The sequence below is a fragment of the Neolamprologus brichardi genome, chromosome 5, assembly GCF_056152115.1.
Source record: "Neolamprologus brichardi isolate AB-2024 chromosome 5, ASM5615211v1, whole genome shotgun sequence".
In the NCBI taxonomy this organism is placed as follows: domain Eukaryota; kingdom Metazoa; phylum Chordata; class Actinopteri; order Cichliformes; family Cichlidae; genus Neolamprologus; species Neolamprologus brichardi.
The window spans coordinates 25,696,010-25,960,026 of NC_142108.1; the positions used below are offsets into that span (position 1 = coordinate 25,696,010).

The 264,017-nt window shown below is 39.2% G+C and overlaps 7 protein-coding genes across 16 annotated transcripts in view; 3 read left to right on the plus strand and 4 right to left on the minus strand.

Moving 5' to 3' along the window:
- The window catches only part of igsf21a (immunoglobin superfamily, member 21a), a 175,474-nt gene extending 164,738 nt beyond the window's left edge, over window positions 1-10,736 (plus strand). For 2 of the 4 annotated variants that reach the window (XM_087840911.1, XM_087840912.1), the window contains 2 exons: window positions 1,209-1,401; window positions 4,061-4,308. In XM_087840911.1, coding sequence (XP_087697037.1) covers window positions 1,209-1,401; window positions 4,061-4,308 — 441 coding nt within the window. Of the gene's footprint in view, window positions 1-1,208; window positions 1,402-4,060; window positions 4,309-9,081 lie in introns of those variants that run through there. The other 2 variants (XM_087840913.1, XM_006782918.2) reach the window with 2 other exon arrangements.
- Window positions 10,737-12,632: 1,896 nt separating this feature from the next.
- On the plus strand, window positions 12,633-15,514 carry klhdc7a (kelch domain containing 7A). Its single transcript, XM_035904626.2, has one exon. It carries the CDS (start codon window positions 12,760-12,762, stop codon window positions 15,049-15,051), a length of 2,292 nt encoding a protein of 763 aa, XP_035760519.2. The 5' UTR covers window positions 12,633-12,759; the 3' UTR covers window positions 15,052-15,514.
- A 1,329-nt stretch (window positions 15,515-16,843) lies between these two features.
- Window positions 16,844-18,755, minus strand: cfap107 (cilia and flagella associated protein 107). Its single transcript, XM_087841346.1, has 4 exons — window positions 18,645-18,755; window positions 18,019-18,129; window positions 17,476-17,650; window positions 16,844-17,252 (listed from the first exon to the last, which is right to left on the minus strand). The coding sequence occupies exons 1-4, from the start codon at window positions 18,753-18,755 to the stop codon at window positions 16,945-16,947; spliced, it is 705 nt and encodes a 234-aa protein (XP_087697472.1). The 3' UTR covers window positions 16,844-16,944.
- A 500-nt stretch (window positions 18,756-19,255) lies between these two features.
- aadacl4 (arylacetamide deacetylase like 4) lies at window positions 19,256-22,297 on the minus strand. Of its 2 annotated transcripts, XM_006782913.2 has the most exons (5): window positions 22,082-22,154; window positions 21,165-21,289; window positions 20,547-20,772; window positions 20,145-20,208; window positions 19,256-20,039 (listed from the first exon to the last, which is right to left on the minus strand). In XM_006782913.2, exons 1-5 carry the CDS (start codon window positions 22,152-22,154, stop codon window positions 19,256-19,258), a joined length of 1,272 nt encoding a protein of 423 aa, XP_006782976.2. The 2 variants fall into 2 exon arrangements, with proteins under 2 accessions (XP_006782976.2, XP_087697473.1); XM_087841347.1 differs by lacking the exon at window positions 21,165-21,289 and having other exon boundaries at window positions 22,082-22,297.
- Window positions 22,298-23,062: 765 nt separating this feature from the next.
- On the plus strand, window positions 23,063-31,676 carry dhrs3b (dehydrogenase/reductase (SDR family) member 3b). Its single transcript, XM_006782912.3, has 6 exons — window positions 23,063-23,848; window positions 28,065-28,208; window positions 28,519-28,638; window positions 29,093-29,331; window positions 30,751-30,876; window positions 30,967-31,676. Exons 1-6 carry the CDS (start codon window positions 23,654-23,656, stop codon window positions 31,049-31,051), a joined length of 909 nt encoding a protein of 302 aa, XP_006782975.1. The 5' UTR covers window positions 23,063-23,653; the 3' UTR covers window positions 31,052-31,676.
- A 24,975-nt stretch (window positions 31,677-56,651) lies between these two features.
- Window positions 56,652-75,975, minus strand: lrrc38b (leucine rich repeat containing 38b). 2 transcript variants are annotated; one of them, XM_087840914.1, is made up of 3 exons: window positions 75,644-75,975; window positions 74,466-75,099; window positions 56,652-61,768 (listed from the first exon to the last, which is right to left on the minus strand). In XM_087840914.1, the coding sequence occupies exons 1-3, from the start codon at window positions 75,701-75,703 to the stop codon at window positions 61,521-61,523; spliced, it is 942 nt and encodes a 313-aa protein (XP_087697040.1). In that variant the 5' UTR covers window positions 75,704-75,975; the 3' UTR covers window positions 56,652-61,520. The 2 variants fall into 2 exon arrangements, with proteins under 2 accessions (XP_087697040.1, XP_006782974.1); XM_006782911.2 differs by lacking the exon at window positions 75,644-75,975 and having other exon boundaries at window positions 74,466-75,199.
- Window positions 75,976-111,771: 35,796 nt separating this feature from the next.
- ephb2b (eph receptor B2b) lies at window positions 111,772-233,821 on the minus strand. 5 transcript variants are annotated; one of them, XM_035904516.2, is made up of 16 exons: window positions 233,672-233,821; window positions 187,046-187,125; window positions 173,439-174,123; window positions 149,282-149,437; window positions 146,484-146,819; window positions 131,854-131,978; window positions 129,753-129,915; window positions 128,084-128,192; window positions 126,652-126,716; window positions 124,900-125,013; window positions 124,535-124,782; window positions 120,783-120,998; window positions 120,197-120,346; window positions 118,385-118,578; window positions 117,602-117,757; window positions 111,772-116,478 (listed from the first exon to the last, which is right to left on the minus strand). In XM_035904516.2, the coding sequence occupies exons 1-16, from the start codon at window positions 233,721-233,723 to the stop codon at window positions 116,370-116,372; spliced, it is 2,958 nt and encodes a 985-aa protein (XP_035760409.1). In that variant the 5' UTR covers window positions 233,724-233,821; the 3' UTR covers window positions 111,772-116,369. The 5 variants fall into 5 exon arrangements, with proteins under 5 accessions (XP_035760409.1, XP_006782973.1, XP_006782972.1 ...); XM_006782910.3 differs by having other exon boundaries at window positions 126,652-126,719; XM_006782909.3 differs by having other exon boundaries at window positions 124,900-125,022; window positions 126,652-126,719.
- Window positions 233,822-264,017: the final 30,196 nt, after the last annotated feature.

Here is a 264,017-nt window from a genome sequence, read left to right on the forward strand (position 1 = left end):
TGACATTTTATGGAACAAAGTTAAAATTCTGCACTGTTGTTGTTGTCAGTTTAGTACACTGAGTTATTGACGTCAAAGATTTATACATGCATGTCTGCCCAGTGACCTTAAGATTATTTTGAAGCTTTTTTTTAACAGGGTTACGTTTGGTTATTATAAACAGGCTTGACTGTGGCACGCAGCCAGTTGGGCCCTTCGGCAGCGTAGGCATCAGTGCGTACAGATTGATCAGAAAGCAAATTTCCCTTATCCTTCCCCGGGCCCTAGGCTTTGGGGTTTCACAATAGATACGATTCTGTGCCAAGACTAATAATTTTGCTGCCCGCCTTTGTGATGAAATAAGATGTTCCTCTGCGGAATTTGTTATTGATGCTTCTTTTACAGAGGATTTTTTTTTCTGTTCCTTCTCATTGATATGTTGTTTGTTTGTCAGTCTTGAATATGTTTTTTGATTATATTCGTATTATTATACAGCAGTATTCATTACATCATTGTCTTAAAAACAAGTGCAACAAGTTCAAGTTTAAGATTGTACTGTCTTAAAACACAGTAGACTTGCTCACATCTATAGTAGAGTATGCACTGTGCTTGAAAAACTGTGGAAGAAGGGCAAACTGCAGTAGTTTGTTTTTAGCTTCACTCTACATTTGTGAATTTGCCAAATAAGCTAGCTCTTGAGTTCATGGACCTCTGTAGGAAAAACTACTCTTGAGCAGAAACAGCCACACTGACGGTTACGTTTTCAGCACAGTTAGTGATAGCACATACAGGACTTCAGTTCTACAGTAACTTCATGTGGTATGTTTTTCTCAAAATGTGAGGTTATGGTGCTGACATTTCAAGACATCCCTAAGACCGGGGCTCTGGTCCTCTGGAGCCCTGGAGGCTGGAGCGTGTTCTTTAGAAATCTTTCAAATGTGTCTTTTTTTTGTCATGTAATTTTTCCTTTGAGGATGCATAGTTAGAGTGATACAAACGCCTATCTGTGTAAAACTGTTGTAAAGTGAAGCATTATTATTAATGCATGTTGTTAACTTGCCTTTGCATTAGGGGGAAATTGGAGCTTGTATTATTCATGTATACTTTGCTGTTAATCTCTTGGCTGACACTCACAGACTTTCTCTGTTCTGCCCTTTCAACACCATTCATCTGCATTTTTTTTTCTTTTCGTTCCTATTTTTCTTTCCATTCCATTTGGGTGTTGATAGAACGAGGTTTTCCCTGAGCCACTCTTCACCTGGACGAGGGTGGGGGGCCGCCTGCTGGATGGGAGCACTCAGCGAGAGGGGAGGGAGCTGATTTTGGAGAGAGTGCCAGCTGAGCTTAACGGCTCCATGTATCGTTGCACAGCCCAGAATCCTCTGGGTTCCACAGATACGCACACTCGCCTCATAGTCTTCGGTATGTACGCTGAACTCTGCAACATACTCTGGTCCCATTCTGAAGCAGCTGCTACACTAGCAGTTAAACTGAAATCATATTTAATTTTGATGAATTATTTACGGGACAATAAATATGAAATAATGTTTGTCACAGTTTCATAGGCACACATTTTACACATTTAAATGTCAAAGAAAATTTCGTAATTCTACAAAATTCGTTTTAATGTATCTATAATATCTTTGAAGAATACTTAAGAGATTTATGCGACCGCTTTTAGGTATAAATCATTAATGCTGTTGAGCGTGTGATTAATAAGAGATTGTAATTGCTTCCACAATGCATTCTTTTAAGGGCAGCACTTTTGAGAATAACTATTCTCTAGCAAGGGATTTAGTGACTATTCCATTAATGGCATGTCCTCAGCTGTTCTCACTTAAACACCAAAACACAACTATGGTATCAAAGGCTCATGCTAAAATCAAAAGACTTTGTTGTTGGCAGTGTTAGAAAAGCACTTTGTTCAATGGCAAAGCCAAAGTAAAATGTTCATCAAAAACTAGAAGTACTTCATTTGCTGGTGTTGATGTGGGAGCTGGAATGCTTACAGGTTCTGTTATGTCTGTGTGCCCTGCTCCTCTGGCTCTGTTTGCACTGGACACTCATGGAAGAACTGGGATCTGCCTTTCTGAGAGTTCCAATGAAATGACTTCTGTTACAGCTAAATGTCACTTTGCACGAGTGCATTGACAATTTAATCTGTCGGTCCCGTGTTGAAACATACCCCCTGACTCACTTTTCCCTGAAAAGTCATATTGTAAATGATATCCAGAAATTAAATTGGTTTATTTGAATGACCTCATGGCTAAAAAGGCTACAGCAGAGTTACAGCCAGATGTAGGCAGACATTATTTGTCTTTAAGTCAGCTAAAATAATACCTTTTTAAATGTATGTTCAATGCTACCTGTAAAAACTAAGCACATCTTTCTTGATGACTGTCTATAATTTCTCTGTGGCAGCAACGCTGCCAACCCTGCATGCATACCAGATGCAAAAAGATGCTGGGTCATCTTTGAGTGGAGCTACTGTGAAGCATTCATGTAACAGAGACCTGTATTTGGAAGTGCGATAACTATAGATAGATACAGCCACTCCTCTTACGCAGTACTTGTGTAAAGAGAATTTTTGACACTTGTACTATACAGATGTCAAGTTAAGCAAGAAAAACTGGGAGATTTTTTGGGGAAGTTCAGAAATGTGTAGTATGCACATGCAGGGGTTTCAGTCCTGCAGTGCCCCTACTAACATAAATCAGCTTGACACCATTTTTGTACTTGAGCAACTCTGAAACAAAGAACATGTTATCCTCTTTTCTTTCTATCTCTGCACCTGAAACACTCCTTTGATCAGGGTTTAAGTGTGTCACAAATGTACAAATTACTGGGCAGGTCTAATAAGAAGCCACTTTAAGGGAAAAGTGCCACTTTAGGCGGGCGTTACCTTGAGAAGCGTTTTGCTAGGAAGTGCACTAATGTCTATTTAACACCCTGATGCATCCTCAGGTGTCATGGGCTATGTGCCTAGTATGGCCCATCTGTCTGCCTTCTCCTTGTAGATTGCCTTCACTCACTCTAAGGGGAAGTAAATGGTGATTAAGTGACCTTGGCACCATCCCCCATGGCCTTGAGATGAGACACCTGCCGGGGTAGGGGGGATGAAGAGATAGAAGTACTTGGGGGCTCTGCTCACTTCACTAAATGTTCAGTATACATCATCAAGAATAATAGAGTATAATGATAGCTTGCTATAGAGACGCTCCACCAATGACAAGCAGCGTTCACGTCTTGATGATGTACATTTCTAGCCACCCTCAGTGATAATATCCAGTCAGATTACTGTGAAGTGAGTCAGCAGAAATGAGAAACCCGGTAGGGACAAACACACAGGCAGACAACTGTACTTCACACACATGCAGAGACACGCAAATATGTATGCCTATGCAAATGTGCTGGGCAGGCAAACACAAGCGTGCATATGGAGAGTGCAGACACTAATTTCTCTGGGCATCTCAGAGGAGCTGCTATCTTAATATGGTTGCAATGAAACAAGTAAAGTTTCACACTGTGCTTTATATGTGGCTTCCACCTGCTCCTATACAACATCTAACATCCAAAAATAGCTCACAAAGTGGAATTAAAGGTTGTTGTCAATGCGCTGAAAACCCACTGCTCCCTTTTTTGCAATTAGTTCATCCCTGTGAGGTCTTTGAAACTACATGGTCAGAGAGGATTGTGCAGGGTAGACACCAATGCTGCTTATTAAAGGTGCAGTAGGTTTCTCCAAACATCTTTCTAAGACTGCCTTGCCACAGCTTTAGTTCACGGATCTCAGTGCTGCTAAAAAATTGTCTAGGTTGTTGTTTTGCAGTGCTGTGTGTTCTGAGGTCCATTTGCAGCCCCAGCCTTTCCGACTGGGGACCTGCCATTTAGCATGTGCTACAGGAACTTCATAGTTCAGTGTCACTAAAAGCTACAGCTTTTGTCAGATATTGCTGTGTTTTTCTCTTTTTTTAAGTTGTTTTCCTTCTTTGTTTGCATATAATTCAGTTCTATATATAAACTGTGTCTACATTAATGGTTGATTGTTTCCCTGATCTTTCTTTTTTTGTCCTTTCAACAGAAAATCCGAGCATGATGAAAAACACACAGAATCTAAACAGTAAGTATTTCAACCACAGAGCTGACAAGCATTCAGTGTGTGTGTTTTTCAATATAATGCATCTCATAATTCTGGCTGTATTGTTTGATTATCACATTTTCAGACATGCTGTATGTAATATGAGAACAAACTGTGACACTGCAGTCGGTTCAGTGAGAAAATGTGTGCAGAAACGTAGCACTGATCAAAGTACCAAATTCTTTAGCTGACTGCGGTTTCGACGTTCAGCGTATTGACAGGTGGATGTTTTTTGATTCTGCCCTGAATACTTTGCCCCAGATACACTGCTTGAGAGTGATTCATTCAGGATTAATCTTTGCTGATGTTCAGTACCAGCAAGCAACAAACCCTTCCACTGACTAACCGTGCCTGTCACTTATGGCTAAGTGTGAGATTATCGGTGTTTCATATATCCATTGGTGCCTCATTTGCGGCTTCTGAGATTATCATATGTAAAGATGAGGGATTGTCAGGAGAAGCCGCAGGGCTGTGACAACAACCTTTCCATCTTTCCTGTTTTCTTGCCCCGTCCCTCTCTCTTTTAGCTCTAATTTTTTTCTGTTTGTCTTTCAGTTCTATCTCCCTGGCTTTTGTACTCACTTTCTATCTCCCAGTGCCAGTTTCTCTTAGTGCTTCATCCATTTTTGGTAGCTCTTTTCCTTTTGTCACCACCTTATTTTCCTCTCTCTGTTTTTTCTATTTTCCCTCCTCCATCATATTTATTTTTCCTGTTTTTTTTTCTCGTGAGCCTAGCTCACAATCTCTGTTTTTGATGCAGATTTTCCATCACGTCGGCCTCATGTGGAGTGCAGATTATGCTGTAGTATAAGAAAACATTCAGAGCTGGTTAAAAGCCAGACTCTGGATTCTTGACTGGTGGGTTTCTGAATCATGACTCACCAAGACTCAAATAAGAACATAATCATATAGGGACAGAAATCAGGGTTTAGATACAGAAATAGGGATAACTCAGTTAAACATATGGAGACTCTTTCTAGTGTAATTTCCTAATTTCCCCCCATCAAAAGTGATGAAGTACAGCATGACACTATTTGTGGATTAGTTCACACAGGAGTGTATTTATTAGCTGTTGTAAATTGTAACTTCTCTTACTTTTAGATGCAAAAGGAATAAAGAACCTATATTATGCCTTACATATATACATATATATATTTTTTTTTTTTTTTTTGCAAGGATTTGATTTTGCTTAACTGGAAAACACATCTGAATAATATATTTGCCTGAAGTATAATCCTCAGTGCATGTGTGCACTGCCTATGTTTGTCCCAATAAACAGTGGGAACAGCTTCCCAAGCAGATGGCATGCAGAGCTGTCTTTAAGCTTAAAGTCAGGCAAAATTTGAACAGCCTTGTAGTCCAGCAGCACGTTACTATTTTTTTCCTGTTTCCTATAAACCTTTCTCCCACTATCCATTTTTTTTACTCTTCATTTTGCCATTTGTTTTCCCTCCCGTCTTCCTCTCCTATTCCCTTCCTATCTTAAGGATGCAAATCTAGGAATGCAAATGCTATGGTAAGCACAGGAGCAGGTGTGTCACAGCAAGGACAGAATCAGGTCAGCATGGACGCACAGACATGCCTTGCATGCAAGTCAAATTGGTACAACATAGCCCCAAGAGGTCACTACACACGTGCCGCAGCTTAATGCCTGAATGCTGGACTCCTCATCTGGTGCAAGTAGGAAGCGCCACATCTGCCAGTCAGTCAAGTCTGTCATAGACAAGAATACTAGTGTCTGAAACAAATTGTCAAGCTACATGATGTTGCAATGAACAGAATTTAATAGATGAGTGAATTTTGAATAAAAATGTGACATGTTTCCTGTCACATAAAACTCTACCAGTCAGCCAAGGGTGGTAGAAGCATCACGAGTTTGGAATTGTCGCCCTATGGTGCAAATTGCATCCGCTTTGCTGTTTAACCATAAGGCAAGATTCAATACAAGTCATATGACAGACTTTGCATTCACTGAGTCAAAAATAGCAATATTGCAAGAGCCATGTGTAGTAATCACATAATATACATTTTCCAAAAACCTTTATTAGAACACAAGTCAGATCAGAAAGGATCCAGACTGGTGGATGCGTCAAAGCCACTGTCAGAAATGTCGAGCCGATTTGTAAAGCCAGCTAACTTAACTTAAACCTTCTCTGGAGTCAAAGTATTCGTGTCAGAAGAAAGCATTATGATTCCAGCTGACATTTTAGAGCCAGTATATCTGAGGTAAAGTCACCCTTCTTTTTTTAAAAAACATGTTGCAACAGAAATCAGTCCCAGTTGTCTAAAAAAAATCAGGTTGGCAGAAATGCATTGAGGTCTGAGCCAAAAACTGAAGGTAAACAGATGGCTGGGTGTCTTGCATCCATGACTGTAGACTGGAATAGAACCTCAGATGATGATCTTATGGTTGGGTGAGCTCATTACCAAATGAGATGCGGTATTTATTGAAAAGATCCAGTTGTTATTGTCTGATGTTATGTGACTTGCATAAATAGAGTGGAATTTAATGTATGTAAAATGTCAGATGGCACTCTAGAGTTCTACTGAAATTAACCTTCAGAAGTGATTTATCGTGGAATCCTGATTAATTTGTGAAACTCTTTTTGATTTAACTCTTACTAATTAACATTTGTCAGTGGGTGGAGCGGGTGGATCCTTCAGAATCGCTTGGCTGTGTTATCTAACAGGCCTAACCAGATTAAATTTTGAACCTCCATCTTGCCGCACACAGTGTGGTCATCCTCTCATAGTGAGAGTGATTGTAGCCACAGTCTTGGCACTACTGGGACAAATTGCCGGTTATATCAGCAAAGACACACCCACGGTCGTTCACAACTTTCCTCCCTCAGCAGCCACAAGGGAGGTTCAGAAAGCATTAGGTGCACAAAGCATGTTTCTTTCATGACTTCTCTTCTGTAATATAGTACAATGCTGTTAAATGAAAAGCGCAAACACTGTAAATAGAAGCAGTGTTCACTATATCCAGGCATTTAATTTTTCAAGAATGAGAAATAAAAAACAATGTTTATATTCAGCTTAACAGTTAGCGAGATCAAACAGGGATTTTTGGATTTTATGTCATTGCTGTATCATATTATTTTGTACTTCAAAAGCAGAGGAAAACAGGGATTTACTATTACTCAGCTGCAATAGGAAATCATTTAACCCTCTTAAGCAGCAAGAAGTTGGAGTAATGTGTCAAAATATAATGAATACATGTGTCAAATAAAGTTTTCAACAGTTAAAGAAGGACTAATACATTAATCTATATTTCTATGAATCTTGAAACATAATGTTGGCTTTGCTAATAGTGCTAAATATAAATTGAAATTTCTCTTTAAAGATCCAATAGCAGGCAGCTTTTAATAGGATCCCTCGACTTTAGATCTCCAATAAGTGTTTCTGTGTAGTTTCTCACAAGCTTCTGGTACCTCTCTTTTTTGACTGCTAGTCCATTCTTCCTGTGCTTTTGTTAAATCCCAAACGAGTGATTTTCAAGATGATTCATATCCGGGGGCTGAGATGACCACCAGGCATGTGCCTGGGCTAAATTGCCTGGTATTTCACCAAATCCGTAATGTCAGTCACAGTCGATTTTTCCCTTTTCTGCAACAGCTAAAGGCAACCACATCCATGCGTGCTTGTCTTGTTGGTGATGTCTTCTTGTCTGGGCCTTTCATGTCTTTAACTAATACGCTTTGGTGAAATAACTGTTACCCTTTAAAACAGTAACTTTCAGGTTGCCAAGTTGATTACACAGCTGGAGCACGTGCTGAGACAAGATTTTGGTACATCTTTATCACAGCTGTAGCAAATTCAGGTGCTGTTATAGAGTTTTAATTCCCAATAGTTTAATTATATCCCGACATGTGGTAAGTTTAATAGTAAGTTATTTTAAAAAAAAAAACAGTTTTATAAAATAATTTAATCATTCTCATCTACATTTCTATATTTCACTCTGAATTGAACACACAGTTACAAAAATTAATGAATGGATGTATTTCAAAAATGTCATCCACCTACATAAGATGTTAAACATTTTAAACATGTTATTTTGATTACATCTCTCGACTCAAATGTGATTTATAAAAAATTATAAACATCTTTGGAAGGTTTAATAGATAAACCCTTAACAGCTCAGCAGGGCTAAATAATTTTGATTGCAGCTGTACCTCAAGTGATTTCAAGCCCCCTGAGTTGAGACATTTAGAGAAGAAATGTTTTTCTGATGAAGCAAAGTCTCAATCTATAAGCAACAATCAGGTTAAAATAGTTTATGTGTGTGCCATAAACAATTTTATAAGCTACAGCAGCATGGCCACTATTGTTTTCACCTTGTAAGTCTGTCTAACTGTCTGTGTGTCATGGCAAAATGTGGTCCTAGGGATGCCTACTATTGGTGGAACTGTCAAATAAGTGGTTTGAAGTACTTTCAGATGGGTATATGGACAGCTGTGCAAGATACAGTCCCAAAACTTTACAGGTGTATAGTTGGGATCGGTTGTGAAGATGGTATCATGTCACCCGTGAGTACTGGGTAAAGGGCACCTGGAGTAGGCCTTGAGCCGCTTTAAGCTCTGATAACACAGTCTTTTGCATTCTTAAGTCTCATAGGTGTCTTTATCTGGTTTATAAACATAAAAATATTTTCCACAATAGGCCTGGTGGGAAAACTCACTGGCAGCTGTTATGATCCCATCACAATATGGTCTTGTTTATTTAATTGTTTTCAGTTGAGTGAAAACATAGAACAGTTCAATGCCCTTAAAAATCCCTTCTTAATGAAATTCCTATTTTACTGTAAATAACATATTTAGCCACTTCAAGCACGAGTATAATTCAGAAGAATTGCTCAGTGGGATGAACAATTGCTTTGTTTTTTTAAATTTATTATTAATGCACTACAGTACATCAAAACGATGAATGAAACGGTCTGATTGTCGTTTTCTTTGGTTTTGTAGATGAAGCCCCCCGCATGGATATGCTCGGATTAACGTGGATGGCACTTGTCCTCACAGTGACAGTGGAACTGACGTGAAACCTCTCATCCAAGACGTTCTCGCTCACACATATACACACATACTTGCCCTTCTTATGTAACATCAACACATGCACACAGTAACACACACACACACACACACACACACACACACACAAAACACAATTCCCACAGTCCCAAAAGCCTTCTCCACTCATCAACAGACCCTGCATACGTCAGTCGATCAGGAAACAGTGCCACCACACGATGGCTCTACACTGTTTTTGTAACAAAAATAATAACCAAGATAATGATATGAAAAGAACAACATGATGAACATGACAGTAACCACCTCCTATATAGCCCCGCCCAGTTACACCCTTTTTTCGTTTCTTGTCCCACGTCTGCCTGTTGACCAATAAAATCAGTTGATTTGAAATGGAAAAGAAAAAAAGCATTTGGATTTTATTTTATTGACTCACAATATTATTGGTACTGAAATTGGTACTGAGATGTGAAAAATGGAACTGATTTTAGACTGCGACACCACATCAACCACACCTGCTACATATCCTGGGATGTACCTGACTGAGAGCAAGCTGATAAACCATGGGAGAATAAATACAGATGCTCGAAGTGGAGACGCTTTTTTATTAATATACAAATTTATTTTTTTCTTTTCTTTTGTTTTCTTTCTGATGGCTCAGAATGTACAAGAGGATTTAAATGCAGAAACTAGAAAAAAAAATCTCATTTTGAGTGTATTTTGTGTACATCAGTGTAAATACTGAAAAATAATTAAAAGAGGTTATATGGGTTATGGTGAGGGATGGTTGCTGAAATAATTGGAGTTTACACTCCTCCACCCTTGTTTGTACTTCATTCAACTCTGTTTTCAGAGATAATTCTTGGCTGAAAAGGATGGAAACATTAACAGCCTTTTTGTTTCTCATTTCGGCTTTTTATATCTATATGGCAGGTCTCCAAGGACAGAGTAAAAAGTATCTAACATATGTCTGCTGTTTTGGGGTTGTGGTGCATGTGACGTTTGAAGATTCTTTCTCCTTTTGGTGTGTTGCAAATGACAGCACTGCAACTCATTGTCACTGGCCTGTAATCCAGTTATTTACTTGTGACATACTATCTTAAGTGACCTACATTGTGTACAATACGTAACTCTTACCCAGACATTTACAGTACTAGTAGGATCATTTTAGCCGCCATCCCAGGGAGGAGTTCACCTGAGGCAGCTTGTGTAAACAGGGTTGTTGCATTTGTTTCATTTCACCTCTATTAAAATGGAGAGATGACAAAACTCAAAAGCCTTGACTTTGCTTAAAACAGTGTTCAACCGTGTTTCACAAATGATTTTTATTGTCCTGCCTTTTAATGCTGTGTACAGGCGATATGCAGCATTATTACTCATACCGAAGACACATGCTAATCAAGATGGTTGAAAGAACTGTTGAAATTATTTGAATAAAATCCCACCATAATGTATAAGAACGTGTGCTGATCGACTCTGTAGAGAAAAAGACGTCTTTTTGATTTTTTCTAATGATATGGACCTCAACGTGGTTTTTGAAGGAGATTCTGACATTGCCATTAACTCTTTGCGGTTTCTGGCCTTTCAGTGAAAGATAGCTTAATGCAATGTAATCCTGCATTTTTTGGACTTCACAAGAATTGCAATTTAAGCTATTCTAAGGACCCAACATGTATTAAGGGATTAAGGTTTAAACCAGGTGGGAGGTAAGAGGAGAGATTTTGAAGCTTAGGTGAACCGAAAGGATAGACCTATCTGTTTGGGATATCAGCTCACCTTGCCAAAGTACTATCCATATTGCATACTGCATACGGGAGATGAGAGCTGCAGAGCACAAACATTATTAACAAACAGTCATATGTGCTTTGAATGACGTTTTATCTGGCAAAGGAAGCAACGGGCACAAATCCTTGTCCACCCACTGTATAGTATTCTAACTCGGCTATCATTGTAATTTTTATTCAAGAGGCACTTCTGTGCTTTTTGCTTTCACTCACTCGTTTTACATTCAAGTGAGAAAAAAGGGTCCATTTCTGAATACAATACAATGTGCCAATTGGCTTTATATGATTTAATCATCATGCCAGAAGACGTCTGTCCTAAATAGTTTGTGGATAAGGCTGTGTTACTGTTGTCCACATCTTAGCAGTAGCTATGAGTACTAAATTCATAACCATATTATCGTGGACCAGAAATATGCAATAGATAAGAAAAAAGAGCCTTTAAATGTACTGCTTTGTCACATTTTCTTTAATCCAAAAGAAAAAAATTGTGCATAAGCAAGAATCTATTAAAAAAAAAGGTTTTAGTTTCACTTACTATGCTTTGTTTCTTTTCAGTCACATGTTGTCGTTGTATAAGAAAGAAGTGAAAGCACATGACTACAGTGCACATGATAATCGTCTTCTGAATGCTCCACCTGAAGCTAGAAGCAGTGGTGAGGATAAGAGGTTGCACAGAGAATTCGTGCATTATTCAGGAGGCAAATGTGCTTGCAGAGTCCAGTTTCCTTTTTGTTGTCTGCAGGCTGTCCTATCAGATGACCAAACATTGCCAGTGTGGGCTCAGAAATCTGACACACCCTCTGCACGAGTCCCCACGTGATGCATCTTTACAATGCTTCTAAACATGCTGTTAAGATGAATACTATTTTGTTGTTGACCACAGCCTCGCTGCTGTGTTATCAACAATACAAATGGCAGCTTGGCAGCAGCAACTGAGCAACAAATCTCCCATGAGGCAGAAATACATGTTTGAATCTAGTATAGTGTAGAGAAATAAATGACACTCCCAAGGTTATGTGAACAAAGACTTCCCATTTTATTTGCATTACACATGCTTTTATTGTTCAGATGGTGCTCTGTACACTTTATTGTGTTTATAATAGCATTTGACTGCCATTTAAGTCTCTGATACTAATCTTCAGATCATCTTAACAGAGACTAACTTAAGCATCTGCGCTGGCAGGGAAAGGACCTTTAATATGGCGCATGGCTGTGCAAACAGATGTATCCTGGTTAATAAGTATTTGATAAATGTCAGTTATCATTACTCCCCGCCCTTTATTCAAACCATGATTTCCTTCTGGAGCGCTAGAAGTATGTTCGAGCAAGTGAAGAAGAATTATCTCTCATAATATTTTGGGGAATTCTTTTAGAAATGTACATAATACATTCTATGCATGAAAACAGCAAGATGCTGAAACTGAAACGTAACCCTGCAAAGTAAGGCTTTGTATTGCGGTAACTTTAACTCTTACATTACGCAACATAACATTTGGATAGTTGTGGGAAAAGGCTTTGTTGAGTCAACAAATTGCATAACCAAATATTGATCTATGGCGTATTTACATATTCCGTGTATGGATACTGAAGGTGCATGTGACTTGCCACAGGTGGTGCATGAAAGGGCCCCGCCTCTGCAGAGCCAGTGATGCAAATTGTGCCTCAAGAGCTATCATTTTACACTTGATCCTTTGGGCACGGAGGCACAGTCATCAGATCACAGCAGCTCTCTTACAATGACAACCAGACAGTTACTATCAGCTGAGGTGCACTGACAATAACGCTCAATAGGATCAGCCAACCAACTATTGCCACCAACATTGCTACAGCTATGCCCATTGCGGAGCTTTTGGGAGTCCAGTTCGACATGCAGCTCCTGTGGAAACTTAGTGTCTCTGTGGCTGCAGTGCTGCTGGTTTCTTGGGGCTACAGGTTCTACAGCTCCAGGCATCGAAGAAGAATCCAGCTCCATGTCAAAGACAAAGAGCCAGGAAATGCAACCTGCCAAAACTGCGAGACAACACTTCAACATCAAAGCTCAACAAAACATGAGACAGATGATGCAGGCCAGCAATCCAGATCGTTGCTAGCAGATTCAGGTGATGACCTGACATCTGACAGCTCCAAGGAGACACCAGCTGAGACTCTTCCACATCAGGTTAAAACAAGTGAGGATGTGTTTGCAACAAACGATGACCACGATACCAGCATGGATGAAGAGATAATCACTTATGAGAAGCAGGGACAGGTTGCCACCAGTAACGTTATGTTTGGATCTGCTCTGAAACTCCCTGATCCAACAGAGAGTGGGATGGTCAGTACAACGGGGCGGCGCTCCCCTTGCATTTTGCAGAAGCTGGAGAGAAGTGTGGGTGTGGGCCGAGAGTTAAGACAGGACCTGGAGAGCAAAGGGTCCTACTCCAGCTTCCTCTCCAAGGCAGAGGTCAAAGTGGAAGATGCAAACATAGTGCTAGAAGGGACAGGAGACCAGGTTGTGCGTGGAAAGATATATGATTACTATGTTGAGTCATCTTCTCACTCCATTACAGATATTAATACGGTACTCTCTCAGTATGAGAGGGACTTCGAATCAAAGCCAGGGGAGTTTGGAAGCCATGGCAGCAGTTTCAGAGAGTCTCCATCGTCTTTAAACCCCATCACTATTCGTGATCTGGTTTCACCACAAAGCACTGTTAAAGATGCCTCCTCGCCAGGGTGCCTCAAGCTGAGAAAGCCCCCAAAGCCTGTACTCTTACGCAAAGAGAGCTATCTGTCTGCAGCACAGGAGTCTGAGCTTTCGATCCCCTTTCTAACTTCAAGAGCCTCAACTCCAGTGACCCACTCTCGGGCTATAGCTGGTGATGAATCTGTCTCTGTTCACCCAATTATCAGTCCTGCTACTGACAGCAAAATCCTTAATGTGAAGGAGGGGATAGATAGAGAGACTGCAGAAGGGGCTCCATTTTTAGACTTTCAAGCAGAAATTCTTGATGACACAGATTTAGAAGTCTTAAAGAGTAAGCTTGATCTGGGTAATTGTTTGGAGACACTGTGCCTTGCTAAGAAACATGGCCAGACATCTTTGCAGAAAGCAGCCCTGGGGGTCATGTCTGATAACTACCTCCATGTGCTCAGGGATCCCAGCCTTTATGGGCGGCTAATGGCTGGTGAGCGGGAACAAATCCAGAGGCAAAGAATGAGGGGGAAGAGGTTTGTCATGGTTGCAGACATGGATCCTCAAGATTGGGTCAGCAACACTGAAGGGCGCAGAGCAACATCAGAGCAGAGGAGGACATCAAGTGCAGTGTACTATTATGATGACTACAAAGACACTTGGCATACACTCTGCCTAATCCCACAGGAGGTCATCTCTAAAGCCTGTGCCATGTGCACAATGGATAACTACTTATTCGTGGCAGTGGGCTGCCAAGGCACTGACAGAGAGATGACACCCTCAAAGCGAGTGTTCTGCTACAATCCTTTGACATCCATTTGGAAAGAGATCAGTCCTATGAATGAAGCCAGGCCCCGCTGCAAACTGGCAGCACTGGAGGGCTACATATATGCAATTGGAGGAGAGTGCCTCTCCACTGTGGAGCGCTACGACCCACGATTGGACAGATGGACATTTGTGGCTCCTCTGCCTAATGATACATTCGCTGTGGCACACCATGTGACAGTGTGCGATGGAGAGCTTTTTGTTTCTGGAGGAACTCTTAAATACATGCTACTACGCTACAACCCCAAAATTGACACCTGGAGGCCAAGTCTCATAGTCGGCACCAAATACAAGACTGTAGATATTGTGGCCGTGGGGAGATTTTTGTATCGGTTTGATGTTAACCCAGTCCTGGGTGTCAGTGTGTACCGCTACCATACGGTGGCCCGACTGTGGTATGAGTGCAGCTCCAATCGGATTCTGCATTGCCCTGCGTTTCAGTGTGTCGCGATGAATGACACAATATATTGTGTCAGCCGCCACTTCACCATGAAGTTCGAGGCTGATGAGATCTCTCCTGCTTTCATAGACGAGGATTTGAGCATACTCTCTGCAGCCAAGGGCATACTTTTCCCCTTTATTCTTTCACTACCTGATAAGAAGCCTCAGCAGACTAGTGTGTAATGAGGATTCAATTTTCCATTGATGGTAAGATTAGATTGTGATTGAGTATCCTTACAAGAGCATGCTTTACATCAAGTTTATTGTTGCCTGGGCGAGTTTTGCTTTGGTCAGGTTTATGTTCAGCTCAGCCCAGCCCCAAATTTCACTGCAAAATTGCTAACACTTTTCTATCATTTTTGAAGTGTTATAAAGATTCCCTTTCCACAAAGCAAGAAAGCATCTGTTTCTAAAAGTACTTTATTTTCAGTGGATAGCGTATTACAGAAAGAATTGTGTTTTCCTCATGTCTCATTCTTGGCAATAGATGTAAATGATAAGACTCTTAATGGTAGTCAAACTACTGTTAACCTAGATTTACACAGGATGTGCTGCCATTGAAACTGTTTGCTACTTTGATTTGCAACTTCTTCTTGCTATTATGTTAGTTTTATATCATCCCAGATGCTTAATCTCTTTAATGCAAAGATAATTCATAAAAAAAGCATCAGAGTAAACGAAATCATTCAGCGCAAACTGAACAAGAATTTAACAATATAATTTTAATCTATTACTGTGTCCCCTTGTGTAGGGCACAAATATATTTTACACAGTGGCCTGAATACAACGTCATTACTTACAGTTGCTCTTTAGATATGACATGATGTAAATGGGTATGCCATACAATATAAATAGGTAAGCTTCGAAAGCATTTGTCACTGCACTGAAACACTCAGACTTGTAGTTATTTCTGTCATTTCAGTCACCTTCTATGGTGGCAAGAAAGATGTGCATTTGTTTTCAATGTGAATAAGAACATCCTCAGCTCATTGTACCAAATGATATCTTCACTTTGTTATCTATTGTTTTATAAACATCAGAGGAATTTAGAAATTTGTCATTCAGTGAATATTAATCCACACTTAGTGACTAATTCTATTAAGATGTCTATTCTGCTGTTTGTGTGACTTATAAAAAGTAATAGAATGATACCAGCGCAATCTAAATATGTGTGGTTTGTTTTACTGTGTTGATTACATTAACAACTGAATATGCATAAGAATGATGCAAATATTAAATCCCTCATTGTTTCTTCATGTACAATTAAGTTCGTCACTGTACACACTGTAAAGGCGAGGACTTAAAAGACAGCGAGAGTGACGTGTTGCTATAGCACCATCATGTGGCTCAGAGGCAAATACAGCAGTTCTTTGGTAAGACGTGTTGTGTTGAAGATTTCTCATAACCCAAGGGTGTCATGTGACACACAGGCATCAGCAGCACAGTAGAGAGACTAACTAGCTAACAGTGGGTGAAACAGAGCTACACTGGAAGGCAGCAGGCAAGTGGGGAAAAAGGGAGGCAGACGCAGATGGTTGACCATCAAACATAAGCATCTTTGATTCTTCCTAATTAAACACTTTGATTCTCTGTAATTAAACACCTAATGGAATGGGAGTTAGACACATCCCTTCAGACATTGCCTTGGATGACTCATTGCTTCTGTTTTACCTAAATACCCAGGTCAGTTCTGGCATCAACAGTATTTTTATTTATTTATTTCTCCCGCAGAGTATCTAGAGTAATACTAACAGCCCATTTCCAGTTTCACATACACACTCCGCAGAGAAAGAATTTGCATGTAATTATGCTCTGAAAGGGTGGAGATAATTTATAGTCCCATCCCTTTCTCCCTCCCACACATTTAAATGCTAAAGTAACTCACCAGCGTAAATCTACAGTAGTCCTCACAAGATAATGAGAATTGTCTTTAATTTTTTAAAATCCATTCGATTTCCCCAAATGGTCTGTTGAGTTAGGCTTTTACTTGTTGCCAACTGCGGAAAAAGGGAATTCACAAACACAGCTTCTAAATTAACCAGTATTGGAGGCAGTTTCATAGCTACAATACTGAAATTAAGCCTGTTGTGATGGTGGACGTAGGCTGAAATAATGATCCGGGACTTGTAGGATCAAGTGCTGTCTCAGATCCAGATCCTTGTTGTTACGATTGGCTTCATAGAGGTGGCTGGAGAGCATGTGTGAAGCCTTGGCAAAGCGGCTCTGGCAGAAGGCACTAAGTGGTTGCCTCTGGTATGCTGACCTGTACTCAGTCAGAGATGGAAGGTGTGACTGCTGTATTTCAAAATGGTGATTTGTGGTCTGCAGCGGGCCAACGTTGTTTGGAAGTGCTGTAAAAGAAGAGCACATTAACTGCCATGTTACTGCAGCCATTAATTACATCGGTGGCTGATTTGGAACTATAAAAGGCATCTGGACCCACCCCGGGTTAATTGTTCATGAGCTCAACTGCTGATGTGTTTTGTTCATACAAGATTTAATGCACTTATGTTTGCACTGCACTCATACCCCTTGTAATGGCTTAATGTACAAAGTCATTTCCCATGTATAATCTCTGCCTTCTGGCAGTGTTGGCATGGAACTTACCAGAAGTCAGCTGGTCAGACCTCTTGGGCTTTTGTGTCAAGTTGTCTGCATGTCTGTGTTGCAGAGTGGGCAAAGCATTGATGAGGTTACGCCCGTAGCTTTCCGCATACTGTGTGACCAGATAATGTGAGGATGGCGGGTCATGGTGCCCAAAAATCGTCTTAGATGGAAGCCCCTGGATACAATATAGAGAGATCTTGATGTAGCCTTCACACAGTGGCCTTCTCTGGATTAAGATATAGAGGGCATGACCTGTTCTCTTTCAATAATCTTCAAGAGGCTCACCATGTGACAGCGGCAAATTGCTCCAACTAACCCTATAGTATGTCCCCAGTAGGATTGATGATTTTACACATTTTTCATTGCTGCTGAGTCTGAACAGAAACTTGCTTTCATAAAGAGTTTTATCACAGGCCTTTATCTTGGCCATCAGTATTATGCAGAAGTGTTCACACTCTAGCGGGGGAAAAAAACCCTGACTTGCAGGCTTTTGACAGGCATTCAATTGGTGATAATACCATGAATGAGCAGTTAAAGGCTGACCTCAGCTCTCAGCAGGGCAGATCTTCTCTCAGAGATGTCTGGCTTGAAATCCCAGTGGGGTCTGTAGTCTACAGAACTGGTGCTGTAGGCTATCTTTGGTTTGCGAGTGAACTGTGTCGGACAGAATAAACAGACATCACAAAGTGGACTGAGCAAAGGGGGGGATATACAGGGACTTGAGCAATGATCCCAGCATAAGGATCAGCAGAGCTCACATTTCACAATTGACCTGCTGTACAGTATTCCTTAAGTCATTTCTCCTCACAAATCCTGAACCAGCAGCCTATGGCCCAAACTCACATCAATGCAATTAGTCTCCAGCTCTCGCCCACCAGGAGGCTGTGCTGATGTAGCTGAACGGAGGCCGCCTAATCACTTTGTTATAGATCTGACTAGCAACTCAGGTTCTAAAAAATGTTGGCGGGCTGCCATTAATGTAGTATTATGTTTTAGACACAGCATGAAAAGACATAGAAAGTCTGTGTTCTCAGGCTGAGGAGAAATTGTATGTTTAGATTGGAAAAACGTGTTTTTCATACTGTGATATAGAGTTGGAAAGCCTGAATCGAAATGCTGCATTATCACACTGTAGAGTAAAGCATGTCGTAAACAGACAATATGCCTACCTGAAGTCTTTCTTCAGCCCAGTTGCCTAACAACACTTTGTTTGCATACTTCTGCTCTATTCTCCATCCGGTTTGGGCCCATTTATCCTGTGCATTGGCTTTCTGCTTCATACTTTGCCCAGTATCAAACTCACCTGGGAAATCTAAAGCCCTGCCGGAGCTAGTTTAACTAGTCAAATGGATAGCATGTAGGTGTATTCACCTGACTACATAATCGCTTCAGCAGTGGAGGGGAAAAAGAGCTCTGTTGCCATGGGTACAGCAAACACTGTGGGTAAAGCAAGCAGAGTGTCCTGGAAGCAAATAGAAGATGTCTTACATCTTTGTTAAAAGGAAATACATTTCCTAAAGTTAAGGAATGGCATTTACCTTTTAGTTGCCTGCTCTGTATTGTTAAAAAGGTGCCAGAATATTGTATGCAGACTTGGTTTCCTTGGGCTACTTTTCATTTTTGGAATGGAATGAATTTGGAAGGGGGGGGGGGGGGGGGGGGGGGGGTTCTGTGAACAGTATAATGGTAATGACAAACACTGGAGGCACAGTTGTTTATTCAAATGTAAGACAAGATGGGAAGTAGAATAAAGTTTATTGCAGGATCTTATTTATTACCCTCACAGTGTTTTTATATAGTGAACAGCACCATCCACAACTTGCACTGCAGAGGGAAATGTGAGCCAGCCCTGGTTAAAAAAGTTAATCATGCCATGAAAGCCATCTAGCACATGCTGCCAGGTGACATCCTTTCCCAGGTCCAGAAGTCGCTTCCTGTAAAGAATCCCATCATCCCTCAGGACATCATATTCACAGGTAAGGATGAAGGTTCGCGGGGTTTTCTGAATGAGAGCATCGTCTGCCAGTAAAGGGGAAACCTCATGTTCCAAACCATCTTTAATTGCATGATACACCTCCCCATCATATTCTGGGCTTGGGTGCTTACAGAAACCACGTGTGAGGCACTCAGGAGGTAAGTTGGAAGGGGATAACCATAGCTCGTAGCGTGGCCTGAGCTCAGCGGGGACATGGTTACCTTCCAGCACTTCTTGGCACAGAGAAACATCTCCATTGAGATATTGCAGGAAGTAGAATGCCATCCGGCCACGAAACAATATGGGCACAGCATGATTTTGCTGGTAGGAAGGCAAGTTGAAATCTGCCATCTGCAGGGCTGGGTAAATGAGGACCTGAGCGCAAGGGAATGGCAGATGTCGGTCCTCACTGCACGCCAGCCTTTGGCACAGTGCTGCTGCCAGGTTAGCCCCAGTGCTGTCCCCTCCAACTGCCACTCTGTGAGAGTCCACCCCGAACTCTGTCTCAGCCACAGACAGGAAGTGGCACGTTGCTTTCTCGCAATCATCTAGCTGGGCAGGATACCTGTGCTCAGGGGCTAATCGGTATCTAAGAGGGGTGAAAGGAAAAGGAGCAGTATGTTAAGTTGTAGCTACATGGTGGTTAAAATAGATTTTCTATTTGTATGTGGAGTGGGGAAAAAAGTGTAAATACCCAACAGATATCACAGTGGTGTCAGATTCAATGGCAATATGCCGACACACTTCATCAACAGAATCTGTTCAGGATTAGTAGGATAGAGTTATTAAAAGATCTTTGTCGCAAAAAAGAAGCCATAAATAACCACAAACAGAAGGTGACATGTCTTTGTCCTTTCTGTACCTGTGCTGAAAAATATTACACTTGGGTGCAATTTTGTAGTATTTTGGAATTTTGAAACTTTCTTATGCTCTATACCTCTCAAATGAAAATAGTTTTTACTTATAGTTCAAGCTGCTTAAAATTCATTTCCACTGAAATGATTTCCATTACTGACCGGAACTGTGAGGAAGTCAGGTTTTACTTGTATTTGAGCATTTTTGTTTTAGTTAAGCAAGTGACTGTAACATCATATACCTATACTTCCCAATATCCATCCGCCTCCATGGAAATACATTAGACCTCTCCTCAAGCCATCACACACAGAGGTCGGTTCATATACTCGCACTGGCACCTCTGAGAATGTCAAGTCCTTCACTCGCAGACCAGCGGAAACTTGTTTCAGGTGAGAGAGAAAACAGGCCACGAACCATCGGGTAAAGCTAACCTGATGACAAATGCCCAGTCGATGTAGGATCCGAGCCTGGCAGGAGAGAAACAAAAGACTTACAACAAATAGGAGACAAAAATATATACAGCCCTGATAGATAAAGTCAAAGTGAAGGTTATTTGGTTGAAAAAAAAAAACCCATTCGTGACAACATCAAAGAAGCGGAACACATGACTTTGTCTTTGCACCTTTGTTGGTTATGATTTCTTATCTAAAATTTCTCTGATGTAAGCTTTATCAGGTGTTGGAGGACGAAGGAAGGATATCCACATATGACCTAAAAGAGTACATTTTTATTCTCCACAAGAGGCGTTTACTCTAAAGGATAAGTTGAATATTTTAAAAAGTTAACAAAAACAGATATGATTCCACACAGGCAACATACAAAACTAAGCACTAACACTTTTGCAGATACTGACACTCACCACGACTGCAATACCAACAAACAATCCATGAACCATGTGCAGTTTCCCTCTATTTGCAACCCCACAAGGAATGTCTGAATTCATCAGCTCAGCATACACAAGTCCAATTACCAGAAGAAGGAAGGCTGCAACAAGAGCAGCGAAGCCAATTATTAAAATTGCCGAGCCGATGTCCATGGTGTTGTTGGTCTGCTCTGCTGAAGGTAAGTCATTAGGAGTAAATGTTTTATGTACCTGCTTTCAGCCTCTTTTCACCCCTCCCACAACTGCCTGCAATGCATTCTGACCTTGCTCTCACTTAATGACATTTTTAGCTGCCTGCTGCCCAGGAAAATAATTATATCCTTCAACATATTTTATGACTGTGTAGTCAAACTAATTACATGTTTCCCAAGGAAACCATATTGTTCCTCTATGGATATTGCAAAAAATATTTTATGTTAATAGAGCAGCTTTTTAATTACTTTCATGTCCCTAGTTCCCATTAAAATACCTTCCAACACCTACTAACATTTTCACATTTTTCTGTGGTTCTAATGTGTGTGTGTGTGTGTGTGTGTGTGTGTGTGTGTGTGTGTGTGTGTGTGTGTGTGTGTGTGTGCATGTGTTTTCAGGTTTATTTGAACATATTGGCTCCTACATGAGCTCTGTTGCTCATGCCTGTGTGTGGCAATGAGAAGCGAATTTATTGTCTAGCGTCTAAGGGAAGAAAATACTTAAAGATGCATGAAGGCTGACTGAAAACACCCTTATCTGAACTTTCATTGTTGATCTGTAGATGGCAGTGATAGCATGAGTATAAATAAACAGGATACTCTGAAAAACAGTCTGTTTACACTGTGGCATTCTGTGGGCAGCTTAAACATATTTGCCAGTGACTGCAATGTGTACTATGATGTTTTAGCAAATTCACTGACCTGTATTTGACATCTCTTCAGTGGAATATGCTTTGGCATAAGCTCCAGTGGGCTCTCGACTTTGAATCTGCATTTTGCAAACCTCAGAAATTTCCTAAATAAAGACAGCATCTGGAGTCGTGTTGTCTTGGAGTTTTTAGCAGCCCCCGAGAGCCTCTCTGTCTTCCCTAAGTAACTGAGCCTTGCACAAAGCAACCATTGTGAGGCTAAACCCATCCCAGTTGCTGAAAAAGTCTTGTATTCAGCATTGCCCAGTAAAAATCACAGTGCCAGGGCCAAACATCACAGACTGGAATCTTGTCTGAGGCTCGTGAATTCACAAGATTTGTTTAGGAGGTATTCGTGCGGTTTTCTTGTTGTCATCCTTCCAAGCTTCTGAGACCGGGCTGACCTATTTCCCAAACTGCATTGTCACATGCAGAAAAAATATAGCGTGCTTCAAAAATACTGTTACCACAACAGACTGGGTTCAAACAACTAGTGGCGCTTTATACCAACAGTTGGAAACCATTACAAATGTACAAACACACTGTCCAATCAAATAACATGTTCACTTTTTAAAAAAAATAAACCTAGCACATTAAAGTGGAGGAAATACATGACTTTAGGTTTTGACACAATCCAGACCTGATTTTTTTTATTGCGGTTACAAATGTGTTAGGGACTTTATCAGCTATGTGTTTGTTTGGTGCTCAGCTGATTCTTTGTTTCCTCTCTTATTTGTTTCATTTAATTAATTTAATAGAACTGGCATTAGGCATTGTTGACATGGCAGTCATTCATCTGGCGCTATTATATAAGAATATTTTGTACTGACTCGCAACAGTCAGTGAGACCTGTGATTGCAACATCATTGTTCTTCTGTGGCCAGCGTTATGTAACGAGGTGAAGTTCGGATCAGTGAAACTGTGAAGTGAGAGTTTGGGGTCCCAGCTGGGACCCTCGCTGCTCGGCGACCACTGTGAGGACCTAGACCACATGTTGAGAAACGCTGTTGTAGCCACATGAAGGGGTGTGGAAGAGGCAAGTGCGCAGCCACTCAGGGCAGACGGGCACTGGAGCAAAATTCATCCCTACTTAACATGTCAATCAGGATTAATGCCCTTACAAACCTCCTATTTAGGTTCATCCAGTTCCTTTCACTAGTGGAAGTTCCGAACCAGGGCAGAGGCGGTAATATATAAGGCAGGACAGGACAGGACAGAACAGGAACGCAACACCAAAGCACAGAGTAGCGCGCACTACGGAGCGTCGCCTGGACTTGTGTTTCACGTTTGCACTCCTCGACGGTAGTTGACAGGCGCAATGACTGATCACTCACTGATTTCGAGAGCGTGATGCATGTAGACTGTCAGAGCTCTTCAAGTCACACTGTTCTGTTTTTTTAAAAATATTCTCTCGCCTGTGGATTAGTTATGCAACAGTGCAGATGATATTGTTTGCATGCGGGTAAAGTTGCAGGAGCTCAGAAGTCGCTGTCTGTGCACTCAGTTCACTGTTGGCGGATATCTGCGGTGCACGTAAACTTGCAGCGTAAACATACTTACAGACTATCCGTGAGCACGTTCCGAAATGGAGCTGAAGAGCGTGTGTCGTATGCTTCTTTTCCCGGTTCAAATCCTCTACTGTATAGTAAGAGCAAGTTTGATGTTGCTGTTGCCAAGCAGACGGAAAGACCTCACCAAGGAGGTGGTATTGATCACTGGTGGAGGACGAGGCATCGGACGACACCTGGCCAAAGAGTTTGCCAAGCATGGGGCCAGAAAGGTAAGTCGATAACTTGTTGCACATACCTTTCCTCCTACCACTCCTTTCAGATCAGCACATTATTAACAACTAGATTAAATTACTTTCTGAGCAATTTGTTTTGGTCATATATTAAGTTATATTTTCAGCTTTTATCAAAACCACCCCCCCTCATCCCTCACCAGGTAGCCTGGTCAGTCTGGTCTCCCCTGCCCCACGTGTATTGCTGTTTCAGTGTTCTATAAAAGCAGGGATCACGACCTCCAAGTAACCTAGTTGGTCCGGTGAGACCGGTGACAATGCCCTCAATTTTTGTTCGGGTATTGCACAACAGCTTGGGTCAACCAGAGGGCAGGTCTGGACAGCATTTATGGCTGCTTGATATGATTGAGCGTGGTACTGAGCTGACAGTCATTCTGCTTGGGTCCAGGGTGATTTTTGCATTTTGCCTTACACAGAAAGTGCATCATCCAAAGATTTAGCTGTAAAAACTATACACTAATCGTGACTTTACATATGTGGCTGTTTGTTTATTTTAAAGTGCATAAAATTTAACTGAAACTGCTTCAAATCAATGCAGCTCTGATATTTCTCTATTGTAGCTTCTTGCCATTTTTGAGCAGTCTCCATAAGACTGTACTAGCATGCCACAACAAAAGACTTCATAATGTTCTTAATAAATAACAGATAAGTTGTTGTTTTCAAGGATAGCATGAGTTCATGACATATTGTTTTGTGGGGTGTGTTTGTAAAACAATAACAAGGAACACATTCTGTTATCTTTTTTTTTTGTTTGTTTTTTTTGTTTCTTTTAACCAGTTACAAACTAAAATGCATACTTATCATGTAATATATGTGGGTCAAATCTTCCATACTCAAGACACATAATGCAATGTAAACAGAAAAAAAAGATTTGTCATTGTTTTATACAGCTGGAAATGAATATTAATGTATAGCAAAATATGTAGGTTACCTGAAAACAACAAGTTTATATTGATGACATGAGTTGGAATAGTCCATATCATGACGCTTAAAGTTGCTTGGTTTACTTCTAAATAAATCACCAAGATAAAATAAATTATAAATTGAAATTTTCATTGGAAATCACCTCATCCATCACAACAATTAACCTTCCATGTCCCACCTCCCTCACTATCCCTCATCTCCTTAACAAGGAGCTTCCTCTTGTTCCTAAAATGCTCTGGTGACTACACACACACACACAGACACATACACACACAGACACACACACACACAGCTTGTCTTCATTGCGGGTCAGGGTAACCTCAGTTCAAAATTTCCAGCTGTGGTTTGTCTACCAATCTACTGAGTGAACATTACACAGCTGAGTGCCAGATGAGTCGCTGGTGGCCCTGTAGCAGCAATGTATCAATACAGAGTAGCTCTATTTTTGATCACCTCAGATGGGAGTCATCATTACACGTGGAAGAAAATTGTGGTAATTTCTACCCATGTTGAGCAGCCCAGCTGATAGCTTTGGGTTGTAATTATACATACGAGTGACACAGGCGCCACATCTCAGATGATCTCTTAAGGTGCAATTTTAGCAGCTTGAAAACATTGCTAAAAGCTCAATGAAACACTAACTGCCTCCTTCTGTCTTTCAATGCCATCTCCTTGGGGAACGAGCTAGAAGAAACCAGTGGGTTTTAAAAGCTTCACTTTGCAGCTGCGTAACAATGGATGTCACCATGCTTTTCAGCACCCTTTTGTTGGGCATTATCAAGGTGTGAAGGCTTTGAAAACAACACCTGTGGTAATGTGTATGACAATTACTCCCTGCCTAAAGAGATGCTAAAAGGATAATTGTGAATAGGGCTGACCTCTGCGAACTTACGCTAACTCTTGTTTGAGCCTCTTTGTCAGTAGTAGCCAGAATTACCTTCGCTTCTGCTTAGGTTTTAGTTTTTTCACATTGTAAGGAAGACTAACTTCAATGTCAACGGAGGAAATTAGTCAAGATGAAAAGCTGGAGACCCAGGAGGGGAGCCATGTCTTATTCTGTACTATTAGGGGAGAGCAGCGCCAGCGTGAGGCAAAAAAATAGAAAAAGGCAACCAATAACACAGTGAGGGGTCTTTCATAACAATCCCAGTAAATACTCCGAAAATTAAAATGGTATATTTCTTCAGAGCTTGTTTAATTATGTTGCAGCCTCCCTAAAAGCACCACCAGCTCGGGAGGAAAATGTTTACACGTTTTTTCTTTCCTTTTGTATGTGGTTGTTAACATTACTCGGAGATCTCTGCAAAGAAGATGAACCGAAGCAAGTCACTGACAACAGGTTTGTGTGGGTGTGCTTGTGTTGCGCTGGAGGCGGGAAGCACACCACTCCCAGCTGGGTATTGCCCTGCAACTGACCTTGCTGTCTCCGCAGTAATTAGACAGCGGCAGGCGACTGCCTCCTGAACTCCTGCTGCCCCCTCTATGTGCTGCCTCTCTGCTTGCCCATACAATGGGTGTGAAAAGGAGGGCTCATACCCACCCATATATTCAGGCCCGAGTGATAGAGTATCACTGTAATGTAGCTGGAGCTAGTTGGGGATATCTTAGGCTGCATAGAGTGACATCTGCTGTCTACCTTTCAAAGTCTTGTTTTAAGCTTTGCAACATATATTTGTTTAATTAAAGGGCTTTTACTTACAGCATGTGTTGACTTTAGGTCTTGTTAGGCATGCCAAGTAAGAACAATCACCAGTTTATCAACAATAGCCAAGAGGGCTTGTGCAAGGTCAATTAAAAACTGTTTTCTTAACGTTTCTGTCCAGATAGCAATTTGGCCAGTGCTTGTTTGCTCTGAGGATCCTGCATGTTGTGACGGGTGATAAACTTAATGAATTAAATAACATTTTAACAGGAGAGCACAATGTAAGTGCTGACTTTTAATGAGAACTGTCAGCTTTGTTTGCCTGACTCCTATTAAAAGCTTTCAGTTATTTATCAAGACCTGTCTGCCTTCACTGATTACTCAAATGGGCTTGCAAATGAAGCAAACAGAAAACCTAATCAAAAGCAATTCGAACCAGGGCCACTCACAGAGGGAGGCAAACCCAGAGTGCTCCAGATCTGATAAAGAAATGAAACGCATAAAGAGAACATTCTAGACTGCAGTCTTTTGTGTTTCTAAAAATTTTAGTGTGTTTGGTCTGCTTCAGCTGCTATTAGCCTTGGACAGTTATTGACACATGAATACTTGGAAGAACAGAGCAACATAGCAATTTGGGACTTCTTTTATTTCCAGATTGTGAATATGAAAGTTATTTTACTGTATTTGTTAGTGTGTTATGTTTGCCTCTCAACCAGTGTTGAGTGAATTTTAAATTGGCACAGTGTGAAATTACGCTGTTGCTGGAAGATGACAGATTTAATTTGTGCAGGAGTTGCACTGTGCAACATGCTTGCATACTTTTGCACTTTTTTTTAAAGTAAGTCTTAAAATATCTTTTGTCATGTTTATTAATTAGATCTCTTAGACTAATCCATCCTGCCTACTAACTAAATGGATGTTTGCGCATATTCATCGGTGTAAAACAATGAGAATGAAAGGCTGAACCACGAGTTAGCAAACAGACATGCTGTCTTGCGCCCACGCGCAGTCTCTGACTCTGAGATACACGAGATCACTTTCCAGAGGACTTTTTGCTCAAATATTAACCTTGGTCATGGGCGACTAGCCAAATCCCACACTGGCGTCTTCAGCACTTCACACACGCACTGTTTTCAGACTCCCTGACCAGAAATGACAGGGCTCATCTGCCCAACAGGCCATGTAATCTCTTTGAGAATTTGTGTTTGAGAGATGAGGAGGGCTCACCCCCTGATTTCATTACCTTTCCCTGACCCCAAAGACTGACAGATCTAATTGCCCAATCACTAGTCCCCCACCTCTATCCAACCTCATGTTCCCTGCTCAAATGACCAGCCTTCATTTAGTCTCCGGGTGGATGAAGAGACAGTTCATTCACCCACCAACCCCCGAGCCTTTAATCTTGCTTGAAAACTATTTGTTGGAGTGAAATTGCCCTCTCTATTCTCTGAACAAAAAGAACATTGCTATTCAAAAAACTCATTTTCACTGTACTGCCAAAAAAAACAAATTGAGTGATTACTGTTAAAAAAAAAAAGCCTTTTTTTTTTTTTTGCTGCACTCAATGCTGAATTTTCTACTGATTATGCCTGTGTTTGTTTAGCAAATTAACATTGTGTTATTTACCAGGTGATCCTGTGGGGCAGAACAGAAAAGTGCCTCAAAGAGACAGCTGAAGAAATTACCCTCTCTGGAACTGAGTGCCATTACTTCCTGTGTGACGTGGCCAATCGGGAGGAAGTTTACAAACAAGCCAAAGTGGTTAGAGAAAAGGTATGGCAGCTTAGTGTTTTTGAAAAGATAAATCCGCTTGCACAAGGAGAAATATAATTTGCACACAACAGATCGTAAAATATTTCCCTGAGATGCCTCCCTGTCTAGTCTGTATGTATATTTGCTTTGAGCTGCTCTTTCTCCCATCTGGTGTGTATAGATTACACTTCATCTCAAATCTCTAAATATGAGCTTGGAATGTTGACAGCTCTTGTGGAGTACAACTATATCATTTCAGGAAAGCAGACAGCAAATGCTTGACATTTTTGACAGGGTTTTCTCTTCCTATTCTTGCACTTTTTAATCTCAGGTGGGAGATGTTACGATATTGGTGAACAACGCAGCAGTCGTCCATGGCAAGAGTCTGATGGACAGCGATGATGATGCTCTTCTGAAATCCCAACACATCAACACCATGGGGCAGTTCTGGGTAAGATTTGATTACATTGTAGCAGTTTTCCTGCAAATACAGGGAAATATAGGGAAATTCCTCTGAGCTGATTATCCTTATCATTTTTATATTTTGATTATAGCATGGCACCGTATGCAGTAGGCAGCCACAGGCTTGTCAATCATGACTCTTATTATGGCAGGTTAAGTGGGGTATTTCCAAATTGCCTCAGCCCCTGAAACATCAGAAGGGCTGTGAAACTCATGGCATTTTTATTTTGAATGGAGATCAAAAGACTATGTCATATGCAGACAGAAATGCAATTATCAACTAAATGGAAATGGAAATTTAATCTGTCGTTACAGTGTGGGCTTGCTTCTCTTGTCTGTTCTTCTTTCTACTCTGAATATATTTCACCTTCTATTTCCACACCCCTCACCGCTTTTTTCTTCATTCTACCTTTCACAGTCTCTTTTTCTTCTTTTTGTCTTAGACAACAAAAGCCTTCCTGCCTCGAATGCTGGAGCTGCAGCACGGCCATGTCGTATGCATTAATTCCATCCTGTCCCAGTCTCCGATCCCTGGGGCCATAGACTACTGCACCTCCAAGGCCTCATCGCTGGCCTTCATGGAGAGCCTGACACTGGGCCTGCTAGACTGTCCTGGTGTCAGCTGTACCACAGTGCTTCCTTTTCACACGAATACAGAGATGTTCCAGGGCATGAGAGTCAGGTGAGAAGACACAACAAAAGGAAGCGAGGGTGGAGCATTCTTACCTCATACCATGGTTCAGAAATATGGGTTATCTATCACAAAAATTATGTTTACAATTGGGAAAAATTAATACCCTAATGCTTTGTTGGATGAGTAAGCCAGAGGGAGCTGGTTTAATAGTGGCTAAACAAGCCACTTTAATGTAATTGGTAAAAACAAAGCAGTGAGTTACAAAAAATATTTCATTTCTTAAATCAGCTACATTTTAAAGTACACAAAAAGCTATCCAAATCTCCTGACAACATTGCAGGAAGGTGCCAGAATTATTATGAATACTACTGGAGAAAACGAGCATCACTTTTCCATACATCAGCCCACTAATTTGTGTCTTTTGCCCATTTGTGTCTTTGGACAACAGTAGATCTGAAGTATCCTAGTCCCTTGAACAAAATCTTGTAGGAATTTTAAGTGGAAATGCATCAAGTAAATCCACCACTTAAATTCAGACTGAAATATCTCAATAACCTTTGGATGCACTGCAAACTCTGAACATTATTATTATTCCCCTACAGGGTTAATCCTACTGACTTTAGAGATTCCATGCCTCTCCCTGTATCACTGGTGTGAGGTTGACATTTGTGGCTCAGAAGGAAATATCTTCACAGCTATTTGATGGATTAGTTTGAAAACTATTATTCAAAGTCCAGAAAGAGAAAAATCGAATGAGTTTGGTAATCTTCTGACTTTACGTTTAGAGCCAACCAGCTCGTCAGTTTTCACTTGCCCTGTATTTGATCAGTGGGTATGGAGTTTTGTACAGATGCTTGTGGTTGCTATAAAATCTATCCTATAAGCTATCAACCTTTTCCCCTGTAATGATCTACACTGTCATAGATCATGATAAAACATTCACACTACTGGATAAATCTAAAGCGAGTATTAAGATACTCTCCTAATCCACCTGATTCATGATTCTTGTGACTTACGGTACCAGAAATGATAGTTTAACATTTTAAAAGGAATTTGTATACTTTGACTAAATCAGCTAATGACTCAATATTTAACAGGCGGCTAGTAATTATTTTAGGATTTTAGAGATCACATAAAAACATAGCTGCTTTAAACTTTTTTTTTTTAAAAATGGTGCTGCATTGCTTCACATATTTGACATTGAATGTACATCCTGGGTGTATGATTGCATCAGACCTTTCACACTGTTTTGTAATAGTTATTGGGTATGTCAAAAATTCAAAATGTACAGTTTGGCGAGATAAAGTATGGCAGCATAATTTCAAACTCAGCTGCACTCTGGCATTTGTTATGAACAGCGGTTGCACAGATAAAACTTGAAGCAGATAGAAAATATAATCAAAATTTTCCCAGAGTGTCCCAGAAACAACATCACTTTATCTCAAACTGTCATTTTTTTCCCCCCAGGTTTCCCCAGCTCTTTCCACCCCTCAAACCTGAAGTAGTTGCCCAGAGGACTGTTGATGCAGTCAGAACTGACAAGGCTTTCCTCTACCTGCCATGGACAATGCACGCTCTTGTCATTCTCAAAAGGTGAGATTTCATGTGCTATCTTGTTTTTATTGCTGTATTTTCTACTTCACGATTAACATGCTGACACTAGTGTTTTTCGTCTGTCTTTAGCTTCGTGCCACAAGTTGCACTTGAAGAAATCCACAAGTTTTCTGGGACTTACACCTGCATGAACACATTCAAAGGGAGGACATGAACCTGGACTGTGCGCAATGTGAGAGCGACCTCAATAGTTCTCGGGTGTGATGAAGGGAATATGGACCTTTACACATGTGAAAGTGGAGCAGGTCCCATAATAGAGTGAAGACAAACACATGCAAGGGTGTCGCTTCTACAATTACAAGTAATTGATAAACTGCTCGATACACCCTGGTCCTATGTATATGTATATAGTATGGAGGACTCACTTTGATCTGAAGCCATGCATAGTTCTCTACCAGTAGTTATTCTGGGAGTTTATTGACACATATTTTGTCGCCTGTTTTTACTTTTTTTTTTTTTTTAAATACTTTTAATATGTCTTTGAATCAAAACAAGGTAATAAAATCGAGTTTTAGAATTGCACTTTCTCCATTTGTACATGATGAAAATAGAAAAAGTGAACACTTGGGAGGTAGACATTGTATTCTATCAGGGTTTTGACTCCCATGGCAGTGCGATAACAGCTTTGATTTATTCCAAGCATGAGATCAGTGACTGTGACAGACGATGTTGTCAAAACATAAAATGCACTCATGGGGGCCATGTGGGGCATATTCTTGTTTGTTCTCTGCTGTCAGAAAATGGTACAGGGGGGATAGTGTAAATCTCAATAAACACAATGAACTCAAAACAAGTCAGTCAGGCCCTTCTAATGCCTGCACAATGGTTTTAATTGCATTCAATGAACGTGAACAGCCAGAAAAAACTTTATTGTACGTATTGCAGACATTAATTCATCAAGGCTTTAATTATTAAAGCAAAATTAAAATAAAGTGTGGGGGGGGGGGGGGGGGGGGAGGGTTCTGTTGCTAAGATGACGTCAGGTTTGCTTGGTTATAAGCCAAGCTAATGAAATCAATCTTAAGATGTCTGCAGTTGCTGCACATTTGTGTTAGATTATATAAATGTGATTTGAATTACTAAAACCTGAGAGGCTTATATTCCAGGACAAAAATGATGTGACAGTATGGGGGCTCTTTTGTTTTACTGCATTAAACCTCAAAATGTCCTGGTGCTTTAGCACAAAAGAAAGAATTGGAGCTGTGGAAAATTATAATGGATGAGATTTGTCATTGCCAGTGTCTTACAATTACCTTTTGATTGAGGATATTATTTAAGTAGTAAAAACGCATTTCATAAAACTGGAAGGGACTTACACTGGTGGATGAATTGCTAAACCTTACTCGCTTTGGAACTGAAAATGAATAGCATCCACCGTAAAACCGCAGCTCCCAATTTAACATTTCTGCCAAATAGGGAAGAATTACCTGTTATTCCATCATTGCTAATATAATGTGAATAAAAGCCTGCACCAGTTTCAAAGGTGAGGAGAGGCCTTAGATTATACATCCCATTTCTGTGCTGATACATTTCTTTCAGCTCTTTTTAGCATTTCAGATTTTTCATGTTGAATAAAACTGTATTATTCAGAGGACACAGCCGTACTTCAAAAGATGTCCCAGTTCAAAATAAGTGCATTAATCAGGTTATTTGATGTAATAAACTTGCCATTAGTTAGTAGAGATTATTTCTGAAGTGGGTAAAGGTCAACCAAACCTAAAGAGAAACAAAAATCAGGTTAAAATACTTTACATGGAAAAAAAGAAAGTTTCTAATCTTCTTTACATCTCAGATGGCACACTATATCAGACCTTGTTATTTTTTAATGAAATGAGGCAAAGATCTGACCTCACCTAGGCTGATTCACTGAAAGGGATGTAGTAAAACTGAAAATACCATACTCTGCTGCAGTTTTAACCTCAGGTGTTGAGCCTTCTTTAAAAGGATAAACTGCTTTAAGATGTCTGAACTGTTCACATTTGACTCAGACTCATCTAAACATGAAAACTACTCATCAGGATGAAGGACAGTTTTTATACCTCACTCCTCACTGCAACACAAAAAAAAGACAATTCGTTTTAATTGACAAAAGGGTGTTTTTCCTTTTATACATTAAATAAAAGTTTGGTGTTGTCATAAAACACGCACACCTACATATAGTCTTATCTCCGGATAAGGCCCTGCTGCTTTTATTCTTTTTGTTTGTTACTTGTGGACCATAACTAATCTTCTTAGATCAGAGCAAAGAGCAATGTTCAGTGAAAATCCAACAGAGCGCAAGCTCTTTCATAGGCTGTGCTATTTCCTTCCTTGCTGTGAGGTTAATCATGAAGCCAATGCTTTTTACATAGGACAGAGCATGTGCAGCATGATGAATTCAAATGTGGTGGTTATGAAAGCAGCGAACACTAAAATGACTTGCAAGTAAAATTGTGAAACACAGAGAATCCATGCACAAATAACTTTACCATTGCTCCTTTCAGAGAAGAGCGCTAAGCCCTAGCAATGAAAGCATGAAGGGTTACCGACACAAACTCAGAGAAAGAAACCCATATCTGTTAGAGCACAAGTCAAAGCAAGCTCAAAGAACCAAAGGCGACCCCATGAGAGAGGCTGTAAAAGTTGGGATAGTGCCTGGCCTTTTGCTGCTAGACAAGGCTCATAAACATTCATTTGAATCCCAGCGAACCATAAAGGCCCTCCTGAGCACTCACGATAGGGCCGCACATTGTGATCAGTAGGTGACCCACAGTGGGGTTTGGGAGGGGGACGGGCACTGCTGAGAGTGAACCCGAGCCTCCTTCAAGGGCCTGTTTCTCATTCTCTTAGTGGGCTGTTGCGAAAGCAGGGTGAGAAGAAGAAGCATTTTGGGATGGAACTAGGTCGAGGAGGCATGCAGTGCGTGTATGCTGGAAAAGGAGGACTAAAATGGTTGGAAATCTCTTGGGGCAGGTTCAGAGCAAGGTTAGCCAAATACTGAATAAATCAAATAGGGGCTTGGAAAGCCTTTTCCCTGCTGAAGGCGCTCAGCCCCAGGGTGACTGACCAAGCGCAGGTGGAGGCAGAAGTTTGGTCACATGGGAAGAAACCCGAAACTGTAGCTGTCCCAGCTGTGACCACATTCCCAGGTGTCTTTTCTGGACATTTGATTTGATTTGAGATTGTACTGTAGTCACTTTTTTCTTTGTTCTTCAAGTGTGTTCAATTTGAATACTGTGCAGCGAACTGAGTCATCACCTTTTAAGCTGACCGCAATTAGGTTTATGCAAGGCTATCCTGTTATAACCTCACAGAAACTTCACTTTTGAACGCCCCTAAATTTCCCTCTTCCATACTTTTAAAGTAAGCAACAAACCTGAGAATCTTTTCCTTTACTCAGTCCAAGCATTTGTAATCCCAACACAGGGGCTTGGAGAGCCAGCCTCCAATGATCCATTAAATATATTATAGGCGCCCGGATCTGGAGTCCATTTGGCTTGTTGTGCAGTGATGCTGAACGCATGTAAAACCTCAGCCAGTGTAGGATTGTGTCGTTATTCACATCACATACACTTATGGATTCTGTGACTCTGAGTTTCCTGGCAGAGGGTTCACTGTGACTTTGAGGCTTAATATGACTCTGCTGCGTTTGATAAATGTGTTTCCAACACACATCAGATCCATTCTTACTTCACATTTATTTGATATCTCTAAAATATAGAAAATGTTTGTGTAGTGCCATGCCTCAAACAAATCACAATTTCTGTCATTTTAAAGCCAACTTAACCATAAAAGCTAGAAATATCTCCCGAGTTTGTAGTAACATACTCAATACAAGTGTTATCAGACATGAGCACAGTAGACTATTACCTGCAATAAACTCCATAAGACTGTGTACTTTCTGGGCAAAGCCCAAAGTGAAGCCAAATGAGGCTGGAGCCAGGGGCAGCAAAACGGAAGTGGAGTTCAGCGAAGCGTTATTTGTTACAACACCTTATCCCCTTCTCTGAACAACGCTGTTAGTCCTCTCGCCAGTTTGTTGCGAGGTTCATCCATCACAGGGTAGGTAGTATGATAAAAAGGCTCAGCCCTAACCCACAGCAAGGGGCCAGCCGCGACGCCTCAGTTGACCTGTCAGACTGTAAGAGTTATTATACACTGTGGTGTTAAAGGTTAAAGGGAGCAGCAACCTCAGAGGGTGTCAGTCCTTAAAAACACAGAGAGACAAACAGAGCACTGAAGATAAATGTAGGAAATTAGTGGCAATCCATGAGCAAATAAATATAATGTGCATGACATTAAACTCAGGGGGACTTGTTAAGTTCCAGCAGTGCTTGAGTGTTTCTGTCCATTTGATTCATATAGGAAGTCGCAGGCAGCAATAAAAACACAGACAATGATAGATTCTTTTGAAGCAAATAACTTTTATAAACAAAATTACCAGCTTGATTAATGCTGCCCTTAAATATTCAATCACTTTGGCGACAGCGGGCTATTTAAAGAATGTGGTTTTTACAAGTATATGGCTCATATGAATTAGAGGGTGTGGTTCTACAACACAAGGTCAAACTCTTGGTAGTTGGGGCATAACTCACAGTAAGTTGCATTCATCACTGGCTGCCAGCCATATCTACACAGCCGTTTCGCTACAGCCTGCAGAGAAACAGATTATCTGCATGAGGATCTTTTTTTAGGAAAACGTTTTGGAGCTACACAGAAAGCTTTGTCTCTGCTATCACCTGTGTTTGGGGGCAAAGCGGCAAAGTTGTGTAGTCATTCTACCATTTCTACCTTTTGTTTTTATCCTGCTTTCTTCATCTTTCTGCTGTCAGTAAAGTCTGTGTGAGACCCTAAACAGAAATTTCTGAAATTTAGTACACTGACCAGGCCCAGCAACCATATTCTTTTCATCAAATTTCATGTCTGTGTATTGAAAACCCAAGTCCCACCAGTAAGTTTTTAAGAAAAAGCGAAAAGCTTATTAAAAAGTCAAAAAATTTTGTCATGTCTTTGCAAAACATTGCACAAATAATCTTCAGACCAAGCCCCATAAAAGTTGTCCTGTGCATTTTGACTCATTTATACAGTAAATCTTTCACAAAAAAGAAACTAAGTAATATTTCTGCAATAAAGTTGATGCTTGATTTGGGAGCTGATTTTGAGGAAGGGGAAATAAAACAGTTCAACAAGATAAGCAGAGGTTATATGAGCTATATATTTAGTGAATCACCATAAACTTCATACAGCACAGTTAGCTTTAAATCTCCAGTGTATCAAGTGTCAGTGAGCAGTCGGTACCTAAAATAATTTCTCTTGTTTTCCTCTTGTCTTTCCCCATCACTGATTGAAGTTATCTTCCATTCTCTTCTGCAGCTGTACCTTTAGCTAACACAGATACTCTATATGAAAAACTGCACAGAAACATTTTGTGGTTTACGAGCTGTTAGAAATGTCGCATTTGAAATTGCCTGCTACTTAAAAACCCAACCTTTTTACCCTCTATGCTCTCTCTGCTCTACTAGACAGGTGCTGAAGTATCACAATTACAACTTATGGATGGACAATCTGCACAATCTGGATTTGGTACTGTAAATGCTGCAAAATGATACATTTTTGCCAATTTTATCTCAGTAACCACTTGTGATGGATAAGCCAATGAGACTATCTTTGTTTTTGTTCCTTTGATTAATGGTCAGATCGGTTTGATGATAATAACTCTGCCTGACAGGATCAGATCAAGTTGCCATGGCAACTGTGTCCAGGTGATCTAATAACCTCCTTTTTGTTTCTCATGGCTATATTTATTTAAGGTTTCTTTCTGTTACTTTAAATTTCATATTAGGTCTAAAACCAGCTGACAGTGGCACAGCTTTAGTCAGGTTAGCAGCGGCACCAACATGCCCCATCGTTTTTTCTGGTTTTACTATGGCAGTTTGCAATTTTTAAACTCGCATATGGTGTGTGGAAATTTTCTTGTTAAGCCTACCAAAGATTTCCGAAAGCAAACAAGTGTCAGTTTAAGTTCAGATCTTCCTGCGACATTAAGAAAAAGAAATCCCTCTAGGTCATTCACCTACACTGTGAAACCAGGAGCACTGTGTTTCACATGTGGTTTCCAGTGTTCTGCTTTTGAACGCTGACAGTTAACAGGGAGAAAGTGGGAGGTAAGAGTTGAGGGACAAACAAAGCAAAGTAAAGCCTCCTTTTCACTGCGAGCAGAAGGCAAACACTCACAGGGGAAGGGTGTGGGAGGGTGAAACACAGTTCACATTGCGCGGATGGGCTCAGGATATTTATAAAGCCCACTAGGCATCACGTCAGGAGAGCTCTGCTGAAAAATGTTGTTCCCAGATGGACCACTTCAGCCAGATTTATTTGTTACAGAGCAGCTTCCTCATGGATTACGCAACAGTGTCGCACAAGAGTAAACTCTCTGGCTTGATGTCTGTTGCCTGCCTTCCTCAAGGTGACTCAAATGTGGGTCATATGGAGGACAACATTCTCTCAGTGCCCTCATCTGAAGAATGAAGCAGATATCAAAAGGGTGTGCAAACCTTTAAACACGCTCATGACAAAGTAAGACATGAGATATGCTGGCCCCAGACTTTTACGTAAAGAGACATCCATAAAACTGACAGGAACCAAACAAAAGATTATATTTTGAAGCATATTTCCTGGATTATGTAAAATAACTAATAGTTAAGATGCTCTTTTTGATTTCTTTTGGCACAGAAGCTCTTGATTCATCATCACAGGGCTGTATTACACAAACAAAAGCCTCCCAAGCCCACAGCCTGCGTGTAAGTCATGTGACCAGAGTTGGCGGCCTCTGTGAACTACACCTGAACTTAGTTAAATGGAAACAGACCAAACACATAGTGTGCGTCAGGATGAAAGCATCCCTCTGGAGAGCTCTTAGTGAGGCTTTTGAGTAAAGGATGATGGTTATCAAGCAACACAGGAGAGCTAAAAAACAGTTTTCTAAGTGATTGAGCAAACATCTCGCTCTAAAACCTCACATCTCAGGACACCAATTTTCACCTCATTCTTAGTTTATTAAAGAGGAACCGTCACTTTGCTACAGAGGTCACTGGTACATGGAACCCTCATTATACTGATTTTTATAGGTTACTTGCATGTGTACAGCTTTTATGTCTGTATCTCAGGCTAACATCAAACAGAGGATAAAAATAAAACATTTAGTGTGACTGTATTATTGTGCGGGCAGTTTCTCTTAAAGTTAACCATAAGAAAAAAAAAGCTGCTTTGAAAAAAGCACTAAAAACACAATTGAAACAGAGCTCACAACATGTTCGTACAAAAGTCTTCTGAAAGAGTGCATAGAGAGGGTGTGTGAGGCAAAACCACAACAACCATCGTCCTACACATGACCTGCTACTGAACCATAAAGATAGGTGTGTGTGTGTTTACACTGCACTTGTATGTTGTACTCTGGAGAGTTGGCGAAAGAGTTGAAAGAGAAATGAGCATGTAAGGGAATAGCCAGTTTGTGTTTGTGCCTCTCACACAGAAGCCAAGAAGAGTAATTGCCTGCTCAACACCTCAGAGGTGAAAGGTTGACTAGGAATGTGGAGGGTGGTTGCATAGCCTGCTGTAATTAGCCTGCTAAAGGACAAATGAGGCTTTCACCAAATAAGTGCAACCATGTCAGATTTGGAGCCTTAGAGAATATTGAATTATGGCTGAAGATCCTGTAGGAAACAACGTGCTATGCAAAGCTTTGACTGTTATGTCTGTGGTGCTTGTTTTTCATAATACATACAGCTTCAAGTGGCACATCAGTTTGAGAGACTGTAATACACTCTTAACTCATTCCATAAAGTATAGCTAATTGAGAAAAGGGCATCTGGGAGTAGCTTGCTTTAAAGGAGGATTCATACATAGAACAATGTGCAGCACAGCTGCCCTCATGACTGGATTTAGTGTATTGTGAATCACTGCATCAAAATAAAGAAAACTGCAAAGTGACCTGTTTTCAATTGTCTCAAAGCCTCGAGGAAAACAGCGATTTTGCACAATTTCTCAATCCGACAGGCCTACCATATATGGCATCTGGACAGGGTGAAATGCACTTCTCCTGTTTGATTAGACCAGGTTTCATATAACAGTACGTTCAGAGCAACACACTCCCTTTCTGCCACTGCTCTGCTGCTGGGCTTGGATGAGCCAGACTGGACTGAGATTGAACTGAGCCGAGGAATTCCAACATCTGGCTTGTATCTACAGCTTACGGTCATTTGGATGCAGTTGATAGTTTCCAGTAGATCCACAAAGACTGAATTGTTCTGGGTTTGGGCCTCGTCTGCCTTGGACTCAGAGGGCGTGGTGCTCTGGCGCCTGACTGCCACAGCTGGGCCTGTCTGTCAAATCCTCATGTGACACAAGACTGACTTATCCTCAGCGTGAGAATTGGGAGAAGGATTGGGGTGGTCACCGCATTACTGCAGGGGCTTTGATGAAATGGGAGAATGCGTATTTGAGCTTTAAATCACCACATTAGTTATATTAAAAAAAAAAAGAGGCTTTGATGAGAAATTTCATTTTTCACAGCTTTTAACTACATTAGCTGAGGCAAAGGAAATCATTACGCAGAACTCTTTCACAGACCAAGAGATGACAAACACTTGCAGTCAGCTAAATCACACTCCGGTGCCTCTCCTCCCCCACCAAGGTCCCACACTACACTGCAAGTTTGACAATTGGGTTCAACACCAGGTCAAGCTCTGGGTTTGACAATGGGCCAACCAGTCTTCAATTGGAGTAAAGCAGACAGCTTTCCCACAAAGAGCTCAGTCACACAGAGGGGATTCTGGCTTCATGGCCTCTCCTATTTAAACCACGCTGAGTGGAATTAAAGAAAAACGTTGTAGGAGAGTAAAAATCTCCTATAATGTTAGGTCTGTAAGTGTCAGCGTTACTGTTGCCACTCTTACTGTTGTTCCTAGCTATGGACACTATCAGTTACAATGTTGTTTACAAAGTTTACTAAAACTGTTCATTCCAAGAGGCGAGCCAATTGACCTTTATTTCCTTTTGATAACTTTGTTTTTGTCCCTCTTAAACTAAACTTGGCTCGACTGATATGGAATGAATATGACACGGAGCATGTGCAGAGAGTGTGTGAAACTCTTAATGTTTACCTGGTTGTGCTGATTCACATCCTGTCCTTCTTAAGAGACGCATTACTTTGTTAAACATTCTGTATGTTTTACAAGTGCATACATGCTTTTCAGGTGCATGCATATGTGCAATGATACATGTGAACTTTTCAGTGTTTTTGTGTATACTCCGGTACATAGCTGGCGAGTGCTGACTGAGGGACATGGATCTTGCACACTGAGTGTGTGAACTCTGGCTGAACCCCTGGGTGTACTGTTTCAGGCACGCTCTGACAACCTCGCCCCAATGACCCGGCTCGCGACTGCACAGTTCACAGGGAGGTCCTCTACTCACGCACAGCCACCCCCTCCTCCCACTACCTCTCTCCCTCCTGTTCTCCCCTGATCCCCTATCTGCTCCCCCTGCACCCTCATTTACTCCCCCATCCCACTCCACTTCCCATTTCTCTCAACTTCCTTCAATCTCTCCCTTCATGCCGTGTTTTTTTTTCTTTTACAACCCCTCCTGCTTTCCCTTCTCTCTGCGTTCCTATCACACTGTTGTCCACAGAATCAAAACTGCATGCTGGCATCTTGCAGAAACAGGTCCTGCAGTCCTGCCAATGGAGACAATATGTCTTTAATTACTACACACTAATATCCTCATCAAGGTTGTGGAAATCCTGTTGACACACAGCAAATCAGCAGCTTTGAGCACAACAAAATTCATTTTTAATGAAGGACAAATATAAGGGAACTTTAATAATGCTGAAAAAACTATAGTACACCTTTAGCTGTTTGAATTCACAGGGAGAAACAGTACAGAGTACACACACCTTTTCAAGGTATGTGTACTTTCCTCTTTTGATGTTAGGTTATTGTACCTGCACTCTGATGCCTGTATGTAATGAACCTTTGACTACACTTCATTTATCCATTTTATTTACATCTGTAGTTACTAGTTCCTTTTCATATTGCAGTTTTACATACAAATAAAAAGACTGCAACACTGGAATTGTTCTCACTCTATCACAGTGTAGCTGATGCTGTGGCTGGTGTTGCTTTTTGTAGACTTTATCAGCTACCAATTCAATAATTTTGTTTGCTCCTCCTCGTCAACCTGCAGTATTAAATAACTGCTTTTGTTAACGTGTTGATGTGTCAAAGACAATAATACAGTAATAAAACTGCAACACTGACAAGAATCAATACACAGGACTACTTATACTCATAGTACAGTAGTAAACTAGTTCACTGAAACTGAAACAGACTAATTCAACAGTTATTTAAGGAGGTGATTTAAATACTAGGGTAGGTTCCAACCTTGATATAAGTATTGTTGCATTTTTATGTAACTAAATTGTAAAACAAACAAAACTGAGTTACAATTCAAATGATTTTCTATTGACTTGATGATCTTGTTATGCTGTGGATGACAATATATACACGGCACAAGTTGCAGCCTCGGACAAGATTCAGAATATTGTGGAACTGGGACAAAAAGTACTCTGAGCTATTTCTTTTTAAGAACAATGCAGGTGTGATACATTATTAACAAGCACTGCCATCTGAGGTGCAAATTTCCAACACATCAGAAAAATTTCAAAGCCCTGCAATACATCTGGGTATAAGGTGAGAAATGATTCTGGCACTACTGTTAATAAAAGCGTTATTTATTTATTTTATTTTTCTAACAACAATGTAAAAGATTTTTCATTAGTCACTGGGAGTGAATCGCAGTGGTTGTTTTTCATCTCCAAGGAAAGAACCGAAGTCTTCACGTCGACTAGCTCTTCTCTGGATAACATTACAGTGTTTTTCCTCAGTCAGTGAGTCATTGGCAGTTTCAACATAGCCCTCAGTTATTTTGGTCATGCAGCACAGGAAATATGATGATTCAGGGTGTATTTCAGTATTATGCACATGGTGACCTATGATTTACTATTCCAGGTTTGTAGTTTTAGGTGGCAGTAACAGTGGAGATAAGAGGGAGTAATGTGTCCTTCGAATGGCTCCAAAACAAAACTCGAGCAAACAGGTTAACTGCTGCTGCAGGCTGCAGTTTAACTTGTATGTCTTTGTGGCCACCTGATGTGATAGACAATAAACAAACACTTCATAAATCTGGAAACTATTCCATCTCTATCAATGCCTGTCTTGTGTCGTGTCATAGGTCTGCAAACTTCTCTTTGCTGATCACCCCACCAGTCATCTCATTAACTCCCTGCCAACCTTTCCCTAACCCCTGGTACAAGCTTTACTCTTGACATTATGGGAGGGACCACTTATCCACTCAAAGGGTCCATGCTGTGCTGCCTGTGCAAACTGCCTGATTAGTTGGCCACCCCTGACTTGCTGTTTGGTCTGTTAGTGTCAAATGATTGATTGTCTGTCATTTGTCTTTTTCAAAAGCCTTTATATGCCTCTACTCCCTTTCCAAGTTTATCACATCCACCTGGTTTTTGTGTTATTTGAAGTTTGCCCACGAGCAGTCGTTTCTGAAGTCAAGAAGGCTGATTGAATCACGAGTGTTTTTATGGTGCATTTATGGAAGACGAAACAGCTTTCAGTTTTTCTTGTATTGCTTGATTTCACTTTATCAAGAGATTACTTTTCCTGCCTGACTCCAGAGTTTGCTTTTCACATTGCAGAGCTTTTACTGTGTCCAGTGAGAATAGTAACACGAGCCCTTACAAAGACACACAGGGATGAGAGCGTCATCTGAATGTCAGAAAAATATTTATTGGAGAAGGTGGCTCTGCTTACCCTCCCATCCTCAGAATGACCTCCGTTTACGCAGGGCATGCCCCCATTCCCTACACAACCCACAGAACTCCTGCTGGAAATGGGTTTGTGTTACAGGGCCCCTGGGGGGCTCACAGCAGGGGCTGGAGGCCGTCAAGAGCAGGCCCCTTCAGCCATGGACAGCTCCTCCACTCTCGCAGAGTCAGCAAGGGAAAGACCTGAACTTGGAATGACCCCACCAAGCAAAGTCCCCGATGGGTTCATCTACAGGCCACAGCTCCGGTTCCCCTCACCCCTAAATTTTCCTGCTTTTCTATTTTTTCGAAACCTGTTTTTCCAAATGGACCAATACATTTTCCAGAGAAGTATCACTCCTCAGCACCCCCACCTCTTCCTGCTTCCCATCCTCCTTTCCTCCCCCTTCAACACCAGCAACCCCCCCCCCCCCCCTCCCCTTACAGAGTCACCTAGTTAACTCATTTTACCCTTTTCACTAAAAGGAAAGGCCTTTGAAGTTTATGGCCTTTCTTCTTCTTTACACCTGCATTTCTAATGTGCAGCCAGTGTTAACAGTGGCTGGATTCTTTTACAGATTTTCCACATTAACCATAGCACCAACATATGATGAACATATAATAAAGTATTAGGCAGTTCTAACTATTAGACTGCTGAATAATACATAAATGAAGTAGTGTAGTACCAGTTCCTCTTCAACTTGCTATAAAAATTAATATGCAGCAGATTTCTGGCCTCATAGTAACCACGATTCCACATTTCCATTTCATTCCATTCATGTTCTGCTTTCCACTAACTTTTAAAGAGAAAATATGTGGGTAATGTTATGTATCTACAGCTTTTGAGGTTTGAAAATATAACAATCACAGAAAGGTAAAACAGAAATACAGCAACATTATGACTACAAAATCTGTAAATGAATGCATCCTTCCTCCTAGACAAGATTTTGTAATTAGATGAACATCCTTACTTTCTGTTTCTACTTCTGTGGAAGTGTGGAACTGCCATTCGTCTATTATTCCCCCCCTCGCACAAAATAAATAAATAAAAAAATATGACTCACGAGCCACCGAGTCTGGGTCAATGTCACAAAGAACTGAAGTTCTTTGCATCTGACTCTGAACTCTTAACTGCTGCTCAGGCACTTAAAGTAGTGGACTTTTCCACTCAGCCTGAGCCTCTGTGAGCTCCGGCCAGAGAGGCTGGCAGGGAACCAGACATTAGCACTGGTACTATAAAGGCTTAAAGACAGACAGGGTTCCAGAGGCACTGGCAAGCCTCCCCCCATGAATTTTGCCTAATAAAGTCCATTACACTCAATATCCTCACCTTAGTTGTCCACCATTTATAATACCAGTGAGGGATTTATAGGTATTAAAATGTCCCCCTGAAAATTGGATTTCTATTAAATGCTATGGTAAGGAATTTTAACAAGGAAAGCTAATTTGTTGGCAGGGTATTTTTCTGTTTTCCACTTGCAAAAGTGAGAACTTGTAGGTATAAAACACAGGAGGAGTCAGTACTTTACAAATAATTCTGTAAGATTAATTTCTCATCCAAACTATCGTGGATTTTACAATTCAGACAGGAGAAAAATTATGTAAACAAATGCATCTGAACGACCGGCATCAAATTACACACTGGCTGCCACTACACTAGAAACATGATGACTTTGCACCCCCATGTGGTGAAAGCATATCATTACACATTTACAGACTAGCATAAGGAGGATCTTGAGTGTTTCTTCGAGGGCTGTTCTTTTTTATGATTTAACGTTGTAGATTTTAATCTACTTTTAAAAAAGTTTGATTAACTTTTTAAGCATTTTCACTTTAAATTTATTTGATTCTTCTCAGCTACCAGGAGAGATACTAAGGGAGAAAAAAAAAAACGAGTATGTGAACATCCATCATGCTTGGTTTCAAAAACATTTCATTTGTGAAAAGGAGTGATTCGTATTTAAAGACAGACCCAAAGAACTAAAAGACTTGAGCCTGTGATTGAGCTGTCACCAAGATGTAAAATATAGCAGCACTCTATTAAAAGTGGCTGGGAGACCGTTTTTTTATGGACTCAAAGCGTACTTGAGCTTTTACATCAAAATGAATTTCACTCTACAATTGTTTGCACCAGTGAACAGGAAAATGTATCCTTATATGCTGTCTTTAAAGCCTTTTACAGTAGTTATGTGCGCTCAGCAATGCTTTTATCATCACCTTTCCAATTTAGTCTCTGTGGAGGAGCTCAGATATTTAGTTATTATCACGTACATTTACAGAATGACTCAGATACGGGTAACTCATGTATAATTTATTTTATTACTTTTAAAATGAATGATCCTTTTTTCTTTATTGTAGAAAACAGTCAATCAAAGAAACAGAAAGAAACTCAGTGTGTTCTAAGAACTAAAAGATGGTAAGGAAAAATAGAAACACCACAATTTATAACCACAATGGTGAGAATCAAATTAAAACCGAATGCAAAGATTTTCAAATCTCATAAAATTATATTTTATTTGAAACGGAACATAGAAAACATACCAAATGAATTAAGTGAGAAAATATAATTTTAAGAAAACTAAGCGGTACTACTGAACAGCTGTAGGCTTTATCAGTGCTTGCAAGTGCTGATTGTAAATTAACAATGTCAGACATGCCTATCTAGTGATGTTATAAAAACAGGAGTCAAGGCAGAGAGGACAAAGTGGTCCAGCACAGTGCTTCACAAAGAAAGTTTATAACGGTACTAGTTCTAATGTCTGTAACATGGTTTTTTCAAGTGTGAAGGAAAAACTAGCAACATACTGAGACATCTTTCTACATAACATATATATTCACTTCCTGGAGTGCCTTATATTTGTATGTGCAACTCATGTGCTACTGCTACTGTTTCCCAACCAAGCAGCTCATCTCTACAGATGCTTAATGCAATTTTATTTGACTAAGTAGGCCTGAATGAAAATGAATGCCAGACAACTATTCTCTCATTTTCTCCAATTTAAATGTTGACTGAGAGACTGCATTAGGCAGGAGTCTGTTTGGGGTTTTAGATAATAAGCAGTTGTATTGATGCTAAAAATGTCTGAAGGTGTACTTGTTTCCTGGGTCAAGAATCAATAAGGGAACTGATAAAGAACCAGATTGACTAGTAGATTTAATAGCGGCATTGGTAACTCTATCAGTTCTCAGGCCTACATGTGAACATGATCGAGAAACACCACTGTCATGGAACAAAGCTCATTTAAAATGGACTGAGCCAAAGCGGAAAACGGTTCTATGGTCAAATGAATCTCCAAAAGTTGATTGTGTTCATCTGGACGTAGCGTTTTCAGTGGGAGAAACGTTTCATCACTCATCCAAGTGACTTCTTCAGTCTCAGCTGAGTGCAGGTTTCCCCAATCTTATAATCTTATAATAGGATTGGGGAAAGATTGGGGAAACCTGCAGTCAGCTGAGACTGAAGAAGTCACTTGGATGAGTGATGAAACGTTTCTCCCACTGAAAACGCTACGTCCAGATGAACACAATCAACTTTTGGAGATTTACTTACCTGGATGATTGAGAATGCATCAAGAGGTCAAATGAATCATTGGATCTTTCTGGAAAACATGGAAGTTGTGTCCTCTGGACTAAAGATGAGAGGAACAATTCAGCTTGTTATCAGCATTCATTTCAAAAGTCTGCATCTCTGATGGTATAGGACTGTGTTAAAGCCTGTGGAATAGATAGCTTGCGCTTCTGAAAAAGCACCATCAGCGCTGAAAGACATATACAAGTTTTACAGCAACATGTGCTCCGACCCAGATGATGTGTTTTTCAGGAAAGAGCTTGCGTATTTCAGCAAGATAATGCAAAATCTCATACCCCATCTATTACAACAATCTTTTACCAAAGAAGAGCCTGGCTGCTAAACTGGCCTACTTGCAGTCTAGACTTTTTACCAACTGAAAACATTTGGCTAAGGGCTGTTGAGCAGCTAGAATTCTGTATCAGACAAGAATGGGACCAAACGTCAAGCATCTAGTCTCCTTAGTTCCCAGACATTTACACACTGCTGTTACAAAAGAGGGGATGCTCCACAGTGGTAAATATGGCCCCATAGCAACATGTCCCAGTTAATGTTTTTATTTGAATTATTAAGAAAAAATTCAGTTCAACTATCTGATATGTTCTCACAGTACTATTGTGAATAAAATATCACAACTTATTTTGGAATTGGGGTTGTGTTTACTTTAGGCTAATTTATTTTTTAATATATTTTGCTCAAGTCGGTATTTGATGAAGAAAACACCCATTCAAATTGTCATCAGAACTTCATCAAGAAAATTAATGATGAATACTAAGATGAGTGTAATTGCCCATATTTATTTAATGATCATTTTGTAACTATTTCACCTTACAAGCACAACACCATTTGGAGAGCAGAGAGAGAAAAGTTGTGTGTAACCTTTCCAAACCTGCTTATCCCAAGGTTGTCCCGGCACCAGGAAGGGTAGATCACAGATCTAAAGTGAGCTGATAGAAAGGGATAATACTCTAATCTCAGTTGGATCTCAGCAAAGTTAAAGGGCACATTGAAGAAAGAAAAGGATTACAATCTATTCTGACAGCTGACTTCATGATTTCGTTAATGTTCTGATGAAAAATGCAGACGAGAGAGAGGGGGAAAACTTCTTAGAGCAGAATATATACAACCCCTTATCAGGGAAGAATTGGCTTCATGATTTATCTCCCACAGGTTTCAGCAGTCATTCTCATTTTCTCTTTTCTAATCTTTACAATACAATTAGGATGAAAAAGAAACAGGAGACAGAATATTGAAAAGGTGTGAAAAATGCTTAAGAATCAGAATCTCAACATATATTGAAAAATACTTACAGGATGTTCCTGAGTTTTGCGTCCATCCTGACAATAATCATATTTTTCTTTTATGGTTAAAATACTCAAAGGACCCTTTGGGTTTGCCTTGCTATGATTTGCATCGCTAGTACAAAGGAACAGAACATGGTGGCCAACTAGATGCAGTGACACTGAATTATCACTAGATGGCGATGCTGACCCACACCGTTAATAAGGGTGAAGCAACATCAATTAAACCGTTTAATATTAGGACTGCTAAAATGCACGTAATTAGAGAGAAAACGTACTGTTGAGTTTACCGTATCGTTGAGGTACTAAAGTCAGCTTCATGTTTGGTTATCCACCACTAATAAATTACCAATTTCAAAACAAAAGCCCTCATTCAAGTCATGCAGTCAGTTTTTGTTTGTGTGTGTTTGTATATAATATATATAATACAAATATACATAATTCATCAAAAACTCAAATATTTGCTGGATTATATGTAAAAGTGATTCGTTATGGAATACTGTATCTTCAAACTGTGCTATGCAAATAGACCCAATTTTCTTTTTGCCTGATGATGCAAAAATTAATTTATGAGCATTATCTTCATTTTCATGATACAATCAATATAATGAGCATAGTGGGAAGGTGAAGTGAAGGTCCTGGGTTTGAGTTCTCCCGCCAGCCTCTCTGTGTTTTTGCATGTTCTCTCTGTGCCTCTCTCTGGGTTTTAAAATTTCCTCCCGAAGTCCAAAAGCCTTGCATGTTAGGATAACTGGTGATTCTAAATTAGCTGTAGGTTTGAACAGTTGCCTGTATATATGTTTTGGCCCCGTGGTTGATCGGCAAACTGTGGGATAGGCTCCAGCCTCCCCATGACCCTGATTTTGACAAGGATAGATGGATAAAAATCAACATAATAGAGTAATACAGAATGTAAATGGTCTGTTATGAAGATGCTTGGCAGCTCATCACAAAATATCAGTAGCTGTTTTCTGCTTAATTTGAGGTTTGCAGTGATGAGTGAGCTTAACCTTTTAAGAACATTATCTGCTATTGGACAACGGATAAACAAGCCAGCCTGTAACCTTTTAGTAGGACAAATTTCCAACAACAAAAAGCTCGGCAAATCCAACTGAGTGGAGGATGCCCTGTTTTCAATACAATGTTATGTCTTGAAGATGACTCACCTTTAAACACAGTTTTTATCACAGTCATTGGAGATTTGTGCACTTAGTGGTTAGATGTGTTTGGACCTATACAAAGAGGCTGCTATTACTTTTAATGATTTATACAATTGCAGTCATTTTTAAAGAACAAAACAGTGTCATTCAAACCGCTTTTCTGTTAGTTGTGACTGTAGTTTTATAGTTTGTCAGATCATAATTATGATGTGTTTTGACAACCGCTTCAGTCTAGTCAGCGGCTGGGCACAATTTTGCACTCAGTGCAGCACACAGACTTTAACAACTTTTGACAAAGAGTCCTCCCTCTTTATCAAACCCTTTAAAAGTCCTCACTCCCAAAAATCTCTCACTCAAGCTCCAAAACACAACATGTGTGTGTGTGTAGCACTGTTTTACTGACACATCGTCTGATTTGTTTTGTTTGTCAAGGTCAAGCGTGTGCATTTCATCAGAGTCTAAGTAACTGAGCAGTTACAAAGCATCATACTGGCAGGATTCTCTGTTACAGCATGCATATCGGTTTCTCTGCAAGATGGAATCATTAGAGTATCATCTCAGGTTGCTATTGTTTTTTGAACATTGCTTCATTATTTAAGTCACATTTTAATGTTAATTCTCCAGCCACCCGAAGGGATGGCTTGTCTTTCCCATTATGGCCGTTCTATACTGGCATTGTTAGGTGTCTGCTTCTTTTTGCACAGAAGAATATCTCTTGCATGGATGAAACTTGTTTATTCTCAGACCATTGTTGCCTTCGAATAAAGTCCATGAGTTCACAAGGGAAATTGCACACAGATTTATTCTCTAATTAGGAGATGTGAGTCGGGATTAAAGGCAAGAAGTGCCCGGGGCTGGTGTTCTGCTGCTCACTTATGCATGTATGTCTCACAATACAGAAATAAATGACGGAAGAAGTATGTACAACATCATCACTACAACTGTGTATAATGAAATTAGAGAATGTTTTTTAACACATGACTTGAGAGCAGTATTTTCAGAGAGATAGAGATAGCAGTCCAAGAAGATGCCTATAAGGACAGTCAGAGATATAAACATGGTAATATTGTATAATAATTTACATTCACTACTTTAAAAATGCTCATCTTCTCATGTCTTGCATTTCAAGGCTACTGACAGTAACTGACTTCACACATTTTCTCATTACAACAGCAGAAATTCTTAACAATGTCAATTCAACTCTCATTACCAATCATAAACAGAAGTCTTTGTGCATGGTGACAACCTGTCTGCTCCTGGAGGGCATCATGTCTTCCTCACTTTAGGATAACTGGCAGTGATCGCTGAGCATGCAAGCACTATCTCATATTAACTGGTTCCAATTAGCTGAACAATTGCCCACAGCTGAAACCATCCCTTAAATGAAAGTGTTGAAGAGAAAAGGGTACGGGCCTGGAAGTTAACATTTGACACAGCATCTTTTCTTTTTCGAGGCAAATGAGTCAGCACGATCCGTAAAGGTTTTGCTATATTTAGCTTCTTTTGCTGCCTTATTCCTAGGACTCCCGCATTCAGAGCAAGCATGTGTCAGAATACTTTGAATTCAACAGTGTGTCTGTAGTGCAAAAAATTACAAAAACAAGTCATCTCTCAAGCCACATTTCCTTCAACCTATCTTTAAATTCTAGCTGCAGTCTATTTGTTTGCATGTGTAAACAGTCAGGTGGGTTGTTATTCTTGTCAGTCCTCTCTGGAGAGATGCGTAGTCTCCCCTGCAGCTTCCTCGCTGCTTGGATAATCCAAACAGATGTGGACTTCCCTCAATGGCCCCCATCAGTCCTTTGGCCCCTCTCACATCGACTAATCTCAGCCATGCCTGTGATAGCAGAGAGTGCACCATCTGCTCTCCTCCAACCCTCTTTGAGATGGGCAGACCTCCACATCTGGACCCCTGCCTGCCCCGCCTCCTGTTTCTTCTTTTATCCCCTCTGTATACTGTCACTATCACTCACATAGAGTGCAACAAGGATTTAAGAGCTCATCAGGCTTTATAGTTTTAATATATCAGTGTCACAATCAGTGAGCAGTGGATTTTAAAATAATCTAAAGTTAAGTGTTCAAGCAATTTTCTTTAAAATATGTTGAAAATAAAAGGAAGATTTGTCTTTTATCTTTGAATATTTTATAAAATAAAAGGTCTGATTGGTATATAATTATCACATGGAGTCTAAAAATAGTTATATTTTTTTAACAACTAATCCTAACAGACCTCTTCTACTGTATGATGCAAATAAGTAAAATGAATGAAAGATTTATATTTAAAGATATATTTCTTTAAATATTAAAGTGTTTCATTGTTATAGTCTTTGCACAATGAGTTATCATGATGTATTATTTTTTTAGGCTTTTTTAGCACAGCTGGCTTTTAATGAATCTCAGTTAACTTTAATGAATCTGTTTTGAACTTGACAGTTAATAATGATACAAACAGAATTTGAAAACAATAGTCTTGATTCAAAGTCGGGCGGTATTCATGCAGGCTTTCAAAACTGCGCTCACTAGTCCATTACTAACTTTAACAGCAGTTAATAAAGGAGCCTTTTTTTTCTGACACAATTATTAACATTCATGTTGTGTTTCAACATGCAATGAAAAATGATTGTCAGTCAGCTTCTTGCAATTAGCGATAGAGGATGCATTGATTTAATGGCACTACTCTTCGCTATGTAATGAACACTAAAATGATCCGACGCTCAAGGCACAAACAGAAACCCTGATTGATAGGCTTTTATTTTGTTGTTGCGAGAAAAAACACTCTCTTTTGTTAATTAAACCATTAACAATAGAGGCTCTTGTGAGCTGATGATAATTAACCATTAAAATCAAGTGTGTAATTATTCATATATCTCATCTTAACACCCTTTTAATTTCCCTTGCAGGATTAATATACAAACAGTTAACCTAGCTAGGACACATTAACACTGTTATTATGAAGTGATTTATTTATTTGATGTGCAAACTGCCAATAGCCTGCAGACTATATTATCACTGTCAAGGGTAAATTGGCAGACACTCTTGCGCCAGCTATTGATTAAACCATTCATCTGTATCATCACCTCCAGACACACAATAGGGAAACATTTAGACACCCTAATGAAGTCCTTGAGGTTTCGTTTTTTTATGTTTACCATGAACGTGTCCCCTTACTACCCCCGCGTTAACTGTTCCAGTGAGGGAGAGCAAACAAAGCTGACGTTCCTAATGGCTTCTCCACCCTTTAAAAACACCGAACATGAGCTCAGAGACCAGCAGGAAACTTTTGAAGCATGCGCACAGGTCTCATTGTTTTATCCATCAGCAACTATTCATCCCATTGTGGGTGACTTCACAGGGAGAACAGCCCCGTTGCCAAAAAATGAACACTCTTGCAACCTTGACATTCATGATGTTGTGAAAGGGTTTGTAAACAGTGAGGACGTAGCACTGAGTGATGCCAGGAGGAAAACAAACGTGGTCTGTCTTCAGTCTTCTTTTCTCTGTTCCATTTGCTTTCGAAAAATTTGTTGCTCTCTCAACCTAATCCATCTTTTAGCCCTAAGTAGGCCATATGGACGCCTATATTTATTTATAGCACGCCTCTAAAATAAGCTCTTCTCTCTTTTATATATTTTTTATATATAGTATATATTACTATTAGCATTTCTTAAATGATTTACTTTTGATTACACATTATATAGCATGACACATGACACTTAGTGTGGCTCTTAGTGAAATATGACACATCTTTTATGTAAAAGAACGTCATCGTTCAGTTTGCTATTGTTCTCTTTTCTTTTTAAGTTAGCACCACTTCTTTGTGACAGAGGTTTTTGTAACTGGCATCTGAATTGCATGTGTGAGAATCCATGACAAGCATTTAGCTCTAATTGCAATCCTTCAGCTGGAGCATATTGTTTCAGTGTCTTGGTCTTTTCCATGTAGGACAAGTATTATATTACAAACATGTTAAATGAGTAATCGGAGATCCATCTTTGTCTACCAGATTTTGATAGACGAATCGTGACTTCAGCTGCTTGCAGCCTTGTTTTCTGGTGGTATAATTTAACTGCAGGCACTAAAAGTACACGTATCTGCTACCACTAGTGGTGCTTCGTGCAAATGTAGTATTTTGTAGAGAATTTGATTAATGTGGTACATATTGACCTCATTAGGCCCCAAGTGAGTCAGGTTGAGCGATGCTAAGATCCATTCCCTCCTGCCACTTGGCGCTACCAGCTTACTCTTCCCCTCATTTATCTTTAATGTGTTTGCTGTGCTGGATTAATTTCTCCAGTTCAACACACATCAATCACAGGGTGATATCACTCCCCGCTTGGTGATTACAGTAAACACTTTTTTTCCATTATGCACTAATGTCCATCATATTGAAAATGACTTGTTTTTACACAGCTTTTTCAGTTATTTTTGATGTGGCCTTATATTTTGGAGTGTAACTTCTCAAAATTGAAAAGAAAATGAAAAGAATATTGCTTTTTTGATCTGTTCATCTGACAACTGTTTGCACTGACTATACAGAGAGTGCATAACACTTTTATCACACAATGGTGCATAATAAAAATTTGCTCTTAATGAACGTAAGGAAGCAGTATTTCTTTCACCATTCATTTATCATGATTCACTCTTAATATTTACACATATGTGTTTTTTTTCTCTATACAAAGAATACAATTTGAGGGTAATTGACTCAGCCAGCCTGCCAGCCTGTGTTTTTGTGCAGTGGATGAGCAGTTCGCCAGGAGTATGCATTGATGTTCATGGCTGCCCACGGCTGCGTTGTCCCTGATTCACCTCTCACCCTCTCTGCTTTGAATGATATTTCAAAGCTTCTGTCAAAGTGTGACTGGGCAGTGGCAATACACATCATCACTACACTGTGGATTACTCTGACATTATGTTTTAAACAATATTGCAGTAGCGGTAGCAATTCCTATTTAGACTACTTTGTTCAAATACATGAATACTGTTTCGACTATTTATTTAATTTGTCAGGTGAGAGCGGAGGATGGAAGTCAGGTGGCAGACAATCATACTAAAATGCCAAGAGTAGCAGCTGTTCAAATTTCTCTTGACCACATTATTTTTCATCTTACCACTGGGGTGCACCAGAGTCAGAAATGTGTGCACAATGGTAATGGGCTTCATCAGACTTGCTAAAAGAGCACGTGAGATATTTTACACACGAGGGTCAGTTTATTCATCAAGAGTAGGGAGTAGCTTCCAGTCTGTTAAGTCAGGCAGTTGCATAATGTCTCCCTTTTCTCTAGAAGGTGCTGTCTAAAGTAGAAAAAACTCTATGATGTCATCAGAGGATTAAAATTGGGATCTATCTGCATCTGGTGCTTCAGTTCTGATCATTTTTTTAAGCCGTTTTCACACGTGAGTTCCACACAGTATCAGTATAATCAAGCTGGACAATGTCGAGAAATCCTCATAACGGTAAATAGTTCAGTTCAGTTCGTACATGCTCACTTCTGAGTATGTTTGGGGTAGCCGAGACTGCTGGCTGTGCAGAGCACGCAGGAGGCGGGACACATGACGCCCACTTCCTCACTGTGAAGTCACCAAAAATTTACTTGCCTTATTCTGACATACTCACAACTGGACACCATAAAGACTTTTTAGTGCAAAATTAAATTGTACTAGACACTGTGGTTATTCAGCAATTTTGGCAAATCTTAGCTAAATAAACAACAGCTGTAGTGCGTGTGTAAAATAGTGTCTGTATCTATCTCTTTCAAACAGCCTGTGACTGTAAAACTAAATTTAAAAAAAAGTTTGTATTTATCACAATAAACATACAAATATATATTATGTTTGAAATACGTTAATCTATTTAAAATTTACAACAGAGGAAATATTCGAGGCAAATTAAAGTTACAGGTTAGGGAAAAAGAGGAACATTCTGAGAATCAAAGTGAAGAGTAAAGGTGGGATAAAGCATGAGAAGGTGACACAGCGTTTGATCCAACACCACCATTTTCTCTTTCACACTCATCTCCACTAAGTCCCCACTCCTGTGAACTCTGTGAACATTCAGCATCAGTTACACCAACAGAGAAACTGATCACACACGGCTCCTTTGAACTACGCAACCTGACCCACTGCTGCCCACTTCTTCCAAAAACCTTAACTCCACTGTAAGTCACCAGACCATTATTCATTCAGTGCTTCCTCTCTGGGGGTTGGCTTACTTTCCTTTCTATCCTGCTCACTTCCTGACTTTGTGGGTCATGAACAGACAGTAAAGAAAGACGCGGAGATAGATATCTAAATGTAAAAAATACACAAATGCTTCTTTTCACAAACAAATTTCACCTACGTCATTTGCTTAAATAATTTATTACCATGTAATCTTTTGTCATAGTTGTTAAAATTGAAGCTACTCTTATAGCCTACAGTGATCGTACACCTAACGTGTAGTGAAGCAGCTGTAACTATTGCTGAAAAAGATCTGTGATCCTTCCATGTTTGATGCCATTAATATACTCAGTGATGATGGGGGTGGGAGTGAAAGTCTAAAATAGGTTTACAGGGCCACAGCGCTTCAGACATTCTTTTTCTTTTTTCTTTTTAGATGCCAGGTCCAGTTAGCTGATGCATGGAAAGAGAGGCGAGGCAGTCGCACACTGAGGGCCAAGCTTCCCAGCATCCCTCCCTCTCCCTGTTCCCGCCTCGGCGTCCAAGAGCTCGGGCCTCCGGCTGTGTAGCCATGACAACCAAATGAGGTAAATGGTTGCAGGAGAATCCTCATCACGACCACCTTCACAGCACTTCTTTTCAGTGTAGCATGAACGTAGTATGTACAAGTCTTTCCCGCATTCTGCTCTGTATCCAGTGTAGTAATTCCCATTTGGAGTCACAATAAATGAATCTCAGCTCTTTCTTTTCTGCAGTATAGCATCCGCCTGCTTTCTGTCAAGCTAACATTACACGCCCCAAGGGTTGTTTTTATCCCATTATTCTCTTCAGACGGCTTTAAAAAAAACATTACCTTGTTAGACTGTATAAAAGATTCTCACAAGAGAACACGACAAAGGCACATGCTGGGGAAAATATGGAAAAATGAATCATGAGTATGAGGGATCAAGAAAATGCAAACCTCTGTCATCCAAAGAGGTTACTCCTTTGTGCCGTGCATATAGAGGGGGAAAAAAGGCTGCAAAAAAGCAGTAAAAGTTTGGAATTGCATTGCATGTTGAGTAATCCTCCTGACTTTTTTTTTATCCTTTCATCATATTGCACAATTGTCCAAATGCAGAAAGCTCACACTGACAGATACTGTACTTGAACAAGCTGGATACTTGTTATGCAAGCATATGGTATTTCATTTTTCTCCCAAGTCTCTAATTTCTCTAACACCCTTTCCAAAAATAGTGCAGCCATTTGCATACCTGCAGTGTGATAACACTGCTGTGTGAAATAACACACTGTGCAGTGTTTACAGATGAGCCTTCCTCATTTGCTGCTGTGACAAGAGAAAAGCTGTCAGGTCCAGGGAAACGAAAGGAAGACAGTCACAATTATTATGGGATCACTTAAAGACTTTGCAGGCTTCGTGACGAATCACATTTCCACTAAAGATGACATGTGATTGAAACAGAAAAATCCGAATGAATTTGAATGAGGTCCTCTTCCGAAAATAATATTTTACACTAACACACCCTTCCCCTTGCTTTCTTTACGAGTGCAGGCAAACAATGTTTTAAAATGTTTATTATTTGTCCAGTACAATTTGGTTTGTATCAGAGGTATATGGAAAATTAAACATATTTCATTAGTAGCAAATGAACATCCTTTTTTAAATCTGTATTTATACAACACAGTGTCTTTACAAATACAGACCAGAAGACAGAAAAGAAAGGATTTTATTAGCAGTATTACTGTTTTTTAACGAAACATGAAAATACAGCTACACATATGATCTCTTTAACAGTATCTGTTTGACATTTGGAAATGCATTCAGCAGCAGTAGCATTGTCACCACTCTCTTCTGTCACCCAGTTTAGATTTAAGCCTTACTGACAAAACATAACATGGCTTTTTTTTTGGTATTCTAAGCAATATCGAGACACACTGTACGAGAGCAGCCACTACTACCTCTGCTTTCCAGGGTGCACAACGCCAGAATGTTATTTTGGGGACGGATTTTGAATAGAAATTGAATAGAAAAATAGAAATGAATCTGAAGTTTATACTGCAGATAACTCAACAGTGCATGCTGTAATGTGCTGATATTGTTACTTAATTAAACGAGTAAGGGAGAGGAAAGTGCCATGCTAACATATGCTTTAAACTAACAATTAAGCTAAATAAATAAATTGTTAATGTACAGTAACTACATAGTAGTTGGAAATGATATGTATCAAAAGCCTCCCTCTGATTCCTTGACTTAGGTATGTGTCTGTTGTTATTAGCTGGGGATGTAGTTTGCCTTTTAACGGAAAAATGATTCGGCTAATGTAATCCCATTTAGCTATTCCGATGGTGTCATTTTTTTTCTTGAATATGTCAATATGCTCATCTACAATTACAGACTCAATTCCTTTAAAAGTCCTTCCAATAGACTCTTTTAATGTGAACTTGCAACTAATGACATCTTTCCAGTGGCAGTGAGCAATTTCAAATGTTGTTATTTAATAGAAACTGCCAGAAAAAGTTGAAACTGGAGACTTTAAAAATGAAATTCAGGTGCAAAAAAGAATTGATTAGTTCAAGCCTGTCAAGCTTTTCATTGTTGCAATGCTGCTGTTTAAAGTTATGACAGCAAAAGACAAAAAATCACACGTGATCTTAATTCTGAAGGACTGGGTCGTTCACTGCACGGAAATATAAAAGTATGCTTCTCATAGCTAGCTTACAAATGTGGCTTCAGCTTCTGATTACTTGACATGTGTGGAAGATATGTTCAGGTTAGCAGCACTTTGTGTACAAAGCTACTCAGAACCAATTAAAAAGACCTTTGTTAAAATAAAAAAAAACATAATATGTGTTATTTGTTCTTACATAAACCTTTAAATGTTTGCTTACTATAGAAACAACCTTTGACCATGCAGTTTGATTAGTGCTATGAATTGTTGTTCAGACTTTCAAACACCCTGCTTTACTTTTCCATGAAAAAGAGAAAAAGGAGAACAGAAATTTGGCAAATGTAGCAGTAGCCAACATAAGTTTGGCTGGAGTTGATAAGCATCAAATTCCCCGTTTGCAGGAAGGAGGTGCTACCATTAGAACTCTAAATTCTCATATAGTGCAATCTTGGCTAAGTGCAATGCTGAAAAGATATGAATCTGTAAACCCACAAAAATATGTTTATTTTGTTATATTCTGCAGATATGCACTGTTGCTCATCTTGTAGAGCATGCACACCACTTCAGTATAGAAAACCAAAGCTTGACAGGCCTGCTGACATACCTAGTTACCGTTATGACCGGACAGTTTATGAAAGGAGTTTATTCAGAGGTCATTTTATATAAATTTATAATAATCATATCTTTAAAGTGTACCAGATGGTGTCAAATCTAGCAAATAAACAACATCCATACAGTAAAAATCACATTGTTTATAAGGATGTGGCATTTTCAGCACAACATGTGACATTACAGGCTGGTACCAACAAACAGTATGAGATAACACAAATTTCATGAGTGTGTACCAGGATCATAGGAGTTTCCTTTGTGCTTTTATTGATGCCTACACAAATGGAAAAATAACAAAAAACAAAGAAGGCCACATTTATTTTTTGTCAGTTTCTGCAAAAATGTGCTTAAAAACGATGCACATTTAGGGCTATGACTTCTTCAAAGGGGACAGAGGCATTTAGAATTCCTTTTTAACTTTTTTTGACCACACAGAAACAAGGACTCTTTTCTCATGGCTCTTTTTCTATCTTCTGTTTGTTTGCATTTAGAGACTTGACATTCTTTCTGCTACATATCTCAATTTTACTGAATTATTCATGCCTTACAAGAATGTAAGAAGCAGTACAATATACCTTCAGTTTGGGTGGCAAAAAAAGAGTCTAGCTTTCTGCTTTCCATATCTTAATAATGGAGGATTTAAATATACATAATGCAAATATTGTAGCTAAAAGACATCCATGAAATTCAGGCCATAAGTTTATTAAATTTGGAATGTGCTGTAGTGTTGCTGCTTTGAATACAGATCCTGTTCATGAAGCCGGGCCACGTTCACACTGCAAGCTTTAGCGCTCAATTCAGATTTAATGCTCATATATGACGTTGTGTTGTTGTTGTGTTCGTTGCTTGCGTGCCTGCTCACAAAACTACTTAAATAGCCAGTTTAAATAGTAAATACGTTTCTAATTCCACGGTGAACTGCTCGCCATTCTAAACTGACCCACATTTGAAAAAGAACAAAAACTAAAATGTTGCATGCAGCATGCTGTAAAGAATTAAACACATGGACCACTGAGGCCATAGTGTTTCTTTTATAAGCTGATGTACAGTGGAAGCCAAATAGTTCATAAGGATGACAACAAGGATGAGGAAAAAGAGAGCCAGCTTCTTAACACTATCCCCGCCAATGATGAAATATTCCAGCAATCACTGTTTTCATATCATAAAAAATTCTAATTCTTACTTTTTCTTTTGGATTTCACTTTCTTTTAGCCTCATCTGCTCCCTGAAAAAGCACATAGAGTTGGGTTTTATCACCTGCCAACAAGGCTGGGTTGTTAAGAGTGATGTAAAAGCTGCGTGTTTACCGACATGACTGTTTCGATTGAGTTTGCATTGCAAAAACTCTTCTGGCTGGTCATGATTTTTAAAAATTTTTTGAACAGTCATTAAATTGTTAGAACAAATATGTCTTGTCTTCACATATACATTCTTTCTACTTTTTCTACCAGCTTGCTGTACTATCTAATGCTACACCCAGAAAGTTTTGGCAGTTCACCTAGAAGCTGTTTGCCAACAACAACAAAAATTGAAGAACGCCTTACTAACTACCAGGCACTGGACTGTTAAAACGTGTGTGACACAGCGGGGTGCTACTGCAAAAGCTGGAGAAACACGCACAGCCAAACACCACTACAGCCAGTCAAAGAATAGTCTAACATTTACCAGAGAATTTTGGTCTAAATCAGAAATGAAAAAGTTGGTATTTCAACTGATTGCTGATTTGGACACTTTTGCCTGCAGTCTGAATGTAGCCATAAGAATTTTGATATGACATTTTAATTTGACAATATCAAAGCCTCAACTTTAATGCAAGATATCAAACTTTCTAATAAAGGTACAGCAAGATGTAAGATATCTTTAAAATATTACTGGATGTTTAATTATTTATTCCTAAAAAAGCCAAACTCTTGCTTGTCACCCTCGTTCCCTTTTTCTTTTGAAGTGACCTTCCTGTTAACGTAAGTGTTGAACACTGTCATATATATAACCATGTAAGACAGAATGGAAGAAAATGTAAATCTTTGGAGATTATACCTGTTGAAGTAAAATGTGTGTACAGTGTGATTTGGCTTTGATTTGGGAGCTATGTTTACCTCACTAGAAACAAAAGTCCTTATATGCAATTTCTCCTCCATCTGAACCTTTGGCAGATGAACACAGTACCAGTCTATTTGCTGTAATTGAGGACTAGCCAAAATTAGGTTCACCATTTAAAGTGCATCATTTAACACAATAATTCTACATAGATTCTATTTTTATATTGCATTTACCATAATTTATTCATTTAATTGATTATGCTGTTGATATTTTATGAATTTCTTTCTACACAGTTCACAAGTATCAATCTAAGGAAGTTACAGTATGTCCTCTTGATTTCTATGATTGTTTTACTTTACACCATTTTATTTTGTACATAAATTTGTGATTATGTAATAAATATGTGCTAGAATGTGTAGACCCACTAGAAGCTTTTTCCGCCTGCAGTACATAATTACCCAAATCCTGCTTGTTGAGCTGACATCCCTGCCACAGTCTAATTCTACATGCAGAGAGAGCAACAGTATTTGCCATCTTCGGTGCTTGTGAGCAACGTCTTAATGTTAGTGAGAGTGGCTGTCCAACAGAGACTCGAGAAAATGGCAGGATATGCCAGCATATCATGTTATAGGCAGTTAAATATCGAGGTCACTGGTCAATATGACATCCTTTTTTATGGAATCAAGATCAAGCATTCTGGCCTACTCAGATAAAACCCCAGTGAAAATCATTCAAAGGGTCACACTAACTTTGAAGCCATTTTTACAGGATTTCAGATTCCAGGATTGAATGTCCTACATGACTAAATTTTGAAAGATTTTTGGTATGACTAAGACTAATACGAGAGTACTGCAGTAACACTTTTTTTTTTATTATCTATTTCTTTTCTTTTCTTTTTTTTTTTTATAAAGGTCTTGGCATATTTGTGTAGACTTATAACACTGAGCCAAGAGCCAGTGGCCATAAATGACCACAAGCACTAACAGCCAAAAATAAGATCTCTATAATAGCATTTTGCAAGTGGTGCAGCACACACGCTAACCTTTAATAGGACTCATTCCTTTCCAGTGTCTTTTATTACCATATTTCAGAAGTCCATGTGCAAAGAAAACAACTTCAGCCTTAACAGGGCAAGATCGTACCATTGAACAGTCCTGGATATTGGCCAGAAAGGAAACGGCATGGGGCACACATTGTCTTCTATGTTCTCTCACTGCTGGAAGGAGAAGGGCTGTGCAGTTCTTTAAAAGTAAGTCCTTCTCACTCCTCACTCTCCTCTTCATCCCCCTTAGTGCCTTTACTCCAACGCTGGAAGCAATGAACAGTTGAAGCCAGGAAGAAACTGGTCATAATGGCCACCACAGACACTGAGATGCCAGAGAAAATGATGATAAGAAGGTCTGTTAGAGTCAGGGTGGCCTGGCACTCACGGAAGCTGTCCTTTGAGAGCTGGGTAAGGGATACACGTCTGCCATCCATAGGGAGGGAGCACTCCAAACCTTTGACCCCTACATAGAGAGAGTAAATGCGATTATACAAATGAACAAGACACATTGAACCTCATATTCATTCATTTCTATACAAATTCATTCTGTGGCAGTACTTACATTACAGTTTACATCATATACAAAAAATAGCACATAGTCCAGGTACTGTAGGCCTTAATACAGTTCACTATATGCACTGCACAAACACAAGAACTCTAATTTAACTCCCCACTGGTTTAAAATTAAAGGTGATGTGCATTTGATCTACTGCTCATGCAGCCCACACCTGCTCAGAACTAAAGACTATCAAAGAAAAGTGGAGAGCATAGTTTGAGCTGTCCTGTTTGTATGAAGCCCTTTAATTCTGATAGTGGAATATCTCAGTTCAACAGGGTAACGCGGTTTCTTCCTAAGTGTGGGAGCTGATTTAATAACTGTAAGGTCGATCAGAAGTCTTCACTTATGAGTTGAAGTTGCACTGTGTATACAGTACACCCACCCACACCATGACTGTAGGTTCACTCTTGGAATACAGCTGAAATACCGTGAAGCAAAGTGATACAGTATATGCATTAGTGAGACATGGTTGATTTTATCTAGTGTGCTGTTGTGCTGTGAAAGCAGCCCATTTTCACGTCAAAATGCATTAGTTTCAAATGGTTTGGTGAATGAAAATAATTTTAAAAAGAATTTAATTTGCTAGCTGCACAAGGTAGAGCTCTTAGAATGCACACGCTGTTGAATAATGACCTCTGTTGCACTTCAAAAATCCACTGATGTACAGCATTAGCAAAGGGCACTGTCTCAGACAGGGGCACCTTGACCAAACTCATCTCAAGATGAAGCCGTGATAAATCAGTGAGTGCTGCTCTCTGTGCCTTTGTCACTTTAACGTGGTTTATTGTTCAGACATTGTTTAAATGGAAAAGGACAGTGACTATGGCTTATTGGATTTCAAGGATACAAGCCCTTTATCAGAGTCTTCTTTTCCTCTCGTGATTACAAATGACATCAGCACTGGATCATTCGGATCAGTTTTAACACGCATGTGTTGATTACAGGCCACTGATACTATCACTAAAGACAGAAGGTGTTCATGCTGACAGAGTCAGGTATTCAAGTTCTTTTAATGAGAACTTGATTAACATTTGACATTAACTTGATACAAGTTCTAATTAGGTGCTAGAAATGTTCTTTCTTTCTGTATTTCTTGACCTTCATACTGCAAATGTTATACATCAACAAATTTAATGTAACTAAATATTGGCAATGTGCACAGGTGGGAAAAGTAACGTAGTACAAATATTTTGTTCTGTTCTGTGCTCTACTTGAGGTTTTTTTTTTAATTTTTTGACAACTTGTTACTTTTATTCCCTACATTTTAGTACAAATATCTACTCTACTTAAATTTTCATTAAAAAAGGCCCAATACTTTTGGCTTAAGCCATTTGAGGGGAGTTATTGTTTCCTGTACCTCCACAAGGTAAATGGAGGGAACAATAATATATAAAATCCATCCTACTGGTGTACCCATCAGCTGTGCTTGTTGCACATAATAAGCATCAGTAAAATAGGTAAAAACATATAATTTAGACATCATTAATAGCAGTACTCAAGAATTACAGTGGGCTGGAATGATCCAGAAAAATCAGGAACGGCATTTTTGGTGCAATTATTATAATTCAGACTCCACTTAAGTCTTATGGTTGCCTCACCCACTGAATCCACTTTTCATATCCCTCTTTGGGTATGGAGGCAAAGTCACTAAGTCTACAATTTGGTAACAGCAAACAGAGACATTTACTATCTACCTAATCTACTTAATGAAGATTGTATGTACTTTTTCCACCACTGACAATGTATTGTGTGAAGAACAAGACATATGGATGCAAGTGTTAGTTTATAGGTGGGTAGAGATAAATCTTTAGAATGTGGGTGGCTACTTTCTACTGATACTGTGCATGCAAATGCACACGCTTGGCAGTACATCAATTCTGGATCTTTGCTCAACAGTCAGCACAACATGGAGCATACTGAAGATTTTCAGTACTGCCTGAGAGTATGTTTGTTCAATTAAATACCTTAATTCTGCACCAAAATGACATTTTTTATGTGGTGTTTAATTTATTACATTGAAATTGTGGTAAAGTATTAGAGGAATGTTAATAATACAACTAAAACATCTGTGATGATCAATTAAATAATTGTTAAATGTATACAACTTTGTTGTAACCCAAAATTACAAGACGGGAAAAAAGTTATGTTTCATACATATTAAATACACTATTTTGATTCAATGTTATTTTAAAATAGCACCTGTCACAGTATTTGGGTTTTTCATAAGGTTCTGTCCACATCTCCATCTTCGGCAATGGTCTTTGTCACTAAACCTTTTAACAATAAAGTACGAAATCTAGATGTCAATAATCATGCACATGTTTTGATCTCGTTTCATTTACTCTGATTTCATCCCTCTTTTTCCAAGCACCTTCTTCACTTGTGCTAGACTGCAATAGGTCAGACAAAACATTAAAAAACACATTTCTTACAGACATCATGATTAATGTATTCCAGTGTAACTGTATAAGCAATTTATGAATGCATTATAGCCTGGAAAACAATGAGGTTTGGTGGTTCTGCTCTTTTTAGACTTACATAAAAATGCCACATCCAAGTTATCATGTTTGGGAGTAATTCCGACAGTACATATTAATGTATTATACATGTTAAAACCATTTTTTAAGAACCACGGCATTTATGTATTTCAATTTCATCACAAAATCCCAGCATCAAGAGGTTTCAATAAGCCAATACCATCAGTCCTTATGTAGCTCAAGAGGAGCATATTGGTTCCTGGCATCATTAAGTCCACGACATGTCGGCCATATGCTCTGGGAATCAGAGATCAAAACAAATTCATGTTTCACTGCCTGTGAGAATGCTGCTCATTCAAGTTTGTATGTCTGCGTGACATGCATGTGCTGAAGAGGCAAAGTTGGCCTTATAAAGGCCGCAATGTATTTAGAGATGTTTAATCTCCTTTTGTGGCAAGTATGAGCTGAAACGTTTTGTTGGCTTTTAATGCTTTCAAAATCCACTATTCTAAGCATTGCATTGCGTAACCAGCCACATGGCTCACACTTTGAAATTTGCAAAGTGCAGTTTAAATCAGCTGGGCTTCTTTCTTTTTCTTTTTTTTTAATTGTTATTTTTTTCCAACATTTCTATTTTCTCTGACAGTACTCAAAACTACTGCTTGGACCTAATTTATAGACATTAAGAGTGTGATTTCCTCCTTTAATATACAGGTTTATGAAATTAATTGTTTTTGTATAAAGAAGCATCTTGTTTTCTGTTTTATCTAATATGCATCATCGATGTATATTCCAAAAAATAGACATGGGTAGAATGCAAATTAATTTGCATTAACTGGTTAACAGCAGTCATGCTGAATGAAAAGTTACCTCTAGCATAATTATCACATCCAAAGACTGCCTGTCTTGTCCATTTGCGCATAAAACAAACGATTTACATTCATATTCTCAATGTGCTTTCTGCATTGCAAATAACCAGTCACCTTAGAGACTTCGCCTTTGCCTTTTGAGATAGTTCTGTCTGGTCTTGCCTCTTTCAGATGCTTGATTAATGACATCTGAGACTAAAATTATCCTGGTGAACACATGGCCCCTGCAGGAGTAGCAGCATTATCACATTTATCAAAATGGATTTAGAAAACAGATCAGTGGTAGAAAGAGGCAGCAAAGTTATTTTCTTCCTGGTAGTACTACTTTTTACTATTTTACTATTTTAAACATTAAAAGAGCTAACATTAAAAGAAAAAAAAAAACCATTATCCCAGCTTGTTCTCCCATGGGATAAAATTACAACCAAAATCTCACCAATGCTACAGCCAACTGACTGCAGTTAAATCCATTATAATCCATTATTTGAAATTACGTGCAAACAAATCTTCTCTTATAAAACGATAACAGACTCTAGACTTGTATGAATAGAAATAGCCTCTTAGTTATGAAAAGTCAAGCCAGCGCAGAAGAACCTTAAACCTGCATTCCTTATAATGGCCACAAAATCCAATGATAAACAAAAGTAAAACAAATGATTCTTCACCAAAGTGAAGAGTTTATTGTTTCACTCTGAGATTTCAAATCTTATTAAACATTGTAACTAAACAGGGTCAGCTTCAGGGTGTAGCCACCCAGTACTGCATGAGCATATCATCGCTACAGCTTTTATGATAAAGAATTTGAATGTATTCCATCATATTCCTCCTATTCTGCAGTAATTCAGAGGCTTAGTAAATATCACTATAAATATAAGTTAGATGAGCCTGATAAAATCTGTGAATATCCTTTTAGTAATTATTTGAGTTTGATAAGTTGAATTAAATGTCTAAAATGTTAACGTATGTGTTTGTGTTAAATTAAGGTATTTATTTACATTTATCTCACACAAAAATTCAGTATGTGGTTCACAGCATAACTTCTTTGCATGTACTTAATATTTTTGTTTAAAATTGAATCAAAATATTTGAGAAATATGTATCTATACTCATCAGTATCTTGTATTAAAATCATTAATTATTCAAATCAATATTATTTATTGTCAGCAACTAGAACTAAAAAGTGTAAGTAAAACACAATAACGTAGAGTAATTGAGTACCATGAACCTTTTTTCATTGTTTTCTTCATTTTGTTTTTTAAATACTCTGAGCTTTTGTGTTTGCTCTCCTGTTTGCCATTTATCCTTCAAGTATGTAAGGCTTTGAGCTAAAAGGGAAAAGGCTCCTGCCTTTTTAGTGCTTGTTCATTTCGAGTTATTTCCATGTTTATGAAAATTGAATTTTCAATTGGAAAAATGTTAACATGTGGTCATTTTTCATAAATGTATTATGAAACACACAACTACATATTAGTTTGTTTGGTTTTTTAGACTTAGACTACTAGTGAAATACAATAACATTCATATTTGAATGTTCGGGGGTGATCGTGGCTCAAGAGTTGGCAGTTCGTCTTGTGATCGGAAGATTGCCGGTTCGAGCCCCGGCACCAACAGTCTCGGTCGCCTACTGGTGGTGGTCAGAGGGCCCGGTGGCGCCAGTGTCCGGCAGCCTCGCCTCTGTCAGTCTTGTCATCACCAATGGGTGCATGACTGAATGCAGTGTAAAGCACTTTGGGGTCCTTAGGGACTAAGTAAAGTGCTATACAAATACATTATATTTACCATATTTAATATGAAGTACAATTTTGATTACGTTCAGTTTACAATATTAAGTAGATCGGAACAAAATTTTGGATTAACTGACCATCTATATTTCAGTTACATTGACCAAGCATGTCAGTGTTATTTACTCATTTTTTTCATGTTTGTTTAACAACTACAATTATTCATTTCAACTTAATATGTTTAAGATTTAGTTATTTAATTGATCGAGTATATTGAACAGATTTGGCTGGTTTCCAATCTACTCAATATTTTTAAGTGTAAAAGTGTTGCCTCAAAAATTTTAAGTAAATGTCAGTTTTAGTTTTTAGAGTGTGGGTACAGCTCAGAACAACACAAGTCTTGTATTTGTGAGTCTCACGTGTAATTAAAACACATTTAATGCATTTATCACATTTATTAATTGAACTGAAATAAATGAATACATTTTCATCTAATATAATACTCATTGCTTCAGTAGTTATTTCTCAGTTATTTAGTAGTATCTATTATTTAAACAACTCTGCCTTTGTCACATAAGCATTGTTATAGCTGGAGTAATACAGGGAGCTGTGAACAAGCTTTGTGACGGCAGTTATCCAGGACATCCAATGTTAGGCTCAGTGAAGCCAGGAAACCCCAAGAGAGCCAGACTAACTTAAACTCACTTCTGGGAAGAGGCTCAAAGGATGAGGCTCTCTTTTGACTTTTCTATTTATACAACTAGTTTAAAGTAAAAAAATAATAATAAATAAATAAATAAATAAAATTTAAAGAAAAAAAAGTAAGTGCAATGCAAATACAGTTAACAGATACCAACTGCATAAGTGAGCGAGAGAGCGAGAGAGACAGAGAGAAAAGGCTTTGTTTCCTTTGCTTATACCTGTAATTGAATTTGGTACCTGTCTTGTCCAGTGTAAATATTTTTAGCAATGATGTATCTGGAAATACAGACTGCAGTCCCTGTGTTTTGTTGCCCGGGAATAACACAAAGATGCACATTATCAACCTAGATTGAGCATATGCTCTTAAATGTTTAAAGCCCAATTCTTTGTGAATCCAGCAAAACATTTAATAAAGATATGATTTCTAGTAACTGCAACTTCACACTTACTCTGGCAGAAAAATAAGATGGTGTTTTAAAGTACACAGAGTATCTAGGTCCATGCAGTGAGTCAATGACAGCTTGTTAAGTGAGTAAGCTGACGGGGTACAATTTTCAGAGTTCAAAAACACGTGTAAGGAGCAGGCTACTGTGCACTGACACACCACAAATCAGATCCTTACACTATCAGGTATGTCTGCCCACACAGCTATGTTACATTCCTGGCACGGACAGTTGATGGATTACGTTTAGGATTATAGCCAGTCAACAGGACGGGCTATCTGCTGTCTCAGTTGTGATTGATCTACCTAGCTGTGGCACAATGATATCAGAGGCTTGTTTCTCTCCCCTCCCTCAACACCACAGTCTTTGTCCAGATTGATCTCTGCACCAAAGACTAAAAGCAAAATTACCCCATCAGTACATCTGCACACGTATAGTAGTTAGCTTTCATTTGGCCATAGCATACTGGTGTCGAGGTACTCTCTATGAATACTCCAGCTGCGACAATGATTAACAAAACTGTCCCCTCCCTGCTGTATTAAACGGGATGAATGTGCCATTCAAGTCCAATATTCAGCGGATGTAAATAGAACAAGGCAGGCATAATTGCAGAGCGACTGAAAAATGATTTAGTTCTAATCCTCCAAAGCATTTGAAGGAAATCTGGGAGAAAATGGTGAGATGTATGCAAGAAAAGGGCAGCAGCAGGGACTGGAGTGTGGAATGTGTGAAGTGAATGCACAGCTGCACAAAATGACGAGCACGTATGTGACAGTGGGGTGAGGGTGACTCGTTCAGAAGGGGATTCCTTCTGCATGTAGACTCAGAGACATCGTTGTACTATGGGAATATTTAAAACATCTCATCTCAAAAACAATTGAAATTGCTTATTCCCAAACACCAGAGGTGACTGTCTAAAAGCAAATGCTAGCAGATATATTTCCACTATGTCATTGGACTGACAATGCAATGTGTCTATTGTCATAATTCATCCCAATTAAACAGTTAAATATGCAAGTCATGTATGTCATTTATGCCTCGCAGTTGGCCACATAGATGAACAAAAAAAAAATCTATCATGCACGATGTTACACACTCGCAGCGAGATAATGCTTTTGGCTTTTCACCTTTTATTTCTGACACTGGCAGATTATCCCTTTCTGCTTCTGTATGAGCTCTGTCTGATGCTATCCCACTTTGTAATCCTGTCCACCTCTTCACACTCAGCTTTCCCTTCCCAGTGCTCTCTCCTTCACATCCCAACTTTAAATAAACATTAAATTAGGCCAAGATAAATCAAGCTGTCCGTCTGTGTTAATGGAACAGATATTTTCTCTCCACGGTAAAGATAGCAAACGATCATGCTGGGTAGTATGGCAGCATGCGAGTGTGAGCCAGTGGCATCATATTTTCAGACTGTGCTTTGGAGTGCAGAAACAGGTCTCAAAGGAGATACTTGATACGTTGTCAAGGAATATTCTGATTTTGACCCTGTCACATGAACTGCTAGTTTGTCGTGAAAGTGTTTAGGTCACGACTAGTGTTGATAGCAACTGCATGACGAGGCTCAGATCCAGTCTACCGTTGCCCATGAGAGTTGGCCTGTCTTGCCCTGTAGGCAGCTCTAGCTCCAATTACCCTGGCCAATGTGCTGTAGAACTGTGTCACTGTGAATTATACATGGCCTTTGTTCATCCTTAACCCAAGAGCACTGGAGACAGCAGTGGATCATGTTTACACTCATCCTTCCACTGAAACATTCATGAACTTCACTGTTGGCTAAAAACTAGACATTTAAATGGTGCTAATTCTTCTTTTTTTTAATGGAAAAGTTTATATATTTATATGACTAATCAGCTGACTACTCAACAGGACAGTTGATGTTTTTTGTATAAAGAAATGGTAAGTCTGGTTTAACTAATTTTAAAAAATCAATAATAATTTTTATCAATGTTGCACATCAACTTTTTTTTCTATCCAAAAAGTCCTGAATTGATGCACCTTCCAAGCATTCATCATGCTGGCCTGCAGTAATCACTGTTATGCAAACACGAAATTGCGCTGTACTGTGAACTCAAAATCACAGGGGAAATCAAGAGGTGAAAAATGAAATGGGAATCCAGTTTACAGCATGGGCTCTTCAGCTGCTACATTATGCAGGTCTTAACCAAGGAAGTCATTGATACCTAGGGAAAACATAAAATAGCACTACAACTTTTTCTTTATTTACAAGTTTGAAATTAGTTTGAGCTAGAGCGAAAGACAGAAAGAGAGATAGCTTATTAGTGCAATATTTTAATTCTGGAGAAGGATTTCTGATTTAAAATTTAGTGAAAGGCTTTTTCCTGCAGCAGTCTAGCTTCTGCGGTCTTTGTTGAATTGCTAAGAAAACAAAAACACATTCTTTAGTGTTTCTAGGTCTTCTGTTTATTGGAACAAAACCAAGGGAGCTACACTGATTTTCAGCTGGACTTTCTTTTTCACCTTCGTGTTTCATGCCTTGTTTCCCCTGCTCTCTCAACATCATTTTGTGGCTTGTCATCTGCGTAGCTGGAGCAGACTATGACTTGGTACTCGGATGGTACTTTCATCACGGCTCCCGTTATCACATGGTACTAGTACACTTCCAGTAGCAGCTGCGTTTTTTTATGTGGCCATGCAAATGATGTTATCACAAGCTATTTGCATAGAGTTGCACATAATTGTTTGCTTGTTTTTCTATTCTACCCTTTTTGCAGTAACACCACTTAGTTTCAGACTGAAGCCGCATGACAGTGAATATTAAAATGAGTATGTAGTATTTAATTGGGATACCACTAGAGTAGCCTTAGCCCTTCTGTTTTTAATATTATTGAACTCTTGCTGGTAAGAGAGACAAAATTCTCAAATTTAAAAACTATTTTTTGTAGCTATTCACCTGATTTGCTGCTTGCTGAAAAAGACATGAGGATGCAACACCCACAAGTGTGAAAAGAGCGCACTAATGGAGAATTTAAATTCTACTTTCTGTCTCTGTAACTGATTTTCTCTGAGATGAGTGAGACATTAAGTGGCAACGCCAACACTGATGATGGTTGTTAGAGTTGATACACATTGAAACGCTTACCAAGTCAAGCTCATTCACTAATGAGTGTCCATCTGTTTATTGTGTATCCTCTTCCAATACAGCATTTCAGAGACTAGGTCACTGCATTTTTCCATGATCGAGAGCTCAGCCATTACGTTAATTAGGTCTGGCAGTTTGATTCCTGCATGTGTGAACCGTGTTTGTAAGTCCAATTCACTATAACCACAAATTCTCCTGCAATATGTTCTTAACTTCTTTATATTTGTATGAGCTGGTTGAAAACTTAGTTATGTAAAATAAACTTCTGCTCACTTCAAAAAACACATTCAAGGTGTTAGTGACATACATGAACATAACAACACATATAATCCACAGACAGTATTTTGGTAGCTGTGTAGTTTTATTATGCGATACACAAAGCCGCTTCTATAAACTAAACACAGAATAAGACAGCAACTTGTTTGGAAAGATATTTTCAGTTCAGTTACTTGTCCTGTGTGACTGGTACTAATTTGCATTGTTTTCCAATAGACTATGATAAAGTATAATTAGTATCCCTTTCACCAAGATATTATTTATCTTGGTCTTATTAACACTAGAAAGTAAATTCCAGACATATTTTGTCTAAAGGAAATGATAAAATATTACAAAAGACTGAGCATAGATTAGTTTAAAGACTCTTTACTATTAGGTTTGACTGTGCGTTTTGTCCAAGCTGCTAGGGCCAGAAAACAAACACTTTCTGATGGGAATGTAAAAGCTGCTGATGAGGTGAGATAAGCATTACGAACTGAATTTGAGAGTGTGTTTTGGGGCCAGTTGGCAGTCATGACAGCAGCTTGGCCAGGCCTTTGGCTTCTTCTTTGTTGTTGATGTCTGTCTGGCCAGCTTTTGCCTTGGTCCAGACCTCTGAATCAGTCCAATCGACTGTGTTGACTGATTCATCTGGCATCGTGACATACAAACAAACAATGTTTTCTATTGAAAAAGCAAAGAGTGCCATGGGATCTCTAACGATTAACCATTAGCCCCTTAAAAAAAGCATTAGATTCAGGTGGAGACATTGGTCTCTAGTGATTGATAAGGGAAATTCAAATCACCTTGTCCCACAGAAATTGGTTAGAATGGAGGTAATGTCGACTGGAGATGGAAATAAAGTGTGATGTGTGATATTAGGTAAGGCCAGCGCTGCTAATGCAATTCATTATGCCCGGGAGTTGACAACACATAGAGCCTGTGATTAATGCATTTGCAAACTCCTGCTTGGGGGAATTGGGTAATCTTGCCAGTTTATCAACTTTCCTTCCTCACAGGCCTAAACTTGCAAATTTGGGGCAAATGAAAAAAGAACACAGAAGCAGAATCAATAGCATGGTACACCATGGCCTAAATGTATATTAGAAGTTTGCTTTTGTGAGGTGTCAGCAGTTTGTAACAGCCAGCCACTTTGGGAGGCAGCTGAATTAGAGTGTTACCCAGTCAATTCACAATTTTAGAGAGGGTTATTTCACACATAAGGCATAAGGGCAGGCTGGCATTGATTTGGACTACATCTTTTAATAATTAACCATGGATTTCATTACAGAATAGGAATTCTGGAAAGGATATCCACTATCTGAATATCCTGTCTGCACAAGAGGGCAAGGTAGAACATCAGCTGGCAGGGTGAGGGGGGTTTGGTGTTACCCGACTGTCTGACAAAATATTAATGTCAAACCCAAATCATCATCTTTTCTTAAACCATATGAGTATTTTGGAGCTTTAACCAGAACAAACAGCAAATGAAAAGTAATCTAGTTGTCAAAAATATAATGAAATGAAATAAACTGAACAATAACTAAGCTACATCTAAAAACAAGGTATACACGCAGGAAACACAATTTAGTTTATTTTAAAACAAACTATCTAAGGTCATACTTCCTTAAAAAAGGTTCCTGCTTTGGAAATTTGAAAACACTCATGTGGATATGCGCATGTTTTTTCTGCAAACACTCATATCTTCTTTCGGTTAACCTATTCAAGAGACGAGAGCAAGTTTACAACCCCCATCTTGAACCACACTGTTATTCAGGCTTTTGATAAAACATGTTTCTTTGTTTATGCAGGGCAACATTTTACACCCTGACAGTAACTGTACACCTTCATCTTTAAACCCAATAAACTGTTCAGGAACATTTTGTGGCGTATTCACAGGTTTGGTTGCTGTTTTGTTTTTAAATACACCCACTGTGAGCCACATTCAAACAAAGTTCTCAGAAGATGTACAGCACAGTTTAAAGTTCATGTATAGCAGTACTGTCCGATTTGTTTATTTTAGCTTTTTGATCGAGTGCAGTAGTCTTCTCTTTTGAGAAACCTTCTGTCTCTTATGTGAAAATGTTGATTGCGATTAAGATATTTTATATAGTCTGATAAACAGAACGCCAAACAATGGTAATGCATTCTGTTTTATCTGGGACATACCATGCAACTCCCATTGGAATACATTAGCTCTTCTTTCATGATGTAAGAAGATCTTACCCTGCATATAATACTTCTGAAAGGACATGGTGACCCCCTTTGTCTTGTTTTATTCCTCAGATAAGCATGCACACATGGAGATTGCCTTGCAAAGCCTCCAAAACTTCAGTCCTGTTATCTAACTCAACGCTGCAGGCTAAATCACAGTGGTAGACAGCGTGTGTATATTATGAGCCTTAAAATTCACATGGATAGAGCAATCAGCACAGGAACAGGAGGAAGAGTCTGATTTTCAGTGGCATAGAAAAATGGCTGAAATATTGTCAACTAAATAGCAAATATTATGTGAGAATTATATATATTATCTTAAATATTATATAGCCAATATAAATATAAGCCACAAATGAATGCTGATGATTACACAGGATATAGGTCAGGTTTATCTACATATTCAAATGTGAAACCATTAGAAAAGCAAGTTAGATTCTTAATGTGAGTTGTTTAATTTCTCTTTACAAATCACACAAAATTACATTTCAAGTTGCTTTCTATAACAACTGATTAACTTTATACACACACTATCCTCGCAGTTTTTACTTTCAAATGAGTGCTATTGTCTCGTATTACACACTTGGTCTCACACATTATAGGCTGTGGGGGTGGAGGGAAAAAAAGACACAAAATTAGAACAAGGGAGGGGAGGGGGGGGGGGGGGGGGGTTTCCTCTCCTACAGGGAAAACATAAATAGACCAGAGAAGTGTTGTGGTAATGGATTTGCCATAATACTGCTGAATGTTGTAAAGAGATATGGTTTATTTGGGTCAAACACATGAAGAGAAAATGACTCTTTTTGTTACTTACCATTTGGAAGCTTATTACTGTTCTCCGTTAGCCATGCAAACAGGTTGGCAAAGTTGCAATTGCACACCCAGGGGTTGCCCTCAAGCCTCACTACCCGCAGGGAGGGCAACTGACTCAATGCCCCCACCTTTAGGGTAGACAGCGCATTACGCTCCAGTTCAAGTTCTCTCAGTGAGGTGAGGCCCAGGAAAGCATCCTCACTCACCTTGCTCAGATATGGGTTGTTTCCCAGTCGTAGTTTGATCAAACTCCGAGACTCCCCAAATGTCCCCTTAGGGATTTCAGTCAAATTGTTGCTGCCAAGGTCCAGGAAGACCAGCCTGGAAGAGGTGCTGAGAGTCCCTTGTTCTATGTGGGAAAGGGAGTTGTTCCGGAGGTCCAGATAGACCAAGTCACTGTATAGAACCAGAAAGTCAGAGGGGATACGGTTTATCCAGTTGTCGGCCAGCAAAAGCCTCCGCACATCCAAGGGGATCTCATCGGGTAAACTGGTTAGCCCACGGCCACTGCAGTCCACAGTGTGAGGATCTGGGCACAAGCAGGTTGCTGGGCAGTTCTCCCCCCGGGTCCATAAGACAGAGGACAGCAAGATGAGGATAAGCTGAAGCCAGCAGACACATGGCAACATGGTCAAGGGGGGGAAATGAGTTAGGGGAGAAAGAGGCTTGGGGTTAGAACAAATAGGAGAGGGTGGTTTGGGGTTAGGAACAAGAGGATGAGGGTCAGAGGGCAGGAGATCAGGACAAGGGAGGGAAAGGGGTGACTGAAGGGGGTGAAGGGGATCAATCCTCCTGGAGAAACATCCTTTTGTTATGGAGATGAATTTCTGGAAGGGCTCAGGAATTGGGAGATGGCAGAGCAGCGTTGAAAGCTGCTTTCCAAGGGATCATGTAGCGAGCTGCCTGGATAAAATAATAGCCTGCCTGCTTTGAATGAGGAAAGACAGGAGGATAGTAAGCAGTAGGTAGCTTGAAAGCAAGAACGACTGCTTTTAACACCGAGGGGAGGGTAGAATGAGAGTGGTAAATAGACACGAGCGAGCAGGGAATGAAGAGACGTCGGGGGCACAGACAAGGGAGAGGGGGGTTGAGGAGGAGGCTCTGTCCGCCACACTACCCCACAGTTGATCTGGCGGCAGTGACAGACAAAGACAATAAGGTCTCTGACACAAAAGGATATAATACAAAGCTCTGATTCAAGCATGACAAGCAAAGAGTAACATCGTTACATCCCTCCATTGGACCCAGGTCTCTGTATAGGAAAGCCCGTTGGTCTGATGAGAGAAAGAGAGAAGCTCACGGAACATCGCTCAAGTGTTCGTAAGGTTGTCTCCCCTTATTATTCCTTCTCTATCTCCCAGTGCCCTGCAACATGCTGTGTTACGCTGTCCAGCCCTGCATCAAAGCTGTGTGAGAGAGAATCCAAATATCCAGGCAGAAGCCTCGTGAATGTAGATTGCAGTGCTGAGCTGCACACAGCCATGCCAATCCAACGTCTGCTTCTGAATCTACCACAGTTTATCACATGCCCTCTCCCCGCTCATTATTTCCAGGGGGCGTGCCTGAACCACGCTGTCAACACGTGATGTCACTTCCTATAGTGTTAAAAATGATGATTGGTTGTATCTTAAAGTATAAAATTTGAAAGATGTGATGCTGTTTATTTTAATTGACATTTATGTGCCCTTAAAGACATATCCAGGAAAAAAATATCTATCATGTTATATACCTTTAGAAATCTATTCATTTTTTTACATTTAGCAATGAACATGTAGATATATCGATAGACAGACAGATGTATAAATATATAGAAGTGTAAATACATTGGTCTTTATTTATGTATATTTATGTTCCTGTAGTATTTTGTTTCTACAATGAACATGAGCACAGTTTTGGTGTAGTGTTAAAATGCCCTTGCAGATCACCTGTCCTCTTGAAAGGAAAGTTTATTAATTATTTAGCTTTTCAATTTATACATATTTATAACATCAGTATCTGAGGTGCATTCAAGTCTCAACCCATAACGTAAAGAAGAGGATTAATTCTGAGCGTGTATTGAATTCGACAAATGGGATTTTCTCTAACAGGTAAATGTAATTAGACCACGGTTGTTGCAGGGTCATGGCAAATTAGACCTGTGGAGAATGAGGGTCGTGTGAAATGTCTTAGAAAGTGGCTTTGTCACGCATGAAGTGTCAGTGTCTATTTTCAAGATGATAACAGATTCACACACTGGTTCACAAGTTTAACAAAAATTGGCCATGCACACACCTGCCCATAATAACAGGAAGATGACAGTAACATCTAACTCATTTCATCACAGAAGATCTAATAATAACTCTTTGCTCAAACTTTGCATTCACTGAAATGTCTGCAGCGACATCGTGTTGACAGGAGTGAAAGGCTCTCTCATTTTTTGCACAGTTAGCATATAAGAGCTGTAAAACTCTAAAAGCTGAGGCAGCGTAAATTGTTTTCTGTAAACACATTTCAGCTTTACATCTCACTGAGAGAATTTAATGGCACTGCTGTTTTTCACAGTGTGATGAAACATTTTCTGTCTCATGGACAGTTTGATGCTTTTCTAAGGAACGGTTTCCTACACTCGAACATACTGATACAGTTGACTGCTCCATGTCCATTTTACTGCTGTTGTATTCAAATAAATATAGTGATATAAGTGATAAGGAAAAACTGTAAATCCCATATTTGGATCTGTAGATCATTCCTGACCTAAAGAAGTCTGTTATAAATAAATCAGCTGTTTCCACAATGTAGAAGTTTATAAATATCCAACCACCCATTTTCTCCAAATTATCCAGTTCCAGACATGTCAGTTTAAACAAAGAAACCCAAACCTCACTCCCCTGGCCACCTTCTCCAGCTCATCCAGGGGGACACCAAGGCATTCCCCAGCCAGCATTTCCAGTATGTCCTGAGTCTGCCCTGTTGCTTGTCAAAGCTACAAAACACATGTAGACTGGTTGGGCAAACTTCAGCAGACCTTTAAATATCCTGGAGAGGATTAAGAGCTGGTCAAGTGTTCTGTAACCTGGTTGAAAACTGCGATCCCCCTCCCGTGCAAACCATTCCAGGGAGGCTGAGGAATGTGATTTTACTGTGTAACCATAGATCAATTTCTTTTTTTTTTTATGATGGTTTACAAATATCTGGACTTATATGGAAGCAGTGATTAAGTTATGTTACTTTCTCTACTTTTAAGATTAGGCTTAAAACTTTCCTTTTTGCTAAAGCATATAATTAGGGCTGGACCAGGTGTCCCTGAATCCTCCCTTAGTTATGCTGCAATAGACGTAGGCTGCTGGGGATTCCCATGATGCATTGAGTTTTTCCTTTCCAGTCACCTTTCTCACTCACTATGTATTAATAGACTTCTCTGCATTGAATCATATCTGTTATTAATCTCTGTCTCTCTTCCACAGCATGTTTTTTATCCTGTTTTCCTTCTCTCACCCCAACCGGTCGCAGCAGATGGCCCCGCCCCTCCCTGAGCCTGGTTCTGCCGGAGGTTTCTTCCTGTTAAAAGGGAGTTTTTTTCTTCCCACTGTCGCCAAAGTGCTTGCTCATAGGGGGTCATATGATTGTTGGGTTTTTCTCTGTATTTATGAAGCACCTTGAGGTGACTTTTGTTGTGATTTGGCGCTATATAAATAAAATTGAATTGAATTGAATTGAATTATGTAATGTTTGTTGTCATTCCACACCTGCCCACCAGCTGTCACTAGAGAGTTTCACATCTTACCTCAGTAGTTTCATATACCTGAGATACTTTCCATATGCATTAAAGTTCAAAATAAGGCTGTTGAAAGACAAACATAGCATTCTGCTCTTAAAAGTGAAGCCAGTAAGAAATGCCTTAAACCTGCATTCATTTAGAAAAGAAGAGTCCTCTGGCTGCAACTAAGAGAAAATAACCCCAATCTTCACTTGAATTATAACTTCAGTAAACATTTTCATAATTAATTGATAGCTACTTCAGTCCAGCACAATGTCCATTTTTTTCCCATTATGTTTCCACTTAGAGTAAAACAGGGAATACTTTATGGTGTGGTCACCTCTGCACCAGGGGCGATTTTAGCCCATTTTTGGGGGTGCTTCAGCACCCCCAAAATGAATCAAAGCACCCCCAAAGATTTCTTACTTTTTTTTGACAATATTTGTTGTTTGTGTGACACACTATTAAAAATATAAAAAATAATTCAATTTTATTTATATAGCGCCAAATCACAACAAATGTCGCCTCAAGGCGCTTCATAGATACAGAGAAAAGCCCAACAATCATATGACCCCCTATGAGCAAGCACTTTGGCGACAGTGGGAAGGAAAAACTCCCTTTTAACAGGAAGAAACCTCCGGCAGAACCAGGCTCAGGGAGGGGCGGCCATCTGCTGCGACCGGTTGGGGTGAGAGAAGGAAGACAGGATAAAAGACATGCTGTGGAAGAGAGACAGAGATTAATAACAGATACGATTCAATACAGAGAGGTCTGTTAACACATAGTGAGTGAGAAAGGTGACTGGAAAGGAAAAACTCAATGCATCATGGGAATCCCCCGGCAGCCTACATCTATTGCAGCATAACTAAGGGAGGATTCAGGGTCACCTGGTCCAGCCCTAACTATATGCTTTAGCAAAAAGGAAAGTTTTAAGCCTAATCTTAAAAGTAGAGATAGTGTCTGTCTCCCGAATCCAAACTGGAAGCTGGTTCCACAGAAGAGGGGCCTGAAAACTGAAGGCTCTCCCTCCCATTCTACTTTTAAATACTCTAGGAACAACAAGTAGGCCTGCAGAGCGGGAGCGAAGTGCTCTAATAGGGTGATATGGTACTACAAGGTCATTAAGATAAGATGGGGCCTGATTATTTAAGACCTTGTATGTGAGGAGCAGGATTTTGAATTCAATTCTGGATTTAACAGGAAGCCAATGAAGGGAAGCCAAAACAGGAGAAATATGCTCTCTCTTTCTAGTCCCTGTCAGTACTCTTGCTGCAGCATTTTGGATTAACTGAAGGCTTTTCAGTGAGTTTTTTGGACATCCTGATAATAATGAATTGCAGTAGTCCAGCCTGGAAGTAATAAATGCATGAACTAGTTTTTCAGCGTCACTCTGAGACAGGATATTTCTAATTTTAGAGATGTTGCGCAAATGGAAGAACGCAGTCTTACATATTTGTTTAATATGTGCGTTGAAGGACATATCCTGGTCAAAAATGACTCCAAGGTTCCTCACAGTGTTACTGGAGGCCAAGGTAATGCCATCCAGAGTAAGAATCTGGTTAGATACCATATTTCTAAGCTTTTCAGCGCCGAGTACAATGACCTCAGTTTTATCTGAGTTAAGAAGCAGAAAGTTAGTGGCCATCCAAGTCTTTATGTCTTTGAGACATTCCTGCAGTTTAACTAATTGGTGTGTGTTATCTGGCTTCATGGACAGATAGAGCTGGGTGTCATCTGCATAGCAGTGAAAATGTATGCTATGTCTTCTAATGATGCTGCCTAGGGGAAGCATGTATAATGTAAACAGAATTGGTCCTAGCACTGAACCCTGTGGAACTCCATAATTAACCTCAGTGTGTGAAGAGGACTCTCCATTTACATGCACAAATTGGAGTCTATTAGATAGATATGATACAAACCACTGCAGTGCAATATCTGTAATACCTACAGCATGTTCTAATCGCTCTAATAGGATATTATGGTCAACAGTATCGAATGCTGCACTAAGGTCAAGAAGGACAAGCACAGAGATGAGTCCACTGTCAGAGGCCATAAGAAGATCATTTGTAACCTTCACTAAAGCTGTTTCTGTGCTGTGATGAACTCTGAAACCTGACTGAAACTCTTCAAATAAACCATTCCTCTGCAGATGATCTGTTAGCTGTTTGACAACTACTCTTTCAAGGATTTTTGATATGAAAGGAAGGTTGGAGATTGGCCTATAATTAGCTAAGACTGCTGGGTCTAGAGATGGCTTTTTGAGTAAAGGTTTAACTGCAGCCACCTTGAAGGCCTGTGGTACATAGCCGATTATTAGAGATAGGTTGATCATATATAAGATCGAAGAATTAATCAATGGCAGGACTTCTTTGAGCAGTTTTGTAGGAATGGGGTCTAAAAGACACGTTGATGGTTTGGAGGAAGTAATTATTGAAGTTAACTCAGAAAGATTAATTGGAGAAAAAGAGTCTAACTTAACATCAATGGTACTAAGAGTAGCTGTAGATAATATTACATCTGTGGGATGATTATTGGTAATTTTTTCTCTAATGATAAAAATTTTATTTGTGAAGAAGTTCATGAAGTCATCACTAGTTAACGTTAAAGGGATGGTTGGCTCAAAAGAGCTCTGACTTTTTGTCAGCCTGGCTACAGTGCTGAAGAGAAACCTGGGGTTGTTCTTATTTTCTTCAATCAGTGATGAGTAGTAAGCTGTTCTGGCTTTGCGGAGGGCTTTCTTATAAAGCAACAAACTATTTCTCCAGGCTAAATGATGATCCTCTAAATTTGTGACACGCCATTTCCTCTCCAGATTACGAGTCATCTGCTTTAGGCTATGTGTTTGAGAATTATACCACGGGGTCAGGTACTTCTGATTAGAGACCTTAGTTTTCACTGGAGCTACAGTATCCAGAGTCGTACGTAGTGAGGAGGTGAAATTATTAACAAGATAATCGACCTCTGTTGGGGTAGCGTTCAGATAGCTGCTCTGCTCTGTGTTGGTACAGGGCATTGACGATGATAACAGTGGCTGGATTATATTCTTAAACTTAGTTACAGCGCTTTCAGAAAGACATCTACTTTGATAAAGTCCACTCTCCACTGCTGCGTAATCAATTATTGTAAATGTAAATGTTATCAAGAAATGATCAGACAGGAGAGGGTTTTCAGGAAACACTGTTAAATGTTCAGTTTCTATGCCATATGTTAAAACAAGATCTAGAGTGTGATTAAAGTGGTGGGTGGGTTCTGTTACATTTTGAGAGAAACCAATTGAGTCTAACAACAGATTAAATGCCATGTTGAGCCTGTCATTTCTAGCATCAACATGGATGTTAAAATCACCCACAATAATTATTTTATCTGAGCTCAGAACTAAATCAGATATAAAGTCTGAGAAATCAGACAGAAACTCTGTGTAAGGCCCAGGTGGACGATAGATGATAACAAGTAAGACTGGTTTCTGAGTTTCACAGCTGGGGTGGACAATGCTAAGCATCAGGCTTTCAAATGAATTAACAGTCTGTCTTGGTCTTTCATTAATTAATAGACTGGTGTGAAAAATTGCTGCCACACCGCCCCCTCGACCTGTGCTTCGAGATTTCTGGTAGTTAGAATGACTCGGGGGTGTTGATTCATTTAAACTAACATAATCATCCTGCTGCAACCAGGTTTCTGTAAGGCAGAGTAAATCAATTTGTTGATCAATTATTAAGTCATGTACTAACAGAGACTTGGAGGAGAGAGACCTAATATTTAATAATCCACATTTCACTGTTTTACTCTTTGGTTCAGATGTGGATACTGTATTGTTCTTTCTTTGTAAATGTTTAAGTTGTTTGTTGCTGGTTTTTAGTTTGTTTTTTGTCTTTTTGGAAGCAGACACAGTCTCTATGGAGATGGGTTTTTGGGGGGGTAGCAGGAGGAGAGAAGCTGCAGAGAGGCGTGTAAGACTGCAACTCTGCTTCCTGGTCCCAACTCTGGATAGTCATGTTTTGAGGGGTTTAATAAATTTGTCGATATTTCTAGAAATGAGAGCTGCTCCATCCAAAGTGGGATGGATGCCATCTCTCCTAACAAGACCAGGTTTCCTCCAGAAGGTTTGCCAATTATCTATGAAGCCCACATCGTTTCTGGGACACCACTCAGACAGCCAGCAATTTAAGGAGAACATGCGGCTAAACATGTCACTCCTGGTCTGATTGGGGAGGGGACCAGAGAAAACTACAGAGTCTGACATTGTTTTGGCAAAGTTGCACACCGATTCAATATTGATTTTAGTGACCTCCGATTGGCGTAACCGGGTGTCATTACTGCCGACGTGAATTATGATTTTATTGAATTTACGTTTACCCTTAGCCAGCAGTTTTAAATTTCCTTCAATGTCGCCTGCTCTGGCCCCTGGAAGACAATTGACTATGGTTGCCGGTGTCTCTAGCTTCACATGTCTGAGAACAGAATCACCAATTACCAGAGTTTGACCCCCAGCGGGTGTGTCACCGAGTGGGGAAAAACGGTTAGACACATGAACGGGTTGGTGGTGTACCTGGGGCTTCTGTTTAGGACTACGCTTCCTTCTCACCGTTACCCAGCCGTCTTTCCCCAGCTGCTTGGGGCCTGCCGGGGAACAGCTAGCGGGGCCTACGCTATCTTCGGCTGCACCAGCTACAGGGGCCTGGCTAGCTAAGGGTGATAGCAGGGTGCAAAGCCGAGTCTCCAGTTCAGTAATCCTGGCCTCCAGAGCTGCAAATATGCTACATTTGTTACAGATATCATTACTGCTAAAGGAGGCCGAGGAGTAACTAAACATCTGACACAATGAGCAAGAAAGCGCAGAAGGGACAGGTGAAGTAGCCATGGTGCTAACGGGTCGGCTACGAGCTAAGCTAGCGAAACAGTACAGAGACAGTGAGTGAATACTTTGGCTATAAATTAGGTAGTGAGTACACAGAAAGTGTGCTTCGGATGAAGCACGTGAAGATTATACTGTGAAAAAAGAATGTATTTAAAAGTTGTTAATTAAGCAAATTAAGCTAAGCAAATAAGCTACTCAGAAACACCACTGTGTTTGAGCAGGAACAGGAAGCGATACTATACCACAGAGCGAGCGAACACCAAGTGATATACAGTACTTAATTGAGATGGAACATTTAACAGCAAAAGTTTAGATAACCACCCCCCTCCCAAAATGGTTTGTTCCAGCTCGGCTCTCCCCTGCTCTGCAGCGCTGTTGCTGCCAGAGCGATAGTGGCTGTTACGCAGCGGAGCGCAGGTGTGAGTGCCTGGCTTAAAACAGGACATATTAGCTGCATTTAACCTTCAGTTACTCTTTATATAGTTAGGTAGGAGTCAGACCATGTTTCTTTTTAGCTGAAAAACATTACACCCAGGTAACCTGCAGTGTTGAAAATGTCTTTTCCGACGATGTTTGCTACCCTACAATCCGTCCTGCTCTGTAGTAAAATCAGTGATATTTGACCGTCCCGTTGCGCCCATTGAAATTTATATAACCTATTTAAAATCTAAAACTTAACATTATCTAGCCTGCTGTTGTTACTACTGTCCTGTTTGAAATGTAATGAGAGAAACTGGTTATTTTGTCATATGTGCATGTGCCGATATTGAACCCAAGTTACTAACTAGCTAACTGACTGGATGCAGTACAAAGAGGCAGCCAGGTTCATAATGGATATGAGGAAGTTTTTTCAAAAGAAGGAGCCACATTTAGGTAAAAGTGTAAAATCAAATGATCCATCAATAAAGGATAATGTTGGATCAGTGTTTCAATATTTGTATCCTTTATTAGATGTTCATGTGGTTTGGTTATTTGCGTTTTGGTTGAAAGTACACTGAGAGAGGACTTTTTTTTATTAGTGATCTTAATAGTATTTTTTTTTTAATCTAATTGAATACAATCTATTTGTGTATGATTGTCAGTCCAAAGAGGGAGAGAGGAAAGAGGAGAACATGAGGAGAAAGTACAAGATCAGGAAGAACCAGGTAAGGAAACAGACAGGGAGTACTAACAGGCAAGACAGAAACTGTTAAACTGGCAAATAAAAAAAACAACAACTAATTTTACTCATACAATCTGGAAGTTGTGTTCTCCCTATATTAAAGCTGCTATACAGAATCTGCAAAACAAACTGGGTTGTCAGCCCTGGCACTGCATTATCATATTGAGCTTCAGTCAGAGGAAGTCACGGTTGCCAAAGACTTTTTGAAGCTCAAGAGTGAGGCTGGTGCCATTCCAGATATGTTAACATTGTACAATCTTCTGGATAATCAGATCTTCCCCAAACTGAAAACTGTTATTCAGGTTGCCCTGACAAACCCAGTTAGCAGCTGTAGCTGTGAAAGGTCTTTTAGTGTCTTGAGTCAGCTCCATACCTGGCTGAGAAGGACCATGGGTCAAAGCAGACTCCACCACCTGGCTGTGATGTCAGTTGAGAAAGAGATGCGTGAGAGACTTGACCACCAAAATGTGACAGATTTACCAACCTCAAGGTGAGGCGACATAGGTTAAAAGAAAAGAAAAAATCTGCAGAGCCATAGTAGTATCTGCAGTAAAGATCTTTTCATACATTGTATACATTGTACCATAGGCCAAGGTCTCTCAATTTTCTAATTTTTTAATAATATTTTGTACATTTCAAGGACTCTTCTATTTTTGGAGTGTATTTTTTATGTATCTATTTTATATTCTACATACACATTAAAAGTGAATCTCTGTCCAAAAAATGCACTGAGTTTACTTTTTACTCACTATGAGCATCATTCATTATTCTCCCGCAGTAATTAAGGTTAGGATATGTTTTTTTTTATTCCAATCCATTCTTCTTTTGAAGCATTTAAATAACCTTTATCAGATTTGATGGTTTTGTTACAGACTTTTCAAAAAAGTGTTTTGCTTTTCTTTCACAAATGTGGGGATTAAATTGTGTTAAAACGTACAAAACAGTGATGTCATGTTTTGTGACGAGGACCCAGGCACAGAGAGACTTGATGAATTTAAGAAACTTATGATTTAATAAAGAAATTTGCAGACTTGCACAGAGAGGGTAAAATTATGATGACTGATAATGGAGATGAAGTCAGCAGACGATGAGGACAGAGAGGAACAGGGGTTTAAATGCACCAAGGAGACAGTCAGAGAGAACTGGTGACAACTGGAGACATTTAAGGAGGGACTGACAGAGACAGGGAAGACGTCTCATTATGACGAGTAAAGTTTACCTTGCCTGGATGGGCAGCTCTCTGGGTGCTCAGCACCCCCAAAGCTCTGATCCTAGAATCGCCCCTGCTCTGCACTATCCTTCAATCTGCCTTCAGATTCTGCCTTTGCATAAAACACTTCTCAGTTAAAAAAAAACAAAACACTAGTATTTTGTTTTTACTTGCTTACATTTTGGTTTCTATACGTTTTATCCTCAAATGTTTATTTATTGGTGCTGTCTTTTCACCTATGTTTGTTTTAGACTTATCATCTATGTGTGATGTGATTTCCAGTGTTTGAGTAGTTTAGAAATGTGTTAAGGTTTAGCTGGCAACAGGCCACCATGACCAAGACTGAATGCAGGCCCCTGTTCCTGCTCGTGGTTTCTGATCCAGTGATACAGGTTATTTATCACAGCAAAAACGTTTTAATTCACGCGACAGTGTTGATAATTGTTCATTCACTCCTGAATGAAATACAAGTGATGGGCATGCATTTTGAATTGGGCTGACATTCTTCTGTTCATGCCCTTTTGTTGGTTAAGTGACTAATGCTTGAACTGATATTATTCATTCAGTTGTAGTGGTGTTTTTTTCCTTATTGTTGTATTTTTGTCTCACAGCTGCAAGAGCATAACTGCCTGCTGATTTATTGCCAAGCAGTTCAGAAGAAATGGGCTTTTAGACATTTAGAATGGAGATGGTTCACATTGAAATTCAGCTAGAGCAATGCCACCAGTGAGTTTAATGGCCACTCTGTTGCTGAGGGCAGTCATGCAGATGCCCAATCCTCAAACGTGATCCCCAGAGTCTCTTGACAGCCATTTGACAGTGTAAAAAGCCCTGAAATGTTTGTATGGGTGTAGTAGACCTTTTAGTCTGTCATGCATTCATAAAAAAGCTACATTCAAGATAACCCTATCTCTTCTCTAATATCAGTGATGATTAATGGCAAAAATATAAATAACATTGTAACATTGTGAAATAAAGGTTGGGATTTTTTGTGAGGGTGGGGAGGTGGGGGGTACTGCATATTGTTAACCATGATCTTTTACCCTTCTTTTCATTGAAAAGGGTACAAAAAAGATTGAATAACTGAGAAAAGCTCATATATGTCATATTCTTCTGTATCTATCAGTATTGACCACAGATACGTCAGTGGTTTGATCTTATAGTGAAACTTGCATTGAACCAGCAGTGTATAAGGCTCCAAGGCAAAGAAAAATTGCTTTGACACTAATGTTGTCTAACTGAATTTTTGTGTATCTATTCATGTTTTAGAAATATTATGTTGCCTTTAAGCCTCTGGGAATACTGAAAATTCCTTGTTTCCCTTCACTTTGTTCTCTTTTAACCTTGAAAACCTGAGAAAAACAATTTAATATTGAGTGTCCACAAGAGGAATGGATAGAGCAAAGCTTTCTCAACAGATGCTTGCACAAATTGATTTTCTAGTCTCGCACCAATGACACGTAACTTAAGTGTTAAAAGTATTGTACATGTATCAGAGAGGGAAGAACAAGCCTGTACTTGACATTTTAGCGACCTTGTCACTGGTGACGCAGCATTAATCCAGGTTTACACAGCTGATGTGCCCACTGGATTTCATGTGTACTGCATAAAAGTACAATTATCCTGAGCAATTGTTTACTTACGCATTAAAAACACCAATTTTTAATCTTCTGAAAGACCATACAGAAATACATACAGAACACACATCAAGAGTTCAAGGAGCAGATGTGCTGATGTTCAATATTCAAGTTGACATTAGCCGGTGCTTTGGGGTTAGTTTGTGTCAGAGCAACCTTGCTTATGGGGGTATGGTAGCAAAAGGGACAGGCAATCAAATTTCTCAAGGGGCCACATGTGAAATGGGCTGCACCAATAAGCTAAACTCAATTCTGCTCAGTATTAATTTGAATTCTTTATAGCTTATTTGGTTCAGTTTCTCGTGTCATGTCACTATCAGCTCTGTTGAACACTGTCAACAGTGGTGCTCCCAGCAGTTGTCAAGGAGCAGTTATGATTTAGGGTCTTGTTTAAGGATAGTAATGAAACAGGGGATAGCAATATAACACATTACAGTCCTGACTGTTTAAACTATTTTGTGCCTCTGTAATCTTGTAGCCTGTGTTAGTTGGCTAAAATTACACCAAAGAATTTAAAGCCATTTTTCATACAGTATTTTTCGTGCAAGATGCCATTACCAAGATGGGAACTTGTTTACTTCCTCATATTTATATGGATCAGTGTAGATTGTACTGCTAGTATACAGATGATACAGTACAACACGTGGATTAACATATGCCATGTAATTTATACCATGACATGTATCACTGCAAAAGCAAAATAACATTGTCACACTCAGTTTGTATAAGGAATGATGTTCATCACAGTTTAATCTCTGCCTTGTTGTTGTTAAAATTAACCAACTGACCAAATGCAGCTGCTTATGAAGGCAAATTAATCCCATGCCAGATGCAGATTAGATAAAAAGGGGGGTGGGGGCGTAGTCCTATGTCAGGGGTTGTAAATGAAAGAAAGACAGCCATGGTTGCAGGATAATACACATGTGAGGATTAGTGTAGGTTAAGGCAGGCTTCAGAAAATTAATCTTTACAGGGCTTCTGGCTTCTGGAAATTACATAACAGCTAACATACACAGCTGAATATACAAAGGTTATCTTAATAAATATAGTAGTTCTTCTGGCATTGGACAGACCTGAGATTTCTCTCACAATTACATGTGTACATGACAAACTTTGTAAGCATATGTATTCAGGTTAAGAGGCCTTGAGGCTTACTTTGAGCCCTCTTCTTACTCTAGCTCCATTAGGTGGTTGATTTTCTGCCCCTATACCCACCTCTGAGCAAGAATGAAAGAAGTGTAAACAGAGAGTGAAATGCTAACAAAACGAAAAAAGAAGGGGGGGGGGGGGGGGGGGGGGAAGCAACCCTGCAGGTTATTTTTTTTGTGTGTGTCACAACCATTATAAGTCAACAGTGGTGCTCCCAGCACGCTGAGTAAATGTGGGCCCTCAGTAGGAGGGCCTTCCCCATGGATCAGCCAGTGTGAGAGCAGAGAAGCTAAGCACTCTCCTGCTGCAATTAAAGAGCAGCCCATCAATAAATGATGAATGTCAAACACAGCATGATGTTTGACCTGGTAAGAAGACTGGTATCCTATGTAGATCCATGGTCACAGTAGGGCAGGAAACACGGGGTGGCATGATGGAAGCCGAGAGAGGAGACAAGAGGATGTTAAGAGCACCCTGCTGCAAATGTCACTTTGTCCCATTCACCAACTTCTCAGAATACAACAGTGGACATTCAAGATGCAGACGCAGCTGTCATTTCTTAAGCCATCCACTGACATTTGGGATTCTGGGCAGCATGCCCTGTGCCGGCACAGGAAGCTGGATAGAGGACAAGGGGGTTCTTTATCAGCCAAGGGCATAGTGGAAGAGATGCTCAGGACAATCATCGGTCATTACATTAGCACCAGAGAATATTTTTGTCACTGGACACACGTTTTCCATTTGGGGGAGAACGCTCTGAACTTCTCGCGCGATATCCTCTTAAAAGACAAGGTAGTAATGCAGTAATATCTAATTTCTTCCATGATACAGGGATCACCTAGTCATAAACGTAAGTATGCCTAAGCTCTCTTTAAAAACTAAATAACAGTAATAAATACTGGTCTCACTATTGCACAACTAACTGCCCTTTGCAACACGACCGGAAGGCTTCCTTCTCTTGCCAATTTTACCAGCGGAGGGAGTGAGATGAGTCAGACTTGTTGTTGCCGAGCCTCTCTGCATGTAGTAGAAGCCCACAATAGGTGACACTCAATATGTAGAGACACTTTGTTAAAGTCCAACAATGAAAATATTTTTTTGTCTACTTACATTAGAAACTAATTCTATCAATTTAATCTATAGGTTAAACACATTGCACCTATAGATTATTTAATCTATAGATAGGGTCTGAAATAGAACTGCCAGCTGTAACTTCAGGGGCACAAAAAGATCAAACATGGAGTTAGCACTTATACATAAAACATTTAGTGTTGCAACATGACAGTGTTGCGCAATAAAATATTTACTATGAAATATTGTGCACTGTACAAGAATAAAACAAATCTATATTTTATGGTATGCTTCATCCCTGAAAGTTGTTGTTTTTGTTTTGTTTTGTTTTTTCCAACAGTGGAAGGAATGGGATGGAAGACAGGAACCTTTTCATATCTTGGCGATGTTATCCGTGTAAGAGACGTTTCTGGGGCAATTTCACTGATAAACAGTTGGTGGAGGTAATAAATGTTGTGTTAGCTAAGGCAGAAGAAGATTGGTTGGCTAGAAACCTGCATGCAAACGATGTAGGTTTGCATGCAGGTTTGGAGCATAAATTTAATTTGATGTCTGTTACCCTGTTACACTGACCATGAACACCATAGCTGCTCTGTGCCAGTCTAACTTTGTCCGTTATTGTAAACTTTATCCAGGAACTGCAAACCGACAAGCACAGTCTGCACTTAACCGCCCACGATTTTCATGCAATATCTGAATATCAGAAAGCTAGTGTGCTTGAATTTGTTTTGCAGGATGTTTCGCAAAAACGAAATTCAGCAACACATCATGTACAGGTCCAATATCTGATTAAAACAACTCTAAAATAAAATGAGGACTTTAAATGTAAACCTTAAATTTGAGGTTTATCAGATATCACAAAGCATTCCTTACCTATGAAAATAACCTTTCTTCCTCTCTTACTCTGTTTTTCTTACACTTTTCTCCTACTCTGAGCAAATTCATCTAATATTATTATCTCTCACTGGGAAAACAATGTGAGACAACTGTGTTTGCTAACCACAGGTTCAAGCACACAATGTGTTTGAACCCATAGTTAGCAAACACAGTGTGTGCCAACCTGCACAGAAACAGTTTGCCTGTGTTTGCTGATATTTGTTGAGCTATTAGAAACCTTTTATTTAAAATTACCTGCAGATTAAAAAATGTGATTCCCTAGCTAGCAACTGATGTACTGGTAACCATAGCTTATTAACACCTACACAAAAAAATCCATTCTGAATGTCCCAGCCCACTTTAACTCCTCATTCTTGTGATATAGGTCATGCATTATAGGTTTTATTGTAGTAGATAAACAAATAGGATTGTTTTGTATGTGTTATTGTTTCCTCCATGTAGGTTCAAACCAGTTCGACATTTAAAGACACGCAGTGACGGGAAATAACAATTCACCATAAATGCATTAAACCTGAAATAATGAGCCTGTTTTGAAAAATATAAGGAGCAGAAAGTAGATATTTTTGTAAAAATGTAGGGAATAAAAGTAAAGAAATTACTGAGAAATAAATGCTCAAGTATAGATGCCTAAAAATTCAGCTTCAGTACAGTAACTTTACTCACATCACTTCCATCTCTGGTCGTCAGCCCTTAATCTGAAAACCTGATGTTCCTATGCATTTCTTTGGGTTTGTTTATGAGTAAATAAAATTTAACTGTGTGATCTGAGATGTCACTGGTCATAGCTGCTGTGTCCACTGTGACACCGTCAGTTGTCAGTAGTTTCTAAGTAGAGGAACCATAAGTGAGGCCTCCCAAACTGAAGCACATGTTTTCTATACAGTTGTAAACCCCTTCGAGCAACATGGAAATGATGTGCATGCATGTGCACATACACACACCCAGACCCCCCAAAAGAACAACCAGACTCTCGATCTACTATCAGTTACTATCAGTTTAATGTGAAAAATTAACACACCTTTTTGACAACTGCATATCCAATAACTGCATACATTTATATTTCTAAATAACCTTATTAACTGTAGGTATTAAATGTTTGGTGTGAAATGTCAACTCACAAGAAATGACTAGGCTACATTATAAACTAAAATGTGTTATAATGGAGTTGTACACAGTTGGCACAAATGATGCCTGATTTTTCTTCCTCAGTTCAGCAAAGGATGTTCATTAGTCAATCTTAGCCAGCTGGCTCCTTAAGAATTATGCTTGCACTGCAGAAAATAAAGAGAGTGTGAAGAGACGGCTGCATAAACACAGAAGCTGCTTCCTTCAGGCTCAAGGATGAATCTGATTAACCATGTCCTCCTAACTGTGTCATCTCTCAGCATGAAACGAGGCAGGTAAGAAACCAGCGAAACAAGGCAAAGGGACGCAGAAAGTGAAATTTAATGAAAAAGTAAACAGGCTTAAGAATGAAACAAGAGATAAAGCAATAAATATGGCAGTAGTTCCTGTGAATGTAGGAACACGAGGAGCACGTCCTGTCAACCTCGGACTCTCCTCTGACTTGTCAACCGCCAACACACAACTCTATAGCTGTGCCAGCTGCCAGGGCAACTGAGATGGTTGGTTGATCCTGCAGAGGGTTTGTATTACCCTCCTGCAACTGAGAACCTCCATTGCTTGCTGTCAGCTGTGCTATTGAGGGAAGTGTTTATGTGCCGTTTAGGATTTAACTATGCCCCAAGTCAGGTGCCTAAATTTATGCAACTTTGTCCCTATCACATTTCGCTGCCATGTGTATTGTGTCAGCACATCAGTCTGTCATGCCACTGACAGCCTAGAAAGTTGATCTTTCGGATTTAATTGGAAAATATATTGCAGTCACATTTTTTTTTGTATGCTAAATCTGAATTTATTCACAGATGATTAGGGAAAAAGCTATGAATGAATGAATATGAATATGACTTGCAATGTGCCTTTTGATCGAAAATATCCAATCTACCGTCAACAAGGCATGCCTTAAACTCACATTCAAGACAAACTTTTAACTTTAAGCAAGAATAATATAAAAACATCCAAAAATAAACCATTTCATTCAGTGCCGTGCACAATAAACGATAAAAAGACATCTTTGAGTAGAGGCGGACTTATAAGGTATTCAACAACCTTGCATGTAGTAAGCAGCCAAGCGCACAAAGCAGCCACCACATGCACAAGAGTTTGTTCTTGGCAAATGCTGGAGGGCAGACAGCTCTCACATATACTTCTCAAAGTTATAGCTCAGTTCTGCTCATGTGACTCAATCTAACTTTGACAGTACACTCTGTTTTCTTTTTCTTTTCTTTTTTTTGGGGGGGGGGGGGTTTACACAATTTCCGGAAAAAATATTAAAAAAGGCATTAAGACTCGCTTTTTGTGTTTTTAACTAAACTGACAAGTAACACTGGATTACTTTGTCACAGAAAAACAGAAAGATTCTTACACACTTTACTTTTCCTTTCAGTAAAGGTAGGGTTAGATTATTTTTAAATCACAGGTTTAAAAATATTCATTCATTCATTTAAAAATAACTCAAATGTGGTGAAAGCAAAGAATATTTACCAAACCATAGATCGATAAGATGGCAACATCAACAAATTTTGGGAAGAACCCTAATGTAAAAACTTGTAAAAATCTATAACATCCATCCATTCTCTTCCGCTTATCCTTCTCAAGGTCACGGGGGGGATGGAGCCTATCCCAACTGTCTTAAGGCGAGAGGCAGGGTACAGCCTGGACAGGTCACCAGTCTGTTGCAGGGCTAACACATAGAGACAGACAACGGTTCGCACTCACATTCACACCCTATGGGCAATTTAGAGTTACCAGTTACCCTAACCCTAATAGGGGCATGTCTTTGGAATCTGGGAGGAAGCCGGAGTACCTGGAGAGAACCCACGCAAACACAGTGAGAACATGCAAACTCCACACAGAAAGACCCCGGGCCTGATGGTGGAATTAAACTTAGGACCTTCTTGCTGTGAGGCAACAGCGCTAACCACTGTGCTGCAAAATAATAAATATATATAAAATATATTGCAGTGATAAAAAAATTATATATCACTGCAATTTCATTATAGTTACAGAGATTTTAACAAAGGGACAGCATTAATCTTCATCAGACTGAAAATTACATTTGGTACAATGTGATCAAAATCTGTGTTTGGTAACCCTCCGCCCACACACTTTTTCTCCAGACTCATCTAATCTTATTTAGCGCTGGTGCAATCCCTTTAATTTCGGGATACAAATACGAGTGGCCAAGCTACAACGTCACATTATCATCACTCATTCTCTCTTTTCTCTGCACACAGTATCACAGAGATACACACATAATACATTTGCAAAAAAAGCAAGCGCACCCTCTTCCACAGCATGTTTCTCTTTTGTTGAATTTAATACTGATGAAGCAACTCTATAGTTTTCCACCAGTTTGCAGATACTAAATATAAAACGGACCATTAACGATTCACATTCATACAAGCAATGTTTTGGTCTTTTCGTTTGATTGCTGTTAGCTGATGTTACACTTACTTTAACATTGCTTCAATTTTGCTGCAAAGCAGAAAATAGTCACGTTCTTACACCACCGCAAAACTGCAATGGGGGAGTGAGTGGACAGGCTTACAAAGTGTCTGACTTCAACACCAGAGACCCGAGTATGCATCCCACCTAGTCACATCCTACAAATGCTTTATATTGGTTTCTTTTTTTCCCTACTTCTAGGATCATTTTTCTTGTGGTGTTTTAGCAACATCAGCTTGTTTCTGTTTTGTTGAGTGTGTGTAGACTTAATCTAAAAGCAATACACAGCTGCTTTGTGTTACAGTATGGAAATAGCTGAGATAGCCTGTACAGGGCTAGCACGTATTCTCAGTATGGTTCACTGGTTAAATATCTCTGTCATGAATTATGGAGCAACCTTTTACTTCAGTAGTAGGGTTTAGCGCAAAGGTTAATCTGTTTTACTAAGACTGAGGATCTGCTGGGAAAGTGGGTCTAAAATCCTCCACGGATTGGCCAGAAACCACTATAGAAAACTCATTGTGAAGATGTCACACATTTAGTGAGCTCGGTGACGGCAGAAGTCCCCCAAGGTTCACGCACATGCAAAAATAGCATGTTTGACTGACAGGCCAAACTACAGGGATTTCCGTTCAGAGCCGTGATTTATATATCAAAGTAAGATATCACCCTCCTAAAGCGACTGAACGTTTGGCATAACTTGAAATAAACACTACAGAAGCAAGATATCTTTTTTTTTTTAAAGAAAAGCAACACAACTTAGACATATTGGGACATTTCAACATGAGAAATTAATGGTATTCTCCTGATGCAGGGATGGGGAAGTCACATGAAGCCTAATGACCTTGTCATATACCAAACAGACACACTGATTGACAGGGTTTTCTCTCTGCCAGCTGCCTCCGAGACCCCCAGCAGCTGAAGTAAAATAATGTCTCTTCTGTACTGGAACAAGAAATGTCCTGGCATATTTCATCACCAAGAAAGATGATTTAAGGATGTGAGGACAGTTGAAAACCACCATAAACCAAATATAAAAGTTGTAGGCTGTGTCACGGTCTGACACCAATTCTTTTTTTTTTAAGCCTGGATTCCTTCTAATAATCCTTGACTCATTTTTTGCAAAACAAAGTCAAATTGATTTAAGAGAAAAATAAAAATAAAATAGTATTTAATCAATGGCTTTAGGAAAAGCCCCTCTAATGAGTTATGCTCTTAGTTGCTAATATATCATAATGTTCAAAATCTAAACACAGTACCCTTCAACGTAAAATTGGAAAAGGACTAAAAGCATGTGCAGTGTCTCAGTTAAACCGACCCCTCACTCTTTATCTCTGGTTTCAAAAAACTAAGGAAAAACAGGATTTCAAAAGCCAAGAGTGATTTAACATGTTACTCCCATCTTTTTTTATATACAGCCTTTTTGACAACTCATACCACAGGAAACCACCGTGTTTTTTCTGTGTTTTGACAGACCATAGACAAATAACTGCTATTGTGTCATCCAGTGGTCAGCTTCCTTTAGTAAAACTGGCTGCATCTGAGGGCAGGGTTTTATTTATGTTTTACCCCTTCATATATCATCAGCTGTGTTTTGATTTTTCTTTTCAGTTGCAAACATGAAGCAATTCCCCTTGACCATGGAGCAGCCGAGTCGTTGAGTGTTTTCGTTTTTGTTGCAGGCCTGTCAGCACAAATGAATCGCCATGATAGCGATAGTATTTTCAAGCAGCTCAATGTCAATCAAAAATATTTCTCAACTGGTGTTTTCCAGCGCTGAGGCTTTCTCGAGCATCTTGGCATAACACTGTTTTGTCATGTCCACAGCTGCACACTGGACATCATCATTAATATGTCCTCAGCACAAGTTCAGGGGTCAAGAAGTGCAGCTGAGAGATGGCATGAAATGGTGACATCATTAGCTCAGTGCCACTGGGCAGCGTGATGGCAGGCAGAGGGTATGCAAGGTGGCACTGCAGGGTGGCAGGACAAAAATAACACAAGTGTAAATTTTTGCTGTGCCCTCTTGGCCAATGGAAACATGCTTGCGTTCTCCATCTAACACTTTGGAACCACGTTGTATCTGGCATCGGACACTAGCAGTGGACACTAAGCCTGATCTCGCAAAATAAATTCTAGTGTGTCCAAGAGGGGTGTTGAAATCCAAGGTTAACAGTGTTTGTGTTGGCATGAAATATGTACTTCTGTTTCAAGTCTTCAGGAGATGATGAAATTAGACAGGGCACTCTGTGTCAGATCACTCAGACAGAATGCATAATTTCATTCAAAGGCACATTAACTTTGAGACAGCTAATGAAAGAGATGGAAACACAGAGACGGAGACAGTTTCAATTGGTTCAACCGGGCGGAGATAGTTGCCAAGGAGATAAGTCGTGTGAGTGTGAGGTGTGACTTCTGCGTCACAGATTTTTTTTTCTTTTTTTAAGAAAAAATATAATTCTCTTTCCTCTCTTTAATATGGATCAGTCTTTCGTCCCTGCAACATCAGACACAACGTTTCCACCCCTCGCAACCCCCGCGATCACGATGCGGTGGGGGTGGGACAGACAAGGTGGGGGCCTTGTCTGTTTTGCTTTTCCCAAGATCACCATCAAAGTCATGGCTTCACATCTGAGGAGTGAAGGAAAATATTTTTGACTGTCACATCTCCCTCCTGTTCACAACTAGTCAGCAAGTGTGAGGATGTTCTGTCAGCGCATGCCATTCTCAGCATTCACACACGCGCACATGCACACACTGGAGGAGAGAGATGACATTTGAGCTATGTGCAGCATTTCAGCATTTCCCAAACTCAGCCATGGAAGCCATATTTAGAGGTGATGAAAGGATTTGGGATGACATTTAGAGTCTACCTTAATTACTGGATAGGATGTTGCATGATTGCATACATAGTTGAGCAAAGCACACAAACTGACTGCCATGCATAAATAAATACTGCATATTTAACCTTCCCCCACTGCTCTGTACTGCCCAGTTATATAAGAAAGGACACACACATTTTACTTCAGTTTTCCAGGGCCCTCTTTAGAGGTCAATATATTATAATATCCCTGGACCTTGTATGTTATGACTAACAAGCTTGACATACCTCCTTATATCATACAATATATGGGATGTTTTTACTGTTTTGTCAATCTGTATGTAGGTTTTGGCAGTTTGTTTAATGGACTTAATAAATCTGAAGAACTGACAGCAACATTGTATAGTCACTGTCAAATTGGTGAAGTGTTGCCTTTCTTTTTTTAAAACCTTTTTTCAGGTATGCACTAATATTTAACATTATCAGACAGACTGTATGATCAGTACATATATACACTGATGTATTACTTTACTTTTTTTTTTACAATTATTCTCTATTGCTGCCCAAGGAGACCTTGTATATCCATTAAAGCAAACAATAAATTCAAATATATATATATATATATATATATATATATATATATATATATATATATATATATATATATATATATATATATATTTATCTATCTATCTTTTACTGAAAACAAAAGACCACTTTTTGAATATTACACTATCCTTTTAGTGCATGGCCCTTACATTACACCAGCATATGTAATAACAGGCAAACATGCAGTGTGACAGCAAAGACACATGTTGCAGAAACATGGCAGGGAACAAAAGACACAGGACCAGAAGGGACACAGTAGAGTAGCTCATTAGTACACAAGTCAGTGAGACGCTGTACACAACAGAGCACAAAATGCCCAACCCCTGCTGCTCCCTCCTCTCAAAGTCCCCGTGATTTGAACTTCAATGAATAAAAAACTCAGTTCGGGGAGACAAATGTCCCCATCAATTCTCCTCCAATCTAATGGATGTCTCAGAGGGAGCCACAGCAAGGAGTTTCGCAATCACGCATGCCTCCCTCCCTTATCATTCACAACACCTTCCTGCCTGGCAAATGTCAGCGTGCCATAGCCTAACCTAACTCTGTGGTGCACGTGTGCATTATATGTGCTGTGTGTGTGTGTGTGTGTACACCGTTGAGACATCTGAGTATGAGATGGATTGAAGCAGTGAAGTGGAGGCAGCAGGATCGTGAGGGTAGAGAGGACAGCTACCGTGAAACGTCTCCCTGTGCCTGTATTAGTCAAAGCAATTCCATCTATCATCCCCCTCTCCACTCCTCACCCCCTTGACTCAATTGTCATTCTGCCCTGAAGAGTGTGATGGATAGACTCCACTTGATGTTTATTCCAACTCCATGAAAAAAACAGTCCTGGTTCGAAACACTTTGAACAAATGCTGTGATTGTTTGATTTAACCCCAGCAAAATCTATTTAAAAAGTCAATATAAATGTATGACTGTGCTTTACAAGCAAACTGCCTAAATAGAGCATGTGGACTTCACTCACTGTCCCTATAGAATGATGGAATACATATTATGGGCTAGGATACTGGACAAAAAATAAATTTTACATTTCAAGAGTTTCAAGGCTTGGTTAAATAAAGCTTTACATTCTAATTTCCTTATTCCAAAGTATTACAGATGTTCTGTATGAAATTGTCCACTTTTATGCTCAAAATGTTTAAATAATTTATTTCTAAAGAAACCGTACTAGAGGATTCTACATCTGAAAAGTAAAACTAATATAGCAGCACTCTTTAACCTGCAGTGTTACTGATGGCCAGCGGGGGGCGACTCTTCTGACTGCAAGAAAAAAAAACCCAAAACAACAAAAAACAAATATCTGGTTATATAAAAGTCTATGGGAACACCCCCTCAGCTCCTATGATACAATGACTTCAGCAAACACTTTTATGATGAGAATTGTGGTCTCATCCCAAACTTTAGTAATACACAATGTTCATTTTGTAAATTGTAGTCCTATTAGAGTCAAAAAGGACCACAAAAACAGGACATGATTTTAGGGCATGACTACCTTAAGTACACATAAATACCACATAAATGACAGGCTCCCTTGTTATGTCTGATTTGGAAATGCTCAGCTGGAGGCTTCAAAAACATGACTTCACAAACCAATTGGTGATGCCAGGTTCATCTTTTCTAGTCTTCTAATAGACTGGTTCTCAAAAATGAGGTACAGACCAGTATTATATGCCATCAAAAAGATAATCAACACTGGGCAAAAATCTGCTCTAACCGAGAAAAGACAACCCATTTCCAAACAAACGGTGACATTGTGTAAAATGTAAATCAAATCAGAATACAATAATTTAGATATTTAAAAATATTTTCTTCATAATAGAACATAGAAAAAAAACATAAAATCTTCAAATTCAGATATTTTACAATCAAACGGAATTTGATGGCAGAAACAAGTGAGTGGTACTACAGTGGGGCAAAAAAGTATTTAGTCAGCCACCGATTGTGCAAGTTCCCCCACTTAAAATGATGACAGAGGTCAGTAATTTGCACCAGAGGTACACTTCAACTGTGAGAGACAGAATGTGAAAAAAAAATCCATGAATTCACATGGTAGGATTTGTAAAGAATTTATTCGTAAATCAGGGTGGAAAATAAGTATTTGGTCACCTCAAACAAGGAAAATCCCTGGCTCTCACAGACCTGTAACGTCTTCTGTAAGAAGCTTTTCTGTCCCCCACTCGTTACCTGTATGAATGGCACCTGTTTGACCTCATCATCTGTATAAAAGACACCTGTCCACAGCCTCAACCAGTCAGACTCCAAACTCCGCCATGGCCAAGACCAAAGAGCTTTCGAAGGACACCAGGAAAAGAATTGTAGACCTGCACCAGACTGGGAAGAGTGAATCTACAATAGGCAAGCAGCTTGGTGTGAAAAAATCAACTGTGGGAGCAATCATCAGAAAATGGAAGACATACAAGACCACTGATAATCTCCCTCGATCTGGGGCTCCACGCAAGATCTCATCCCGTGGGGTCAAAATGATCATGAGAACGGTGAGCAAAGATCCCAGAACCACACGGGGGGACCTGGTGAATGACCTGCAGAGAGCTGGGACCAAAGTAACAAAGGTCACCATCAGTAACACACTACAACGGCAGGGAATCAAATCCCGCAGTGCCAGACGTGTTCCGCTGCTGAAGCCAGTGCATGTCCAGGCCCGTCTGAAGTTTGCCAGAGAGCACATGGATGATACAGCAGAGGATTGGGAGAATGTCATGTGGTCAGATGAAACCAAAGTAGAACTTTTTGGTATAAACTCAACTCGTCGTGTTTGGAGGAAGAAGAATACTGAGTTGCATCCCAAGAACACCATGCCTACTGTGAAGCATGGGGGTGGAAACATCATGCTATGGGGCTGTTTTTCTGCCAAGGGGACAGGACGACTGATCCGTGTTAAGGACAGAATGAATGGGGCCAAGTATCGTGAGATTTTGAGCCAAAACCTCCTTCCATCAGTGAGAACTTTGAAGATGAAACGAGGCTGGGTCTTCCAACATGACAATGATCCAAAACACACCGCCCGGGCAACAAAGGAGTGGCTCCGTAAGAAGCATTTGAAAGTCCTGGAGTGGCCTAGCCAGTCTCCAGACCTCAACCCCATAGAAAATCTGTGGCGGGAGTTGAAAGTCCGTGTTGCTCGGCGACAGCCCCAAAACATCACTGCTCTTGAGAAGATCTGCATGGAGGAATGGGCCAAAATACCAGCTACTGTGTGTGCAAACCTGGTAAAGACCTATAGTAAACGTCTGACCTCTGTTATTGCCAACAAAGGTTATGTTACAAAGTATTGAGTTGTATTTTTGTTATTGACCAAATACTTATTTTCCACCCTGATTTACGAATAAATTCTTTACAAATCCTACCATGTGAATTCATGGATTTTTTTTTCACATTCTGTCTCTCACAGTTGAAGTGTACCTCTGGTGCAAATTACTGACCTCTGTCATCATTTTAAGTGGGGGAACTTGCACAATCGGTGGCTGACTAAATACTTTTTTGCCCCACTGTACATAACAAAAGTGAGTGGTTAATTGCAATATTTTGCAATTAACAGTTAATCAGTAACATGATTAAATATAAAAAGTGCTAAAAAAAAAAGAAGTTAATATGGGCTGAGATTCCGCAAACATCAGTACTGTATGGCTTTCATCTTTGGGCTTTCAGACAGCACTACATTAAAAATTGGGATAATTCTGTCAAGGAAGGACCATCTGACTTGTCATCAAAAGCCTGCATCTCTCATGGTATGGGGGTGCATCAGTGCCTATGGAATTGGCAGATTGCACATCTGGAAAGGCAGAGTTGAAAGGAATATGCAGGATTTGGAGCAACATATGCTCCCATTCAAGATATTTCCATGTGAATGCTAAACTGCATACTGCATTTTCTTAAGTCTTGGCCTGCCTGTAGTCCAGATCTTTCACCAAGTGAAAACATTTGGCACATCATAAAACCAAATGCACAACAAAGAAGACCTAGGATTGACCCAGGACTGCTGAAAAACTAGAATCCTATCAGATGAGAGCGGGACAACATTTCTCTCCTAAAAGTCCAGCAGGGATGTAATTTCCAGGCATAATCAGACCCAACCAATATAACCCCCCCAATAAAATTATGAATTATCTTGCATAAATAGGTTGTTGATTTTCTTTACTCATTTCAGTTATTACCAGCAAACTAGTTGCATGTTTAATCATCTGGGAATTTAACCAGATTTATTTATTTATTTAGACAGAGATCTTGACTGCCCCCAATGTTCAGCACAAAGTTACGCCAATGAAGTCCAGCAACTGGTCCCATCTGTTACCAGGCATTTATGGACTGTCGTTAAAAGAACAGGGGATGCTACACAGTGGTAAACACGGCCCTGTCCCATTTTTTTCTTAGATTTGTTGTTGCCATCAAATTCAAAATTACCTCATTTTTTCTTTGCTGGAACTGGAGGTGAAAGTAGTTGGACTTTTCCCCTTTGTCTGCACAAAGTAAATTCTTTGCTTTTTTTATTCTTACATACTCTATAGTATACCCTCCTCACAGTCGTGCACATATTACTATTTATATGGTAGCTCTTGCTCTTGAACTATGCTCAAACTAGTGCAAATTTAAGTACAGAAAAAATTTATTCAGTATAAATGTAGATATCCGCTATATCCAAGGCCCTCCTGACAGTCAGTAAATAATATCCTGCACATAATCACATATCATTCATCTGTACTCATGAGCAGATGGGATGGTGTGGCTGACATGTTGATGATATCTTCCAATCAATCATTTTTCGAACTGTAGTGATAACTGCTCGTATAATGTCACATGGGAGGAGATTAAAGGTGAGCAATGACCTTCTCTTGGATTACATACAGACTAAGTAATCTTTTGCAACTGGAGGACACACCTCACTGCATCTCAAAATATTCCTTCAATGTCTCTCCCGCGAGCCAGCGATCAAAAGAGAAGATATTACTTTGCTGCTGCTGGCATTTATCAGCCTCCTTTGACTGAAGTCCTATATGCCTCTTGTTTCTCCTTGCAGCCCAATTTCTGTTTCATTTTGTTGGTTGACAAATTTCATCAGCTTAGACAAGACAACAGTGGATAAGCTGCAAAATTGTCCGTTTAAACCATTCAGGTAGAAATGTTCGCACTCTCTTTGCTAGCAAAAAAATAGAAAGAAATAGAAGAAAATTGCAAGTTGTCTAGACAGACAGAGACCTTGGAGGGAAATTTGTCCTCCAGATCGTGACACTGGTTGAGCTGTTGTTAAACACTGCCCCCATGTGGTGAAATGTGTCAACAGTGCAACTGATTATCCACTGTAACTCTGGAGCCGCATGCGTCACACTCGCGGAAGCCGGTGTACCCGCCGAAACGACGTGCATTTATCGAGACTTTCGACCCCAGGTAGGCCAGTTATGGATCTTCGGATCCACATTATGTCAGCAGCTCCACCATGAACTGTGTTAATCAGTGGATAATCAGAATGCAAAAATCATATGACAGCAGACCCTTGTGTATTAGTACATATATTATATATGTAGAAACCTTTTATTTTCTGAGACTCCATGCTTATTTATGCATGCACAGTGCCATAAAATTGAAATATTTGGTAAGATTTTGGCCTCATTTTATTCACACGATTCCCTTGGACTATATTTACTGGATGAACAAAGCATTTTCACTCAGATACATTTTAAAGTGCGTCATACTCTCTTCAGCTGACAGCCACAATCATTTCTAGCCAGACTAAATTGTTTGTTTGGCTGTTAAAGGTTTTACATTGACAGCGACTTGGCTTCACTACCTGCTTTTTAGATCTTTGTTGAAATCGAGCCACATGGTCAGCCGCAAGAAAGGCCAGGTCTTTGTCATGTTTTCAGCAAAGAACATGAGAAATATTAAAGAGCTGTTTAAAGAAAGTTGAAGGACAGATGTATCTTTGTTTTCCATTAGTCAGGCAAGTGTCCACCAATCAAAAGTTTTTTTTCCCCTCTGTTTCCAGGAAAGTAGAAAAGAGAATGAGCAAAGAGAAAGCACATGTGTACCCTGCTAAATTTCCTTCAGCAAGACATGGGCTGAATTTGTGGGGGGAATGCCCAGGTTTGTTGGATAGAATTTGGCTGGTGAACAATGTGAGGGTTGATTCTGCTGGAATTCATGTATGTATGAATCAGCTCTTGAAGGGAAAACAGTAATATTAGGTATCGCATTTGATGTCTGCACTGTACCTCGAAGCCAGAATGTGCCATATTTCAAGGATTCAAAAAGCTACTTATTCGCTAAAGGAACAATGAGTGAACAGGAGTTACCTGGTAGTTATAGTCATCTGTAGTTCCCTAACAAAAGTTAATAAATCAACTTAATGATAGATAAAGAAGACATTTTTCAAAGACCCAGCTAGGAGATATTAGTGAATCACTGGGTCATACTTACTTTATGATTATCAATGCATACATTTAACTTTTGCTTTCTCCAACATCTGCTTCTACTGAACTCTTATCTAAACACTGGGAGGTGCACAACAGCAGCTACTCATTTATTATTTATTACTTTCAATTTCATTTGTTTCATGTTGCTTTAAGTACTTAGTACATGCAGAATCCCTAAATAGTTTGGCATTATTTCACTATTAAATAATTTTATATCCGCTCTCTTCACTCAAACAAGAACCAAGGAGCTAAATATAATACTTCAGGTTTTGAGATAAATATAGCAACTGATGAATAATTTATCAGTATTGATGGTTTGGATCAGTAATAATTCTTGAAAAACGTGGAAAGTGAGATCACTTTTATGGACAATTGTGTATTATCGATAACCTAACCTAATGACCTAAGGACTTACGGGGCGATCTTGGCTCAAGAGTTGGCAGTTTGTCTTGTAATCGGAAGGTTGCCGGTTCGAGACCCGACTCCGACAGTCTTGGTTGTTGTGTCCTTGGACAAGATACTTCACCTGTTGCCTACTGGTTGTGGTCAGAGCGCCCAGTGGCGCCAGTGTCCAGCAGCCTCACCTCTGTCAGTGTGCCCCAGGGCAGCTGTGGCTACAGTGTAGCTTGCCATCACCAGTGTGTGAATGGGTGGATGACTGAATTAGCAATTTACCATTTTACTATCTCCCAGAATATAATTCTCTACTATACAGAACTGGATCCAGAGTTATTTGAGAAGTACTGAAGAACAACTTAACAATTAATTATCAGCTACTTTCATATCTATGAAAGCTCTTGTTCCTGTACTGGAACATAAGATTGATTTTGTATGCAGTTTATGATAATATATTAATTATTATATCATTTAAAAATATTTCAAGTAAGTGAAATTCTTACTTCCATCCACTACAGTGAATGTGTAAAGAATGAAATAATGACTTTTGATATTAAAGAATATCTTATAGTAGCATACACGTGAGTGGGTCCTTGTAACTAAGGGCAAGTCAAAATCCAGATCACTTATTCTAACACTAGAGGGCTCACTGAACAACAAGGGAGAGGAGGGGTCAAGAAATGCTTTGTCCGTGACGAAACACATAAATAACCCATTTTAATTTAAACCGGATGGACTGTAAATCTGTAAAATTGGCACAATAACTACACATCATTTTAATTTCAAATGTTACTGTTTGTTTGGATGAGCCTAAAGGACGGAGCTTTAATTATTTCTGCAAAGATCTTAAAGAATACTTTACTACTGTGGCTCTTGATGTGAGTATATAAGTATAAAAGATTATTATATGAATTTATGACTGCATGGATGTGCTACTGCTGCATATTTTTCTAAATGACATACAGTTTTTGGTTCTGAAATGCAATATAACATTTATTTTGGATGCTTGAATTCCTAACCTTGACATGACTATTTGTCCGTGCGCACTCCAAATACTGGACTAGTCTAACCCTTTCGTCTCATGTTCACAGACTGACAGGTGAGCTTTTAATGGAGCATTTGATGTAATATCATCTAAATGTTTCGAAACAAAAATCTAGTTTCATCTCTTTAGAGACTGACTAAAATCAAATTGCTGACCATAGCATCACATTTTTGTCAGTAAAGCTGATTAAATGAAACCTGTGCCTGAGCCTTTTTGTTGATTACATTTCTTCATCCCTTCAAGCATTACTCCCGCCAACGTCAAAGCCCTGGGTACCTGCAGTTCTTCTTTCCAGCAGCTGATTTTACTAACATTTATTCAGCCACAGAGAAATGCATAATCACTGAAATCAGCCCTTGTAGCGATTGGATGGTATGAAAACCTGTCGACTCTCCAGTCTTCACAGCAAATGGTAATGAACAATTGCACTTACTGATCTATGCTTCTGTTTCTTGCCGTTTATGTGATGTTTTTTCCTTTGTAATTCACATTTGATTGCTTTTTGTGCGAAATGTGCTGTATGAAAAAGCTGTTAATACATTCAGGCAAATACTTCTGTCTTGATGTTAGAAGTATCTGGGACTTTTAACTGGACTTCACATTGTTTGGCTAAAAAACAAACAAAGAAGCAAAAAAAAAGAACTATGGCAGCCATGCTAAACTAAATACTGAGAGCTTTAAAGCAGAAGCGATATAATGTAACTCTTTATCTCTATCACTAGATGGAGCTCAGGATCTTTTATTTTTTATAGCTTTACAGAGCACAACAATTTCCATATTAATTCCATATTATTCAACAGCACCGATATTAAGTAAACTATTAATTTATTAACAGTAAACTGAGGTACACTGTTTGGGGGGGGAAAGTCTTTGACGTCATGCTATCTCATTATAATAAAAACGTCATATAAAATGAGAAACAGTGCAATAATATATAAGGAACCTAGTGGAATATATGATTTATATTGCCATGTAGGTCAGACATTCTAAGCTCCTCTGAGTCACGCCTTCATGCTTTGCTCCCTTTGTATGCTGGAGGCAGACATGAAGCTCAGCCTAAAACTCAGTGAGCATTTCTGCAAGAGGGAAAGATATTCCCTTTGGTTCTGCCCGACACGATGTGGCATCTGTGGGTTGTGTAACTCAAGTGGAAGGGAATTAAAAAGAAAAGCGGTTCAGCAGTCACCCGGAGTTCACGTGTCTCTCTGTGTTGCAGTGAATTTACACTTTGATGTTGGCACTCTGCAGCCACACAAATGTCACTGCATGATTTAACTGTGGCAACTAATTGTCTTTTTACAATTGGAGATATTATTATTAAGTACATAAAATCAGTGTATTTGCAGTCAGATTTTGCTTCACTTGCAGTGCAAGATGGAAAACCCGTCACATTTCCCTAGTTTTTGATTATATGCCTTGCCAGCGTCATACCGTTAATACTGATAACAAAGCTGTTGCTTGTCCTTGGGAAACGGCTTCTGTTTAAATGTTGCTTAAAGTGCCAAGCCATAGCAGTGTGCAACATGGATCAAATGTGGTTTTTATTTATAACCAAGGTCCTTGCAAGGTTCACATTAACCTCTGAGTATTTTTTACTGTACCTGCTGGGCCGTATTAAGCAGAGTCCAGTTAGAGCTGGATGTAATTTGCCAAAGCCCAAGCCCAGATGTCCAGATTTCTTGGACACATTAATTCATCAATCCAGACAAAGGGTCTAAGCAGTCTGTGCCGCATTAGCCACTGTCTCGTAACTCTCTTAAAACCTGGCTCCTGGGGTCAAACTTTTGAGCTTCTTGCCAATTAAGGGCAGTTGTATGGTAAGCAGATCCATTCCTCGTGTGCCCGGAGGAATCACTATGTCTTATTTCATTCTAATTCCACTTTCCATCATGTTTCTGGAGCAGGACATGATGGAAATGGCTTGTGACAGTTCTGACCCATTTGGAGGTCTTTCGACACAATATGAACGGGTGAACTCTTCCTCCCTCACTCACACTGGCCTTAATGTCCTTGGCGGCCACATACAGTTTCTCATCTTGCAGCCAACATTATGGAAAATCTGCAGTGAGTTCCTGCTTCCAAATCCGTGAGCCTAAAAGGGACATTTTCTGCAATGTGAAAATACTGGACAGCAGCTCGCATGAATTTTCAGAAAATCCAGAAAACATACCTGCTTCAGGCTATGCATGTGCCAGGTTTTAATGTATTTAATGTTTTTACGCAATGCCTACTTCTTCGTAATCTTTCATGCATCTTTAGTTACTTTCTTTGTTTCTTTTGACATCTGCACCAAGATCCTTATTTAGAACTTTCCCAGCTGGTGGCTAGATGTTTTCATATAAAGTGAAAACCCAATCAAAGTTATAAAGTTTCTCTTTCTGGTTTATTTGGCTCAGGCTTTCGTCCAGATGTTCGGCAGAATTTTTTTTTTTTGTATGTGAACCTTTTGAACTGATTTTAACTGACTAACTGGTTCACCATAACTTACTGCTATTTAATTTCAAACAGAACTTGGATGATGTTGCAAAGTATTGCTTTGCTAAGTATTTCGAAAAGGTGATTTCAGCTCAGTGTGATGTTGATTGGCTTGTAAGGATTATGTAGTCTAGTTCTTCATATGCGGATGAGTGGAAAAAAGCTTAAAATTCTTCCCAATCCCACTACAGTGCCACTCGATACATTTTAAAGTGCTGTATTAAATTTAAAGAAAAGAAAATAAATAGCTATAATTGCACAAAAATGGATCAATGAATAATTACTATTTTAAAATATAATTAAAAGGCATGCTCGAATGCTCAAATGGCAGAAAATATGTGAACAAAAATGTAAAAAATCAACACAAACAGATCTGTTCCTTAGCTATGTTTACATGAAGCCAAATATTGTTTCACATTAGTTTTATTCTACTTAGGCTTTTAAACCATTCTACAAACACCATGATCAGATTTAACAAACACAGACCCTTACATTAATCTTTATCTCACCTAATCAGAAGAAAAACTGTATTAATAACTTAGTCTGCTAACTTTCAGACTATATGTGTCCTATGTTGAATACGATTAAAGAATAGGAAGAAACGTCCTCAGTCTTAACATAAATGTGTGGGAAAATAGACCTTTCTTTCTAAAATAAGAAAAGTTGTTTGTTTTTTTTGTTAACATATTCAACATTTGTACATGTGAAAACTGTTGGTCCGAAATCTTAATTCAGAATTGTTTAGGTAAGAATAAAAAAAATGTGTGTATGTAACCACTTGCAATGTGAAAAGAATAATTTAATAATACCTCTTGCTAACACTAACTTCTAATAAATATTGACACTGTGTGAATAAATCTATAATATTGTAAACAACTGTATGATTATCATTTCTGTATGCGTCAGCATAGTTATGCTAACAGGCAAAATTATAAATGAATATAACTGATAATTGCCATTTAACTTTTTTTCAAATGTTTAAAAAAATATTGCAATTGTAAGTGCAATTGTCCATTTTGTTTTTGTACACATAACTGAAGTAAAACATTGACATTATGAGACCACTAACTATTGTAGAATATAGTTTCATGCTCACAAGTTATTTTTTCCAGTTGTTGATGCCTGCAAATATTCATCATCTAAAAATAAGTTTAATAATTGCAAAATTTTAAATTTAAAAATAACACATACTGAGAAGGCCACCCTAAAATTCCACTGCTTGGAAAAAATGAAAATCTGATTAGAAGAGATAGGGTGGAAAAATATAATATAATAACTGGGTGGGATTTTCAGATTCTTTTTAATGAGGCATCCACATCCCTCCTCTAGATAAACACCTGGTGCTTTGTTAGTCCGTCTGTTTTCCTGTGTGTGCTTGTTGTGCCTCCCTTTGTTTCTTGGAAAGGTGTTTTGTTTTGACTATTTGAGCTAGCATTCTGGATTCTGTTTTTGCAGATTTTTCTACATTTGAATCGACTATTACATCGTCATTTTTTCTTCTGCATGCCTGCCTTCCTGATATAGCTTCTTTTTTTTACACTACTGCAAATGCAATAAGCCGCTAGTACAGCCCAACATCTGACTTATTTTCATAAAAGAAAAGAAGAACAACATGAACATGGGTGGTTCGCAACTCTTTTCTGTAAGTGGTTACACCAGGTGCAAAGGAGGGCTCTGGACGTAGTGTCGTAGCAATGAATTATGCAAAGGACAAGACCGTAGGCACCGCTACAAATCCCCCTTATCCCTGTTCAACCATAATTCAGTCTACAACAAAAAAAAACATTGCTTAAGTACCTGAAATATTCCTAAATTGAATGAATTTTCCAATATAAAAATGCTACCGTCACTCATGTAAAAACCTATAATCTTCTTTGCACCCATCTTTCCCTCCACCAAGTGTACTGTATGTTCTTTCCCACTCAGAGAAAAAAAAAAATCTATCAATTTGTTCCAATGCTGGACTGTGCTGGGCCCAAAGTCATCAAGGTATAACCAAGTGGAAGAAATTATGGGTGGTCAAGGGTAGCAGTTGAAAAGGGTTGGGTGTACCCCCCTCCACTGAACTCCTGAACCTTTCCCCTACTCCTCATGGGGTAAACCGTTTAACACACACGCCATTCTCCAGCGGGTCAGGTCGAGGTCTCAAGCCTTTCACGCGTCGGCTGCTAATGAGGTTTCAAAATTCTCTGAGCAAGGTGAAAGGAGCCTGACCTACAGTCAAGAAACGGAGCTGTGGAGAGATGGCAGTGCTGTTGGTCAAATCACTTCTGACACAAAACCACAGAACAATGTGCAGTAGGAAGGCTCCGGGCATACACGGAGAGAAGTGATGTTAACTTAAATGTTTAATTTGACCTAAAATAATCATCTCTGGATTTGCAGGTGCTTTTGAGACTAAGTCCATTTTGATGTGTATGCAATGTGACATTTATTAACATGAAAGCATTTACTAAATCTTTAGCCATGCTTTTAGCATTGGTGAAGTTACTACAGAAGATTTAATTTTTAAACTGTAGGAATTTGAATTATTTCCTGAGGGACTTTTTTCCCCCTTTCTTTTTAGGATAGCTCATTGTGAGCTCAAATAAATCCCATCAGAGTAGGACTTGTACCGCTGAAGGTTAAATAACCCTTCTCTTACAGTTTTCTTTTTTCATGAAACACCCAGTCAGGCATTTTAAATGTTAGAATTCTCAACATAAAAACAGCACTCTATTGAGCAAAAACAGAAAACAACAACTAAACAGAAGTTTAGCTAAACTGGTTTCAATCTGGCTTGTAAACCAAATAAATGATTTTTTATGAGTTTTTATGAATCAGTTTTTTTGTCCTTTTAGGCTGCGTAACCCAGCAAAAAATATTGCCACAAATCCAAATATTGCATGCACAAGGGGGAAAATGAAGCTTATGATGATTTGAACCTTGTATTTCAAAGGAATTAAAAACAGGTGGAATATTAAAGCAAAAAAAAAGAGAGAGAGAGAAAAAGATCCTTTGCACCTACAGTGAGGGCATCCTGGGGCTCTGTTGTACTCTGATGAAACTCTTTTATCCTGGTGAGAGTGGTCTCTTCCAGATTGCCAGTTCCCTGAATGATCTGTGAACATTATGTGAATCACATGCTAAAGATTTCTGTTTCATCTAATAATGCAGGGTGTCTGGATTAATGGCATCTCCACTAGAAGTTCCAGGAAATTGTATATACAATGGCTTAACAAAGATTTCCTGACAGCATGCTGTGGCCCAATTCCTTACTAAGAAACTTATGTTAGCTTTTTCTTTAATCTTTCACCCATCTACATGCCTGCTCTGTCATGGGTAGATCGGGCCACCATTCAGTAAACTTAAAAAACGATGTAGAACACAAACAAACCCCATGTTAGCTGTTGAATGTAAGCAAGCTAGCCATAGCAACAGCTTACTTGAGCTTTTCCTTTTCATTATGACTAAATGTCTCATTTATTACTAAGGTTTTGCTTTGGGTTTGTCAGCGATGACTTTAAAAAAGTATATATCATCGGGGTAAAAACAAATAAAAGCTGAAGTTTTCTTACCTGCTCTTTCCGGCTGTTTTTCCCCCTCGGCTGTGCACTTGCTTCCCTGTGGCAGTGTGCCTTAGGTGTTTTCAAAAGTGTCACTCGGCTTAGCTTTCAAATTGTTTTTTATTTTTATTTTCTTTTTTACATTTACTCTAATAATTTATGTTATTGGGTAATTTTTGAAAGGCAAATAAGTATCAAATGTAATGTTAACCTAAAATACCACATTTTGCTTTTCTCAATTAATGTTTAATTTTAATAAGAATTGTATCTAATGCTAGGAAAAAGTAATCCTCGGCATTTCAAGTGATTAGGTTTTGAGTGATTTGACATTCTTTTAAATTGCAAAAGAAATAATAGTAAAGTAAAATATAAATATAAAAAGTATAATTAATATATATATATATATATTAAAAAAATAAAAATATATATTTACTTACAGCATTTATTTGTAGCTGCCTTTTACTTGATTAAATTAAATGCCAGCTGACTAGACTATTGCCACAGAGACACATTTTTATTACATGTAAACTTAAAAAAAATACTTTAAAAATGACTTAACCAGTAATTATCTTTCTGGCAGTGCAACAGCCAGAACCCACTCATGTTTGTGACACCACATATTTTTAGATAAACACTGTAAAATAAACGTCAAAAATGCTGATGATGATATTTAAAATCAATAAATAATGAAAAAAAAACCTTATCAACATTTTCTTTTTATTACAGATGTTTTTTTTCTTTGTGTTTTTTTTATTGAGGAGAGTCAAGTTGGGCTTTCCATTTTTAGAAAATAAACCAATGACAATATTACAAATAATGAAATTGTTACATCATTCACAGGGTTACAGTCAATATACATTTATACAGAAATACAGGATCTCCCACATCAGTCACAGTGGTCTGAACCAGCACTGGTCTATAATATAGGCTTTAACAGACCAGAGGAGCACACAGAGATACCCTGACTGCACTAACCAACAGCCAGAGTGGTAGTGGTAGAGTGAGGGACTGGGGTAGGGTGAGAGAAACAGAAGGCAACACAAGTGACAGGATGCCATACTGGAAGAAAAGTTTGTTGAACCGAGCGAAAGACACAGGCCTGCTCTGAGCAGCAGCCAGCATTTGTCCATCAGCAGAAGCTTTCTGAAATGTCCTAAACACTGGTAATCTGGCTGCTGCAGCATTCGCAACTTGGACCTGAAAATGTCGCCCCAATGAGATACATTTGACCACCACGGCAGTAGAGGGCGCTCTGGTACTTCAGTCTGCAGCCATTAAAGAGGAGCCATTTTCTGCCACAACAGGAGCTAGACTTCAAGGTCTGACCAAACTGTAGTAAGGTGGCGTCCATATGCAGCCCAGTTGCTGGCACAGCTCGTGTTTATGCACACGGTCACGTAACTGTAACACTGAGGCTTAACGGTTTTTCTTCGTCCTTCAAAAAATTGGCACACGGTGAGGACAGAGCTGAGTGGTTTAACTTTTCTTCACAGATGTAAAAGGAGAAAGTACAAGATGTTTCTCTGAAAAATGCAGAGACAAAATGCGTGAAACCATCACTGGCATCACCACCACACTGCATCTACTTTACTACCCAGAGGAAAACAAGGGAAACTGGAGCCTGCATGTGTAGATGCCGTATTTTTGCTGCGGTAAGACTACACCTGTTGAGGTACTCATACATGCTGTTTTTTCGGGGGGGAGGTGAATGGTAAAAAGCAACCGCTCTGAAAGAAAAAATAAGCAAGTGAATAAAATAAAGAGCACAAAGACCCTTCTGTATTTACAAGTCATCAAATTTCCAAGTGATTGAATATTCTGATATATACTACTGCACTTCTGAACTGTGAAAACCATTTACAAAAATGGAAAAGTAATTTCATTTAAATGAAATATTCAGTCTGATTTCAGCGGCAATAAAAGAATAATCACATTGAGTGAAAATTCTTTTAGAAACACGTGTGTCATAAAAACTGCACAAGCTCAATCACTAATTCATTTTCTATACATTTTTCAATAGCCTAGAAGTTGAACATACGGGCTCGCTGGTCACTGCTCTGATCTGCAACAATCCCTTTTTGTGCCACGAGAATCATAAGATACATAGAGCAGACACTTCATGCTGCATTTCCAAACACTCCAAATTCAAACGAAAGATTTAAACTCCAATATATGAAATGAAAAATAAAATAAAACCAAACTTTCAGAAAAAGAATTCTCTAAGCTGCAAGAAGTACAGACAGTATGGACCAATAAGAATTTTGAATAATTTCAGCACTATTCCACCACTGCGGCATGTCCGCCCACCCTGTTTTAGGTACTTCCTTGAAGCTAACGTCAAGGATAATTGCTTGATTAATAGCTCACAGTCTTGGCAGCATCCAAGGACAAGCATCTGAATGAGCTTTAATGGGGCTGGAGCGAAACCTCACCAGCCTTGTGTATACTCGAGTCTAATTTCTTAAGTGTTTTTCCTGACGACAGCATATTTGCTGTACCATGAGAGCGTACAGCCTCAACTAAATAAAACTGATGAGCTGTTAAGTATTGGGAAATGGAAAGGGAAGATAATCAAAACTCAGGAAAAAAAGAAGAGTACATGTTGGCATCAGTGGCATTTAGGTCACAGCATCACTTCTCACTCACTTCTCAGCTATGACTTAACAGCTCATGAGTCTCCTCCTTCAGTTTCATATGTTATGAAAAGCTTCCAGGGAAATATTTGTTCGATGTGTTGTACCGCAGATGAAAATAACCAAGCAGAGCGTAGGGCAGAAAAAGAATGAAAATCCCACCATCCACTGTTGGACTTAAATTCTCTGGACAGGCAGGGATAATGAAAGGTAGAACAACAGTGGAGCAGTAACTGAGGTTTCTCACTTTCTTTAAGAGGGGCTTTGGTGCTAAAGCTGGAACTCCTGTCTACATCTGAGGATTTGGTGCAAGTAAACATGGAAGCATTGTCCGGTCCCGAGGAATCTTTTTCTCATACTCAGTGGCATGCAGCATTAGGACAAGACATGACACAACTGCCCCACTCGTGAGTGGCAGTTCGCCTGCTGCTGTAGATTCTTTTAAAATCGCCGAGATGAAACCGGACAACTGTTGGAAGCCGACTGTGTGGAGATCAGTGGAAGCGGCAGACAGGTGGCCCACAGGCATGTCTGTGATCAAGAGGACGGGGAAGGAATCAGTGCCTGGACAGAGCAGCAGTGATCAGGGTGCGGCTGCCCCGCTGTGACCAGACACATCTGACCGATGGCTCACAGCTGGACATCCATGTCTGGCTGTCAGGTCTCAGAGCGCAGCTCAGTGGGAGCTCTCCACTGCTGATAACATTTAGTGGCTGTGTACATAAACCCCTGTCTGATTCAACATTCACCATCGCTGGAGAATGACTGCGTTGCTATACACTCCATCTTTCCCCCCCATAACCCTTCCAACAGGTTACTGACCACAACACAAACAATGACTGAGTGCTCTGAACTCATTAGACAGTACCTTTCACAGGAAACCATAATATAAATGCATATACTGTCTATTAAATAAAGCCAAGGCCTGTTACATGAAATTGCCATTTATCTACATGGTTTTGTGCACCAACATGATTCAAAAATAATTTCAAAGCATTTATGGAAGATCCAGAGTGTTTTGTTGGAGTCACACAGTAGACTCAGTGCAGAAAAAAAAAATCTTAAAGTAATAATAGCAGTTCATTGATACCGATAGAGAAATTAATACAACGCATTGCATGTTTTTCCATTCGGTCAACATCTCACTGAAAAGTCCATTCACGAGTGGGATTGTGTGCGCGAGGAAGAAAAATGTACGAATTTGTTTACAAAAGGAAAACTGGCAGAAGAAGACCGAATATAATGCAGACGCATTACACTCTGTAAAGTGTGTCAAATCTAAGCTCTTACCAAACAGAGTTCTAGTAATTGCAGCAAATCAAAGCACTGTGAAATTAACCACTCACTCAGCATGCTATCAAACAAGTCCCGACGTTTCGGGAGCGACTGCTTCTTTGTGCATGTGTTATGCATGTGCACATGCGGACACACAGCACCGGAGATGAACATGAGGGAGGAAGCTTTAACGGGGACTTAATGCACGTGGATTCTAATGTTTAACCTGTCTCTTTTTGTATGACTACACAGGTATTCAGTTTGCTTAAAAAAGAAAAAAAAAAATCAAGAAAATAAACTCAAGCCCACCGCCTTTGCAATCAGTTCTTCTGCTCCTGAACTGTTTAATTACAATAGCTATCTCTGAGTCATCGTTTTATGGCAGGTCATGTGCATTTGATATGTACAGTACAGGATCATGATTGGGGTGCAAAATACTTCTATTTGGCAGGCTGTGAGGAAAAAAAACACTTTAATTTTCTTTAGTGAGAGGAAGCATGGTGAGAGGGAGTCTTCATCACAAAATATCACACAATATAGAAAATTACTTGCAATAAGATTTTTTTTTTCCTTTTTCTTCAGTGTTGATTTCACTGTTTATCAGTCTGATTGAAAGTGGTTTTGACATTGTCTGTGGCAAAAGTTGTCTAGTTAACTCTTTTATATCATCTTTCCCGGGGAAACAGTTGGGTGTACACATCGGATCACCTAGTCTCCTCCACACCTTGCCTTTCTGAAAACCACAGAGAATTTCTGTGTTTTTTGCACAATTTCCAAAATTAAAAACGAAAACAAAAAAACAAAATCCAGGCCTTGTCGAGAGCAGTCTCCTCAACTCTTCCTTTTTTGATGCCCTTTTAAAGGGTAGCTTTCCTACTCAGTTCATCTAGTATTCAACCTTATATCATCTATAAATTTAGATAAACTCCTTTCCTTTTTCAGTTTTTCTTCTTTTTTTTTTCTTTAAAAAATTCTTTAAAAAATTATCAGAACAAGCAAACCAAAAAAATAAAAAAAAAATAAAACAACAACATCAATGAAAAAATGTGGAAGATTGAAAAAAATGCGTTGCTGGTCACGTCTAACCTCCCATGTTTCTGGCTCTAAAGGTGGTTGGGCTGTGGGCGGTCTGATGCTTCTTCACAAGGACTTTTGTATTCCTAACTCTCCACAGCTGATCCCAAGGATGGAGGGAGAGTCAGGGTAAAGGGATAGGAGGAGCACAGAGGGAAGTGGAAAAGGGAATGGGAGATGAATGGCAGTCTGGTGGGAAGACCAGACACATTGTCACATGGAAAAAAAAAGAAAAGAAAAAAAAACATCAACTCCATCCTCTGCACCCAGAGCCCTGCATCCCAACCGCCTTATTTTTCCCTCTGCTCCACTTGGGAGGGTCAAACCTCCACCGACTGGATCTGGTTCATCTGTGCCCGCATCATCTGGACACTATTCAAGATCTTCTTTTGATGGCCTGCTAACGTCACACCAACCCTCAGGATGTCACTGGAAGTACAGACAGAAGCAGATGTTAGGCTGATGTTACCACAGGCTATAAAACAGTCTTTCACGACCTATTATTCCATTTATCTTTCAATCTTTCCATCCACCCACAATATGCATGTAAAAGACAAACGGGCATTTGCCAAAAAAGTCAGAAATTGGTAGCAACATATCGCCACATATCACAGCATAATATGACAGCATAAGACATGAACAAGCATTACAACTGAAAAAACACGTATGAAAAACAGTTTGACAGTAATCAAACAAAAGCATGAATGATTTTGACAAGACACAGTTGTGTGTCCATGCACTGAGGTTAGAAATAAAACAAAAATAAAGCTTGAACGTCAGTTGTTTTCTTTGTAAAGGAAGTCTTCTGGCTGTCTCTCACCGCTAAATCGAATGCATACAATGCCAAAATCGCAACATGTTTTTCACTAAAGTCTACCATAGAGAACATCCGTTACAAAGATCATGAGTTCCCGCTGAAATATCCAGTCCCACATTGTCTCAAGGCTTCGGCCCCAAATATCGCTTGCTTATAATGTGTTTCTTATCCATAAAATAATTAGTTTTCTTTCTTCTACTGCTAAGTCTCAGCAGTAATCACAGTTGTTGAATTACCCATTACCATCTGTTTTCTTCAAAAGAACTGAAGCTCAACATTTCTGTGAAACAATGTCAGGCATGTGATACTGTTATACACTGACAGCATTTTTTTTTTTATCAATTTCTCTACATGTGGCACTCTTAACAAGATTCTATTTTATATGTTTGGGGTAATTGTTCTCCTAGTATTTCATGAAACTGACCCCACATTCTGATGTTTCCTCTTAATCTTTAAAGTGAGGTCAAAGAGAGGCCTGCTGAACACATGGCAGAGAATAAAGGCTGATTTTATAGCTCTGAGCTATTGTGCCGATGGTTCAGCCTTGCAACTGCATTATTACAATCTGCTAATTGCATGCAGTGCTTGCGTCTTTTCGAACAGGCCAGAGGCAGAGTCTGGTGCTCGTTCAAGTTTTAGGTATATATGAGACTCAGCAAACCCACTTCTTGTGATCTTTTTTTTCCCCCTTTTTTCCTTATCGTATCCATAATACCAGCAATCATCAGCACTTACTCCATGGTCATCTGAGACACCACATCAAATGTAGTGAAGTCCGCATTGGCAAAGCTGTCTTTATACTGGCCCATCTTGATGGCATCCAGCCACTCATCCACAGTGCTGAAGCTGGAGAAGTCTGGGATGCTGCGGTCCAGGAGAGGGAGATGAACACTTAAGGGGACACAAGCAGGGCCCGTTAAGAACAACCATAATACAAAATGGCAGCTTGAACATCAAAGCCAGTCTAGACCACCTGGGTATGATTCAAAGATGAATTATTACATTACATTTTCAAAATTTGAGACGGAACTTACAAAAATCCCACCGGCCTTATACATGAACCAATATTTTCCAAAGTGATTCCTCATAAAGGGTATTTTCCAAATGAAGTGATAGGCTTCAGGGAGCCAATATATTCACTCAGTCTGTGTGGAAAATTTGGCCCCTGGTCCTGCAGTTCACCACAAACTAAACTACAGACGGGGATAATGGAAATCAGTAAACCCTGGCTCTCAAAGGAAACTAACACCCAGAGCAGAAACGCTTTAAATGTTTTGAAAATTTCGAAAGTGCTTCAATCGAGGATTTGCCTGAAGCATTCGTGGGAAGGATCTGATCTATCAAACCAAGGCTTTAATTTACATAACCGCTCGGCGCCATGGGAAACAAGAGACAAAAGTTGACGGTGCTGTGGATGACACTGTAGCAAGAGGACGAATTTAGAAAGACAGAGTCTTTTTATGGAGAAAGACTCTGATGCTTATATTCTATCATTGACAAAATCTGTTTTTCACTCACCCTGAAGATAAAGGGGTCATCGCCTTCAGTGTGTTAGGATTACGGATCATCTTGTCAAGGTTGTTAACAATCTGGCTGAACTTGGGCCGGTTGTTGCGGTCCTTCTGCCAGCAATCCAACATGAGCTGGTGAAGGGCACTGGGACAGTCCATGGGCGGGGGAAGCCGGTAGTCCTGCTCAATGGCATTGATGACCTGCAGGGGGAGACACAGATTTCTAAGGGCCGCTATGAGGCTCTACAAGGAGGAAACTGATTTTTAGGGAGAAGAGATTTAAGAGCCAATTCTGGAAGATGCGAAGACATCTTTCCTTAATTATAAATAACAATATGATAGTTTAAAATACTGAATTACATGGGCTACATTTGAAAGTATGGATGTTTGTCTGACAATATATTATAATACATTACATTATTAGATTGTTAATTGCAGCAGTGCTTTTGAAAATAAAATCATGTAAGGTAGGAAAAGGAAAAACAAAAAAGATTTACATTTTTATTTTTTGGTAAACTTTACATATATTTAGTGATATTTCCAAGACTTAGAGAAAAAGAAAAGTATCTTTGTTCAGAGTGCCAAAATATTGGCTCATAAAACTTTGAAAAGTTATAAGAAGCAGCTGCTTTTTATTGGGAAATTAAATCAATTTAATTTAACGATGTAGTATCCCACGCCTAAAAAAAAAAAAAAATCTCAATTTTTCCATTACAAATGCAGTTATTAATTATTATTATCTTAGCTTTATAGAGTAATGCCCCATCCACAGTAAAAATTCATCACAGCCACATCTAACACCAAGTAAATCCCGGCGCTGATGCATTCATTTCTGATTAAATGAAAACATCAGTTAAGCAGTGAACTGCTACAGCCATTACTTTGTGCATTAGTGCGCAAAGTAATGGCTGAAATATTTAAATTACTTTTAATTACAGTTATTCCATATATATAATATATGTGGAATATTTTTGTACAGAACTCACTATGTTAATTCCGATTTTGAAGAGGTGTGAAACTCTAGTTAGGTCAGTAGGAACATAAACCTTATTCCAACAACTTCACATTTCCCCTTACACTCTGCCAACAGTGACTTAATCTCCGGCCTTTAAAATGTATTTAATGCTTTCTCCCCATTAGGCCACCTTAAATATGTGTCTGACGTGTGCCATGGATGTTGTTGGTCGAGGGAGCACACAGAGGTGGTGCACGGCTAACAGAGTGAAACAACTCAGAGGACACTTGTGACAAGGATGCCCAATCCCCTGCTCATTATCAGGACCATTAAAGAAGCTCCATTCAGACCCAGATTAATCTCATTCATGAGACCTCCAAACGAGGACCCCGATGGAGCAGAAACACTATCTGGAGCTGCTAATAAGATAACTGTTGAGGTCCTCAGTCCCTCTTAGCACATTAGTGTTCTCACTTTCAATTTGAAACTATTTTCATTATCTCTCTCCCCATAATTTGCTCTCCCATCCACTACCCAGAGGGAGATAGAAAATGGAGGCTCCAGTCAAGAGCAGAAATTGTCCACCGAGCAGGGCTGTGCATTTCAAATGATCTGATTATGTCTCTGTGGCGAGTGCGGGGAAATTTTCATATAAAGCCCATGTGTGAAAGCTGCTGTTTAGCTAAGGGAAAGCAGATACGATGGCAAAATGCCTCTCTAAGGAATTTGAGGCTGTAATGAAACTCAGAAACCCAAAATGTACCCGTAGTAAGGCCTCATTTAAAATGTTTCAAGGGGAACTTTGTCTAAAGAATTAAGAACAGCCAATTTAAAAAATTATTTCAGCAAAAATTAAATACATACATCTTGATTAGTCATGTCCCAGTAAGGCCTCTCTCCGTAGGACATGACTTCCCACATGACAATCCCATAGCTCCACACATCACTAGCAGAGGTGAACTTTCTGTACTGGATAGCTTCGGGTGCAGTCCATCGGATAGGGATCTTCCCTCCCTGTGAACACAAAGGGCACAACCTCAGCAAAAGACGCAAGACCGAAACCTGACCGTCACAGTGTCCTGGCTCCGGAGAGAGACACTGTTCATGGCAACAATGCTGATGGTAATCCAAACTGGGAGATGGATATAACAAAACCCCTGGGAGGAAAGTGTGGTACATGAAATACTGGAGAGAGAGGAAGTAAAGAACAGGTGAAGGGGTGATATTTGTCTTGATAGGGAAAGCAGTCTGGGAGTGCATGTCAGAGTATGCACGTCAGAGCTTGACTTAACCCTTAAAATGACCTATAAAACTTTCTGCCAGCAGCAGACGAATGGAAGCCACGTGGTCATTTGCAAAATCATGTATATCATTTAGAAGACACAGTTTTATTGACTGCTTGTGTGTCTCGTGTCTCATTAGGTGAAGGGAAGACTTGATTTTTTCATACCAAAGCGCTAGTGTAAGTAGGATCCGACGTATCATCCTCGAGGAAGCGTGAAAGGCCGAAGTCTGACACCTTGCACACAAGGTTGCTGTTGACCAGGATGTTTCGGGCAGCAAGGTCACGGTGCACATAATTCATGTCTGCAAGGTATTTCATGCCCGAGGCGATGCCGCGTAGCATACCAACAAGCTGGATCACTGTGAACTGCCCATCGTTTTGCTGTAAAAGAGAATATATTGAGTTACAACCACGTATTACATGGAGGGGTTCATAAAGAGGAGAAATTCTGGTTCACAGCAGGACAATATGTGCATACAGTTAGACCATCAGTGCAAATTCATCTTTAGATTTGTCATTCTCTCAAGTTTAAAAACTGTGTTTTCGGGATCATCAGTCATGGTTTAATATTTAAAAACTTTCACTGTCTTGCCTTAAACTTTTTATTAAACTTTTATTAAAAATGTTGTGTGTGTCCAGCTTGAGACTCAAAAAGACTATACCTAAAAATACATCCAAAAGGGACATGGTGCTGTGCTCATACACTATAGGCATCATCTATTTGATGCACCAAATAAAATGTGACATTTCCAGCACCACTGGTGATGAAGAGCAGTGGTGTTGTAATGTCACATTTTTTATGCTTAGAGCTTTTATTTTGTTGCATAAAAAACATAAACATGAACATTATTTTTTCAGAGATGAAAATGTTAAGAATGTCATTTTCTTTCTTTTAACTGTTCCACACACTCTGCTAAAAATGTGCTACAAATCCACACTTTAGTTTAATATAGTTAGATTATATATAGAAAAAAAAACATGTATAGATCTGCCTGAAACCCGAGCCCATAATGTCAGCGTAGAAAGTTACTATAACGTATTGGCTTTCCTTTAAGAAAACACATGGAAGACAATGTTTGGGTTTGTCCAACTCAGCTCAGCACGGACGGGCAGGACTAAGCTAGGTCTGGCTGGCAGTCTACAGCTGTTCCCCGCCCTGGTTTGGTTAGGGCTTTACCCCATATGTGGGGAGCGTCTGGAGCAGTGGTGCAGCTGTGCCTCCAACTGTGCACACCTGCACTCTCCCCACCACCCACCACGTTGCCCGGAAAACAAAAGATTCCACAGGATGGTGCATGGGAGCTCAGAACCGGGTGTGAACAGACAAAAAGGCTAAGAAGTGGATTTGGAAGGGCAGTCAAACAAGGCCCAGAGCACAGCCAAATTCCTCTAGCCCATTTCTCTTTCAAACACTTTGCTGCTCATTAGCAGAGTGGATGCTTCTCCTCACGTCAAGCTGCTCCTCCTTGTCTACCACAGCAATTAAGCAGAATGCATTATTCATGAAACTTTTTTCACAAATACACAGTGCCACCTCATCTGAAAGCTATGTTTGCATATACTTTAATTGGAAAGATTCATCCAAAGTCTTTGGGGTCAGACTAACTGGAAGTAAAACCCATGAATTTGTGAATGAAGGTCTAGTGTGACTAATATGAAAGCAGTGTTTCACATTAGAGACAGAATTTCATTTTTTGTACTTTCTCACCTCATATTGAGCTGCAGACACAACCCCCAGCCTTGATCGATCTATTCCTTTCTCTACCTTGCTGCAGGTTTGCTGCAGAAGGCAGCAGGGGAGACAGTCCTCCTGCAGGCAGCTCACTGCAGTGACCATTTAAACAACCGCCCACCAATCACCTCAGAGAAGACACAAACCATGTTCGGAGGCTTTGACACTGTCAGCAACTGTTGTCATAAACTGTCACCATGAGGCGTTGCAGGCGTTCCCTGTTGCTTTGAGTACAATGTGCTGTCAAATATGTTTAGCAAAGATCTAAATATACACAAACACCATGAGCCACGAGATCAAATTCCAAAAAGAGACGATCCTTTCCCTCTCAGAGGTCAGAGGCAGAATGCAAAGAAAGATTTTGAAACCAGTCTGAGGAGTATGCTGACAGGAGCTTGGATGTTTGTTTCTTAAGCCTCAAAAGCTAAAGTGGAGGATATCATTTAAAGAGATAGAGACTGTTCTCTGGTAGTTAATGATTAACCAAAAATACCATAGGAAACAAAGAAGAAAGGCAGTGGTTCTGGTGCTCACTGAGAAAATGGAAATTAAGCAATAAGGCTAGATTAATCCATATAAAAAATACAAATCTACTAGTCTAAGATGCATTTTTATTTCACTCACATCCCAAGACAGATGGTAAAGGTTTGTCTGATGTCTCATCTCATATCCAGTATCATTTTTAAACATCTGACATCTCATTTTAACTCTAGCAAAGTATCTTAATTATTTATGGGGGTTGTAAATGGCAGAGCATGCCTGCCTCATTCTAATATCCTTCTCTGGTTAAGATTATGAAAATTAAAAATCTTGGGAGCAATCCTTATTTCTTGTCAAGGAGTGGTTGGTGGGAGGGTCTCTGTATCCATAGTCTGATATGTATGTGCATCCATACACATTGCAGCATATTAAGTAGAAAGAGTAAACACGAGTAAAGACAAGAAAAATAGAAAAGCACACAGACAGTGCTGCAGTCTACCTTAAAATGCTTCTATATTTATTATTGGTTTCACTTTGAAGAGAAACTCGGAGTAAAAAATGTTAGTGTTGGGGTGAACACACATTCAGTGTGTGTGAGATGCATGATTGATGAGAACAATTTTAACACTGTGTAACTCACTGACTAAACTGGAGAGATGTTATGAATGCTATTTCCTTGAACTAAGACTAAACGAGTGCATAAATGACATCAAATTATTTGAGAAGTACTTGTGTAACTGTCAGTGTGCGTTTGCGTGCACGTGCCTATGTGCAAATACCATTTAGTATTCTTGTTTGTGATGCATCTAAATAGCCAGCAAACTAATATGGCTGAATGATTCATGTTTTCATATTAACACTGCAATCTGAAAACCACCCTACTTACAAAATGCAAAAGCTGCAATTTTACATTTTGAGAAGAACTTCACAAACTGTAATTAACAGTGCATTAATAATCAGGAGATGCTAAAAAAAATTCAAACTGACAACTGTGCATTTCTTCAACAACCATTGGAGGTAAATTTACTGAAGTGAAGCTAATTAGCATTAATTCTGTGATTTGGCATAGCAACTAAAATTTAAAAAAAAAAAACTTGTTTTCTTGATAATAATTTGCTCTTGTCATAGTAGGGGTGATTGCCTCTTGTCAGTTTTTGACAGGTAGTTAACAGGAAACAGCAGTTGTCTAGTGTAACAGACACTGTTGTCAAAAAACTCATTCTGCTAATACCGTCACATCAGTTTTTAGGCTTGTCACAATAAAAGCCCTGAATTGAGACCTCTAAGATTCAAAGCAGTGAAGCAGTTCATCTTGTCAGTGTGTGAAGTTAATATTGCTGTTAGCAAAACAGATGCAATAAAGAGCTTTCAGTTTCATAAGTCAGTCTGACTCACTGCCAGTTTGTCATTATTTTTTTTTTAAACATTATGTTTATTGAGTTTTATATTACAGAACAAGCAGAGAATAATAGTACAGTTAACATGAGATTTATATTAAAGAACAGTTTGTCATTATTAATATACGGCTAACCATGCAACTAGCAGCAAACATAAATCAGTGCAATAATTATCTCATTTAGTACTATGTAGACCACATAAATTAAAATTTGTAGAAGAAGACTAAATCACAGGCGCAATATTGAGACAAAAAAAATCTATCACGGATGAGACCCAGGCTAAATAATGCAAATATGTAGTCACTTACTCTGAGGAAAGTGTCCAGAGATCCATTCTCCATGAACTCGGTGATGATCATAACGGGACTGCTCTTGGTGACCACACCTTCCAGATGAATCACGTTAGGATGGTCAAACTGGCCCATGATACTGGCCTCGCTCAGGAAGTCTCGCCGTTGCTTCTCTGTGTAGCCAGACTTCAGTGTTTTTATCGCCACAAACATCTCCCTTTTACCTGGAAGCTTTAGGTTGCCACTGCACACCTCCCCGAACTCCCCTGCAAAGAGGTTGCATAGAAAAAATTGTTTAATTAAAGTTTGCATCAACTGCTATTTAGAAATCAGCAAACACTGCGTCGTATTCTGGCCACGTTTCAGTCAGATTTTTCCATTACCTGCACCAATGACCTGTTCAATCTTCACACAGGATATATCAATCTCCTTCGCAAACTCCCTCACCGCCTCATTGGGGTCCTCATATGTGAACGGATCAATATAAATCTTCATTCCTGGAGTCACTTGTAAAAAAGGAAAGTACAGCTATAATATTTGATTCTTGTGGTCATGCTTATACTGCTGTGGCTTGACAGCCAAATGCAGTGAGGCACGTTAACAAGCAATTCACCTTGCATTCACACACTCCTGTACAATTATGGGATTTCTGGTGTGACATTCAAGCGATGAAGGTTGAAAGATGGAAGCAGTAGTGTAGTTACAAATAGAGGTTATAAGTAGTGCCTCATGGCTACCGTGCATGGCTATTCAGGCAGCAAGGACATGGTACCTCCAGTCCTATGATAAGGCAGGTTAAAATATATATGTATAATCTCCTGTGAGTCATAGTGCCATTAACACCCAGGAAAGAAACCTGGACCATATATCAGAATTGCTTAGCCCCACTCCAAGAAATAAATTGGCTATCCTAAGCCCCAGTGCCAGGTAAATTGGCTTAAGGTGGCTTTTAAGCATTCAGGGACTTAAGTGTCCCAAGTTTTAAATCCGATTATTAAGCTCATACCTACACATCAAGCCAGAGGCTATTTGAATGGATACTGAACTAATGGTCCACTGCAGAGCTAGCCGAGCTAGCAGACTGCCTCAAAACCTGGCACACAACGCTGAAGAAACACGGTGCAGAGACGAACAGATGGAGACGATCTTACCAGGAAACCCCCCACCCCCTTTACTAAACCCTAAAATCTCTTCCCAAGCTGTAGCACTGTTTAACAGACCACCTTCATGCGATGGCAAAGACCACCAAGAGCAAGGGCAGAAGTCTGAACTGTGACTGGTGTGAGGACAGAATGCACAAAGGCACACTGGCTTCTGATGTTAATAGCTGTGAAATACCCACGCCTTTCACTAGCACAGTGAAACTGAACTAAACTAGAATTCTTCACACAGAGGATTTTACACAAAAAAGATGAAGCAGAGTGGTAATTACAAAATAAAATAAACAAATTTAGATTAGGTCATAAACTTGAGCTCAAAACAGATCTCTGTTTCTCCAATCACGCAGGAAAGAGACAGATTAGCTTTAAGATCTTAGATGGAGCAGTGGTGAAATTACTCCTCAGTCCTTTTTCACAGATTTATCTCTGCATTATTGTCCCTATGATATTGTACTGCCTGAAAACGAAGAAAATCATTGAGTAATTTCATTCATTCAGAGTCTTTTGAATTTTTTAACAATGACAAATGACTCACGTGCATTAGCATGCTAATGGCCTTAACGTGAGTAAAGACTGACCTATTTCTGGCACAATGGATTTAGTTAACTATGAAATGTGTTTCACAGTACACACAGACACACACACACACACACACACACACACACACACACACACACACACACACACACACACACGGAACACTGGTTTTGATGTGGTTAAATCCAGGCTCTGAGTGAGCAGATCCAAATAACAAAGTGGGGGACGAGCAAATAATGGGGTGCTGCGCAAGGCTGTAGCCAAGGACACCAGCATGCAAGGTGGTAGCCATGGAGACAGGTGTGTGTGGCAGCATGAGTTCTGAGTGATAGCCATGGAGATGACTATGTGACATGGTAGTCATGGAGACAGGTGTGTCTGGTGCAGGAGGAGGAAACAATGGTGACCGCAAGCAGAGAGGAGTGGTGGTTTACTCACTGTGGCCACTGGTGTAGTGCTGCAGCTTGTCTGTGTATTCTGAATCTGCCCTGTCAAAGCCACGCCTCCTGGGGGAAAGACAAAGAACTCTAGCACTGGTTCAAGGAAAGGGAGCAGGGAGGAGGAGAGAAACAAATCAAACACTCCCAGGTCTCCCTAAACTGAGGAGATTCCTGCAAGCCAGGACTTGGTGAGCAGAGAAGCCTTTTGCTGTACAGAGAAAAGTATCCAGCTATGCAGTCTTACTAATTCGATTTTCTTTCCAGTACACAACAGTTGGGCAGCTGCATGAATCTGCATGTCTCTCACTCCTGCCCCAAGTTCATATAATGATAACATGGGTGGGGGTTATTGGTAAACACATAAATACAAATTTTCAATTAGATAAGCTTGTATGGTAATCGGTAACATCACAGAGACACTTCAAACAGAACATGACAGAGGTCTTCTTCACAGATAAATAAATACAGAAATATCAGGTATTGCCAATTACTACAGATCTTCCAATAAATACTTGACGCTTTCGCCAAAAACAAGTTAATCCCTCATTGACTGTTAAAATCCCCAAATTCAGCTACAAGAAATGAAGAAATTTGTGCTCAAGTTTTTTGTTACTATGAATCGAGTATCTGTTACTTAGCACTGCAGGTATGCACTTCATCATTTCTGCTTATGAATCCAACTAAGCGCACCACCATAACCAGATATCTCAGAGAGCTCAAAACAAAACAAAACAAACAAACAAAACCCTATCAAGATTATACTTCGGTTAGATGAAAAAGCAATTTTTTAAATTCTGTTTCTGTATCATAGTTTTAGCCACTGAGCTAGTTTTTAGTATTACAGACTTAACTTAATATATGGCGCATCAGATCAGATTTTTAAGCATTGTTAAAATTCTCAGTGAGAAACCTTTTTACCTTTTTTTTTTGCACTGTATGATCTACAGTATGTCATCACAATCTATGACAGTGACATGTCTAAGCAAAATAGCCTGCCTACATAGTAAAAAAAAAAGGGTTAAATCTCCTATAGAACACTGAAAAATTCATCTTGCCCACTCTTCTGTGAATTAAAATGCTGTACAGGTGGATGGCTACACTTTTAATTTAAGCGGCCATAATGAGAACTGAATTCTTAATCTTGCATTATAAACCTCTGGCGCCGTCTGAGCGTGAGCATCCAAAGAGCTCTAATTTCAGAGATCCAGACTTTTACATATTATTTTTGCTGCTGCGAGACTGAAACTTATTAAGAATTAATATACGTTAATCAAATTGTTTTCATCGCTGCAAAATCACATTTATGAAGCCATGACCCCGAATAAGCTTACTAATAAAAACTCAACAAATAAAAAGTGCTCATGTTGCAGGCCTGTTCAGACATTATATCAGCGAGCAGTTTAATAAACTCTGTGTCAGGACTGACTCACCGATTACAGACGATGATGATGACAACCACCGCGATGAGGAACACCAACCCAGCAGCTGCTGAGCCAATGATGAGAGGCAGCTTCTCCTGAATGCTGGTGTTGTATTCCTCTGTAGAAAGAAAAAAAGATATATAGATAAACACAGATAAACATGTGTCACGTAAAAATACACACACCCACGCACGCAGAGTCACAAGCTGAAACATATGGGCAAGCGTCTGAGCCACTGCATATGGAGGGAGCAATGGGTGACAGACAAACATACGGCTCAGTGAACCGATGAGCATTTTGGCATCTTGACTGGTTGCATGCACCATTTTCCAAAGCACAGTGAATGTGTTCAGATGCCACAGATATGGACAAATCATCTGGCAGAAAGTGTGTGAAGTGAGAGAGAGCATGTTTGGGTGAGACCCAGACTGATCAGGCAGCCAAAAATGGGAAACCAGCTACTGAATGTGCACACAGCCACGGCGCCAGATTCTTTTCTTGAGTACCACGGATGATAAACAACTTTGCAATCTTCCAGACAAATGGGTGTGTGAGTTTCTCACTGTTTTTCCTGTGATACAGTGTATGACATTTCATAAATAGTTCATAATACGATGTAATGTAGGTGGTAGTAGAAAAAAAACACATTTATTAATGAACAATATTCACCACCAAGATGTTATTTACAACTACGTCATGTTTGTATTATTTATTTTTATTATTTACAAAGATGTGTGGGACTAGAAGTGTTGCCTTAATTAATAACATATAATAAACTCTTTGGAGTCTTCAATCATTCATCAAGAATAAAGTTAGTGCAAGTGATTGATAGTGTGCTGATGTAGGTTGCTGGAACTCTGCTGAGAATTCGCTGATGTAATAATTTCTCTGTACAATTGTATTTGGTTTTAAACTTTGATGTGGATACAGTTTAATAATTAATTAAAGCATCTGTGCTTTTCTTTTGAAACCCCAGTTTCAAAAATATAGTTACAAGCACAGTAGTTTCTGTTTTTTTCTGTTTAACTTTTCATTTGCTAGTCATTTTTCCTTTCGTCTTCTTTCAAACAGACACACACACACGTTAGAGTCTCTGTTTACACAATATTTACAGGTACGAGACAGTTTGATACCTGTATCATTAGCACGGCATCAAGGATATTTGTATTAAAGGCTAAACACGGCACCGCAGGCACAGGAAATATGATGTTCAGAGGGGGAAAACCCAGGCTTGGTTCTAAAATTAAACAATCCCATGTCTTCTAAATCTTCTTCGTCTTTAGTTGTATTGCAGTACAAAGATAAGGTATCGCAGTACCTTGTGTTTTACTTGAAAGCTTAAAAACAAAAAAGTTACATTTTTTTCTTTTCATAAAGAAATCTGTTTAACAACACAAAGGAACGAAATCTGCAGCGCTGAAAAGGAGGATAGTAATTATTATACAAATCAAATATTTAAGATTTCTCTTGCTGAAAAAAGGACAATGAAAATAAGACTATGACTTCAAGGCCTGTCTTATATGGTTTCGGGTATTGGGATTGTTTACGCCACAACATGCTTCCTTCGCATTCCAGCAGCTGTCTGAATTCATACTATACAACATGGTGTGTCGGCAGGCCACGCATGAAAGGTGATAACAGCCCTGCGTGCTCTGGTGAACATTGGCTGAATTCTCACCCTCAGTCATGGTCTGGAAGTACAGTTTGCCACTGTAACGTCCAAACCCAGCTACGGTGCGGGCCCGGACCTGGAACACGTAGATGCTTCCTGGCTTGAGGCTGCGGATGACTGCAGTGTTGGTCTGGCTTCTGATAGTGGTAGAGTTATATTCTGATTGGTCCTGCAAGAAAAAAGCATGTTAAAGAAAACAAAATGTTAAATTTGGGAACATTAGTAATAACAGTCTTATACGAATTATGAACTACTTCTTAAAGTAGAACCCAGAAGAGACAAATAATTCAATAGTATCAACAAGCGCAACATCTAGCACTTATAAGAAATTTAAAAATATATATATGTATATTTTTCTTATCTTCATTCATCACACTGTGTTGTTTTAAACTGTGCGTATATTAATCACATTGTTCCTGCAATGTTTGGAGCTGGAACAGTGCAGAGAAAAAAAAACACTGATAAATTTCCTGACTTTTCTACATTTCTTTTACATTCAAGGTAGCCTCAAGAGAACTAATATGAATCATTTGCTACCACAAAAATAATGCAGTGCTTAATAAAGAAGCATGACTGAAAGTGCTCCAACAGCCGCAGTTAAGAAGGTAGAGTTGGTGGCAGTTCTAGGTCAGTCGGCTTCTTTGAGCCATACGTTGCGATGATCAGAGTTGTATTTCACGACCACGCTCTTCCTCTCCAGAAAGCTGACAGGTTTGAGAGCAGAGACTCTTTTAACTGCTCCCTTCAATGCAGTGCTCAGCGCACACTTCTGAGTCACAGCAGGGGTCAAGATGATTGTTTTGACAGCTCTCTCCAGCAGTGTCAGAAAAAGGAATTATACTCAAAAGTGGAATGGCTCAGCATGTAGACAAAAGCTTGACAAATGCTGCTTATGTGCGTGCAAATACGTGTGTGTGTTATGTCTGTGAATGGCTATATGTATTTAAGTGAACGTTCTGCTCAAATCAATGCACGTTTCTCACTTCAAGCGTTGTTGTGAGAAAGTATGCTTATTTGGTGGAGCCTGCCCCTTAAAAACTATTTTTACAGCAGTCAGTGTACCATTGTTTTAACCACAAGTCTGCATTAGTCCCCAGTGGCTGTTACTGCAGGCCTGAGCATGGCTTCCTTTCCCAGTGACATCGGCTCATTCTCTATAAATGAAAGAGAGTTTGACAAGCTCTTTCTACAAGCTTCATATGATCTACTGTGGGCAGACATTCTGAATTTAAATTAACAAACAAAAAAAAAACTGCTTAACAAATGACACTAACTGGCCACTTTATTAGATATACCTTACTAGTACCTAGTTGGACTCATGCTGTGTCATTTACACTACGCTCAGTTAGTTCTAAAGTGTGCTACAGAAATGTGCCCATATTATTACACCTCCACCAGCAGCCTAAACCTTTGATGTGAGGCAGGGTGGGCCCATGCTTTCATGTTATTTATGCCAAATTCTGGCAGAAATTCAGACTGATCAAACCAGGCAACATTTCTCAGATCTTTTATTGTCCTGTTTTGGTGAGTTTGTGCAAATTGTAACCTCAGTTTTCTGTTCTTAGCTGACAGGAGTGCCACCCTGTGTGGTCCTCCTCTGCTATAGCCCATGATTCAAGGTTCAACATTTGCGTTCAGAGACGCTCTTCTGCATACCTTGGCTGTAATGAGATGATATTGCCTTCCCAATACCTTAAAAAGGTTTGGATATTGTCTTCGGTCATCAGTATAACCCAGAGAACTGCAGCTAGCTGGATACTTTCTTTTTCTGACCATTCTCTGTAAACCCTAGAGATGGTTATGTGGGAAAGTTCCAGTACATCAGCAGTTTCTGAAAAATTCAGACCAGCCCGTCTGGCATCAACAACCACACCGCATCCAGAGCCACTTAAATTCCCTTTCTTCCCTATTTTGATGTTTGGTTTAAACTTCCGCCTAAATGTTCTGTGTTGCTGCCATGTGTTTGGCTGATTAGAATTTTTTTATATCAAACCAAGCATCCTGTGACTGTATTTATTTATCCTAAAATGGGAGAAAAAGAAATCGAATTCATGTTTATGAGTACGAGTAAAGAGTGTGTGTTCAAATGAATGTTGATGAGCTGTACCTTCTCATAATACCGCAGTTCATAGTCTAGGATGACTCCATTAGGCTGGTCGGGCTGGGACCAGGAGAGGGTGATGCTGTCAACAGTACGGCTCACCTGGTGCATTATAGATACAGTCGATGGAGCTGTAAAGAGATAACAACAACAGCATATTAAGTAAAAAGCAAATCAATCACCACCAACTTCACAGTCATGCTCAGGAGAGTTTTACAGGATCTTTAAACTCACAGCCAAACACTGGGTTCTGCAAAGGTGTAAGGCTATAAAATCTAATGTAATAAAGTGGAGTCTCCTGTTGGAGAGTTTCACGGCTAGGAAGCATTTCAAGTTGGCAAGTGACAACACTAGCTAAATCACATAAGCAGCGTCACAGGACTTCCCAGTATCAACCGTGACTTTTATGGGATTAATTCCCGCTTGTCTTACTGTTGATAACAGACCACCTTCTACAAATAAATCATTTTAAAATCACCAGACCATCATATATTACATGAAGAAAGCACATTTTGAAGCCAAATAAACTAAACAAATTGAGCAAATAACATGAGCCACAAAGAGTCTACGCAAAATTCTTACCAAGCTGTTTTTGTCCTCCCGCATTCCTGTTTTATTAAGAATTTTTTTTACAAATGGTGTGTTTTCTCTGCCAACATTTTTTGCAATTCCACCATTTAAAAAAAAATAAATAAGACTGACTGTTGACTGTGATGGATTGGCTTAGTAATACGATTAAGTCAAGCTGATTTTAAAGAGTGCTGCACAGTTGTTTGGCTGGAACGTTAAGTATCCATTTTCTAGTTAAATATTCAAAACTTTTGATCTGTTTGCCTAACAACAACAAGTAAATGGCCTAAAAGGTAAATCCCTCTGGTAATAGTATATAGGTAGGACTTTTAATATTTGATCACACATTTGTCAGGTCTATCTTGAATAGTATTGTCTGTGTCATAAAGACATTTTTTAAAAAACAAAGCTTGTTTTTTGAATTTTTTTTTAAATATTTGTTTTGTTTTTGTGAGTTTAAAACTTATTGGGCATAGAGAGAAAATATTTTCCAAGGTTGTGACATTAGTGAAGTTCTTTTTTCTTTAAAACAAGTGAAATTATTTTTCACTCCATTGCCTGATTTTATTCATACATGTGTTTTCGAGCAAACTGAGTCACAAAGTAATTTAAACTTCTTACATCATGGGTGGTCTACTCTGGTCTTACACAGCTCAGTGACCTAAAATTCTGTCAGGTCGGTGGGGGCGTGAACACCTCAAGTCATCCAACATCCATTATGATTAGTTCAGGGTGCTGCAGGTCAGTGTTAAGCTAAGAGAAGCTAAAGAGAATGTATGGGAAGTCTGGCAAGGCCTCCAGGCCTTAATGTCTGCTCCTCTGAGTGTGTGTGAAAGGCTAGGGTGGGTTAGGGTGTCAGAGAAGGAGGGGTGCTGGGCAAGATTTATGGACACCAAGCCCCATGCTCATCCCCTACAGACCCGTGCTGCTCACACACACAGCCCTCAACCAGCAACAAAGTGGCTCCCCAGAGTCCGAGCAATAAAGTCAAAAGTCTCTCCACCGGCACGCGTTCTCTATGGAAAATCCACTGACTGGAAAACTACAACTGCCACGCCTCTATAATCTAAGACTCTAAGGCTGTGTGTGTGTGGCTTTTTCATATTCAATAAAACTTTTATTCTTGTTGTGAAACACTTACAAGTGAGTAACAGGAAGGCACATCTTTCTAAGTACTGTCCTAAGGCAGGGGATAAAATATCATATATAAGTAAACATATTGACTGAATGAGCCAATGACTAAAAAGTCCCATTTTTAATCTTACTCATTATAATTAACCAATCAGCCAAGCTGTTAATGCCCTCTGACCAAAACAGAAGCATCCATCTGACGCAACAAATTATGATGTCTCATATAAACAGTGAGATTCAAGGCAATGAGTATGTTCTCATGTATTACTGCCAGAAGATAATAAATCGAGGTTCTGTATTTCATCTTGGCAAAGCACTTAAACCATGACGGCCTGTGACTCTGCAAGTACATCATGCCCCTATCCTTGAGCCAGAGGTACAGTAATGTATACAGTATCCAGCCAGGACACCAAAGGAATCTCTTCCATCTCCAAGTTCTTTTGCTAGTTTGGTTGCAGTCACAAGACGACGGCCTAATAAGGTAAACGGTGACTCTAAGGAGGACTCACGAGTATCACATTACGGATGTACATAGCATATATTCAAGACTGCCACATGGCCTTTCCTGCATAACATTTCTATTAAACACACAGTGCAGCCTTGCTTAGTAACCTGATACAGGGCCACGGAAACAAAGGCAGCTCATGTATTCATGTACAGAGGATGGACACATGCCAACATCGAAAGCTGTTGGAGGGGAACACTGTGGTTTTCTTCTGTTAAAGGACAACTTCCAGACCGAGTGGCAGTCGCCATGTCTGGGCTCAAGAAACCGATAAGGGGCGGTGCAACTAAAAACAAACAGATTAAGATTAAATGATGACATGACTGAGGTGAATACTAAGTAAGAATACCAAGTGTTGAAACATTACGCTTGCAGGGAAATTAAGAATGCATTTATGAATATAAATCCAGCTGTGCTGAATATTTCAAGTCAGTTCAGTACACGCATTTCAAGCTAAGCTGACGTTCCACCAATTGACTGCAGAATGTAGCGGTATGCCAAGTCAGCCTTTCATTGCATTAAGGGCTACAGCACTGATTCACATATGAAAACCATTTTCAGACATCCCATTGATGTACTCCAAATCTACAAGTCTCCATTATATTCCAAATCTTAAAGTGTACCGAGAATTCTTTTCCACAAGTCCATCTATAATTTGAAGGGTTGAATAAATACTTGGTTTCCATTGTGTCAACATTAGTCACTGAGTTATGCCACTAAATACATATTGTAGCCGTTTCAAACAATTTACTTTGTTGTTACAGTAATTATTTTTAAATCGTGTGGATCCTGCTCCATTAAAGATAATTAGGAATTAAAAACAAAGATGTGAAAATCTTCCCTACCATTTAAACGAAGTAAGCCAATTTTCTGTCAGGTAAGATCAATGTCTTCATAGTGAGTGAGCTGCGCTTGCAATGGATGCTTTAGTTTTCTCAATGAATCCTCTGTTCATGTCCTTAAAACTAATGAAGCAGTTATAATGACAAAGACAGAAATTGCAATTCATATAATTTGATTAGATTGCTGAACCTAAAAGATAAATGCTGGGACCTAACTGGAGTATTTTATAATTTTCCCATACGTTACAGAATAGTGAGGGCACCAGGACAAGGACTGTTAGTGATAATCACAGCCGATACAATATCTTTGTCACAAGCATGCTTCTTCTGTTTCTGTGCCCTTGTATGATTATTATTTATTTTGTGTGACTGCATTTAACTTCCTGAACTCCAGTATAACTAAACTTATAAATAGCTCAGAGATAATCAGACTAATAATCAAATCAAATAATGAATACGCTGGGGCCTGGGGAGGAGTGCAATTGTATTGCTTAATTGTGAGAAGATGGGAGGCCCCAGCTGTTATAGGAGAATTAGGTTTCAGACTCCACATTATTACCCAGCCTGGGATCTGATATGGAAGACAGTGCTTTTGGAGTCTATTCTAGCATGACACTCTGGCCTTTGCTCACAAGCAGAGAATACAAAGGCTCTGTTTTGCTTAACATCACTAATAGATGGGAAGTCGCTGTTATGTTCTAACATAACAGCGACTTCCCTAATCAATTATAGACAGGGTTTACGGGGATATTTTCACTCATTTAAATCCAAGGCAATTTAATGGGGCATGCTTCTGCTAACACACATAGATAAGTGTGGCTTTCCCATGGAACCGGTGTGAGATTAGGACCTAGTACTGCTTTAGTGAAAAAGAGAGTAAATGCCCACTGGAGAGCTCCCTCAATAGCTACATACCTTCAAGGGCTTTTTTTCCTTCTCGCAGTAGGAATGCTAACCTGACTTAATAGCACAGTATAGAACAGCTGGAAAACCAACAAGATAGATGTTGTGATTTGAGCTGTGCTCTACACATGTCGTGTGTTTCATGATGAAAATGGAAAGGCAGGGGTTCAACTAGAAAAGTTGATAAGCCCAGCTACTATGACCAGCCCAAGAAACTACTCACCCATTATAAGGCCATTATGTTACCTGAGGCAAGAGGAAAAAGCAACTGTGTAGATGCAGCTTAGTTTTTTCTTTTATTTTTTGTAATCTTGTTTCAGCATCTTAATTTTCTGTCTATATCCCTTTGCTGTGTGTGAAGGCCCAAGTTAGCAAGTGTCAGGGGAAAGAGTATAAGCTTAATAAAGTCTGAACTTCACTGTCAGGCCATCTCTTTATGTTCTGCTCTATTTTAAAGCAGTCTCCTTCTTACACAGCTGATAATTACATTAAATTTATTAAAGTGCCCATTATCTGTGCTGGAAAAACAATCTTACATCACTTGCTCATTTGTGCTGGTGAGCAGCTAACCTGAATTAGAACTAAAGAAATACAGAAAAGGGGCTTTTAAGATATTTGATGGTCGATTTCAGTGCAGACAGGGGCCTCCTTCAGGGTTATAAGAACTGAAAAAGCTCCTTTAGACTGAGTTACATAGCGTTATGTTTGGCTGAGCAGTGGTGGGAAAAAAAAATCACAGTAATCAAAATAATGATTTTACTTCCTGCAGCTAACAGACGACGCCACCTGATGGTTTAATACTTTTCACTCTGTTCTATATCAGTCAACGCAGCACAGCCAAAAGGTGAAAAACATTTGCTGGCACATGAATCATGTTTCTGAGAAAGTATATGTTTGAGGCTTTTTATCTGCATCTTTCTTGCATCACTCTGTGTCTGCAACCATGTGGCTCTGATTTGATTAGATGTTCTGCTGCAGAGAACCATGCTATGATTTTGGGGAAGATGGGGGAGGTAGCAAGAACAGGTCAGGGCTCGTAAATCCCTTTTTCCTTTCGTTGTAAAAAATCAGTTTCCCTGCAGAGCAATCTCTCCCAAAGGGCTCAAACCAGCTGGTCTTCTACCAGGCTGTCTCCTAAACAGGCTGCCACTGCTCCAGTCTCTCGACTGCCGTCCATTTATTAGCAGCACGTTGAGATGTCTTAAAGAGAGAGGCCCATATTTGCATGTACTTTTAGCATGCTGGCAGCCTGCCCCGTTTCCCCAGCTGAAAAGGATTGCGGCTTCTATATCTATAAAGATTTTCCAGCGCAGTTAAGCTACAAAAGTGAGATTTCAGTTCATCAAGCTTTAAACCATCTGCACTGGAAAAGATTTGCGGACTTTAACGCACTCACACATCTATAAGCTAATTCTAAAATAGGCGATTCAGAGGTTTGACCAGTTTTCAGATGCTTGCAGAGGTTAGCGTTTAATTCTAATCCAATATATAAAATCTGCATGCAGAAGAAATGCAAGCCAGGTTAGTATATGTGGACAGAGGGAGGGAGGGATATTTATACATTTTATAATCAAAACCAGTACATCTCTTTAGTGACTGCATGTTGGTGGCTCTAACAAGGACATGCATGGTAGTGAATGACTGTCACTACAAAAGTTGATGGACTGCGAAAATAAACCAAGGGCAATCTTGTACCAGACGGTTTCATGTGTTGTATATAAACACAAGGGAAACTGTCAAAGCTGCTCCCAAATCACACGGATTCTTAAAATTCTTAAAAGTTTTTTTTTGATACAACAAACTTTGTACATTCTCACCCACCCATTTCAATTGTTAAACACTTCAGATGGACTAAAGAATACAATATGTGTGTTGTTTGCTTCTGTGGGCAGACTTGGGCATTACAAACAAAGTTTGAGCTGTCTGGCACAGGGATATGTGTGGAATTACATTTGTGTCAAAAGCAGCACGCGAGATAAAACATGAGCGCAAGAAAATAACTTCATTTCATAGACGCAGGTATTCATTGCCTCTCTCACAATTCAATTCCTCGCTTGTAAATTCAACAACCCGTGCACGTAGAACAGAGTTATTATAGTTTTATTTCATACTGACTTTTTGTTTTTAACTCAGTTTAGTTTCAGTTAGTTAGATTTTCCTGTTTCGGTTTAGTTTGTATTGTTTGAAAATGTTTAGTTGTAGTTTTCTTTTTATTAGTTTCAGTGTCAGTTTTATTTATCATTATCAAAAAAACTCATGATATGATATTATAGTATATAGTATATCAGAAATCTGTTCACTGTTTTTATTACAAATTATATCAGTAAGGAAGCTGACTAAATATTAACTGATAATTTATGGCAAAGGGGTGGGATTAAATAAGTGTTTACTTCTTCCCACTCCCTTTCAACATGTAAATTAATAATTTTTTTTGTATGTAATTTGTACAGTATTTTTTTTCTTTCTTATTTTCTTTTCTAAATGTACTTGTATATTGTTCACATGTTGAAATAAATTACCAGTCAATCAATCAATCAATCAATCATCATTATTACTATTACTATTATCATTATTATTACTATTATTATTATTATTATTATTATATGGAGGACATGTGTCAGAGGCCAAAATGTAGGAAAATTTGTACAGATATTACAATAAAAAGTTGCCTCGCAGTCTTGTGGATATCCAGAGTCTCATTAAACACGTCTATCAGGTTTAGGTTAACATGTTAAGCCATAATAACTGTGTTATACTATATTTGTGCGCTCTTGTCGTGACAGACAGACAGAACAGGAGTGAAGTGGCTTCAGTCTCTTTTAGAGATTTCTTCAGTACTAAAGTGATCTGGTCATAATTGTCAGCACTTCCTTGGCTACACACACACAAAAAAACAAACAAAAAAAACAGCTGATAGTTAATTCCTACCAAAATGTCTGTGAATGTTCTCAGTCAAGGAGCTTGGAAAGAAGTCCAGAAGTCCGTAAAGAAGTCCAGATGCTTTTCTTTCCAAGATCCTTAGACTTAATTCACCAACTTTATTTTGTAGGTTGTGAAGAAGTACAATATGAAACAGTGCCCATGTTGCTACCAAGTGAATCTCACTTTCAAATGGTAAATTGATCCCGCCAGGCACAGAAGTTGTGGTGTCACTGCTTCGAAAGTGACGAATCACATTAGTTTTCGTCTTCCTCAGTGCTCCACCCTCCCAACTCTCAAAAGTCAGAATGATCTGCGTGAGTAGAATTCAGCTTCGTGATCAGAGCTGCCTGCGAGAGTGTGAATCTGCTGCAGAGTTTGCCAAGCAGGCGCACTCATGTGAATGATGAGTTCTCTCTGAATTCAGACCATACGAGTGGCTGAATTTATGTACAGGAAATTGCAAAGTAATTTAACTGTTTGTGATAATGAATATCCACACTTGTGAAATGAAATGATTTGCTCTTGATTTTGTTTTCCCTCACACACCACTTTTGACAAATATAATTCCACAGGTGTGGAATTAAGTTCTTGACACACACAGCTCTGAGAGGAACTGGAGGAACTCCATTTAATCAGCGCTCTACTTTAAATGCATTTAAACAAGATCTAAACTGCCATCTACAAGGAGAAAAACTCCAGTGTCATGTCAGTGTTTTACAGGGTTGGAATGACCAGGCTGTTCTCATTCCCTGGGCGCCACACACTGCTGTAGTTAAAAATGCTGGCATCAGAGATACGCACAAGGTGTGTTTTGGCATCAGGGACTTGATGAACCAGGTTGTGGCAAGAGTGATTTAAAGCTGATCCCCTGGCATCACATTTAAAGCAGGGCATGGTTAATGAGAGGCATATTTGAACTTAAACCTAACTGTGAGTTTTTGGTGCCTAAACCTAGCCAGCAAGTAAAAATGCAAGTAAATATGAAATAGTGTGTATTGTGCAGTCTCCTGACATGTTTAGGACTTAATCCACCAGCACCTATCTGATCTCCAAATACAAACTTTGTTTAATATCTTTCTGCTTTCAGTGTACTGAATTATCTACACCGTGGGACACCTTGTGTGCATATCTGAAACCCAAGTAACATCTAAGAGAAGAGCAAAAACGTAATGCACTTGGATGAAAATGTGTTTAAAAGAGTGGATAGTGTAACAACGTGAAGATATGAAATCCAGTATGGTGTGACATCCTTCAAACGGAGACCTGTTTAAAGATAATTTATTTGACAGCGATTTAAGCAGTGTCCTGATTTACCATCACTCTCATTTAACAAATTTGAATATGTACGAGGATTTACACAAGTTCTGTCAGTTCCTGTCACTCCCACTCAGTAGCTCAGAAGTAATGATTATCTAAAATAAAGAAGATGTGTAAATTGCATTTACTACACCTGCTTCATTTCTGTGTCAATGAGCAGCAATGACTTCTGTCTTTACACTGAAGTCATTCTTATCTACATAGTATGAAGTTGTTATAATGAGTGGCGCACAATAGCACAGTTTTCAAAAGATCATCTCACATTATAAAGTTCCTGACCCCAATTTACAGTTAATACGTTCAAGTGGATGAGAGTCTGCAGCGTGTGTGTTCAGTATGATCCGTGCGAGCGAATCAAGGCTACATTAAAAAATGAGAGGTATTCATGACGTGCGAGCAGGAGCGGGGGGAAGGTGGCATGTCACGATCACACCAGAAATTCCAGACAGGAAGAAGACAGTTGTTCAGACAGTGACAACTTTGTTTTGCAGCCGCCTTCAAAGGAATACTTGGTGTACATGACTGCAGGAATTTGAGTGTGTTTTGTAAACAGAAAGGTTGAGCGGGGACACAAAAAGAGAGGATCAGGGAGAAAGTCAAAAGAGACAAAAGCGGGGAGTGGCACCGAGTTTATCATAAATCCATTTGCTTAATTGACGAAGTTAACTCCATAAAGTTTATAGAAAAACACTTAGAAAACAGCGAGCTGATTAGGTTGTCACCCCTTTTAGCTTCATGACCTTTATTTATGATCTTTTTTAATTATCAGCGCTTCATGCTCTTGAATGTAAAAAGTAAATAAATGATTGCACGCTCAGTCACTTATGCACCTCAGTGTATAGCTAATACACTCAATGTTAATGAATAATGTATTCACGTTACGCTCACTTTGACAGCCCACAGACCAAAAGATCATGGCCTTTTCACCAAGATGCATATACAGCTGAGGTGTTTTTTTCTGTTCTGCTTTCCTGTATAAATGCAAATGAGAAGGAAAAGATCCATAAAATCTACCCTGAAAAAAAAAATTCAAATGACTACTGAAAGATTTATGAATAAAATCAATTAGTTAACTAATTTAGAGAATCCATGTGCTAATTCTCTTCTGGGGAGTCATAATTAAATTCTTATTGCTTATTTAAAGCCTGTAGCTGTGGCTCAGGTAGAGTGGGTTTCCAATAATCGCAGGGTTGGCAGTTCGATCCGTGGCTTCTCAACATGCTGAAGTGTCCTTGGGCAATACACTGAACCCCAAGTTCCTCCTTTTGGCTCAGTATCAACAAGCACATGAATGTGGTTTATGTATGGGTTGCTGGCTTACTACCAGAACAGCCTTCTCTCAAGGCTCTGTCAGTACTGAGGTCCAGGTGCATGCTGAGGCCTCCTGTCTGTCTGCCTGGCTGACCTACACTGGCACCCACCATATGTGCCCTTCTCAACACCTTCTGTCACTGTCACACTGCGTGGCATGTATACCGGTGGTCCCTGTCTGACTCTCAGTTTATTTTCTATTTTTCAGCTTGCATCTCTGGCATTTTGCTGATACTGAGCTGCTGCTCCACTGAGAAAATTTCTAAATATTTTCTGTCTCAAGTTTGTTTGATTTTTTTCTTACCTTGGTCTGTTAGTAATGTGAACTGCATATGCGCGAGGATGTATTATAACTTTTTAAGTTACTATATAGTGAATGAAGCACACATAAGGCTTTTCAAACAGAAACACTTTTTTAAAATGTTACGTTTCAAGTCTGACCGATAAAAATGCCACTGTATTAAACAAAGGCAGTCAATCAGTGGCCGTGGCCCAAAAATAATATATATTTTTGTAACGGGTTTCAGTGCCCTCAAGTTAACAGTGTAGTAGCCACATTGGCTTTTTGGTGTACTGACACATTCTGGCGGTCCCAGCTGGCTCTGTACCAGTGCTTTTCACACCATGGCCCAGTGGAGCAGCAAAGGACTTGGTAGCCTGGTTACAGTGGACCTGGGCAATTTGGACCATAATTAAGTCATAAATCTTCTCTAGACCATATGAAAAGGCTGCACCCGATTACACGCCGCCCCCACCGCCACCCCACCCGGATTCCCTCGCGCAATCAGCCAGTTCACCTGATAAGAAACCAATTCAGTTCCTCTGCTTTTCAATTGCATTAGCAGCAGCTCACCTTGAGTTAATGAAACGCCTAAACAAATATGTCCTCTGAAATCTAATATACTCAACCAGAATGCAATATGGCAAACACACTGAGGATATGGAGATCTCATTCATCTGTCTGCAGAATACCGATAAGTACTCACTGAGGTAAGAGATGATCTCTATTCTATGCACTGAAATTGATGATACAGCATATCTACAGTAAGCTATAACATAAATGTCAGTTCTGTTCTTAGCTATTATTTATTCATGTCTTGTCTGCATACAATAACTGGATGGATTTCTCATAAAATCCCTACTGACATAATCCCAACTTCAACCAGTCTCAAGCAGAACCAATTTAAAGGACCGCCTGGCCACTCTGGCTTGGCAATGGAGGTTTATTTTAAAAAATGAGGTAAAAATCGCAAAACCTAGGAAATGAAAACATCTAAAATATACTGATAACGCTGCTATTTGTCTGTGTGGCAACTACAAAACAATGTAATTTGCCTTATTGCCACATCTTTTTGCTTCACCTTTCATTTGACTGAAATCTAGTAAGTTAAAGCATGAGTCAGACAAATGAAAAGCTCCCCAAGAATGAAAAGCTCCCCAAGAATACAGTGAGGTACAAAACAAAACTGCAAGATCTAAGTTGGTGCACTTTTTTTCATAATGCACGTGTTCAGTAATTCACTGCTTAGAGGATGTAATGACACACACTTGTTGTAAATCTTCTTACCAAACATAAGATGGACAAATATAAAATCTATCCTCACCGCATCATGTTCACTGCACAGAAGAGCAATCTCTTGAGCTGAACTATTTTGGGGCATTTGTCTAGTTTACGTCTGTTTGCCTCTTTTTTTGCCTTCCTAGGTTAGATTAACTAATGAAATGTAATGAAATGATTATTTTACTTATTTAAAAAATAATAAATAAACATGACTTCCCTATCCTGTCTAACTCTTTGCCCATAAATATTTGCACAGAGTAGTGACTTGAAAGAAACTGCAGTTAATAAATGAAATTGCAGGCCAATGGTGAACGTGATATATACAGATGTTTTTAATATTTTTTGGAAGACAAGGTAGACGACTAAGTTGTTGCTAAGTCAGGCACTGAATACGCTAGCATGTAATCTATTCACTTTTTTTCTTGGCCTTGTGTTGGCAGTACAAGCCACACATTCACACACTATTTTATTCTATGCACACCCTGCTGTTACACAGACTAATGGAGGCATCCTGGGATATTTGGAGTTCAATACAGTATTTTACCAAAGGAAACTTTTACTTTTATACCCACTAACTCCTGAGCTAGACCCTCATTTTCTTTATTCTCCCCCTGAAAGGAAGGGAGGGAGTATGTAATCGGTTGTGCTTGTTTGTTTGTCCATTTGTTAGCATTCTAGCAGCCCTAGTTTTCAAGATATCATTTTCAAATTTGGTGTGATGGTAGATACCAATTACAGCTCGAGGTGATTTCATCTTGGTGAAAATTAGGTCAAGGTGACACCAAATGTGAAGAATCAGTAAAAACTTTATTTTACCCACGTATTGTCTTCACACTAGAACAATTTAGCAGGCTTTGGTGGTCACAAGTACCTTTGTTGGCTAAGCATAGTTAACACCCAAGGTCAGAACTGGCTTGAGAATAAATCACAGCAAACGATATCGAGTAATATATCATATGGAAGGGCATGGAGAGAGCCTTTTTATTTTTTCAATATGACACCCTATGACATCACAGCGGCACCATAACAGGCTGACATCGTCATATCGTAATAATAAAAACAAGAAATATTAAAAGTTTTAGTATAGCCCTTGTCCTTCAGGGGGAGTTGCACTCTGAGTGCTCTGGTTTCATTTATAATATTGTTACACACCCAATATCCACTATCAGTATAACTAATTTAGAATATGTATACATATAGTGCACCACAAAATGTTTGTGAGGATGGTCTTGTGGCATAACTACAGATGCATTACCCAGAAATGGCTTTTTCGCTGCTGTAAAGCATCTCTTTTGCAACTCTCTGCCTGATTCCCAGTGCATATTTCATGTCCCATATAAGTAACATATAAATACAGTGAAGCCAAAGTAAATGGCTTAAGTGTGACTCATTATTACAAAAAAGGCTTAGAGGCACATTTCAAGGCTTCTGCGTATTGCACACAATACAAGGTTTGGGGAATTAGTCATACGCTTATAAAACAGGCTCAAACGGCATTCAGCCCAGAATTTGCTTTTGTGTAGCATTACACTGTGTAATCAAGCGCCACACTTTCCAGGGCAATCATGTCCTTTATCACAGAGGAACTGTCGCCAACCACCTACAGAGTGGGAGGATAAGCCCTGTAGGTAATAGCGTGTGGTGGGTGCTTGATTGGGTATGGAGAGTAAGAAGTTTTGCTCCCCCCCCCCATACCCCACCACCCTTTACACCAACAAGTCATAGCAGAAGAGGCAGCCATCCGTACAAGTAATGAGACACACTTTTACGCCACTTGCTTCAAATTTTCTTTTTTGTTGCTTTCGCGGAATGCTCTAGCCGATGGTCCAAAGCAGGTCGGATTTACATGCATGTATCTACAAAAATTCATAGACTCTGCCTTTTGTTTTCTCCATCTTACGCTCTCATTTTCATTGTAAGGGGAGGCATAAAACTGCCTGAGTTAATTAGGGGTGACACGATGTTTATGTAACCTCCAAGCCTCACAAACCAGACGCAATTATGGGCTCCAGTCCCTGTGACCCCAGCCCGTAGCGTAGCACGGCAAAACTCCAATCCCGTGTCCCTGGAGTGAGCAGTAAGGTGATGGGGGAAGGTGGGAACGTGGAGAGGGGGGGGAGCAAGAGTTGAGTTCTTTTCACAGCTCCATCTGACGGGAGCTCTCGCTGCCTAATCCAAAGTGACGGACACTTCAGTGGAGAGGGCACAGAGCCCCCCAATTTCCGCCAGGACCCCTCGGCAGGAGAAGCAGAGAAGCCAAGGGTTGGGGTGGCAGACTTATTGTGGCCCAGTGAGACAGAGTGGGGCAGGGGCCTCATTACAACGCTTAACTGCACTCACAGGCCCTCATTAACCCACCACACCAGTGACTCAAATCAAAACAGACAATAAAAAGAGGTCTGTGCTTGAATAAAGGCCTCTGTTTTAGTGTGACAGAGTTTCAGCATTGTAACGGAGCACTTTATGGAGCTTTTAAACAAACAAATCACATACGTTTGTTACAACGGGTCACTTTAAATAAAGGATTTCCCTCTTGTAGATGTTATCATTCAACTTGCATACAGTTCTCTCGTTGTTTTTCTTTTTTTAAAAAAGGCACAATGAATTTATGATTCAAAAACAAAGGGCACCAACATGGTGCTGTGAGAAGCGCATTTATAAGACTGCCTGCAGTGCAAAGGCATGAATGATGAGTGATGACAGACACCTAAGCATGCTGCCAATGGAATGCAAAGCCAGTGCAAAGATTAAGTGCAGGCTGTATCCCACCGCTCATCAGTGCTTTGGGAAACGAAGCTTAGCCCGCCAAATGATGCGTTTCATAGACACAATTAAAGAACAAATCAATTCAGCTGCCTCGGTAAAATAATCAGAGATGCGGTGGCTGAATTTGGCTGCAGTTGCATAGTGGAAAGCTTGGAAAGCGCCAACCATTTCACAAGAATGATTAAATAAGATTTTGATTTCTATAGAATCCTAAAGATTACAACGTTGCCCCACTTATCAAGATGTTTTATATTAACATACTAAAATACTGGTTTCTCGTTCATTTACGAAGTTTTTTAGTCTACAAGGTAGCTCATACATTGCGATACTAGCCTTGCTTTTATTACTTTTTTTAAAATGTAATTCCACAACCAAGTGGCTGCACGCGTATAAAGCTGTAATCACTGAACCGCAGATGAAGTGGGGAGACAGCAGCAAGCCTGCTCTCAGCTCCTCAGTCTGAAATACATGGTGATGAGGTCACACTGTAAAGACCAGCAGGCCATCACATTCTGTCTGTCACATCATCAACGGCACTCTCCTTCCCATTTACAGCCCTTAATCTGCATACATCACCATGCAGGAAAGAAACAGACATAGTGGAGCTTTATGTGCTGTGCATTATGTGCTTGTAGAGGGGTTTGAGCAATGAAGAGGTTCTCTACAAGGAGTGTGTGACAAAGGGGAGAAGTACAGAAATAAACACAGTGAGAAGAGAAGAGAAGAGAAGAGAAGAGAAGAGAAGAGAAGAGAAGAGAAGCCACATGGGGAGTATAATGTGCAGAAAAAGACAGATGGGTCCACTTACCAGCCTGGTTAGTGGTAATGTTGACTGAGGCATACTGAGGGGAGTAGGGGCTCTGATCTGACACCCCGTTGACAGCCTGCACCTCAAACGTGTACTGTGTGTGGGCCAACAGGTCACTAATGTAGACCCGAGTTTCTGTCAGGCCCAACTGGCGGGGTAAAAACTGAACGTTGTCCCCACATCGGGTGCACCCTCCTCGGCCTCCGCCGCAGCTTTTGCAGATGATGTTGAAGACTACATCCTCGCGGCCCCCTGAATCTCGAGGGGGCATCCACTCCAGCATTACAGAGGTTTCATTTACGCTGGAGATCACATTTTGCGGCGCTGAGGGGACAGCTGGAAAACACATAAATGTGTGCATTTATTCTAAATGCTGAAAAGTGCGAAGAAAAATTAATCAATAAAAAGGGAAAGAACACTTCAAGAAACAAATGAAAATGTAAAGAGGATCCAAGTCACTATTTTGACTCCAATTTTTGTCACATTACAGCCTTTACTTTTTTTGGGAAAGGGGGGGGGGGGGGTCAAACTGGAGCAAAGTAAAAATATAATAACTATAAAGTTGATGCAAAAATGAAGCCAGGCAAGAATTACCGACTAACAGGCTAACTTTATCATTTCATTTAGAGTTGGTCCTGTTTCATAAAGTTCGTTATTGAAATTATAATACGAAGCCCCCCTGAACCAAACAAAGCAGTAATTTAAATCTAAAACAAATGTTTTCCAAACATAAACTCATTGCGTACTTATTTCTAATTTGAATCATCATTTTTCCTGAAGGATTTTCCTAATCTTAAACACAGCTTAATTGTAGCATTGGCACATCATATTCTCGATTCTCATTCTTTTGTTGTTTTGTTTTGTATTTTTCCATTTTTTGGATAAATTTTTTTTTTTTTTTTACTAATGTAACATCAGTGGTGGCTTCCCAAAAGAGCCCACCCAAGGAATACACATGGAAATCAGCTTTCAGCTGTACCTAGCACAATACTTGTATTGTACATTGTCACTTTTTAATATCTAATAATCAGTGATTAAAAAATTCTATAGAGATTTGCAATAGCATTGCAATATATACACAAATGTTGCAGCGTTTTGCCATTAAATGAAAATTGCTTCTAGGTGGACCAGTGATGTATGTAGATCATGGACAAAACAAAAGGGAAAGAAAGACGATGAAATGTGTTTTTATTCATTATGTTATTCAAGCCAAACCTTTAAAGACATTTTTAGTTCTATATAGAATTGGTGTAATTTTGGAATGGAAGTTGTATTGTGTCCTTGATGGTGTGGAGGGCAAAATTACCAACCCTATTTAAACAGGAGCAGAGAAAACGCCCGCAAAGATACTGTACAGTCATTTTGAGGTCTGTGCTGACTGCATTCCAAGCTGGCAGCGCCTCTTCCCTCGGGATGCCCATTTACACTTTCTCATTTTCAATGCTGGTGTCCACTCCATCAAGTGTTTTCTTAACATCTATTCTTGACAATTTTCTCATGGAGCATCGTATAGAGTTACTGCAGCGGAGAGAAACCTACTGTTTCTCCTATTGAGACATTCTTAGCAGCTAGGCATTATAGAGTGGAAACTTTCCACATGGTGCTACATGTTGAGTGACAGGCCAAACAAACAAACAATGAGAACTGTTTAGCTTTTACAGACATGTGCGCCTAATTATGGTAGACGTATCCTCCAGGACTAATGAGATAAACAATTCCACTCCGCCCACAACATCCTAAAATCTGAATCGATCATTTCTTATTTAACCTCGTTTTAATTGGCAGCAATTAACAGATCTCTGGCTCTGGAAGAAAGCCCACTGGAGTGCCCTTCTTGGTGTCTCTTATACATAGAAACATAACTCCTCCTTGGCATCTCCTTCCTGGGGAGGAGGACTAATATCCGCCCCATTAGCTGGCGGGCCGCTCTGATGGGCCCATTCCCTTGCTTTAATCAGGCCGGGCCCTGCTGCTCTTAATACGGGTGACGTGACGCTGTTGCTTTCTCATTCACAACAGCTGCTCAACTCCCAGAGCCAGGCTTATGCAAATCTCCTTTGTTGGAGACCATCAAATCTTTTCCCTCCTCTCTCTGTTTCAATAGACAGAGGGGGAGTGTGAGGAAAAAAAAAATACTATCGAAGCATTGATAGAGGCTTTTTTATCCCACTTTCTCCCATTTTGTTTTAGTTAGACTGCACTCTATGCAGTAATTCCGTCTTTTTCAAATACACGCACCCATTCTCCCTCAAATTCCTCCTTCGTGTCTTTCTGCATGTCTTTCCCTCGCAATTTACCCCTCCCTTGCTCACTTTTGCTTATGTCTATCCGCGGCCCATCTCTCTCGTCCAACCTCAATGTCAGTCTCAAATTCAAATTCAAACTCAAACAGCTTCATTGGCATGACAAGAGAGGGTCTCGCCTCGGCTCATTCTCCAAGTTTGCCCCCTCACATAGCTATGCGCCCTGTCCCAGTAACCTCTGGTCTGGTTTGGAGTACGGACTGTGTGATGTTGAGGAGGGGCAGCTGACGCTTGTGTGCTGGGTCAGATCTGTGGACAGCCACACTATGAGCATGTCAGCATCCCTTTCGTGTGAGGGACAGCTCTGACAGGGTTTCTGTTTGGAGTTACACAGACTACCACTGTCCTTTGATCCCGGAGCGCTTCTGCTTGTGCTTGTGACATGTGTGTGTCAGAAAGCTCATATCTGACGCCAAAACGTTTTCCATTCCTGTCTGTGTATTATGCGCAAGTAATTGGCAAGTTCATATATCACAGCTTCAGTACCATACTTACTTGTGCAAGGCATCTGGAGAGGATCTGAGTCGGTGCGATAGTATCCATTTCGGCAAACGCAGTTAATAGCACCTTCACTGGTGGTACGGCTGTTGATGGGACACTGCATACAGGGCTCATCTCCTTGAGTTGGCTTGAAAAAGCCTGACAGACAGGCTAAAAGAGAGAAGAGAAGAATTTTTAAAATCACAACCAGCGGATTTTCAAAAAGCAGACTGCATGTGAATACATTTTTGTATGACTGAAGTACTAGGTTTCTATAAGACTATACTTATCATTGTGGCAGCCATAAAAAGGGTAGCGATGTATATATGCATCCACTGCCAATGCATAGTTCATATTGTGTTATAAAAGAAAATCCATCAAGTTACCAGAAATCAAATTGAAAAAACAAACAAACAAAAACATACACACCATAAATCAAACAAAGATATATCAGAGCAGCCCTGAATATAAACACACACTCTTGCATGCCTCTGCAGATGTGGCTACATGTAAGTTTGCTCTGAATTATTCACCACGCTGTAGTTGCCTGAGAAATCTCTGAAGTGCCCCGCTTCCTGTTAAGATCCCTTTTAAGGGCCTCTTTCTGGAAACATGGGAGGAAAGTTACATTTATCACAGAGACCGTGATGAACACACACACGGCTCAGCCATTAAATGTTCTATCCGTGCATCTGACTTTGTGTGGGTGAATCGCAGGCTCTACCACTGGGTACATCTGTTTGCGTGTTGCCACAAGCGCCACTCACTGCTGCGGTAAACAAACTAACGTAGCTGTCTATGAAATCCCCTTATCCTCCCCTTTCCAGTCACATTCCACCTAAACCTTCACTGCCTAAAAAAAAATAAAATAAATAAAATAAAATAAAAATAAATAGCCTCTTTTTCAGCGTTTGCACCTGCACCATGTCGAGAGATTTTCTCGTATCTCGGGCCAAAAAAGCTACGGTTTTGCTTCAGGTAATCCAGCTCCCACCTGCCCCTCCGATAAAAGAATATAGAGGTGTTGAGAAAGAGACATGAAATAGTAACATGAAAAATTTACACACGGGACACACTGCATATCGGTACGTTAAAAGCCCTCGGGTCTTTCGGTGCTTTTTCTGGGTAGAAAGCAAAATGGATTTAGTGCGATGAAAAGAAACAAAAGACAGAAGATGAATGCTTCCTTGCATATTTCTTTTATTTGAAAATTTAAAACTGTTGATTTATATAGGGCTCCTTTTTTAAAATGCACTTCAAACAATTTCTCTTCCTCATTAAGAAAACAAGTTATCCAATTTTCTACTAGTATTAAAAGCCTTACTATTACACGACTGCCATTTCTACACTGTAAAGTTATAAAAATACAGCCATTATTTCATTCTGAGACTATACTGGCAATTACAGCTCCACTGTAGCATCTGGAATGTGGAAATATCAGCAGCTGCAACTCCCATTTAAAGGAGGTCATTTCACAAGGCAGAATTAGTCCGGATCCAATCCCAATGTTTAGATTATGCAGACACCAGTGTACTCATAGACCATACAGGCCACAGATTAATGGCCTTTTTCCCTTTTGGAACTCGACATACATTTCTCAGAGCCATCACCTCCGACCACCATGAAGAACAATTCTCTGTAGTTCAACAAATCATAATAGTTTAGCCGTATCACCTACAGACAGTAGAGTAAAACATGCGCTACTACTTTACGAGGGGGCACTTTAAAAGAAGCTTCATTAATACAGTTTACCGTGAAAGCCAGTTTCATTAAAACTAACAAGAAACAGAAGAGATCATTTCTTTTATTCACTGAAAAAGTTACGCCTTAAAGACAAAAAGTACACACAAACAAAAAACAGTGTTTTGTTACTGAATAGCGCAAATGCCAGAATGGCAGAAAGTTATTCCTGAATAAAACGGAGACAATCTTAAACATCTCCTCACTCAGTATTAGCTTTGACATGTTTTTCTACCGCCGTGATTGATGGCTGAAAAATGTTTCGGGGTACAGCGTGAAACATGAGGCCTGGACATTCACCCTGCCAGTCAACGGGGTCTGTGAATGAGGCCCGGGCAACAGCTATGCGGGGAATTGCGATCGAACTTCAGCGGCGCAGCGAGGTCTATGAGAGCGAGGCGCTCTGAGGAGCAACACCAAAGGAAAAGGCATAAAGAGGTAGTCGGGGTGGGGGCGTAAGGACAGAAACAAAGAAAGGAGAGGGGCGATGTGGGGAATGGCTGTGTTTGGAGGGTTTTCAGCCGAGGATTCGAGTGCATCACTGGGCCCACAGTGAACGTACAGTATGTGCTGTAACAGTATGCAGATGGTGCATAACAATCAGAACAATGACTTGCGGAGAAAAATGGAAGTATTTAAATGATTAGCACTTATAAAGCCACATGATGCCATGCTACCACAGTGGTTGCATTTAAATACTCTGTGGTAGCTGTTGGATGGCAAAATGGTAGTTAATTCTTATTTTTCCACCAAGTCCCAAACCATCAAACATAAAAAAAATTTACCGTCTACTGTAAGCACATTCAATTAGGCGTGGGAAAAGTTTGAAAAAGCTTTCTTTGTTCATCAATTTTCAAACATTTTACAAACACATTACAAGTTCCTGTAACACCATAAAAGGTCAAACTGTAACCAATCACATGAGAGCAGAACAAAACTCATCATGGGCAAGTAAATAACATTTCCACTTCGAGTGACTGCCTACAACAGCGTTGCTCACTGTGTTAACACCTATTCATGTGGCACTTCATAAAGTTACAAGGAGAAATGTTTGTAAAAACCATCCTATGCCATTTCAAGAGGACACTGAATTATATGTCTTGGCTTTCCTGTGTGCTTCACCAGGGCCATTATTTTGGGGAAATATTTAGGGAATTTCCATTTTACTCTCGGATGACAGATTTTAAGAGTTGCACAGTTGTCTGGTGTCAGATGTAGAGAAGCAGAGACACGGAGAGCAGTGATTAAAAATCAGATCAGAGCTTTAATTCCCTACCTCCCTGCCTGCCCGGATTGCTGCTGCTGAGCTGTTTGATCATCGTGCTGGCAGTCTTGCTCAACATGTGAGAACTAAAGGCTGTTATTTTGGATGCTCCTTCAAACTTCAGATATCCTTCTGGCAAGAAAGGTTTAATTACTGCAAGAATATTCATTGAAAAGAGCTCCTCTGTTGCTCCTGCTTCCTATACACACACACACACACACACTGCTATTAATATCATCAATAGCAGCAATCAAACATGCCACGTTTTCCTATTAGATCTCTGGAGACTGTGAATGTGGATTTTTGGAAATGGGACACACAATAAAACGTGGCAATAAGTCAAGAACAAAAGCCGCATAGAAAAGCTTTAAGGGAATTTATAAACACTTCAGACTCAATTTAGTGGTAGCTGTGTCAAAAGGTCCAGATCACCCCTAAAATTGGTTCCAGGCACACAGCAGGCACGTTCGCTCTTAAATCCCAAATTTGAAAAATACGTGAAAACCTCTGCCAGCAGGGCGAGATAGTTTTGTTATGTTGCGTGTTCATCTGAAGAACGAGTATTGCATTACTTTAATCTAACAGTAAGTCTTAAATCGTAAACTGAATACCTTGCCCCGTACACACATACCAAACCCCCAGCTGCTCGTGTCTGCCTATGTTTATGGCTTCCAATAATATATAGTGACATAAAAGCTTTAATTAGGGTTTTCTGCTCGACTCACTGAATAAAAATAGTTGTGCTGGAGCTGTGGGGTAAGGTAAGCCACTGCGCTAGGGTGCTAGTCAGTTTTTACAGCAGGTAATTTGCTGGTTGTTTCAAAGGTTTCCTGAATATTATAGCCGAAAGATTTATAACGCACTGAAGAGGAGACCTGTAGCTAAATCCACTGTGTGTGCATGTATTTATATGTGGGAGGGAGCAGGGAACCATGTTAAAAGAGAGAAGAAGGTTGAAAGCTCAGAGTACGACAGAGAAAGGAAGGGAGTGTTGTTTTCAGTGGCAATGGCAACATGAATGGCCGCGCTGGCCTGTCCCCTTTGTCCAAATCAAATGTCTCTCTCTCTCGCACACACACACACACACAAACACACACGTTTTCATATCTAAATGAGGACATCTAATTGACATAATGCTTTCCCTAGCCACTTACTTTAACCCTTACCATCAAAAATGAAGGCCTAACCCTAACCCTTAGCCTAAACCCAACCATAACCTAATTGTAACCCTAATGCTAAAACCACATTTTGAATGGCATTTTGTCCCCATAAGGAACTGTTGGTCCCCACAAGTATAGTAGCATTCCAGTTTTTGGTCCTCACCAACACAGTACACACACACACACACACACACACACACACACACACACACACACAAAGAGACCAAACTAAATCAGGGCCTTTGACATTTCCATCATGGCTTCCTGGGAATCTGGTCACAACCAGACAATCAGTTGGGAGATACAGGTAATCCAGTCTATAAACCCCATATCTATTGTAAAAGAGAGAAAAAAATAAAAATAAAACAACCCAGCATTTCTTCAGCCTCCGTCTCCCACCATCTCTCATCTATAGCGTGCACATCAGCAGCCTTCTTTGTCCAGGAGGATGGGCCATCACAGCAAAAACAGCACACCCTTCAAGCCCCCTCCCAACTCACTCTTTTCAGGGCCCAATCCACCCTCCCCAAAACTGCTTTATTTGATGAACACACCATTAAAGAATAGACAAGGGAGATAAAGACAGGCAAGGGGTGTGTGTTCATGTGTGGTGTTCAAGGTGTAAAAGAGAAAAGGCTGGAGGGGTGAAAAAAAGGAAAAAAAAGACAGAGGTGCTAGGTTTTGTGTGCACAGCAGGAAAAAGTGCTGAAAGCGGTGAAAATGGGCAGCGTCAGAGGGATTGTGTGTGTGGGGTGGGGGGGTGAGGGGTGCTGGGTATTTCCCGGTATTCCTCTGTGACCAAAGAGGCCCCTAGAGCGAGCCATGGACAAGTTTGGGCCTCCATTTGCTTTGGTGCCGCCCGTAAAAACTACATGAATCACTGACGGGACAAATTAGAGGCTTATATAAAGAGATTTGTTCTTTTTACAAGAGACGCTCATTCAAAGGGCTAAATTAGATTAAGACAACCTGTTAGCTTTTGCAATGGCTTTCTCATTACCTTTACTATCCTTCAGCCACAAATATAGACTATCAGCCCTTGAACTGGTCACATCTGAGTGGAGTGTAACCTTGTGAAATGTCAGTCACAGCCGCAGATAAACTATAGTAGAGCAGCCACGAGTTGCGTGTCTGTTCTTGGGACCGAGGACAAACCGGCTTGCCCCCCTCTGCTTCAGCACTTCCATGGGGAACACTAGACAGCACTGTTTGCAACACAGGGTCTCTGCAATTCAATTAGGAACGCAGTCCTCCTGGCCGTCTAATTCAATCAGGCTTGTGTGAAAGCTATTAGACAACTGGCATTTGCTTCACTCCACACACACATACATATGCACACACACACACTGGCACACAAATGATATATTCATTTCTCCCTGTAGGTTTCCATGTCTGGTGCAATTAACAGGTCTGGGGCTCTGTGTGGCTCCTCACACTGTGAGCCAGGACAGTGCCAGTGTGTGAGGGTAACCACTGATGAACTCCAAGGTGTAAATCAGCCCACACTCAAACTCAAGGATACCACAGGGTCATTTAAATGGGGTATATTGTAAGAAACTCCTGTCTGATATTCAACTTTTATAACTAAGGCAGGTCAGGAAAACTATAACAAAACACTACCAATTTATTCACTAGATGGGTGAAGAGGCTAAACATACACGTTTGCTGATCTTACATACATACATTTTTACGACTTTGTGTACTTATGTACTCACAAAGGTGACTGGACTCATGCATCCTGGGGTATGAGAGGACAGCAGAATGATTTTTCCCACTATGTACCTCAGCATTTTGCTCTAAGCTGTGTTTCCTATGCAGTTGTCACAGAGCTCAGATCCCCAATCCCCCTCCCTTCAGCAGAGTCCTTTGAGACAGATTAGGAGCCGAAGTGAGGAGCAGATTAGCTGGGAATGTGGGGCACCTGGGAAATGAGCTCCGAGGGTGTAGGCACCTTAGGAGGGCTAAGACCCAAAGCACACATACACACAAGCAGGACCTGTACCGTACCTACTCCCAGGAAACTCATTTAATCCATCTTCTTCCGATGCACATACATCAACACATAAATAAGTAGAGGCCGTAAAGCAGAAAGCTACTAATAAACCCCATCTGGCCACGGCCCAAAGGACAATTTCAGCTCATACTTCAAGGGCTTAACCTCATATATGTGGCACGTATATGAGGCTCACCATCACAAGGTTTGGTATTTACAAGGACAAAAAAAAGTTTTCAGAATGTCAGCGGCAGCTAAAAATATTCTGCAAGGGAAATATTCATCATGTAACAACTGGTGTAAATTAATTTCCAACTAACTGACCTTATTTCTTATTATCTCTTTAACGTTGGCCATAAATAACACAGGGGAGCAACAAGGCACAGATATAGTACATATTACGCTCAAGTATTTTTGGTCTCTTTTGATAATCACAGTTGATTTTTGGAAAATATTGCATACATGTACGCAGCTGGGGATAAAACTGATTTTTTCTTTCTGGCTCCAATTAATTGGACAGATATGCTTTAATTAATCTATTCAACTTAATTCTTTTAAGACATCAGAAATTTTCTGTTGAAAAAGGCCTCACCACGGTTCCAGTCCCAACCCCCAAGAGATATTCAATTTAAATTATCATAATACAGAAAAGCTGAAAATCTTTATTTGAGAAACCAGAAGCAGGGAAAAAAAGTATTTTTTCCAAATTTAATATTTTCAAACAACTGATGTACTTTCAATTGATTAATTAAATTTTTAACTCGATTCATATATCAACACTTTGGTGCAACACTAAAGTACGCACACCATGAGTACACCACTGCACTCAAACACTAAGCGTCTCTGCAGAACATCATTCCCATGTGGCACATGTTAGCTTCTTGATTCATACAACATTGGCAGATTGGCCCTCTGTGCAAGACCACAACGCTCTCAAGACGATCATCGGGTCATAAATACCAAAGCGGGGGAAAAAAAAATCAGCGAAAACTATCTTAACCACAGTATTTCCATACTGTCTGATAACTACCATCTGTCAATAAAGGAGGAAACAGAGATGAAAGGAAAGTATCACTGGAGCCATGCATGCTGCACAGTAATAATGTCTGGAATTTTCACTGCACTCTGTTTTTTCATCTTTTCCCACTTTTTTCAGTAGGGGAGGGGAAAAAAAGAAGAAGCACAAATGGTGAAATTACAGGCATCTGAGCCAACACATATACACACACAGGGTAGAAACATGAACAAGGCTAGAGGGTGGGCGGTTGGGGGGAATAAAGCGGAAAGGGTCATTTCATGCAGGCAGATCACTTGACAGCTTGCTCTCCAGAGGATGTAGAGGTCCAATCAGGTTGCTGGTGGACCTCTTAGGTACATTGGGTTGCAGATGGTTGGGGTGTGGCAGGAGGCATGCCCCATTGTCTGCATTAATCTCTATTTAAGATGGCTTGTCAGCCTTGAGGATCCACATCACGCAGAAGGTAGCTAAAATGTGTCCTATTATTTGTAGTGACAGATCATTAACAAGACTGGAAAAAACATCCGTTAATGCAGATAATGGTATATAATTTGAAATTAGAACACGGTACTTCATAATCCGGCCACTAATTAAATGTCTGTGCTTGGAAAATGTAATTAATTCAGTAAAAACAATCTGTGGTTTATTGCAGAAGGTTCACAGATGTATGCACTGTGCTTGGTTGTTTCAAATAGCTGAATTCTAATGAACTTTTTGCATATTTACTAATCACTGCTACAGTTGTTCTTCATTAAACCATAGCATTTCACAGCGGTCTTTAAATAGTTCGAAAGTTTTCAAAACTATTTAAAAGTCAGTTTAAATTCACCTTTGTTGCATAAAGTTATTTTCCCTCAGCCTTAGCTAACATTGCATGCAAGCTGCAAGTAGAGACACTGAACTTTTACTGTAAGTTGACACGGCATACCAGTTATTGTGTTTGTAGTACCTCGGTGTTTATGACAGAGGAAAAAAGCTCCACCTTTCTTTTTACGTACCAGCTGAATGAGTGTGCACTGTTTCAAATTTGAGATGGGCAGGAAATTAGTAGACACAGTAGCGATCAGATGTCAGACCGTTGAGCTGTGAATGTGGAGGCAAACAAAAGAATGTGTGCAGGCTCCACCAACCCTCGCCTGCACCTTCATGGGAACAGATCACCTGCTGCACCACGGGATGCATTGAAAAGCACAGCATCCCTCGAAACGCAAGACTATACAGTGGTTGCAGAGTTGCTGCCTCCCCCCCCCTATGGTGAATCACTCTAATACATTCCAAACTACTCATGCTCTATATCACAGCTCTCTAAGGCTATGATTCAGACATCTATTTTTAAAGCATTTCTGGAGGACTGTGTTTACACTACGTGCTTTCTTGAGATGTAAAGATCAATGTGTCTGAACTCATTATGAGTTTTGACTGGGGCTGTTAGTGCTATGGCCTCCTAAACCCCCAAATGTGCCCTTTTCTCAAGGACAGCCAGTTGCTAGGGCAACAGGAGCCATTGCTATGTGAGGCAGCTTCCCCGCTCCGTTCCGCAGGCTGCACCCGGACCTTACAGCCCCGATCGTCTCAGACTGCTGATGACAGTAGGACTCGGTGAGCGCAGGAAGAGGATAAGAGGTGGAAAAGGAAGAGGCAGAAGAATAGTGGGATGACTGGATGATAAATAACCTCAGTGACCCACTGAAGACAAAAAGCATGTTGGCCTAGAATTCATACTTGTCTTTGTGTAGATAAGCACCAATACAGAATGACTTGTGCTGCACAGTGTGTGAAATAAACAACCTATTAAAGTTGTCCGACTGTTTTTGGAGCTTGTCTGAATTTGTAAAATACCATCAGCTTCACATTGACTTTAATCTTCCTTATCTAGTTCAACAGGCAGCATTTATTTTCTGCGCAGCACAACAGCCCCAGTAACTGGCATCCTGGCCGGTACAGGTGAGAGGCAAGCTAGGAGATGGGTAGAGGCGGTAGAGTCCTTTGTGCCTGGAGGCAGATGTAGGAAATAGCTGACAGAGGCAATCACCGGTCTGTATATGTCTTTTTGTGTGTCTGTGTTTGTAAAGGACAGCACAGAGAGCAACAGCAAGCAAGACCGAGCAAGAGAGAAAGAGACGAGAAAAGACGGGGGAGGAGGAAGGAGGCTTTACTAAAATCCAAACAAAGGCAGAAAGCAGCAGCTCCAAGCTCAGCGATAGAGGCTCCCTAAGGTGCAGTCTAGCTGATGGACAGGTGGCATAAAGGGGCTGCGTGTTGTCCAGTCAGTAGGGACAAGGGAGGTGTCACAGCAGAAGGGTGGGGTGGGGGTGGGTGTGAGGGGCAGTGGGGTGAGTGGCATTGCAAGGAGCAGCTGGTGCTGAATCCTGCCACTGTCCCTGTGTAACCCTCCAATGCACACATACAAACACACAAAGACATACCTCATACAAAGCACAAAAGATAAACAGTGCCCCAAACTGGACCGTGGGTATAATTTTCAGGGGCTGGATTTCATATCTACAACCATCTCTCCCTGGAGTGTATTTATTGAAGATTATATCAATTCTTCTGACCACAAGCATTTAATGAGGCAGTAGGGAGTCCGAGTGAATTATATTATCCATTTCATCTACAAGAGAAGAAAAAAACTCCCAAAACAGCTGTAACGTGCCTATTTGGCACCTGTGCTCGCATCCATGAAGCACGTAGACACACGTCAGCACAAACAAACGTTACTTTAAAAATACATTTATAGACAAAATATTATTCTTTCAGCCTGTCAATCAGTAGGAAGACACGTTTCAACCTTGTTCAGCTTCTTGCAAACGATAAATAAATATCAAATCCTTTTGCAGACCTTGTAAGTTGCCAAGAATAACACAAGGCAAAAGGTGTACGTTTCACATATATTCTCTGCTTTGATCGTGTGACTCAAATCAGGCTTACTTGTCAAATGGATAATAAGTTCATAAAAATTCAAGTCATGACAAGCCACGGAAGACAAATCACCAAAACACGATTTTACCCGACTCAAAAGATGCAACCTCAAGGAGCAAAATCAGACATTTGCACCTACACAAAACACATCTAAAACCTCCTCCCTGCTCCATTACACCTGCACCTGAAAAGAGTGGTATTGTTGGGAGGAGATTCATTTGAAGGCTTTAATGACTGCCATTTAGAGGTGGAATACATTAAATAGTCCAATCATGGCTGCGGAGTGAGGTGATGGCCCAAGCATATTTATACTGAGTGAATACATCGACTAATTAGCCTTTAAATATGTCATTAATTCATCTAAAACAAGCGATCTCCGAGCTATTCATCTGCCTGCTCTACATCTTCTCCCCCTCTATGACTACATCCTTAACCCCGATAAAGGAGGGGCTTAGCTGGCTGGTCTCCCTTCCATTTGTCCTAATCAATGGAGACTGTTCAGCCAAGACCCGGGGGGTCAGTGAAATTAAGTATCCAGCTCACACAGAGGATCAGGCTGATTCTGGGGCAGAGGGAGAGATAGGCAAGCCCTTTGTTACCTTGGTAACTAGTCTGCTCCTGAGTTTCTCCAATCTATGCCTTCAGGCCAAGTCTTCCCTTGTTGGGATGGCTTACACCAAAACAGCTGCTCTCTAAGAATAGTTACACACTGTGTCCCGTTCATGGAAACATACTTTTTAACATTTTTTCACTAATTATTTGTGAATGCTTGGTGTTTGTTTATGCTCATTGAATAGACAGTATTGCCTAGAACCACTGAAAACATATTAACACTGATTTGTGTGAAGTACTCACCCTTTACCATGGATGCTCCTTGCAAAAGTATTAATATATTCACACAAAGCACTAACATGACTAACACTAACATATTCTAGCACTTTCTTGGTTCAAATCTCTGAGGTAAATAAATGGTTTTATACTGTAATTATCTCTTTTGTGTTTCACAGAATGGCAAAGCCAAAGAGAGACAGACAGGTCTGAACACATTACATCTAGTTCGAAGACCTTTCTAAAAAATGTTTGTAAGTGATTAACTACAAAGGGGGTTAAGAAAATAATTACTGTATATAAGGATAACCATTGATGCTTCCATGTTCCCTCGCAAAGCATCTACTCAAAGAATCTTGAATCCTCTTCATTTTCAAGAAATGCTCCTCTATGCTATGCCAGGTGTTAGCAATTTGGACTTTTTAAGGAGGAATGAAGGCCTGGTTTCAGTCTGTATTTTAGTTTTTAATTTTGTTGTCAGCCCTACAGAAACAATAACATTTGCTGTAATGGGATGTGAAGTTACACTACGTTAATGGATAAATGCATCACTTCATTGTATCTTTAATAGCATCTTTTCTCTTTACAGCATAGTGGTTTTCAACCCAACATTCAAATTGTTTCATTATGGGTTGTGGTGAAAACTAATCACATCTTTATTAGATGAGATTTTTTATGTATGCCTATCACGTCTTGGAGAGTCTCTGATGAGGCTAGTCAATCATCCTCAGTTAGAGACGCTTAATAGTATGACTGAAATGCATACATGTCACACATAAAACCCTAATTCAGCGCACCTTGCCTGAAGCATAGCTTTCTATTTGGCACGATTCAACCCATTCCAGTACCACATATCTGACATACCCACACAAACCAACACATATCCCCTTTGACATTAATGCCAACGTGCTGAAAAGGTCATTGTATGAATATAAAGGCTGAGAAGATGCCTACAGTCGCTGTCTGACGCATAGCTACTGTACTGTACGTAGTCATAAGCTGACAGTCATGTGAGCCATTACCACATCTATTTGTGAGAAATTTACAGCACTGGCATAAACTTGCCTATGCGCAAAAAAAAAAGAAAAAAAGAAAAAACAAAGACATCAGTCAGATCCACTTTTGGGTTTCTAAAGTTAGAGTGTCAGAAGTTGAGGCAGCTTCAAATGAGTTAGGGCCTGCAAAAGGACGACTGGCAGATTAGTCTTGGGTTCCTGGAGGCAGCAGGATTATCCTAGGGAGGCTAGCGGGGGTCATGTCAGTTGCACTCACACTAAAATCCCTGTCCACAGAACCCATAAATGAAATGCCAAGTGCAAAAAAGCCAAAAAAACAAACAAGAAACATTACACATGTTGTAGATGGTCAGAAATGCCATAGAGGTGTGTTTTCACAAAGTGCCAGACAAGGCTCAAGTAAATCTGTGTAACATCTGTGTCTTAGTCGTACAGGTTTCTGAAAATCGAATAACCTACTATTAACAGGGGGGAGATGAGGTGCCAAAACTATTTTAGAAGATCTGGTACAATGAGAAAACAGGACGGTGGAAACACTGCTACTCTTGCTTTTCTGCTTGGAACTTTGATGAGGAAACAAGAAGGGCAGCCTTCCAAAGCCATTGATTTGTAGACCTCTTCCAACTCTCTTAACCAGAGGGAGAATATACTGAATACATTAAAAAAACAAAACAACCTGCAGTCCTATGTTGTGATTTTTTTTATCAGCGTACAATCTCTAGAACCCTGGCCTGACATTCACTATTATTGTGTCTAATACATCTAATAAGGTGTCAGAAAAAAACTGTTCAATTCTAAACTTTATTTCAGAGTTTATTTCAATACAGAAAAAATATAAAATACAGTAACAATGTGTTCCACTGGGAACCAGTGCGGGCCTCCTAAGAGGTCAAATACCTTCTTATCAGCACACTAACAGGTTCTGGCTCGACAAGCTCAATTAGCTAGCGCTTAGTGCAGTGTATGAGAAGTCCACGCTCTCAGCACAAGTCCCATATCAACAGAACCAGGGAGATGACAGACAAGCCAGGCCCACAAAGGCCCAATTGTGGCTGTCCCTAGAAGACCAATGAATGACTAACGGAGGAGGAAGGACTTATGTTCTCAGGGGTTTTGTGATGTGGCTGATAAAATCTCTCAGGTGAATGACAATGCCACTGTAGAAACTCTACTGAATAAATTACTTCCATTGAGGTCAAAATCCTGAAATGAGTTTTACAGAAAATATAGTGTTGATAGATGAGGTTAAAATGAAAGATTGAAACTGGGAATATATTAAGTATAATGTGCTGTTTTCTTTTGCATACTCAAGGATTTACTGGAAAGAACTTACATATCACTGTTTATCTTTTTGGTCTTTGAAACAAAACAGAAGCCCAATTAAAAGTGATGTGTTTAGGCACGTCTAATGAAAGTGTTCTGATAAAACAATGACAGTATTTGTGGATCGCTGATGACTGGAATAACAGGGATCCTGTTGATGCCCATCCCTCTTGCAACATAATACTGACAGATAATGAGGTGCGTCAGAGCCATGATTTCAATCATAGTCAGTCATTTAGTAATGGGAAACCTGCCTGCTGGCATGGCGTACAAGCAGATGGAATTTAAACCACCTTTTGCCAAGTTTTCATTGGCTCTTTTCCCCATTGCCACACTTTATTAGCAATGAGGTACAATTCTGTGAATGATCCGTACTTAATCACACTGCCTGCAGGCCAAATTGACTCTCATAATCTCACAAGTTTTCATGTTGTTGAGGAAACATCTTCTGAGGGCCTTGAGAGCATGACCAAAAAAACGAATGCTGTGATCAAAATGTTAAAAACAGATCCTCTAGACTACACTTGTGCAGGATTCCTACATTGACAATGGATGTGTGCAAATGTTGTCTCCATCTCCACAAGGAAAATTTGACTGTCTTCTTCCTTGTGTAGACTTGACACAAAGGCTCCACTGAAAGAAAACTACTTAACTACAAGCAATCTGTTGAAATAGGTCATTATGGTGGAGGCAAGCTGTGAATGCGCCACATCCCCAAATCAATACGTGAATTGCTATATTTAGTAAGAAGGTCGCAAGGAGGAGTTATCAAGGCTCTGGAAGGAATGAATGACATCGATGTATCAGTGCTGTGCTTGAGTGGGGCCTGCTCATTTTGGATTCAGATAGCTTCAAAATGTCTTCTCTACTGGGGCTTACTCTCTGTGGAGTGCTGAGCTATCCCTTACGGTGGCTGAAAATGTCACATTCTGCTCAGTGTCAATGTCATAACATTAACCTTCACGGTGGTACACTCATACAGTGCAGAGACATATTCTTTCTTATTTTAATTGTCAGTATTCTCATTTGTATTTAAATCATGCAGAATATATCTCGTAGGGAGTGTTTACATTTAATGTTTTATATAATTTAATTAGGTGGGTTGTCGATTTTAAATTATAATCATCTGAATATTAGTAATATGCGCAGATGCTACCTAAATGAGATAAAAAAAACATTTTAAAAACTATAATCCTTGGATCTTGTCTCTGCTTTTGGCAGATGACGTGATTCTGTTGGCTTCATCAGGTAGTGGCTTCCAGCTCGTACAGAGTTCACTGCCGAGTGTGAAGCAGCAGGAATTATGGGAATCACGACCTCTAAGTGCAAGACCATGGGCTCTCAGCGGCACGAGTTAAAATCCCTCCACCTGGGTTAGTAAGTATTTTGGGGTCTTGGTCACGAGTGAGGGGAGACTGCCAAAAGGATTGGGGAGACATCCACATTGAAGAGAGGTGACGAGAGAGCTGAGCATAAAAGCAAAGCTGTTGATTTAACAGTGGTTCTTTGTCCCCACCCTCACCCATAACCTAAAGAATGAGATTGTGGATACAAGCAGCGGAAATTAGTTTCTTTTGAAGGGTGGCTGGACAAAGGCAAAATTCATAATGTAAGTTAACTATAAATCGTATATATATCCTATATATCTTACACTGAGTTAATATCGTCCCATAAACAAAGCAAATCCACTCCCTTGCCAAAGGAAGTTTATTATAAGCAGATACATAGCATAAGTTTACACTGAGTCTTTCTTTCTAAGTCTCTTTTTGTTCTATTCCTCTTGCCAAATCACCGTTTAGTTTTAACTATGTCTGTCTCCCTGAGAGCTGACAAGATCTGTCTTTTCGTTTCAGCTAAAATCCCCAGCATCGCGATGACTTCGCACAGTGGAGAAAAAAAAGCCAAGACAGAGGGAGACAAAAATCAAAACAGCCTCATTAATAACTGTGACTAATATATTCCATACAGTTCTTTAAGCCTGTTACTTCAGAAGAACAGAGATGCCTATATTGTGGGGGGGAGCCAGTAGTGGCCCCAATGTGTGCTGAGATGGTGCCATACAAAGTCAGTTGGCGGGGTGTAATGAAAACACCCTGCACATGAAAATGCACGGATACCCCCACCCATGATCCCACCCACCTTAAAAGCGAGTGAAACACTGTAAAGACCACACAGCCTTGAGATGACCACAATAAACCAGAACACTGGTCCCAACACGAAGTGAGCATTTCCCAGGCATCAATACGCTGCAAGGCCAATCTGTGCTTTATAGTAAACACTGGCGGGTGGTTAATGTCCAACTAGAGGATCAGGGTACGTGATTTTTCTGTTTATCCCCTTGAGTGCGTCTCTGTTTTAGTGCCCGTTATTCTCCAATCCTTCTCTCTCTTTGAGCCACTAAAGCTTTATGAGAGGCCACGCTTTGAGTAAACAGGAAATCAAACCTTGACCTAAAGAACCTTATAGTTCTCTCTTTTTTTAAGGTTAGTGCTAAAATCCAGTATTTATTGTTGAGTTAATAGGTTTTCAGCAACCAATGTATTCAGGTATTCCTTGCATGGAATCCTTGTATCAAGATTTAAATAAATTAACCATAAAAGGTTCAGATGATACTGAGTGGATAGAGTCGTTCATTATAACAAGAAGTGGCGATATCAATCACTTCCTTAGGTAAAATGAGTGTATCAGCTGAGTTTATTTTAACAGTGTGCAAAGTATGAACTGCTAACGTGTGAGTGTTATCATTCCATGGAATTAAAAGGCTACAGTTCAGCTTATTAAAAGGAAATTAAGAAGTAATTACTGTCCAATTTTCACGCATGATGGGGACATAAAAACACAATTGATAATATCTCAGTACTGCACTGATGCTGTGAGGTCCAAAGGAAGCAATGTATTTTCACCCCCACACAAGGCAGCAGCCTTCTTATTAGCTTGTTATTTTGCCACCAATAAGAAAAAAACCCAACTAAAATCCCTAAAGGGTTTACTGTATAACCTGTGGGAAAATAAAACGAATCATAATGCAAAGACCTAGAGGTAGAGAGGAAGAACACGAAAGAGTGGGGCATTGTGAGATTTCTCACCCATAAACCACGGGTACATATTATAATGAACTGGAAAGCGTATTCTAGCTGACTAGATAAGGATTAGCCAAGCGGATTGTGCCATGCCTTTCATCTTCCAAGGCATGTTTTCAAAAAAAATCTGTATCCTTTAGATGAACCCAGTTCTTTACAAGAGTGCTAAGAATGAGAAAACCCGTGTCGAACCATACCTTTTAGCCGATAGCTTGTGAATTTCCACGGGAGAGTGGAACAGCTCATTATACTGAGTAATTTATTTGCTTAGCAGCAGCCCGATGGGAGGTAAAAAAAGTTTTAACATCCAGAAAATTCTGTAAGTAGCCCATTTACAAAGCAGAGCTGTCCCCCGCAGCAATGAAACACCATCCCCCTCAAAGTGGCTTCAACAGTTAAACCAGGCCAGTATTTTGGCTGACGTATAAAGTACTAGTACTGGATAGAGTGACAATGTGTGTGTAGGAAACCAACAATAAAATAGATCTTGGAAAAAAAAAACATGAATTAGAGAATACGCAGTTAAGTGTCAAGTACAGACGCTGCTTATCTGTGTTTTGTAACTGCAGTGATTCTGGCTGTGACTATTTTTACTTTTGGTAGCTACAAGGTTCTAGGAATAGATAGTCTTAAGGTATCTAAAATTAGGTGCAGATATACACAGTTCTCTCACTATGAAGCCTCAAGATCCTCTCACTTTCTTCTACTGTTATCTGTAGTTCAAGCTTTTTGCTTATCCTCTGAAATATCTGGTATAGCATCCAGTACATGGGCTAGTACAGAATTCAGATCAACATTCAAGGCTCCAGACGCCAAAATGATGACACTGGAGATGAGCAATTTTTTTTTCTTGCACTACTACTGTTTGTGGTTTTGAACTCTGGAGGACATTTTCTTACCACCATCAGTTTAAACTGCACTAACTTTGGTGATCCTCATCCGGCAACATGACAACGTTACACTTGAGATCAAATCTAGTTCTATTTAAATTATTAACTTTAAAATCATTTTTCAGATCATTTTCAGATCATTCTTGAGGTGTGATGTTTGATATAGTAAATGACCTAATACAATATTAGTGAGGTGGATTTCAGCCAGAAGTCGGGAAGACACATGTAGTAACCTGGCTAAGAAAACACAGCACAGTTGTGCAGCAGTGGTTCTCAACAGGGGGGAGCTTAACTTTTCATGGGGCTTTGCGTGGAAGTGCACAGTTTAAGACTCAAACACCTTCCTGGGAGACTGATGACAGAAAACTTTGCTATAAGAGTCCAACTTCTGGGTTGACATTAACCAGATGGTTTCTAAACATTATGGAATGAAATCCACAAATAAAATAAATATCAACATAACCTCCTTGATTTGGTTGTTGACATTGCTCAAACTCTGCAGAGGCTCCGGGGGTTACGTAAAGCTTGCGTGGACACAATCACCACACTGAGATGGACAGAGATGTTGCCCTTGAATCCAAGGATACTTTCTGTTTGTTGGTTCTTCTTATTCAGTCTCAGCCTGTGGAAACAGTCGTTAAATTAACTCAATCTTTTTTGTTTTCCTTTACAGCAGCAGGAAGTCCTTTCTGAAGCGAAATCGCCTTGATTGCCGACTAATTAAATGCACAGGAATTTATCTTAATGACACTGCAAGGGAGATATATCGACAACACAGAGATTTACAGTGCATGCTGACTCATGCTACAAAGTTAAGTGGCACTCATAGTGTCAAGCAGATAAATAAGTATACATTTAAACCACTTAACTGTAGAAATTACTTTTCTTTTCTTTTTTTTTAATCCAAGTTCTGGAGGTCACTCTATGTAAAGGAAAAAAATGCTTATTTCTCCGTATTGGTCATATTACGAATTATGGTTCAAAAGTCAAAGAAAGCAGACTTATTTTCATATTAACAGCCAAAGTTTTTCATAATATATAAAGTGTTTTTGAAAGGAACTGTACCGTCTCATCTCAATGCGTACGACCAAGTAATCCCTAAGCTGAAGTCAAAACATCAGAATGACAAAATACCGCAATTATGAGGTTTATGGCATTAATATTCTCTCTCTGTGATATCTTTCTCTTCGGCTGCTCAGTGGAGATTATCTCTCTTGGTTATTAGTGCAGCATGTTGACAGGCATTGGGGCATGTTACACTGATAAGAGGAGAAGAAGAGAAACGAACTCTAGCTCTAGCCTGTCCCTGTTAATACGTCCCACCTACACTTTGCCTTTCGATTCCATTTATCTCTCTCCCTTCCCATCTCTTGGCCTCACTAGTGCAGCTATTTAATCTTTAAGCAAGTGAAGTTTAGCAGGGGAGAGATCTTTGTTGTTGGGTGATGCTTCTCATTTTAGATCCTATTATTGTTTATATGACTCTGCAGAGGAGGAAGCAAATATCGAATGAAATAAAAAAGCAACACAATAAATGACTGTTAGATTATAACTAAAACACCTGTCTAAAATGCTGCAGTGTTCCCATTGTGCTCCCACTCAGAGTGGTCTAGAGCTTCTGAGTCTGAAACACTGTGATGCTGTATGAGACTGAATGGTCACCCTCCTAAAATGATCAAGGGTTTACCTCTGTGTGAACAAGCGTGCACACACTATATGCATAAATTACATGTGGCACTTCTAAGCACTTTTAATCAGTGTCATGAACACTGTTTTTTCTCTGCTCTCACTTTTAGATTAGCTGCAATGTAGGTCAACAGCACACAACACAAGACACCACAATTTTTTCAGTGTTGACCGAGTTCTAATATATCATTGAAAGAAGCAAAAAAAAAAAAAACAAGGTCACTGATACTCGAGAGGGATTCCTGTCTTAAACAGTGAGCTCAATTGTTTCTCTTTTTCTGTGTTTTTTTTTTTTTTTTTTACCAGACAGATGCTTTATCCATCAGTCTCCCTTAGCTGAGAGAGCGAGGATTCCTCTAACGGGACACGGGTCGAGGACATCTGAGAGACAACACATGGGGATGTTTTGACAAAGCCCCGGCCTCGTCTCAGATGAGAAAGAGTCCCACATGGATGGATCTGTGCACTGCACGGCTCTCATTTCCAGAATTGCCTGTCCAAGGCAAATTAATCACAAATAAATCCATAAGGTCTCAGACTTGTCACTCTGCCTTGCATTCATGGAGAAATCCCAGAAAACTACCTATAGTATCTTGGGGCTCAGAGTGAGACAGGTATAGGTGTTACAAGCAAGAAGCAGACCAACAGGAAGCCCTTACAGTCAAGGAGAAGGCCAATAATGTGAAAAGAGGTGCCGGGATTATAAGAGGTCATACTGTCTGAATTTGAGATTCAAAAGATGGTGTGGGATAATGAGGAGTGTGACGGAGGGGCATATGGAGCAGAGCCCGGCATGTGCAAAACCATGTGGAAAACGTTTGCGGGCTTAACAGGCCATGATCTTTGAATTCTGAGAGATTCGCAGGGATCGCGGGTCACGTTATCACATCCACATATGATAAATGTGCTGTGAAAATGAGGATAATAAAGTGCATGTGTATGGGTATACAAATGACTGCTTACTGTTATTTGATCTGTGTACTAACAACACGGCTGCATTTTGACAGTTTTGTCTTATTAAACTCTTTCTTTCCCTTGTCTGAAGCTCCCTTAATTCTTCTTGTTTTTCACCCTTTTTGCTGCTATATGGATGTGTGCAGGGTGGAGAACAGACAGAGAAATAGAAGACCAGCAGACAGAAAAAAAAGCACCTGGCCATACTGAAATCCCATCACAGTGGGGAAGAAGGAATAAAGGCTCCTGAATGTTCCCTGGGGCCCTCTGGGAACAAAATGACATGTCTTAGAGCTCGTCTATTCACCTCCTGCTGTTACAACATCCTACAATGTGTACAGACCAAAGAGGCCGCCTCTATCAAACACACATCACAATCCTTTATTGGATCCATGTTTAAAAGAAAAGGGGGGTAGGGGGGGAAAGAAATCAGTAATGGAAATTAAGGGTTGCTGCTTATGATGCAGATATTAAGTCATGTTGTCTGTAATGCTATTTAACAGGCAAATGTTGCAGTAATGAACATCTGCTGAGGCACTAATTTGTATTCCTTATGTTTAACTAAACAGCTAACAGCAGCCGAAGTAGCCATCAATCCACAAGAATACGAGAGGCTTTTACTTTAACATAATATTGTGTGAATGCCTATTGTGTAGGCAGGCTGTTGACATTTTGGTCTCTCTTTCTTTCCCTTATTTTCTCCCACTCTCTCTCTCCCTCACTCGCTTCCCTCCGTTACTGCAGCCCAATGCAAACCTTCCCTCATCTTTGTTTGCACAATGCAGCAGAAGCCTTGAGGGGGTGTGTTTGTTTTGTTTTGCTTTGTGTCTTGTTCCACACAGAGGACAGCCATCCAGTCATCAGCATGGCTGTTCCCCACGTGCACTGTTAGTCAATTAGAGCTGCCATTAAAGACAGAGGCACCGAGGGAAATAAAGGCAGCGGCGTGGATTTGTCTGTGCTGCGCTGATTTCCATCCTTAAAGCCTCTCCAGACGAAGAGGCTGCAATAATTGGGATTCTGACAGTGGGTTAGGGGGATTCATTTCCTGGTTTCGCCTCCTCCCCACCACTTTTCCATGCAATCATGTCTATCCAATCATGTCCGCCCAGCACCTACCTTTGCACTCGATCCCCTTAACTCTCTTTATCTATAGCCACATTTGGCTGAAGAATTACTGAAGCCTTTCCTCCTAAATCTAATTGCTCTGGTATAACTCCAGGAACATTGCTTCCAAGCACCTACTACCGATGATGCAGACCTCACCAGGAGACAGACTTTTCCAATTCTTTTCAATGTGACCTAAAACACGTAGTTCTACTATTAGTTGGGAGAAGTTCTTTAATAAACAGTATGTCTAAATACTGGAGTAGTTGCCAATAAATCTGGTAGATATCGGAGTTACAGAATATTACTACTCCAACAAATCTGGGCCACAAGGGTACACAAACTGCTACTTCTTTTACAATACTTTTCTTTCTCCTTAGATACAGTGACTATCAAAATCATTGCCAGACATAAATCAAGTTGTTGTTATCACTGTGACAGATTGTCTCCATTCTGAATCTTCACTCCTCAATAACATGAGCCACACTCCCACAGTCGAGACCCTTGAACTCACAATAGCATGGGGTTAGATGATCAGATTACACTCAGGAAAACACACATGGGCATTGTTAAAGGAGATTGCAATTCCACCCATGAACATGGCTCTCATTGTGCCCCACTGAAGAGAATGCTTTTCATTCTAGAGCGAACAGCAAGGGCAAACAGGACCTCGTGTGTCTCTGTGGTGCACCATCTCCTCAAGGCTCTGAGGGGAAATCAGATCTTTCTCGTCAGGGCCAGCTCTACTGAAAGGGTCTGGTATGGTTTCTTCACTCATGGCACTTCTTAGAGAAGAAACTTAATCTCACTTGTAAGACAATTGCAGAGGGAAAAAAAAAAGGCCTCAGCAATTCGATGTAAGCACCCCATTCTGCTGTCAATATTTTGACAGATTTCATGACAGCATAATTATTTGCCGGGATCCCTGCCAAGGGTTTAATTGTTACATGCGTAATTACACGTTTAGTTGAGGAGATGTTGGTACAAAGCACCGGTTGCATTATTACTATTAGAGGACAAATAGTGTCTTTCATCTTGCCTCCTTTATGCTGTCTCTACAGCTCCATAATCCCCTCATGTAAGAGGATACCTTACGAACCCTCTGAGGGCACCTCTCACAAATCAATTCATTACCCCATAATATCGGCTGGCATATGTGCATCTTTCATAGATCAATTCATTACCCAACTTCTGGCAGCTGAAAGGCGGCGGCAAACCACAGTTTAATGTAGTGATATCAGTTTGCAGTGTTCAGGAAGATAACTAGAGAGCACATGAATTGAAGGCAGTCTTCGATCCAAAAAGGCTTCTGACCAATCGGGGAACTACAACACAACATCTTTTTTTAGTCGTGATGGTTTTATGTCCTTTCTTGGTAAAGGACACACTTCCCAATTGTTTGTGCTGAAGCTCATAATTATTGTATAGAGCCATAAAATCCATCTCTGTATCATTGTGCTGCATTCCACAGCTGCACTCACAGATAATCCATCCCTCACATAAAGCTTTAATAATGAGTCAATGCATCACAGGATCAAGGGAAACGGAGGGGAAAAGAAAATGGTGAAATTCTGAGCTCATGTAGTGTATATATGTCTGCCAGAATAACTGCCAGTACCCAAATCTAAGTGGTGCTGAAGACGAAAAGGGAAAATTGGCCATTAAAAAGGTTTTATCCTAGTTGATCTTGACCAACAAAGCCAGTGAACAGAAACTGAGAAATAAATATGGAGGCAATCAGACAGAGCAGGCTAAACGCAGTGAGGATATGAAGTGGATCAACATACTTTCCCTGAGTGGACAACATTTAATTGTATAATCCCATTTAGCTCAAAATACACCATGACTGAGGACACCCCTGAGATGTTTCAATCCACCACATGCAGTGAATTACATGTAGGTCAGAAAACAAGCAGATTAGTGTAATTATGCATGGATGTGGATCAGAGTAGCTTGCTGCACCATCTTCACATGCCTCTTATTGGCCCATATTCCTTAAGGAGGAGCCGCTGCCTGTCCCCATTAGTAGTCCTTGAACAGGCCTGACAGTGTTTGGGGAGGCAGCACCCATCAAGTTTTTCCCTCCCAGCACACAGGTGCTGGGGGATGCGCTGTAATTACAGGTGCACATAAGAGAGGCAGCAACACATCGCTCTAAAATGCAGGTGGGTGGTTTGTTGTGCTGAGCTGGATCAGCACTGCTGCAGTCCGCAGGTTACACGCTGCTGTGCTGCTTCAAGTGATCAACATCTCTAAGCACGCTGACCAAATGCCACCTGCCACAGTGTGGATAGGGCATGGCACAGGTAAATGTTGGGTGCATTGATGTTTTGAAAAGCCAAATCGATTTGCCTGAGAGGGATTCCAATTGACAGGAAAATGTGTGCAATTTTGAAAAATGGTTGAGAGGAGGCACTACTACAAGCAGAAGAATTTTACAGATTCAAAATTGTTGTTAGCATTTGAGTGTGTGCGTGTATGTGTGTGTGTGTGTAGTCTTATTTAAATATCTGTTGAACTTGATCACTGTGAACAATATGCACAGAGATGTGTTTTTCTCTGGGAAGAAACTCAAATGCTTAAAAGCACTAATATTAATAAAAAACATATATACATATGGAATAAAGAATGTATTCATACAGGAGATAAAACAAAACAAAATCACATACTGATTGTGTATAATTTAAGGATTCATTTAAGGTCTACTCTAAATGTTCTGCAATTTCCAGAGCAGGAAAGTTAATAAACAACTGCTTCTTTGAAAAGCAGTTATGATTTTAAACCAAACACCTGTGTTGTTTGGTGCTGCAATTCACATCCTTTTACGGCAGCTCAGAAAAACTCAACATGTTCTGTAGTCATGACTTCCAGCAGTAGCTGTGTAGTTTAAGATCCAAACGCCAGCAACTATTATTTCTGCTGGAAAAAGGATAGGATCATATTTTGTATGGAAATGCCCCAATGTTGAATAAGCTATGCATAGAATATGTACCTCCCATCATATTCTTGATATATTACCTAATATCATTTTATAGTGTCAATTACATTGTAATAAATAGATCTCGGAACAGCTTAGTGCACTACAAGAGATAAAAATTGCAAGGACTATATCCTTTAGTTGATGGAGTACACTGTTATGACAGAGAAGACTGATTGACTAGTCTTAGGAGAAAACAGAGAGCAAAACATACCTCGACAAACAGTCCCATTTTCCACAGGCTCATTCCCAGCTTTGCACATACAGCGCCCGATAGGTACCATCCACTCTCCATCGCCGTTGCAGTACAGCTTAATAGGCACATCCACCTCCTCTGCATTGGGGATACAAACCCCTCTTGCTGCCACAAGGGAGGTGCTCTCTGCTCCAGATAGTGTCTCCTGGAATAATGCCCCGTTAGTGATTATACGAGGACACTTCCGGTAGAAGACACGAACAGCGATGAGAGACATGCAGCCGCCATAATCTTGGAAGGCCAAGTAAAAGCCATTCCGTGACACTGGGCCAAAGCTTCGAACCTCAGTGTTAATCTTCATCACTCTGCCCCCAAGGTCCACCTGGGAGAAGCTCTCATCTGCTGCAATGGTGTCAACCTTGATCCAGGGGTTCTCCATCCACGGTGGTGATGTTCTGGTGGCTGAATCAGAATCAGATTCATAGTAATATAGGTTAAAAGTCTCTTTACAGGAGCCTGGAACATTAGGAATGCTACTGCAGTCCCTAACAGAGAACTTCATCTCCACGTGGATTCGCTGCGCACCGCGACGCCGGATGTATTTTGTCCGTACCCAGTTGTTCTGGTTGGTGTCGAAAACATTACAGACTTGGTACGTCCGGATGGTGTTCATGTTTTCATCATAACCGCTCACCTCTTCCCACTGTTGATCAAAGACATGGAATAAATTTTGTGTCAGTTTTCAAAAACACTTTGATTTAAATACATTAAAACAAAATAAAGCAAAAAAAAAACTGCAACAGAGACACTCATAAGCCATATTCAATAAGGTTCTCTGATCATTTCTAATAACAGAAATTATCATCAAGTCCTGGAGCTACCTAGTTTCCAGCAATAACAGGTATGTTTTCATTCAGTTCTAATAACTTCAATTACTGCGAGTAATCAGCTTAAAACAATATTTTGATTCTAATGACTATGTGGGAAGAGGAAACATAATATCTCTAATAACTTTACAAGAATGCATTCCACTAGTTTAAAGAACAAATGAGAACCAGCCCTCCCAGCATGTTCAAATACGAGTATTACCTTGAGAAAAGGAAAAGCCTTCTCCAACTTCTCAAGGTAGTTATTAAGAAATTAAAGTAGGTTTCATGCTTACTTTGAATCATACTTAACTTCATTTCATTCGATACAGTCAATAAAATAACAGTTTTCAAAACAATAGTAGCAATAGTAATAGAAACAACTTCCTCTACTGAAAAAAGGCTCACTCTTCAGGGCTTCTAAAACGTTGCTCAGTTATTCCTAATGCTTAATTTCTGGATACTTTAGGTCAGGGTATGAATTGAGTTTCAAGCTTCATCGGGCAGCAGTTTTTTGCATGGTAGAGTCTGTCAAGAGTTAAATATGGCATTTAAGAGTACGTGTTAAACTTTTAGAAAGAATCTCATTTGGGGAAAATAAATGCATTTCGGGTGGTTATAGAAAAGGAAATCTTTTTCCACAGGCTTAGACTTCTTATATTCGACTGCTCCTTCCCATTTTCCCAGTAAAGAAATATTTCACATGCTATACCGCTCAAAGAGAAATTGGAGATGTGACATTAGTCACTTGAACACAGCAGTGAGGCTCTGGTTTATATGATAGCGTGTCCTACTTTTTTTTTTTTTTTTTATTGTAACTTAATAGGACGCATTCAAAGCACATGCTGTTATGGGGTATTGAAAATGTAGTGAAAGCGCCTTTCACTATGGTGAAGCACTGAGAAAACATGACATGAATTTTCCACAATCAAAGTCACACTAAACTGGCATAATCATATTACACAGGTAATCATATAAAGAATAATCAGGGGGCAAATTTTACTCCAGGTTTTTTCAGTATGCTGTTCCACTTCAAAGTCCACATTCTGCACACCAATTTAAGTTCTCGCTTCAGCTATACAGAGTCCAGATGCAGCCTCTGTGGATTTCCTGCCCCTTGGCTAAGGATCAAACCAGCTTTAAACACCATGTACTCTAACCACTATGCAGGCCATGACCTTGACCCCAGCATCTCAGCCAAGAAAAGAATCCAGTTCTCACCCCCATGAACCACTTTGCATTGGCTGCTCCCGCTACGGCTTCTACCATTCTTCCTCCCCCTTCACTCTTCACTTCACAGCTGATATAATTTCTCAAATTAGTGCCCACTTAGTGAGGATTTTGACAGATTTTGACAGATTTTGACGGTTTGGGAGAAAAAAGTCACCCCTCCTGTTACAAACTTGCATTCTATCAAACACTTTTACTAATTAAAGCAGCTTTAGTTCTTAATTCCCATGTCCCAATTAATCATTGCTAGTGTAATGCTTGGCGTGACCCAAACAATCACAGAAGCCAACCTAAACAGAAAAGTCTGATGTGCAGCCAAAAATAATACTAATAATGAGAGAGAAAAAGAAAGCTGCATTAAAAAATTAAATAAAAGCATAAATGGGCCAGTCATCTAGGCAATATGAAAAAAACTGAAGTCTCCCTATTAAAAAAGAAAAAAAGTGTTTCAATTGAAATTTATATTTATTTATATTTCTCTTCTTGACTATCTATTTATAAATGAATTTCTAGCGTTAATCCTTATATTGATTATCTCACTATAATCATGAGCATTTTCCTTCCGGTACCTTTAGAGATCAGATTAAAACCTAATTAGTTGGAAGGCATGGATGTACGTGCTACAGTTCACGGGTATGGTTAACAGGAAAGGAAAAAAATCTGTCTTTTGCCCAGTATTGGCAGACATCATCATCACAGGTCATGAGCACCCATTGACCTTCCCACTTGTTGAGGAGCAGTAGGGAGGCTGTGGGCCAATTAAATAAGAGCGGACAGCTTGCTTGTAGTGAGCAGAGCATTGGGCAATCACAGTTTAATAAAATGAATGTGGAGACAGGTGGGGGTTGCTACTAATGAGGGATGCAGACAGGGGAAACTCCAGGAAAGTGTTGGCAGAGATGTGGGGGAAGGGTTGAATCTGGCTAAAAAAGACCCCAAACAAAATGTGTTTTGATGAAGGGCCCCTTTTTGTCCTGTCACGGCCTCTTTGCCCTGCTTTCATCACAGCCAGTGGAGGGAAGCAAATGGGGCATAATAAGACCCTAACGATCAAGCGCAGAGTGTGAAATTAGAAGAAACGTCTTCATTTTCACAGCTTTTTCCCCTGGCTCTTCACGTAGAGTGCTGTAAAAGGTGGTCATGTGTTTTGAGTACAGCAGGTGAAGGTAACACTGATGGAGGATGTCTAGAGAGATTAGATGGAGGGAATGAGCTGCCCTCAGATGACGGTGGAAACAAAAACTCCTACTCATTGTACCAAGATCCTGATACATTTGGCCAAAGTTTTCTCAGCAAAAGTCAACAAGCAATGGAATAAGCACACTGAACAGTGCACTAATAGACCGTAAAATAAGCTCCTTTGCATTTGTGCGTGATTTGGGGTAATTTTTCAAAACTGTTAGACATGATACTGCTTCAAGATAAACAAAAACTAATGGTTTTTCACGGTACACATGCTTCCTTCCTCAGAGAAACATCCTCTCATGATGAAAAACCAATGGTGTGAAACCGAATGCGCGACTGGTTCCAAACAAAAGCACACTGTTCTGCGTTTTAATTGCTCTCGTTGGGGTCCTAGCTCGAACAATCTTGGGTCGAATGGTGCAAGAAAATAGTTTGCTATGTTTGGTTGAACCTGCTGGATGTTACTCATTGGTTAATCCAAACATACTTAAACAAACACTAGTATTTACCTGCATATAATAAGTGATTACTCTGATAAAAAGCAGGTTTTAAAAACTATGATAGAATCTTTGAGAATCCCTAGCAGTAGCATAGGAGAGTAAATTGTTACATTCATGGCACAGTCTAACTACTTTTCAAATACACTTCTTGTTACATAAAGCGTACTAGAGTCCAGGCAAGTACTTGCTCTTGTACTTCACACAGAACCTCTATTTTCCTGCCAACTGTTGTTATGTTTTCTTAACAAACTATTTGCAGGTCCACTAACTGCCGAGGAGTCTGATTTAGATTACTCTGGAAAAGCAACACTGAGAAACTATTGTCTTAAACAGAAAAAAAATGTGCAGTTTCAGAGCGTGAACTCTCTCAGGCAAATTTTCTTATAATTTCTTAAAGTAGTCTTTAGGAATAGTTCTCCAGGCTTAATTCCCTGCATTTTGGTGATTTTTCACCATTGTCATGTTGAAACAATCAGATATTTTCCAGCCCAAAACCAGATGGTACTTTTCTGTGTTGATGAGTCCATAAGTACAATAACGGCCCCAAACACCACTGGCTGAAATGGAGCCCCAAACCATGACAGAGCCACCACGGTGTTTTAAATATGGCTGATCTCCTCTGTACAATGATGATTTAAAACACATATTTCAAATTTGGACTGATCCCTCAATAAGACCTGTTGCCAGTGTTGTTTTAGTCCAGTTCTTTTGCAGTTTGCCACACCTTAGCCTTTATGCCCATTTCCCTTCCTTTAGAGTGTTATCTTGATAGTCACTCTTCTTTTGGGACCATTTTTGATGTGTCTTCAGCAAACAGTAGTTGCTGCAGAGCCACATGTATCTCTCAGGTATTTTATCTAGTCTTTGCTGGATTTTCGTCCCTAATTCTTAAGATCAAGACTTTTTGATACTTTTCAGCTGCTGTAGGAAGTTTTTTTAGGCCTCCAACTTCTCTTAATTCTTCAGGTTTTTCCAAGGAACGATGCAACATGCCATGCCAGCATATACCAAGATTTTGGCCAATGTCTCTTTAGAAATCACCTTGATGTTCAGACAGTTATTTTTGCTGTTTTTCCTAGATTTCACTTGAATGATTCATAGGTCACTGTTAAGGAGCTTAACAAACAAATAAACAAAACCAAAAAAAAAAAGCCTTTCCTCAGAAAATATCAGGTACAACGACTGGACTGAAAATATATGAAAAATAGCCAGTGTCCAAAGAAAAACTTCCAGGACCTCTAGAAAGGCAGGACAATTATTACTCTTTTAAAATTTACTTGAAAGTCTGGTTCCTTGCAACACAAAAAATGAAGGAATGAGGGTTGGCACAAGACTTTTACACAGCATTGTAGATTGTGCTGGACTAGAGACTGCCGCTCCTCTCTTCTTCTGTAGTTATTTAAAATGCTTCAGTTCAGTGAAGCTCACTGAGAGTGAGGCTCAGAATCAATATCTCTTGTGCCATTTGAGGAGAGAGAAAGAAAAGTTCACCTGACCTGCAATCCATGTCTCTTCAAGACAGTATGTCTCTACTCTATCTGTAAAGCCAGACGGAACGCACCGACAAGGCTGAATTATTGACTAGAGTAGGCTCTACAGCTCGGATTATTAACCAAAGATGGTCTTTCCTTTAAGTCCATGGTTTCATATCTCTTCATAAGTTTTTTTTAGCAAAAATATATAAAAATTATCTTATGTAAAAGATATTGTATACTACCTCTTGTATCCATTTACCGTGTAATTTAACAGTAACTTTATTTAAACACGATTTAAACAAAATTAGCAGGCACAGGTGTTCTTTGTTTATGTTTATGCTGTAACAAATAACCCCACTCTCCTATTTCTGATTTAAGAAAACTTTTATCCATGTTATGGCTTTTAATTGCACCAAATACAACCAATTTAAGTGCGGATGTTAAACATTTCAAGGATCCTGCCATGGAAAATCCAGACCAGACTGCAAAACCCTCAGGATCAAGGTGCTGTATTTGAATCTGCTTAACCAGCTGCTGCCAATCTGGGCATGAAATGTGATGTTTTGATTACATTAACTTATTTGAGAACTGCACTTGTGATTGACAAGTCATTAGCCAATTAGCATACCCTTCCACCAATCCTTCTAACTCTATTAATGAACAAAGTTTGAAGAAAGAACTTGATGCCTACTAGTGCATGCCCATGCTATTGTACTGTTTGGCCTGTTCATGATGTTCAAACTGATGGGGGCTACTTAATCAGGAGTGGTAGATATTGTTTATATTTTATACTGTTAGGTAGTCACTAGGTATGCATGAGTCAACTTTTCTAGATCTACAAGAGACGCTATTTTCAACAAACATTAGGAAGCTTAGATTAGGTGTTATAGGTACACAGAATATAAAAAGCAGGTAATGCATCATGCATAATTCAACTTGGCTTGGCTATATAGTAGTATGTATGTTGTGAAATAAAACAATTATAGGAAGTGTTAAATGGTCATTTTTGCCCATTGCTAGGTAGTTGCTAGGTAACATAATGACATAATAATAACTGCTACAAAAAAAAAAACTTCACTGATCTAAGATGTGCCAAATTTGGCTGTACAACTGGTGGTCTGGAAGGAGTTTGCAGACAAAGAAGAGATAAAGAGGGATTTCACATATTCTAAAGTTATCTGAAACTAGAGATTGATATCATGAGCTCATCAGGAAACTACTGAGATCACTGTCAGGCTTCTTTACAATGAAGTCTTTTTACAACCACAGAAGTTACCCCCAAGTGCCCTTTAGAAAGAATTCAGTTTTAAGGCACTTCCATGCCAGCTTCATTTTTCAGACTCAAAGCTAAATCCATCTTTTAAACTGTCCGAAGCAGAACAGCCATAGTTATGTTGCGTGACCAGTGTTCAAGAACAGCACTTGCATCTTTCCGTAAAACATGAACGTAGTAACCCCGTGGACCTTGGCCCACTAGATCCTTAAGTTAAGCTCACTGTAAATAACCTTGGTGTAAAAATGGACTCTGACTTTAAGCTGAACAAACAGATTAATTTTGTTGTGAAATCAGTTTTTTTACACACACACCCCACTCCCCCACCCCACCCCAAGCTCAAGCTCTTCTTATCTTTTAATCATTTTGAGTTACACATGCTTTTATAACAACTCAACTGACTATTGTAATGCCCTTTACACATTACAATGGTTATTTACTTCTGTCAGTGATACTTTCAAGCCTTCCAACATGCTACTGCACACCTTAACAAAATCCGTAAGATGGATCATATCTCCCCTGTTCTGGCGTCCCTTCACTGGCTTCCTGTGCATTTTAGGACTGATTTTAAGATTTTATTGTAAGTTTATAAATCCCTTAATGGGTTGGCTTCCTCTTATCTTGCTGATCTCGTAACACCTTATGTTCCTCAAGGTCTCAGATCTGCAGATTAGCTAATCCTCCATGTACCAAAGAATAGATTTAAGAAACTTTCTCAGCCACAGTCCTTAAACTGTGGAATGAGTTACCTCCACATGTTAGGCTGGTCATTTTGTAAAGTATGTCTTTATTCTTCAGCTTTCAGAGTGAACGCTTTGGTATTTAGTGTTGTATTTTGTGATTCTTTAGATGTGTTTGTGCATGTGTGTGTGTGTATTCATTTGTTTCATGTGAAGCACTTTGGTCAACTTTGTTATTTTTAACTTTTCTTTATTAATAAATGTGGTTTGGAAAGGAAATAAAAACAGCTACACTGACACAAAAATCACATAAAACAAAACTCCAAAATATTGCTTAGTGCTAATGCTGCCATTTACTTTCAAAATCATCCTCGTGACTAAACTGCTTCCAAAGATTTCCACAAAAACACAAGTGTTATGTCATCTGTTATATTTCTCTAGTAGGGCTACTATGCTTGTAGAACATATTCAAACTGCATGTAATGCATTCAAGTTGGCAGAAAGTTTTCCTCTGGATCTGTGCAAATGGAGAAACTTAACCAGCATTCAGACAGTCAGTACATTTGTTGGCTACGAATACTCTACCACAAACACGCTCTTTGGGACTGCTGTTGATGCAGTCAGATTTCTGATAGATTTGAAGATTGTTGTCATTCCAATCATTCGAAGCTGTGTGAATGTCTTTAAAACTGTTATCTTGGCAACCACATGAAAAAACAAAAATCGACTGCATCTATTACTGCACCGAGCAGCAAGGTCATGCATAAGATTATTTTACACCTTTCATATGCTATCTGCACATTTTCAATGATTAAAAGCATGTTATTTTATCATAGATATTTACTGGCAAACCAATAAATAAAATACATTATAGATAAGTGTTTAGCTGCAAAACAGACAGGCAGAACTAAACAGCTTGTTTAACAACCCCAAAACTGGTGAGAATAGTGACACATCACTGACGAACGTACTGTCAGAACTCTAAAAACCTTTAACAGTTTCATATGTTTACATAACATCTACTGTCTGTTTATAGCATCTTGTCATTACGATGTTTGAATTAAACTGATTTAGTTTCACAGTCCTGAGCCACATAACACATCACTGCTCTATCACTGACAGAAGTAAATAAATTATTCACACAAACATGGAGAAAGAGACCCAGTGGAAAACTCCCGGGGCATAGTCGAGCCATTTGCAGTTGTGGGAAATCTGTCAGAGCAAGAGTGGCTTCCCTAGAGGGACACAGGACAAATGACACCCACTCTCTGCATTCAATTACTACAAGAGAGGCCATGGGAGCCAAATCCTGCAGGAGACCGGGCTTCACCGAGAGGAGAGACTTACCCACACACAGACATAAGTAGAACTGTCTGCTGCAGTCAACTCTAATCACCACTGTCCATTACTAATGCACAACATGTGAAAGTTGGAAAACAACTCCATCTTTTTACCCCAATTCCAAGTTATATGTGGATTACGTTCGCATATTTCTATACATAACTCCAAAATTTCATAGACTTAATTGTGAATTACAACAAATCGGTGGTCACTGTAAACAGCATCCTTGTGTTTTACAAATTGCTCGTTTATGTTTAGAAAAAGCATGCCTTGTTGGTTTACCACACAATTACACGTAAGCAGCCACATTCGTATTTCCAAAGGAATTCTTAGTTATCTTTGATAAATTACAAGGAAACAAATTTCTTTTACAAACATTTTGCAATATGTGCTGCATATTGTCTTTCTGGAAAAGTGTGCACTGCGGCGTGTCCCTAAATGACACGAGATATATCCTGGTACAGCACCACATTATGACACATACATAATGATAACCTTACCCACAGAGTACCTAATTATGCTCTCTGCCGACGCAGGAGACCTCAGTTTTTCTTCCACAGTAGCTGTGTGTGCGCCATGCAGCCATAAGTCTATTTCTAAATGACTACTGTTGTTAGTACTTCAGCGTGGCAATGAAGAGGTCATGAGGTCTGACCTGATGTTCACACATCTCTCAGCTCCACTTGACAGGAAAACCATTGACCACTTAACCCTGCTCTGCTAGTGCTGTTTTTCATAGCTGATTTTCATTAGGTCAAGCTCTCTGGGTAACTTTAGATAAAACACAGCCACATCAGTTTCTTTGTAGCACATCTTTGAAGCTGTTTATCCTAATAATGTGTTCTTGAAGTGCAGAAGTAAGGTGTAAACTTGTTGAAACAGTGCTACACATTTACATATTACCATTACTTTTGTGCAGTCAGTTTCCTTGTGGCCATCTTCACAAAAGCTGCCCAAAGACACAGTTTAAGTACTGTACACCGAGTGCAGCGGTTTTCATGTGTGGGTGTGCTTAGGCATGAGAAATGCATTTTACTGCCAGAATGTGAGGACTTTTTATTAGGAGATACTTCCTCAACACTTCCTAAATGCCCCTAGCTAAACTTTGGTTTGGTAAATATTATATTGATTCTTAGTGTTTTTATCATTACTATCAAGAATAATGTGGCTGTCTTAGGCACAATATACTGTTTGACTGTCATTTTCCATAATTAAAAAGGAGAGCTGCCTGGCAATACACAGAGAGAGCTATAAAACTTGATTTACACATCCTGAAGTGTAATATTGTTTCATATAAATCACTTCCAAAGACCCACTGTGGGGTGACGATTTTGTGGCTTCATTTGAACGAATTTTTTAAAATAATAATTTGACAGACATTCTTCAAGTATCCTGTAAAATAAGATAAGAATAACAACAACTGCCATAACATTTCTGACTTTCAGTAACATCATACTGTTTCTTGTTTGCATTGCCATTGTTGTAACATATCACATGCCATGTTAGGATATAGAGTATTTCATGAAGCCACAGAGAGCAGTGAAAGCCAACTGCTGGTGCGGCACTCTGCTGGATGTTACTGATCCACGAACTAAGCCCGTGAAGCCATGCATATATATGTGTAAGACAATAGCTTCTGTAAAGCACCTCTTGCTGTTATACTGAGAGGGGGGAGTACGCTCCGTTTCCACACCTGTTGCCCTGGCCCCTAAGGGACAGGCTATCTCCATCACCCTCATTCTTTGCTTTCCAACAGCCCAGGCTTTGGCCAAGCTCAGCCACATCATCATAAAGCCTTAGTGCCCACACCGATAAGGCCAAGCTATACCTGATTAAATCCAGGGGTTTAAGGACTTTACATTTCATTGCACTCCCAATGTGGAACTTTTCCAAAGGAAGCAAGAACTGATTTGGGAAAATAAGAGCCCAAACTAAAAAAAAAAAGAGAGAGAGAGAGAGAGGGAGAGAGAGAGAGAGAGAGAGAAAATCATATTTATAAAACTGAATATGATTTGGAAAAGAAAATAACCACAAACTCAGGCATTACACCACATTTAACTGGAAGACATATGATTATTGAAGAGCTTAGAGGTCTTTAGTTTGATGTTTAGACTCTAGTTTTACTTATTTTGGCAACCATGAGCATTTTAACTGCATGCACAGAGTTTACAACGGGGACCTTTTCATGTTTCTTTAAATATTCAACTTCTTAGTCTAGAGTTTCCACTTAATATGAAATCTCATTATTAAAAATGGTGAATGAATGTTTTGCTGAATCAAACATTTTGCAAAGATGAAAGAAAAGTGTGATGTAAACTGTCTTTGGAGTTTGCATTAGCTCGCTCTCTGCAGATTGGATCCAGAGCTGGCAGGAGAAAAGGAGACCGGGGATCTTCATGTTTTGGTATTGATTGTAAAAATTAGCATGGGAAGAGACAATGTGCCCTCAGGTTGGTAGAGATGAAGCAGTCCTAAATTTTTTACCGTAGAGCTTTGAAGTTGTATCATGGAACTGCTGACGGCCAGCTCTCATCGCTGCATTTTCTTTAACTTTTTTTTTTCTGTGCAAACAGACACAGCGTGATGGAGTATAATTGGAACCATCTTTAATACAAACCACAGAAGCATAAATAATTGAATAAAATCGGCAGAGGTTTTTTGAAATGCACCAGCAAATAAGTCTACAATGTTTTTCTCTGTCTTTTGGATCCATTCTAGGAAGGCAAAATTCTGTGGTGGAGAAAAAAGTGGAGGAGACTCTGGTTTTGGCTGCTTGAAGTGGGCCTGGCTCGCGTGTGGCTTGGAGGAACCAACGCGCTGGCAAACCATGTGGAAATACTGTGCATCAAACACCAACAAGGCTCATAACACATTGCTTCCAGTCTGGCATTAGAACACACATATTTAGCTTTAAATGAACATACTTCACCCATAAAGTGCTTGCCTTGAACCAGAAAGTTCAGATGAGGCTGAAATGTACAACATCTTATTAAAAAAAGCTACATCATTCTCCGACTCAGTCTGCCAGCACATCTAAAAGCTGCCTATTGTTTTTTTGTCATCATTCTTAACCTGCTCTCTCCTCTCCCTAGTGCTGATTGGCTGCAAAGATTGACCTGCATGCATAAAAAGCCAGAGAAGACCACAGGGTCAGAACTCTCTCTCATTCTCTCTGGTCCCCTCATCTCTCTATCTTTTTGCTTATTTATAATTTTGTTTATTAATGAGTTGAGTTGAGAGTCCCGTTTTCAGTTTGGGTTTTATTAATTTACTTTACTAATGTTAACTATGGGGACAAGCCTGAATCCAAATTGTCGTGTTGTTGGTTTTGTTTGTTTTAGTGGGGGTTCCCTTCCCTTGTTTTCCATGTTTGTAAGAAATGAGTTTCTACAGCAGTGATGGGACATCTTGTAGGTTTGTTTCTTTTTGAGGCATGTATTTCTGGATCCTAATATATTTAGGTGCTCGTGCTACTTTTGTCTCCTTGTTTCACTGATAACTTTCATTGTAATCTGCCGTTGCATCAGTGAAGCTTCTGCATCTGTTACTTTGTGTGTATTTGCAACACTCTGGCTTGGTTATTTTGGGAATATTTTCTCTCCGCCTGTTACTTTTGAATAACTACAGGATTTATGTGAATTATTGATGTTAATTCAGCGATTTATTTTGAGACTTTACTGAAGTTGTATTTTTCTTTTCAGCTAATTGATGCCCTCAGAGCCTTCAGCTTTCAGACTGGAAACATACATCCTCTCCACTTTGAGCTTTAAGATTCAAAATGTTCCTTTTTGATAAAGCTCATATGCTTTTGGCAAGATCAGGCGACCCTGGTCCCTTAGTTATGGTAGTATCGGCTCAGACTGTTGTGGGACTTGTGAGACACTTAGCGTTTCTTCTCGGCTTACCTCTTTCACTTCCAAGGTGTTAAATAACACTGCAGCGTGTCATTAAATTTTGCCTTCTCTTTCTCTCATAGTTTGTGTTTTGCCCCGTCTCCCTATTCCTTTTTCTCTTCTCTTTCTCCTCACCCCCCAACAAGTTGTGGCAGATGGCCGCCCCTCCCTGAGCCGGGTTCTGCCAGTTTTTCACAAAATGCTTGCTCGTAGAGGATTGTCCGATTGTTAGGATTTTCTCTCGAAAACTGTAGGGCAGTGTAAAGCATCTTCAGGTAATTATTGTTGTGATTTGACACTGTATTAATAGGTCTGAACCAAATTGATCTGAACCTAATTTTTAGCTCATGGCTCATTGAGGAACTTGTCCTCTACATTTTGTTGCGTTTTTTATGTCTGAGCTGTGTTTTTAACAAAGAAATGTGGTTTCATTTAGAGGGCTTTGCAGTTTTGCCGAGCCTTGATAAATTTAATCACTGCATTAAAGATCCTTTGTTGGCTATCGCTGCTCGTTTTTCTGTGCCTGTTCAAAGAATCTAAAAAGAAAGCAATCAAATCTGAACTACGGACTGCTATGGTATGAATATTTAAATGCTACGATAAAAACGTACAAAGAACACCACAAGTGTGTGGAGTTTGTTATTTCTAAATTCAAGGGATTTCCCGCTCTGCAGAGCAGGCAGGCTCAGTGGTTGATCTTTTGGCCTGAGAGTGAGAAACAAAAACACTGACTACCATCATAAAAAAAGCTTTCATGGGAGAGTGAGCAAATAAGCAAAATTAAAAGCATTTAAACAATTAACCTTATCGACTTTTAAAGAAAGGATAGAGGCACTAAGTACAACAGAGGCTATTACAGGTTAATCATAGAACAGCTGGGAGGGAAGATCTATTTAATAAAGAACTAGGACGATTATTTGTTCTGTTTTTTTTTTACTTCTTTCTTGATTTAAACACTGATGTCAAACTGCAAACTTTTCTATTTAGTTCTTGAAAAAAAGTGCTACATGGCACAATCTGTGGCACTGAGATAACTGTAATGTTGTGACTGTTATTTCAATGTAAATATGTGACCAAAAACTACATTTAAAAAAATCTTTTCCACGCTTATAAATACTTAAATAATAGCTTAAACGAAATCTTCACTGTCAGAAGTGGCACAAAGTAAAAGCAGGCACTTACACTGTTGTCACTTGACCCTGACACAGGGTAGACAGTCCAGCCGAGCTCCGCCGTGGCTGTAGTGGAGTCCATGAGTGTCTCTGTGGAGAGCCATAAGAAGAGATGGCAGACACATAACATTACTGGGGTTGAATATGAACTGCTTGAGTCAGACAAACAATTTAAGGGGAAGTCTACAGTATGAAATGTCAAAGTGTTTTAATGCTTACTGAAACATCTGAATATTTCTTTATATTATAAAGGACTGTTTAAAATGTGCTGGAAAAAAGGGGGGAGGGATTCCAGATTCAAATCAACATAATTGTAAAGAAATTCTAACACTATATTCTTAGACTAAGTGCACTTTAGTTTTAGATTACCACCTACAAAGACATCAGAGACAACTAGAGTAATATTGGGAAAAAACAACAGTTGATTCAGCAGCTGGATATCAGGAAGCAACAATTTTATTGTTCGAATGTTTTCTGTTCCCATTCTCATTTGTCTAGTCAATAAAAAGAGCACTAGTTACATTGCTATAAGTTTCATAACAGCTGTGGTATTATTTGTATGACTTTATAGAAAGAATAGAGCTTAGAGCTCAGAATAACAAAAAACAAATACAATAGAATCTCCATGACATAGAATAGAGGCTACATCCTATACTGCACTGTATATGAGGGAGAGAAACAACTCTGGTAATTGGGGTCAAACAGAAATGTGCCTCCTATCTGTCATGAGGTCATCTGTGCCACACATGCCTCCAGCTTGAACCAACTGTCTGTCATATGCTTACTGAGCCATTGGCACAGTCGCCTCCTTTGCTCCTTTTGCTTAATCTCTGTACCCATGCCCTCACGCCTGCCTTTCCACCACTTCCTCTCACTTGTGCCACACACTTTAACAGAGGGCAGGTCTAATGAATTTCTTCAGCTCATTATGCCTGTGTCTGTCTTGTAGACTAGTGTTGAACTGCAGCAGATGTAGAGACCATTCATCAGGTTCAAGGCGTCAGCTGCAAGTCCAAAATGCCACAGAGGGATTTAGAAGCCCCCTTGACAAACACGGCTACTAAGCTTAACATAAGTCACAGCCAGTGATTGTTATGCAGGGCCAGCAGACAAATGCTTGCTGTGGCTCTTCATTATCATTGTTGAATGGACTGATGGACTAGGTGCTAACAGTGTGGGTTAATTAAAAGTAGAGTCAAGGTTGGATAGATCTGTTTTTTAAATTTATTTATTTATTTTTTACGAGTAATAAGATGAATGAAATCAAAGCCAGAGAGGATCTCTGTCTCACAGGACTTTGTTCAGCCCTGTGCATACTCTGAACAAAATCTGTAGCTCTGTAGCAGCCTGCAAGAAATGTTGGAGATTTAAAGTTGTTTCATAACCCTGGATTTTCTCTGATTTTTATTCCAGCAAAGGCAGCAGCTTTTAATTAACAGGTTCCACACACGCTGGTTTATTTCAGGGCCTTGTGCCGACTTTCAGCATCGCACCAGCACTCAGAAGACATAATACCAGATTTCGCATCCTATTCGGTTATCACAAAGTCTAAATCTTATAATTAGGCAGATAAGACTGCAATTGAGCATCTATTGATAACCTTGTGTGTGACTCAGAGCTGAGGAGTCTACATGGGTGTTAGGGAGTGAAATGGTAATTATCCCCCATAATGATAACGATAATTAGTGGAAAGTAAAGTGAGAATAATGAACCCCCTCTGTGGTGGTTAGGGAGTGTTGTGGGGGAACGAGGAGGAAATTTCCCCAGGAATGTAACACTCCAGCCTCCTCTTTCTCTTCTTCTTTTCTCTCTCTCCCTCCATTTGTTGCTTTTCAGTATCCCTCCCTTCACACTATACTGCTTCATTCTTTCTCCAATCTCTCTCTCTTCCTTCCCTCATAGCACACCTCCTCTCAACCCCTTCTCTCCTTTATGCTCAGACTCTCCAGCTATCAGCAGCCCACATGCTGGAAAAGTAGAACCTCTCCCTGAAAGACTGATCACTTTTCTTCCTCCTGCTGTCTACACTCCAGTCCGCGGCAGCCACACCGATTCATTACCTCCCGTGGAGCAGAGCGGCACATAGCTCTCCACTGTCAGCCACTGCCTCGTTTTCAGTGTGAACCCCCAGCTGTGGCAGAGCATGGCTGCTCAGCACGACCCTTTGGCTATTAATCAAAAAGAGGACATGGTACAGAGGTTCTCATCTAAATCCAGCAACAGGAATCACTTATTTTGGTTTGTTCTTGTGGGCAGTTGTTTACAGTGTGAGGATTTGAATTCTGACACTCTTGGGAACTGACGTATTGATATCAAGCTACCGCTGGTTCGTCTGGTTGTTATGATCGGTACCATTGGGGTTGTTTCCAGCCTCAGAATGGGCAAGTTGGGGGCCCACATACAGTTAAAGTTTATTAACAGACAGGCTTTGTTTTGGATTTTACTGCCACTTTTAAATAGTTAAAATAACAAAACACAAAAGAAAGAAAAATTACCATTAATAAAACCCTCAAAAATTCCTCTATGAAGAGAAAAAAAAAAGCCTTCTATGAATAAAGAGGTGCATTAATATGATCACTGTCAACAAAACATAAAAAAAAAACCCCAAAGAAAAGTATAAAATCAGGTACAATCAATCAGGGCAAGTTTTATTAAAGGCCTTTAATTAGATGATTTAAATGATGATTTAAAATGCCTAAAAGACCTCACAAGACTTCCATTAGGCCTTTAATAGAAAAAACAGATTAATAACACATGGTGCTCACGTTACAATGGAAGTCTAAATTACCTGTCTGTCAACTAACTCAATTACAGGATATCAATCAAGGTATATTTGAAACATGTGTGTTAAATAATGACTATTCTCTTTGCTGTATTTGACTGAAGAATATTTCCTGTTCTGTGAAAAATGTTATCAAATTTAAAAGCACCCCAATGTGGGCTTATTAAATATTAAAAGTGACTGAGTACTTGGTGTGTACATTATTTCTTCATTTGGAAAAAAAAACAAAACAAAACAAAAAACTTTTTTTGTGAAAAACTTTTTTAGACATGCGTTTTGTAATTGAGAAAAAAATTTAGCATGGGAAGAAACTTCCCCCCAATCGCTCTCTTAACTTAAACAGTCATTAAAAGATTGTAGGATTTTTTTTCCCCCCCCAGAAAGTCTTCCAGATGATCTCTTCATTACCAAACAAGTTGGCATTTTGCAATATATCCCCCTAACACTGGAAACTGTGTAATGGATTTTTCCAACACCAGAATCTGTTGTTCAGAAGGACACAGATCTGATGACAAACTGCAGCCTCTCAATTTCCCACTTACAGCAGAGAGTGTCTTTGTATTGTTTGTGCGGCAGCTGAGGGATGCGGCTCGTGGGAAAATGGACACCTTGTTGGCGGTCGAAAACAGCAACGATATTTCTCTCGACAAAGAAATGCTTTCAAATATGAAGCATTAATGAGCAAACCTTTCTCAGATCACAGACAGCGACAACAATTTGACAGTAAATAATTAAATGTTGGATGTCTCCCCCCCCCCCATTTCAAACCTGATACCCTTGACTTTGGAGGGTACTATGAATATGCAATGAGACCTAGGAATCTAAGAAAAGCCTACTAGGCTGAGAGTGCTTCCTCCAACACTTCCTGAGACTAAGGAGAGAGTTTAGTGCTGATCTGAGAGAGAGCTCTCCAGTGAGAGGCTGTCTGAAGTGACAGGCGGGGGGAGTGGAAGGGGGGAGGGAGGGGGCAGTGGTACTATAACAACACTCTTCTTCTCTAAGAGGGGTCAACGCTGCATCTCAGCTTTCTAAAGAAAGCAGCAGCATTTTCAATGAGGGATACAGAGAAGAGCTGTTCACAGAAAAGACATTTCAGCTGAAACAACCGTAGCGAGAAAGAAAATAAACATTTTGAACATGCAAATGTGTGCTGAAAACTTCAGACTGAGAGGAATCTAGTGTGTACACTATTGTGTTCAAGCACTAATGAATGAGAGGAATAAATGATATCATTGATAGGTGCTGTGTAAAATCTTTTCATGCATTATTCTTTCTTTCTGCAGAAGTTGTGGTCCTGGTATTTCCTTTTCCCCTTTTTCACAGTCGGTTTGTACTACTGCGTGAGCACTCATGAGTTGGCCAAAGGGCATAGAAATTAGTTTTTGATAGATAGAAAACCAATTAGTTAGAGGAGACAGAATCCCGCAATCTGAGTGATAGATGGCTCTCCTGCCAAAGTTAATCTTTAAACTAAACCCGTACACCTTTTCCCAGGGCAGGTAACACAGAGAGCACAGCTTTTCAAATAGAAAGCCGTCTCCTGGCTTTCAATCACATACAAGTACATAGTGTACATGCTGTTACACGCTCATGTGCAATTATACAGTGAGATATTTCTCCTTCACTTTCTTTTGGCAGCATGAAGAACCCAATTGACAAATTGCTTTGCAGCTTATTGCATCACTGTTGAAAGAAAAATCCTGCATATAAATTAGTCTGACATGGTAGCTTTAAACAGAGTCAAAGAGAACATACAGATTGTTTTCCCCCCCCAAACAAACCAGCCTATATTTAGACCCTTTAGGTTTAATGCGAGTATTTTAAAGATGCAATTGACCTCTAAAAACAGCATGAAGCAGCTTAGAAGCATGACTTCTTTTTATCTTTCTTGCAACCAGAACTGTAGCCTCTACTTTGAATGGAACAAATCCCTCAACGCTCACTTCAGCATCGGCATAAACCGCATATGGCTCTTTCCGTTGCTGTGATAATGTAATCTAACAGAGCTAAAAAGCAGCTAAACATTCTCCTCATAAAATCCAAGCTGTGTAAAGTTCAGTTTAACCACTGTTGAATTCTGCATGTGTATCACGTTCTACTACACTGAACACCTGAAACCACAATATTTAATGGCAAATGTGGGAAGATTGTAGTATGCAGTGCAGTTGTAGAGTAACATGAGCAAGCTGTTCCTAAAAACAGAATCCTATAGAGTGGACCCAGCACGGAAATCTGCCCAGATTAAGGAGAAAGGGAATGATATACCCTTGAGGGAGCCACTGCTAGTGCAGAGACATGATTCATAGCTTTAATGATGGACAAGGCTACTGTATGGCCTGTTGGAAATAATAACAGTCTGTTTCATTTAGAAGTAGGAAGTGGATGGAGCCCCTGGTCTAGAGCAACTTAGCTCAAATCATCTGTCAGCACAAGCTGGGCCCATTAAAGGTACTGTAGAGCTCCCACCACTGTCACAGAACAGCTTATCCCTGTGTGTTAAATGAATTTTTAATCCCACTTTTACAATGAAACAGGCTTTGTGGACCATGCACTATGGACCCAAACACCAGAAATACAGCTTTTCTTTCTCAAAGTGTCCAAGGCAGACTGGCATACAGCCCTGGGTGTACAGGTGTGTCAGTAGTGAGACATCATATCAGAGAGATTTATAGCATGTGTAGATTACTAATGAGTTCCAGAAGTATTCAGAATTGAGATGATGGTGTAGGTGTGTTAGGAAAGACCATACACTGTATATATAAGATGGACACCATTAACCATGTTAATGCTTGTAAGGTTAGCTACACAACATTCATAAGCTGTATGGCTCTAAAACATACACATCTGCTAATTAGTGATATGTAACAGAATCATAAAAACGCAAGAATTTCACTCAACAGGAGTGAAGCTCCAACTTTTCAGATGCTTTACTATACAGCAAGAGATACTATTTATCAGGTAATTTTATTTAAAACATTTTCAAAAGGCACTAACAGCACAAACATGACAGAAAGATTCAGTTCAGTAACTTTAATTAGCAAAAACAGGCACAGTTCAGTTACTGTTTCCCGTAATGTGCTACACTACTTGCTACACAAATCATCCATGGCCCAAACCAGTGTCCAGTGAGTTCTTTTAAAAGAGAAAAAAAACTAAAAAAGGGGGGAAAAAAACCCTATAGGGGCTAAAACCTATTATTTGTAATAGGCTGTAAAGAGTATCTTTCATATGATGGACACTTTAACACGGGACTGTCTTTATTTTGGAGCCAGCCTCAAGTGGTCATTAGAGGAACTACAGGTTTATGCTCTTCTGCTTTGTCTTCATTTTTCAGTCTTGGGTAGGACTCAAAATTCAGCCCCACTTCATCAAGGATGCAGAGTGTTGGGTTTTCCAAGGCAGAGAAAGATGAGGGAGGAAGCCGGGCAGTTGATTTTGGCAGAGCATGGTGCAGAGTGAAATATAGTACAACACTGACAACACGGACACACAGAAAGTAGAGCACTCTCACAGCACTAATGGTTGACAGAATGATACAGCATGGCATTCCCAGGAGGCCTCAAGCAGGATGTACGACAGTAATCCCTACACAGCCAAGCTGTGTTATCAGTCAATGTAACTTAAGTTGTCAGCAATGCCATGGGACAAGAGGCAAAAAACAAATGTAAGAGATGCAAAAACTGTGACTTGACGTATGTCAGGTTCTCAAACGGCCTGCCATTAACAAACTTAGCATCTCATGGGTTCTTTTAATTTTTGTGATGACAGAAGACAGCTTAAGGATGTTTGTACTGGAAACGTAAAAACAGCCAGGTACTCTTTGAGTTGCTGTATCTCCCTACACAGTTTGTATTTTCTTATGTTGTCAATGCATTTTGCTTATTTAATGTAAACAAGCAGAGTAGCATGGAAACATAACTAAATTGCCTTTTATGGGCCTGCTTATAAAAATTACTTTACTATAGGTATAATAAGCATGTAACTTTAGCTTTTTATGTTAGTAGGCTTGCAGGTTTCTATAGTTTATATATATATAGTAAATGTTTCACGAGTAATGAATCCTAACTTTTTGTTGGATAGGTAGTAAAAGAAGTCTTATATTCACAGAAAAACTTTCCAAACTAGTCAGACGTTGAGAAAAGTAGAGGGCGTTTTTTGTAATCATTTAACAACTGCCACCACCCCACATTACCTTTGACTACAATACTACTGTTGTGCCAGTCATGCAAAAGTGCAGATTTTCTTAGACGATATGTTTTTGCTATCAGTGACACCTGTAGGGTCGCATCATTAAGGACGTTTTACCCTTAAAATAGTTCAGTTAGATGACACCATATTTCATGGTAGAGACACGTCAATCTAAGCAATAAACTGTGAGCGGGAACAGTCACCTGGCCTCACATAAGCCGTCTGAAAGAAACCTGGCTAATAACACACGCTTGAGGATTTATTAGTACGCCTTCCATATTTCCCAAAAATGCCTGACACTCCAACAAGACCTGTTTAAACAATCAGTACATTTCAAATTTTGCAGCGGAAAATTCTGTAAAAGTGGTTCCGCAGTTTTATAAGCAGCAGCTGAAGTGAACATGTGTATGACTCAAAAAAGAGGCCATACTAGTGACATTCCTCTAACCATCCAATCATTTTAAGTGTTGTATAAGCACTCTAGTGTTCATCAATGAGTGTGGTTGAAATACCTGCAGCAAAGTTAGACAGGGATGCACAAATCACCTTTCATCAAAGTGACAGCTTTTCAGAAACCACTACTAATTGACTTGATGGAAATAATCACCACCAGCCTCCCACACCTTGCCTACAAGCCATTAGTCAAACGTGGATGATTAAAAACGTACAATGCTCACGGAAAAACAAGTTCTCTCTCTTTCTCCTTTCTTTTTTGATCTTCCTAGAGGCCTTTTAGGAGCTGTGTGACCACGATATGCTTGTATTAGTCCAAAAGATGAGATGTTCCCCCCAGCTTAAAATATACTCAGAGAGTGTGGAAGCAAAGGGACCAATTTCCCCTCCTAATTTGCCCTACATGAGATGAGATCTGTGGCAGTCAAGGGACCAGCTATCTCCATGCCTACCAGTTTGATTGGCAGCTCTGGCAAAAATGAGGAAAATATGATGCAAGAAGAAGTGCTTTGGAGATTTAATACAAGGAGAATCCCCCAGAGTTCAACTCTGGGTTGAAAAGAAAGTGTATGTCTAGGTATGTTTGTGTGAAAGCGAGGTAGGTACCCTTTTTATTGTGCTGGCCTGTCCTTGCTTGGCTGATAAAAAGGATTCTACTATATATTACCAGCCAAGTCAAGCCATTAAAGTCTGACAAACAAATTTAGTTTACAACCTTTTCTACATTCTTTTAAAGACTGTCGTCCTTTGAAAGTTGCTTTAAAACCGGTTGTAAATTCCAGTGCATGGGCACTGGATCTTTATCATTTGAGGTTTGTTGATAAGGTTCCTTTAAGATTCAGAGCTGGATTTTGGCCAAAGACTAATTAGCTTCATTGAAAAATACATTTGACAGTTTTTACAGTCACATTGAAGGCTCCACTAAGATAGTCCCAACAAAAGGGAACTTATAAACTGAACAGGATTGATTGACACCAGATTGATAAACATTTAATAGGAATTACAGCAAAGAATGCTGTACAGTACCATTATGTGCATTACAAAATGTGCAAGACAGTGGCTTCGGTTTATGGTACTTAAAAGTAAATATTTCTCTCCAGTAATCTTTCTTATATCTCTATGCTTAAGACAGCTTTTAAGTATCTAGTTTGAATTATGACTTTTTTCAGCAGCATTAAGCCCTAATCAAGACATATCAAGACAGCTCCACAAATGACAGTGAGAATCTGCAGTAGGATCTGCAGCTCTCATATACTGAAGTGTATCTCAGATACAACACAGATTTTTTTTTAAACACCCTAATTTGATTTCTGGGTCATGTACTGGGGGAAAAAGCAAGAAGACCCTAAGACTTTGTTGTGTTTAATGATAAATGCAGCTCATCTGGAGCTGTAAATGTTTCATAAAACCTAAATAAATGAGTAGCTTTTCCTTGGTGCAAAACAGAATTTGTCACAGGCTAAGTTGTGATTACAAGCAATCAAGGACGCAAACAGGAACCTTCATCTGTGAAGAGGTCGGATACAAAATAAAGCAGTAACATTTAATAATTTAAACATCAACTATACCAAGAAAGTTTGAAAACACAGCAAACCGTTGAAGTCATTTAAGAAATATACCGGTACCTGGTTTCTGTGTTTCACCTTTGATAGCTCATGAACTGTCTGCTATTGAATAACCAAGGTTGCAAGATGTGGCCTTGCTCTATCTACACAATGACACCAATATCCTCCCTGTATGACACATCCATGTTCATCAACAACAACTCTATTTATCATCTGATCTTTTTAAATTGTGTGTGTTGTTAAATAGGTTTGGAGATATGAAGAATCACTGTCTGCTACAGTTACCAGCGTTTAAACACTGGTTCTATTAGTTCAAGTTCTATATTATATCAGGAAAGACAAATAATATTATAATTGCTCATTATATCAAATCTTTTCAAAAAAAATGTTGTTATGTTAAGATATGAGATTAGAAGCTAGCATGATACTATATGAACATGCTTTGACATGCTGTGTTAACTTTACTGGAATTCAAGACAGCGTTCAAGCATGTCAATGAATTCACACACCCTGGAATCAATAAATAAATCAAAATAATTAAGATTGAAGGGGGGGAAGAAATGTCACCGTCAAAAATGCCATTCAACCAAATCTGCCCTTTTCCATCCAGAGTTTTCTGTTAAGCTTCCAGGTACAACATTTCATGCCTGCATGTCATCTGGAGGAATTTTAACAGCGTTATTGATGTGTGAGAGGTCAAACTAGGGAAGCTGATCTCTTGCCAGTCAATACAGCCTGTCTGCCAAGAAAGTCATCACATCAGACTTTCTCTGTCTGGGCAGATATTGCTGCCTCCACACGCACACATGTAGACAGACCCACACACCACCCAAATCCCATGCTAGTTAATCAACTGCACGGGGTACTAAGCCAATATATTTTCTCACTTCTTTGTTGCTAATGTTATGGAAAGAATGATACTTAAGATAAGAGGCTTTAAATAATGTATGCACATTAAAAAGTAATGAGGTAGGTGCAGAAAAAGAAAACGCTCTATGCGGTTGAGCAACTTACAATAAAATGGTGCTGTTAAGGATGTTACGGAGCGATCATGTGAAAGAGGGAGGGTAGATGGAGGAGTGTAATGTATATTAATAGGTATCTTTATTTGTGTTTTACAAGGCCTGTTGCTGTGTGAGGAGGGTTAAAGAAGAGTAATGTTTCATTTCCTTTTAGCAGTACACCAAAGATTTCCTATTTGCAATTATCCTCATTTACATTCATTTCCTTCTCTACCATATTTTCTTTTCTTCTTTCCACCGACTGTCCTGTTTCCTACAGTCCACCTCATCTGAAGCCCATCGTCCCATCTCCACCCAAGCTCATAGGTATTGTTTCCTCTCTGCTACCACCTGACATTGCTTTATTACACCCACCCCATTATCAGCTCTAATCCCCCACACTCTGTGACCCAGAGAGAAAGAAAGTGTACCTCCTAACAGGCATGACTGTTTAACTATCACCACCGCTGTCTGTCCCCACCCTGCTTTTCCTGATGAGGACCACACATTTCATGGAAGAGGAAGGCAAGGGGGATCACACGGGAGGAAAGGCATACTGGCGGATTCCAGGCCTGTGAGCTAGCTCCTCTCCCTCTCTAGCTGTGGAAGAGTTATGGTGGGGTCACAACCTTCTGAAGGTCTATAAAGCAGAGAATGGGAGGCAGTGGAAGGCAGTACCTCAGTCATATACCTTCCTGCCTGCATGCCTGCTTCACTGCTGGGACCATTACCGCATCCAATCACACAGACACAGAGCAACAACAGGCCACAGAATAACCCAAATATCACTTACGGTACAGGCACCCCTAAAGCCCAAGCAATCAACATCCTCTTAATCAACAACTGCACGGCACAATGGAAATTGTGTTGCCCAACCATTAAGGCACCTTAAGGACTTACTGTTAGTCAAACTAACATACACTGGGAGACATTGGATACCAGTGGAGCACAAACAGAGAGCTAATGGTTTCACGGTGGTCAGCTGTGAAAGAAGACAGAAGCTAAATGAGAGAAGGGGAGAGAAAAGGGAAAAAGGAGAGAAAAGATGGAGGGGACTTAAAGAAAGCAAGACAGCGCTACCTTGGAGACTGTTTATACAAGGCAAAAGCCTCTTCCCTGATCTGTGCCAGCCCTCAGACAGTGTACCCTTCATCTGAAATGAGGGCCAGCTTGAGCATATTAAATTGCTTAAAGTGGGTTTTTAAAGAAACTTTAAGTCTCAAAGGCCTGCTACTGTTTCACAAAAGTGTCAAGAAGTTAAACAAGTGCATAAGAACAGTGTTACACAATTATTACAATTCAAAATGATTAACCTTACAAGCAGACTTCAATATTTTCAAGACTTTAATTTTTTATTGCTAAAGGGCACTTTGTCTGGATATAAACAAGGTTTGCATAAAACAAATAAAAATTTGAGAAAGAACAAAAATATAAACTCTCATTCTATTTGGCCATACAATTAAAAACACTTTCCACTGCGAATGTACCAACACAACTCTGCCTAAAGCAAAGATTCTTTGCTTTTAAGAAATCCCCCTTTTAAGGTTTCGTAGTACTCGCATAGCAAGTTGGTTTAGTGTATCTGTCATGTGGCATTATGTCGGGAACAGGAAGGTGTGCGCCAGACTTGGCCATTCGCCTATAAACTTGGATAAATGTTTGCATTACAACCTGCAAGGTAAACAGACAGCGTCTGGCTCAAGTTAAATCCAGAGATGCTTTGTGGTTTTCTGTGGAATGCAAAGTCCTTCTCTCCTCTGAAGAAGTGAACCCTCCTTCTGTTTGTTCTACAGCCATTACAGCCACTTAGCCTGACAGAGTACTTTGTTTCCCTTATCTCCTCAACAGCTAAAACGCACAAGTGTATTTTCAGTGTCTGTTCAACCTTGAGTTTAACTCCTATCGCCATATTTACTTGTGACACACATGAAAGACGGTTGTTTTTTATGACTGCTTGCCCAGAAACTAAGAAAAAAAAGCTTCTTTATGTGAGCAACTTTAAGGTTCATTCCAACAGGAAAAAGACAAAAGGCATATTTCAGTGCCAAGTGCTGCCTCTGACAGCTGAGCACAGAAGTAAGACATACAAACAGAACTTGTGCTGACTAATGGCGGGAGATAGCACTGCCTAGGAGTAAGTCAAAGGAAAAGAAAATATTGTTGTTTGAGTGATTTTGCTGATATTACTCAAAGTCAAGAACTAAAAGTATCTTCAAGAAACCAGAGCAACAGTTGTTTCTGTGCAGGTAAGAAAATAACTGTTCTAGAATTCTGTTAACAGTAAAGGCCACGTCCTGCTTTCTCCATCCATAATAGTCATATGGGTTTGCAGGATGTAAAGTATGGCATCTTCCCAAGTACGCAAGGGTGTCCAAGGCTCAGCGGACTGTCAACGTCAACTTTCAGCCCAAAGTTTGTGACCATGTGGACGGTATGCAGTGCAATTACCAGAAGAAATAAAATAGATGCCTAGTTTGACGTAAGGCTGTACAGGCCTTTTCCCCATTATATATACTTCAATAATTCATCATGAAAAAAATACAATGACAAGCAGATGATTTTGAACTGAACAAAAACCCTGCCCCAGGTCTGGCTGTTGTACTTGAAAAGCAGAAAAGAAACAATCTCCAGCTCCAGGCCACTCCAGAACTTGGCACATCTCAAGGATAAACACAGACACAATGCTAAGTAGCTGCCATACTTTGTAGGGCAAAGACTGTACCAAAAAAGTTACCACGTCTCAGCCACAACTACCTTCAGAAACATACACAGGAGCTCTGTGTGTTGATCTGTAACTCATCTACTAGAAACGTATCCTCTGTCCTGTTGTATGAACTGAGTTGCATGCATGCCCATACAAGAAGGACTTAAAAGACTTTAGTTCTTCTAGTCAAGATAACATCATCTAGAGGCCAGGAGGGAGTGATAAAGTGGAACTGCTTATCAGACGGGGAAAAACGTGTTGAGCTTCATGATTACAGACAGTGCTCTCAACAACCAGATATTCAACCCTCAGACACACCACAGAAAAGATTAAATGCCTCTAAAAACATTGTCAGCAGAGCATTGTTTAGTAAAAGCTAAACCAAGATACTTCCACCTGGTTTTGGTTAGGCTGTTATAACCTTAAAAAGCAAACCGCATTCAGCCCCTGAAAACAAAAACAAAATCTAAAACATAGTGTATTAAATGCTACCTGAAGATCTTATGTCCCCCCAGAAACCACTTTATTTCTCAGTTTAACCAAATTTACCCTTAACAGCGTCACTTCATCTCATTCATTTAAACACACATTGTCGGGAACTTCTGCCCAGCCTTTCTTCATAGCTTTAATAGAAGAAGGGGAATGAGCAGGAAATAAAAATGTCACACAAGTAAAAGTGTTATATTTCAAACTGAAATATCTCGATGGGAGTTTCTAAGGGTATTAGAAGTAGAGACGTGAAGGGTATATAAACATCTACACGCAATAGAATATACAGTGTTTAGTCCATTGCATCATCTTTACATTTACACACACGTGTGTACATATAAAATGGATGACAAAGAGAAAAAAAGAAACCATGACAACATAAAGTTTATTATTAAGGCCAAAACAGCTCCAGTGCTCCTTTTTGCATTTCTCTGGAACTCTTCTAGAACAAAGAAACAGTGTTCTTCCAAAAAGTAATTCCCTGCTTGGATGTGTTGATGACTATGGAGGAAAAACCAGCCAAACATAAGGCCAAGATCTCCACTCGCTGTTCAACTGGTTCAACTCCAGTGACTATAAAAGCTGCAGTACAAACAATGACTTTGTGTATCTTGAATTAATTATTAGGTAATGTGTTTGAAAGAACATGTGACGTATTATTATACTAACTTAGAATGATGTATTACTCGTATACATCTCTGTCTTTTGTTTCTACATCTGTATGTCATTTTTATAAATTGTGCTTTTGTGACCCGCCACTAGACTTCTGGATGTGGATGTGTTGCAGTTTTGCTTACATCTGACATTTTTGCATTTTATTATTCCATACTGTGAACCACTAACATGCACTGTCCCTGCTAATCAGATGAAATCACACATCGTTGCAGAATGGCATGTTCTGTAACAACTTTACTTGTGGAAAAATTTTAATATAAATCTTAAAAATCCTCGTAATAAAAAAAAAGCCATCAATAGGTAGCAGAATTCAACATTAAAGACAGGCTCAAACATGAAAAAAAAAAATACAGCCAGGAGAATCCTGACAAACCTAAAGATTAGGCGCAGACATGGGGATCAGGAGGAACAAAATGATATAGATAAACAGATTGAAGGATTGAGCCAGCTGAAGCACAGAGACTGATTCACAAGCGTGGTGAACGGTTGGCAAGCAAATCAAGCCTGTGCGGGGTTACAGGCAGGGTGAGAAGCGGGTGCATGAAGGGCCTTCACAGGCAGTCATTTGCCAGCATTCAGCTCCCATCAATATCAGGACAGATTAATGAGGGGCTAGAGGGGAGAGAAGGGAGAGGGCACAGAGGACTGAGTGGGGGGGCAACGGCCAGGTGTTGGAGGAGGAAGAGAATGGGAATAAAGAGGACGCAGGCAGTGATCCGCGAGGAATTCCAGCCGAGCAGCAACAGGAGTGGTGTGGGGGGTGGCTGTTAGTCATGCACTGCAAAAAAAATGGTCATTAAAAGGCTGCACTTGGTTCTATTTTCATTTTTTAGGGATCATTAGTAGTCTAATTTATAAATGAAACTGTAACACACACACACACACACACACACACACACACACACACTACTCCAAGGAGTGGGCAGAATGCAGCACTGATCTGTGTATTTATTTATGAAAAGTGAAGCATCCTTTAGTAATGTTGTTTTACACAATATCTGGATAATGGAAATGCAGTAATTCCCTATCTTTCTACAAGACAAGAAAAGTCACTCTATAGGCTGCTCACCTCTTTGAAAAAGTATTTTGAATTTCTCTTCCTGAAACACATCATTTGGAGTGAAAACTGGTAGTAAAGAAGCACTTTTACATTAGATCTTTAAAAAAAAGATTCAACTATTGCAACATTGTATCATGTGGACTATGGCAAACTGAGAGGCATAGATAAAAATGAAAGAAAGGGACGAGGGGTTTGATGTGTGTTTGGCTGCGTGTCTGACAAGGTCTTTGTGAGGCCCTTTAAAGGTTTGAGACAAAGTTTTAAAGCAAAATCATGTTTCAACTTCAAAAAGTGCTCCTCCCTTAGAGGAAAGGTTCCCAGTATGGATGACAAAGGGTCGTGTTCTTTTAGGCATCTGGGAGCCTAAGGTTGTGCTTTATTGTCAGTCCTGCCTGTTGTCCAAGTGGGTGGCCGTGAATGTATGAGTGCTCGTGGACCGTGTATATGTGTGTACACATTTAGGTGTCGCATGAGTGAATGCGAATGTGGATTCTGTTTAGCTGATGTGAGTGTGCTATGAAAACTTGTGTGTTAACACAAAGGAACAACATCAGCGGTTTAGCATGTGTATGTGTGTGTGCGCGTATGTGCATGTGTGCGGGTAAGAAAGAAAACTGAGCCCAAGGGAGCAGGGATTTTGGGGTGACCGCAAGGAAGTGTTTGGGGAGGTGGGGTGGGGGGGCAGTCCCCTCTTGCTTAGTCTATGACTCGCCAGGTCATGTGACCACTTGTTCTCACAGAAGCACTGGGCAGTCAGAAACAAGAGGGCAGCGTGTTAAGCCTGCAAGGCTGTTCATTGTTTGTGCAGGGTGCCTCACTGCTGAATGCAGACAAATCAGTCCTGAAGTATCAGCATCAATCCACAAGTGCAAACTGGCCTGAACGAGGCAGGACAGAGGCAGCACTGTACCGACTTGTTTCTGGGAATTGGCTCAATGACAGTGAAGCGCATTGCCTCCTCATTTATCTGTTTGCATGTCTCCTCTGTCTGGCTCGGTTTTCTGTTGTCTATCCTCATGGCAGGGAGAGGAAGGAAATACGTCTCTCCCTCTCTTTTTCTTAACTCAGGTGAGGTTGCAAATCCTGTAATTATTAAAGGTACTACGTGTAAAAATACCAAATGGGGGTAGAAGAATGCGCGAGTGCTAATTTGAGATTCTCTGGTTACACCTCTGGACTGACACCAAGCAGTTGCATTTCCTCTGTGACTAAGTGAAGGAAAGGAGAAGAGCAATATATCAAGACATATAGTATTACCCATGGTAACATTAAATCTAGTTTTTTCAGTTTTATTAAAGGTAAATGTTTACCAAGGCAACTGAATATCATAACACTACAATTTCTAACCTGCTAGACAGGAGTGCGGATCAGAAACCGGAAACTGCAGATTGGTCTCTTGATTTACACATCAATGATATGAAAGTTGGTTTTTTTTAAAGAACAATGTCACAGATTTACTCTAAAGCTGTGTCTGCATTTAAGTTGTGCTTAATGAAATTCCCTACAGCAGGTGTGAGAACAGTGTGTAGGTAGAACACTTTGTAAGGAGATCCACTTTATAAGAGTAAAAACAGGCCCGACCGTTTACACAGAAACAGGCCAAATAGTGTTTGTTCCTTTTTCAATTAAACTGCCAGCATACAGGAAATTATTGTAGCATCTGCATCTTTTTTACTAGTAACTTCAGCCCTTGTATAGTCTGCAGCAGTCTGGAGATGTAGAACTTACTCATATTACATGAACTTGATGAAAAATATTTCACAGGGCTGTGCTAGGTCTATAAATTGAAACATAACACAATTCCAAAAAGACATCTCATCCTTTTGTTTTGCCCGAGCACCGCAAGTGCAGCCAAAATCCACACTGTCCTTCAGGAACCATATTAGAGATAAAGAGAAAGGACAGAGTACAATTGAGTCCTGCCTGTAGTGGAGGAGAGAAAAATTATTATCTTCATTGACTTTCTATGGTAAGTCAGTGAAGTCAGTTCCATCTGTTTGCATAAAATAATAAAAGGTTCTTTCTGCTGGGAAACTAACACTGAGAACTAAGAGCTAAGATTTTGTAAGCTACCAAAGCAAAAGACTGAGCCTTGCAAGAACCAAAACTGGAGACAACTGACAAAAAAAAGCACCAGACAACAGAAGGAATCAGAAAGCTCAGTACACAGTCACTTACATGTGTAGCAAGCTTTCACTTTTTTATTTTCAAAGTAAAATGTTCACATCAGCTGAAGGCAAGTTTATTTCTGTAAGTGAGGCCGAAGCAGTTTTGATAGCATGTGTCTGTTTTTACAGAGTATTTTTCCTACAAAATGCAAATTCCTTAGCTAAACACAGTAGCAAAAATGAGCTTTCAAATAGATAAGTAAACAAAGGGTGTTAAATGCGTGAAATAGCAAAATGCATTTTGTAGAGGTATTAGCACTCAATCGCTGAAACCTGTTGGGATATGAAGACTTATTTTTGATATGGGTTTACAACACTCTTTTTAATAAGCCCTACACAATCGTGAGGTCACATATTGGACCAAATTACTGAATGAAGCATATCTTCCTCACATTTTACTAAATGTCAAAAGCCACAAAATAATTTGAAACATTTGCTCTGAAGCACATACAACCAGCCAAACCAGTGACATTAAAGTCTTTCATATTTTCCGATCGCAGCACTCTAAAGATATCGCAGATAGCTTTGTGAATCCCCGACACTGGTTCCCAATTTCTTCAGAGGGCTGTCAAGTTGCGTTGGCGGTTATGACAAGGTCAGATTTAACAATCAGCTAAAATAAACAAAATAAATTGGGGAATTCTGGCACAACTCCTTTGGAAATAAATGCCAGATCCGTTGCGAGTAAACCTCAACACACACACACAAAGGTCGCTTTGATTTCCAGACAGCTCGATGATTCCCAAGGGTGGGGTCTGGGCCTGGCGAGGACGGTGGCGGTGGTGGCAGTGAAGGGGGTGGTGACTGACTCGGCATCTCTGACAAGCCCACTGTGGCACCGGGTGGCTCTCCCTCCCTGGTGACCTGAGAGAGTGTTAGGGCCTTCGCTGAATAACCAGTCCCATCCGCCACATTCAGACAAGGGCTAAAAGGTTAATTGAACCTCTGTGCTGTGCCTTCCTCTGTGTAATTTACTGTGATTAATGCATGGAGGTTACTGTCAGACTCATTTACTAATTGTCCAAAGCAGTATGTAATTAACCACATCTGCAAAAATGTGTCTGGAACTGTACAGGCTCAGAAGAACAAGGCTTGTGTCCAGACAACAATGTGCCTCTCAGTCAGTCGGCTCTCTTTGTTACAGTGTTAGTCTGACTGAAGAAAGTAATGCATTAAAATTGCTGAGCTTCTGTAAAAATCAGACTCTGTTAAATTTAGAATAGGACAAAGCCACTCCTCCACTAACAAGAACTAGGGCTGCTCACCGTGAAGAAGACTTCAGAGGATTAATACCTCCCTCGCACAAGTTTCTGTGTGAAACTACTGACATACAGAAGTTCACATCAAGAAAGGAGATGAAGCCAAAGGGATCGTAGTGTGCTCTCTTATAATGCATCTTTGACGAACAGTGTGATATCCAGGCTAAACTTTTCAAGTTTTTTTTTTTTTCCGCCGATGCCAGCCTGAGCCTGTCTGGCTTCGTTTCCTGTGTCAATTATTTCTGCAGATTCTTTTTGCCAGACTGTCAGACAGCTCTTGTATGCAAAGTGTGCAGCTCTCTAAAGCGAGAGTGTCATGTAGGCAGCTAAAGCTATGCTTGTGTTATCTTTGTTTTGCATGAGCATCGGTTATTCAAACGCTTGGAAAGTTACAGGGAACATTGTTTTGACTGCTTTCCCGAGACAGCAGCAAATAAATAACAGAAATTACAAATGTAATGTTAGAGTCTATAAGCCTCGGCTCTTAAAGGGCTTAAATTTTAATGGAGCCTTCTCGTTTTTTTGATGATATGGATGGTCAAAGTCCCCTGACGACACGCTGCCACAGCTTATCTTTGGGAGAGAGTGTGTGTGTGCATTAATTTTCTTCTGTATTCTCTCTGCTGGGGTATGTGCCTGCATACGTTGAGCACATTCTGCCGGCCCAGTGCTGTGACCTTATGTCCCTGTGTGCGACTGTGTGTGTATTCAGCGCTCTGGGGAACATGGCCTATTCTCTTGCTCTTTCTTGATAATGGGTGTATATACATTTTAATCTTGGATTACTTGGCCGACTTCGACGAGGGCTTTTTTGTCAGCCCGGTGCACGCAGACAGCCGCCCTGAAGCTGAGCACGAAAATCAGTGCCATTTGTATGCTTTTTCCCCCCATTTTTGTGCTGCTAACTTAAGGCATCAACAAACACAAAGGCATCAAGACAGAACTGAGCTGGGGAATGAATTGCATTCAGTCTATCCTCCCTATACACAAAATGATATATCAGTTGTGTCTTTATGCAGAGGACAATGTTGTCTCTTACAGCCTCATACATCACCCGAATTTTTGATGAGCACACAAATTGACAATGATTACATTTACATCAATTAAAAGCCACTTTCACCCTTAAGCTTTAATAAGATTTCCAATGTCATGTTTAAACAACATTTTCTCACATTTTCTAAGGGCATCTTTTCGAACTAATTACAGCAAAGTCAAACTTCCCTGTAATTAATTGTTATTTATGAGGGAGAATTAATTTCCAGAAAGTTGTGGGCTACTTTGAAATGTATGCTGACCTTGGCAGTAGGACACAACACAGTAATGCATTCACACCGTTGGCAGATTTTATGCAAACGAATGGAAACCTGAATATTTGATCAGGTTTTTGCTCCCAAGGTTACCTGGTTGGTGGTTTTCCCTGCTACTCTTTGATTATGTATGCTTTGTAGAGCTTCCTGTTATACATTTTTGACAGTCGCCAGTCTATCTATAAAGGTAGCAGAGATTCACAGTGGGTCGCTACGGTGAGCTCCAGAGGGAATGCAAAGAGAGGAATGAGGAATTGTGGGTTGTAATTAATTTGCTGGTAGATTGCACTGGATAATGCCCGTATCATTACTAAATTAGGCTGACATTGGTCTTGGTGTTGATAGTATTTGGGGCATGTATCAATACACAAAGGATTTGCATTTGTCTGTTTGTGGAGGCAATTATGGATCTTGAGAGTGTTTTTTTAATTGTAACGTTCATATGCATATGAAACAAAATAGTGTACGAGTCACTGAAATAAAACAGCTTAATGATAATGCTGTACCATTTCATGGGGGTCATGTGTTAATTAAGCTCCTCTCCTTCCTCCTCTATGATCAAATAAAATCTCACAAGGTAGTTTTTACATTTAGACAAACAATTAGATTCATTTCCTCAATTAAGTTTCAGTTTACTTTAGTTCCTTTGGAATTTTAACAGTTAAACATTTGTAATATTTTTAAGGATAATTCAGGAGAGTCCAGTCTCATAATGAAGCATGCCATAGATATGTCAGTCCACAGAGCAAACCATGGCAAGCAAGCTTTCTAAATTTTAAAATGTCAATTTTTTCTCAGTGTATTAAGGAAGCAACTAAAAGGAGAATAGAACTTGTAAGATCTGATTTAATATTATGAACAACTGTTAAAATACAAAAATGTATTTGGTGTTTTTATTGTTGGAATCCTGATCACTCCTTGTCCCCCCTTCTTTGTCTGCCCTTTGCCCTCAGGTGAAGGTTAAAAGGGAGCTCTTTATCCCCACCTTCACCACGTGCTTGTGAATAGATTAATAAAAGAAACTAATAAATCACTCTACATATATTTAAGGTTGAGGTCCTCACTATCACTAAATGTATTTGTGGTGAATAAAAAGCATTTCATATGTATTTTTCTTTTTTAAATTCATCTGAATTCTCGCATGTGCTTTGCAACATCACAGCTTGCCCCTGAAGCTCCGTAACGGAAAAGACGTTTTCAAGATGAGTCTCCAGAACACTTGAATGGTTCTCTCCATTCTCTCCTTTCTCTCACTCTTCCCTTGTCCTTTGATTTGCACTTGAACAAAAGCAGTCAAAATGCAAAAATGTTTGACCATTCCACAGGCGTTCACTCTCTGCATAAACTTCTCTGTTGCCCTTTGTGCGATTAATACCTTCATGTCTTTCAGACTCCCCCCCTACCCCAACCCCACATTGCCATCCCAGACAAGCCTTAGTCCTCATTATACACAGCTTCCACTCTAGTTCCCAAGATTAGGCAAATGAGCTCCCAAGCGCAGTCTATAGACAGCAACCCAGACCCCACTCCCTTTTCAAAATCAATCCTGACATTCACTACAAAAACTTATAAGTACATATTAAGTACTGTTTTGCTTTCTTATATAACCTAAAATTGTCGTCTGACAGGATATGAGCAGCAATTACAGTAAGTGGATATTAAAATATTAATATTTTTCCCCTTTATTTTATAATTCACCCAAAATTCAGAATAAGCATTGCTATTCATAACAATAGCTCATTCTTGAGCAGTGGGGCAAATCCTTTCATAGAGCAGAAAATGAAGGCTCTTGAACAAAACACATCGCATGGAAAGCAAACATAATTCAGCATCAATTGAATCACTTCCTGTCATTTCAAATGAAGCATGAATTAATACATTACTGCTCATTTATTCTTGAGTGAACTTCATCACTTAGCGTGGGAAAAGACTGTAGTCTGCAAAAAGCTTACAGAGTGGCAAGAAAGTAATTTTGTTGTTGTTGTTTTTCCCCCCAGTGTAAAGTTTTTTAACCTATTAATTTCATAGTAAGAAGGAGCCTACTCTTGAATTTAAATTTCTGTATAAACTGAGTTCCCAACTTGCAATGCATGCCTGTCCTATCCATTATAGTTTCAGTTTACATACAATACATGCCTGTTCACATTTTTAATACATGTATTGAAGAATCAAAGAAATTAATAGTTGGCAACAAAGATTTATGTCACAAAAATACAACCTACTTTACATAGAAGATTGCAAGAAACTGAGAGATAACAGTAACATTTATGTTTGGTCTTTTGGATACTTTTTTTTTTTTTTAGCCTATCAGACATCAGTGTCATTATTCACAAAGTGATGAAGTACTTCTGTTTTGGCCAAGTATGTGATTTCTGAAGTTACAGAGACCTCGACCTTTGACCACCAAAATCTAATCAGTTTTTTTTTCTTTCCTTTTTTGGTCCAAGTAAAATTCCCTTAAGGCATTCTTAAGATATTGCATTTACAAGAATGGGAAGGACAGAAGATGGGGTCAGGACAAGAGGTCACAGCGACCTCAATACCTTTGACCACCAGTATCTAATGACTTTTTCCTCAACTCCATGTGAATGTTTGTGCTAAATTTGTAGAAACACACCATTTTATCAGAGAAGAAATCCGATTTTTATTGTCACTTTTTCTTATCATTAAATGTATCTATACTTAGAATTATTTCAATAGAAATTTAGGTTTATTATTTTGGATTTTCTAACATAATGATTATTTTAGACAAGTAAGATGGTTTTCAATGACAGCAGCATTCAGCAGTAGTTAAAAGGAAAATCAAAAGGATATGCATGTCCATATTGCCAAGAAAAAGTGCATTTATGGTGGTGTATGTTGTAAGCATTCCATTTCTACTTTCCTTACTGAACACAATAAATACATTTACTGGGAAAATCCATTCTTTCTTTATCAGATAATGAAATCTCATATTCGGGAGTCCCATATCCCAACTTGGACGATATCCCAGCTATGCGCATTTCAGTTTAACAACTCCGCAGCACAGTTATACAAGGAAACAGTATGGTATTGAGCTTCAGAGAGATGCGAAGCTGATTATATCTTTCTACCTCCTTCCAGCTCCCTGGGTTTTCCAATACTCTTAACCTCATTGTATTCCCACTGGTCACTGCAAGAAATTGTAGTCAGCTAAGAGAGGGTTAAATGTCAGGAACTGTGAAACTATGGATCAATAGTTGTGGGAATTTGTGGCTATTTGATTTTGATTTGAATGATTTATTACACAACTGCACTGTTATTGAATTACAAGTATCAGTGTTTTATTAAATTTTTGAATTCATTCAGCACATCAAGGAAAAAAAATCCCCTCAAGTGAATTTCACCCTAAACCATACTTATGGCTTATATATTGCAACTGGCTGGACACACAGATATGTTAGTTAATGTAAGGTAAAAATAGGGATGCACCAAACAACATTTTCAGCTATACAGCTTTTGATTGCCATTGCAGTTTCAAATCCAGAGAAGGCCATGCTTCCCAGGTTATAGCTTCCTCACTGCAGCAGATCGGCTGAATCTGTGGCTTCTTTTAAGCTTTTGCTGAGAACTCAATTTTTTTAGAGGTTAGAATGTTGTTCTGTATGTTGGGATATGAAGAATTATTTTCAATATGGGTTTCAACACTCTTTTTAATTAGCCCTACACAAATAAAACAATTATTCAGCAACCAATTAACAAACTACGTAACATTGACTGATGCAGTAATCACTGTTTATCTGCTGTACCCCATAAATGTTTTCAGTCATTATATCAGGGATCCAGTTTCATAAATTTATATTATTGGATTTGTGCTTATTCAAAAATGAAAATGTAGAAAAATGTGGAAACAGAAGCACAAAGTTCAGTTTTCTTAAACTGTCTAACATGCTAATTACGATTTGGGCAAATTTCAAATAAAGAAAATTCACTCTGCAATTCATCTTAAATGGAAAATGTAATTTATCTTCATGATGAAATGCTGACCATTTAATACATTTACACCAAGTGACTTCCCATTTTATTCAAGCCAATCAAAACAAAGTACTACAGGCTACTGGCAAGAACTTCTTTAATAACTAAAACTAAATTTTAGTATATCTCTCTTTACCGAACATCTTGTTTTCTCAGTAGTGTTCACATTATGTCTGACATAAAGCTTACGATCAAACAGTTCCTCTTTCAGAAATAATTACTACAAAAAAAGAGGATTTTATAAATACCTGAGTCTATATATAGATTGAGCTGAGTAATGAAAAAGAGGGAAAACAACAGCCAGTAATCTCAAAGTGTGCTAGCTACTACATTAGTGTAAATAACCAAACAAACAAACAGGTAAATTACTTATTTATAATGACTTCTTTGTGTCTTTGGGCAAATACATGGGGAATACATTTTGAACTAAAAAATGTAACAGAAATAAATTATATATTAGACATATCGTCTTTTACTAGTATTACATCTCTTGATTGAATCACCCTGCCCTCCATATTCCCTAATTTACTCCTACAAGTAGAATCTAATCAAATGTGTAGTCACTGCAAATGGCTTAGATCTACAAGACATCTCATATTACTCATTGACAGAAATGAACTCCAAAATGTCAAAGTCATCAGCTACTTAAAAAAAGCAGTACTGAAGTTGATAAAACAACTCGCTCCATCTTCTTGGCATTAACCTTTATGTACATTCCTTTCCCCCCGCCAACACATGAAAAGAACCACAGAGAAAATTGTTGTTAACCCAGACAGTACTCATTCCTTGACATTTGCTCCCAATTTATTCTGCTTGTGTGAGCTAATCTGTTTAAAAAAAATATTGGGCAAACTCACTGCCTAATGGCTTCATGAACACCAATACCACTTTAAGAATTTTGGAGGCATGCATGTGAAAAATGAAAGACAGAAGTAAGGTTAAGATTTGGCTCTAGTTACATTTGTTTGGTTTATGATTATGTTGTGTCAAAACCAGACAAAGTTGGACAGTAAAACTTTGCTCAAAGCTGCTTAACTGCTGCTAAATGCAGGAAGACGTTGCATCCCTTTCAAACTTGGAAAGAAGTGTGAATCCTAAGCCAGCAGCCAAGATGATAATAATTCATCATACATAGCTATTGGTCCAATCTAAGCTGGACGACAGCCAAAACAGCACTTTCAAGAGAGAAAAGACACCTTTGCCTTTTAAAGCAGCCATAAATCCTGTTGATTGGAGTTAAATGCTTTCATTCTGTGGATACCAGCTATTACACCAAGCTGTGTGTAAAAAGGGGGGAGGGATCATTCAGAAACAGCAAGGTACTCAACTAATGTTCATTTTAGATGAAGTCAATATTGGACTTAATGTACAGATCAGTGCTGTAAGACATGAGTTTGCATTTCTTCTGTGTTCCAGGGGGAAATTATGAAATCCAAACACATGTCCTCACCTTTTGTTCTGACTGGTCATACTGGTATGGTTTAACCAAACTACCCATTATTTAGCTGACATACTGTATAGGACTAGGACTAACCTGCACATTAAGTTTACAGTAAAGATCATAATGTATGAATAACATCAACATGTAGCAACATTTGACTGCGTCTTCTCCTAACAGTTGCTACCTTTACACTGTGACCACTGCAGGAGTGGAAGAAGAACAAACAAAGAAAGACACAAACCATGCTACATCCAAGGTTCTTTCACTGCAGGGAAACTTTCTGGATGGATCACTGCGGCTATTTTTAGCAACTTCTTCTCACAGTGCTCCACAACAGCTTTAATCCTAAAATAAATTGTGTTTTTAAAACCTCTGTCCCAAAAGACTTTTCAAATCCTTGACTGCAGTTCTATTACTGACAGAATACTGACAATCATTCTGCTAACAGTCACAAGCACCCGTGAGGTCAAAGCAAAGATATCAAGGTAATGATTATAATGAGTTTTTGTATAACTTTAACTGTAGCAGAAGGAAATGTGCAGGAAATAATATTCTGGTGCAGCTTCCAAGAGTTTACTATCAACTCTACTGTTGGCCTAGGGAAAGAGTAGACAGAAGGAAATGAGTCTGAACTAGTCCGTACTGTTTCAATAAACATTTGGTGTCCGAAAGGCACACCAAGTCAAAATCACTCTAATTTGCCATTTAGCTACACTTTCACTTGTAGTTTAGACTAAAAGGGTGCAAAGTCACAACTTAAAGAGTAATCCCATATATTTAGTACAAGTACTAAATATGTTGTATCAACATTTTCAGTGTATAGTAAGTAACCCTTTCTCACATCTCTAACATGTCCATCAATTATGCCAGTAAGCCAGATCTTTAAGAAAATGCTCTGAGTATGATATGTACCTCTTTATTTACATGCATCCTAGTGCATTTGTTTAGCAATCAGACTTGAGTGGGGTCAGGGCTCCTCTTCCCATCAGTCCCATTTACACTGTGTGTTTATTTTGCAGTGAAGAGACAAAACGTCAGTTGCTTAGCCAAGGCTTAATGGACAATTACATAAAAAAAGCATGACTGCTTTCAATTATTAAGTCAGCAATGCAGCAATCCATATTAATTTTACATTAATCAGTATAGCTAAGTAGTAGGAGTAATTTAGCAGACTTGTCTTGAAAAGGAATGATCAGCAGTGCTGCAATAAAGCAGTAAATTTGTGAATATTTGCTTTTTAGTACAGGATAAGACAAGATTAGCCACAACAATAAAATTCCTTCCCTAATATTGTGTAGGTCTCCCTCCTGCCTTAAAAAAAAAAAAGCTCTGACACAGGAATTTGGAGGTGTTCTGTAGTATCTCATTCCTGTGGTTTGCGTCATGGTGCTTGCTCTGCAACAGTGTTTAAGTACGTGGTTCTTTTAACATCCGCATGAATGTCTGGACACAAGGTTTCTAGTTGAACACTGCATTGTAACAAGATATCAGAGGTTTTATTGTATGGTTTTAATTGCTAAAAAGGTCATTTTATTTATCATACAAAAAATCTGCATGAAATACAAAAGCATCAAGTCCCCTTACCATTTGTATTCAACTTACTTGGCCTTGTTTTAGTAATTTTTTTTTAAAACCACTAAGCAAGTAGTGATGTAAGCGGCAACCTTTCTTCAGGTTGTTGAATTGCAATTTAGTTGGCTGAATAGCTAGCTGATGAGCCGTCTAGAACAATAAAAGTCAGGGTGCAGCCCTTAAAGATTCTTCGTCATCTCTGAACATTTTATGAAAATCACTACAACAGAGTCAGCATCTTTGCTTACACAAGAAAAAAATAGCATGCCCTTCAGCAGCTTATAGGTCAAATCTCTGCAGTAATCTGTAGATTAGATTTCATACAGAGATCATAAACATCTTAGTTTAAGCATAGCTATACGTTCCAAGAATTGCATGATTGAAGGAAATGATTAGGCGGAGCTGGCCAAATCCCCTGCTGGTCTGCTTATAGTTGACATGAAAGCAGCTAAGCACTGGAAAAACATGGGGCTAAGTTCCTTATGTTAACCCAAGCAGACATGTCACTTACTGTATTATATAAAAATAAAAAAACACTGAGAAGAAATAGCTCAATGCCATCCTCTAAGGCTTCAGTATTATCTGTCCAACTACAAATAAAACGAAGGTCAACAACAAATGGAGGCATTACAAGACAACTTAATAATATAGCCTCGCCAGTCCTCAAGGGCTCAAAACCAAGTCAGATTCCCCACAGTTTCTTTTCACCCTCTGACCTGCTACTGCTGCTTTACTGTTTGCTATAATAAACATCGTATCTTAAGTCTGACACATATCCTCCAGTGAAGATCCTAAATCCATAAAATTGCTTAGCTGTATAATACACATAAATGATCTACTTGACTCCCACAAAGCAGATAATGTGCTGATCATGACAAAATATGCGCAACCACATCTTCTCTCAGTTTCCAGAAATGACCAATACCTTAACATAAGTGAGCTCATCTTCTAATGCTGGCTGCCATTTGGTGAAAAGGGGAGCACACATATACAACAGTGACAGAAATTATATGCTGACTTCTGCAATCTTAATGAGGAGATTAGGTATGACTTTCCTCCCTTCAGTTCTTGTACCAAACTCCATCATGCCTGTGTAATAAATTGCTGGGGCTACATCCTGCCAAGGCTGGCTTCAATAATCACCACATTAAATTCTTCTGCTGACAAGGAAAAAGCCGTTGGTTGCAGTGAATCCAGGATCATGCAGTCCAACAAAAATATGTGATTATTGTTTGCAGTAAGTCCCTCAGCAATCTTAGACCTGAGTCAGGCATATGCAATCAGCTCGAGTCCACTGGCCGGGGAGCTAAAAGGAACTAATGACTCATGGTCTACTGATGGAGCGGCTCAGTGAATGTGAGAGAATATGATTTAAGAAGGAAAGGTGGGCTTTGAGACTTAACCCCATACTGTCAGACAGCCCCCACCAAGAGGGAGGACAACATGAAGTGTGGCCTGACAGTATAATTCACTCAGGGAACGAGCATGTTTACCAGCCCTGTTATCCAAATTCCAAAGCATATGCTGCTCGCACGAGCATCAAGATTCTCTGTGCAGATGGTCTTCCATGAAAATCAAATCCCACTCTTACTCAGCCGTGTAAACTCCTGTTGGCATCGGCAAAGGGGCTGTAAAGCCACTCGCAAGCACAAGACAGCAATAATGGACAGCATCGGTGCCATCACTGCCATATGACCGAATAAAAATATTTTTAAAAATACCGTATTTGCCAGTCTACATTTTCATTGACTTCCTCACTATGCAAATTAGCAGGAGCTAATGAAAGACATAAAATACATAACATTTATAAACAAAATGTTTTTTTTATTCCACTTTGCAATGAAATACTGAATTTGCTTCCCCCCCCCCCCCCCCCAAAGCGTGACATTACCAAATTAGTAAAGAAAGCTAAAATATTATTGAGAATTATTATAAAAAGGAAAATATAAGATTAAAAAACTGCTGTTCATAACATTTAGCATTTCAACATACACAATGATTAAACTGCATACTTTCAGAAACTAAACTTTAGTTTATTTGGAAGCTTTACCATGGCTGTAAGAAAAGACTGTTACATTTATTTCAGCCAAGACGGTGTTCAATAGATAAATGTAACACCCTTTTGGCAAGCACAATGTCAATTGTTTTATTATAGATACAAGTACAAAAATAAAAGCAGATCATTTAAAATGAGATCGTCTTCTTTAATGTAGCACTTGCTGTTGAGATTATATGAATTAACACACTGACAATTCATTCATGCACTTTGTAAGAGGCTTTTTGGCTGAATCAAAACGCTGCCACAAGTCTGCCAAATAAAAAAACAATACAGAAAAAAAAGCCTGTTAGCTTTAAGAGCACTCCACAAAACAAGAGCTCAGATCTTCTGCTGCATCATCTCAAACCTGAATGTAGAGGTTAAAACAAAGCCTTGGGCTCAGTATAAAGATTACTATTATTATTAAGATTATTTAATCATCATTTGCTCTTCCTATCCATCTGACTTTTTCTGTGAAGAAAAACTAAATTTCAGTAATGCGTTTTAAGAGTGTATCATTTTGTTCCCTTATATTGTCCATATTATTTTCTCCAAAAATAGATCAACATGCTGCAAAAAGGTACATGACTTTATATTAAGTTATTACTTTACATTAAGGGTGCACTACATACAAAAAAAAAAAAAAAAAAAGATACCATTTTGAAATATTACACAGCAAGCACTTTGGATCCTAAGCGGTGCTACTTTTGTTTCTCAGCCTAATTGGCTTTAATTAATCGATCGATCTTACAGCAGAGGCCAAGCCTCCAGTCTACTAAAGTAAATATTAGTTTGCCTAAAAACAATGCAATACATTTGTTAAACCCTTTGTGCTCATGCCGAAAATCAACAGAGGCGGTGAATGAAGCAGAAATTACACTAATTGTGTCATTGTTGTCCACATACATATGAACCCAGCTATTATAATTAAAGCAAGATGAAAAGGTAACACAAAGGTAAAAGACTAAAACAAACGGTAGCTGGCTAGCTCCTCTGTCAATGCTGCTCTTCAAAAGGCCGCTTTCCAAGAGCTTCAGTTATTGCTGTATTTACTGTGTAGTTCATTGATGGCCTCTCCCTCCGTATAACAGATAATAAATCCTAGACTATATAAACGAACGATACAATCTCTGGACGTTTTGACTTCATCTTGCTCTCGTGTTACTGAAGCCAGACTGGATGCTAGATTGTGGTTTCGAGCAAAGGTAAGCCAACTCCATCACACACCTCTGAAACACATCATATTATATGAACGATCTCCCTTTAGAGATTAGACAGGCTTCTTCCCAACCTGTTTTTAAATCACTCCTGACACCATGTGAGGTGTTGGTTTTTAGTTTAGTTTTATTTTAGTCGTTTTTAGTTGATTCTATGCCGTTTTATCTTATTGTTTTTATTATAGGGCTGTTTTATTTTTTATGTATTATGTGTTTTATTTTTTTGCTTTTTTCTGTTATTCTATTGTTTTTAACTTAATTTCTGTACAGCACTTTGGTCCTGTGCTGTGTAAGTGCTTTATAAATAAAATTGGATTGGAGCGTCATAAAATGTAATAGATGTTAATTCTTTACATACTTTGATATGGTTGTTCTACACTATGTTCTAAACTAAAACAAATCTTTCATATTTTTTTTTACTTTTTTTACCTTTGCTATCAATCCCATAGCAATATATTTCATATGTCATGTGCATCTCATCTCAAGTCCATTTGTTATATATTTAGGCATGATTTGCACACAGCCAATTTCCCTGTGGACCTCCAAGACAGCGCCAGCCATGGTTTCTGAGAACTTATGTGATGCAGCTGCAGAGCCTTGATATAATGGATGTCTGTTCACTAAACCCAACCACACTTTGCCTCTGACACAACCTTGCACCTCCTCCAGCGTACATCCCAAAGGAGCAATTCACTTTGTCAGGGATGTTAAATATAACCAACCTACAAACCCACCTGTTCAAGGCTCCCCATCCACTCCTACACTTGCACTCCTACACATAGAAAAAAAGTCAGTGGCAAAAACATGGCTAGACAAACCATTTGGGTTAAATGAACAAAGAGTGCTTTCTATCACATTTCAACTGAGATGGCCCTTAGAAAGTCATAGCACCCCCTGCACTCGTGTAGGAGTTGCTCAATGCCATCACCACAGTTTTCTACTGAAATATCTTGTTCTGCAATGTTTCAGTGCGTGCACAGTGTATAAAGTCTTCTTCCCATCATGTTTTTTGTTTTTTTGGGGGGAATTTAGCAGGGATCTGGGCTGTGGCTACAGTGGGAGGAACAGCGATAAAGCTGGGAAGAAGGACTGTCCTGGGACTAAAGCCATGCAGCCAGAGAGGAATGGGGCTTTGGCGGGATGTGGTTAGAAAACGTCTGGGGCCAACTAAGGATGGGAAAACAGCAAAAATATAAGTTAGTTATCCCCATATTTAGCAGTTTTCAGTGAAAACGCATAAACGTGTGTTCCAGTGTGACAGGAAAATTTACATCTTTCATCCGGTGTCCAAAACTAGTCTATTTCTTTTGAAAAAAAATCCAATGCGAAAAAAAAAAGCAGCCAGTTTTTGTTTGCCAGGAAAATACCACTAGATAACTTGCAAAGAAAAGCGTCTGGACTTCTTTAAGTTACTTGAAGACGTTTCACCTCTCATCCGAGAGGCTTCTTCAGTTCTAAGGTCAAATGGTGGAGAGTCCCAGATATAACCCTAGTGGGAGTGTCCCCCCACAGAGGGACAAAAGGACCCCCTGATGATCCTCTAATCGCCTGAGCCAAGGTGTGGAACTGGGTGTGGGTCCCAATCAGCCAGAGTTTCGGGTAAGTTCATTGTGAAACCTGGCCCCACCTTATCATGCGAATTCCTGAGGTCAGATGGCCCAGGGTGTGAGTGGGCCTTAAGGCGTCTGGGAAGGGATCTCAAAACTGGATTATAGATGGCAGAGAGTTGGTGTCGTAAACCACCGCCTCTGTTCAAAGATGGTCGCTCACAGTGGACATAGATGGCTTCTTTCACTCCTCTTTCAAACCATCTGTCCTCTCTGTCCAAAATGTGAACATTGGCATCCTCGAAAGAGTGTCCTTTATCCTTAAGATGCAGATGGACAGCTGAATCTTGTCCTGTGGAGGTCGCTCTTCTGTGTTGTGCCCTCGCACAGAGCGAAACTCTGGCTGATTGGGACCTTCAAGTAACTTAAAGAAGTCCAGACGCTTTTCTTTGCAAGCTCCTTTGACTACGATGACCTGGATGACTGAGAACCTTCACAGACATACCACTAGATAACAGAAACAAGGCTAATTAAATCATGTCCAAGCAGATTTTGTTTAGAAGAACACTTAATTTTAAAGATAAAACAGGTAATTATAGTAGACATTTTGCTTCGATGGAAAGTTGTGTGAATGGAGATAAAAAGCAAAAGTTTTCAGCAGTGGATGTTTCGAAGGGTTAAGAAAGAACAAATCTCTAAATATTGCACAGCTGCTGCAAAAGACTCAAGTTTGACAATATCCATAAAGCAAATATCGCTACATCGTTAAAAATCCCCTGTCCACCCCAATAGCTTATTTTCGTATAAGAGCTTTTTCATCAGATTCAATTCAGTGATGAAGAGCTTCTCCACGTGCAGTGTCAGGTAGAATGATGGTTCCAGACAGCCCATTAACTGCTTCAATTAGACCTGCTGGTTCTCACCTCCTCCTCACTCCCTGTGAAACTGACTTAGCTCTTCCGCACCGCAGCTGTACACAGCAGACAGACACACGCTCAAGTGAGAAAAAAAAGAAAAAAGAAAACAACACTATTCAACACACACATCTGGTGCCGCTTGTCTGACGCCTTTAAACAAAAAAAAGGCACATATGTTTCTTTATAGCCACAGGCACAATTATGTCCCTCCTGACAACCTTAAAAAAGGCCCTTAAATCACTTGACACTGGTGAGGTCCTAATCCAGAGACAGGATGACAGGTAGTGTATTTCTACGAAGTGGTGCGTTTCTGTTTGGGCTCCGAGGCTATTAATGTTTCACATTAGCATTGGGGTGACAGGTGGAAGCTGGTCACAAAAAGAAGAGCAAGACAAGCCGTTTTTTTTTTTTTTTTAACGGAACAGGCTGGGCCCAGGACAAAGGAAATGAAGATGGCAGCAAATGTTTTCTGAAATAAAAGCTGTGAGCGCAAGCCATTAAGTGCCCTCCACCTACCTGAGTGTATAAGAAGTGTAAGGAGTTCAGCACACTTGTGTCAGCTGGAGGATTATGTGCTCTGTTTTCTTTGTCCCATAGCCTTCCCACAATGAAAAGCTTAAAACCTTCACAATGACCGCTTCCTTTGAAAAGTGACCAATTTATTAAATGTATGGCTTGACTTAAACATACAAAGGTTACTTTTTGTTAGAGAACGAATGAAAGACAAAAAGTGCACGATCAATGAGTTTGCATCTACAACAATAAGTCATATGTGCGGTAGTGTTTGCAGATACTCAGTGGTGAAAACATTTAATCTCCTAAGGCAATAGATTTTTCTCAGCACTTAGTATCATGTAACTTTAAATCCATGTTTCATTAAGCTTACTTGATGCTACACATTTGAATGGTGGATGAAGTTCAGGGACACTGCCTTTTCAAAACAGCAAAGTTTATTGAAGTTTGTGATCCTCTTAATACTCCTTTTAAAAAAAACGGATTGGGTTTGTCATGTTGCATTTCTCATGATGACAAAAGAAATATAATCTAATAATAACTCTTATTCTTTGAGTTTTGGTTGCTAGGTCCCACGGTGACATTTCCAACTTTATGATTTTGTTGCTAGATGCTTTGTCATCTGTGCTGTGATTTAATATCATGGATATTGCAAAACTCCCAGCTTAGCTCGAGTGCCATTTTCAGCACAGGACTTATGTTATTAACAGAAATTTTAACCTTGAATTAAAACAAGATCATCAAGAACCTGCCACTTGCAATCTGTACTAAGCACAAGGAAACTTAAGGTTCTTCAAGACACATCCCTCAAGCTTTAACATAAGCTGGAATCAACAGCAAATGTAAACAGCAAAAGGTGATTAATTTTTCTTTCAGAGACAGCATATGCTACACTGTGATAGGACATGCAAGAGTAAAAGGACATGACAAAACACCAGCTGAAGGGCTAGTATATTTGCCCAAAAACCTTGTGTTCACACCTCCTCCTGAGTAATCCAGCTTCAGGCCTCCGATATTCATGTTAATGCCAAAGAAAAAGAAAGCCTGACAGGCCAACCCTGCAGGTGTTGAGTTTGAAATAATTCAGAGAAAAAAAATGTTCATACATTTGTTTGTGTGTGTGTGTGTGTGTGTGTGTGTGTGTGTGTGTGTGTGTGTGAGTAAGAGAGAAAGCAAGAAAGAGAAAGGAGAGAGAGAAAATGAGCATGCTAGTATCTGTGAAATAGAGATTAGTACTGCTCAAGCCAAAAATCTGTCTGTGCAGAAGAAAACCACTAAACACTATTACGGGTCTCAATTTCTGTTTCTCAAAAATGGGACATATTACTGTAGGCACCGAGATCAAAGGAAAACCTGTTTTTGCATAATATGCTGTTTTACAGGTTCTTATGGCAGGCACAAAAAAGTTAAATCACACAGTAAAACGACCTAAAGCCTTTACATTTTGCTCAATGAGGCAAAAAATTTAGCAAACTCAAAACAACAACCACTGTTCTCTTCATGTTAAAAACTGTTGAATTTAACCTGCCCACGGGAAATCTGGAGCAAGGATTTAAACGATCTTTTTTTCTTGTATTGCTCTTAATTGGCAGCAAAAATGGCTCCTGTCACCAATTTGGAATAAAATTTATGCGTTTGTGCTTGCTGGCAATGTGCGTAAATGTGTTTATGAGATTGTGAATATGCGACTGTAAGAGGCTACCTCTCTGTAGAGTGAAAATAGTGAGGTCCAACTCAATTTAGTCAGTCACTCAACACCGGGCCATTCTCAGAGAGCAGTGCAACCCCCAGACTCACACCCCTAAAGTGTCACACAGATGAGGACAGACCACTAATCCCAAACATGCCTTTTCAGTACCTCAAACGGGCAGGGTTCCTTACAGCAGCTCAGTCAATTTACACAGACACTACATGCATACATGGTGCCTGCCTGACCACTACAAAGTGTCAAACCATTTGTAAAGGAGAGCAGCTTGGAAAGTGCTCAGAAGAGGTGTAATCAGTCTGAGGTGTTACCATAGTAAGCACAGCATGGGAGTAACTGTAGCCAATTCGGGGGTTCCTTCCCTGCTGAGCCACCCATGCCACAAATGTAATTGTTACTTTATGTCCTTTACATAGGAATCATTTATTGCATGGTTTCACCCAGATTGATGACTAAATCAATTGATGATGAAATCATGCAGGAAATGATTCACATGTTTAGTATATCTAAAGATTTAAAGAAATTTTAAATACTTTGTTCTTTTAAATGCCCGTTTTATTCTACGAAATGACTGCTCCAAAAAGCAAACATAGGTTAAACACAGATGGTACTGCTCATCATACAGATGAACTGAAAAACAGAATTAGTTCCAACACAAATTATTAGTAAGGTAATGGCTTAGGCAAACGGTAGCAAAAGAAAGAATAAATACTTAAGAGGGTTTCCTATTAGTTTAAGTTGCTTTCTCAGCATTCCCAGCCAACTCAATCCATGATAACATACATTTCTAGTACAGGCGCACAGCCGGTGTTACCCATGCTGAACCACACTGCAGAGTCCTGCTTAGTATCACGGCTGACCACAACCAACTGTAATGGTCTCCTCTTAGGCCTGCCACTGGCATCTCAACTCAAGTGTGCTAGAGACAGAGAGACTCTGTTAGTACAAGTCTCTCTGTGTTCTGCTGGAGCATCTACCTGAATTTTAACTCCCACATATTTTTACTTTCTGAAATCTGTTGTGATGCAAACTAAACAGTTCCTTTTGCCTCCTATTACATATCTTCCATTGCTGAGCCAGAGTTGCTCCTGTTGTTTAGTTATTAGAAATGCACTGTGCATACCAATACAGCTTCATCAGGGGTCCAGGTAAACAACATACATTATTGTGCAGTGCAGTGGAAAAACACTTAGACCATGCTAGGAGCTTTACTGCTAACTATTCACTCTACATTAGAACCTCTCAGTACAAGTATTTAATACCCATATTTATTTACATCTGTATGTGTTATTAAACAGCAATTGATGGATTAATCAAAAACATTAATATGGTCAGTTTTATATTTCAAGAGTATTTTAATCAGGGAAATTACATCATATATTTGAAACAGTTTTTTACCAGATTAGGAGATGTGTAAAGGAGAGACAAATGACAAACCCATAGCTGATGGTGGTTTGATTTTATACGACAGTGCTACCTGAGTGCTGACAACTGTTATCTGCTGCTATATTTCATCTTTAGAGAAACTACATAAAAGTCAACTTTACATAAATAAATACTACATTTATGTAACTTGACCACACTGCATCTCTATGTATCTTAGAAAACAGGTGAAAAAGGTGGACTGTGCAATGCATATATGAGGTGTCCTTATTGATGCCTGTGCCTTCTTGTACTATTTGCAGATGAAAAACCTATTTGGACTCTATGAATAATAATATTCTATGTATTTAACCCTATCATGTGACATTCATTTCATTTAATGGTCTCAGCTGGACCTCTGTATTGATTTCACAGGCACAGTAGGTCTCCTGAGATCCTCTATGGATATTCCAGCTGCCCTCCCAAATGATCCATTGTGATTTGTACCCAAAGGGCTCCTGCCACTGAAAGGCATGGAAAACAGTCATCATTTCACCATCTCCTTGTATACCTGGCTCCCGTTTGGTAGGCCACGTTACCTCATGGCTGTATTGAGAATCCAGACATGGTTTTATTGACCCCAAAAGACATGTATCGGTCTTTCTTTGGCAGCTCTTCAGAACTGTGGCCATATGGTTTGCAGATAGTATTTCCTGCTGGAAATCTTTAACAGGTTTGAAATTAGCATATAATAAGAATGAATTGTTAGCTGGAAGAAGAGGGGGGGAAGATGGTATTGCAATAACAGGAGCTCTTACAAGTGTGAGTGAGGCAGATGCTGCTGATTGCTCCCCTCCACTAGATCCATTTCAGACAAGTGATTATGTAAATTCAGGTAAGCCTTCTCTGCTCGAATGGAACGTTTATCATGGGCTTTGCTGAATATGAAATGACTATAATGAAGTGTCAATTGATAAGACTCCATAAACAAAATCATAGGAGTTTAATCTTTGCTGAGTCTGGGTTATTGATTTTGGAGAAGTAGATGGTTTTGGACTGATGACATGAGGTCAAGGCAAAAAAAAACAACAAAAAAAAAACAAAAACAAAAAAACCACCAAAAAAACCCAGCAAGTGGAAAAAGTCTAGCTTTCGTCTGTCCCAATTACACTATTGTTTGAAGAAAAGGCCTAACAGCAAAACCATGTTCACTGTGTGGGCCACGTGTCACTCCACAGTAACCTGAAATCTATTGTATGGCTGTAACTGGGTTGAGCTCTGTTTCACTAGGGAGACACACATCACCATCAATAATATCACATAAATCATTTGTGCCCTTCAGCTAACTCCAGACAACAAACTCACCACTGATGCTCAAAGAATGAATAATAGAAATACTTTTTTTTTTTTTTTAAAGAAACATATTCTGCCAATCAGTTGCTAGATATCTGCTGCAAATTAATTCGTGTTTTTATTATCTTGACCTCTTGATCAGCTGAGAATGGGCTAGAAACATAAATCTCATTAATAAATGAAGCTAAATTACAGCTTTGAAAAAGACAAAAATTTGTTGAATTTTACAAAAAGCCCAAACAGTATAAACTAAATGATTGGTAGGATCTGTCAAAACACAGTTATTGCTAGGCAGGTGTACCCTGATAAAATGAAAACTGCCCATATCAGCTCTCAAAGTGTTCAATTTTCAAAAATTGCAGAATTTAGTGCTTATGAGAGTGTAAAGATTTAATTGCACAGATAAGTGAACAGACCTCTTTTACTACCCACCACTCAGATAAGCATGTAATGTTAAGTGTCACAGGGTTAACTGTATTAAATATGGTGTATGTGGACATCAATAGTACCACTGCAAAATAATCATAGTCTCCAGCTAAAAGTTAAAATCATAATTATAAATTTACTGTTAACAAACAGCCATTCAGGCATACCATAGTTCTGTAATTAGACTACAGGCAGTTAAGCACGAAGAAGTGCATTTACCGTGCCGTCGTCATAATGCGTGCCTTTGACAGCCCTCACCCCCAGAAAGCTAATTTTCTTCAGTTTTATCAAAGGTAACCAAAATGTTACCAGAATGGATACTGTCTGTCTCCACTTGTCAGTGTTAAATGTATTTATTTTGATGAATTATATCCAGTTCCAGGGTTTCTGCAATTGACTGAATGCAATTTCCAAATTAATCTATGAAAATACTCCAGCTCTCTAAAACCAGACAAGTCACAGCCAAAGGCCAAATCAGTTAATTGCCTTGTGTTAATTCCCTATTCTCTGAGCTAATGCAATTACTTGTGAAAAGAAAACCCAACTATCACACTTGAGGACACAAAAAGTCATTTTGGTTCCCTTCCCTCCATCTGTTTTTCAGATGTTACACCCAGTTTAAGCTATTGAATTTATTCATAAAGCATCTTAAATAGAAAAGTTTTTTTGTTTTGTTTTTTTAAAAAAGCATTTATCTCATAATCCTGTGCTCGGGATATTTCTGTTCTATTTATATCACTTCCAAATATGTTTATTGCAGGATAAAAAGTGCCAATTCAGGTCATAAAATATGAAAGGAAAATGGTGACTTTGAAAAGTAATTTGATAGTGATGAAACATGTAAATACATGTTTTGAAAAAAGTCAAAATAAGGCTTAGGCATGTACTTATGTACACAGGCTTAAGAAGTTTAACTGAAAACAGAAGCTTGATCCGTTTCTGTTGTGGCTGTTGGAGCCGGTTAGATCAGCGACGCAAGGCAGGTCATCAGTTACAGAAGAACAGAGCCTGTTTTCCCAGCACACTAATCAGATAAAACACATCTGCACCTCAGCTGGGGTGTCTGTCTGAATGAGACTGCTAGACCCATTAAGGTCTGATATTATGAAGCTGGGATTTGGTTTCGTGTATATGCATGCTGACCAATCTAAGATCCAGCTAGCCAGCCAGACTCAGCAGGAGATAGACAACAAATGTGTTAGTGGGTCTTTGTAGCGAGAGGAGCTGTTGCATACTGCATTAAGCACATAACTACCGGCAAAACCAGAAAACGGCACGGTTGGTACAGACTAAAATGCTGGCCTCTACTGGGAAGGGATGGGGGAGGGGGTCTTGTTGTTGATATGGACTGTGGTGGACAGACGGTGTGGGGCAGAGAGAAAGGATAGAATAGAGGGGGAGGCAGAGATAGAAAAAAAAAGGCAGATGTCACGTGGGCCCAGAGTTGCGATAGAAGTGATGCATAGCATGGCACACAGGCAGTGGTTCAGGTAAAAAAGGCTTCCCTTTGTGATGCAGATGACAACGCAATCAGCCCCGCTTTGTCTCGGCCAATGGGCTCTGCTCCCAGGGACATTGAGAGACAGACACTAATCCGGTGGGTTTGTGTTCTCCAGCCACACTCATAAAAGCAGTGTCACAGTACCTGGGGTGTGTGTGGATGGGGGTCTCTGAAACGAGGTCTGACCTCTCTCAGGGTACTCTCCCTCCGCCTTTGCTTTCTTCTGTCTTTCTACTCTCATCCTAGCTCAGTAGTTGGCTTTGCTGGGGTGAAAAAAAATTTAAGTGCCGAATTGTTAATGCGCATGACTCCATGTTGGCGTTAGGGATGTGACATAAACAGAGGTTGCATTGATTAATTCTATTCTTGCTTTGAAGAAAATTCTGTTATAAACAGCGATTTCACTGCTTGGATAAAATGAGGAATTATAGAGTGACAAAGACACAAAATTCACTGATTCCACATAATAGCTGAGACTTGTGTAGAAAATGAAAATTAGGTCTACATGTTGCAGAGCCATTTTGATTGTGAGTGCTTACACGGTTCATATTATGAATAATGTCTGGAAACACATTTCACTGTCCCCTAATGATTTCCATTCCCAAAGGGTTGGGATGAATCAGGCGCTCCCTAATAAATATGACTTACCAAGAGACTGCGCATTGCCAATTAACATGTGCTAATTAAGATAGCAGGCTATAAGAACATCCTTGATCTAGATTCCTGTGTGAAATATCAGAAAGGTTACAGAGAGGTAAAGCAAGTTTCTTCCACAACTATCCAAAAAAAAGTCTCTTCCAGTTAAGCAATAAAATACTATATGGAGTCTTTATCGCACGGTCTGAAGCAGGCCCACAAATGACAAATTTAATAACGAGTTAGAGTTGCTAAATTAATTTATGGCATGTGTCTGCAAACTTGATTAGGGAATATACATGACAGATGTACGTTATGCACACACACACACTTGCTGTTAACAAACAGCTGTCCGTATTTCATGTATTTATGTTCTATTAATGTTAAGGATCATTTGATAATACTTACTGCAACCTAAATGCGTCAAGTACTCAAATGTTCTTCTACTACTGACTACAGCAAGATATTAAACCAGATCAATCCAAATTTCTAGTTCAAGGTCCAGCATCTATTTATAATAGATTTTCAAGCACACACATATTCTGTAGACATAGATATATACATGAAAACTTGATGATTTTTAAGTTTTGTTTTTGTTTTTTCTCTTGTTATTTCAGTTATATTTGCATGTTTGCAATAAAAATTCTCTCTAATCTAATAAGGAATGTATAACACCACAATGTATGCACAAACAGATGCACTTCCTCACAGCAAATGAATAATTGTCAATCTAAGAGTTAAGGGCATTTTAAATCATAAAAGTGTCTGTGAACATGAACTCACTAATGTGGAATTTGTTGGTACCTTTTCATTTTTTCCTGTGATTGTCTAACGGCTAAAGAGAAATGCGTGCAAAATATTCAGTTTTAGATGAACTCCCTCCAGTGGTTGAGCACTGGCCGCGCTGGGTAGCACACTGAAAAACTAGAAACACCTGTTGACTCTGAAAATATTTCCATTATCAGATACCATCGAAAATCAGTAATATCTGTTCTTCTCAAACTAGTCTGACCTGATTTAGAACAAAGTGACATCTGTTCCTTTTCAAAATATATGAAAAGTGTAACGGACCTGATAGTTTTGGATACAGAGCCCGTTAAACAGCAGGTTTATAAAAATGATTGACTTACCTAAGGTGTACCTCAAGCATACCATTTACACCTCTGCAGTAAGTAAAGTCACTTGGTGCAGTATGTGGATTTTGTGCAGCGAGACTCAGAACACTTTTGTGCCCGGCTAGTGAGGGTTTTCTTAAGTAGGTCATATTGTGTTTTTAATGTATAATGTAGTACTACCCAGTATGTTAAAGGAAGAAGACTTCCACTATTAACTCGGCAGTGCTTTCATGTGCATTTCCCCACACATATATTTTTCAGGGATCCTACCTAGTTTTGTTTTTGCTTTTTTTTAAATCTGTCAAAGAGTACAACGACAATACGCTTTTTTTATTTTGAAAGCTAGATCCACTCCTTCCCACAGTCCTCAGTATCTCCAGACAGGATCTTGTCATGCAGTCAGAGGTACTTAACCATCTTGGACTGCATTTGGCAATGGTGTAGAACTGCTTTATGTGCTGCTTTGCCGAGCTCACCGAGCCTGAAGAGCAGAACAAACGCTACCATTGCCAGCTACAGTCCATAACAGTAGAATTGGACCTTGTCCACAGGATAAGAGACTCATTGTATAAGCAGCTGATTTTATTGGTATTTATATATATAAAAAATACATACAGTGCTTGTCAAATAAATTTTTTGAGGAGGTGTTTGCATTATTTTTGTGCACATACACCATGTATAAGCATGTCAGAAGTACAGTTTATTTGTATACCACTTCTCAAGAACAAAATTCACAAAGTGCTTTGCAATAGAGAATAAGATCTAAAATACTAGCATATAAAGTAAACAAATAAGATGTTTGGCAAACATGTCGTTCTTTACAGCTTCCTGTTTCAGTGAAGTGTATTGTTGTCAAGAACTGAAGGTACCCCAGATTTGAAAAGTCTTTCCAAGTCCACACATGTGGTATCATGGATGCACCATTAATTTTAATTCATGTCAGTTTACACATGAAATACTAAAATGTCAGTTTACCATCACCTCTAGAGGACAAAATGTGGGTTGACTAGAAGGAATGAAGAGTTGGCTTCAGACAGTGAACCACAGAAGCAGAGCTGAACAGCCGAAAGCATGGAAACACTTTCAAACAGCCCATCATGCACTGAACTGAATCCAAAGTTAAACTGGTTAAAACAAGCGAAAGCCAGGAACAACATACAACTATTTTGCTTGCAAAGCCAACTGGAACAAAAGCTTACAAAACAGAAAAACCCTTGTTTGGAGGTTTTCTGCTTAACTTTTAGATGTTTCTGTATTAATCTCTGTATATTCACTCTTGCAGAAATGTGACCAAAGTCTTGGTTTGATACATACAGCAGCTCACTGCAGTGACTGTAACCTTTTGCAAGGACTACAAAAATTTCTCAAGCAAATCAGTAATAATACTTCCATAATCTCACCCTAAAGGTAGCCATAGATGTCTCTGAAATGTGACACCCTGCTTCAAGTGAAACAACTGGTACCAGCACTAATTGAAATTTTGCATGCAAAGTGACAATGCCCGGGCCCTCGGCAGCATGGATTAAGGCTTGAATAGAGACAGATTCTTTGTGAAAGCCTACTGTGCCGGTTGGCGTGCAGGCCAGCTCCCTGCATCTGCTCACTGGGTGGACTGAGAAAACACTGGATTGTATACGGTCGCTCATTTTACCTTTATCTAATCCCATTTCAGAACCCGCCTCCGTCAGTCTTTTGTTGCTCTTCCACAAGACATAATGCTTCCATGTTACACTCACACATCGATTCCTTACAAAACAATTCCGGTCAGAAACAGCCACTGAATTTACATATGAAAGCATTTTTTAACCAAACTTGGCAGGATTTTCTAAACATTAAGAGTCATACTCTGTCTCGAAGAGTCAGGTCATCCTATTTTGTGGAAGAAAAATGGTACTAATAGAAAATCCAAATTAATACACAGAAAAGTACATTCTTGCATAATTATTTAAAATGGGAAACCATTTCAAACATCAACTTTGCCACTATTTGCCAACATTCAACTGAGTCTTCCAGTGTTCAATAGAGTACTGAAGGAATTCAGTGCATATTGAAATGCAATCAAATCTGTAAGACATTCTTTGAAGATTTCATGCTGTGATGTCATTTTGCCCCACGTCAGCATCCTCTACTGTGGTTTCTGTCCCTTTATGTATTGTTTAAAGAAAAACAGGAGGAAAAAAGTTATATCAGTGTGATCTATTCTCCCACTAACTTCACCAACACCACGCATACATGTCTAGATGGGGTTGTTATTGCATCACAGCAACACCAATCCTCCTAGAAAACATTTGCCATAGCTGCACTGCACAAACTGTAATACCACAACAGAAAGGGCCAAACGGAAAAGCCAAATTATCTGTCTAGTAAATTTCATCTCCTACAAACAAAACAGGCGACTTGAATTTTATGGCTCAGTATGAATATGAGAATTTCCACTCAGCAGAATTAGATGAGCGCCATCGTTGTTAGTGTGGCTGTCAACTGAACACTGATGACAATGAATGGCCAAACTAATGAAGAGATAAATCCACACTGTTTTCATAGACATGTTTGGCATAGCTAGGCTAATTTCCTAGGCAGTAGTATGTCCATTAATTTCCGAAAAGAGCCCGTCTGTTCTTGTTAACTAAACCAATAAGACATGGCATCGGCTTACATTAACACAAATAAACAATTTAGAGTTGTTTCACATTCCACGCGGTGAATTAAATGCCTTTGAAAACTGGCTGATTGCAGCTGATGAATGAATGCCATTTGTAGTTGTCTAACATGGTGATACTAACTGAAGCCGGGGGAGTACATAGTCTAGCGAATAGAGATGAGACGCTGAGGGGGAAAAGACAGTACGATAGCTTTAACATCGTTTGCAGTATACTTCTCGCAAAATAATCACTTGGTACACATTTGGTTGCCTGGAGTTCGGCCCCAGTTTTAATCCTTTAATCCTTGCCAACGTGACCCTTGCCTGATTCTTTGATTCTCTGTACAACAAATAGTATTTTCATGTTTACGCATTCAAAATAATCTGTAGAAGACGCTATAATTTCATTCATCAATTTTTATTTTAAATATTTTTTTAAAAAACTAAAAAAAAAAAAACAACTATAACAACGTGATTTAGCGATCAACACATATTGAAATTACACAGGACAGTGTAACATAGCAGACAATAAATAAACAACATGGACTATTGAGAAATAAATGCATTTGACATGTTTTTCCCCGTTTACTGAAAAAAAAAAAAAAAAGTGTCCCCGCACTTTACGTGTCAAAATGGTCCACTGGAGGGATTTCTTCTGTTGCATGCTGGGATGGGACTCTTTTTTTTTGGGGATTAGGGCCGCAGTGACCTCTTTTTCAACTCTTTATTTTACCTACGTAAACCATTCTTGCAACTTCATTGGACAGTCAGCTAGGGTGATTCAAGGGATAAAATGGAGGGTGGCGGTGAAGGGGGGGCTGCTTCGGCTTGTGATGCGACTAGCTGGTTTCCACATCAAAACTGAAGTACCACGGTCCCAAACGGTACTTGCAACATGCATGTTGTATTTACCGTAAGTCCTATCAAGAAATATTAACAGCATCATTCTTGGGGAAATCGCATAATTGCACAGCAATGGCTGTTTGAGGGACGTGCAAACTGCTGTTTGAGGCAATACACGCTGTCTACTTTCACATATTTTTCACATTAAATTTTACAAGTAGAGAAACAGTATCCATGGACATGTTTGTTTTTTATAGAAAATGAGAAGACAAGAGGAAGTGGAACACTCTGTAGTGTGAATTTGATGTTATTTTTGGCATTTGTCATATCCTGTGTTACCCCTCACTCATCGACAGAATAGAGCAGATAAAAATCAAACAATAAATAAGCATTATGAAAGCAATCGAGCACTCATAATAAGTCATTGAACAAAAGCAAACCTAAAATTACGTACGTAAATACAGTATTTAGTTTTACAGTAAATTGTTTTATTGAATATAGTCTACATAAAATAACTATCTGGTAAATTTATATATATATATTATAAATATATTATTAAAAATGAAATTGGGACATTAAGTTTTAATCTGCACAGTTTTAATATGAACATACCTAAGCGGTTTTATATTGTTCATAAGAGAAAAAAATACATATATAAATAAGTAAAAACAAAAATGCAATGTATGTATTGTATGAAATATGGGTTGCACATCATTTCCAGTATTTTTGTAATGCTGAGTGCACTGCAAGGTTGAAGAAACCTTAAATTGAAAAAAAAAAAATCTAATAAAAATTAAATTAAAGCTAACAAATGTTCAACCTGCCAATAGGAAATGTAATGTAAGCTGTTGAGATCTCTCTTTTTTAGGTCTTGGATATGTTAACTACATTGAAACCATAAACTGGAACAGTCAGTAGTAGTCTGCATAAATACGCATGACATCTGTCAAAGTCTGTGCCAGTCCTACAGTGAACCTGGCACGTCCTCCAAACTTTCTGCACATATCTGGCATCCTGTTACATATGCACAAGTGATGTGAATATTTTTCCCTGTTTTTCTTTTTCTTGTTGTTTCATCCTGCTCTAACATTCAGCTGACTTTCCAAATTGTTTCTTTTCGCCACCTGTAATTATGAGGTTTAGTTCAACTGACCAGAGGAGGAAGATGCATTTGTTCTCTGAGAGCATCCTCAAAATAGACTGAATAAATAACTGGGCTGACACTTTCCATTCTTCAGTGCTGAGTCTCCTAACCTGTCACAAAGCAACCTGAATCCATCAAATCAAAAACAACTGAACATTACAATTTAAATCAAGACTGGAATTCTTAAATTAAAAGGAAACATGGTTTTCTAATGTTTAGGTCTGCTTATTTTTATTTAAGTTTAAATAATCTAACATTAATACAGTCTTTCTCTGCTGCAGCACGTGTATATTATGCTGCATAATATGTGGGGAAACCTTACTTTGGAGCATTACTCACATACAACAGTAAACACATATTACGGGGATTATTTTCACCATTCAACCTGTCTCCTTATGCGCTGAGACAGATGACTCCTACCCTTTCCTGCTTAGCCAGGCTTTGCGTACACATGACTGCATAGTGACCAGGCAGAGCCCTTTTGTGAGTCTGACAACAGGATGTTCAATGCTTATGTTTGTAATTGTTTTCCGGCGGCCTAAAAAACAAACAAACAAACAATTTAAGCAGAAGTCCTTGTTTGTCGTTTGTTTTGTTTGTTACGCTTTTGTCACCAACTGTTGGACAACTAATAGTGACACACCTCCACGGACAAAAAGGATGCGCCTTACCTGAATGGGATCTCGTGTTTTATATTCTGCTGGAGCTACCTGTGCAACACAAAAGGCTGTATGTTTCCTCTCTTTATTAAGGCTATTAGCGCTTGATAACATCCGCAGCGCACCTGCGAGATGCGGGAACATATGTTTTTATGACCCACGGCCATCCCTCTGCATGAACCGACTCTGTCTTTGCTAGAATTAAGTACTAGAAATGCAATACTACTAAAATTTACACATATGAAGGCAGGAGGATGGAAATTTAGTCCGAAAAATAAATCGTGAAATCACGCGCTTTGTTTCAAACTCGAAGCCGGTAAGATGATGCGGCTTTACGCGTTGGGATGAAAACACTAGCTTACCTTCAATAGCTATTACGGCCGGTAAGGTCCATAATATCCATAGAATATCCATTATTGGTTACTTAAAAGTCCCAGACATTCAAATAAAATATGTTCCGAAAGCCATTGACAGCAAAAGCAGAGAGGGGACAGGCAGTCCTTCTCCTCCAATAGAGCGATCCCAGATAGCAGAGACTACGAACTCAAATCTGAACCAAGTTTGGGCGAAACCAAACAACCGACAGACAGAGGGGAGTACTGAGCAACATAGAAACACGGCTCTGTCTTTCAGGAAAATATCAGTCCAGTAAGTGCTGTATACTCTAGAAACAGCAATGTAAATAATCAAGGTTAAAACATTCAAATTTGTAGTTTCGTCATTGTAAACGCTCATCAACACGTTTGTTCATCCCCGTCAAATCTACTTCAATTTACCCGGCTGTCAGTCATCCACAGAAGGACGGTCCACAGTACCTTACCTAGCGATAATTAAGTTTTTGTGGCGCATGTGGGGCATTTATAAAAGATGGAGCAACTTATTTTCACTGCCTCGCTGCTCGAAGTGGAAATAGTCGGTTTTGCTTTATCAGTCCAGGCTTGAATATGTATCTGGGGTACACTTCGAGGCTCTTATAGGGAAGTAAGAACAGCTTCACCGCAGCTTTTTGGCGCTGGAACAGGTGAAAAACAGGAGAGAAAAATGTGAAGTAAGTTCATTTATTAATATATTTTCTTTCCAAGACGTTTGATTGCGTTCAAATGTATACTTTTCCACAACCTTGTACTTCAGGCGGTTTCAGCGAAAAGTATTCATAATGTTAATTCACCGTGTAAGCATTAGTAATATTTTAATTACAAGCAAATGCTCGCATTGAGTGCAATTATAGTTCGCCTTTTGTGTTTCCAGATTTAAGAAAAAAATGTTATTTATATTAATCAATGTAACGATGTAATACAAGTATATAATAATCCAAATTATGAGTAGTACCATTTGAGTAACAGTGTTTTAAAAACTTTATATTACTTTCCCTCCCTTTGTTAAGGAAAATATATGTGTGTGTGTGTGTGTGTGTTAATCACTTTCACACTATATGTAAAATTAATAATTTGATTTGAACATGCCATATGAACATACAGTAGTCTTTTAAAAACTTGCCAAAGAGTCAAATATGTATAATAAAATGTGACTCCAATCATTTAAAAATCAGATGATGTAAATCATCATAAAACGAAAATCAGCTGATGTGATGCTGGCTCAGTGTTTCACTACTTCAAAAATATGACACAATTAATCTTCCACAATTATTAACATTGAGCTGTGTTTGCACTAAATTGATTTAAGTTGGCACAACAGAATCTGGCAGCTCTGTTCCTGGCAATCATTGCCATCTATCAATAAAAATGCTATACATAAAATAAATACACATATCAAAAATCATACTGCCTTCAACTTTCATGAATTTTCTGCTGTTTTAATGGGATTACGCTTTGCCAAGCAGGTCCGAGTTGCCAGTCATAGTTGGCACCAAGTCAAAATTTATTGAGCATCTTGTGAGATATAGTTACATTTTTTTTTTAATTTCTTGAGAGTAGTATAAAACTTATTTCCTGTTCTAGGAGTTGGTAGTAAAATTCCAGTGTCTTTGTAGGTACTGTGTAAAAACTAAAACACAGACTGGTTTTATATGACACATTGACAGGCATGGGGACTGACAGCGATACATTAAAACAGCTGCAGAAATGACAGAAAAGTAAAAAAAAAGATCGCTTTGCTTTAAAAGCAACATAACGATATACACTGAAATGCATTCAGAGAGAGAGAAAGCCAGGCAAAAAATGTATAATTTTAATTTGCTTTTTGTATAAAGAAAGTACCAAACATTGTAGGATAACAAAAGCGGGCTTGCAGATGTCCTCATGACATTTTCCAGTCCAAAGTAAACATGCATGAGGAGGATGTGTCCCAGATACTAAGTATGAAGTTACTAAAGCTGGCTGAGGAACAAGAATTTATAATAAATTGTTTGTCATCAAACATACCTTTTTTTATTACATTCCACAATCCTGCAGCTATGCAGCAGGACTCTCATGGGTTAAATGAGCTAGGCTGATTTATTTGCCTCCACTGAGCTCAACTATATTGATTCCAGGTCACTTGACTGGCTGACTTCAGATCATGTTCAGGTGACTACAAAACAGATGGAACACAACGGCAAGGCACCGAGAAAGCAGCTTTTCCTTACTATAATGAATTCCATACAAGCTCAATATTGACTTAAGCCAGGAAAGAAGTGAAAGATGTTGAAGGAATGATATTAATACTTCTCTAATATTACACAGAGATCTCTCTTCCATGCTATGTTATGATGACTACAATGTCTGTAATATATCGTAATGCAGAGCAGAGAGGTTTAACATTAACCAGAAATACTCTTATGGTTGTTTGCAACTTTGTTATCCACAAAAACGCAACATACGAGTGCTACAGCTAAAACAACACTGACCACAGCAGATGATATTAAATAAAAGCTACAGTATAACTCATATGCAACAAATTATGTACAACTATTCTCTTAACAATGCCTAAAAGGTGCACTGAGAAATTAATTTGAAGTTCCTTCAGCTTGCTAAGGTGCAGCCACTGAATACATATTATGTGCGGGCAATTTGTGTGTTTTTAACAATTAAATATTCATCAGAATGATATTTTGGCATTGCTTAACATTATATGTATGAATTAGAAACATATTTTTATTTATTAATATAAAAGGTTTCCTATAGAATTCACTGATTTAATTTAACACTAATATTTTACTTTATTCTATTCTATGTGATTGTGCTTTTTTGGCATTTGTTACCTATTTAATATCACCAAATAACTATTCCTTTCTTCATTTAATATTAAATATTTTATCAATACGGTTATAGAAATAGAAAGTCCAGGGTTAAATAATATTTAATATAGAGTGTAAAAAACTGTAATTTAAATATAGATTCCTGAGCATCCATGACATTAACAGTTGCATTTATATTTATAGTAAATAATTAACAGGACTTTAAGTAAAAAAGTTTAACTTTTTTATTTTATTTTAATTTTCTAATTTTACCTAAAACTAGGAGAATGTTTCACTTTCATTTGTAAATTTCATATATTTTTTCTTTTTTTGGCAATTTCTTATATTTATCAAAATGTACTGTGCTTTTTATGTGTTATTTTTAAAAATTAAATATACATACTGACTATGAACAATATATTCATATTTATTAAATTAATATAATTTTGTATATTGATGAAATGGAAATAATATTCATATGAGGGATCTCAGATTTAGAGACACAATATGCAGGCATTCATATTTTGTGTATACATTTATAAGGAAGGGATTAAAGGAATTAAAATGTTTTAAAGGTCATAATATAGAAAAAAGAATTTTATACAGAATAACAGAACAAAAGAATATATTACATTTTTGGCCAGCAGTAGTGGATGTCTTTTCCAATGATATGAAACGTCATTGCATCGACACTGCCACCTAGAGTTTAAAAGCTCACACCATTGACAAATGCCTTGTTATTGAATACACCGCATATGTATACCAAAAAAGTGTCTAAGGGTAGTAATGTGAGTTGAGTCTAGTTCAACCTTTTTTTCACACTTGCCTGAAAGTGCAGCTTCTATTGTAATTACAGTTATAAAATTTTGCTATTGTGATAATTAGACTCATAAATTTAAAAAAAAAAGTGGTCTTAAAACAAGATTTTTTTAAATCAGAAATTCAAACCTCACTTGCATGATTAATTACACTAAATATCCAAACAACCTCTGTAATAAAAAGAAAGATTTGTTTGTTATTTGTGTTTTAAGTTAAATTTGTTCAGTTTTAAATCACAATGTTTTCAGTCAAATTTCAATTATTGTCATTGACTTTGTTTTGTTGACATATGATAATAATAATCTAATTTTACTGTATATTTTTACCAAAGAAACATTTTTAGCTTAAAATTCATTTGACCTCAGCCTATCACAGAACCCGTTAATGTTTAAAGACATGCTATTTTTCATTGATGAAAATGAAATAAACTTCATGGGGGTGAGAATGAGTTTCTGCAATTCATAAGCTGTTTTTATCCTTTGGAATATTTAGCTTGCGCTTAGGTTCATTCAAAACAGCCACACTGCACTGGAATCGATTTCACCTGGAGCCTTAAAGGGCTTACAGGGAAGTACTGCACCCAGTCAGCATTAGCAGCTGGATATGGACCGAGGAAATAAAATGCTCTCCATAAAAGTTGTTGTGTGATCCCTGACCCTGTGCCGAGAAAAAGCTGCGAACTCCTCTAATCTCGGGAGACCTTTTGCATGTGGATTAACCTTAGTTAAGACAAGGGCAGTCAGTGTAGAGTTGGCTGGAATGAACTCTGACAAGCAGAGAAACCAAAATTAATGTGGATCGTTCAGGATTTTAAATGTTTTTATTTTTTAAATTGTCAGAGCAGTGAAGACAATTTTTTGTTGTTTTGTTAAAAAAAAGAATAAATAACACAGTCACAGAGGATCTAAATATATCGTAGTTGTTTTGAAAAGAAAGTATTTGTTTAGTGGAGTCAAAAAAAAGATAGTCTTATTGCTTATCTTTCCTCCCCGCCACTCCTACCACCCGCCACCACCTTCCCAGCGTATTGGTTTACCCCTGCCAAAAATTTAATTCAATCCGGCTAAGTTGCTCCAGCTTTAATTAAATAGACCAAAAGCCTTGGCAGGGTTTAATTTACTTTCTCGTTAAGTGAACTTTACAGAAACTGTATAACTTTCACTAGTATACTGCCGGGACCTGATAGAAGCTTTTTCTTTATTATTATTAAACTTTTTAAAATCAAATCACACCATTTCCAACAACTGAGTTGAGTTTTGAGGTGAAGTGAAGGCTGAAGTCTGGTTTATGTTGGTCCACTGGCTTACAGTCAGATGGAAATGTGCTTGAATGGTGTACGCCTGTCAGAGGGCAGACAACACTTTTTATCATCATAATAAATCTTAGATCTATTGCTGTAAAGCAGAGACCCAGTAAAAAGTGATTCAGCTGACAGTCACGATGAAATGAATGCCTTGATAAAATGGCAGTCATCAATCATGACTTTGGTTTTGGATGCTAAAGTCCCCTCTAAGCTCTCTGCTAATTGATATGAACCGTTCACATAAATCAGCTGCTGTGTACTGATACTGCGTGCTGTTGACACTGTGGTTTGCATTTCGGAACTAAAGATTTTATTTTTCCCATAACACATACTAGTCCATGCGTGTTGTAGTTATTCTCCTGTAATGTGGATAGCTTTGTTGTATTGGAAACACACTAGAACATTTTCCTAAATTTAAGGATGCATACTTTCACTTATATCTTCACTTCTACTAACTTGACATTGTTCTGTGGACTGTCTAAAAATAGCCGAGGTCTGACTGCAGATGAGTCCAGACTTCAAACACTATTCAAAATTACCATTAGCAGCATATAGAGCTGTATACAAATGCAGATCTGCACCATTAAATGAACTGCTTTCTTTCTTAAGGAAAAACTAAAATTGTTCTTAGGAATATATTTAAATAAAGTCTCAATTAAAAAATAAACAATAAAGGTTACTTCTTTAGTGTACAGCGGTCGTATCACTGTTGCCTAGTTAGAGTGACTTCTATATAACACCTTTAAATTTTCATAGCGTAAAGAAGGAAAAAGTCAAGAAGCAAAAAAAGTTCCTTCTTTTTTCGCTCACTTCTCTTGGTGTACAGACAGTCAATTTGTTTGTCTTCAAGATAGCTTTAAATAAATACAAGATTACATGTATAAACAAATATATACTAGTATTAAACTTGATGCTTTGGGGTTTGGGACTATTTGTAAAATATCTGAAAAAAGTGGTACTGGGTACATTTTAGTAGTTGTTGTCTCAATCACTAAATAATATGTTTTATTTATCTCATACGAGTGGCATGATTTAGCAGAGAGAATATGTTATGGGAATTATCACACAACACGTAAAAAATATGTATCCGTAATAAATAACATTTACACAAATACGTTATTTATATAGCGTTTTTTATTGACTTTGGATGTTGCAAGCTGAGCAAGCTTAAATAAAAACCAGACAACTGTATGTCTTATCTTTTTCTCTTTTCTCTCCATCTAGACTGTCAGCCATCACAGAACAACAGATGGAGGTGCACGACAGGATATTGCTTCTAAGAGGATTCCTGTTTCTTTCCCTGTCACTCTGGACATTTTTGTGGGGACAGACTCTTTCATCGTGACCCAGCTCAAATGGCTTACTGGAACTGGTGTAGAGTTGATGGTTAAGCCCTCTAAAAGCCACCACTACCCGTGTTGACCTGCTTGGCAAACAGAATTTCCCGATCATATCTGCTGTGAATAACATTTAAATAAGTAACCGGGTGGGATTAGAAAGTACTGGTGTTCTCCTAAGTCTCTGAACTCTGACGTTACCCTAATAACTCTAAGGTATGTGCCAGCTCTTTGCATGTTAATGGCCCGGTATCAAATTTTCTCGTCTCTTTAGGAATACCGTAACACCCTTACAAGAAGCAGTGGTTCCCTCGCATCAGCTTGTAGTTAGAATATCAAATGCAGGAATATTTGCTCCTGCATATGAACAAATATATGAATCATTTCTAGAAAGAAGTTTAAAAGATAAATATTTGGTCATTGACTCTTATAAGCATTACAACACAATTAGCATTTTTTTACTGTTATGGATGCACCACCATTATCATTAATAGTAACTTTTTTAATTAGGAAAATAAAATATTAGTTGTTTACCGTCTCAATAGCATGACAGCAACCGAGTGATGTAAATCGAAAAAAAAAAAACCTGAAAAATTATCAAAAATAATTTATGACAAATTTATCTGAAAATTGAGGTAATATGTGCTGTGGACGTTTCGAGCTCTACTAATGACATAATGTACGATTTCTAAGATAGTGAGACGCTGTAACATATTTACTATATATGGATTAATTTTATCATTTTGGAGTGTAAAATATTTTATTACTTCAGTCATAAAGATATTCTGAAAGTTTGTATTTCAAAAAAAGGCAACTGAGGGCAGACGCTTGATTTCTTCTTTTGTTCTGGCCGCATTTTTATTGCAGAAGCCCTCTCTCATGGCACACAGAGCATGCTGACGTGCTGAGCCTGTAATCTGTTTTATCTCCATGCACTAACGGAAAAACGAGCTGTTTTTTTCACTTGCACAGAAAGCTATATAGTTACATACAGGTGAAGCTAGAACTTTATTAATCATAGTGACTGAATAGGGAGTTTTAACTTATTAAATTTTTTTCAATTCAAAGTGGTGTTTACATACTGCATGATTATGTAACCTGGTATGTAAATCGGCGTAAATAGAGGAGATGTATATACTTACACATCATCTTGTGTCTTTATGAGGAAATATCCAGCATTTTGTATGATTATCGGGATCGTCCCGAGTTATTAGGGTCACATTAAAAGTTTTACCAACTGTCCAGAGTAATGTAGCAGTTCAGTTTATCACAGTAGTAACATAAATGTCCTTATTAGCTTTTGTAATACTATTTTTGACTAAATTTAATTTAAAAGCATTTTATCTTATACCTTATATCTGTACTTTTTTAGGCCATGTCGCATTAGTGATTTGACACAACTGACTGACCTCCTAAGGCGAATGTAGGTTTTCACGCTTGCACAGTTCAATGAATATCTAATAAAAGTTCTACAGTCATGTAATGACTTCATGGGGATCTAGATATAGATGCTTTTCCTGTTGGAAAACATAAAAATGGTTAATTTAACTTGGTTGCTGCTCTGAGGGATATTACCTCTTTACTGTATTTCCTTTGTATTTAACCTAGACCCTAAGAGGAAGGAGGGAAACTCAGAATCTCCTGGAGGACCCAATTATATTTTCTTTGCAGCAAGATCATTTTTCCTGCTTTATTATTCCTGTTTTATTTTCTTCTGATTTTATCTCAGTAGACATAAGAAATTAAGCTTATTTTACTCAAGGATCATTTTCTCTGGTCCCCTTATCCTGTTTCATTTTATAGTTTTTACCTAACGACCACTATAACAGGCTATGAGGGACTGTCCTGCTGCCTGTGGTAGCAGGTCAGTGCTCGAGGTAAATTATTCTATTTCACAAACTGTTATTCAATTCATGCTATAAACAATGATCGCTGTCTTTTAAGGTTGGCCCGGAGCAACTCCAAATTCAGTGGTGAACAGTTCCCCTGCAGATCATCATCATGCTGAATTCAGCCATAACTTTTCATGCAGTTAGTCATAACGTTTCAGCTTGAACAGACGTGGTAGGTTTCCAAACCCAATAGCTTGTGGCTAGATTTTTCTTTGCAGTCTAGCTCAAATCGCTGACCACAGACCAGAATTTGTCTGGAGGCTTCAAGGATCCTCAGATGTTCAACAGAGTTAACTTGCCAAATATATAGGAATTATATTTAATGCTTATGAAGTCTATAAAAAGCAACATACAATTTAAAATGTATGTGATTACAACAAATTGGACGTGTACTTGATTTAACAAGCCAATACACAAACATGTCCTGGTTATATGAAGAATAAGCACAAACAGTGACATATTCAAATGTGGGTGGTGGCGCTGCACTGTGTATTAGTGTCTAGGCATACACATTTATGCATTGTATAAGCATGTATGCAAGTGTCCAAATGCCACTGCATGCAAACGTCTGTATTTGGAGAGGGAACAGAGAGGGCTGAAGTACAGAGCAGAGTGAGGAAATAGAGCAGAAGAATACAGGCCTGACGTAAAGAAATCCTGGATAATTCTGCCCTAAGATGTGTGAGGGCTACAAAGAGCAGATCGCAACATCCAGAGGTTGTTCCCATGGCAACCTTTGCCCAGGGAGATCACTGACCCTCCCGCCCTGCAGTGCAAGTGGGGGCACAGATTGTAGGTCACATATGGCACCAGTGATCCAATCAGGTCTAATCTGGCTTGACTTTTAGGTCATAAATTATACTGGCAAGCTGGTATATATTCAGGCTTCAGTCAGCTTAGCTGTCTAACAATGGTTGCTTTAAAAGACAAGTTGATGAACTGACCCGTTAAGTAGGCATGTAAACAAATGTACATTTCGTCCATCATTATGGAACACATACAGATCGAGAGCATAAGCAAAGCATAAAAAGCACCGTCGTATTGATCTGTTGGGTTGGCTAAATGCAATACAATAAATAGGGCAATTCAGCAAAAGAATGGCTTTGCATTGTTACACATGCTGATTACGTCTATTAAACAATATACACATGTACCGAAAATGTAATATGTCCAACATTACAGAAATGATCACATGCACAGTATTTTCACATTAAAATATAAATGTGAATGTCAGTTTCTAGGTCATGTCAGTAATGTTAAATTGTCTTTTCTGCAATATTGTATTAAAAATAAGTTTTTTTTTAAGTATTTAAAAGATATAACGCTGGTAAAAGGTTACTTTGAAATATATAACTTTTTTTTTTTTAATTTTCAAGCCAAAGTACACGCTTTTTTTTTTTTTTGTACAACAGCGGAGTTAACAGTTATTTGGTATTTGTGAGAGCTAGTGCCATTTCTTAGCTTATCTACTTAGCACTTTTAATTTTAATTTTTATGTTTATTTAAGCGTTGTCTGACAGTATGTTTGTAATGCAGCAATTTCCTAATCTTGTAAACCTGCTCAACATTTGGCAATAAAACCCTTTCTGATTCTGATTTAAAGTAGTCAACACCAAATGTGGATAAAAAGCATTTTTTTAACACTTGTGATATCTGAAAATTCAATAAGAAGCAATGTGTTGGCAAAATTCTATTTAAGTATGATTGTTCTCATAAATTTAGGACATGTAACATTACTAATCTGGGATGTGGAAACCCCACAAAGGGAAATGAGAAATGCCCGATTGCACAGGAATTGCGTGTTGGTATTTCACAATGTTTAAATGAATTATAATGCCCCTACCAAAGTTCTTGTATCATCTGCACACATATGTAATTCATGATGACCTCAATATGACCAGTGTGAGAAACTCTGAGGGAAGCTTTATTTCTGGATGTGGATGTTAGATGCCGGTGGTCATGCAGCAGAAACACAGATATGATATGAATGATTCATACACCATGTTCCTGGAATATTGGGATAGGGCACCTGGCCATCATCAAATGGGCCTTGTAGTTATATGTGCCTTTGCAAAGAGTTTCCAGACACAAGAAAAAACACCCACACCCACAGATACATCATTGTGAACTAAGCTTTTAAATCCTAGCTTAAGTTGGGGTTGTTTCATGGTCTGGATCATCTGAATTTTCTTAGCACTCACTTATGCATTAATAAAGCACATGTTATGTGTGGTATCTTTGCTGCATATTTAATGGATGCTTTTTTGTTGCCTCAGGTTCTATATTTTGCTTATATTTATTGTGTCTAATGTATGTTTCCCCATGTTTATGCATATCTTTTTCTGTTTTTCAGTTTAAATCATTTTAAGATAAACGAAATGAAATGTGCAACATAAATAGCATTTCTATCTGATTACACTTTATGCATTCAGGTCAAACTCAGTCTGATAGAAAACTGCTCCTGATCTCGAACCATCTCTACTCACTCACTGCCCCGTGGTTTGTGATTTCATGAGTGAGCTGGTAATAATCACGGGTGACTGGATTTTCACCTTTTTGCTGAGATCTATACATGAAGGCGCAGCTCCACTGTGAGACCTTGAGCTGCCATATGGGAATGCCTGAATTCTGAAGTCAGACAAGTCTTTACATCTGCTTCTCATTGCCTTATCTGCATCTTATATGCACCCAAGTAAAGGAAACCAGTGTATATTTAGCAGAATTGCTGTAATTATTTTTAAAAAGCCAAATATGACAAATTATTGCAGTATGAAGAGTGTTTATATGTTCTTTTTGGTGATGGATCTGTTACAGTGTTAGAAATAAATGGAAATTGAATGTAATTTTAGACATCTCAACATATTCAAGAAAAGCACCTGCAGGTGTTAATAAAATTATACCAGTTCAGCGGTCTAGAATGAAGCATGACTTATTTATTTTTTGTTTTGTTCTCTTGGCTTTTTCGCCCTAACTCTGTTCTGCCTCGTCTCTCTGTGCTCTACTTTTCTTTATTTCTTTTCTCGTTCTCTTCAGCCTTCAACCAGTCGCAGCAAACAGATGCCCCCGCCTGAGGCTTCTTCCTCGTAAAACTGAGTTTTTCTTTCCCACTGTCACGTAGTGCTTACTCATTGCTTGTAGGTTTTCCCCCAACATTATTACAGGGTCCTTTACCTTGGTGGATAACAGACCTTGAGGCAACAGTTGTGATTTGGCACTATATAAATAAACCTGAATGCATTGAACTGCAGGGAGTATGTTATGAATAACAGAAAACATTCAGTAAATATTCAGAAAATTCACAATAATTTCAGCAATGAAATTATTGTACATTCTGATTTCAGTTGAACATATTGAGAGAATTACTTGTGAATGTTACTCTTATTATTTGGGCTCAGTGTTTCTTTTAGTGGAAACTGGTCACTGGTCTTGATGTCTGCCTGCACAATTATGACTCATGACTGCATCTTGTCAGAGTCAACTGTCTTATCTCTTTTCCCTCCTTGACTTCCTACATTGCTTCTGTCCTTCAGTCATTTCAATTTGGCTGATACACTAAGTTAAATATATCTTAACAAATATTACTCCTTTAGGTTGATCTGATGAATTATTTCATCTTCTTAAGAAACACAACAGACAGGCTGATCGGCAAACAGTACAAAGATAAGAAAACCAAACTGAATGAGGAATTAATCATTAAAACCAAAACTGGGAAAACACTGGGTAACCTGAACAGGAGCATGGAGACACAGGAGTGGGTAAACAGACTCTCTATAAAAGGACCAGGGAAAACAGAGACAATATATACACCGAGGGATGATCAGGGAAGTGGAAACACATGGGAACACAGCAGGGACAAATTAGCACATAGCAAAACAGGGAAGTAAAACTGAACACAATGTACACGAGACGAGGGATTGACAAAATAAAACAGTAAGAAGCACTCACACCAAGATTCAGACAAGGACACACAAGCTTGACACCAGGACGGGGATAAACAAACATGGGAACACAAGAGAGACTGGGGAGACAAGGACAAAACATGAAGAAGAACATGGGAATAAACAGGTAAGGGGGACAGAACACTGAGACATGACTGGATGAGAGAGAGAGGGTGAGAGACACTGCAAGAGTAGATATTAAATAAGGGAAATCAATACATCAGTGTTATCACAGTCATTTCACATTAATCACCAAAATAAATCTAAACAAAATAAAATAAAATAAAATAAATGGAAAACATAAGAGCTTAGTGAAAACCAAAGGCAGAACCATACCTATAAGTACATATTGCACAGTGTATTTGCCATACTATGCTATAATACACTGTGCATAAGTGAAAGTTAGATTTATATTATAGAAAAAGCTGTACAGTGATGTCTGCCTGCAGAGGATGAGTAGCTTTATTGTTGCACTATATTCTAAATTATATTGCTATGTTACAATGCTGATTGACAGCCTATAATTATATTGTTCATTGTGATTGTTCTGCATAAATAAAAAGAGAAAATATTGTGGCAGTGTGCTAATCCTATGACTAATGTTGTGAGTGTAAGGCTGACTCATACCAAGTCTGTATGAACTGTTTCTAGCTGTACTGTTGTCCAGACAATTCCAAACCCTGCATCTGTGTCTTTAAAATGTCTTCAAGGTGAATTTGATGGAACATGGCTTGATGGTACTTTCTGGTACAGCAAAGTGCACACAGAGTGAGTTATCCGACCTTTTCTTGTTACTGAATCATGCAATGTTCAACCTCTCAGACTGCTTGTTTTAGGAAACCCGTCTGAATGCATGGAAGAGAAGTAAGACAGGATGGAGGAGCAAAAGGTGACAAGAGCAGAACTCTGACACTAATGCAATCTGAAGTGGCCTGTAATGCGGTGTTTATAAATTGAAAAAATTGACCTTCCTTTGAGAGGTGACACAAGCCTGCACTCCGAGATGTTTCGGGGGCTAAGTGGAAGTTTCAGAGCAAGCTGCAGTGGAGCCTGAAGGCCGAGCAAATTTTTCATGAGTAATTTAATATCTGGAACATGAGAGCGTGCTCCACTCAGAATCCTGGCCCGGATACGGACAGTGATCTGTCAAGGAGGAGGGGGAGAAAGTCAAAAGGGAAAACCAATGAGTAACCAAGACTGTACATCAACTTTCATCCAAGGGTGCTTAGGAATGATGCATTGCCACCAACCTCAAAACATGTCTTTACCAGGAAATGCTTCTGGGAGACCAGTTTTGGGGAATCATTCTTCATTTTGTTTAAATGTGAATTCTCTCAGTTCTTAAAAATGATCCAAAATTGGGTTTCGGTTCATTAGCACCATGCAACACAAGTGTTAGTTCACATAATGTGTTACTCTTAAATATTATTCAGAATTTGCAAGTCGAGCCTTCTAACGTAACCACTAACTCCTACTAAATCATCAGATGTGTAAAAGGATTGAAAAACTGGGGAGTTGTGTTGTCAGCAAAATGTTGCAACACCAATAGTGAAGTCTGCTGCTAGGTCTGTAGCATGGGCCACAGCAATTATGACTTGGTACAAAGCTTCTGCTGCTGAGTAACCCAGTCTATGGTCCAGTTCTTCTTCAGTCCTTACACTGCCTCCTGCTCAACAACAATCCTTGTTTAGCCCTATGACCTTTGGGCAGAAATAGTGGAGAAAACAGAAACCAGAGTTGAACAAACCACTGTCAGTCTAGGATTTTTGTGGATGAAATTTTGAGGGTTATGTTATAATCCTGGAATTAAATCTGTGGGTGGGGAAAGGCACACATAAACTTATGCAGACTGGACCACCAGCAGTCACATGTGGCTTCAGATCATCATGAACTCCTTACTCCTTCCCACTGGAAGTCTGGAAGCGAGAATGGCGTGTGGGAGAGAAGTCTTCCTCACAGACAAAAATCAGTCATGCAGTCTCTTCTTTTATCAATCCAGTTGGGCTCATTTCAGAAACATCTTGTTTCAGAGTGAAGCTGAAAAATAAATTCATGTATTTACTGATTTGAGTAATAAAAGCTCTTCAGTTCCCTTTACTGGGCCCATGTTAAATCCAGAATTGAATTTAAAAACCTTCCCCCAAACAAATCTGAGATGAATGGCCCCATCATCTTTTGTAGACCTTTTAATATTGTGTCAACCCAACAGTGCATTTTCCTCTCAGTTGCTTATTTGGGGTTCCAAAATCTTCCACAAGTAGGCTAAGAAACAGTGCTTTCGGTTATCAGACTCCTTTCCTGTGGAACCAGCTCAAATGTTGGATTTAGGAGACAGACAACATCTCTATATTTAAGATTAAGGGTTAAAATCTTCCTTTGTCTTCTCTCTCTTATAGTTTTGTTTTGTTCTTGTCTCTTCAGTTTTCTCTTTCCCCTCACTTCAAGTGACTGCGCCTCCCTGAGCGTAGCAGGAGGTCTCTTCCTGCTAAAGGTAAGGTCTTCATTCCCACTGTTGCCAAGTGCTTGTGCAAAGGGGATCATCTGATTTGGGGCTTTTCTCACCAAAATTGTGCATGTACTTTACATGTAAAACACTTAAAGGTGCTGCACAAATATACTGCATAAAAAGTGTGATTTTCTCAGTGAGTGCCGCTGTAAATTACAAGTCAATACCTCTTGAAAATGTTGCCTAAACTGTTTTATTTAGCTGAAACACACATAATAATAACATGCTCATGTGCCAATGTTGGCGTTTTCTGCGGTGGACGGGGGTTAGCACCAGTACTCTGAGTAGCTTGTGGCTGTGCAGTCCCATATGCACCAAACTGCATATGTACTCTGTCACCTTTTTGCCAGAGTACACAGTGCACCACCATTATTTTTTTCAGCAATCTAAACTCGAGTGGCTCGTATGTCGGATCAGACACGGGCCAGCCTTGACGCCCCATGTGAGCCTTGGCCACCCATGACCTTGTTAGTGGTTCATCACTCTTCCTTCTTTGGACTACTTTTGATATATACTGACCACTGCCGACTAGAAATACCACTCAGTTTTAAAGATACTCTGAATCCACTCATCTAGCATCACAATTTGGCACCTTGTCAAAAAGCACTTTTTCTTACAGATTTTCTTCAAAATTATTCCGTGAGTATATAAAGGATAATTTGGTCTTTATTGTTGTCACATGATATTGTTTTACCTGAGAAACGTAAAGACTTATTTTAGATGTTGTAAATTTTAGCTTTTCAGTAGAGTTTAATGATTAATTAAAGTGGCTTTGGACAGTCTCTGTCGTTGTGTCCTTGGGCAAGACACTTCACCCGTTGCCTACTGGTGGTGGTCAGAGGGCCCGGTAGCGCCAGTGTCCGGCAGCCTCGCCTCTGTCAGTGCGCCCCAGGGTGGCTGTGGCTACAATGTAGCTTGCCATCACCAGTGTGTGAATGAGTGAATGACTGGTGGTGTAAAGCACTTTGGGGTCCTTAGGGACTAGTAAAGCGCTATACAAATACAGACCATTTACCATTTTTTACCATTAATTATGCAAAATAATATTCATGAGAAAAAGGGTAGTGTCAGATACAGCCCTGCTATATCTAGTGTAGTTATGTTTTTTCAACTGCATATGGCATCATCCTACTGGCACACACACACACACACACACACACACACTCACAAAGTCAGATCCATGTATTTGCATAGAACTTAAAACAATTCCCAGGACAAGGAAACTACAGATACATGTATCCTAACAGTACTAGTTATTCAGCTGTGTATAACACCACATCACAATGTCATGTGAATGAGAAAATCTATTTGACAAAATTTGGAAAAATGCCGTTTTAAGGCTATATTCCTGCATAGTAGCATTCATATTTTATTGCACATATATTGTATATTTTATTCAAATATTTTTATTTTGATGATGATTTACAGCATACAAAAAAATGATGTTACTTAAGGGAAACACAGTTCTGCAGCACTGTTGTATTTTGATGGCCTTGTTGTATAAAAGGAATGCAATTCATAAAATATTTTCACAGGTCATGTTTCTACAATCCAGTCACTGCTTCGCAACAATAACTTGGAGAAAGAATTGTTTTTATCAGTGTTAATATCATCTTTGGAGGACATAACTAAACCACGACTTCAAGCTGCTTCAATGGGCGTATTGCTGATTGTTCAAAAAATTCTTTGCATATAATTAATTCTTGACACTCACGTCAAAAGTTAACATCTCTTCATTTCACCATCCTCTAGCTATCATTAAAGTTGGGTGATTATCAGTATACAGATCTTCTATCATCTACAAAATATTTAGTATTCATGGTCATGATCATTTTATATCATTAAACATCAAACCAACCAGAGCCCTTTGGATAAAAAGCCTATGCTTTACTACTTAAAAAAAAATATTAAAAGCTGCTCTTGATGATATTTTTCTAAATAGGTTATTTATATCTTTGAAGGTTCATCATAGATTGAATTAACTCTTCTGGCTAATCATGGCAGCTCTTTCACTGAAGAACAACCATCCACACATCCATTATCTTATACTTATATAAAGTTGGCTCACAACAGGATGCTATGTATTCTGGTACAATGCCTGCAGTACTGCTGGTGCCACGCCAATCTGCAGGTCCAGCTCACACTCTACATCACATCACATGAATAAGATGTAAAGGCACTTGAACTCCCTTGCTTGGGGCATCAGAGAATCATGGCCTCAGACTGGGAGGTGCTGACTCTCATCCCCAGCCATTTTACACTAGGCTGCAAACCGCTCCATGTGCACGCTGACGGTCATGCTACGTTGAAGCCAAAAGAACCGCATCATCTGCAAAAAGCAGGGATGTTATTCTGAGGTTTCTAAAGTGAACACCCTCCTCCTCCCCCCGGCTATGACTGGAGAGCCTGCTTTTTACTAACCTAAAAATAAAACAGCAAAAGTTTTTGTGAGGTTATAGTTAAGTTGGTTAAAATACCTTCCTGTCTGTCCCTTGTCATTTGTGTCCTGCTGAATTTTTGCCAGGAACGTTTAGTTCTATTTTTGTGCTATTAATTTAGCAAACCTCTAATTAAAAAAAAAAAAAAAAAGATCAGGTTGCTGAAAACATTATAAAGGTATCTACACAGTGTTTTTTTTGTTTTTTTTTTTTTTTTTAGATCTCACTGAGGTTTAACATCAGGAGGATGAAGAATTTAGTGAATCACAATTTTTATTGTACTGTTGCTTTTATATAGACTACCACTGTAATACCACAGTTTGTGTTACATTCATAGAAATGTTGGAATTTTTTAATTTTTTTTAACCTTTAATCATACAGGTAATGCCATTGAAACTGAACGTCTCATGTTTGTTTGTTTTTTATTTATGGCAATATAATTATGTCTTTAAATGGGTAACAACAAGATAATCAATATTCTGTCCACTAATCTTTCTTAAAAAGTGGCACTTCCCACAGTTTTTTCTATCTAAAACATCTAAAAACATTTATCAGCTTACTGACTAAAAACCTAGAGCTTATGCTTGTTTATCACAGCAGACTTTCTAACTTGTTCCAGCAAGTAAAGCACAGATAAAAAAAAATAGCATGAGTTGTGACTGACTGAAGTTATTTTAGGCATGCAGGGACCTGGTCTTGTGCATTGTTGTTATAAGCTTACAAAGATCTCATTAGCAGCAGCTATGCACATGCTCAAACAAGTCAAAATTCAGTTGTTAATAAGGTCTGCGGCTGCAACACGACCTGTGTCACAGTGATTTCCAAGATTAGAGCTATTCTCTCTCCACCAAGTGGCTCTTCAGTAGGTTACTCTCCACGATACTGTGAAGCTGCTGACATTAAAATCGATCGGTGTCAACACACTGTCAGTCCTGATACCACAAAGGACATTGACAACTGGGGCCGGTGAGAAGACCTGCAGATAAGGACAAATGTCTCTGATAGAGACCAGAAGGGAAAAGAGTATGAAAGAATTTACCACTTGACAGTCCCAGGTGCTTCTTTATATGATTTCATGGATGGACTTGAGTTAGAGTTAAAATACAATTAAAACATTCAAACTGGACATTAAAACTATACAATATATTTTATTTTGATGCAGCTAAATCCTTTTTAAGGCTGAAAAACTATGATTTTATGTTTTTTTACATTTATTTTTATTTTTTTGTGCATGTGTTGAAAATATTTTTATTCTCATACAGTGTATGACCAGTACACCAGTGTCTTTTCAATGTGCAGTGGGCCAAATGTTCAGCATGGTAGAAATGTAAAGTAAACCTGTAAACCCACTCTGAGAGCGCGCACGCACCATCCCATCAATCTGGATCTGCTAAAGGAAAAAAATGTAAAATATTCTTCCTTTATCGTGCTTCACTTTACCACTAGGTTTAATGACAACTGCCCTTTTAGTTTTTACATAGTCCTGCTGACAGACAGATAAACAGCAACAGCAAATGTATTGTATGTTTCAGACTATTAGTGGCTTTTTACTGAGAGAAAAAAAAACAGCAAATATTATATTCATGATTAATTCTATTGATTTAACTGTGTTTGTACACACGTACAATCCACAGAAAATATCAACTACAAAACCTGTGAGACTGAGTTTAGGCTCTGTGTCACTTGTGGTTATGTGATGTGTTAACAGCCAACACTGGATGGTAAAGTGCTTGTGCTTACCCAGCTTCGAGCTTCACCATAAGCCATGGCTGGCTGGATCTGGAGTGTTACACAGGGGTCATGAAGAGTTTGGTAGTCTGAACTCGCTGATGTTAACTGAAGCATGCAAGCATCAATGCTTGCACCCCTCGAGGCACTGCTGCCCGCTAAATCTGTGTCAAACTACGTAAACCCAATGCATCTCCTCTGCAGTGCAAAATCATGAGAGACATCAGTTGCTCGCCTCTACAGGCCGATCAATGGGCCAACCAAACTTATTAAGCTGCGTAAATGACATTCGACAGAATCTACTAAGTGTAAAACCGCAGGGTGGAATTAGGTAAGAACAGACACAAATATACACAGTCAATGACCTCTTTGCAATGCTTTGCTTCAGCTTTTTTTTTTTTTGCTTGTACAGCATCACAGTGATATGAAGCACTGTGAACCCAAAACATTGATATTACCCCAGAATTTAATTATATTTGTAATGTGAGAGTTCCTATTACTCCCAGTTACACAATATAGTTATGTTCATGAGAGAAGATCAAACCATGTACTTAGGAAATTATATTTAAAAAGTGTGTTACTTTCTACTACTTGTTTCTCTAGATTCGTTCCTTACCTCTTGCACTCCATTTTTCCCTTCTTCCCTTTGTCTCACTTTTTTTCCTTCTTTCCTTTTTTCTTTTTGGAATATTAGGATGTATTTAAATAGGATACAAGCCAAAGAGCTTGGAAACTGCTCGAGGTCTCACAAGATGGCTGCACACTGCAAGATTCAAACTGTGGATGGAGAACAGAAACCAAGAGCCACATACAAATTTGACTGGATTATCAGTTAACTGTTCTGAAAAAATAATGAGATGTAAATCCAATCCATTATTATTATTACATGAAAATTTATTAAAGCTTGAAATGTATAATATAGATAATTAAGAATGTCTTTCAAAATTGTCGAGTTTTTTTAAGGTTGTCTGCCCCCAAGAGGCCAAAATATCTAAATACAGTTTTAATCAAACACAAGTTCTTTTTCTTTTAAGAGATTTTTCATGTTGTATTTCATGTTGGTGTCTCACGGTGGATAAACTCAATGTCTTCCAGGGGTATCCATTAATATAAAAGACTTTATTAACCTAAACATAATGTAATGCATGTCAAAAATAAATAATTATACAACCAGATAAATGGCTAAACAAGCATGAAGCATGAAAAGGCACTGGAAACAGATGGAACTTTTCCCCAGCGCAGAGACATCCCATGAAAATGCACAACCCTGCAATTACAGTTAGTTGTACTTCTCTGCTTCACACACACACACACACACAGGCAGACACGTACACACACAAGCACACCAACACTTTCATGCATTCTTGATCTGCTTATGGTTTGTTCGTGACACTGAAGGCCATTTGCTGACCTATATAGACAGCAGCGTTTGAGTAGCTCGTGACGGGAACGCTACGTCCAGATGCCCCTCTGTTTGCTCGGGAATGAAAATAGGTCAGAGGTCGGGAGAAAACCAATGAAAGAATGGGATTCACACAATCAGCAACGAGCATCATGGAAGAGAACAAAAAGTCTGAGCTGTGTCCTTATGCTATGTTTGCTGCAGGCTCGGCTTGGGTAAGAGTGGTACAGACTCTGTCAGGAAATGCATAAACATAAGAGTGTCTGAGTTTGAAATATAAATTCATTGTTCGTTACAGAGTCAACCACTGAGTGTATGTCGTAAGCTGAAGGAAGCAGTGAACAATCGAGTGATTTTAGTCACTCAAATATTTTGTGTTTACAAAAGAAATTTGATAAAGTCATGTGCTCTCAACATGCCGTTGTTGATTCTCTGCAAAATAGAAATTGTGTCAACAAGAAATTTATTACAACATATCAGAAACAAGCTACAATTATGGGAAACATAAAACCAAACGTGTGATATCAAAGAAACCATTTCAAATGGTACACCTGTTATATCTTTTCCTATCTGAACAGCACAGAGAACTATATAACTGATGGTATGCTAACTGTATAACCAGCACAAAAATATGAAGGCAGTATGTCTGTTTTGGTCAATATGCCAAATTAAATGTTTTCATACTGCATTTAGTGTCACCAGGTGTTTAACTCTATATGAGACTGTACAGCATTTTTGTTCCTTGCTCCTAACACAAATTGAAAAAAAAAGGTCAGCACTTTAAAACAAATATTTTAAGTCAGATTTTTCCTCTTTTTTTTTTTTTTTTAGCTATGAATGAAGCAGGGAATATGGTTAACCTGGGTCAAATGGAGGGCAACCTGTCATATCTTGCCAATGACACACGGGGGCAAGACCCAGAAAAACAGGACACAGAGATGAGACCAAGTCATAAACGGCACCAAGACAACCAAAACTAGAAATACTGAATAAACTCAGAGAAGGCTTGGGATAACGCGCTGTAGTCAGATTAAACTAAATTGAGCTCTTTGGCATCAACTTGACCCTCAATGTTTGGAGAAAGAGGAATGCTGAGGATGACCCAAAGAACACCAACCCCACAGTTAAGCACGGAAGTGGAAACATTATGCTTTGGGGCTGTTTCTCTGCTAGGGGTATTGGATAACTTCACCACATTGCAGGGCAAATGCACCGTAAAATCCTGGATGAGAACCTCCTTCCTTTAGCCAGGACATTGAAGATAAGTGATACATAGGTATTCCCATGACAATGATCCAAAACATATTGCGAGGGCAATTAAGAAGTAGCCAAAGAAGAAGCAAACTAAGATCATGGAGTGCACACTCTCCAGACACCAATCCTATAGAAAATCTGTTGAGGCAGCTGAGAGTTACTATCTCTTTGTAAGTGAAGTGAATTCAGCAGAGAAATTTCAGTATTAGTAAAATGTTCACACAAACACACTCATAGCAGCAGTTCCACTTGTTTATCCCAAATTTCAGATACTGTCTGATTATTGTCAGAGGATATCTTTCACTATAGTGAATACTCTTGTCATGGTCCTGGGTCGGTGACCCAGCGCTTTGAGTTTGTGATTATTATTTTCTAGTTTATTCTGATTTTGTATTGGTTGTTGGGGTTTGGTTGTAGTGTTTATTTTCCCTACCTGTGTCTCCCTCTGTGCTCTGTACAGGTCCCCGAGTTTTGGGTTGTAAAACAGTCTGTGTGTTTCCTGTTTTACTTTGTAGGTCTGTCTCGTTATGCCCATTAGTTCCAGCTGTGTCCCCTCCTGTGTGCCATTTCCTGATTACCTGGTGTGTGTATTTATAGTTGGTGTCTGCCTGTGCTTCTCGTCGCGTCGTCTGTGTTTCTAGGTATTCTGTGTTTCTCTGTGAACCTCCCGTGTAGTCTACTTTATTCCATGTTTCTTCGTGTCTCTCTGCTCCTCGCTCCATGTCCTCCGTTTTGTATTAGTTTTCCCAGTTTAGGTTTATGTTCGGTTCTGCCCACACCCTTGGTTTTGTGCACTGTAAATAAAACCCACTTGCACCTCCGCCATTGTCTGCTATTGGATCCTCCTTTCTCACCCTCCACACGACTGCCGCCCCAGCCGTGACAACTCTACATTTAACCTCCCTCGCTGGATGTAGTTTCACCATGTTGAAGCCAGAACCAGAGATATCGTAATAATTCTTTAATCTGTTTGATCTGTCATGTTGAGTAGCCCAAAATCGCACCAGTCTTAGCCAATCTAAGTGCTCCAGGAGCTCTGTTTTCAAACATCAAATTGTTGACTGCTGAAAAAACATGCAGCGCATAACTTTTTCAGCATTGCACACAGTGTGCACAGATGAAGTCATTTAATTGTGTATCGTGTTTAGGAAAAGAATTGTGTGCTTTGAAGACATCGCTGCACTGCTATATATAGGCCCCTAATGATCTTTAATTAGTTAGCCATAATAGGCTTTCCAGCAAAGTTTTGTTGTAAAGTTACTCTTTGAGTTCTCTCTGCTCCATTTACCATAATTATGAATCTTTATATGTAGATTGTGCTCACCTGGTTTAGTCATCTTTGATACTGCTTAACGTGGCCTCGACCTTTTACTGCATTTGCTTGTTCTTTTCTTTAAATAAGAAAGCAATAATCTTAAATTACAAGTCCTAGCTGGTCTTTGGTCGTTTATAACATTGCTTTTAAAGGGTTTTTTTTTTTTTAAAGAGATGGTTTATTTAAAGCATTAAAACATGGAACAAAGAAGGAAACTTCACAAAGCTGCACTGGATTTTTGAGCTGTTAGAAACATTGGTTATCTCTGACTCCTGTCATGAAACCTTTCTGTCTGATTACTGATCTTTTTTTTTTACTCACAAAATCTTCTTCTTTGTAAGTGAGGACTTTTTTTTTTTCAAAGTAAGTTTTCAGATGGTCCAAGGCAGATATTTCCCTCGTTTTAATCACAGCCCTGAAGCGCACTGTAATTGTTTGATTATCATATTTGACCTTCAGTGTGCTGACTGGGTTGTTTACATGGTTTTGAGGTTGCCAGAAAAGTAAAGAAGAAAAGCACCAAAGATCTGTGTGATACTGTAATTGGGTGTCACATGTCGGTGCATTGCTGGATCGTGCCTCGAGAAACCGTCCTCACCATTGCTCCCATATGTTACAGTCATGTGAGCATTCTGGCAATCGGCACCACTTAATTTTCCACTTTTCCCTCTTTTATGCTCCTGGCTTCACATCCTGGCAGGCAGCACAACCTTCTTCTTTTTTTCATATATATCCATCCACAGAACATCACAATCTGAGATGCCTGCATCCTGACTTTTCCCCAGGGACGTAACTTGATTGCAATTTTGTATCAGCAATGGAAAGTCTTGTGGGTTTTGTGTTGGTGGCAACTGTTGGCAAGACTCTGCTGACTTGGCACACAAATATTTTAAAAGAAACACAGCCAAGATGCAACACAAGCCAACAGTGTTATTTACTTTAATAGTGTTTTCCCCGCTGGTGGAAAACAGATGACAATAAACAGAAGGGGATTACCAGCAAATTGATAAAACAGTCTTAGGATAATTCATCACGCAACTTTTCTTTTACACAGTGCGCTGTTTCATTCTTCTGTATTTATCAAAAGATGCTGTAAACTAGTCCAAGGTAGTTAGTGGAGTGGAGCATTAGTGCCATCTAGTGTCAAGAGCATATTACCACAAAGACTTAGAAGAAATGTCTGCTAAGCAGGAATATAGTATCATTTCATGCTAATGTAAGCCCGTATTCATTCATTAACAACTACTTAGATATGTAATAACAGGAAAAGCATGTTGCAGTAAAAAAATAACTCATGCCAAGTGATAATAAGCTACAGTAAGTGGACGGAAAACTCAGAACTCACGCATTCGTCCCGACTCTCATGCTCAAAGACAGCATGCTCTCCTCTCCTGAATACGCACCAAACGCACACATAACAATGCGCGCCTGCGGTCTCTCTGAACCACACCGAACTGGCAAGCCAACAGTATTTTTTCAGTTGATTGATTGACAAAAGAAAAGGAAAGGTGGAGGAGAGAGGAAGAGACTGAAAAGAGAAAAGGCTAAAAGACACTGGAACCTCGAGGAGCAGGTCAAGACTGTGGAGACTTGGCACACAAATAAGCCGCCGTGCATTGCGGCGTATGTGACGCTTTCTAAATGTGATATATATAATTATTTAGGAATTGTAAAAACGTTGTGTCATTCTAGTTCTGAAACGAGTGTAGCTTAATTGCTTTGTTTGTCTAGCTATGTTTGCTCATTCAACCACAGCTATAATACACCACAAACACTCAGTATTCATACTGACTTATTTATAAGTCCCTTTTTATCATTTTATTTTTCATAAAGGTTTCCTCTCAGATGAGCACTGTACACAAAGTCGTTTTCCTGTTACATTAAGGGTAGGTAACATATCAGCCTGCTGCATTTGATGATAACTGTGTTATTTGATAAGTATTTATGAAAACACACTCATATTTTATATATTTTTTGTTTTTTTGCACTTGTGGAAACAAGTTCATTATTATGTTTTATTAGTTAATTTTAAGAAAACAGAAAACAAAACATAAAGTTAAAGACTGATTGGACTAAAACATTACTGTTTTTTAGCCCTATATTCCCAAGACTTCAAAACAATATGGGAATTCCCCAGTAAGTCCATAGAGAAATTGTGGTATTTGGTACCCCTAATCAAAATGTAGATTAGTTTACTCTTGGTTTGCGTGAACATAGACGGCAGGAGGGATGGGGACCAATTTCCAGCCTGAATTATAATGTAAGTCGACTCTGACATTAATGCTGAATAAGAACCTGAAGCTGAATCTGCCAACCAAAGTTCACCTATCAACACTCTTTATTCTTCTAGGTTTCTTTGCCTTGAGCTGATCTTTTTTGATGCTTGCTTTTTAAAAGCACCGTAATAAACAAGGGCAGACATTTTTCTGTTATTGTTCAAAACAAGTGTGCTGGAATGCCCAGGCTGCTGTTGTCCTGTCAGTGATGTCTTTATAACATGGCCTTTTAATGTCAGCTTTGATTATGCATAACAACACCTTCATCTGTCAAAACATGTCAGCCATCAGTAGCATCACTTATTTGTCAGAATGATATGGTGATGACCTCGGCCAGACTGATATGATTAAAGTTATAAAAATAAATGCATTTAATGAGCTCTGGAAATGTCACACTGTGTTAACTGAAATAGTTTATGAACAATACCGATCCTGTCAGTGAGCTCAAGTGGTGCTGAGGTGGTCCGCTTTTGAAGAAGCTGTTTCCTGTTTGTTTACACTTTATAGAATAAACACAGTTAATGGTCTAATTCTCATGGTTCTGGGATTGTGTGATAAATAGGGATGGGTATCGTTTAGGTTTTATCCGATACCGGTGCCAAACCGGTACTTTTGAAATGGTGCCGGTGCTTAAACGGTGCTCAAACCAGTGCTTAAAGAATGGAGAACACAAAATTGGTCCAAAAACCTCTCATGTTCAGCTGTTTCTTTGTAAAAAGATAACAATGTTAGCCTTTTCTGCAGCTATGAGGCATATATGGTATCATTCTTGGCTGGAAGCAGTGCTTAAACAATGGAAAAAACAAACTTTGTCCAAAAACCTCTCATGTTTAACTGTTTTCCACTTTTTTTTGGTCATTTTAGCCTTTTTGGCCAGGGTGAAGGGAGTATCTGCCATCAAACAAGAAGACAGCCGCACATAGCTATGATGATGTTTGCTAGTTCACCTTACATGCATTAATTTAATAACGTGGTTAGCCTACTCGTAACGTAAATTACACACGAACAACATTAAGCTACTCACGCAGAAAAGAACGGCTGCTGCTGCCATCATCATCCGTCATCATTTCTGCTACACTGGCAGGGCTAGGGGCCAGGACTCTCCTCTTCGGGTTCTTGGGGGGTGTTGCTAACTCCGGGTCCGATAACAGGCACCACACCCGCAGTAGATGAGCACGGTGTGAGGTCTCGCAGCAAGCTATCAAATACAGCGCATTTTTCGGCTTTTAAAAAAACGCTATGCGTCGCCAGGTGTTTCATCGGATTTGAGGTGTTACCTCCTTTGACAGTATCACAGTATCTGCTTAAAGCACTTGTTGCAGGCTGCTGAGTTTGCATCTTTTGCTGTGAAGTACAGCCAGACTTTTAACCGCTTCGCCTTGGGCATTTTTAATCTGTAGTAGTGATGGGTCGTTCGCGAACGAAATGGCTCTTAGAGCCGACTCTTTGAAGTGAACGACGCGAGCCGGTGGTTTTTTTTTTTTCTTTCTCTCACCCTCTCTCTCGCCCTTTTTTCCGCTAAACTCGCACGCACGGCCTGTACTTTGCGTTGGGCAGAGGGGGGAGGGGCGTTAGTTACACTTGCAGTAGCATAGGAACAGAGCCAGAGAGAAAGAGAGCGAGGGACAACAACGTCACATTAGAAAGGTATAGTAATCATCCACTATTTTCAGTTGCAGATGATAAAGGATTCAGATATCATGCAGGCCCATATGACAGAGAATGTGCATCTTCTTTTTGTTTTAATATTTTAATTTATATTTAATTGTGTTGTGGTTTGCAGTGTTTTGTGTTGTTTCACGTTAAATTTGTTTAAAAGGAAAAAGCTGAAAATTTAAATAGTTAAAAATTTTAAATGTAAATAGTTGTTTTTTGTATTATATAATTTATTTATTACATTTTATGTGGAGTGAATAAATAAAGTATATTTATGGTGGCCCTTAGAGACAAAGCACGTAAAAACTCCAAAACACGTACAAACTCCTAAGCATGTACAAACTCCAAAACGCGTAAAAACTCCAAAACACGTAAAAACTCAGAAGCATGTACAAACTCCAAAACACGTAAAAACTCAGAATCACGTACAAAAGACAACAGAAGTGCTCCAGGATGCTAGGGCGCAGTGTTGAGCTTTTGTTTCCTAGTGGCTACACAAGCCAGGAAGTATCAACAACTGGATTTGGTGTGTGGTAGTAACAGGTAAATGAACTTTTTTTTTAAAAATTATTTGAATAAATATGAGTGCTTGTCTATAAATACACAAACAATACACACATGCTTTCAATTGTGTAATTTAAGTGATCTGGGTAGCTCTGTTTTGGAAGTTCAGTAAACGCTAGAAATGTGTTTTGGAGTTTGTACGTGCTTTTTGGAGTTTGTATATGTTTTAGAGTTTGTACGTGTTTTGTCTCTAGGGGCCATATATAAACATATATAAATAAAACCACTTTTTTTAACATTAGTAATTCCTTTTCTGCATAATTTTATATTATTGTTAATGATTAAATAATTAAAGCAACAAAACAACCTGAAGAGCCGGTTCGGAGCCGAAAGAGCCGGCTCTTTTTAGTGAGCCGAGCCGAAAGAGCCGGCTCTCTAAAAAGAGCCGGAAATCCCATCACTAATCTGTAGCTCTGCTCTAAAAGAACGTACGTACCTGGACCCGCCTACTATCCTCGGAAACGTAAAATGATTGGCTAGAATCTAAAGTGTATCACAGCTCAGGAAAAAAAACGCACCGAAATAAAGCACCAAAATGTGCGCTGCTTTTCGGTCTGGTTACTACCGTTTATGTCAGAACTGGTGCCAACATGGCACCGGATACTGGTACCCATCCCTAGTGATAAATTTGTTATTTTGTTACCTTTTATAATTATATTTGTATTTCTCCTTGTATTCATATATTTCTAATACCTCAAGTGTTTCTTGGCTTTGTCTCCCTCTGTTTTGTATGTGTGGCATTTTGTTTTTCTACTTCCTGTTTTTTTTTTTTTCATTCTTTGCTTTTTCTTGTGTCTCCTAAGGTTTGATTTTGTCCCTTTTATCCCTGGTTTTTGTCAACCTGTGCCTTATTTCCACCTGTGTCTTGTTCTCCACCCTCTGTGAATAGTCTTGTCTTCCCTTTGTCGTTCTGTCAGATTGTCAGATTGTGCTTCAGGTGTCTTCCACTCCCCTCTCTTGGATCCTTTGGTGATTTCCACTTTTGTTTCCTATTTTGGTTTTTGTACATTTTTAGATTTTTGCAACAGCCAGAGTCACTTTGCCATCCTGCTATGGTTCCTCTCATCACTGACCCCTGGCACTAATGGTTATTTTTGCAAATGTAGAAAGAAAATACTGATATGAATTTTCTCAGATTTCCTAACAGAGAATCCAAATGTCAAATTATGAATTAAAAAGTTCAAAATTCTTCTTCTTTAAAGACTCGTAGTTTTATTTTAGGGTCTACTTGAATAACTGTATGTCTTACAGTGAAAAGGAGGCAAAGACGTGGAGCTTTTGAATAATATCAGTAATCGCTTATATTAATATTTCTCAAATGTTTAAACGGTTACATTTGGTGTTTAAATGAAACTCTCTTTTAAGACATTGTAGTAATTTAACTTGTCCACGGATTACATATTTGACTTTGTGAGTTCAAGGTGAGAATGAAAGCTGTAATTTATTTGCTTCATATAAAACCTTTGATGGCATTTATCTGTCTGCTGAACTCATAAAGACGAGACATTGGCAGTGGCACATAAAGAGAACCCAGATCAATCAGTCTTGCAAAGCTTGGTGAATTTAAAAAGGATAATTCTTCACTAGCCCTGACATTTGCTTTGAAGCTCATCAAAGTTACGACAGGAAACAGGATCATTAAATCATCCATCATCCATTTAAAGGACTAGAATTTAAAATATATTCAGAGTTCTAACACCATAATGCCATCTACATTTCTCATTAAAATAAAGTTATATGTTAAAGATTTAACAGGGCTAGAATACAATCTTAATTAAAATCTCTTAATGTAGGATTTTCTTACAGACATGTTTGTAATATGCACTTTGTCCACAAGATGCCAGTATAACCAGGTGAAAACAGAACAGAGAGTTTGTCAGTGCTGACAAATCGAACTCCAGTGCCTCTACCATGGGTCTCAAACTCCAGTCCTCGGGGGCTTTGACTCATATTACAGCAGCTTATGAGTGAGTGAACATGGGGCAATAAAAGTACTTTTAAAAGTACATTTTTCCAAACACTTACATTTACTTCAGTATTTTTTTTTAATTACCTGAGTAGGGTTAGGGGTTGTCACCTCGTTAGAGGTGCAGTCAAGTTCTATAGAGTCTTGCTAATGACCTACTAATTTTATACAAGTCTCTTGCAGCAAGGACACATTAAAGTTTCAGGACACCAGCGCTCGAGGACTGGAGTTTGACACCCCTACTCTAAACCATTATCCCTCTGCCATCACACCATGTAAGATGAACACCCTTCAGTTACATTTGTTCCCCACAAATTTAAGTGAAGATTAAGGAAGTCTTGGCTTGTAAAGTTTGAAGTAAAACAATAAAAACAGCTTTTTAAAAAACAAATGAAATGTAATGATAGTGATTAGAAAGCTGACAGCTAAGACAAAAAGATTTGAAATACTTAATAAATCCAGTGTCTGAATTCGATTTGCAAAGGTGAGTGGTAAATCGTCTGCATTTATATAGCCCATTTTCCATTTACTGCAAAAGTACAGACTGCTGGAGTCTTAATCTCACAACAAGAAGATGTGGACAGAACATGTAGATTTGCAATATAATAATTAACATGGAACAACTGTAATAGAAATGCACAACATTAACAGAAGTAGCGGAAAGTACAGAAAATGAATAGTGACCTTTTATAACGATTACAATGGGTAGTCTGATTAGCTCAAAATTCACAGAAAAGCGCTCTTACATCTTATGTTATGGAAAATAAGCACAAAGATCCTCTTAGAATTAGATTATAGAGTACAGATGCAGTAATGATCCAGCAATTGTTCTTACAGCGTGTGTAATAGCTGGATATTTGTTCACTCAAGAATCTGCCATATTAGAGAGTAACTAATTTGTTAACCCTTCAGATTTTCACTAAAAGAGCCTTTAAATCATGGATACATTTTTTTATACCCTAAGTGATTTAATATGATGTCAACAATAGTTTATGCACTAACATTATGTGAGATCATGGTGCCTTTTCGTTAAAATTGTTTACACTATTTGAATCATGAGGGTGTCTTTGTGTATACCATATGTATAGAGGTCATAAGTACATTTCTGTAATGTATGCGACCATTATCTGAAATTGTTG

Excerpts from the sequence above, each read along its gene's own strand:
- klhdc7a (XM_035904626.2), top strand. The coding sequence starts at position 12,760 with ATGCCCATTGCGGAGCTTTTGGGAGTCCAGTTCGACATGCAGCTCCTG.
- cfap107 (XM_087841346.1), bottom strand. The coding sequence starts at position 18,755 with ATGAAGCAGAAAGCCAATGCACAGGATAAATGGGCCCAAACCGGATGG. Across the intron at positions 18,130-18,644 it reads GGGCTGAAGAAAGACTTCAG|TTCACTCGCAAACCAAAGAT; the intron begins GTAGGCATATTG and ends TGTCCGACACAG. Across the intron at positions 17,253-17,475 it reads GTCTGACCAGCTGACTTCTG|TAACATGGCAGTTAATGTGC; the intron begins GTAAGTTCCATG and ends TAATGGCTGCAG.
- aadacl4 (XM_087841347.1), bottom strand. The coding sequence starts at position 22,297 with ATGGGTTTAGCCTCACAATGGTTGCTTTGTGCAAGGCTCAGTTACTTA. Across the intron at positions 20,209-20,546 it reads ATGGATATTGGGAAGTATAG|ATTCTGTTGATGAAGTGTGT; the intron begins GTATATGATGTT and ends AATCCTGAACAG. Across the intron at positions 20,040-20,144 it reads ACCACTGTGATATCTGTTGG|ATACCGATTAGCCCCTGAGC; the intron begins GTATTTACACTT and ends CACCCCTCTTAG.
- dhrs3b (XM_006782912.3), top strand. The coding sequence starts at position 23,654 with ATGGAGCTGAAGAGCGTGTGTCGTATGCTTCTTTTCCCGGTTCAAATC. Across the intron at positions 29,332-30,750 it reads TTCCAGGGCATGAGAGTCAG|GTTTCCCCAGCTCTTTCCAC; the intron begins GTGAGAAGACAC and ends TTTTCCCCCCAG. Across the intron at positions 30,877-30,966 it reads GCTCTTGTCATTCTCAAAAG|CTTCGTGCCACAAGTTGCAC; the intron begins GTGAGATTTCAT and ends GTCTGTCTTTAG.
- lrrc38b (XM_087840914.1), bottom strand. The coding sequence starts at position 75,703 with ATGGAGGGATGTAACGATGTTACTCTTTGCTTGTCATGCTTGAATCAG. Across the intron at positions 75,100-75,643 it reads TGAATCAGAGCTTTGTATTA|TTGACCATGTTGCCATGTGT; the intron begins TATCCTTTTGTG and ends CATTTCCCCCCC. Across the intron at positions 61,769-74,465 it reads CAGTAATAAGCTTCCAAATG|GGGTCAAAGGTTTGGAGTGC; the intron begins GTAAGTAACAAA and ends CTCTCTATGTAG.
- ephb2b (XM_006782909.3), bottom strand. The coding sequence starts at position 233,723 with ATGGATATTCTATGGATATTATGGACCTTACCGGCCGTAATAGCTATT. Across the intron at positions 149,438-173,438 it reads AAATGGGACTGTTTGTCGAG|CCTGTCTGTCAGGCTTTTTC; the intron begins GTATGTTTTGCT and ends TCTCTCTTTTAG. Across the intron at positions 117,758-118,384 it reads ATGACCCCTTTATCTTCAGG|TGTTCATCTCCCTCTCCTGG; the intron begins GTGAGTGAAAAA and ends TGTCCCCTTAAG.